Source organism: Dermacentor andersoni, chromosome 3, assembly GCF_023375885.2.
Source record: "Dermacentor andersoni chromosome 3, qqDerAnde1_hic_scaffold, whole genome shotgun sequence".
Classification (NCBI taxonomy): domain Eukaryota; kingdom Metazoa; phylum Arthropoda; class Arachnida; order Ixodida; family Ixodidae; genus Dermacentor; species Dermacentor andersoni.
The window spans coordinates 145932498-146220855 of record NC_092816.1 but is presented as its reverse complement, the minus strand read 5'-3'; the positions used below and the strand labels follow the sequence as shown (position 1 = coordinate 146220855).

Sequence of the window (288358 nt, the reverse complement as noted above, 5' to 3'; positions counted from 1 at the left end):
AAATACAACCTCATCATTGCGTTGGAAAGATTCGGTTGTTATTTTTCGGATGTAATTTAATGCCGCGTCCCCTTCTAGTTTGGTTCCATCTTCGTCTAGGATACCTGCCTAATAATTTTATGTGGTTGCAAAATATTCCAGTTGCGGCCTCCTTTTTCTCACGTAATTCTGTCAACCAACGTTCACTTTCACCTTTTTATCTTCGCTTTAACCAATATTTGAAGGACAGATGTTTCCTCCCGGTATATTTCCCATTTTCTGGCTACTTCATCTTGCGTCAACTGCGCTTTTTGTTGCCTGCCCGCGCATGGCTGCCAGCTCCCACTGGTGAGCGCTAAATGTAGCGAAGTTCAGTTACATTGCGCCACGAAGGCGCTCGATTTCTTCGAGCACCAAATTGCGTCAGCTCAGTGTCTCCTTAGTCCAACAGGAGGCGCTAATAGCACCGACAGCCTAGAGTTACTGTATATGCTACCAAACGTAGCTAGCTACCTTTTGGTAGCATATACAGTAACTCTACGACAGCCAGGCGCTCGCTCCGAGTGCCGGCGCTTGAATCTGAGCGCCGCATGTTTCGCGTGAAAGTTATAACTCGGGAATCCAACACCTGGCAACACCTGGTCATACGGGCGCAAAACGGCTTGCAAGTTCTCTGAATGTTCTTTTTTTTTTTGCCTTGAAAATAATTTGTATATTTATATGCTTATTTGCTATTAGACATGTTTCTTTTATTTTACGTCGTTCCCACATCCTGCGATAACGCTGCTACAGGGATGTAGTATTTGAAAAATAAAATGGAATAAACGTGCACACCATCGCGAGGGGCATTGAAAAAACCTGGCGCTATCGGACTTGACGGAAACCCCCTCTTTTTATCGTTTCTGCGAAATTAATTGTTCAGTTATTTTTAGTCAGTTATGTTTTGTTTAACAGCCTTAAAATTGTTGTTGATTTTCTTTTTGTACAGTTCCGCTCTCAAGTGTTCTACGTTCGCGACTTCAGCGAAGTTCTCGACATAACAAAAGAATTCTCTTGTGCATTGCTACATTGCTAAATTGCCTTATACTGAGGCCACTTTGACGAAGAAGCGTGCCAGACAAACGCGGTGCCACTTACAACTGGCGTAAGTCCCGTCAGTAACGCTATTTAGCAAGTTAAAATGAATTACCAAAGCACCCAAGTTCACACGCTATTAATTTTCTGGTTCCCTTCCACTTCGTTATAACGATGTTTCACTGTATCCGAATGCTATCGTTGATAAGTGTCGACGGGACTCTTGTCATATGCGCCCGTGGCGTTTACGCGTCGCCCCCACGTGCCTTTTTTTTTTTTTTTCCTGCAGATGGCGGTGCCACGACGTAACATGTTCTGGACTCAGCTCATGGCCCTGATATGGCGAAACTACTTACTCAAGAAGACGGAGAAGGCCAAGACCTTCTGGGTGAGCGAACTTGGACTGCTTGACGATAAGCCTCCGATTTTCGTTTTTATTTTTTTTTTAAAGTCTTTCAGCAAAGCTTTCCGAAATTGCGTTTGGGCATTCCACCTGTGAGAAATCCGCTCTTGTTGATGTCACCACTCTGGTGCTAATATCACGAAGCATTTCGTTCATAAGCGCTCTTCGCGAACGGCCAACCACCTTCGCTAATATTATGTCCGACATCAGGATTGGCTGGAATTCTTTCTCTGACGAACAATTATTTTTTTTGCGTAAAATATTTTTTTAAAATTCCGGCCCGGTTTTTTACAGGTGCCCTTGTGCAAGTGCGGCACAAGATACACAGTACAAAAACTTTCGTCGCCGCTGGATCAGTAATTTTTGTTCACGAATTAGCCGCCTGAATTGACGCCCTAATTTTCGACTCTAGCTTTCGCAAATTAATTAGATATTACATTTAAAGTTCTCATAAGTACTTTTTAGAAATATTAATGAGCAGATGGTAATAACAAGGTACTGATTTGGGTGGCTTGGAATTTATTAATCCATGGCAGACTTTCAGCCCTGAATTGTACAGAAATCACAGGAACAAAAAGATAGACAAAGCGCCTGCGTTCCATAATTGTTTTTCCAGAAACATATGCATATATATTTCCACATTCATTCAAATAGTCCGCGCGCGCACACACACACACACACACACACACACACACACACACACACACACACACACACACACACACACACACACACACACACACACACACACGTATATAATACCTTACAGGCCCTATAGGGGCATTGTGTAAGGGGGGTTACACAATCAAGGCAAAAAAAAAAAGAGTAAGCAGCCTTCTGAAGTCTAGTACAAAAGATACGCCTCAATGCAGGGCTCAACATTACTACAGAGATCAAAACATGAAAAAGGAATAATCTGAAGTAATAAAATGCCACAAAGGCAATATATATATATATATATATATATAGTGTACGTCGCTCGGGGAGCCAGGTGTTTCTAGCCACACCGCCATCATTGGCACTCACCTAATAGTGCAGCATTTGTTGTTTTAAGAAAAAACTAGTAATTATAATGTGCAATGTAATGACAGAAGATCGCTAACGTTGTGAATCCACTAGCATGCCAACATTCGTTTTATAAAACGGCCCCTCATTATTCGAAGACTCTTCGAAAAGTACTTGTGTTCGATTCAATTGGTATTTTCTTGTATCCGTATCGGTCTCGTAAATTACTATTCGCACCCTCGTGCTCGTGATACCGGAGCAAAAGTCGAACTCGTTGCCTGGGGAGTTTCGCGCGAAGGAAGAGATTTCCGCGTGGTTGGCCCGTCTAAATGTCGTCACGCTATATCCCCAACCACACAGCGCAAACGCGCAAGCCTAAACAAAACAGTCTTTTTTGGGGCATTTTTTTTTGTTCTTCGGTCGGAGTCAGGCTCGCCACCTTCGCTCTTCTTCACGGTGTTCCCCCCCCCCGCGCAGGAGGTGGTGATGCCGCTGCTCATGGTGGCCTCCCTGATGAGCATCCGGAGCGGGCTCAAACCCAGCTCCAAGCCCGCGCACTACACTCCCGTGGGCCACGTGCGGCTGGTGACGCCGTCGCACCTCGCCCAGCTCACCACCGAGATCATGGCGGCGCCGTCGACGCCGCAGACTAGGCAATTCATGCGCGACGTCGTCAACTTCCTCAACGCCAACACGTACACCGTCGGGTTCAACTTCTCCATGTACAACTCCTCCAAGGACATGGAAGCGGTACGTGTTTGGAGATCGAGTACGGAGATTCATTTCCCTTGCGGTGCAATCCGACTGGTGGCTTTCGATCGCTGTGCATAGCACTCTTGTCGTCTGCTCGCGCTGCTACTCTGTTACCCCGAGTCACCAACTAGCCCTGACCAACGCTTTGCTCAGTGACGCGCGGGCGGCACGTTTACATTCTCCCGGTTCAATCAGAGTGCCGCGCTTCAGCTGGGAGCGGCGTACTGACCTTTCGCGTTGGCACCGGGACCGTGATCTGACAGGATTGCTGTCACGTGACTGCTCCGATTGCACGAGAACATCTGAACGTCAAGCCGAAGTAGGCCTTCTCTGACTCCGGTCGGTAGAGGTCTCCGCATCACTGCTGCGAATCGAGTCGGAATGCTGTAGGAGCCTGTCGAGTACAGCACCGTCTGTGTACCCTTCCGCCCGCAAACACGCGCACCCGCACGTGACATTTAGGCATGGCAATTGCAAAAGCAGATTCTATGAAGTCGGCTACTACTAAACATGCATATGTCTACCCATGGGCTGAATTTAAGAAAGACGCTTCGTTCGTAAGTGCCACTTGGCGCTGGCCGTAAACGCCTTCGCGAGTAATACGTCCGACATCACCATTAGATCGCGTTTGCTCCCACGAACAGATTTAATGGATGAACTTATTTGTGGATGCGAGTCCCCGCCCTTTGCATCAGTTTTGAGAAATGTGAAATTACGGATTAAAATCAGCTTTTTTTTTTTGCAGTTTCAATTAAAATATTTTGTGATGTATTTTTTGCGCAGTCCGCAAACATATGTTGACTAGAACGGCAGTGCACTTAGCTAGAGATTTAACGTGTTGCAAGGGACTGAGTTTAATGAGACGGAGTTTCGGGAACGGGGTTACGCTTCGAGTACAATTCTGTCAACGTCTTCCGGTTCATTGGTCCGAAATGTAAATAGCGAAGCTTTGTTAGTAACGGGTCGTATCAACGAGTATCGCGCTCTGCTGATGTCAGCCACTGGCATGAAGCTTTGAAAAAATTAATACTTTAAGTCGAGCACCCGTTTTTCCTTATCAGAAACGTTGCTTAAACACCTGGTCGATCAGTTGTCTAATTGAAGTGGAGAAAGTCACTAAAGAAGAATGCATCCATAGTTGGGATCTATTTCCAGAATTATTGTGTAACTGCCACACTCTTCTGTTGTCTGTCTGTCTATGTATGTATGTATGTATGTATGTATGTATGTATGTATGTATGTATGTATGTATGTATGTATGTATGTATGTATGTATGTATGTATGTATGTATGTATGTATGTATGTATGTATGTATGTATGTATGTATGTGTCTGCCTGTCTGTGTTTGTCTGTCTGTCTGCCTGCCTGTCTGCCGGTTTCCCTTCACCCTCCTGCCTCATGTCTGCGCCGGCTTCCGATACGCACACAGGCATTCCGGCAAAACTCGACGCGGTCCTTAGTGGGCGTGGTCTTCGAAGGCGATGACCTAACCAAAAACGGCTCCTACCAGCTGCGTTTTCCCCTTCGGCACCTGCCCTCGCCTGAACTGAAGAACGTCGGCATAGGTAAGAATACGAAGGCTTCGTGCGGCTCGGTTTCCACGCGTGGAATTCGGTTCAGCAAAGCTATAGCGTGTTGTGAAAGTTGGAGCGCTTTGAATCGGCGGCCCGTATACGTAAAACTAATGTGCCGTTGTCTGTACATCTTAGGTAATGGGCACGGTGTTCCCATTTGCCTGCGCCTATGCGACCCATGCTTTTGAATTGCTCTAACCTGAATACGGCCCCTGTCCCTCAGAATATTTACAGGCTCGACCAGTATAAGGAGGAGAGCGAGTAAAAGACGCTATGTGGTGTAGCAGTCCTTTAGGGGCCCCCGTATGTCTGTGTGCCCCATCTCTGTTTTCTTTATTCTGTTTCGAAACTATACACTGCCTTCTGTTTCTTCCAATCTACGCATGACTCGTCTGATCGAGAAGTGTTGTCTAACCGTGCTTCCATTTCCAAGTGCCGCGTATTGTACACTTGAGCATTTGCCCTGCTATATTACAAAGCAGTCCTATCCGTAGTCACTACAATTGGCTCTGCTACTATCGTTTAGAAAGCAGACTATAGTCCTCGAAAGAGCGGCGAAAATTTGATGTAAGTGGGTTCGTCTTAGCGGGAGCCCAATTCTTATTCGCATCTTCAGAGTTCAAGGATCAATGTCGCCCTTGTGAAATGTCTGGGTTTTCCTTTTTCTTTTCTTCCTCCCCAATGGCAGAGATGTGCCGGATAAAACACTTCGTGCACTCGTCTGACACGACGCTGTGCCCTGCCGGGGCCTACTACTCGAGCGGATTCAGCGTTCTGCAGGCGGCCGTCGACTACACATTCATCAAGGTGAGTAGAGTACACGAACGAATACGCTTGGCAACGTGTCGATGCGATGCGAGCACAGCATCTGTTATTGCGAATAGCTTTCTCGACGTTGTCAGGCCAGTCTTCTTTCTTTTTTGGCTAGCTATCTATCTTTCCTCGTGGGCGGATCCCAGACATAGAGCAGTTTCAAAATGAGGGCGCGTTCCAAAGTTAGCTCAGCCTGAAAATGTGGGCCTAATCTCGTTCACGGCACTCTTCAATGAAAAAAAAAAAAAAGCCTTGAAATTTCTCAGAATTCATTTCCGTCTTAGAAGAATGCTACTCTCATACTTGAAGAATCGTCCTCGATGAGTTTAGCCCGAATTTTTCTAGTGGACCTTTTTTCGTCTACTTATGGAAGGTCTGCGTCTGCTCATGAGTAAAACATTCAACAGCGTAGACGTACGCGTTGTGTCCCGAAAGTTTTTATTGATTGATTGATTGATTGATTGATTGATTGATTGATTGATTGATTGATTGATTGATTGATTGATTGATTGATTGATTGATTGATTGATTGATTGATTGATTGATTGATTTTAACATCTCCGAACTGGTACCTGCTCTGGGAGAGACGTCGTAGAGGAGGATGCCGAATTAACGCTGATCGGTTCTGTCTTACTTTAACATGCGCCTTCGCGCACGGCGCCTTCTGTAACGAAGGTGTATCGTATGCGAAAACATGGTCCAGTTGATATGTGCTTCCCTTTGAGAACCTTAAGAGAAAGATGGCTCACCGTCGACATCGACTATTGCGGCCAACCACGCAGCACCTCGAATATCTCCCATTTCGAAAACTCCAGACACTGGAGCCCTCCCAAATGAAAAAAAAAAAAGGTTCACGCTTAATATTTCCGCAAGTTCGCCACCCCGACGTAGCACGTGCCAGAACTCGGTAGGTGGCACGACCAAGCTCCCTCACTTGACGGCAGTCTTCCCCGTCCTTTGCCAGCTGTGGACCAGCAATGACGTGCGGCTGCCCGAAGTGGTGGTGCGGCTGCTGCCCAAGCCGGCCTACGTGGACCCCGGCACCACGTGGCGCACCCTGGTGCCGCTCTACCTGACGCTGGCCTTCTCGCCCTTCGTGTCCGTGCTGTGCGTCAACATCGTGCTCGAGAAGGAGCGCAAGATCAAGGAGGGCATGCTCATGATGGGCATGATGCCGTCCGCCTACTGGACCGCCTGGGCCCTGGTCGAGGCCGTCGTGGTGGCCAACGTGGCGGCCATCATGACCCTCATGGTGTACGTGCTGCACATCCTGCCCAACACGGACATCTCCATTGTGTTCGTGCTGTCGCTGCTCTACGGACTGACCATCGTCATGTTCAGCTTCATGGCGACGCCCTTCTTCAACAAGTCCAAGGTGGCCGGCTCCGTGGTGGGCCTGCTGATGCTCGTCTTCAGCTTCTTGTACATGCTCGCCGTGTTCCTCAAGAACCGCGTGCCCACGTGGGTCTTCTACACGGTGTCGCTGCTGTCGCCCGCCGCCTTCACGCTGGGCGCGGAGAAGGTGAGCCAGATGGACGTCAGGGGCGGCATGCACTGGAGCGACCTGTTCGAGGACAACTTCTCCGTCGGCAGCGCCATTATCATGCTCAGCGTGGACGTGTTCCTGTACGGATTCCTCGCCTACTACTTCGACGCCATCGTGCCAGGTGAGACCCGTGCTTGATGATTGCAAGGAGGTTCTTTGTTCAAACTGGAGAGATCCGTGAGCGACACGCGTCCGTTCTATTCATCATTCACAGCACAGACGAAGCAGCAGGGGCTTTCGTGCGAGAAGCGAGCGCGTTAAGAACCAGCGGGTTCGTATCAGCTAAATTCGAACAATAAAGTGCGGCTGTAGCATCGCGCGCAACACGACCACGCACAAGGATCACTATCGTCTGAGCGTTGTTGTAACAGATGGTTCGTGCATATTAGCAACAGAAACAGCGAACCCTGTAGAGGGTGCAATACTGCGCGCAGGACCTTTCTGCGGAAAAGTCACCTTTACAGTTCGAAGTACAGTACAGGGTTCGAAATATTTTGCGATTGGCACCCCACAGTGTCTGAGGTAGACTACAAGACCTTCTCAAATCCATCGCAGTTCTGTTAAGGTGCCTAACCGATATGCGCAGAACTCTCGAAGCTGTCATATTAAGCCATTGTATTTCAACACTTCTTGTGATCATGTGGCTGCACACATTTTTTTTTCCGTCTGTTTCGCCTGACTGATCTGTATTTACTTCTCTTCCACGTTTTTTCCTTGCACCAGTTAGATTTTAACGTCAGTTCTATTGCACTTCGTTTATTCTGCACTTGCACTAATACGTTTTGCTTTGCTTCGACCGCACGGACTTCCCTTCTACGATTACGATGCATCTCTTATTCGACACCCCAACGGCGTCCCGTAAGGCATTCCCAAAGAAAAATAAAATATACATACTTTGGGCATAAAAAGCACAAACAGTGGACATAGTCGCAACTACATGCCACTGTTTGCATGCGAAAGGTGCGAAAAAAAAAGCGGCTCTGATTTCATTCGGGATAATTTGAAGCGCGTATTACCTGTGACCAGGGGCGTAGCCAGGGGGGGGGCTTATGGGGCTTCAGCCCCCCCCCCCCGAAATTTTTTCGTGCTGTCATGCGCCGCTGACCAAAACAACTCCCGGCGCCGGAAATCAAGCTCGATTTTGTCTAGAATGTCCTTAATTCACGCTCAAAAAGACATTTTGGCGCAAACTTTGCGAAATCGGGCTGGATTTCGCGGAAACGCCCATGCATTGGGAGTCACATATCGTAACGCAAGGAGCCCCACCCAGCACAAAATTTCAAGAGCGTTTTGATGGCGAGCGGGCTTGTCTCGGCATCTCGCGGAGGCCGCGGAATCTGCGGAGCGCTTGGATTTCAATTCTGAAACTTTGTGGGTATAAAGTTCTCATAACATTTTGATGCGAAAGGTGCATTGACATTTCCAAAGTCGTGCTTTCGATTTTCAATTCCGGAACTTTGTGGGTTTAATGCTGTTGTAAACAGTTGAGGCCAAAGGTGCATCGACTTTCCTAAAGTCGTACATCGGGCCATACAACGAGACAACCCAAATCAACATACTATCAGACAAGTTGACAAAGCACTCAGCGAGGTCCGATGAGACAAAGCGTTGTGGTGGTTCATTTGTGCCGTCAGGTCACAGAAGAGTATGAACATTTCTTTTTCACCTGCGCCAAAGCATCCATGTCAAGACAATAAAGCCACCATTGTAACTAAGTTCTTATTTATTTTTCTACCTAGAATTTTTTTCGCGAGGATACATTGAGCCTCTTCTTTATTTATTTATTTATTTATTTATTTATTTATTTATTTATTTATTTATTTGTTTGTTCTCGCAACCCGCGGGCTGCCGATCCAGCCAGAGCGCATGCGTTTTCTCTGGACGACTGCATTTTCGCCTGGCAGAGTTTTGGACGCTTTCTGGCTAGCAGACGAGAAAAAGAAACAATGCACAGTCGCTCGCCGCTAGCACTGCGGGGACTCGACGGATTGCAACGCGTTCGCTTGAGCGCAACCTCTCCGGAAAATTTTGTCTCGCCGGTGTAGGATACCGAGCAGTATGCGTATGGTTTTCTGTGGACCAAGCGTCACACGTTTTCTTCGATATTCCTTCGGTAGCCACACTAGGTGCCCAAAGTAGGCATTAGATTGTATCCAACATGCTTTCCTTTGCGTTATTCTATTTCGCCGCCCCCGCCCCACAAAAGAAAAAAAGAAGACATTGTTGCGGCGCAGCGAATTGTCGCATGATGAAAGTTCGATTTTGTTACTTCTTTTGCGGAAAGTAATGGGCCACGGGACGCTTCAGTTGCCGGATACTATTATATTATTGCAATAGCAGCTATACGAAGACTCCAGGCACATTCCTGCCGTTGCCCTCATGTTCCGTATAAATAAAGGCCAAGGGCGATAACATCGTGACCGCGCGCCGCATGCTCTATGTGCGTGTGAAAGCGTGGGGGGGGGGGGTGAGCCGACGATGGTGGCTCAGTCTTGTGTGCGCAAGGGAGAAAAGCGGGGAGGAAGCGCGCCGCCTTCCGTCGCACGCGATACATTTTGGGAGTGGAGGGAGGGGGGGGTGCTGTGATCTGTGAATCTGTGGTTGCGCAACCTGTTTATTTGCCTTGTTTTACGTATTATATATAGTGACTTTTTCTTAAGTACGTAGATTTATTGGAGACTTATAGGTATATTTAAACATCTTGTGGCGAGATTTTGTGTATATGCGCAGTGCACTTTGTTTCCAGTGACAATTTTTTGCCCTGTATCAAGCTGTATCTTCACATTTGTATATTCCTTTGTATCTTCGCATTTCTAATGTACGAAGGCGAGTCAAATGAAAGTGAGACAACCCGCCCCGCGCAAGAATGTTTCGGTTCATTATTTTCGAGGCATGCGCGTAGCACATACGCATCTCATTTACAAGTGACATGCAGAGGTGAGGTTAAATGTTCTTTAATGCTCTCATACACTGGGTTGAACATGGTTGCGTGACATAATGGACACTCCAAAAGTTGAACAGCTTGGTGTCGTGAGGTTTTTGACAAATGAAGATGTTTCCCAAAAAGAAATTATTCGCTGTATGGCGGCCGTATGCATTCAACATTGCGTTTCATTGGCCACTGTGAAGCGTTGTAGCAAACTGTTCAAAGAAGGACATGAAAGTTACAAAGACGATCCATGGCCGGGCCAAAGCCACCGTGCAATCACCCCCAACACAATTGAAAAGGCCGTGGTTGCTCAGTGGCTATGGTGTTGGGCTGCTGAGCACGAGGTCGCGGGATCGAATGCCGGTCACGGCGGCTGCATTTCGATGGAGGCGAAATGCGAAAGCACCCGTGTACTTAGATTTAAGTGCACGTCAAAGAACCCCAGATGAGGGTGACGACTTTTTGTCTGCAATTGTGACCGGGGATGGCTCATGGTGCCGCTACTAGTAGCCTGAAACACTACGGCAAAGCTTACAGTGGAAACATTTGAATTCACCACTCCCAAAGAAAACAAATGCCGTCATTTCTGCCGGAAAAGTGTTGACTTCTTTTTAGATCGTTAGGGGCCATTATTGATCGAATTTCCTAAACCTGGAGAGACTCTAAATCGTTTCAGATATTGTGAAAGGTCGGATCGGCTGCGTGTCGCAATCAAGAACAAACGACGTGGAAAATTGAGCATTGGGAACATCTTGCTTCACGACATTGCCCGTTCCCACATCGCTGATGTGGTTAATACAAAACTGGCAAAGTTCAAGTGGGAAACGCTGCAACATCCCTTTATGCAGCCCAGACCTGTTGCCTTGCGTCTTCTACATTTGGTAAAATTTGAAAAAACTGCTCAAGGGAACCAGATTCGTGTCGGAAGATGACGTGTAGTCATTTACAGATTTTTGAGGCAGCAACCCAAGGAGTTTTATGAGACGGGAATTACGCGACTCGTTAGTAGGACAAGTGTCTAAACACTCATGGTGACTACTTTTAAATAAAATACCCCGTTTGTCATATATTCGCATTGGCTCACTTTCATTTGACTCGCCCTCGTATATTTTGCAGAACTCCTGCTTTTTATATGGGCTCTCTGTTGCGACTATAATTTCGGAGCAATTACTCACAGTACACGACTGGTGACAGCTGCTCCTGCGCAATACATTCTAACAAAGGACAGCGTCATTGAGATATTCGCCGGGTCGTTGCATATGTACGAAAATGTAAACAAGGTTGTGGACTCACAGATGATATATATATATATATATATATATATATATATATATATATATATATATATATATACATATATCCTTCGACTAATTCTATAAGGAGGAGGCCGAGCTGCAAAGTGAGCCCCCCACGAACGAAATTTCTGGCTACGCCACTGCCTGTGACGTATCGCGACGATGTGGAGTCACCGAGGAGCACTGGATTCGATTGATGCTTCACTGAAAAAAAAAAAGATCGCGTATGCGTGCGCTTATATTCATTCCATCCGTCACATAGGCTTATTAATTGCCAAAACAACAGCCGGGAAATTAAGACTCTGCGACTGTGTGGCGTCATCTCGGGGAGGTCGCGGGCGTAAGCTTCGCACAAGCGGTTGGCGACGACGCTGGAATGGCCGCTCATATTCTTCCTCACACACGCAAAATATGACTCGCTAACACTGCGTTTTTTTCGTCCATATTTATTTCGCTTTGCGTGTAACGCTCCATGTCCTCCGAAATTCATCGTCACTTTCGTCATCGACAACTTACCGTATTTTCGCAAATATAACGTGTTTTTTTTTTCTCACGCGCCTCGCGTGATATTCAGGTTCGCGACACAAATATACCGTGTTTTCCTTTGTTCTCTATTTTTATGCAGCTTAAAAGTGCAGCGAGCTAAAAATATATATATATATATATATACGCACCCCCGCAATCGCTACCACGTAAGGAGCAGTGTAAGGAGCACGTAAGGAGCATCCACACTTATGCATTCGTTCCCGTTTATTTGCGGTATTCACTTCGCGTTATAATCGTAATATACGTATTCTATGTTTTCTTCTTAGTTGCGGAATGTACCCCCTCGCGTTATGTTCGGGTTCGCGTTATTTGCGAGCAAAAACGGTATTTTACGTTCAAAGCAGAGCGAAAGTATCTGCTTTTCATCTCTTGCGTCAACCAGCTCCGTGTTACTAAGCTTGCAAATGTTCTAATTTCATCGCACCACTTAATCCTGTGCCGTCTTCAGTTTCCTTCTATTGGCACTCATTTTGTTTCTCTAATAACAGACGGATCGTTATTCACCCTACGCATTGCATAGCCTGCCCAACAGCACATTCATTTAACTACAGAATATCAGCTAATTTCTTTTACTCTTCTTCTATCGCTCATTGTGCGATCCTTAGCTTCTTTACAAGTTTCTTTGTTACGCTCCAAGTTTGGGCCCTGCAATTTTCTACTGCCATTGTTTGCATACCTTCCTTTTCAACCATATAGGTAAATAGGCGTTTATTACTCGATACTCACTGTCATGAGGGCTCCAATACATTTTTATCCGTCTCAAAATGTCCTCCTTACAATACGACTCCCGGTATGGGTACTTGACCTGGATAAACGCGCTGCTGCACAGTTTCAAGGAACTGATTCTCTGTCACGTACTGCCACCTCGCCATGGTAAGAAGCATTACCTAAATGTATCCTCACCGTTTCTGAACGGTACGATGTCATCTTCACGACGCAGGGATTGCCGATACAATCCCAGCTAGTGTTTTCACTTTTTTCTCGCACGTAATCTTTTCAATGTAACATTTGGAACGCCGTTTCAAAACACGAGATGAACTAGCAATGAAGAGATTGCGTCTTCCTGCATGACACCGTTCCGAATCGGGTGTTTTTCTGCTTATCGTACGCAGAATTACGCGGTAGCTGTAGCACCTCCGTAGGGCATTCATTAACGTTTTCCACAGCACCAGGATTCCTCCGCGAACAGGCCACCGCGTTTGAATGCACGGCCCTCGACTATCCTTCGCAGGCGAGTTCGGCCAGCATCGCAGCCCGTGGTTCATCTTCCGCTGGTTGTGCTTTGGCCGAGGCGGCAAGTCGACCGAGCCGGACGACCTGGTCAAGCCGGAGAACACGCCCTGCCCCGACGTTGAGGACCGGCCGGCGGAGCTGCTCGGCAGGGAGGCCATCAAGTGAGCTGACGTTCTTTTTTTATTGCGAAAGCAATACTGCTCGCACTTTCGGCCCATCGGTGGTCGTGGCGCCTCCTTACACAGCTGCGCGTCGCGTGACCGTGTGACGTCACGCCAGACCGAGAGACGGGGCCCCAGCTCGCGGCATCGATGGTGGAGGCGAAGCCTTGCGCGCCGCTGCTTCGGCGCTACCGAGAGAGGGCGCTCGCTGGTGTGACGTCACGCTAGGAGGATAAATGGGGCTACAGCTCGGCTCCTCGCAGTGGTCGGCGCGCTGCCTTGCGCTATGTCGGATGATGTATAGCCATAAGTTTAACAAAGGGCAACCATGTCCACACCATCAGCCGAACCAAGGCGCAGCCAAGGGTATTGCTTTCGCAATCTTCCAGGCTTACCCAAGCTAAGCCTTCAGCCAATTTTTTCTCTCTTCTTTTTTTGGCTGGTGTGGTCTCGCGCCGCGATGCGCGTACACAGTTTGAGAGACAGAGTAGAACTCAAGCGGTGCAATGTGTCCATGTGTGGGAAGGCGAAGCAGCGCAAACAGTAGAGCGGAGCAGAGACGCGAAGGACAACTTGCGGCTCTTGTGGCGGGCTCAGCTGGCGCTAACAGAGAGCTCATTACCTCGTCCACCTGTTACCGCTTACGGAATACCGTGGGCTACCCGAGAGGCATGTGCGGCAGCAACAGCGCTGGTAGTGACGTCTTGCGACGCTCAACTTAACTACAGTGCAGCCAACGCCGCACTACAAAGAGTTGGCAGCGGAACCATCGTTAACGTGCGCTCATTTGATACGAGGACGCTCGCACGACGCAAGATTTTGAGGCGCACTGTAGTTAGACAAAGCGCCACAAGGTGTCGCTGCCAACTTTTCTAGCGTAAAACCCCTTAAACTTCGTAAAGTAGTCCCACGCTTTGAAGAATGCCGCTTCCTCCTCGCGCGCTCTGGCCGAGGCCGCCGCCGCGTGGCTATTGGCCTAATAGAATCACGTGGGTCCTCGCGCCTTGCTTCAGCGCCATTTTTGCACGAGAAGCGTCTACGGAGTGGCGAGGAGCGCATGTTGACGCCATTGCTACGCTCGAGCAGTGTAGGTGACGCCACGGTCGAGGAGGGGGCATGAAAGACAGGAGAAACGAGGAGTGAACGAGGAGGAGGAGGAGGAGGAGTGTGTCGCTACTTTACAAAGTTTAAGGGGCTTTATTCTAGTGTTTACGGAATCCTGCCTGTCAACCAAAGGACCAGGCATTATTCCGTAAAGGCTACTCAACAATAGACCATATTCACACTATCAATCAGGTGATAGAGAAATGTGCGGAATATAACCAACCCTTATAATAGCCTTCATTGACTACGAGAAAGCGTTTGATTCAGTCGAAACCTCTGCATTGATGGAGGCATTACGGAATCAGGGTGTAGACAAACCGTATGTAAATATACTGAAAGATATCTATAGCGGCTCCACAGCCACCGTAGCCCCCACAATGCAAGCAACAAAATCCCAATAAAGAAAGACGTCGGGCAGGGAGATACGATCTCTGTAATGCTATTCACAGCGTGTTTACAGGAGGCATTCAGAGACCTGGATTGGGAAGAATTGGGGATAGAAGTTAATGGAGAATACCTTAGTAACTTGCGATTCGCTGATGATATTGCCTTGCTTAGTAACTCAGGGGACCAATTGCAATGCATGGTCACTGACCTGGAGAGGCAAAGTAGGAGAGTGGGTCTAAAAATTAATCTGCAGAAAGCTAAAGTAATATTTAACATTCTCGGAAGAGAACAGCAGTTTACGATAGGTAGTGAGGCACTCGAAGCGGTAAGGGAATACATCTACTTAGGACAGGTAATGACCGCGGATCCGGATCATGAGACTGAAATAATCAGAACAATAAGAGTGGGCTGGGGTGCGTTTGGCAGGCATTCTCAGATCATGAACAGCGGGTTGCCATTATCCCTCAAGAGAAAAGTGTATAACAACTGTGTCTTACCAGCACTCACGTACGGGGCAGATACCTGGAGGCTTACAAAAAGGGTTCTACTTAAATTGAGGACCACGCAACGAGCTATGGAAAGAATGATGGGTGTAACGTTAAGGGATAAGAAAAGAGCAGATTGGGTGAGGGAACAAACGCGAGTTAATGACAACTTAGTTGAAATCAAGAAAATGAAATGGGCACGGGCAGGACATGTAAAGAGGAGGGAAGATAACCGATGGTCATTAAGGGTTACGGACTGGATTTCAAGGGAAGGGAGGCGTAGCAGGGGGCGGCAGGAAGTTAGCTGGGCGGATGAGATTAAGAAGTTTGCAGGGACAACATGGCCACAATTAGTACATGAACGGGGTAGTTGGAGAAGTATGGGCGAGGCCTTTGTCCTGCAGTGGGCGTAACCAGGATGATGATGATGATGATGATGGTGGTGGTGGTGGTGGTGGTGATGATGATTCTAGTGCTCTTGCATGGCTCCAAACAGATTCTGGAACCATGTAAGAGCACTGGGAACTCCAATTAAAAAAATTGTAGACGGCTATAAGGGATGAATTTAAGGCAGAAAACTGGGCTAGTTGATGGGTATTCGTATAAGGGGACATTGCACTAGCGCGTAAAAAAGGACACGGACTGGAACATGAAAACCTAGCGTTCGGTGTCTCTTTTTCATGTTCCTGTCGGTGTCCTTTTTTACGCGCTAGTGCAATGTCCCCTTATACGAATAAGGGATGAAGATGGTAACATCTTCGAAGGAGACGATGCGCTGTGGTATATCAGAGACGTTACTAAGGATAACTTAGGCACAAAAGAGAGCATAGTTCAGAATCACAGATCCAGCATCAACAGAGAAGTCTGGGAGATCAAAACTTACCACAAAAGAAGCTTTTACTGGAAAAAAAGCAGAATTTTCTTAGCACCGTCGCAGGACCCAATGAAATCCCAATACAGTTGTTGGCAATACAGCAAATGACCCCAGTGCATTCATTGCGTTGCATTTAGAGGTCATCGGCCTCTGCGCTTGACACGCGTTGCCCGCTTCCTCACAACGCAGGGTGCAGGGCCTTCGCAAGGTGTTCACCTCGTGGCGCAAGGGCCCGATTGTGGCCGTGGACGGCGTGAGCCTGACCATGCACGAGGGGCAGATCGCCGCGCTGCTGGGTCACAACGGCGCCGGCAAGAGCACGCTGCTCAACATGCTGGTGGGCACGCTCAAGCCCACCGCGGGCTCGGCGCGCATCTACGACCTGCACACCGACAGGCCCGAGGACGTGGCCCAGATCCGGGCCATGCTGGGCGTCTGCCTCCAGGAGGACATCCTGTTCGACACGCTCACGGCCCGCCAGCACCTGCGCTTCTTCGCCCGCATGAAGGGCGTCCCGACGACCAGCATCGACCTTGAGGCACGTCTCTGCACGTGGCCCAAAATTTTAGGGTTTTCGTAAGAGAGGAACCCGCCGCTCGCTCGCACGAATCTACGAAAGAAGCACGTGCGGTTTCCTCAGAAAGGAAGCTTCGTAGTTGAAAATAATTAAGAAGAAAGCAACCGTCCAGGTATCGAGTCATTGGCCGATGCCTATCTGTGGCGGCCACTCCACTACCTGAGCTAACCAGGAAACTAGCGCGAGGCCAGTCAACTAGCGATTCAAAACGCAGGAACCCCGAATGTAGGCATACTAGGTATCAGGCTCGATTCCCAGACCACAGCGAATATTTCTTCAACTGCGGAGCCGTCTTTCTCAGAAACTCGTGCGTACGTTCCCTTTGTATTGATTCAGCTTTGGCATTGAATTGTTCTTCGCCACCACTACACCGTGACAGTAAGTTTGGCTGCAGTTCCGGGTGGATCACTGGATTTACTTAATTAAACCCATCTACCTTGCAGAGTTTCGCGGAACTTAATTTGCTTTGAAGGCTTCGGCTTGTCAAACAAATCACGGTCAGACATGGATGGCATCAATATACTACATACGGTCAGTACATACATACGGTTAATATATTACATACTACATACGGTCATGGAATCTTATGGGATTCGCAAGAAATGCTTCCACGATAACTCAACGGTAAAAAATCTTGTCGCGGAGTGTTCGACATGCCTCAGCCCGCTTACGCACACGCTGACGGTTTGCGTAAAGGACAAGTATATGCCGGCGCCAAGCCACATTTATGTGCATGGAAATCAAGAGCTTGACGAAAACTCGTCTGGTCGGAGTTGCTCAAAGTCAAGGGTAAAACTGCCGCTGACCGAAAACATTCAAAGAAAAAGAAACCAAGACGTTTAGGCTCCCATACGGGGGCCTTGTTCACAAGTTTTTCATTGTGCACAAGACCCCCGTATGGAAGCCGAAACGTCTTGGTTTCCTTTTCCTTTAATGTTCTTGGTCGGCGTCCGTTTTATCCTTGACTATTTCCGTGCATTCTTCAGGAAGCGCCCACGAGCGAAACAGGTCGAATTGCACTCCGTATGGCAGCGTAGCGTATTAAACCTATATCATTGATGGTAACAGAGAAGCTACAGTAAAGATAAATATGTTATTTCTCGCCGTATGTTACGGCGCGATGCGACAATAAACGGCAGCTCCGTAGAATGTACGTAAAGCGTAAACCCGACGTGGACGCATCAGCGCAGTGTTGCCACCTTCGCAACCATGCCGCGCGATTACCGCGCTGCTGCGACCGAAACGCATAAAAGTTCCCATACGCTTGAATCAGTAAACCACCCGAAAGATTATTTGAGGTTGGATACGGATGAATGAAGTATACATACAAGGTTCCAAGAACTGTTTTGTTTACGGCCTATAAAAACCTGCTTTCGGGCAGCCACGGTATAAGCGCGTGCTGTATGTGTGCCACTGTTGCGCAGGTCAAGAACATCCTGCTGGAGTTGGACCTAGCGGAGAAAGCCGACGTGCAGGCCATCAAGCTCAGTGGAGGGCAGAAGCGGAAGCTGTCCGTCGGCATCGCCCTCATCGGGGACCCTAAGGTGTGCAGACAAGGCGCGGTCCTTGCACAGTGCACTGGTAACAGGCCGCACGCTCTTAACGCGAAAGCCTGGCTCACTAGGTCACTTTTCTTTTCCCCATTTCTTAATGCGAAAAGTGTGAGCGGATAGTATTGCGTGCGGTTGCGCCATCTACAGGCATAACGTTAGCTCTTGAATTATGTAATTGCTTACTGGCGCTATTGTAATGAATATTGTTACGTGTGAAAAGACAGAGACAAAAGAGATTATTTACACGGCATTTACACTGGAGCAGACCGCCAGGCAGACACGCGCCTGTGCCAGAAGCCCAAGCACTTCATCGTCTCTCTCGCGACGGCTCGTCCTTTGAGCATCTGTCGAGGGTATCGTAATACTACCCCTCTCCCACTCCCTCCCGGCGGCAAAAGCGCCATGCCGGTATTGTTAATTATCTAAGGCGCGTGGAGAGTTCTTAGTAGCTTGAGTCTGGCGACGTGGACAACGTTACTGGTAGTCGCAGCGGAGGACGCAATGGGCGTGGCTAGAACGATTTCATTGGTGACATCGGTCACTCGGCGGAGCACGCGATATGGGCCTGTGTAAAGGCTAAACCCCATTAGCGCGATTTTGTGCGCGACAGCGACGAGCGACGGGTTCGCGCGACGGATCGGGCCGTCGCTTGAACAGATCGCTCGGTCTTGTCGCGCGATCGCTCGGTTTTGCAAATCTAGAATTCGTCGCTCGTCGCCCGGAAGTGCTATGAGCGACTAGCCAATAGCGCAAAGCCGGAACTGGATGTACATAATTCCAGTACTTCCGTTTGTCGCACGGAACGAGCAAACGATTGAATTTTTATAGGTGCAAGGACAAGAACCTACTGCAAAACTTTCAGAAATATTTTATGCTGCTTTTTACAGTAAAATACATCAACTTAAGTTAATAAAGCACGCGTCACGCTAGTTTCGGCGCCTATATTGCTGCCCTCATACCGGCAACACTGGGGAGACGTCGCTCGAAGCAACGGCTCGAAGTCATCGCTCGCATGGGGTGCAACTTGTAGGCGACGAGCGAAAGCGACAGCCATCTCCATCGCGTCGCTTGTCGCTGTCGCGTGCAAGATCGCTTGCATGGGGTTTATACTTAACGAGAGAGTAGTTTTTCACAAAGGCCAGCTTTACGAGATGGTGACCAAAGCAACACGCGGGTGCCGGGTGAAAAATCGACATAACGGTGGCGGAGGTCGTAGCAGTGATTCTGTCTGTCTTGAGACTCTTGCCGACGAGCGCGTGCAAGTTGGCGAGCATGGTCGACACGGGCCATAGAATCACGAGCGTTATCACTAGTTGAAGCTGTCGTGGACGGAAGCACAGTGTCTATTAGTAGCGTTGGTTCTCGCCAATACAAGTGGTAGAACGGACAATAGCCAGCAGTTTCGAGACGGGAAAAGTTGTAAGCAAAGGTAATGTAAAGTAGGCCAAGGTCCCGGTAATGCTGGTCGGCTGAAACGTATTTCGATAGCATGGCTGTAAGGGTTCGATTCGGTTATGCTGTATAAAGCAGACACGCATGATGTCGTCAATGACTTCGGACAAAAGCGTACAGCCACAGTCTGTATTTCCGTAAAAATGATATCGTGTAAGGAAGTCCACAAAATCAGTTGCGCAACTGGTCGCAAGAGCGCATGTTATGGCGCAGCGGGTCGCGTAGTTCGCAGCGACGGCAACCCACTCGTTCCATGATGTAGATTCAGGAAAGCGGTCGGGAAGGTCTACGCTGACAAGATGGATGGGCTTGGTCGGGATGTCGAGTGGCTGCAGGTAACCAGCGGGGCACTGGGATGGCTTCTTGCGTCGCTGGCATACGTCACAAGCAAGCGGTGACGTAACGTCATACGGAACGGGCAAGGCCCGGCCAGAAAAAACGGCGGCGTACTCTGTCGTAGGTTCGAGATACGCCGAGGTGACACGCCGCTGGTGCGTCGTGAAGCTCCTGTAGAACGGTTGAGCGGAGGTGTTTAGGTATTACAAGTAGGAAGTCAGAGCCGCTCGGATGAAGGTTACGATGATTCAGAATAGCGTCGCGGAGGACGAAGAGGCGTAGAGTAGCGTCGGCCGGAGAATGTTCAAAACGGTCGATGAGTTCTCTGGTGTAGGCGCCACGACTTTGCTCGTCGGCGATATGGAGTAGCTGTGATATCGAGAAAACTCAAGCAGCACTGTCAGGATTTGAGTGGTCAGAGTCGTCAGCAGGGTAACTCGACAAGATGTCAGCGTCTTGGTGGAGACGGTCAAACTTGTAAACCAAGGAACATGAAAACTCTCGGAGCTTCAATGCCCATCGACCAAGCCAGCCTGTAGGATCTTTCAGGGTTGAGAGCCAGCAGAGAGCATGATGATCAGTGACTACGGAGAAAGTACGCCCGTAGAAGAGAGGGGCGGAACTTAGCAACCACCCAGACAACAGTAAGGCATTCCCTTTCCGTATTAGAATAGTTGCGCTCCGACTTTGATAGGAGGCGGCTTGCATAAGCAATAACGCCATCCTGACCACGCTGACGCTGGCGCCAGCGGTCATGGCGTAGGACAGCACCTACGCCATGACCGCTGGCGTCTGTACGCAATTCTGTAGAGGCACCGGGGTCGAAGTGGGCAAGGATGGGTAGCGAGGTGATAATTGTGACGAGACGAGAGAAGGTGGCCGCTTCTGAAGTACCCCACGAGTATTGTGCACCTTTCTTTCAAAGTATTAGTGAGATGTCCAGCAATTGCCGCAGAACCTTGAACAGAACGACGAAAGTACGAGCATAGCCCGACAGAACTCCGAACGTCTGCGGCTGTCTTCGGAACCGGAAAGTCTCGGACAGCACGAGTTTTGTCGGGATCAGGCTCTACTCCGGAAGCGTCGACGAGATGGCCCAGGACAGTAATTTGGTGGCGGCCGAAACGACATTCTGGCTTAGCTTCGCCTTTCGAAAAGCATCAAGTGTAGTTGCTAGACGCTCAAGGTGAGTGTCGAACGTTGTCAAGAAGACGATGACGACGTCGAGGTGGCAAATACATGTGGACCATTTACGCTCAAAGGAGGCCGGAGGGCCACTTTTGTCCAAAGGGCATCCCTTTAAATTTGTATAGGCCATCGAGCGTTATAAACACGCTCTTTTCTCCGTCCATATCGAGAACGAAGATCAATAGAAGAAAAATAACTGGAACCGTGGAGGCAGTCAATGGCGTCGTCGATACGTGGGAGTGGGTGACGTTAGACCGTCGAGCGCGAGGTCGCGGCTTTTATGGCCGAGCCGCCCGCGACCCCATCTCGGAAGCCGACACACTGCAGAAACTTTCGTACAGGCGCCTACAAAAGTGGTATACTCCAGGCAGCGGGAGCCGGAGCAACGGCAAACTGCATCGCAACGCCATCTACAGGCAGCATCTGGGATCATGTCTACCGATAATAAAGGGCACCCATTGGCTGTCTCGATCCCAGATGCCACCTGTAGATGGCGTTGCGATGCAGTTTGCCGTTGCTCCGGCTCCCGCTGCGTGGAGTATACCACTTTTGTCGGCGCCTGTACATACCGCGCTTTTTCGTTAACGTTAAAGAACGTCAGGTGAAAGAAAATTAATCCGTAGTTCCCTCATCCGTCCCCTTCTACCTCGCTACGTTGCTTCTCACAGCCCCGATGATTACTTGACAGGTTAAACCGCACCGTTCAATCAATCAATCAATCAATCAATCAATCAATCAATCAATCAATCAATCAATCAATCAATCAATCAATCAATCAATCTTTTTCGTTAACGTTAAAGAACGTCAGGTGAAGAAAATTAATCCGTAGTTCCCTCCTCCGTCCCCTTGTACCTCGCTACGTTGCTTCTCACAACCCCGATGATTACTTGGCAGGTTAAACCGCACCGTTCAATCAATCAATCAATCAATCAATCAATCAATCAATCAATCAATCAATCAATCAATCAATCTGATTGATTGATTGATTGATTGATTGATTGATTGATTGATTGATTGATTGATTGATTGATTGATTGATTGATTGATTGATTGATTGATTGAACGGTCAATCAGCCAGTCAGTCAGTCGATAGATCGATCAGCCTGCGCCGTTTGCAGATCGTGTTCCTCGACGAGCCCAGCAGCGGAATGGACCCGTACTCGCGGCGCCACCTGTGGAGCGAGCTGCAGAAACGCAAGGAGGGCAAGGTCATCGTGCTCACCACGCACTTCATGGACGAGGCCGACATCCTCGCAGGTGTGTGCGCTGTGTCGAGGCGAAGAACGGAGAGAAAACGCTGCGTGTCGTCAGCGCTGCTGTGCCGTCGCGCCGCTGTCAAACTCCGGAACGTTAAATTGAATCGCTCGTTCATTTGACCCCCAACGAATCGGAGAGCGCGTAACCGTCCGGCAAGTTAGCTTCTCGGCGCAGACATGGTAGCGAAAAAAAGTGGACGCTCTTATATCATTGTCATCCACGCGATAGCAGCGCGAGGCCGCGAGAAAAAATTCTACGCGGGTTCCTTAGAATATCACATTTTAAGAAAAAAAACTTGTCCTGGTCCGGAAATTTGACCCAGAACCGCCCCTTTTCCGGGCCAGTCGCTCTGCTAACAGGCCTAACCAGACGCATGTTTGATGACAGGGCGAGAACTAAGTGTTGGACAAATTGAAGCGAACGAACATCGAATAAACAAATAAGCTCCGCGGAAATCTGTAAAACTCGCTTGCCTAATCAGTATAACAAATCTCCGGAGTCGCACTTCGGCAGTTTATAGAAGCAAGGCTCCCACGAGACTTGCGGCTATTATTATTATTATTATTATTATTATTATTATTATTATTATTATTTATAACAGATAAAGATAAGTGGCATTTGTAAATGTTTGCCGGCACAAACCGCGTTTCTTTCTCGACAAAAGCCACATACGTAGGAAAGCGGACTTCACGAATTTCTGCCGCTGGCTCTTACGAGTCTATATAGACCACAGTTATAGCTTCGGTTTCTCGATGCCGTTGTCCTAAGCTGTCATACAAACGCTTTCGCATCTGACAGCATCTATAGGCAAGGCGCTTATGAAATGCCGAAGTGTGTGTATTGCTTTAGAGATGCCCATTACTCAGCAGCACTACCATGTATTCGTCAATAGAGGGTTTTAGAATTGGGGACCCAAAACTCGGTCCCCAAGCCGCGCCGGCTAGGCTGCTCTTTGCGTTTAGGGGAGCAGCAGAGTTTAAGAAGTGGGTAAAACGCAGACAGCATCGGTCCGAGCGCTCGCGACACCGCAGTGGGTAAAATAAAAAGGTGCTCGAAAGCAAAAAAAGAAACCAAACAAACAAACGAGAGCTTTTCTTACCAGTCAAAACTAACGGGATGAATTTTTTAGCATAAAGGGCAAACAATAATATCTACTAAACGTAATAACTGTTAGTATACGAATGAAGTGTGCTGTTTTAAGGCCGAAGACGGCTTGGAAACCCACGCTAGTTTTCGATTTTTGGCTCGTGGGTCAACGCGGACGCAAGAACCGAAGACTGTCTTGGGTTCTGCGCATGCCCACTTGCGGGCCGCAATTTTCTTGGGTCCTCAAGCCGCTAGGGTCCCCAATTCAAAATCTCTCTGATAGATACAGTCACAAACTGAGCGTCCAGCTGTCCGTCACGGTGGCTTTTCAGCGTTTCCTCAAAATCGAATAGATGGATGCACCCGTGCACAGGAACACTTGGCTAAAATGAGGGGTGCTTTGTTTCTTACCGAGCAGCTACAAGGCTTAACTGTCATTTAACTGTCCCTTAATTGTGTCGCAGACTGGAAGGCTATCCTGTGCAAGGGCAAGCTGCGGTGCGCCGGGACATCTCTCTTCCTCAAGAACCGGTTCGGCATTGGCTATCACCTCACGTGAGCGAGCTTGAACTTACCTTTAATAGCAATGTTTTATTCAGAGTTGCACTGGTCCGGTGGTGACTGCATATGGCGCGGCTGCACGAGCCTAATCTTGAAAGCGATCTGCGCTGGGTACAGAGTCTAGGCACGCCGACGGCTGATAGCTTCGTGTGCGCTCTGTTTTCGCCGCTTAAATTAGTTCGCGTTGAAGCAATAGGCAGCAAGAAGGGCAATTCGCTCGCTGCTTCTGCCGCTCTTCCTCACGCCAGCGTTTTGACAGCGAGTGTCCGCGGTCATCGAGTGGCATGTGTTCACGTTTGTCTGTGCGCGCGCGACACCACGCTCGTTAATTTAGTTAATAACCGAATATTGAGAAGTGTATACGGCCGATGAAACTACTATCCTTAGTTAGTATAGCTGTCTGCTAATTTGCTTTCGTAATCGACGCTTCGCTTTTCGGGAGAAATTGTTTACTAATACGTAGAGCAAAGCACGCTCAGAGGCACCTCGGTGGAAGAAAGCAACACAAGCTGTCCTGCAACTTTTTTCAGCGTTAGCACAAAATAATGAACATATTAGCACATGCTTCTAAAGCGTGCATTAGAAAGCCGCCAATCAAAGGTGACAAATGACGAGTGACGACGGCTTGCTCTCTAGAACGCGGATGTATTTGACGAACGTAATTTCGGGAGACTTCGCGCCACGGCGCCATCGCCGATGCATTCTACACAGGGCGGCGTAGTCGCGGAGTCTTAATTATTTACTTAATTATACCTTAATTATTCCGTAGTCTTAATCATTTACCTTCGGTGCAGCATGGTGGTGGACCAGAGGACAGACAAGGCCCAGATTGGCCAGCTGGTGCAGCAGTTCGTGCCCAGCGCGACGGTGTACCGCTCGACGGGCACCGAGCTGGCCTTCATCCTGCCCATGGACTCGACGTACAACTTCGCCAACCTGTTCGCCGCCGTCGAGGAGGCCATCGCCGAGGGGACGATGGGCGTGCGCAGCTACGGCATCTCCATGACGACGCTCGAGGAGGTGTTCCTCAAGATGGGCGAGGTGGAGAGGCCCGACGAGGTGCACCTGCGGGACATCCAGGTGGGTGCCGAACCCCGAGCGCCCTAGCCCCCCCCCCCCCCTGCCCCCCTGCCCACCCCCCCTGCTGTGTGCGCACTCGCGTGCCAGCCGAGCGCTGTAGAGGTGAACATTTTCACTTTGGAGGGTATGGTTCTGCTCAAACCCGCGAGATGGAGTATGTTCCCAGAAAAAAGAATGAATCCCACCTGACGACGAAGCTGTGGTCTGAAACATACGCAATTCATCCCACCTGTACGTAGCACGAACGTGCGAAGGAAACCCATACTGTTCTTGAAAAGAATGCTTCGCAGCTGGAAAAAACGAAAAAACTTGAACCCGGGATCAACGCCTATCTAGGACGTGTGCAGATAGGAGCGCTAACAATGCAACAGCCTCACTAGATTAGGTGTCTTGCTAATCTTTCTTCCGGTTTATAAGTACCAGAGTAACGACTCCAGGAAAAAAAAATTAACAAGTGACTGTGGTGCCGGACGTCATGCTTACGGAGTGGTCATGCCGTATGAACACTTGACGTGATTTGACGTGCCGCGCACCTGAGCAGCGTGCAAGTTTGGTGAGCTGCCGTTATAAATTTGACTTCGATCAACGTTACCTTTGGACATAACGAGTGTTCAACGAATGACTGAATGAGCGAATTTATCTCGCGGAGCATGTCTTGTGTCTAAACTGGGAGAAAAAAGGAAGATCCTGAGAAAATGGGTCAAGAGGGGCCGCTCTGCAGATTAGGGAGCAAGAATCTCGTATATGTGGCGGAGAAGCACTATACAGTCTCGCTAGGCGTGCACTCTGCAGGAACACCGACGCCATCTTGGTGCCGAGAAAGGCCAACACGTCAAATCTATAGCGCATTGCTAACATTTTTCAAGACATCAGCATAGCGATTCCCCCCTTTCATGTGGGAAAGAAGTGTGTCTTTTCTTTCTGTTTGTTTTTCTTTTGTTGTTCTTCTGCCATAATGTCCCACTTCCTTTCGTTCCCCTATGGGTTGAAATTTTCGTTTTCGCTGCGCCGTTAATTAAGAGCCCCGTGGTTTTGCACCAGCTGTGGTGCCACTGCGAACGCGTCGCGTGCTGTCGGCTCATTTCTGTGCAACCAACTGTTGCCACACTGCAACCGAGAGTGGGACACGCTGCGCTTAGAGTGCATTGTGAAAGGGGCGCTCACTAAATGCGTAGGGCGAATGTGAAGCGCGACTCGCACGTCAGAGCCGAACTTCCATTTTTTCTTTTTTTTGCGAAATACTACACGCCATTACTATATGAAGTGTTAGCCTGCGTGTCTCTCAGTATCGGCTCAGCATTTCCAGTAGAGATGGAATTGAGAACGCATCGAGGATGTGACATCGCAGCGTTTCTCTTACTTTTTTTTTTTACCTGTTATGGACACAAACTGTTCTGACCACGTTTTTATTCGGTCGCAGATGAAAAGTTTCGAGTATCCAATTATCGCGTTGTGCGCGACTTTGATTACCCAGACTGTTCAGTTGCGATTCAAAATTTAGAATCTTCGCACACCCCTCAAAATATGCAAATGCAACTATACGCACAGGTAAGGCGCAAATACAAAAGTGAAAGAAAACGAAAGAAAGGCATATTTGTCAATATTGCACAAGTTCGTTATGCACACGTAGGAGACTAAGCGTACTGCGCACGTAATTTAGAAAAAGAACTTATACAAACACTGGAACCCTAAGTCGTTCCCAAACGGACGGCCCGCAGCGTAACCAGGCGCCCCGAAAGACACAGCGAGTTAAGTCGCAAATGCGTAAGATAAAGAAAAAAATATAAAGATTTATCAAACGACATTTCTAGCTTAATCATGCAGACGAAGGGGACTAGGCGTACAACAATGATAGATTAAAAATTTAGAAAACAATTATTCGTACAATCGTGCGCAAAGCGACCGAACGACGAGGCCCTCCTCCCCGACGAGCCAGCGTACGTCGCCTAATAATAAAAAAAAACGGCCGTGGCTTAGCTTGGTTAAGCCTGGTGATTGCGACGCCTCGCGACGGCGTGAGATGGGGCCCCGTTTTTACACAGCTGGTGTGACGTCACACCAACCGTAGTGCCCCTGGTGAGAGGAGCGGGAGTTAGGCCGCCGTTGGTGGCTACCGCCTCGCCTTGCGACGGCGTGAGATGGGGCCCCGTTTTTACACAGCTGGTGTGACGTCACTCTAGGTCACGTGGTGTGACGTCACGCAGCGAGGTCACGCTAAAGGTCAATGGTGCCTACCACCGCCTCGCCACGGAACGGGCTGAAGTGCGACCTAAAGTAGTATTTCTTCGCAATAAAAACCCCGACGAGGTTGTCGCCAACTGTCGTGCTCCCGAGAAAGGATGACTACATAGGCCTGTTCACGACAGACGGACATCGTCAACTCGGCCGTGCGGAACGCACCCCCGCCTACGAAGAAAGCGCCTTCTCCAGGGGAAGCAATTGGCTCCGTCTCGTCTACGCCTCGGGTAAGTGGTGCTTGCCAGTACTGCCTCCGTTCTACGCTTCTATCCGTACAACTAAACAGCAACATAGTTGTCTCGGCGACAACTTCGATTTTGCCTTTTGTGATGCGTGTAAAACGCAGATGTGATCTCGTAAGACAAAGTGTAGCTCAATAATCGATTTCGTATAAATGTTGCGCTTAAGAGAGAAAGCTGGATGCTACTGGGACTCTAGCAAGCAAAAAGTTTGGTTTAGGGCCTTGATATCTTTTTTTATACTAGAGTCGTTGGAAAAATTGATAAGTTTCATAAAAAGAAATAATAATAGGCTCGGTGTTGGCAAATCTTTAGCTCAGAGCCAATCAGATGCCTCAGTTCCGTGAACTGCATCTGGGTATAATGGTTAATGGCGGCGCTAACAACAGCGCGTTTGTTTACAGCGGCGATAGGCATGTATGAGCAGCCGGGTATAACAAGGCGCGAATGAAAACTGCACAGATTAGCTGCGTCAGTAAATAAGGCGCATACCTGCCATGTAAAGGGACGCTAAAGAGAATGTTAGTTTGAGCTATATCATGGTAAACCACCTTTCTTACAATAGTGGAACAGCCACTGATGGAGTGAGAAAGGGACTGTGTAAACTAAAAGAAAAAAAACCATGCGCAGACACAAAAGACGGCTGACGCGACTTCGCCTTGAAGTTCGCGCCTTAGCTCGTAGTGACGTCATAGATTTAGATGCCATATGCACGAGCGAATAGTTAAATGATTACCGGTAAAAAATAACCGATACTATACTGCATTTTACGGGAGCCAAATAGTAAACGTCCAAAGTTTCGAGGAATTTTGACTGACACAAAAAAAAAAATGTATTTTGAGATCCATGACATCATACTTACGGATCAGCGCTACGATTTCGGCGTGAAATTAAGGAAAAGCTTTGACCCTTTCTTTATTTTCTAAACAATATGTTGTCTCGAAATTGACGAGAATGAAGCAGTGAAACAGTACCTTATCAGAATACAAACTGACTTGGCGTTTACCAACCTATTTTTCTAATTAGTGCCCTTGGAAGCCAAGAGCGACAGGGCCTTTCGGTTTTATAAGAAACCTTTGTTTCTTCTTTTTTTTCTTCTCCTTTCCAGCAGCACAAAACGACTCGGCACTCTGGCGCCTCCGCCAGCCCTGCGGCATCCAACGGGCGTCAGGTACTGCATGCAACGTCTTCACAGGCAACCGCGCAGCCATGCCAATCCGAGCCACTCGTAGCTGTGTCGTCAGTGCCCGCTGCCAGCCCGCGTCTTCCCGCTGCACACGATTGGCAGCAAAGGGGACGGGGTTGTGTATATACACGCACGAGGTTGCTATAAGTGCAACCGGTGAAACGCAGGATCCTTGGGGCAACGCTGACGGACGTACAAATGTTCACAGTTCTGGAGCTTCAAAACATTGAAAGCACTATTCTGAGAATATGTCTGGGGCAACTGGAAAAAAAAAAATAACCATGCGCGCGCAGGGGAAGTCCTTGGAAAATAGTAGAAAATAAGACTGTTTTCAACGAACAATAAGAGCAACACGTTAAGGTTCCTCTTCGCCAGCTGTACTTCGGCAGCTGCACAGCTAGAGGTCACAGCTGACTTGGGTTTGCGAGCACGACAACACTGAAAATAGAGGCCAACTGCAATGAAATTTCAATTTCGCCGAATTTCTTGTAAATGAGTCAGTGGGGAGAGCCGGCCGATTGTGCGTTCCGAGAAGCGAGGAGGAATCGCCCATTGTGCGCTGCTAATGCTTCCGCTAAGCTTCCATTCCGTCGGCTTCGCGTTCAAGGGTGACTACAGGCGGACAAAGGGGGTCGGGGAGCCTTTCTCCTGGTTCTATTTCCTGATTGGCTGACGCAACCCGTAGCTTTCGCTGCACGACACGGAGTTGTTGAGGCGGATTACAAGCGCACCACGCGTGCACCTGGTGGTTAACGGATACGACGCTAATCCCCAGCCACGTCGCCTCCGAGATCTTTGGGCGAGTCGCAGACGCCTCCTAGCTCCGTAGCTCACGCCTAGGAGCCGCGCTGGTTCTTAACGTACTTGGTAATACTTCACTTCTGGCGATCAGTAATAACGATATTTTTTTTTCAATTACGGTATCGAAAAGGTCTATTTTGGCTGCCTTTTCGTCACGCGTCCACTCATTTCAAGCGTAACATTTTTGCGTGTCTAGCTTATCTATGCAGGGTGTCCCAGCTAAAAGTAACCCAGGATTTAAAAACGACGGAGCGGGCTGGAACAAACTCTGCGGCGTTGAGGATCGTACGACATAGTTTGCGCTATTTCCTTTTCTGCAAAACCAATCAATTAGTATGACCTAATTCCCTATTTTTTTTTTCTATATTGTCTTCAGCAAGAAACTGCCAATGTGAAGGTTGCAGGCCACATTTAAACATAGCCGACCGAAGTGTTTGCAACTAAGTACCATTGATCGAGCTTTGTGTACTTGCCCTTAAAGAAAGCCAGCGAAATAAAAACAATAACCGCGCGATAGCAGCACTGTTTCAGCGACCCCCAACGACCGGTCCGGGTACGACATCCGCTTGTCTCTGCAGTCTCGTTGTGATCGGGCGCACAGAGCGAGCGGCGGTCATGGTGTGTCGCGTTTCGATGTGACGTGGCATAAGCATATCATTCGCTCCATTCGCGGACTTAAGCCCGAACACACAAGGCAACAAACAGTCACCGACGATTACTATACTCCCTAATGCGAAATTTGAGGGCAGCTCTGTACGTTTCCATTTCGCAATATAGTGAGGCATCGCACCGATCACCGCACCGACTAGCGGAAGCGCGACCTGCGGTGCTACAATACATAGATCGGCCACACAGTTGCTGCTCCCGGCAACTGCAGCTTCTGCAATCTATGCGAGAAGGCGAGCTTTTTGGGTTTTTTTTTTTCTTCCCCCGCTCTGCTGGCGCCACCGCTATCGCGGATGCGCGGACGTCTTTCATCGCCCGCAGGGCTCCGCGTTCGTTCTTTCATTCTTCGCTCTGCTCGTTCGCTCGGTTACGCCGAGGGACAACGCCGACGGTCGCCGCAGGAACGGGCGCCTGAGAGCTGCGCTCTAAAAAATAAAAATAAAAGATGCGGCTTGAGCAAATATTGACCGCAGAACTGTTTAATCGGGAAGGAAAATGCAGTTGCCACGTTCGCGATCGTAATTACTAGCGAGAGTTGTTGGCGCGTAATTTGCGGCCAGCAGAAACGCCAAGCCCGTCTCGGACAGTGCTGCAGAGACTAACGGAATTCGTTTCTTGATCGCTCGTCTAGGAGCGCGAACAAGCGGCGCTACCGCGCGCTTGATTTTGTATTTCGCGGCATTTAACGGCGAGTACAAGAAGCTCCATCGATGGTACTTAGTTGCAAACACTTCAGTGGCCCATTTTGAAATGTGATCTACAACTTTTCATATTGGCTCTTTCTTGGTGAATCCAATATTTTAAAAGTTAGGCAATTTGTTTATATTAGTTCATTGACTTCGCAACGAGAAAAATACCGCAGACTAGACCACACGATTCTCAACACCACTCAGTTGGTTTCAGCCCCGTAGCACGCTCCGTCGCTTTTTAAAGCATTCGTTACCTTTACCTGGGACACCCTGTGCGTACACTCTGAAACTAGGCTTCTTACGCGGCCCGAAAATTTTGTTGCAGTTGGCATTTCTTTGTTTTTCTTGAGCAGTTTCATTCGACGCATAGCCGAAACATTTCCCAGCTAACTATGACCCCCTCAGCAGACAATTCCGCACTCTATTTTTCACATTGCTGATTATTATTTGGAACATACATGCATTTATGGCCACATATTTTTAGGACGCATTTCTCGAGACTGCTGCTATGCACATAATTTCTGCTAAATGCATGTTACTTCGTTACTACAAGGCTTCAGTTGGGCATTTCGAAAGTGTGTGCTCTAAAGGAAATTATTGCAGTTAATTTGTGAAACCTCATTAGCCAAATTACTTTAGAATTTATCTTGCAAGTAGCCTCCGCCTCTTGAACTTTTCCGCCTGATGCGACAGAATTGTTATGTGTGCCGCATGATATCTTTAACATATCCGCATCCATTAACATAGAAAACCTGCTATAGATATGTACGCTAAGTTCAGGTGTCCCTACATAGATTACCCAAAGCAAGCGTACTAATTACGCCGTCCGTTGTAATACGCACGAGAACGATCAAACCTCCGTGATGATCTTGGTCTCGCTTTCTTTCCAGAGATGCGCACCTGTTCATGTCCTCCAGAGCTTCGATCGTGCTGTGCTTGTGTGCGTGCTGTACTACGCTCGAATTAAAGCGATGTACTAACATGGCCTGTCTCTGCTTCTCTGCTTTGCGATGCTGTGCTGTGAACGTTTTACGTGCGTCCTCTTTTTTTTTTTCTCTCTCGTATGTCACTTCAAATGCGTCTGTGTGTGTGTTCACATTGTGCGTGTCGAGGTGTCCAAGCAACGAAAAACGCTCGCTGCTACTTTCAGTGTGCCGAATGCGCTAACCTCGTCCTCTCACTCTTTTCCTGCTTCGTGCCGAACAAAAAGTTGGCCCACCTCCAAATTTCAAGTTGGCCCACGCCTACTATAAGCTTCCTCGTGCATTTTCTAAGGAGCCCTGTGTGTCTCTATGGTTATCCTCTTTTTATCTTTTATTTATTTTTTGCTTTCAATTGTTCCTTGTTGCTTAAACGTTACCGACAATCTACACTTACACTATCACAACGATTAAATTACGCATTCTTTTTGTGCAGATACAAGGCATTACACTTTTCGCGGGACAGGGCTGGGGAGCTCGCCAAAGCATGCTTAAGCATCAAAACACGTCTTCCCGTATTCTTGTTTTATCACTTTAAATGGACAATACGTTGCACATTCAACAAATATCGCTGGTCTGAAGCCATTATTCAGCGAACGTTGCAAGTGCGCAGTGGCGTAGCCTCTATCTTTTTTTTTTTTTTTTTTTAATGCGTGAGCATTCTAGGACTACTTCCATTGGAAATCTGTCCGTCCGTCTGTCTGTGTGACATGTGACACGATGCGCTCTGCAGGTATACATGGGGTACTATGAGGGTATGTATAACAACGCCTTATTGCTACGTATGACTACGGAGGTTTACGATTGTCAAAAAAAAAAGAAAAAAGAAAACAGAGAACGTCGCCATCATACGACTATAGACAGGTTCCGTCACGTCAGAATATGTGCAAGATGAGCGACTGGAAAGAATGCATATACACGCCATCTTACAAGTCCCGCTTGGGAGTTGCAGCGGTAATCCTTTTTCGGGAAGGGGGTGAGGGGTTAGGGGGAAGGAAGGGGGTGGAGGAAGGGGAACGCACGCATGGCGTGCTCTCCTCGTGGCTATGCCTCTGTACCTGCTCTATAACAAAGTCGCGTGAGACAGCGAGTAATCTTTACACAGGACATTATCTTTCTGCGGCGGCAATTATGAAGTCCCGTTATAGCTATATTATAGTCCGCTTTCTCTCGCAATAAAGTTAGAATGCCTGTTTTCACGACCTCTCACATTGCCAGAGTGCTGTGAAACAATCTATCGAAGGCGCCGTTAGGTACACAGGAACAGGGTGAAGTTTGTGAACAGCGGGCCCGAACAATTGGATGAATAGCATGTAGAGAAAGTATGCGCGCAGAGATTGCGGGCAAATAATTCGCGTATATCTGCGTGGACATCTTAGGATCGAGAACACGCCAATGCGCGATGGAAGGAATGCGGGAACAGGCCAACATGTATAAGGTCGGCAGTTTGCTAAAATATTGCACATATCTTTTTTTGTTCTTCTAGTTTTCCCATTGAGGGCCACGTTGTGGTGCTTCGATCGGCACCGTCGTTATCGCACTGCGAGATGTTGAGTCGCTTGCTTGTTTAGTGTGGAGCCAAATTTACAATTTCTTCGTATGTGTAATGTTAACGTGGAAGCAGCTGTGTTCTCGTGCATGGGCCGAGCCATTTCGGATATTTTCGTTCAGAGCATGTCAGGCTTTTCACGAAGGATATATATTCGAGGATGACAACTCCAGTAACCTTCTTGTCAGTGTTTTGCTTTCTCACGCCCTTCTTGCCTAACACCGAAACTGCCAACAGCGCCGCCGCATCCCCGCGTCGTCATGTTTTACACTGTCACGTGAGCCCGGCAGCTTTTGAAATGTGATGTCAGCTGTCTGGGTTGTCTTAAGCGCTTCGAGCTTCCGAATACGCGTGGAACGTAGCAATCGACGGAAGTGACGTTATAAGTAACGGCTGACATCGTTTTCTTTTTCTTCCGATTCGGCGTGCAGACCAGCTACCAGAAGGAGATCGAAGAAATGGAGCTGCTCAAGGCCAACAAGGAGACCATGCCCGTCAGCACGGTGGAGCCCAACGCGCTGCAGGCATTCATGGCCTTCTTCAAGGCGAGTACGCGCGCCGGCGTCGGGGGCAGCTGGGACGCTTGACTACTTTTCGCTCAATCTGTGTGAACATACCGAAATTTCGTCGACCACGCCGTGGTACAGTATGTTCCGACCAGATAAAGAGCGTGCTCGCGTCTGTGTATAGGGATTATTTTAAACTTTGCGTAATATTTCCGGTAGAACCCATCTCACGATGAATGTCGATGTTAATGCGATTAGCATTGAAGCGATGTAATGACACACCGTATGGCCACCGCCGAAACTCCTCACGTATGAGGCGCGCACTCCAGCCGCGCTCCCCCTCTCGCGCGTCCCTCTGTACATGCCGAGTCATCTACCGCCGCCGCCGCCGCCAAGTCCGTGCGTGGCCTCCGAGATGCGTGGCGCGTCGCTGCCTGCGATCGCTTGTTCCCTCGCTGAGCGCACGCGTTCGTGGCGCTTTAGGAACCCATGTGATGCCGGTGCGATCCCACCCAGCACCGGAGGAGCTTCAAAATGGTTTTATATTATTTATTTATTTCTTTTTGAGAGTATGGCGCATGCCCATTCTTGGGGTTTCGGCCAAGAATGGGCACATGCCACCTGGTGGCACATGGCTAGTTGTGCATAGCCAGTCGTCCAAATTGTCTGTCTATTCGTGCACAGACCCGGTGGCGCGTACCCGCAGTGACCCAGGTTGCGGTGAGCGAGAGGTTAGATACAAATACACCTCAAAGTGGGGTGAAGTTCCCGAAGAAGTGCTGATCGCAATAAAACACACACACGCAATGCGCAAAAAAAAACTCGTTGCTCCTGTGTCGTCCCTCATAAATGCCGCTGAGGAACAGCAGTTCGAGGCGCGCGTTCTCGCGTTTACATGCAATGGTGCAGGATTTTTTAATCGTATCGCCAGGCCAGAGTGAACGAGACACAGCGAGCAGATATAAACTCCGCAGAGACAAGCACGTGCAATGTCGTGCGTCTACATAGTCCTTGTGTCCCACCTGCCGAGCTAACTAAGTGGCTATAGCCGTACCTGCCAACCTGTGAACCTTAATATATGTAAAAAAAAAATCCCGTCTACGCGATGACATGGGGCATTTCTTAAAGCTTGCCCTGACCACGCACCAATTACCGGATACATACGTACTTTATATTAACGACCGTTTATCTTTAAACGCGACACTCAAGCAGCAAAAAAAAAAAGAAAATCTAGAACAGCAGCCACTCGCAAGCAACACGTTTCACCTGCTTAAGGAACCTTCCTGAATGAATTTTCTCCAAGCGAGCACACTCTGGTATACGTGGCGCCTCGCTCTGCCACGGGAGGGTGGTCCAGGTACCATCGCAATAATCTCTTTATTGCGCGCACTGCTTCGCAATCTTGCACCGCTGAATCTTTCAAGAGCTTTAGAACGTGTTGGCGAATGGAGTATATTTTGGGGGAAAATTAACGCTACATTCGTAGAATAGTAAAACGAGCCCGAATTCATAAGCCTTACGAAAAATTCGGGAGAACTGGCAGGTACGCTGTAGCGTCTTACTGCTAAGCGCGAGGTCGAGGGTTCACTTCCCGCACGCCGTGACTGCATTTCGAGCCTCGCACACCTAGGTTAGACGGCGCGTCAAATTAAGCACTAGCCTTCCACTACGCCCTTACAAGATGTGCGTTGAGTTTCAGTTGACGCCGTGTCGAGTTCTTCTTCAGTCTACAGAAAATCAATTCAACGTCAGTTTCTAATGTGTGCGTTCGGTTGAGATTTAATTGACTAAAGTTAAGAAAACGCCAATCGACTCAAACTCGCTAAGAACGTAATTAACTAAAGTTAACAAAGCGTCAGTTGACTCACTCGATTGACATTTAATCGAATGTAATCCAGAAAAGAAACGCCAATTGACTCGCAGACGATACCCATTTGACTGACTGTACTTAAGACAGCATCAATCAGCCATGCTCGATACACATTTAATTGACCAGTTATCGAACACAATCAAAACGTGAAAAAACGAAAGGCATTCGAGTCGCTACTCGCTAATCGAAAGGCATTCATTATACTGAAGCTTCATATTAACAGGATTGTGGGCTGTTGAATCGCCTGTTATACTGCTATAAACATGCAAGCATACTTTCGAGATTTATTAATTGCGCAGAGCAGAAAAGCATCTACTTTTATTACTTTGTAGGTTAAAAGACCATGGCTATGTAAGTCGGTTGAAAGGTCTCTGGTGCAGGTAGCACTTTATGCGTCAATGTGTCGTGCGTATGCTCTGTGTAGGGGTTGATCTGTTGTTTCCGTATGATATGCTTGTATGTAAAAGTGCTCATACGTATATCAATCCTCGTGTCCCGTCCAATTACACTGGTAAGATATTTCACAATACTAGCAACTAACTAGCCCATCTTGGCATAACCAACAGCACCAGCCACAAGATCAATGACAGCGCACTTCGGCCGCTGAAACTATACATGTGTATACGGCGGTACACAGGGCCGCCGTCACGTGGTCCCGATGTCTGTCTCCGCTAAATTCGCGCCCGCCCGCTGCTCCAGCGGGTGGCATGTGCGTTTGCTGGCGCCAGATCGGGAACCCTCGACTTGGAACGCAGAGTGGTTTGTATCGTAAAGTCAGTGGCAGGTGGATATTGTCAAGGTGCCCCCGGCTGTCCTCCTACGGGCCCGTCCGTGCGTCACGTTTAGTCTGGAAACCGTTTGCGACGTTGTGCAGCTGCCCGGATTCGAAAACCGAGTGGAACAACAACGGTCGGAAGTAGCGACAAAAACACCAACTCTTCGTCCTCTTACCCTACTGTGCAATACAGCAGAGCTAAACATAAACATCGTAAACGTGTAAGTGTAAATACCGATAAAGACGCACTGAATTTCTTTCGGACAACAAACTAGGAAGTCAACTTAGTAGGTTTCGAAAGGTTATATCCTGCTACAAAGACTGGTCTAAATACGAGAAAATAACTCGAAATCCGTGCCGTCACGCAGGTGTACCACATGCACTGCGTGACGTCAAGAAATTAAAGAAAGACTAAGAGCCCGGCCTTTCTTTCTCCGGAAAATTATCAACCGATTTCCTCAACAGCAAACATCACAAAAGTTGGACATCTAACAGTGGAATGCGTGGTGTAGCACTCGAATGTCGAGGCCCACCGATGTGCGGGCGCGCCTGGACTCCATGTTCCGTGCTTATTAGCATACACGGCGACGCTGCGCGTGCGCAGGCCCGGCTGCTGCTCTTCGTGCGCGCCCCGATGCACGTGGTACCGCTGGTGGTGCTGCCCGTGATCATGGTGTTGCTCAGCTACTGCTTCCTCAGCAAGAGCGAGGTGCCCGTCAACCGGCTGGGGCTGTTCACGCCCGACTTCTACCCAGAAGCCAGGGTCATCGAGGCCTACAGTGCGGCACCCAGACAGAGTGAGGCTGCTCGCGTGCCCTCTCTCTCCGCGTCCTGCGCTCTGTAGGGCAGATTCGGCGAATTGTTCAGCGATTCGTGCTCTTCGCTGCGCATAAAGTGTTTTGTACTCGCACCCGCGCCGCGGTGGCTTTTAGCGTTGCATGGCTAAGCACGAACGGCCGGATTTCGATGAGGGCGATATGCAAAAAAACGCACGTTTGCTGTGCACGTGGTGCGCTTTAAAGAACCCCAGGCGGTCAAAGTTAATCCAGAGTGCCTCACAATCATATCTTGGTTTTTGGCACCTAAAACCACGCAATTTGTTTATTTTTTTGACCCACACGACATGGCGGACGACGCCCTAAAATTGGAAATTAAGCAGGAGCGCACGGGCTGGTGCTGCTAGCTTTGTCACCTACTTGCATACTCGCTGTTTGCAAGGCACCCCTCCGCTATATGCTGTCGTGGGCGGCCATCTTGTGTGGCGCAACCCAATAGTCTGAATAAAGCCTACTTCCAGCATTTCGTACATTACCTATCCTTGACCTGAACACCTGCGATACTGTATTGAAAGCAGAGGGGACCTGTAAGCCTAACCTGTGCTTATTGTTGCCCTGGGGCAGGCCGCCCACGACCTCGTTCGCGTTGAGCACTACAACCTTTGTAGAGTGTGTTCCAATATTCCCTGCAGATGGTTAGATGGCGAAGCGAACAGCGGCCGTCCTATATAAGGTCTCTTACCAACTCTGACAAAGTCGACAAAGCTCTCAGATTTGCGAAGACATCATCGCAGTCAAGAAACACGCAGGTTACCTTACAGTTTCAAGCAAAAATGGCAGTTAAGAAGCCTGCCTGGAAGCTCGACGGCAAGCTCAAGGGCGCAAGAACTGCGTGACTACCTTTTCTTCCACGCAGGTGAACTTGCTGCCGCGTTTCCAGATAGGCTTCTTAACCGCCATCTTGTTTGGAACGACCAATGTAACCTGCTTCTTTCTTGGCTGCGATGAGTGTTCGAAAAGCTGAATGCCTTGCGAATAATAGTCGACTTTAGCATACTGTCCTTCGCGTCGTACTTCTATCTGCATGCACTCCACGTCCAACAACGCCTTTGTCCTCGTGGCATGGCTGCTTCGACGTCTGGCAGCATGGATTCGCACGAACCGCTGTTTGCATTTCGGCATATATATAGCTTGTGAACGGTGTAGCGCATTAACGCAAACCTTGCATGGTACTAAAGTTGCGACCTGTGCGGTGCATAAACACACGTTGCGCAGGATGACAATAAAGATAAGTGCACGCATCGCATTTAGTTTTATAGCATTTGATTAACCGTTTCACGACACTTCGCTTCACATAGTGCATTAAACATCCATGCAGTGTTTTACACGTGCTTTAAATCCTCAATTTATGACAGCTCGAAGGGCATTACGCGAAGATCCATTTCCGATGTGCAAATAAAAGGTGTTGACAGCTGACGCTAGCTGTCTTAATTGTGCCGCCTTTCTGCCTGCCCAGCTCCTTCGCGCTGTTTACGGGTGAATCACAATCAACTCGCCTATAACTTCCCACACTTCCATGTTTTGCCTCTCTCCCATTCTCACCCGTGCAGGCGAGCAGGTTCGACTGTACGAGGAGGCCATGCGCAAGCAGAACATGAACATCTCTTGGAGAAACAACAGCGTCACGCTCGACAACGTCACCCCCAACACCTACTACGCCTCGGTGCCCGAGAACCTTGGCGGGGACTACAAAGTGCGTGCTCCGCATACTATCGAAGGCGTTCAGTCTTGCACATAGCGTGCCGCGGACATCGAGCGACAGTCACATGACCAAGCGCTTCTATAACGTAATGCATGTCGAACGTTATTCCTAAAATGACCGCCGCGCAACGAATTGGATATTATACTTGTATCTCGTCAGACTACGTTCACTCTGTTGCGATGTGGCGACTTGTGTGTACGTCAGGTAATTCGCCTTTCGCCTTACTTAAGCGTACACTTATTCGTACGCCAAGAATAAACGTTTCACTTCGCATATTACGGCATGGTGGAGAACGTAGGATAGGCCAGCCTCCAGAGAAATGGAGACGAGCCAGAGAAAAAAAAATACATAAGCGAAGTCTAGCACCAATGGACTACGTGCTTACAGTGGGCAAGTTTTTTTTTTTTTTTTAGTTTGAAACTAAGGTTATGCGCCGTTTTCCGTATGCTCCGTGTAACCGAAGGTTATCGCTTTGTAGCTACTATACGAGTTAAGCGTATCATTGCAACGGGTAAAATCACAAGTTCACCGACCGGCCGACACACATCTACCCCCAGCTTATCTGTGACGGACTCTCAGGCTCGTGTATGTCCCTGGTGTCCGTAAAGCTTTAGAATCTGAGCGCAGCTGCCCTTTCTTTTTACGTTATTTTGAATCGAGGCCGTCGAGTGTGACTGACGAGGCCAACTGTGTTTGTGCAGTAGCTGCACCGGTGATTTAACAAGTAGGCTCAATCCATTACTCACCGTATAACGAAAGCGTAAAGTCGCCCTCCACATTCGTCAGTGCAGTTTTCGGTGAAGGGGCCTCGGCCCGGACGACAGGCTTCGCACCGCAGCACACAGATTCCACGTACATTTTTCGCGCAACTGCACTGGACACGCAGGCCAGTCGCGTGGTTGATCACATCGAGGATCACGTTCTCAGGCGGTGCACTGCCTAATACTTTACGGCGCCTTGCTACGTCCTGACAACACGTACGCGAGGACAGCTTTCATTTCAACGGAAGGTGTCGCAGCACCCGACTCCCTCGCGAATCAACCGCGAACTCGTCAGACTCTCTGTCTACTGAAATATAACTGCCGGCGATGCTTCTGCATCTCGCACATAAACGTTTCGTTCAGGAAGAACTTTTATCAGAAGGCCCGCGATCTTTTTTTTTTTTTTCACGGATACGCCGCTTACCCCCCAGTGTAAAGCATACAGACACGCGTGGATGGAGGATCGCCGCCCTTTCGTGTGCTGCCCGTAATGCCGAGTTGTCGTCCCCGTTGCAGTACACCAACCCGCTGACGCTGCTGATCAACGACTCGCACGTGCACACGCTGCCCATCCTCCAGTCGCTAACGTACAACGCGCTCTACGCCGCCCTGGAGAAGAACGAGTCGGTGCTCGACGAGCGCCGGCTCAGGGTCTCCTCGTACCCGTGGCCCCAGCGCGGGGTCGACAAGGTGTTCGACGCGCAGCTCTACACCTGGACCATGATGATGAGCGTCGTGCTCGCCTACATGCCCTCGCTCATCGCCGTCGAGGTGGTCGAGGACCGGCAGGTACGGCCACTTCGTCACTGCTGCACGCGGCCTCTGGCGAGAACGCTGTCTCTCCTCTTTGGGGTGCGGCTGTCGGTTTGGTCGCTTCCTTTGTCCAACGCGGCATGCCTAGTGCTTTCCTGACATTTATTCATTTATTTGCTTTTCGGCACGGGTCCTGCTAATACCGCTGGGCACGACAGCAACAGTGTTCATGTTACAACGTGAACAAACAACACGAACGCCATGAACGCACACCGAGCTTCTCACAGGACAGTACCTGACACGCTGCGTAGGATACGAAAACTTCCCGCAGACAACAGGATGATTGCTGTTTTTCAAACGAAGTTACATCCTATGGAGGGTTGATAATTTCAACAGTTACCGACTCGTAGCCACGTCGCAGGCCTGCCGTTGCATTTAAGCTCTGTGTAGTGCTCTGGAACGCGAAGGCAGGTTGCCCATCAGATGGGTCTGAGACATTAGCGCGTTTAACGGGGCTAGTTTCACACACAATGACTATAGTACCTTGGTGTCAGTGGCTATAGTCCTTGGTGTCGGCTGTGGCTATAGTCCTTGGTGTTGGCGTTTCTTGGCTTCTTATGATATGATTAATGAAAGTCGGGCCCCTCGGTTAACAACCTTTTTCGTTTATGGCTATAGTGCGTGTGCCAGTCGCATCTCTGCTGCCATTGCGTAAGTTCGTGAATTTAAGCAGTTTGCTGGAAGTCCACAGAAGTATATACGCGTGCTCGCACGTCTAGTACTATTCGGCATTATTGTGACCTCAGCCTACAAAAACCATACATCCTACAGTTAAAAAATATACTAGATGGAACTCTGACGCTGCGATTGTTCCGCCACCATAAATATCATGGTTAGTACATATTTATTTGCCTAATCTTACTGCTTACGGCTCCAAACAGTCTTACGACGTTATTTATTACACTTTATAAATTTCCAAGCGCTAAAAGTTCTCTAAAAGCAGCGAGGACGCTTGTCTCCGCCGACACATGAGCAATAGTCGCGAATTGTTGCATTTCCAACGCAATATATTGTTTAATATGATCAGTGTGCAAAGCCACAAGGTCGTTTGAAGCCAAAAGAACAACCTTTAGTAGGCAAATCTATGTTTTTCGTATAATTACCATGCTTACGGCAGCGTCTTACTTGCAGCTTCTATAGACACTGTGGCGGCAGGGTTCCCTGTAGTAAATTTTTTTGGAAAGGTTATATGCTGCACTACTGAGCCAATGACAAAACGTGAGCCAAAAGTAAGAAATAAAAAAAAAACGCGTAAGTGTGCTTCTACGGCCGCTGAACACGTATGAGACTATAGCGCGATGCATTCTCCATGACGGCTTGCGTCTGGCCGGCTAAAGCGTGTTCAGCGCTCGGCTACGTGCTCGTACCGGTATGGTATCGTAATATACTGTGTAATTACGGCGTAAGGGGACTCTCTGTTCCCTCGGCCTTTTTTTTTTTTTCTTTCATTCGATGGCTTCATTCTGGCGTGGCAGTTGTGCCTCTGTCAAAAGGTTCAAGAACGGTGCGTATACTACCCGAGAAGCACCGGGGCCCTGTACGCAGTACAGACAAAATGAGCACGACACCGACTGCGAGGAATGTTCGTTTTACCGAAAGCGACCCTGCGCTCGAAGAGCTGTGGTTATTTAATGATCTCAAAACTTCGTAACATCGATTTTAGTTACCAACATAAGCGTCACCACGTGGTGGCGCCTGGGCACAAATGACTGCCTGTTTCTCGGTGATATTCATTCACCTGAATTTTTACGCCTTCTTTTCGTTACAGCAGCAAGATATTTTTTTTTTCTCCGCGTTGTTCAATAGAAAGCTTCTTTGCCCGTCCGGTTCGTGCGGAAAAAGAATTTAGGACAAACATTATACTGCACATGGCAGAATCAGTTGTGCGGAAATTTCGCAAGGTGGAAGAAGTTTCACTGAAAAGGGGAAAAAAAGATTGCCGCAGGAAAGTCGGCGCTAGAAGGCGGAACCCAGATAGGAACGGGCACACGCACACACATGGCGCTCGTCACTTTTGTGTCGTCCACCCGAGTGTAGCGAGAAGCTGCAACAATAAATTTGTACGGGTTTCTCAGAAAAAGAAAATGACTTAGCAGGCTTCACTATCTTCGTGAAAGCTTGTCTAGAAAAGAATTTCTGCTCTTCTTGGAGCAGTCACAAAAAAAAAGAACAAAGAAAGACTCGCGGCCCGGCATTCTCTTCTCGTGCGCGCGCCGCAGAACAAGGTGAAGAACCAGCTGCGCGTGTCCGGCCTGCTCTTCTGCGGCTACTGGTCCACGGTGCTGCTGAGCCACGCGGCGCTGTACCTGCTGTCCGTGCTGCTGACGGTGCTGGCCCTGGTGGCGCTGCAGGTGCCCTTCCTGACGGAGCCCGTGGCCCTGCTGGCCATCGTGTCGCTGTTCCTGCTCTACGTGCCGGCGTCGCTCGTCGTGTGCTACGTGCTCACGCACCTCTTCAACAAGCACGAGACGGCCAAGGGGGTGCTGCCCTTCCTCGCGCTGCTGGTGAGGGCGGCGCCGTTTGGCGGCGGAAGGGCGCCGGTAGATTCTGTACCGTCGACGGAGCCTAGTCATCTCTCCTTCGTTCGCTTCTGTGTGTTAGAAAAACAAAATATGGGTTCCGTAAGAACAAATTTTTTTTTTTCATCGCTCGTGTACTTAGATTTAGATGCACGTTCTAGAACCCCCAGGGGGACAAAACTAAACTGGAGTCCCCCACTACTGGGTGCCTCATAGTGACGTTGTGGTTTTGGCTCAAAACCCCCCATTTTTTTTAATAGGCAATAACGAAATCTTAAAGCAATATTTTGGGGTACCATGGGCTCTTGCTGAGGACTTTGAAAGTGCAGAGCCCAAACAAATCACTCTGCTTTCTTGCTCAGTGCTCCATGTTCCCAGCCGTGCCGGTGACCATCCTGGACATGATGGGCTCGTCCCGAAGCGCCACGGCGTTGCACTACACCCTCTGCCTGCTCGTGCCCTTTTACATTCCTAACGGTGGCCTCTACTACATCACCAAGGTGCGTACAACCTCGGAACTGCTGCCGGTCCAGCAACAGTAGCGAGGACGCGTGCCCTTTCTGTCGAACGAGCAGATCTCGCTCCCCTCGTCTCGGCAACGGCGACCATCTTTACCGCTTTCGCTGTCGTTGCTGCGTATTCCCTCCCGCGATGCATAATGTTTTCCGTGAACTATATTATTGCCTACTATATGCTTCTTTCAGCCCCTCGTTTGTCCACATCGCCATTGCCATTAAAAGTATACAATTTTTTAGGCTCCAGGTTACATTTCCCCACTTGCGCTGATTGGGTTACGCTTGGTCACAGTGACGCTATCACGCGCTTGTTTCTTGTATTTCGCGGGCTTTCTTTAAAAGCCAGTACAAAAAAATATCCGTCAATGATACTTAGTTGCAAACACTTCAGTCGGCCATTTTTAAATGTGAGCTACAACTTTCGTATTGGCGCTCTATTGGTGAAGCCAATATTTAAAAAACTTAAGTAAAGAGCTACCTAAGCTTCACCTTGCAAAACTAATGAAATACCACAGACCAGGCCGCGCGATTCGCAACACCGCCGAGTTGGTTTTAACTTCCCTAGCACACTCTGTGGTTTTTAAAACATCGGTCACGTTTAGCAGAGACACCCTGTATATACTCCAATGGATTGCTCCGGACCGCCGTCAGTTGCACTTCGCTTCTCGCAGAGGCAGGGCGCGTGTCGAGTGAACTCTTTCTTGAATGTCGTTTAAATCGTGGATCCGGGACCTCAACAAGGTGCGACGTAACCCTCACGCTTTTCTCTCACATTTACCGCTAACTCTCCACTGAATTTCTTTTCTGGCACTGCAGCCGTAAGTATCTGGCCTGGAAAAGACGATAAAACCAATCTCACTAGACACCATGAACGCAATTAATGCATCGATTGCCATCAGATTGGCGGTGGGACATGATTACTTGTCGAAAAGACTCGTTCAACGCCGCTCAGACAATTACGTGTACGCCCGCTCTATGAACTGCAGAAACGAGCGCCGTAAGTTGTAAATATGCATAGCTGTTGGAAGAGAAGCGCCAGTTAACGACACGCTTAAAGGAAGGGCGAGTGCCTGTCTTCTTCGTGCGCGCGTGTGTTGTTAATTTGCGCTCCTCTTCTAATAGCTATGCGGCACCAAATAGCCCAACAAGTATTCCTACTTGTAAAGATGCCTTTTTCGCACACCGCTCTGTTGTGCGGCGGTGCACGCTTTACAGGCAGCAAAAGTAATTCGAGTAACGCTATTTAATTAATATGATTATACTCGTTGCTAATTATTGAATTGTTAATGGTGTAACTTATCTCTAATTTATGGACGCGGTTGGTGAATGCTATGCAGCAGCGTTTCCGGACGTTTAGGCAGATTTTCTTTTTCTGCCATAGCGATATTGAGCGCAAGTCGCGCTGCAAAGTTACGGTACCTCTCCGTGATTTGATTACCCTAAACACTAGGCAGTCATCTGCAAACGGTTTTAATGGAAGGAGTAATACCTTCAAGGAAGCTATCAATATAAATTGAGAACAGCGGCGGTCCTAACACGCTCCCTCGAGGCACACCAGACGTCGCGGTATACCGCGGAGGCGTTCGCGCAGCGTGACGCCTAGCTCTCGTCGCAGACGTCGGTGGTGATCGAGACGAAGCTGTCGAACGGCTACGAGGCGGACAAGTGGATGTACTTCGACTGGGACAGCAACATCCTGGTGACGTACGTGGCGTGCGTCATCCACATGCTGGTGTACTACTTCCTGCTGCGCATGGCCGACATCGGCAAGGCCGGCGGACGCATGGCGGACGCCTTCTGGATCACGCGCCGCATCATCGACATCACGCCCAACGGCGACCTGCCCGAGAAGGAGGACGCCGACGTCAAGGCCGAGCGGCAGCGGGTCTCGCAGATGGACATCAGCCTCATGCCCAAGGTTGCCACTCGGGACAGCTTCTTTTCGCAGCTTTGGCTTGGCTCTTGGCTTTCCGCTGCATTAGTGTGCCGCCCGCTAGTTCGCGCGCCTCGGGAGGTGGAAAACAACGCGACGACGAGGTGTGGTGGAAACGTTTTTGGTGCTTCGTTGCTTTCATAACTTGAAAATGTTCGTAATGCAGTTAGCAATCTTTGGAACTTACCCTAGTTTGCGATATGTCTCCATGTCTTTATGTATCCTATCTACGTATCTATGTCCGCGCCTAATCTCCTTTCCGTCAGTCGTTCACTCGGCAGTCCATGGTCAAATAGGTAGAGGACCGGGCTGCTGGGCTGGCTCATTAACATTCGGATACTTATGGGGCGAAACAGTATCGCATTTTCGTACTATTAATATTTCAACAGTGGTATTCTGTATGCCTGCCAGCTATAAATAGTAATTAAAGTCCGACTTCACCACGTCTCGTCGATATGCTGTTTTCCCCGCTAATTCGTGATTGCTGAACATCACAGCTTGCTTTCAGCGCAATCTGCGAAGCCGTAAGCAGGAGGTTAACCAGCGCATAAACCACGCATCGAAGTAAATGCCGCGCATCTCACACAATAATGACCGTGCTCTTGAAATTTTACTTACTTTCGAGTTCAAAAAGGAAGGATCAAGCCGAATGACTTTGCCCTGTACAAATGCATTTCACGTACGTAGAAAGCACTTCGAGAGCAAACTCCGCTAGGTGATTGCAGCGCAGCGCGGCGAATGTAAGTTTGCACAGCAGCGGTCGCGTCGCAACGGATTGTCATTGTTGTGTTCCTTATAGCTCCATAACTCAAGGCTGCTGTCTCTGTTTCTGCGAAAACCAAAGCCCGCATCGGAGGTCGCAGGGGCCCCCGAACAAAAACCGATAAAGGTACGCAGAAATGTGAGAGCCTTTAATTGATCCTTTTGGGAAGTTCGCAGGACACGTGTTTGATTATTATTGTCAGTTCGTAATAAGCTTTCTTTATCCAGCTCAAAAACAAAAATAATTAGGGCACACCAGAAGCGCGCGTGTACACCGGGTCAATAATTCGCGCCGCATTCTCGAGGCTTGCTTGACCTCTTCTACACCTTCGACACGAGCATTTTTTTCCAACTGTATAAACAGTTTTGCGAGTACGAATCCGCTCTCGCCGGTACATTTTTCTTTAAGGCACAAGAAATTGAATCTAGGACACGCAAGGTACGCTATATTCTGCTATTGGTTCAAGTGCGTGAAGCCGATCGTCGTAGATATAGCTTTGACGAGAAGCGATTGAACATGGAAGTGTGGCGGGTTGGGTTAGTTCGTGGTTTTGCATTGGACTAGAGTAACAGCGCAAAAGTAGGACGCGGGACAACTCAACGAGCGACGGTGTCAAGTACTAGTATCCGCCCGTTGTACAGCCATCACAAACGTGTGCAACTTCACGAGTCAGGTAGATCATAGCGGATTGTACAGTGGCGCGTCTCTCTGACGTTCTGCGCGGACACTTGAAGGCATGGCACTTGTAGATGAAGCGAAACTAATCGGCGCTTCTATTCAACAATGACTGCAACTGAGAATGAGGCGGTCCTCTTTTGAGTAACTTTTGAGCAGAGTAACGCCGTCCCGTGACTGTGAATCTGTCTCCAAACCTTTTACGCATAAATTACGGGCAAACAAATTTTAACGCCCCTTGCTTTTCTTTTTTTTTTTTAACTCGCAACCCTTAAAGGGCCCCTCACCAGGCCCCATAGCAAATTTCGATTCTACGCTGGAATTTGTTACGTGTCCTCTGGGGAACGTTCTGCCGCAAAAAAAAAAAAAAACTTTCAAATCGGCTCATTAATAGCCGACATAGAAATATTTCACTATCTCGAACCCATGATTTCAGGAGGCGAGCTTCACCGCAAACATCGACGCTCTCTCCACTTGCCACGTCTAGCCTCCGCAAGCGAAACTCCTTCCCTGCGTTCTCCCATACCGGAGCTCGAGAAACGCGTGTCGCATACGTCCCGGATCACGCCTTCTTTTTTTTCTTTTTCCTCAATTTTTTACGGCACGGCGCACTTCCGCTGACGGCGTCCCGTGCGAGCTGTTGCGATTGTCTCGTTTCGTGCAGCACACCATTTTGCGCGCTGTGCACGAGGACACCTGACAAGCGGTATAAGTATGTGCTGCACGAATACTGAGGCAGACACAAGCGGACTACAGAGCATGATCGTGCGCTGGAACGCGGTACAAAATGACATAGTTTTGGTGTCTGCGCGCGCGACTGCAAAAAGTTGGAACAAGCAGGCGAAACGGAAGTACATCTCTCTTGCTCCGGTGTGAAGTAAAACAAAAACACGTAGACATTTGGTTTGTCTTAAATTTCTCTTAAGTTTTGATTCGTCTATTCTAGCAGCACATTCCACAAACAACACATGTTGCCTTGCAAAACTCTCAAGCCACGTGTCACCATGAGCGACGTCGCAGCGCGAACACGTCTACGTAGGCGCGCTAGCACGTGTGCGTCATCCTCAGGCCTGGAGCGTCGCGACCGCGACGAGGAGAAAACGGCGTTCGGTTTGAAATTTCAGATCTTTCCGCGGCGCGTAGCGACGTAATACTTTGCAGACACGGTCGTTATCGCGCACTGCATGCTCTGCGCTTGTCGGCTAAAAATGGCCAGGCCTGGTGAGGAGGCCCTTTGAAATCGGCGTGGCTGCCTAACATCGGAGCGTGCGTAGATTCAGCGCGAGCGGGAGTGTAACGGTACAGAGTATGTATGGCAGGGCGGCAATCAAATATTTACAAGGTGACTCAAGGTAACTTGACCTTGGGCTCTGTTTGGCAGACACTTGGCGATTGTTGTACGCGCGGCATCGTTGTACGCGCAGCCTCCCGTGGTGTACGTTCACGAGCTGCGCAAGGTGTACGAGGAAGGGGCCCGGTGCCGGCCGCGCAACCACGTGAAGATCGCCATCCGCAACCTGTCGATGGCCATCGACAAGGGCGACATCTTCGGCCTGCTGGGACCCAACGGCGCCGGCAAGACCTCGACCATGAAGGTCATCGTGGGCGAGGAGAGCCCATCCAGCGGAAGGGTAATCGCCGCCACTCGCCCGGTTTTCCCGTCCATGCCTACACGCTTGTGTTTGATTTACTTCGCACGCCCTGCACGAAAAAGTTACGCGCAGCGATCGCACCTCGTGGAAGAAAAAAAGCAAGAACCGAGCAAGAGCGCAACTTCCCGCCACTCCTGGCACACGCTAGACATCTCGGTGTTCGCACGAGTTTGACAAAAGCGTGTCGACTCGGCTACGCGGGCAGAGCGCGTATCGAGTCGCGCGGACCCAGACCCACTATAGGACGGGAGTTGCTATCCGGGACATTAAAGTGCCGCCATATTGTCGAAATTGCCACTTTGTCTCTTTTGACTGGAGTGTTAGCCAGCGCCTCTCGCGGCCAAAGAACCCCAATGACCAATCTTGCACACGTACGCAAATACTCAAGAAAGTGTACGAAGGGATGGCCACCGGCGTTATTTTAACTGGTAAGGCATCACACGGGTAATATTGAAGGTGCGGGTTCGGCTAGCTCCAACCTTGCGAGTCTTTCAATCTACTTTCATTTCCCTCTTCCTTGTGATTTCTACACTTCAGCTAAACATTGCAATTAGCTTTTGCCGTGCTTTCTCTGGCTTCGTCGTCTGCCGCCTTCACACGGTTGTCACTAACAAGAAATCGGCCCCCTCTGATCCCCTTGCACTCCTCGCCAACAGCACTGCAGCAGTCGCAACCGCACTGCTGCGTCTAACGGCCGCCTCAGAGTATATATAACCTGGCCGTGGCAGTTTAGAATGAGCCGCGAAAACACTTCGCGAAAGGCCGGCCCTCCTCGCCTCTTTTACAGCGTGCTGCGGCTTCGCGCGCAGGTCGCCGTGGGAGGCTTCGAGATCACCTCCAACCTGTGCCGGGCCTTCAAGATGCTCGGCTACTGCCCGCAGCACGACGCCCTCTGGAACAACCTGACCATACGCGAGCACCTGCAGCTTTTCGCGTCGCTCAGGGGCATACGCTACAACGAGATCGATTCCGTCACCGACTGGTGAGCCCGCACGAAAGTGCTCGAGCCCCTCTGGTGCGGCAATGATGCAACTAGCTTTAGGTCGGTGTTGGGGTCTGGCTGGCACTTAACGATAAAGAAAGCCCGGATGAAGCGTATGAATCTGTCAATGGATGGAGCGAAATGCGCCGAAGAGCAGCCGTTCTTGAAAGGGGGTCGTACACTAGGTCGCTTATAGCCCTGCTTCTAGGATTTGTATATATCGCTGTACAAGGCTTGTGCTGGCAAGCTGCAGGGCGTGACGGCACGTTATGTGTTGTCACATTCTGTACGGGCAAAATTATAAATAGAATAACTCAACTATATATATAGCGCCTATTTTCTCGGCAGGCAATGTTAAAAGATGTGGCGTCAATCTTTCCAATGGTTACTTCTCATCGCGACTGTTGCCAGAACTGGTGAAAAGCGAAGAACCGTTAGCGGCGGTCTGCAGTCTTTCACGTCTGCACCATGACTGCAATTTTTCCCCCTTTGCTATCTACAAGTACGCATACTGCCTGTACGCGCCTTCTTGTTTCGAAAAGAACCACTGGTGGCGAGTTCGAACCCGGTTACGGCGGTCGCGTTCCTAAGAACGCCGAAATAAGAGAATTCCATGAGACCGGTGCATGATTAGTAACTCTACGTGGTCAGATCTTATTCTTAATTAATGTGTAGCCTTCTTTATTGTTTTTAGTTCGTGTTGCATCATCTTCATATAATCGCGGTTTTTATTGCTCTTGAAAAACTACTGCCGGACTATCTCACCAGCAAAAAACAAAAAGTCGCACACTCTTCTGTCAGTCAGGGGCGCCGTGCATCCTTTCGGGCGAAAAAAAAAAAAAAAAAAAACAAACCAAACGACGCTCCGCCACACGGAAGCGCGCGGGCTGACCAGCGCGCCCTCCCTCCGACCGCGCGCAGGCTGATGGACAAGCTGAACATCCGCGAGCACGCCGACAAGCGCGCCAAGCAGCTGTCTGGCGGCACGAAGCGCAAGCTGAGCTACGCCATCAGCATGCTGGGCAAGCCGCGCATCGTGCTGCTGGACGAGCCCTCGACGGGCATGGACCCGCAGTCGAAGCGCTTCCTCTGGGACACCATCTGCTCGACGTTCCCGCAGGGCGGCGAGCGGGGCGCCCTGCTCACCACGCACTCGATGGAGGAGGCGGACGCGCTGTGCACCAAGGTGGGCATCATGGTGCGCGGCGCCCTGCGCTGCCTCGGCTCCACGCAGCACCTGAAGAACCGCTACGGCGCCGGCTACACGCTCGACATCAAGATGCAGCGCCAGGAGGGCGCCTGGGAGAAGAACCTGAGCGACCTCAAGGGCCACGTCAAGCGGGTCTTCCCGTCGGCCACGCTGCGCGAGGGCTTCCAGGACCGGCTCACCTACGACATCCCGCAGGCCGGCGTCACGTCGCTGGCCAACGTGTTCGTCGCCATGGACGAAGGTAGGCGGCGGCGGCGTCAATTTATATATATATGTGCGCACGGCCTGCACGTAACCTATATCTACGACTCTTAATTTTGCGACGGACCTGGGGTCGAACTATTGTCGTACGTTATCGATGCTGCAGAACGGAATATTCGGTAGAAATGAAATCGGGAAGGTGCCCAGCTAATGCCTGCCTTAAATCAATCACAAATTCGAAGCACCTGGGCAATGCGCGCAACGTTAAAACGTTGTTTTCTGTCGGAATGCTTAGAGACGTGCTTTTACCGAGGATGGTATGTCACCTCTCTCTCTCGTCTCTTTCGTCATAAATTTCGCGAACGGACAGAAATTCGTCCGCTCGTCAACTTTAACCGTATAGCCACAAGCCTGTGCACCTTCTCAGTCTAAATGCAAAGCGAAATTCGCCCGTTACAGCGGCAGTTTCGTGCCGAAAATGTGACAAGCACAGGCAGTGCACATCGCTTACACGGCCATGGCCCACGTCTGTTTGTCGTTTCAGCCAAAGCCAAGTTTTCTATAGAAGAGTTCAGCTTCAGCCAAACGACGTTAGAACAGGTAAGCCAACACTGGGTTCTGCCCTAAGCTATTCATATGGATTGCCGAACGGACATCCGCAGCGAGGCTTCGTTAAGAGGAAGCTCGGGTGCTCCTACCTAAATACACGTAAAGGTTGCATTTAAAAGAAAAACTTAAAATCTACTGACTGTTGGTTTCGGATTTTTCATTATATCATAATTTTTTTTATTAAAAATTGGCAAAAATCTAAAATTTTCAGAAAACGATACTATCAAGTTTAAAACTCTCTAACTAAGCAAGGAAAAACGATATCACAATTCTGTGAATTACATGTGATAGTACATCTGAAGCGGACACAATTGATATGTTGCGCATGAGTTTTTTTAACAATTCAGTAATTTGGAAATACAGCTTTTGCAGAAGCCTTGCACACAACGTAACAAATTCAAGTAAGATATAAATTCACATACCGAATTTGTCCGCTTTGAATGATCTTACGGATGCCGTTTACAGAACTGCGACATCTGTTCTTGATGCAGAGCTATTTGTAAACTTGGTGCTCCCATTTTTTTTTCAAACTTTCGAATATTTGAAAATTCTTGCAACAAATAATTCAGGCCTTAAATCGAAATTCCGCTTCCAACAGTCACTAGAATTTAACTTTCTCTCTCCAATGCAATAAATTTCGTTAAAATTGGCACAGGGGTTATCTCAGAAAAACGTTTTTGCGTTTTACATGTATTTGAGTAGACAGCGTGGGAGTTGGTGCCGAGCTAAAGCTTCCACTTAAAGCGGCGAACACGTGCTTTCATTGAGTCAGTAGCCACGCGTCGTGCACCGTTGGTATCGCGCAACACAAGTGTCACACGGCGTCTCCCATGGCAAACGATTAATGGACGTAGTACTTTTGGGGCTAAAGCACCAAGCAGGGCTTTTGCGCGAAGCCAGCGAAGGAGCGGTCATTTTCGCCACCGCGAACCTCCCGGTATTCGCATATGTGTTCGTACATACAATGCCTGCATTTTGTTTTTCATTTTTTATTCACTATAACAACAACTTCACAAATAAAAAGAACATTAGGCCATACCGATGCATTATTTCGCTGAAACTCCGCAAAAAACAAAAAAACAAATGTTCGCTTCTTTTTGTCTGCGTGGCTCGATAAATAACTTGATATATATTTGTTTGTTCGTGCCCTCGGACTCATAGTTGCCGGCAGGCGGTAGCGGTAGCCCACGTTTGTGCAACAGGGCGCTTCTGCGAAGGCGACGTGGAATCAAAATTTGAGCGGCAACGAGCCCATCACTAGGCGCAAACATTTCTCTAGAACTACTTAGCGCAGCTAGAAGCGCGCCGAACACTATAAAAAGATCACGCCCGCGCCTGCGCTGCTCTTAAAGATTTTGCATGAAATGAGATGTTTTGTAGGAAGCATGGCAGGATGAAATGTCTAAGCGAGGTTTGCTTAATCTGCAAGGCCCGGAGGAAGTTTCACACAAACAAGAATTTCTCGTCCACCTCGACTACGTTCCTTCCCGGAACCACAACCCGACCGGGCAGTCGCTGTATATATACTACTACATATGTCTGAACTAACTGGGGAGGTTGAATAGCTCAGCGTGATGTCACTAATAATCGACACTTTGAACAGCACATACTTTGAAGCAGACAAAAAGAATGTGAGTTTCGCGGAAATCTGTATGGCGGGGAAAGCTTAAGGCAAAGCCAGTGCGCGCTTGCCCTTCAATGTGCAAAATAACGGCCGGAGAGCACACCATTTTAGTTTGGCCAAACGGACCCCGACTGCCACGTTGTCGCACCTTGAAGGGGACGCTGTATTAAAACGCCACAGTTTAGACTTTAATATTTTTTTTAAAACTATCATTTCATTCATTTACAAGAAAAAGGCCCGCAGAAAAAGAAAACCGGAACTTCCGAAAATCGCGCGCCGAAAGCCCAGCGCCGCTTAGGTCAGTGTGACGTCACGAATTTCTGTCTTTTTGGTTGTATTCGGGCAAACCTTGGCCAAGGAGGTTTATTTAGTTCCTTCTTTAAATGCAACGTATAGTTCTTTACCGCTAAAGAACTTGCCAAGAGTTACTAAGTTCGTTTCTTTGCACCTATTATGGCTTGTCAAGGCTCCTTCCACACGAAGAGGCCATTTTGCTATTGCAAAAGTGTAGTCCCTTTCTTTGTAAATACAACTTAACCACATATACATCTTTAGTGTCCAAATATGGCGAAACCGCACGCGTCGTCGTAGCTGCCTTGCGTCCCCCAGCAGCCTCATTGGGATTCGCTGCATGCAGCAGGGATGGCATCGCTTGCCTGATGGATATTTCGTGTCGCGCAGGTGTTCCTGGGATTCGCCAAAGAGCAGGAGCTAGCGCAAGAAGACGAAGACGTCCAGATTCATGCCTGAAAAGAGAGAGTGTGTGTGTGTGTTTCCTTTGTGTGTGCGCCCCTCCCCCCTCCTCCTCTTCTACTTATGTTCCATCGTTTTCACTTTGACGCTGCCTCTTGTGCTCCGAGTTGGGATGCCTCATCGCTGCATTCGCAAAGAATAAATCATGCGCATGTCATTGCCACGCCACATCCCACCACACGCCTGCGCCGTCACTCCTTCGGCGAACAGAACGCGCGACCCGAGCGTGGTGGGCGCACATGGCAACTGGGTACGTACGCTGCAGACTTGCGCGTAACGGATTACGGGTAATTAATTACTCGTAATCAATTGCGTCTTCTATTAGTCCTGTAATTTAACGGTTGCCTTGTTTACTCGTTAACGCTAACAGTAATGAAATTTTCAGTAAACAATTGCGCGTAACTAGCTAAAACTTTCACGAGACAAGTTGTAACGGGCGACGCTGCTTCGAACACTTCAATTTGCCGGTAGAAACCAGGTACCTTCCCACCACGAGTGTCCTGCAAGTACGCTTGAATCGCCTGAACGGCTTGCAGGTTAGCGCACCTCTCTTGGAAGTCCTACCTCTCATCTCTCCCCTGAAAGGTTTGCAAGCGGCATTCGTAAGCCGCAAGAGCTACTTCTGAATTCTTCTTGGCTTAGTGCATTGTATGGCTCCTCCGATATCAAAAGAAGTTCTTGGTCATTATACCCATATGCCTAATATCATGCAGGGTGTCCAAGCTAACTTGAGTCAAGCTGTTCAACGAAAGAAAAAAATTAACGAACACGATGCAAGGTGCAATTTTAAGACCCACAGTGTTCGGTCGTCAGATCTGTGACGTCCGAACACCACAGGGTTTAAAATCTTGTCTTGCACCGTTTTTTTTGCTTTTTTCGTTGAACAGCGCGGCTTAAGTTAGCCGGGACATCCTGTAGCCGACTCGTGTATACCTATTGCGGTCGCAACACGCGAGCAGTACTTTTAGGGATGAATATTATGCAACTTTATATTACGTTGGAAGACTCCAACGAAAAGCTATATACAAGTATATTTACAAGGCAATACGCCGCACTTGGCCATGAGGCAACAGCCCGCGCTAGCCTCCAATGTCGTCTTCACCCTGCTCGGGTCTGTCATCGCAAATACTGTTCCGTAGCACTACCCCCGGCAGCAAAAGCGCCGTCCCGGAGCGACTAAACGCCGGATTCTGAAGCAGTGTAGTAGGCCTGAGCCTATTGACGTGCACGACATCACTAGATGCCAGAGTAGAGGACGAGTTTGAACGCACATGAGCAATTTCGTATGTCATTGGCGTCACCTGGCGCAGCACGCGGTAGGGCCCTGTGTATCGCGAAAGGAGCTTCTCTGAAAGTCCGACGTGACGAGAGGGCGACCACAGGAGCACGAGCGCACCAGGCGAAAACTGTACGTCACGGTGGCGGGCGTTGTACTGACGCTGCTGAGTGGTTTGCGAGGCCGTCAGTCGAGTACGGGCAAGCTGGCGTGCATGGTCCGCGAGGGCGATGGCGTCGCGCGCATACTCGTTTGTTGAGATCGCAGCAGGAGGAAGTGCCGTGTCTATGGGCAAGGTCTGTTCGCGACCGCACAGTAGGTAAAATGGAGGAAATCCGGCGGTGTCGTGGGGTGAAGAATTGTACGCAAATGTGACATAATGAAGGGCAATGTCCCAGTCGTGGTAGTCCTTGGAAACGTACTTGGAGAGCATATCGGTAAGAGTACGGTTTAACCGCTCTGTCAGGCCATTGGTTTGAGGATGGCATGAGGTAGTCAGCTTGTGTTGAGAGGAGCAGGAACGCACAATGTCAGCGATAACTTTCGAGAGGAAGTTTCGACCACGGTCAGTAAGCAGCTGTCGCGGGGCGCCATGAAGCAAGATAATGTCACGCAAGAGAAAGTCCGCGACCTCAGTGGCGCAACTGGTAGAGACAGCCCGCGTGATAGCGTATCGGGTGGCGTAATCAGTTGCGACGGCTACCCATTGTTCCCGGAGGATGACGTGGGAAAGGGACCGACGAGGTCTAATCCAACACGAAAGACGAGGTCTAATCCACAGGGACGGTGATCGGCTGGAGATGGCCGGCAGGTAGCAACTGAGGTGTTTTCCGGCGCTGGCAGGGATCACAGGCAGCAACATAGCGTCGGACGAAGCGAGCGAGACCAGGCCAATAGAAGCGGCGGCGCATGCGGTCGTACGTGCGGGGTCGTACTAGGCCCAAAAGAAGGGTTACCCCAAGATGTCCTGTAGTGGGTGCTTCATGCATCTCAAAGAGCACAGTCTGTCGTAGATGTTTCAGCACGACAAGAAGATCAGAGCCGTCAGGGAGGAAGTTCCTTCGGTAGAGAATGCCGCCCTGGAGGACATATCGGCGAACGGATGCGTCGGTAGGTGTAGAGCGCAGACGCTCGATGAGTGCTAGCAGCGATAGGTCTCGGTACTGCTCATCGGCGATGTTAGCGAAGGCAGACACAGAGAAAATGCCGTTGGCGGTACTACTGTCGGCGTCTTCAGGCTCGTCTACCGGGTAGCGAGACAGGCAGTCAGCGTCCTTGTGTAGTCGGTCAGATTTGTAGGTTACAGAGTACGAATATTCTTGGAGGCGTAAGGCCCAGCGACCAAGTCTTCCTATAGGATCTTTCAGTGGGCATAACCAGCAACGCGCGTGATGGTCTGTGACAACGGAAAAGTGTCGGCCATATAAGTATGGGCGGAACTTCGCAACCGCCCAAACTAGGGCCAGACACTCACGCTCAGTGATGGAATAGTTGTGCTCCGCGGGCGAGAGGAGCCTGCTGGCGTAAGCGATAACACGGTCGTGGCCACGCTGGCGTTGTGCCAGTACTGCGCCCATTCCGTGACCGCTGGCATCAGCACGGACTTCGGTAGGCGCAGAAGGATCGAAATGGGTCAGAACGGGAGGCGTTGTGAGAAGGTCGATTAGAAGCGAGAATGCAGAGGCCTCGTTATCGCCCCACTAGAAAGGGGCGCCTTTTTTCAAAAGCTAGGTTAGTGGTCGTGCTATGGCCGCGAAATTTTTCACGAAACTGCGGAAGTACGAGCAAAGGCCGATGAAGCTGCGCACATCCTTGACACACTTTGGAACAGGGAAGTGCGTAACAGCATGTATCTTGCCTGGGTCCAGTTGCACTTCGTTCGCGTCAACGAGATGTCCAAGGACGGTAATCTGGCGACGGCCGAATTGGCTCTTCGATGCGTTGAGCTGCAGACCGGCTAGACGAAAAACGTCCAGGACTGCTGAGAGGCTCTCGAGGTGCGTAGCTAATGTTGGGGAGAATACTATAACGTCGTCCAAGTAGCACAGGCACGTGGACCATTTGAAACCGTGAAAAAGGGAGTCCATCATGCGTTCAAAAGTGGCAGGAGCGTTACATAGACCGAACGGCATCACTTTGAATTGATAAAGACCGTCGGGTGTGACAAAGGCAGTCTTCTCACGGTCGAGATCGTCCACGGCAATCTGCCAGTAGCCGGAGCGAAGGTCATTAGAGGAGAAATAGCGAGCACCGTTGAGGCAGTCAAGGGCGTCATCAATCCAAGGTAGGGGATACACGTCCTTTTTGGTAACCCTGTAAGGTGCCGATAATCGACGCAAAAGCGCCATGATCCATCCTTCTTTTTTACCAGTACAACAGGTGACGCCCATGGACTACATGACGGTTCAATAATGTTCTTGGCAAGCATTTTGCGAACTTCAGCGTGAATAACTTGACGTTCAGCCGGTGATACTCGATACGGGCGGCGATGAATAGGAGGGGCATCGCCGGTATTAATGCAATGTTTAACAGCTGTAGTTTGGGCCAAGGGACGATCGTTAACGTCAAAAATATCCTGGTAGGAAAACAGAACGCGGTAGATCTCACGAGCGTGCTCGGACGGCATGTCGGGCGCAATCATTTTTTGTAAGTCGGCGATGGTACGAGTTGCCGACTGCGATGGTAGAGGAGGATCGTCTGAATTGTCGTCTACTGCAATAGATGCTACTGAGTGATCCTCGAATGAGCAAAGCTGGGCCAGAGACATCCCGCGTGACAGCACTTGTGTCGTCAAGCCAAAATTGACCACTAGCAGGCAGACGCAATTCGCCGTAATAGATAAAATTGTATGAGGTACTGCGATCCCGTGTGTAAGGAGGACGTCTTGCATAGGAGCCGCGATGTAGTGACCGTCGGGGACTGGTGGGGATGACACGAAGTCAACGTAAGTCAGTGCCGAAGGTGGCAAGCGAACGAAGTCGACGGAACTGAGGCGACAGGGGTGTGGTTCAGCGGGATCCAGAACAGGCAGGTCAAGGCGGAGAGTACTGGCGGAACAATCGATGAGAGCAGAATGTGCGGAGAGGAAGTCTAAGCCGAGGATGATGTCGTGAGGACAGTGGGCGATGACTGTGAATAGCACGATAGTGGAGCGATCGGCGAAGGAGACGCGGGCGGCACACATACCAATTACGGGGGCTGTTCCGCCATCGGCGACACAGACAACAGGAGTCGTGGCGGGCGTGATTATTTTCCTCAGCCGGTTACGAAGGTCAGCGCTCATTACCGACAAATGCGCCCCAGTGTCTATGAGAGCAGATACAGAAACACCGTCGACTTGCACGTCAAGAAGGTTCAAATGAGTGGGCAATGTCAGTGGAGGATTTGGCGGCGTAGGGATCAATGCAGTGTCACCTCGAGGCGCTGCATCGTCTAGTTTTCCGGCTGGGAGCGGCGTCCGAAGGGAGTCGGCGAAAAGGAGCGACGGGGCTGGGGAGAGCGAGATTGTCGTCGTTGGGGCGAAGGCGAACGAGAATACGGGCGGTTCGGCGCAGGAGAATCTGTGGTGGCATTATCGGAGCGGGCAGCACAGGGACGAGAAGGGCCACCTGGGGGGCGAGAGTAGGCAGTATAAGTAGACCGGTTCGGGGAACTCCAGCGACTGCGACAGTGCCGAGAAATGTGCCCGATTCCATGGCAGTGAAAACAAATGGGCTTGTCGTCAGCAGTGCGCCATTCAGACGGGTTGCGGAAACGTGGTGGGTAAGAAAATGCGGGACGGGGCGGAATCGAAGAAGCCGGGTGGGTATCAGGGTGATGGGCCGAGCAGATGGTGTGAAGACCCATGTTGGCGAACTCCTGGCGAACAACTGCCTGGATCAGGGAAACCGTGACTGCAGGTGCGTTGGAGGGGCTGGAGTCGAAGGCAGCCGGATGGCGGCCTCGATCTCACGCCGGACGATTCTGGTAACATCGCCAGTGTTGTTGGGACGAGGAGCGTCGGCACAGGAAGATGTCGCTGGGGTGTTGACCAGACGGGCAAACTGCTGGTCGATACGTCGGCTTTTAGCGAGTTCCAGGCGGCGGCACTCTTTCATAACTGCATCCACCGTCGCCACGTTGTTGAAAACGAGCAAGTTGAAGGCGTCATCGGCAATACCTTTGAGGATGTGGGAAACCTTGTCGGACTCAGTCATGTGTGCGTCAACTTTGCGGCACAGAGCCAAGACGTCCTGAATTTACGTGGCGTAGCGCTCTGTTGACGTCTGCACACGGCCGGAAAGCGCCTTTTGCGCGGCAAGTTGGTGACCGTAGGGGTTGCCGAACAAGTCTCGGAGCTTTTGCTTAAGCGAATCCCAACTGGTGAGCTCATCTTCGTGCGTCCGAAACCAAACTCGAGGTGTGCCACCGAGGTAAAAGACTACGTTGGCGAGCATGATAGTAGGGTCCCACCGGTTATTGCGGCTGACGTGTTCGTACAGGCTGATCCAGTCCTCGACGTCTTCCCCATCTTTGCCCGAGAATACGCCAGAATCACGGGCAGCGGGGAGAGTGATGTAGGTCGTCGAAGTGGCAGCAGGTGTCGGAGCCGGCGGAGTCGAGTTGTTGTCGCCGGGAGCCATGAAGGAAGGCTCGACGTACCGTCCATTGCGAAGCTCCGTGACGAGGTACGGGGATCGATACCCCGCACCTCCACCAGATATGTTACGTAGGAAGACGCCAACGAAAAGCTATTATACAAGTATATTTACAAGGCAATACGCCGCACTTGGCCAAGAGGCAACAGCCCGCGCTAGCCTCTAATCGTCGTCGTCGTCTTCACCCTGCTCGCCTCTTTGTCATCGCAAATACTGCTCCGTAGCAATATTAAACTACATTTTACATTTCATCACCTTTTCAAGGAACGAAACGTTTTCTGGCGCGACTCACAGTTTAATTAGGTCTAAATGGCTAACGAGTTCAGGGCGTCGTGAGGAGGTCCGCCGGATGTCGGCCGACAAATATTAACTGCTCCTCCGTGGCTCGATAGCGTTGATGCCAGGGAATCGCCAATGGAAGACTTTTTAGTTTTTCACTAGCTCTATCGGTAACGCCTTCCCTTAGCCCCAGTAACAAGAAGGCGCTCTGTTTCACAGGGGACCCAGGTCCGAGCATCCCAGCAGTAACCACAACCTTGTGCGCGAGGTTTTGCTACGTTACAACACAGCCTTTCTCTCCAGTGCGCAAATCGAGCGAATTTCGCTGCCCACAGATGTCCTCACAAAAAAAAAAGGAAACATTACCGGAGAAAATTTTGAAGATGGTAACTGTCCCGCGCGAGACCCTGAGATTCAGAAGCTTGAGATTGCGGAGAAAAGCAATTGTTCCCGTGCGGAAGCAATAGCACAAATTGAATGAAAAGCGTGATTTCGGTTACGCAGCCACTGCATCCAGTCAGTCTACATCTCTAGAAGCCACAGTTCCTGCCGCAGTAGACGCAGCTTTTGACAAGGCTATACCGATAGTTACGGAGCGACTTTTTCACACGTTTGCCAAAGGTTTTACCGAGATGCTAACTGCCAAATTCAACAGCCTCCTACAGTTGCCCACTACTGCTGCTGCCCCCACTTTAACTAGTATTTCTGCTCAACATTCAAAAGAAACAAACTTTGACAGTCAGACAGAAATTGAGTATGATACTACCGTGTGTTCTCCACTATCTGTGACTGCGGCACCCAGGCACTCACTTGGACACGTGAGGCTTGGAACCATTAACAATAGAGTTCCCCACTGATTCTCCTAAATCTAAGGCAATAAAAAAAAACAGTGAACAGCCCGAGCAGATTCCGTTGCGTTTTGCCGTGGAATCGTCAATACTATAGGATCACCATAGCATCAGTAAAAGTTCTTCAATGGAACTACCGCTCTATATACTCCGGTTGCGCCGACCTACTTTTGTCTAGTTCATAATCTAATTCCATATGTTGTTTTACTTCAACAATCATGGCTTTCATCACACCAGCGATTTACTATTAATAATTTTCGAACATTTCATTTAGATCGCCCTGGTAGAGGCGGTGGGCTGCTAACATCACTTTTCAAAAATGTATCATAAGGTAACTGTCACTCTTGCATATGGTTGTTCAGACTAGCGAAATTTTAGGATTATATTTTTTACTGCGTCTTTGACTGCATTTACAGTGGTTAATGCATACTTGTCGAACGGAGTGAAGTGCAGCGATCACCTGGACGCACTGTCCCGAAATTTTTCAAGTACAATGCTCCTGGCGTTCAGATTTTAATTCTCATCACACTGCTTTGGGAATGCAAACAGACGTTTGTGGAAAGAGGTTGTGGAATTGGATAAATGATAACAATTTTCAATGTCACAATTCAGGTTGAATTACTTTACGTTGGCGATTCTCATCTGCATTAGACCTGACTTTCTCTTCCTCCCAGATGTCTACTTCATCTATTTCATTTATTTATTTATTTATTTATTTATTTATTTATTTATTTATTTATTTATTTCATACTGCAGATCATGTTACAGATCCAAGCAGATCAAATACAGAAAGTGATAACATAGAGTCAAAGGTAGCAATAAGTAAATAAAAAACCCAGCATAGCAATGCGTTGTCAGTTATTGTGTCGGCGAAACAATGGAACAAGTAGCGATCACTTACCACTACATCTGAAATATGCTTTCACGTCAGGCTCCTATTGTGCGGCAAAGACGGCTCGTTAATTGTAAAACTTATACGTCACCTATAAATTCACGTGTGCCATCGACGACCATTTGTGATTAACAGCGGAGGGTTGACTCGTTGGTATCTTGACTCGTTGGTAAAGCATGGCCCTTACTAATTTCTGCACAGAGCTTACAAAACGGCAGAGAGGTCGGCCTGAACGCTTGTTCCCGCCTGCTACTCTGCAGAGCAGGGAAGGGATGACAGGAGGAGCAGGTGTGCAGGCGACATCTTTGAATTGTTTGTTTTTGTTAAAGTCGTCTGACTGCTAAAGAATCAACGCGCTGTTATTCCTCTATTCTTAAACATCAGTTGAAAAATAGTTCTAGCCTAAATTATTACTATTGCTACTAATCCCCAACCCCATCTTTACAGCCCGCCTCTTGGCCAATCACCGTAATGGGTATGCGCCAATATCTAGGATCATCGTCATCTAATGTGTCTGTGCGTCCGCGTTGTCAAAAAAAGAAAAAAGAATGTGCAGATACAAGGCACGTTCTGGAATCTATGTGAAGTGAAGCTTTCGCGAAGCGGTTTATCAAATGCTATCAATTTGCCTATCGCATCCCTGCGTCTTTCGCGCAATGGAAACTGGAGCGCGCGCTCTCGCGCAACCGTGCTCCGCAATGCACAAACTCTTACGTTGACTTGCATTACCGCGATAGCGTTACAGTTCCCGTGTCGCGGAGAATCCGGCGTCGGCGTCCTGCGTCCCGCGCCGACTGTTTTTTCGCGAAAGATAATTCCGAACCACGCGTACCCAACCACACTGGCCCTCCGTGTAGCGCAGATCCGTTACTGAACTAATTGTTTTCCTCAAAGTAAAATGCGTCAGAAAAATCGTAAAGTACGACTTACGCCCAACCTACGGACACGATAGCGTCGGATTGTAATTTGTATATACGAGAAAACATAATTCCGTTACGCGGAAACCCAAACACAAAACCCATTTCCAGCGTTTCTACCGGCCATGCAACACCTTCAGATGGCACTCGCCTCCGCGCATCCACGGCCCTCGCAAGAGGCCGCGTGCATAGCGCTCGCCGACAGCGCTTCCCGGTAAACGTTGCGGTTACATAAGCTGCAGTTGCCGGGAAGCGTGAGAAGCAGTCAATGATTTTTGAATGTCATCGCGTTGCCCCCCTCCCCCGCCCCTTGAGCGTCCTCCAATTTTTTTCATTTCTTCTTATTCATTTCCAATAAACCGGGCCGCTTCATGTGCCTTAGTACGTAAATGATCATCATCCTCACCAACGACACGCGAAGACCATCTCAAAGGCCTGATTGGCGTTGACATGATAGAAGTATACGTGCCATTGTGGCCTAATAGTTAGGAAAACAGGCGTAGAAAGGTTTCAAAAAAATTCACCGACGATTATGATACTCCCCAATGCGCAACTTTGAGCGCAGCTCTATGCGTGTTTTCATAGCGACACATTGGCTGGCGCGGACAACCTTTCTCGTGCGGCACGTTGCAAACGAAGAGAAGTCTGGCGCCACTGCCTCGCTAATTGGGCGATCGCGTGAGGCAGCTCGTGGGTGACGCGTGGACGCGATTGCCAGTGATTGACAGTGTACGTGATCTGCTTGAATATGCATGTATCCTAAATATGCCTGTTGTTTCAGTGGGAGATTTCAATATTGATATTTTGTCAAACAGCTCCCCACTAGGTTTTTTTTTTACGATGCCATTGATGCATTTCACTGCACCAATGTTATTCAGTCACCAACAAGAATAACCTTAGAGAGCGACGCGTTATTAGATCTGTGTGTCACAAACCATGAGTTGTCTAGTGTTCTCTCTAGTGTACTCACATTTGATTTAAGCGACCACTTACCTATTTTCTGCTTTTTTCCCCGTTTAATAAGAAAACGAAAAAACTGCCAGCTCAACAAATCGTATATCGAAGTTTCAGTCAAGATGATCTGGCTACGTTTAGATCTATGATAGAAAGCATTGAACAGAGCGATGTTTACAGTGAGAAAAATCCTAGCATAGCGTACAATATTTTCCTTCAGTTAGTAAAAAGCAAATATGATGGAGCATTTCCATTATTAGTAAAAAAAAAACTACAAATAGTCTCGAAAGTCGTGGGTAACAAGGGAGTTGTATGAACGAATTGTAGCACGTGACACACTTTTTGAGAAATTCATCCGATTAAAAGACCCAGTCATACTTAAGGAATACAAAAAAATGAAGAAATAAGTTAGATGCTGATATAAAAAAAGCTCAGAAAGAATACTACAAGACTAATTTTGCCGCACTTTCAAGCTGTCCTAAGATAATCTGGAAATGTCTTCGTAACCTTATGGGAAGGGCTACTTGTCATGTTCCTAAAACATTAACACTCAATACTGTTGACTACAGTGGCGTTGCCTTGGCAGACAAATTTAATGCGCATTTCTTATCCTCTGGTGAATCGGTTCAAAAACAAGATAGAAAGCATGAAATTAACCTATACATTGCCTCTCCAGTTGTATGTTCTATATTCCTAAAGCCGTGCAGTTAACACGAAGTGTTCACGATCCTTCGAAACCTAGATAAATCCACTGCGGCTGGAGCAGACGAAATTAAGGCCGGAGCCATTATTGCTGTTGCCGATCTAATCAGCTCGCCACTACAGCATATTTGTAATGATGCTTTAGACAAGGTGTTTTTCCAGAGGGCATGAAAATTGCAAGTGTGGTTGTTTTGCACAAAGGTGGCCCCTATGACAACATAAATACCTATAGGCCTATATCTGTCCTTCCTTTGTTTTCTAACCTACTGGAATGTTTGATAAAACAAAGACTATGTAAGTTTCTTGACACCAGACAAATTCTCGTGAAAGAACAGTTCCGGTTTCGGAAGAGGAAGTCAACTGAAATGGCACTGCTTGGTATAGAGGAAAAAATACAAATTTAATGCGCATTTCTTATCCTCTTGTGAATCGGTTCAAAAACAAGATAGAAAGCATGAAATTAATCAGTACATTGACTCTCCAGTTGCAGATGATGCCAGTGTATTTTTTTCTGGTATGCATCTCGATAACATACATGTCATACACGTGTCAATACCCCCCTCTTAAAAAGCATCGACCCGATGCTGCAAACAAACGAAAGTATTAAAAAGCACTCGTAGCAAAGAAAAGAACAAAAATGACGAAGTTCGTCAGCGTCCGTAAAAGGGTTTAAGGCGCACGACGTGGACCACTTCAGATCGTGCGCGGCGCCGCTGTGAATGCGAAACGCCGTCTGGTACGACCTCATAGTCCAGAGCGCCAATACGTCGGATGACCTTGTAGGGTCCGAAATAGCGTCGGAGTAGTTTCTCACTGAGTCCTCGTCGGCGTATCGGGGTCCAGACCCAAACACGGTCGCCAGGCTGGTACTCGACGAAGCGTCGTCGGAGGTTGTAGTGTCGGCTGTCGGTCCTCTGCTGGCTCTTGATTCGCAGGCGGGCGAGCTGTCGAGCTTCTTCGGCGCGCTGGAGATAGTTAGCGACGTCAACATTCTCTTCGTCAGTTACGTGCAGCAGCATGGCGTCAAGCGTCGTCGTCGGGTTCCTGCCGTAAACCAACTTAAACGGCGTGATCTGTGTTGTTTCTTGCACCGCCGTGTTGTACGCAAAGGTTACGTACGGCAGGACCGCGTCCCACGTCTTGTGCTCGACGTCGACGTACATTGCTAGCATGTCGGCGAGGGTCTTGTTCAGGCGCACCGTGAGACCATTCGTCTGCGGATGGTAGGCAGTTGTCCTCCTGTGGCTTGTCTGGCTGTACTGCAGAATGGCTTGGGTGAGCTCTGCTGTAAAAGCCGTTCCTCTGTCGGTGATGAGGACTTCTGGGGCACCATGTCGCAGCAGGATGTTCTCGACGAAAAATTTCGCCACTTCGGCTGCGCTGCCTTTTGGTAGAGCTTTAGTTTCAGCAAAGCGGGTGAGATAGTCCGTCGCCACGACGATCCACTTATTCCCGGATGTTGATATGGGAAACGGCCCCAACAAATCCATCCCAATCTGCTGGAATGGTCGGCGAGGAGGTTCGATCGGCTGTAGTAATCCTGCTGGCCTTGTCGGTGGTGTCTTGCGTCGTTGGCAGTCTCGGCATGTCTTGACGTAACGGGCGACGTCGGCGGTCAGACGCGGCCAGTAATACCTTTCCATGTATTCTCGACAGCGTCCGGAGAATCCGAGGTGCCCAGCGGTTGGATCGTCGTGTAGGGCGTGCAGTATTTCTGGACGCAGCGCTGACGGTACAACAAGAAGGTAGCTGGCGCGGATTGGTGAGAAGTTCTTCTTCACGAGCAGGTTGTTTTGTAGCGTGAACGAAGACAACCCACGCTTAAATGCTTTAGGGACAACGTCGGTGTTCCCTTCCAAGTACTCGACGAGGCCTTTTAGCTCCGGGTCTGCTCGCTGCTGTTTAGTGAAGTCTTCCGCGCTTATTACTCCAAGGAAGGCGTCGTCGTCCTCGTCGTCTTGCGGCGGGGGATCGATGGGGGCGCGTGATAACCTGTCGGCGTCAGAGTGTTTTCTTCCGGACTTGTATATTACGGTGCCGTCATATTCTTGCAATCTGAGGCTCCACCGCGCCAGCCGTCCTGAAGGGTCCTTTAAGTTAGCTAGCCAACACAATGCGTGATGGTCACTGACGACTTTGAATGGCCTGCCATAGAGGTAAGGGCGGAATTTAGCTGTAGCCCAAATGATGGCGAGGCATTCCTTTTCAGTCGTAGAATAGTTGCTTTCCGCTTTTGACAGTGACCGGCTAACATACGATATCACCCTTTCAAGTCCTTCTTTCCTCTGGACTAGGACGGCACCGAGGCCTAGGCTACTGGCGTCAGTGTGGATTTCGGTATCGGCGTCCTCGTCGAAGTGTGCAAGTACCGGCGGCGACTGCATGCGTCGTTTGAGTTCTTGAAATGCCTTGGCCTGCGGCGTTTCCCACTTGAACGTGACATCACATTTGGTTAGATGTGTTAGCGGCTCTGCGATGCGTGAAAAGTCCTTGACAAAGCGCCTATAGTAGGCACACATGCCAAGGAATCTGCGCACTGCCTTCTTGTCGGTTGGCTTAGGGAACTTTGCGATGGCAGCTGTCTTCTGTGGGTCGGGGCGTACTCCTGATCTGCTGATCACGTGGCCTAGGAACAAAAGCTCATCGTAAGCGAAGCGGCACTTTTCCGGCTTCAGAGTGAGCCCTGATGACTTGATGGCTTCTAACACTGTCGCAAGCCGCCTAAGGTGATCGTCGAAATTTCCGGCGAAGACAACGACGTCATCCAGGTAAACAAGGCACGTCTGCCACTTCAGTCCGGCTAACACCGTGTCCATGACGCGCTGAAACGTTGCAGGCGCCAAGCACAGTCCGAATGGCATGACCTTGAACTCGTAGAGGCCGTCTGGCGTGATGAAGGCAGTCTTTTCGCGATCTCTCTCGTCGACTTCTATTTGCCAGTAGCCAGACTTGAGGTCCATCGACGAGAAGTATTTAGCGTTGCAGAGCCGATCCAATGCGTCGTCTATCCGTGTAAGGGGGTACACATCCTTCTTCGTGATCTTGTTCAATCGACGATAATCGACGCAGAAGCGTAGGGTTCCGTCCTTTTTCTTCACCCGGACTACAGGAGAGGCCCACGGGCTTTTCGACGGCTGGATGATGTCGTCGCGCAGCATTTCGTCGACTTGTTGCCTAATAGCTTCACGTTCTCGCGTCGAAACTCGGTAAGGGCTCTGGCGGAGTGGTCGAGTGCTCTCTTCGGTTATTATGCGATGCTTTGCAACTGGTGTTTGTCGAATCCTCGATGACGTCGAAAAGCAGTCTTTGTATCGTCGGAGAAGACTTCTGATCTGTTGCTGCTTACTCATAGGAAGACTTGGATTCACGTCGAAGTCTGGTTCGGTGACAGTGCTCATCGGGGTAGATGCGGCTGAATCCGAGAGGACAAAGGCATTGCTGGTTTGCACAATTTCCTCGATGTATGCGATTGTCGTGCCCTTGTTGATGTGCTTGAACTCTTGGCTGAAGTTGGTTAGCATAACTTCCACTTGCCCTCCGTGGAGTTGAGCGATCCCTCTTGCGACGCAAATTTCACGGTTGAGCAGTAGATGTTGGTCGCCCTCGATGAGGCCTTCTACGTCAGCGGGTGTTTCAGTGCCGACGGAAATAATAATGCTGGAGCGCGGCGGGATGCTCACTTGATCTTCGAGCACACTCAAGGCGTGGTGACTACGACAGCTCTCCGGCGGTATCGCTTGATCTTGTGACAGCGTTATCGATTTCGACTTCAGGTCGATGACTGCGCCATGTTGATGCAGGAAGTCCATGCCGAGAATGACATCTCGTGAACACTGTTGCAGGATAACGAAGGTGGCAGGGTAAGTCCGGTCATGAATGGTAATTCTTGCCGTGCAGATTCCACTCGGCGTGATGAGGTGTCCTCCAGCGGTCCGAATTAACGGGCCTTCCCATGCAGTCTTAACTTTCTTCAATTGGGCTGCGATGGGTCCACTCATGACAGAGTAATCGGCTCCTGTGTCTACTAAGGCGGTGACTGCGTGGCCGTCGAGAATCACGTCGAGGTCGGTGGTTCTTTGTCTTGCGTTACAGTTAGGCCTCGGCGTCGGATCACGGCTGCGTCGCGTTGACCTGTGGTTGGTACGTGGCGTCGTCAGGTGGTCATTCGTCAGCGTGTTCTTTCCTGCCAGACTTCGTCGGGACGGCGGTGTGTCGTCGTTGTTATGTCGTCGAGATAGGCTTTTCGGCGTCTTCGTCGGCGGCGGAGGATCTTCGTCAGTTCGACGAACAGCAACCGCACCTCCATCGCTTGCTGCTTTTAGTTTTCCGGATATGGGCTGACGGACCGGCGCCGGGCTGGGCCAGTGTATGGTCGGCGCTGTGGCGACAGGTAGCGGCCTGGTGACGGCGAACGGGACGGTCGTCGAGGGCTCCACTGAGTAGCGGCGAGGTAGTCGGCGATGTCACGAGGGCGTTCACCTTCCCTCGGGCGCTGTGCGTTGACGGCGAAGCCTCGCAATCCCAGCTCGCGGTATGGGCATCGGCGGTAAACATGGCCGGCTTCGCCGCAGTGGTAGCAGAGCGGGCTGTGGTCGGGGGCGCGCCAAATGTCCGTCTTCCTCGCGTAGGTGCGCTGGGCGACGGGTGGTCGTACTGGCGGCGGCGGCGGACGACGGAATTGGGGCGTTGCAGGGCCCTGGCGCGGTCGCGGAGGGGGACCTTGACGACGTGCGACGGCGGCGTAAGTCATCGCTTCTGGCTGAGGCTGCGGTACTTGTGGTTGCACCTCAGGAACTCCAAGCGATCGGTGCAGCTCTTCTTTCACGATGTCGGCGATCGAGGCCACTTGAGGCTGCGACGATGGCAAGACTTTGCGCAGTTCTTCGCGCACAATGGCCCTGATGGTCTCGCACAGATCGTCCGTGGCCAGTGATTGAATTCCGGCGTAGCTTGTTGGCTTGGTGCGGCGGTCGAATTGCCGGTTCCGCAATTCCAGTGTCTTCTCGATGCTCGTTGCCTCACGAAGAAACTCGTCGACGGTCTTCGGTGGGCTTCTTACCATTCCGGCGAAAAGTTCCTCCTTTACGCCTCGCATCAAGAAACGCACTTTTTTCTCTTCGGACATTTCCGGGTCGGCGTGCCGGAAAAGACGGGTCATCTCTTCTGTGAAGATAACGATGGTCTCATTGGGTAGTTGGCCTCGGGTTTCCAGCAGAACTTCGGCCCTTTCTTTTCGGACAACGCTCGTGAACGTCCTCAGGAAGTTACTGCGGAACAGGTCCCATGTTGCTAGGGTGGACTCCCGGTTCTCGAACCAAGTCCTGGCGGCATCTTCCAAGGAGAAGTACACGTGTCGTAGCTTATCCTCAGAGGTCCAGTTATTGAAGGTCGAGATCCTTTCGAAGGTTTCGAGCCAGGTTTCAGGATCCTCTGACGTAGCACCACGGAAGGTAGGGGGCTCCCTGGGTTGTTGAAGTACGATGGGCGACACTGGGGCAGCCATTGTGGTTGTCTTGGCCACAATCTTCTTGGGCTTCTCAGGTAGAAGTCCGTGCTCCGGGGGCAGCTGTTGTAGACGACGGCTTGCTCGATGGTCCAGGACTACGTTGGTGCTCTCTTTGCGGTCCGGGCTTGGACCACGGCTTGTCGGGGGCGTCCGGTACATGGACGAAAAGCACCTCCACCAGATGTCACGTGGTCGTGACTTCAAAGAACACAGTAGCAATACTGTGAACGACAAAACTAACTTTTATTGGGCGAACCTGTGCCCACAAGACAGGCTACACTTAAGCACAACGATAGCGGCGAACACGGTCGGCGATCGTCGAAAATCTGATCAGCGGGTCAAGAGCGTCGGCTTTTATACAAGAGTCGTCGAATGTTCCAGACTAATCGTTCGGACCCGCGTGCCCTCCACAAAGTTCTACACCATTCGCGTCAGGCGATGAAATCAGATAACATAAAGTTCGGCGACAACAGAGAGCGGATAGAAGCATCGATAACTTTCCAGAAACTTCGGATACATGCAGGCGCGTCCCGCGCTGTGCGATTACAGATTGTTAAGCGGCGAAACGTGGTCGCCCGATAAAGATAAGTACACGTGTCAATATTAATAAAATTCATGCCAACGTATCAAGGTCACTTTGTGTGTTCTACAAGATTAGAAACCTTGTTCCCAAATGGCTGAAATTAAATTATGGGGTTTTACGTGCCAAAACCACTTTCTGATTATGAGGCACGCCGTAGTGGGGGACTCCGGAAATTTCGACCACCTGGGGTTCTTTAACGTGCACCTAAATCTAAGTACACGGGTGTTTTCGCATTTCGCCCCCATCGAAATGCGGCCGCCGTGGCCGGGATTCGATCCCTCGACCTCGTCCTCAGCAGCCTAACACCATAGCCACTGAGCAACCACGGCGGGTCCCAAATGGCTGAAATGGCAGTTATATTAGACTATAGTTCATTCACATCTTCACTGTTGCATACTGATTTGGGGATCTACAACCAAAACTAATCTTATGAGGTTGATAACATTCCAGAAAAAAACAATACGGTATATCGAAAATCTCTAGTACAACAGCCATACAAGTTTGCACTTTTTCGAACACTCTGTTCTAAATGTGAATCAATTATGAGTTGAAATTACTTTCTTACGTCTATAACAAAATCAAGCTCGATCCTTCTAAATATCTTGAATTGCACTCTACTAGTAATGCGCCCCACAAATTAAGGACCCGCCGTGGTTGCTTAGTGGCTATGGTGTTGGGCTGCTGAGCACGAGGTCGCGTGATCAAATCCTGGCCACGGCCGGATTTGATGCCGCCGCGTACTTAAACTTAGGTGCACGTTAAAGAACCCCTGGTGGTCGAAATTTCCGGAGTCCTTTACTACGGCGTGCCTCACAATCAGAAAGTGGTTTTGGCATGTAAAACCCAATGATTTAATTTTTTTATCAAATTAAGGCACGACCATTACAGAACTCCACTTGTGATTACCAACTACGGAACCCCAAATTCTCTCATACTTAATTCCCAGTCTTCTCAACAGACATACACAGACCATAGAAATTATTCAGAAATGCGTGTGCCTGAACTCTTTAAAAAAAGAATGTTAAAGCTTTCCTCCTTTCCTCCTAATGATCAATAGGTTGCGTACACAGAATTTTCTGTGATCCCGAGGTTCCTTATTTGTACGAGTTTTCCTTTATGATTGTAAGAGTTCTTACCTTGTTCTGTTGATTACTTTGCACAAAACTGTGTTCTGTATGTAACGACAGTGTATTATGTTCTCGTTTATGTTGCTACATGCTCTGGGTGTGTGTATACGGGTGCTGGGGTCCCGTCAGGCAGAGCACATCTGCCTTTTGCCCTTGTATCTGAGACCTTGTTGTCTGAAATAAATAAAGATTATTATTATTATTTAGTTCATGCACTTCAGGTGTCACGCGGCGTCCGACAGTGGTTACCGACGGGTATGCGTCCTCTCCCAGAACAGCCTTTAAATGAAAGATTGACGTTATCCAAACTACACAGTTTCATCTCTTGTTCCAGGCACTCCTTTTCGAAACGTCAGAGGTCTACCGTAAGTAGACCTGTCTATCGCATACCTGGTGTCTCGTGTGTACTGCATGCTGCTGCATGTACGACGTCCTACTATACCAGGCTGTGAACTCATTCAGAACTATTTATGGGGCTGGCTATCAGGTCCCGCAAGGATGCAAGAAACAAAAGCAGCATTTGTTTGGGTCCCTTTCAGACTTCTTAGCTGCTTCTCTCTGCGGCTTCGAGAATCATTGATAAGTGTGCATTTTGACCGAAGCGGAGCTCTTGTTCTCCAGCCAAATTTGAGATTAACTTGAAGGAGAAAAACACATGTTGAGCGAGCAGCCACTTGAGATGTTCTTAATAACTTATTTAGATGGTAGAGAATAAAGTGGCGTGTGTATATCGGTGGCTAGAGCGTGATAAACATTCTGATGCATAAACTGGACGCATTTTTGGTGCGCCATGCTCTATCCCAGAACGTATAATGATTTTTTTTGTATTTTATGTCCAGATTTTAGTAACGTTCTCGTCCAGGTTGTCTCAACTCCATGTATTATTATACATGCAGATGGCATCTCTGACCAGCAGAGAAACGAATATACATGTTTGAGTACTATTATCTCTTAAGGATTTCCGTACGCAAGTTTGACAACTCGTTGTATGGCTGATCGTTCTAGCTGCTTTTGCAAGCTTCGTCTGCCCGACCATCAAACCCAGCCATTCCAGTGCACCACTAGTTTTGTTTACATACTCCAGTAAGACACACGAATAAAATTTGTCAGCATAGATGTCAGCATTTTATTTCACATTTGCACACGTCTAATGTTCGTACACGCACAAGTGAGGAAAAATACAAGGCATCCACACATTCCGGTGCAGACATTCTTCAATTCCCCCCTCCCCCCCACCCTGCGATGCACCTGCATAAAATACTCTGCGAGACCACTTACCTTGTTCGGGGCAGCCTGGTACTTTTCGACAGGTGTCCGAAACTGGTCTTGTGCCTTTTATCTATTGCATTTCAAGCTTGCTTTGCAAGCACGTCTTTCTAGATCAAACTCATGGGGCATAATCGGAAGTCACGCAAATGCATGTAGATAAATTTTAAGTATATAACAAAAGAACAAGAAGCTGTAAGCGCAAACGCATGGCGGCCCTTGTCTTGCAACTAACATATCTCACGTGCCACCGCTTCATCTTCAGCCAATGTGCGACGTCTTGCCTCCTTTCGATTGCGTTGCCAGGCAACCCAAGCGTTGCTTGGCAAAATACTTACTGCATACTAGAGTAACAACCACATAAGGCACCAGTGGCGTAGACAGGGTGTGGCACACCAGACACGTGTCACCTACAAACTCCCCCCCCCCCCCCCCCCAATTTTTGTGCTGATATGCAGCCTGCCCAGCACCGCCTCGCTCGCCTTAAAGCCCCTACCTTGCCCCACCTCCCGTACTCCGACCTCTGTCAACTGCATGTCCTCCCTCCCCCTTGAAGATTTCTCGATACGCCACTGAGGCTACAGACAAGGAGTCCAAAAGGAAAGAAAACTAGACAAATAAAATGAATCGCCTTTTTTTCATTTTGCTTTTCTACCAATCTCAAATTTAAGCCGGCCTCGTTCGTAATTAATTTTCCATTTCAATTTCTTACGTTATTCCTTCAATAATTTGCTAGGCTTCACGCGGTTGTTACTCAAGATCGAGCCTCTCAGTTCCACCGATTCTTCTCCCTCACTGCATAGCGATGGCAGCAACTCTGGCAGCCTTGATGCCCTGAGGTGGGACGGCGACGGTTTGTTGGCCGGTTGCCTGTTCTTAAGATTGTTTTCTATACATGGCGCCCTGTTCCCCATCTGCTGCCACTACCGATATAACTCGGGCGCCCACACTCGCGCTACCTCCCTTTCTCGAAGCAACTCGTGGAAAAAAGAATACATCTCTCTCTCTCTCTCTCTCTCTCTCTCTCTCTCTCTATATATATATATATATATATATATATATATATATATATATATATATATATATATATATATATATAGAGAGAGAGAGAGAGAGAGAGAGAGAGAGAGAGAGAGAGAGTAGCATTGAATGTCCGCTGTGCCGATACTCGAAAATGAAAAACGGCACGTGCTGAGTGAGGCGAGCATCCATAAAAGGTGAACGAAAATGCCAAAATGGAAAGAGGGGCTGCCGAGCCGGCGCAGCTCACGCGTCAGCGGAGCTTGCAGCTAGATGCTTTCCTTGCTTTCGTGCGGTTGTCACTAAAGGTCGAGCCGTTCGGTTAGACTGACCATTCTCGCTTCACTGTATATTTGGAGCAGCTTCGAATAGGGAGTCGAGCAACGCATATTATGGTGCGCTGAACCGATGCCGAATGGTATTATTATTTTTGGTTTTGTCGGTAACCAAAGGACCACCTCTCGAAGGTATTGTAGTACGACGCAACCGTGGTCCGACGCTGGTCCTACGCCTCTCAAAGCGAGGGGTGATGCGATTCAGTGCCGTGCCCAGTGCCTTCAGAGCGCTGCATCGCGTTCGCATCGGAGGAGCGGCATGCACATATATATATAGACAGAGAGAGAGAGGCGCTCGCTCGATCGCCTTCGTATTGCCATGCCGGGCCCGAACGGATTGCTGGCCGAAGCGGACTTGGGAAGAGCGAAATGACAAACGTGCAGAGAGTGCCAGACGGCGGCCCGGGGGCTATGCGTGCACTCAAGAACAAATTAAAGGCGACTCAACGTCTAGTTGACGTCGATCAAACGTTGTCGCGCTCCAGCGTCGGCTCTCACAATAAACTACGCGTACGATTCATAGCACCCCGTTGTCACCCTCAACTCGGCCAGGAAGGCATTGTCTTTGATCGACTTCAACGAGAGGTACAATCGTGTTCCAACTTCTCGTAGGTTCTTTCCAGCTCACCAAACTTCTGGTTATACTATAAAGTGAAGCGTAATATACTAGCACAGCTCAACGTCGTTCGATCCTGAATGTCACTTTAGGTGCCATCGCCGAATTCGCCAACCTTCGCCGAATTACTCGTGCCTGTTCGGCAGCTTTTGTCAAAATATTTCAGAAATAACGAGTCGCGCAGATTATTTGTGGCTTTGACAAAGCGGTTAATTGGCGGTGTATGCCTTCTCGCGTGCTTTTGTTCACACATATGCCGACGGCCTAGAATAAGTGCTACGCACGCTGCAGACATGCAAAGTTGTGCTTAAAGTCCCCTTACATGCCCCGTAGAAAAACTTCAGATACACTGCAAGTAAAATGCTATTCAGAGCGTTTACTACCACGCTAATCTTTTTCTTATTTTTTAAAAGAAAGCTTCAGTAGTAGCCGAGATTGAAGGAAATAAGATGTCAACGGGATTCGTGTAAGGAGGCGAGATATACGTTTGCTGCAGCAGACTCTCTCGGTGAAGATTATGGGACCTCTCGGGTCATTGTCACGGGCCACCACGCTCCCGCATAATAGTGAAGCTCTTTTAAGCAACTTTAATGACCTTGTCGCCTATAATAAGCTCATGATTGCTCTATTCCGCGGCCCTGTACCAATCCTTATTCAACATCGCTCAGGTTCTTCTCTACTTTCGCGCCCCAATCTTCCCTACGTGTCTTCTTGTGCTCACCGCACCAATGTCAATCCTATCGCTAGTGACGTTAAAACCCCGGGGTACCCAGGGCTTCAGGGAGAATGCCCGCACTTCTGTCCCCTTCTGTGTGTATATTTACTCTGACATTTTGACAACTGAACTGTATCCGCAGTATTCTGTTTTCCTTGTTGCGTTAAACAACTTCGCGATCTTAGCCTGCCGTAGCCTGAGAAAGGAGCGCACTGTATGTTCAGTTATTGTAACACACTTCCGGATCTCTTTCGTGTGTACGCTTAATGTATTCTTAGTTTTGCCACTTCCACGCCCCTGCCTGTATTTAAACTTCCTGTTCCCTTCTTGCCTCACACCCCGCAACACTATGGCCTGCCTACGAACTGGCAGGTTTTCTTATTCTTTTCCACCCCTGGGAATCCCCATTTTGCCTGTACAAGTACTTAAATGCCTTTGCGGCCCATCTGCTGTCCTCTTTGTATGTCTCGGTTCCCCCTCGCAAGATGTTTTACTCTGCGCTTCCCCTACCTCAGAAGATGCCCATTTCATATCCCTGGAGAAAAAAAAATCATGCGACCTATAACCTCCAGCTATATCCACTAAGACTATATGAACACGTGGCGTTCCCATATATAAGCATGCATGTTCTCATACATCACAAGGAATTATTGGATATGGGAGTCATGGGGGCATATGTTCCTCGATAGGCATGTGTCTCCTTGGTAGCACTTCATTTGTCGTTTTTCCACGAGTTCTTAATGCTAATCAACCTACTGGATTTTGCTTCATTTCCAGCCCCGCCTGTATTTACGACAAACATACGCAGTAACATTGACGAAGCCGAGAGTCTTACAAAATCTAGTCTGTTCGGGAAGATCCACGGCGAAATAGAGACAGACGCCGACCAAGGTGAAAATACATCGTACTAGGCGCTTCCCTTACACCTCGGAAGCAGTTGTTTATTCATTGTGGATAATTTAGGCCGCTGTGTGGAAGCCAGAGCGCCGTTTTCTAAAAGAAATAATTAATATATAATTGTTCATCTTTGTCGGCGGCTACTGTTGTTTTTCGTCTCACCGCCTTTTCAACTGTCTCTGTACACAACGCTTTCACGCATCTGCGGATGTTTCTTTTTTTTTTATCAATCGTTCTTAAACATGCGACGCTTGCGTGGATCTACAAGGACTTTTAATCAATCGCTTTTCCCCTGCATGCGTGATTGAATCATGGGATCGTTTGCCTGGTGAAGTTTTCAGTGAACGTGATCCTCAAAAAACTTAGACGCGAGTCCCCTACCCCCCATATAACGCACAGCAAAGGACATTTCTTTAAGGTATAATAAAAGATGATGATGACGATGATGACGACGATGACGAAAAGTCCATAAAAAGGGACGCTGCGTTTACTGACAACTGATTTATTTTTCCGACCGACCAATAAGTGAGCCGGAAAGGTACGTCTAAGGCATAAAGGGGCACGGGGCGGTCACGCCCAACAATGCATGCGCGTGGAAATGCCGCGTGCCTCACTTTACGTTTGACGAAGCTTTCCAGCGTACTTAACGGTTTGCCTGTCGCAATAATAATTATTTATTTATTCAAAAGAACCCTACAGGGTTCGTGCGTCTTTACGCACATTTGGTATCTATATAATAATAATAATAATAATAATAATAATAATAATAATAATAATAATAATAATAATAAATCAGTTGTCAATCACCGCAGCGTGCCGCCTTTGTACGTTCCGTTATGCCGACCTCGTTCTTGACTGACAACTGGCCAGAACGTGTTGCGAAAGGTTGACGGAAATGAAGTGACCACGATTTACAGTGATAGAATCCAGCACGCGATTTAAGTACGATTCATAATTCTTTTTTTAATTGGCAAAGACAGTATCGAAAAACCAGCAAGTGGAGCGAAGTTGGCAGTGAAGCCATGGTACTTCGGATGTACAGTATATACGATTTTAACGTACGTAAACTAGTAGGCTGTTATTAACAACCTCATATACTTAATGCTTAAAATTGCAGTTCGCACCTTATCACGCTTTCTGCGCTTTATTTTATGCGCGTCGCGAAGTAAAAGTGCGCGCGCTAACACGAGTACCGCTCGCGTCCCCAAACGCCAAGCCGCGCACACGATTGAACGCGCGCGAAATTCTGAGCAATGAATGAGAATGCGAGCCAATACATCCTTTGTTCCAGCTCGCTCGGGTCGCCGAGAGACGACGTGCTTGGGAAACCGAAAGTGCATACGTTGCTACGGTAACACATACGCTGCACTGCGTATCACGTGTAAAAACGTCCCCAGTAAAGGCAAGACAAAAAAAGAACTGCTCAAACGAGTTGGAAATTTCCAGTTGAACGAATGATATACTTCCTATTCTGTTTTGACAACTCATGGAGAAAATCCAACAGGTCCAATTGGACCAATTGGTCTCATCGAAGCGCCATAAGCTCCCATTGGGCATCATGAGAAGTCCTGTTGGTTCCAACTGGACATGACTGGAGTTTAATATATCAACTGGTCCCAAGTGGACCCAATTGGAAGTCGCTAGATGAGTAATCTCGTGAAACAAGAAAACATCGATGATGATAATAATAAGAGAACAATTATAATGCGAGTTGTCAAATAAAGATCTTAGTATTTCGGAGGGATCAATGGAGAGAAGCATTTGTCTTTCTCTCAAGTTAAATATATCTCTTGAAATTTTACCAATTTCTCATGAACCACTGGCGCCACTTGGTGAACCAAATTTTGCTTACATATATGAACCGCCTGACACGTACCTCTCATAGTGAAGTGTTGAACGGTGGGTATGCGAACGAAGAGAATTCCCGTAGTGTGCTCATGCAAACGAGTATGCTTCTTGCAACGAGCTTCAAGTACATCCGTTCCATACCCAAGGTTAGGTTAGGCCCATCTAGGCTTTTGTTCTTTTCCTCTGTTTTTTTATGTTCAACGAGTTGAGTCCAACTGAAAAATCCAACTGGACTCAATTTTTTTTTAGAAAACCTGGCGTAGCCATAACACATACACACACACACACACACACACACACACACACACACACACACACACACACACACACACACACACACACACACACACACACACACACACACACACACACACACACACACACACACACACACACACACACCTTTCACGTGCTAATCAGAAAACCTGTCGGACAGGAAACCACAAAAGCATGTAGCTATTATTGCAGAAATAATTTAACACTTCGGAAAACACGAATCGCAGTAACATCGGCTCGATAAACAAAATAATACTTTCTCACTGCTACGACGCCACTTGTCGTCTGCCTACCACCAATGTCGGAATCACTCTTTCCAGCTCGCTTCCAGCGAAGGACTACATCCTCACTGCAGATCGAAAAATTCTGATAGAAAAATGATGCACTGCGTTTTCCGCATTACCACTGCATGATTCGACACTCTGACCTCTGAGCTCTCGAATGAAATAATAAAAAAAAAGGTGCCATAGAAATTGGTTGTCAGTCCCTTTCAACAATAGGCAATATGCCTTCACATTAAAAGGAGACTAAAAAAGAAATACGACAGTTTGTCTTCCTTTTTAGTGTCCTTTATATGCTTTTATTTTAAAATTTAATTATTACTATATAATTTAATTTTTTCACCATTTTATCTAAAAAATATTATTTCCGTTATTCTCACGGTAGATTGATTACACGGAAGATTACACGGCAGAGAAAATAGAAGTCCAAGTTCCAATTTTATAATTTCCTGCCGAAACCTCATTGCCATGTGACCTCACAGATTTCAAAGTACTTTAAAATGTATTTGAGTCGCTGTAGCTCAGTAAACGTGTTCGCGACTTGCCGAGTTCAGTCTTTGGTTCATTCACCATACGATGCAGGTCACGTTAACCGATAAATATATAGCTAGGCCCTAGCGGACGCCGTAAACATATGTGACGTCACCGCGGGCTGGTGCGGGAACTTCGAGCTGGTGTCGCCACAGGTATTTCCCTCTTGTGACTTTGTTGCCTTACCAAGCCTCTTGACAGCAAGATGTTGTTTGCATATTATTAAAGTGTAGCTTACTAAAACACCTGGAACATGTTTCTCTCTTTAGTGTATTTTTAACAGGTTCCAACAATGTCTGAAGATCGCACTTCATCGCTTGGACTCTAATCGCTTGGACTCTAATCCTACCCCGGGCGCTTCATAAATCTTTTATACAGAATTTTTCAAGATCGCCTGAGGCAGATAGTAGTTATAGTCCTTGAATTGTATTCCTCGAAGAGGCAGTCACTACATGCATGAGAAATCCAGATACAGTCGACTAAACAACAAAATTTCATTAACTTTGTTTCAACGAATTACTTTAAGGCACATATTGCAATTTACAAATTGTACCCGGCGAGTAATTCGCAAGGTGCATCCACTTGGAGCGAATTCCCAGGGTGTAACTCGTTTTGAGATACTCATCCCCAGAGTGTGCAACGAAATCAATGCCGTCGGCGTTCCAGTTATTTCTATTGCAACTATATGGACACTCGAGGCACATTTCTGCCGTCGTCGCGATGTTTCGTATAAAGACCAAGGGCGATAACATCGTCGCCGCGCGCCGTATGCTGCCATGTGCGAGGGTGAGCCAACAAAGGTGGCTCAATCTTGCACGCGCAAAGTAGGAAAGTGGGGAGGAAGCGCGCCGTCTTCCGTCGCGTGCTAGGCACCGGGGGGAGGGCGCGTTCTGATCCGAAGGCGCTGTGTATGGCATGGCCGCGCGGACTTTCAAAGCGATCTGCGATGAGGAGAGAGTTTGCCGAGTGCTCAATAGTAATATATGATATTACCAACATTGTTTACTGTGACTGCAGTGAAAGACAAGCTACTTTTCCGAAACTTTCATTGGAACCCGAATGAATAGTGTTAAATTTTTGCTTTAAGAGGAAGCGTTAGCTCGGGTGCTCCTATCTATATACACGTAAAAGGAGAATTCATTTTTCTCGGCAACCACAGCACCAAACTTGACGAGATTTGTTGCGTTCAAAAGAATAAACTTAAAATCTAGTGACTTTTGGTTTCGAATTTTCGATTTAGGTAGTCAATTTTTTAATAAAAATTGGCAAAAATCGCAAATTATCAGAAAACGACACTGTCAAGTTTAGAACTCCGTAACTCTGCAAGAAGAAATGATATCGCAATTCTGCGAATTGTATCTGATAGCACATCTAAAGCAGACAAATTTGATATCTTACACGTGAATCTCAAAAAATTTATTAATATGTATAAAACTTTTGCAGAACCCTTCTAGACAACGTAATAAATTCACGTATGATGTAAAATGACATATCAAATTTGTCGGCTTTGAATGATCTAATGGATGCCGTTTACAGAATCGCGATATCTGTTCTTGATGCCGAGCTATTAGTTTGTAAACTTCGTGCTTCTTTTTTCAAGCTTCTGAATTTTCGAAAATCATTTTAACAAAATTCAAGCCCTAAATCAAAATTCCGCTTGCAACAGTCACTAGAATTTAACTTTCTCTCTCAAATGCAACAAATTTCATTAAAGTCGGTCCAGGGGTAATCTCAGAAAAACGTCTTTGCGCTTTTACATGTATTTGAGTAGGCCGCATCGGAGTTCGGCCCGAGCTAAAGCATCCTCTTAAAAGAAAGCGTTAGCTCGGGTGCTCCTACCTAAATACATGTAAAAGGAGAATTCATTTTCTCGGCAACCACAGCACCAAATTTGACAAGATTTGTTGCATTCAAAAGAAAAACTTAAAATCTATAGTGACTGTCAGTTTCGACTTTTCGATTTATATCCTCAATATTTTATTAAACATTTGCAAAAATCGGAAATAGTCAGAAAACGAAACTATCACGTTTACGTACTTGTAAACGAAACTATCACGTTTACAAGTACGTAACTCAGCAAGAAAAAACGATGTCACAACTCCGTGAATTGCATCTGATAGTACATCTAGAGCGGACAAAAGTGATATGTTACACATGAATGTGAAAAAATTCGATGTAATGGAAATACAGCTTTTGCAGAACCCTTGTACACAACGCAACGCATCTAATGGATGCCGTTTACAGATCCGCGATATCTTCTAGATGCCGAGCTATTAATTTATAAACTACGTGCGTCTATTTTTCTCGAACTTTCGAATTTTTGAATATCGTTTTTACAAAATTCAGGCCCCGAATCGAAATTTTGTTTCCAACAGTCACTAGAATTTAACTTTCTCTTTCAAATGCATGAATTTCATCAAAATCTCTCCAGTGGTTATCTCAGAAAAGTGTTTTTGCGTTATACGTGTATTTGAATAGGCCGCGTCGGAGTTAGGCCCAAGCTAAAGCTTCCTGTTAACACGCTGAGCGGCGCCGCTCAGCGTGTTATACATACATATACAGATTAATGACGCGCGGTTTCTATACTGCCCAGCACACGAGAAAAGATACTTTTTTTTTTGTCACCGAAGAGAGGCACATACCCAGTGACCGAAAAGTTAGCGTGAAAAATGTTCAGCAATCCAGTTCAAGGACGAATTGTATAATCTGCCAGAAGCATTTTCTTTTTTCATTTTATGTAGACTAACAAGTTGGAAGGCGATTCAACGTCTGACATCTATCCAAGACAATGTGTTCGTGAGCGATTAGCGAGGGGGCGATGACAGGGCGGAGTCACTGCCCGTGACACTGTTACTGCGTGACCCGACGAGCACGAGTGCTTCTTTAACGCGACAGCGTGAAGTGACCCGCGTCGCGATAGACCGGTGTCGGCGTCGGTTAGAGAAAGATCGCCCCGAACCACCTAGGCCCTCCGCGTGACCCATAGGCGTTACGGAACTAACTGAATTTCGCGAAGTAAAATGCGTCAAAAAATTCGTAAAGTACGACTTACACACAACCTGCAGACACGATAGCGTCGGACTGCTATTTGAATAGACGAGAAAACATAATTCTGCTACGCGGAAGCTAAAACACGAACCCCTTTTCCAGCTGCAGTTTGAGGTTTCTTAGTAGGAGCCGAGAGCCCCGCTCGGTTCCTTGCAACACCATCCAGATGGCGCTCGCCTCCGCGCATCCGCCGTGGAGAAAAAAAAAAAAAAAAAAAAACTCTCCTTTGTGCATAGCGTTCGCCGCAGGCGTTTCCAGGAAAACATTGCGGTTACCAAAGCTGCAGTTGCCGGGAAGCGCGAGTAGTCACGGTATCCTTCAATGCTATCGCGTTCCACTATAGGATACTACAGCAACCTAGTCATTCGTCATGCCACTCCCAGTCCACAAAAGACGTGGCACTACGTGTGTGCTGATTTGGAGCATATATTTGACATAGCGGTGGAATTCATGCCAATTCCAGCAAACATATAGCATCTATCCAATTCTTGTATGCTGGCTGTGTGGCCATCAAATGAGGTGTCGGTTTGACCCAAACGTTCCAGCCAATTTAGACTCCTTGGCTCTAAAGAAAAGAGCATATGGTTTAAAATCTTAAACCGGTAATTTTCTTGCACATTTCAGTTGGACTTCCCCTTGCACTTTCGCTATTTTTCTTATTTCTTGTTTAACTATACTGTACAGAGGTTCACTAGTGCCGCGTATCTCATTTAATTTTGCACAAAGTTTCATTTTATCATATATTGTTGACCTTTACAAAATCCACTAGCGCCAACTATATTTTGTCTTTATCCTTTATCAAACATATACTTGTTTCAAACTTCGTTCCACCTCTCCAACATTAAAATAGGGCCCTACAAAAGTAGATAACTGTGCTTCAACCTTTTTAAAAGTGCCCGGCAAGAATTGCGATTAATCAAGTAATCGATGAAAAACGCATCGAAAGTGATTAATCGACTATAGACTAAAGTGATAAATACCTAATATTCGTTAATCGAATAAAGGCTAAAATGATAAATACCTACATAATCGTCAATTGAACAAACAAATTAATGGACCATCTCATTACAGTAAGCATTTTCCAGAACCATGTTTTCCACATGTTGTTCACTTGTGCTTTTCTAGAGCGTCAATGTGCCGTGCCCTCATGCCTTCACATACAATCACTTTAATCCCATAACTTTTTGCTTGCTCCGTCTAAATTCCTAGTGTGGTTCTATAGCTTTCTTAATGCTGTTTAGAGAATAAATAAAGAATGCATTCTTTATTTTTGCCCGCACTGGAACCTGAACCTCTAATTTCCTCTGCCAATACTTTCCCCCATCTTAGTAAATTATTCCACCCCGTTTAGCTTGTGTTCTCTACATGCGTTACACTTCACCTTAATTGCCTTTATTCCTGCTGTGCCCTCACGCAAGGGCGCATCTTTTTCTTATGGAACGAACCTCACGTCCCTTATTTTTTCTTTCTGTGCACCGCGTTCCTTGGGGCTACTGTGCACAGTTTGCCTTATAGAAAACCTCAAACTCATGCTGCTGCGGGTGTCATGCACAGCACCTTCGTGCACATCTCTCCTGCGAGGTAGCTTCTCCAAGTGCTTGTGGATGTTTGTTCGATTTTTCTGCTGTTTTTCAGGCGTAATCAGCACAATAGTTTCCAGACGCCATCATCACGGTGTAATCTATAGAAAAGGATAGACAGTTGGGCGAGTTGGTACGGTAACATTATTTTGGCTTCTAGCGCGAAGTGAAACACAGACACAGAAAGGAGCAGACAGGACGAGCGCTCGTCCTGTCTGCTCCTTTCTGTGTCCGTGTTTCACTTCGCGCTAGAAGCCCAAGTAATCTATACACTGCACTTGCCAAGTTGCAATATCTAAACCCGAGGACTAGGGGGCATTTTTTAAATATAGAATGCGTGTGAGGCGGCCTGAGCACCATTTAGTTTGTGCATTTCCCCGTTTTCTTCCGTGCGAAGTCGGCAAAGTTCAAATGAACATAAAACTGGACGTGTCACTGCGTGTTTGTCTTGAAGCAGACAAACCTTGCGGATTATCACGAAATTGGGCTACGGCTGGTTGTATTAAATGTGTGGAACAGTGCAGACTATGGGACCCCGTGCCACCCCCTCATCCCATTACCTGCACCGTTCCATCTTTAGCGACGGCAGGAATCTGAAGACGGCGACACAGAACCAGGTCAGCCGCACCTCACAGCCCGTCTCATTTCTACCAACACTGAAAAGGATGCGGGCAACAGAGTGATTTCACGAGCTTCCCTATGCCACTACTTCCTACAAAACATGCCAGTAGCGATATAGTAGCAGTCCTTGGTGGACTGAACATCAACGACTGTAAAATGCAATTGTACCATGACAAATTAGATGTGCCTGAAACTTCTCGTTAAGGGGGGATGGTACCCAGACTTTAATGCTTTTGGCAAATATCCCAACTTCCACTGGCAACAAACAATTCAAAATTTGCTCAGCTATACCAATGTGTTACTGCTTCTTCCATATGAAAATTTGAACATAAAGGTCGAGTAGTATGTCATTCATGAAAACATAAATGAAACAAATTTGTTAGTTTGGTGAAGGAACATTTAAAAAATAATGCCTTCTAGAGCAATGAAAGTGCTTTCAAGGCTTCTTTACGACATGGGCTTCGTTGCTGAACTAAAAGAAATAAATTGTACAATTGCGTCCCTCAAATACAATTTTTTTTTTAATTTTACATTCTAACAAGGCAGTTTTTGGATTGAGAAATTGGTAAACAAATATAAGTTTTCAATGAAAAATTATATTTTAGTTCAGCCTCTGCAACGGCCCCTGAACAATTACCGATTAATATTTCAAAGAAAAACATTCATTATTGCTGAGAAAATGTTCTTTATACAAGTCAAAATGGTGTTTTCAGAAATCCTGTTTGAAGTTTCGACCATCCTAGTATGCACTTGGGCATAGTCTGCAGCATCATCTGCATCAGATTTCTTTACCAAGCCTTTTCTGGCACTTTCCTTGGCCTTTCTTCGTTGCTTGCATTACTGCTGCATTACTTTATTTAAAGTGAAAATTGCAACAAAAGCAATCTTTTTAGAAGGCGCGCCCACTTTCACGAGCGGGTGTGCATCAGAAGCGCGATTTTTGACTCGCTTGTGGTGCAACTACAACTACAAGCACACCCCTCGCAGGACATGTTCTTCATAAGATTGGTCCTACTTTAAAAAAAAATGGTGTTTGGGGTACCATCCCCCCTTAAACTTCAGGCGGAAAATCCACAGTGATATTCTCCTGGGCATTCCACTCATGCTGCCTTGAACCCAAGCCACACTGACAGTATGTGCTCTGAACGTGGTGAAATTCGTTCATTTTTGCCACCAAGTTGGGCATGAATCAACTTCGTTTTATGCAACAATGGTGATTTCACCAGTGGGCTTTCACAAGGTGGACCTCCCTTGCACGATTCTGGCAAAGGTCCGTCTTCCCTAAGGGTTTCACTACCAGTGCTGAAGCTGCCAGTGTGACATCCGGACACAGATGCCAAACTATACAAAATCGAGGAACATCCCAAACTTTTCCCCCAAGGCATATACACAACCCTAGTGAAAAGTGAATGCTGGTGAAACCTTCACAGGTACTATAACATTCTACACACAGTGAAAAACTTGACCAGTCGGTGAGTGCTGCAGAAGCCCTGGACAAGAGGATCACGGCTAGGCCTCCGATGGCTAAAGGTTTTTGCCTCAAAAAACGATTGCCTTGTACTTAGTGCAGAAGCAAGGTCTAGCAGGGCTGCCATCTGCATGCACTAGATGTGTTGAGGAAATCTGTTGCCTTATGGCCTTGCGATATCACCTCGCCCACGCTCTATGTCCATGTCAGGCCAATACAGCATGATGTGTAATTCCTGTGCACAAATAACAATAGTGGCTATCAAGGTACACTGAAAGTGGCAGAGATCTCTTTTTGCACCATCAAGCACCTATAGCACGATGTAGATGGAGGGGCTGTCGCACAAATATGCGGTACGCTCACAATATCCAAGACCAAAAAAAAGAGTGCTGGAAATGTTGCAATGCCCACTTTCAGAAGCACGAGGCACAATGTCGCGGAAGAGCGCCAAAGTTGAAAGACTGCTTGGTCATCAACTTCTAGAGTGTTGGCAAGACCAAAGATCCAGCCAACTCTTCTGGATGATTACGGAGTAAGAACTGCCACCCAAGAAACAAAGCTCGCGGCGCATTTCAGGCAGCGAGCGCTTCCGCTGTCGTACAGGTTGCTTAGGGTGCAAAGAAAAAGGGAGGAGGCGCGGTGGTCGCCATGGCTAACTCCATCCTCGATTTCCACTGAGTGTTGCGCGTTTAGATGCCTCAGCAAGTGTGGCCCGGGAAGCGCCTGCCTTTCCCGATGCCAAGACGAGCGTCCGGCAAAAACCTTGCAGAGCCGCCCTGCCAGACCACACACACTGCAAGCAAAGAACTCACATCCACTCCTGCCCCCATCACACACACACACGTACACGTACACACACACAACAGGAGGGCTGTCCGATATAGAAACGGCTTTTATTCGTTTCCTGTTTGCCGCAACACACACATCATACACAACATGCATCACACACGCACTCCACCCACAGCAATGACCAACTAAAGGTAATACACATCTTTGTTGTGCACGCTCACTTTACACCAAGACCACAGAGCAAGAAAAAGGGAGAGAAAAAAAATGCACGCACTCTCTTCTCACTACAAAGAGAAACAGGCTGCTCGCTGCTGCTCTTGTTGTTCCACATGCTTTTTGGCAAGTATGCGCAATGCGAAGGCAGAGTTCCTCAAGCTAAGGTGCCGGAGCATCGGTCAGAAGTCGCTCGTCGAAGGCGCTGAAGGAACAGAAACAGGCACAAATAACCTCAATGTGCAGGTGCTGTACCTCTTGCAAAAGAGCGCCGTTCAACATGAATCCACCCTTTGTCGGTTACGCCAGCGTGCTATCCCTTGGCAGAAAGCCCGGCAGCATCTGCCATGCTGCGATATCGCCAATGTCCATTACAGAGCCTGGTTGTTCCAACAGCACTTCTTGTCATGCGTGCCAACAGGTGTGCTACCTCTTACAGCAGAGCCACACATGTACACTGTCAACGAGAGCCAAACGATAAGACGGCAGCACCCCTGCCAATGAAGAAAAAAAGGACGTTCTGACCAATGTGGCTGGTAATTTCCCAGGCTCGCATCACACAGCAAGGCAGCCAGATTTGCACTTTCAAGTAATACAAATGACACACTGTCCAGAGTCTGGTTTTAGGACTAGGTACGTTGGGCACTCGCACTCTCGTTCCAAAAACCATGTGCACACAACAAACAAAGCATTTACAGTTATTCCCCTCTGGACTATGACCATCAAAACACATCATCACATCAGCCACAAGGCATCGGAAAAAGTTGTTCCAAAGATGGTCAACAAGTTTTCTTTGACACTCATACATTTCATTTTGCTCCTCTCACATTCTATCATCATTTCGTAAGCATATCTACACACCAATCTCACTTCGCATGTCCAAAATTTACATCAGCTAAATGGAAACCTTGGGAAATTACCAGCCTGCAACACCAGCCTGCACAATGTGAAACTTGCCACAAGTCATTTCGTGCTAAAAGCGTCACAGCTCACACAAAAGTGTTATTCAAAACCACACGCACACACCCTTTTAAAAAGAAGTTACAAACAGAACCCAAGAAGGAAGTCTACAACAATATAAACAGCGTTGCCACAATAAATTCATAATTTTATCCTCATCTGCACAGCACATACTGTCCTCCCGCCTGGCAATTCACTCTGTTAAAGGTGACAAGTCATTTCTGTGAGTGCGTGCCAGTTTGTTTTCCAGACAATGGGTATCATCATGCACACCGCAAGTTTAAAAAAAGTGAGGATGACAAAAGAGAAAGTTACAATCGTCTTGCTATGTACACATCCACAAATGGGTGCACCACTCATTAAAAAAAATATATGTATATAACAGAAGCAAGCAATCAAGGAGGCAAACCACATCAAACATCAAACCCCACTAAAAACAGAGCTAACTGACAATGACCAATAGAGGCATTTTCGCACCCTCGTGTACAGAGCCCATGCTTAGGGAGGACTACCAGCTGAGCCGTGCCAGCTGCACCGAGAGAGGTGTGCACAAAGCGCTGCAGTCTACCTTGGCCACCGAGGCCCGAGCTTCAGCTCTGGGCAGCATCTGCATTCGTGACAGATGACGCAGCCATTGTGGTCCAAGGCAACCATTGGCCAACTGCTCAAGTAATTGTGTCTAGTATGGGTCAGGACAATGTAGGAGAAAGAACACGAGGTTTTTCTCCAACAGGTGCTGTGAAAATGGGATTGTGTTTGCATGGACAAACTGGCCAATGTTGATGCCTGCAAGTCCATGCCCTCTGGTCCAAGCTGTGCTACTGTATGTCTTGCACTGTTCACAACCAGTCGGAACTTTTTTTTCATATTTTTTGACCTCGCCACAGGTTCACTGGTTGACATCTACGCAGGAAGCAGCTGGCATAGGCCGAACCGGTAGCCGCACCTTCCTCCTTTCATCAAGACAATGGCAGATGGTGGTGTCGGTGGCAGAAGCAGCAGCAGCAGGTTTTCTCTTATGCACAGCTAGGCTAGCTCCTGCTACTCCAATGGATAGTGTGGACTGCACAGATGCACCCGCTATGTACACACGCCACATGCAGTGATTTCGAGGAGAGTGTCGCATCCTACTCAAAAGCCACAGCCCGAGGCGGGAACCCTGGGGCTCATTTAGCAGCACGACTGCACTCGCCACGCATCCAATCAACTGGTCACAACACACACAGAGTCTCAGGAATGGCAGAACCATTATTTGTGAGATGAGATGTCATCACTGTATTGGTCAATGCCAAAGAGTGTTGTATCGCAATGTGTGACACGAACGACGCGCAACTTTTAGGCAAGACATCATTTGGCGGAGGCCGACTTCTGAAAAGCTGCCCTTTGCACTTTCACCTTGAGGTCTAGGGAGAGGAATTGTGCAAGACGCAAGGCCTTGAGCAACTCAGCCACCAAATTCCTATGACCTAAAGATTTATGGATGCTCTTGAGAACTGTGAAATGGAATACTGTAATCGAAATCAATGATTAATTACACAATCCGAGAAATTTGGCTTCTCCCAAGCGATCCTCTAGTCCTAGGAAGCGGAAGAGCTAACGGCATAAAGCGGCTAACTTTGGCCTCTCTGTGGACACACTGTTTATAGCCATGAGGGGGGGGGGGGGGGTGAAAGGTTTGTCACAACTGCGTTTAATAAGTAAGAGCACCTGGCACTCAAGTTATTTTTTTTTTTCCTTTCTTTTGAAGCGTCACGAAATCTACCGGAGACAGCTGATGTAAGCTTCCTCAACGAAGGAACAGAAAACTTATAAGGTGGCACAATTTCCAGGCACCAAAGAAGTGAGAGCAAACATGAAAATATTTGGGCAGCGGAATCGCTGCAAATGTGTACAGGTACTTTGTATCCGAGGAGACCGTGCAATAGTAATAATGACAACATACAGCAGGGAGTGCGAACCCGCAAGAGTGTTTCCTTCGAGTGAAGCCCTCTTTCCCTCAATGTCAGCTCACTGCAAAGCTACCAAAATGCTTCTTTCCTTGTTGAACACACTTGCGAGGCTCAAGCAATATATACAGCAAGCACAACACCGCTACGAAGCTGCAACAACTGCATGAGAGACTCGACCCCTTTGCTCACAGCAGCGCCTTGTCGCTTGCTGCAGCCAAAGATCGTGCAATGCAGCTAGGAGAAAAACGCTGGCTGCAGAAAGGAACCCACTCTTGCAAATCGCCTACAAAGCCCAAACTACCGCACACAGTTGCACGTGCCCTGCCGCTACTACTACTGCCCTGCAAAGTGAAAGGCATTCATTTCCAAGCAGATGTGGCCAGCCAGACCAGGAGGCCACGATACGAACAAAAGCACTGGGTAATGACCACTCTGCCTTCCACGTGCCACAGAGATGTGCAGATGGATTTACAATGAAGTGTGCCTGCCTTTCACCAGTACCGAAAGCATACAACCAGACACAAAGTACTCGAAGTACCTTATCGCCTCCTCTCTGCCCACACCAAAAGTAATCGGAAGAATGCATGCCTAAAGTGCAGTGGCAACTGTGTGGATTTTTTTTCCCCCTCTAGTCAGTGCACAAGACGTGATGGAATCGGGAGCGCTAGATCCTGCACCAAAAGTACAAGCCAGTAATGAAAGCAGTGCAGTCACACGCATGCGCGTGGAGGTCACAATGACAGTGGCGTTACGATCCGAAGGAAGCTTTGGTTGCTGAAGCAAGCAGAGGCTTGAGACACAGATGTGCAGCGAGCCATAGAATGCCAGGCTGACACTGTTCCAGGCACCCATCATCCCTAGCTGATGATGCAGCAAACTCTGCTACATAATGTACACTGAAAGTACTATTGGCCACAATAGTTTGAGGCATTCCTGTCACCAAAAGGAAGACGAGCGTGTGACTGGCTCACAGAGAAAGGCAAGCCGACAGCAACAACCGAAAGTGAATTTCTTATAAACCTATCTAAGCAAAGCCAGCTAGCTATTCAGCACACAGCAAGTTGTCGCACGTGTATAAACTCTCGCCTTGTACCCTGGACAGGCATACGGAGCAAGAGAAAGCCCAGATAAGCAGAGCCACCAGAAGAAAAGTTGGCTCATCACACAATGCACCGATAACGCAGCCGTTGCCTAAACTGACAGGTACGCACTATCAGAGGAGCCACATCTGCGCCGATGACAGCTCCTCGTCACTGCTTCTTCGCACTCGAGGGAGCACTCGTACTTGAAAAGTGCTCTGCAAATGCACTCTCACAGTTGCGCAAAGTTAGGCGTTCTCTGCGCACCAATCTGCAATCACACTACCCAGGGCTGTCATAATCATTTGGGGCATCAGCAGTGGCAACTAGATTATTCAGCATGAGCGTGCCAATCGACTTGTAAAATGCAATGCAGCGATTGTTTCCTGTGCACCGGTCAAGGCAAGCAGGAGGCATGAATGCTCATGGTGCCTGTGGCTACATACACCGAGAGAATTTCTCGTGGCCCCCAACACCCACTCAAATGCGCAGTAAAGACAGGTGTGTCCCAGCTCTTCATTCATGGTTACCTGCACACAAATGCACTGTAAAAAAAGTGCGGCATCCAACTTTTCAGTTTAAGGTTACAGCACGACACTCGTCCAAAGGACAAGAAAGCTGCAAAATGTAAAGGAACGGCCAATCAATGCCGGGCCTCAGATACCATGAGCAGTCAGACGGCCTTCGCCTTTTTCGCCTACAAGAAAGAATGGGAGCGCATCTTAAGCATCCCGCCTCACGCATGCAATATGCACAGAACAACTTGCTCTAGAAATGATACAGGTTTATGTACAGCAGAAGGAAAGGGAAAAATAGAGAGAAGAGAGAGAGAGAGAGAGCAGTGGCAAGAGACAGACTCCTCCAGACACGCACCATGCACGCCTTAAATACACGTGACATTCGCACGAGCTTTTGTCCTCGCAGGCCCCACACACTTGTAATGCATCTGCCCAGAAGGAGGAGGGAGGCCGGCAGAGGCCCACGCGAACCACCAGACACACCCACACGCACAGGCCAGACATACCACACGACACCCGGACGGAGCTGCTGGCGGCCGCGCCACCTCCCTCCTCCCGACCCGCACCTCCAACGCCACCCCCTCTGCAGCAGCAGATTTCCCCCGCCAGTACAAGCCAGTGCATGATAAGGACTCTCCCTGTTACAACCTCCCCGGGGCGGCTGCACCAGTGCACTCGGGCGGCCATGGGAAAACAGCAGTCAAATGCATTAGCCGAGACAACGCGCATTTCACTTTGATCGTACCAATTGTGCAGACATCCTCACGTGGCGCCCAGAGGCATAAGAGGCAGTGGTGGCATCTTTTACCCTCTACTATTCACCACGTGCCCCTCCCGTGCCTGGGACCAATCGCGAGACCAATACAAACTTGCCAAGTGGCTGACGGGGGACCAATGCGGCCCCCAGAGTGCACCAGTGCCACCAGAGAGCGGGCAGACCAAACGGTCCCCCAGTGAGCGCAGCCGCTCAGGGGGAGACGGACATGCCGAAGCCCTGCTTGCCCTCGCGCTGGGGCCAGGGTCCACCTTGGCCCGCCCCGGCATCACCGGAGCCACCCGCCTGCCCGGCTCCTCCTTGTCCCATCCAGCCCAAGAAGGAGCCCGACCCGCCAGCACCCGAGTTAGGCGGCGGGGGCCCCCCGGGACCCTGGTCTCCTGCGCCCCCCTGGAACGACCCCCCGAAGAGCCCAAAGCCTGCTGCCTGCCCTAGGGCTGCCACTACGGCAGAGCTGAGAGGCAAGGTCGCAGCGCCCAGGTTGAGCGCACCCATGCCCAGTGTGGGAGGGGTGGTGTTCACACCCTGTGGTTGCGTGGCCTGCGCCTGTGCCGCCCCAAGGGGCCCCATGCCCAGGCTGCCGCCAAGGAGGTTTGGCAGGTCAGCGCCACGATGTGCTCCCCCGGCTGCCTGATGGCCCCAGCCACCGTGAGGTGCCAAGTGGTGCGCGCCCGGAAAGGGCCCTGGTGTCGCATATGCTGCACCCTGACCGGCGGGCCGGCCCACGTCGAGAGGCCCGCCCCTGTGGGCGGGGCCAGTGCCCGGGCCCCTTCCCCCGGCGCCCCCACCTGCCCCTCCGCCGCCACCTGCGAGCGGCCCCAGAGCGTGGTGGTGCGACGAAGGTGCCGCCTCGCTCTTCGGCACCGCGTTGCTGACGTGAATGCTGGTGCCGCGAATGATGTGGTCCTCGCCGCACAGTGATTGTGCCACGTCTGGGTCGACGAAGGTGACAAAAGCGAACGCACGGAATGGCTTGGGGATAAACACATCCGTCACCTCGCCGAACTTGGAGAAGTAGTCACGTAGGTCATCCGAGCTCAGGTCCTCAGTGCAGCGGCCCACGAACACCTTGCGGCTAAGCTCCGATGCCTGGCCGTCCTGCAAGAAACCAAAGAGTTTACGCCACATTTCAATACCACAATAATTCTGATAAAACAACACTGCACACAAGATAGCTGTAAGACAGTACAGGCCTTTGTATGTAGGTAAAACTTGGTTCAGGTTCAATTTTTGCATGCTTAGCAGGTCCTTACATTTGGCACTCAAAATTTTGTCCAGTAACAAGCCTTCTAGACAATAAATGGTAATGAATCTACGCTCAACTACAGTGGTGAAAGAGCCTTGGCAGAGTTTCGCCTTCTGCTATGGCATGCTCATTGTGAGCACACAACTATAAGTACACCGTTTAAGGAGTCCAAACACTATGCTAAACCTTGCTATCGCTCTCACTGCTTGGCCCTTAGGACAAAACTTGCTTCTTTTCTTTCACATGCTTTCTGGTTGTGTATGAATGTTCATGACATCAAGGTGAGCTGATGCAGGAACCGTAACACTTTCCTGTCCATGCTTATACCCATCGATAACCCACTATTGATGGTTTCAACTGCAAATTTTGCCCCGCTTGGGGTGCTACAGGACAGCTAGCATCAACCAACACATAAAAAAGGAACAATTCCTTTAGTTCCACTTTCGTATTTCTTTTTTTTCACCACGGGGGGATTTTCAAAGCGCCTTTTAGTTGGGTATATCAGGCGCTCGTGGCTTCCAACATGGTGTTGACGTCGTGTGCAGATGTCCTTCGGAAATGGCAAATTTGGACGTATTCCGATGAGTCTGCGTCAATTTTTTTATGGTTGTAGCAGCACAGGCTCGGAAGATGATTCAGACTAGTCGGACTTTAGCGTGGATGGCAAAAGTGCATCATATAGCGCCGGAACCTCAAGAGGCATCCGCCAGCAGATTTCGTTTTCTACTCCAAGCCATTTTGTCGCTGCCGTGCTGAGACCTGAAGGTATCCGGTGTGTTCTAAAGGTCACAGTTTCCATCTGCCGGATGTCAATGTTGTTTGAGCAGGACCACTTGGCTGTGGCAGTACAAAGAGTGTAGTTTTGCGCAAGAAGGCTGCCCGGAGTGGACCTTGACATGGCGCAATTATTGCACTCCGCAGCGCAGCACGGTGGTTCGTAAGAGCTGCCACACGAGCCAGACAGCCACTAGGGCTAACATTTTCCTTTGTACATAAGGAACTTCCACAGCTTATAGTGGCAGGAATGTTGTATATAGCCTTTTTGTTCAAAATATATATTTCGAAATTTTTTTATGTTCTCTTGGTGCAAAGTGGCACCTATGTTTTTACAGAGTTTTCTCGGTTTTGTAACAAACTTTTTATTAACTCTTTTTCAAATTGTTAATAAATGTTCGCTTGAAAGTACAGTGGACTCTCTTTAAACAGAACCTCAAGGGACCAGGGAAATTGGTTCCGTTTATCAGGAGTTTCATTTACTGAGAGACAAAGCTGAATACAATTGCACGGATACAAAACCAACCAACCAACCAACCAACCAACCAACCAACCAACCAACCAACCAACCAACCATGAGGTTGGCGTTTCGTTTAAGAGGCCGTTCTGTCCAAGAGGAGACATGGGCTGTTGAGATAACTTTGTTATCTCTTCATCAAATCTGATAAAACTGCATATGCTCATCCAGTGTGTTGTGTTTATTATAAATATCTAATAACAGTAAAACCTCGATATATAGAATTATTGCGTATATTGAACACTTTCTGTATCACCTGGAAAATCGCTTGCCTTTTTAATTTTTTTTTACTTCGAACAGGGTCAGATGTAAAACGAACATATTGAACTTTGCCCCCCCAGACCACGTGCTCTCTGTAGACAGGCAGTGAGCTTTCCCGCAACAGCCTTCCATATGGCGGTGGTGCAGTGTTCCCGCCTGCTGTGCACTTTATAGCTGCACAAATCGATTGCGCCGAGGGGGCCGTCTGAACATGGCGGCGTACGAACGCGGTGGCTTAGCTAGTTCAACAACGTCAACGACGCATTGCATTTGTTGCACTGACTCCTTAGTGAAGCGCTCCACGCCTGCCGCGCCTCGCAAGGACTGGCGGTTTGCATCCACAAAGACACGCGACAGTGCATGCTCACTGGGATCACTTATAGAAACCTTGGCAGACGCCACTTAATACTTTTTTACTTGACATTGTTTCAAAATGCTTCGATTGACAGACGTGGAGATCGCAGCGGAAGTAGTGGCCAAACAAAGACGCTGCCGAGGTTGATCCCGCAAGTGCTGATGTAGCCCCGCTCCCAACTCCAACTGAGGCTGTAGCTGCTTTGGCCCTTCTATGCCACTACTGCGGCACAATAGAGGGCACCGTTTAACATTGTTTAGAATATGTTGAGGATTCTGTGTTTAAGCACGCACTGCAAAAAGCAGGCTGCACTGCTGCAGTACTTTCAGTCAAATAAATAAATACTTTGTGTGAAGCTTCAAGTGAGTATTTACAATGCCCCAATTGGGGCGTGATCGGGGATCGTTGTTCGGAGTGCGTGTTTGGTTGCGCCGCTTGCGACTGGCCTAGCCCGCAGCGACTTTGCTCGGCTGATGAAGTGAGCGCGGCCTAGGCTAATTGTGTGAGGTGCAATCGACCGCGCACTCCGAACAACGATCCCATATCACGCCCGGGGTTCATTGACTGATTTGCAGAAGTCTGACGCATTGTTTACGTGATTTTATGTATCGAATTCTGGCTATATTGAACTATTTCGCTATCACTGCCCTGTTCTATCTATCGAGGTTCGACTGTATATTTTGCATATACATAGTAGTTGCCGAGATAATTATTAATTACCTTCCACTGTTCGTTTAAACAAATAAAATTTACCTGCTAAAGGGAAAGTTGCAAACACTACAGCGCATAAGAATAGCAACGCTGGAAACAGATTCGAAATTGAACAATTATTTTTCATATTACAGCCCAATGAAAATCTGTGTTCACAGTATCAATAATTAGAGCAAATGTTAATAAAAAAAATTTGGAGCTGAAAATTAAAGAAAATGCTCTCACCATTGCTTCACAATACATTTAGCTTTGTGGTGCAAAGAAGCAGAGTGACCAAAAACTGTATTTTGATAAAAATGAGAAAGAACTTTACCCAGTGCTATACACTAAAAGCTATTTACATATTTACATTCAGAATTGACTAGTAAGCCCCGTAGTAATCTGCTTGCAGCACTTGAAGCTAATTAGCTTCATCTAGAAAAAAATGTGTGCAGCTGCCACTAGAGGTGCAAGGCTGGAGCCAACAGCAGAGCTTGTGATCACCTAGCTTTTACGTGGCTTGCCTAAGTTGTTTGTAGGTTTTACGAGGTTATGATAGGTTTTGCTAAGTTGTTGGTAGGCTTGGCTAAGTCATTTCGAGGTTTTGCAAGGTAATGGTAGGCATGGCTAAGTTGTTTCTAGGTCTTGTGAGGTTATGCTAGGTTTTGCCAAGTCGTCTCGGCGGGCTTGACACTGGATGTTTTCGAGCGGTCGCAGGCTGGGACCACTTCCTCGGCGATGTCGAGGTGCCGATTCTCGCATTCCCTGAACTGAAACTCGGGATCCTAGCCTGAGCGTTGCCTCTTCTCAGCCGCAGCTTCGACACGGTGTTCCGGATCAGCTCGGCAGCAATGCATTGCTTCTCGCTTGGCAGTACGGCGCTCTTCCTGGCCGCGTCTTCTTCGGGCGTCCGGACTTTCTTCGGTCTGCCCATGGCAGCAGCACATACGCACGGAGTAGAGGAGGCAAGAGGTGTGTCGCTGTGCCGGCTGTTCTAAGGTCCATGATGTCGCGACTCCGCCCTATGCACATGGGGTACGAGGAGGTTACATGGCTCGGTGCACTCGCAGGTGGTTGCTAGGCAACGCGAGGAGGCGCACAGCTGAGCTGAGTTTTTTGGTAACACTCCACGGTGGAACGAAAGCATAAACAGCTCCGCTGTTAAAAAACATTACAGCTGCAGCTGTCCTACTTTTGTCACAACTAAACAGGCTGAACGAAAAGTTTGTTTTGAGAAAAACTGGACAATTCGATTTATTCAGGAACATAACGAAGGATTTACATGTTACCAGTTGTAACAGGCTAGGTAGTATGCCCATAGCACATGCCCCAGTATGTATGTCCCAGTGTGAAAGGTTTGTTATTGAAAAAAAAAAAAAAAAGTTGTGTCGTTCGCCAATTGCCGGTGCTCTGCATTTTGCACACAGCGAGATTGTTAATGAGGAATGGATTGGACGTTTGGCGCGGCATCACCGCAGATCGCACACAAGATGAATATCTTTAATTTCACAAAATATCATTTAATGCCATTTGACAATTAACGGTGCTCCACATTTTGTGCACAGCAAGTGTTCACGAGGAACGGGGTGCATGTATGGCCGCCGCTCATGCGCAGCGAACTCCCTGGTGTAGCCGAGGGGGAGTTTCGGGGTGTCGGAACCCCTCCCCCTTCCGAAATTTTCTGACGCAACCTTTCCCACGGAACAGAAAGTTTCAGGAGGTGAGCTCCAAAAGAGTGACATGGATGAAAGGGAAAGTCCGAAGAGGGAAGAGGGGGGTTGTCATGTATCAAGTTTATCTTGTTTCCCCAGAGCCGCTGTCGTGTCTATAGCAGTAGCGTTTCTTGCCTTCTCGTGTCACCTTTTCCCTGTCCCCCCATTGTATGGGGATTGAGAGCGAATAATGGCGAGGTTGTTAATCACGCAATTCACGACTGCGTCGGTCCTGCCCATTCTGTTTTATTTTCCCCCTCCTCTATACCATTATATCTAGCTTCCCTCTGGACTTTGGTATAGTAGAAAGGCAAGTGCTGCAATTTCTGCAGTGGTTTCGTGGGGGGGTCTCGAATAGTTACAGCTGACAAGAGGTCAATGTAGCGATTGATGCGCAGGGAGCTCCAGAGGGCATTGTGCATATTCAACCCGGTGCAAAGGTCCAAACAAGTTTCTCGCATCGTCTTTCTTGTCTGCCACGCTACTTCCATGTATATACATCCTCTGAACCACCCCCGATGCGAACAAAGTTTAAAAAAAAAAAAAAAAGAAAGAAAGGAAAGCTTCGCTTTATAAGAATGTCGATTTGTGCACGGCAAGATATATTAAGGACGTGGTTGCTGGGCAAGGGAAGCTAAGAAACTGCCACAACAAACAGGTGGGAGGGCAGGTAGGAAAGTGGCCTCGAAGTCCATGCAGAAACAGAAATAAAGGAATGCTAGCGGCCGCAGCACTGTTCAACCAACCGGTGAATGTTGAAGAGTGTGACAATAGCTAATGGAAAAGAATGTTAAGAAGGGGAGTGGAGTGATGGATACGAGTGGGGGGGATGTGCAGAAAAGGCGTCAAAAACTAAGTTGGCGGATAATTACGGACATAGGGAGAGCGTCTCGTCACTGCCCGATCACTCAACACCAGACAGCCGTGGCCAGTCGCCTAGCTGAGGCTCACATACCACGTAGTAACACGTGCTACTTGCTGCAAACCTCCCCACAATTTCCAGAATAGATGGGCATCAGGAGACACAACTGGCCCTTATTTTACTGTGAACAATGGATGCCGTAATTTTCACAAAGGCTTCTAAACAGGAAGCAGCCCTGCTTCAGACTGTTTGCCTCATCAGTTCCCGAGCGTGGCCAAATAACAATATGTGTCGCGTGATGCCTACAATAACACGATCGCAAGTTACTTCCAAACATCTCTTCAAGCAAGTCAGACAGCAGGTCACCAAAAGTGAGAGTTTCATCATATGATACTATCTATGTTCTAGCGCAAAGCTTCGTTCCTTTATTTTTAAATCGGGAATAATATAGCATGCCCACAATGCCGAAAGCACGATTGAGTGATAGGAAACTTGCAAAATAGTGCCCGCCTTTTCCCGTACGTAGCCGTGGCTGTACCACTCACTAGAAGGTCTGGCTGGAAAACAATGGTGATCTCCACTTTTACCTGGGCTACAGCAAGTATAGCCTGTAAACGAGAAGACACACGATAGTGTGCTGTCTTGTTTTTGTATGGCCCCGTTTTTGGCACTGTTCGTTTTTCCAAGTCATGTGCCAGCTAGGTTATCGACATACATTATATAAATGCATCAATTCGTAAACAAAATTTTAATTGCTCTTGATATCATCATTTCTAAAATAGCATAAGAATGATAGCATAATTTGATACAAAGAGGCTGCAAAACATGTGTCCTCTTTGTTAAAGCATTCTTGTCCGGGGAGTTTGTCTTTGCATGGTGTACAACCTCCATACACCGTCTGTCCCAGCAAACTTTAGCTGAGTTTAAAAATATGCCGATGCACTATAAGACAACACGATCAAATGCATGTTGCTGACTATTGCATGGAGTAAATCACACTATCTTTTGTAGTGTGCTTAATTTCATAACAAGCCAAGCTTAGTTAACCAACTTCTGAAGCAACCAAGTTAGGGAAAAAATTCCAATTACAGTGAAACCTTGTCAAACCATACCCGCTTAACTCTTTCCTTACCACGGCACTAGGCACCGTTCACCAGTGACGAAGTTTTTGAGCACGCATTTTAAAAAAAAACGCTATGCCCCTGGACTTGTGCCGCCATCTTGGTGATTGCACACAAAGTAGAGTTTCCATTTCTGCATGGTTGACATTTTTACCGCGCGGCGGTGATTTTTAAAGGGTGCGCGAGCTCGAAGGTTGATGAGCACTTAAGTGGAGCGATGGCGTCGACACCCGGAACCCCGCGCGCTTCGAAGATTGCAGTTTCGCTCGATCCCGACGATCCGGCAAGTGATCCTTTGGACTCACCGAGCACAGATGATTCGGACATCAATGTTGCGTCGTCGGAGTTCAGCTCAGATGCGGAAGATGCAGCTGATCAGCCGGGAACATCAGCTGTTACCCGCAGGTAAGTTTCAGATTCACCGTCCGCTTTGTTTATGGATATCTAGAGCCGGTTCAATTGCCCAGTTGGTGTCCAAACTATTTTCTTTATTTATAGAGTGTCCACTTCATTTGGGCAAGACGTGCTTCTACCAGCTCAAACAAGCGTGGAGTTTAGACCCCAGAGAGATTCGGGCATTGACCTCGGGATGATGCTCCATAGTGGTCCAAAGCGGCTATCGCGAGCGCTTGATTTCTTTCGCCTTGTCTTTACGATGGAGGTCATTCATGCTATTTGTGCAAATAATAAGAAGTATGCATGGATGCACATCCTCGAGAAACCGAACTACAGCGAGAAGGATGGTTCTTGGAAAGAAGTAACCCACAACACTGAAAGGTGTCACTTGGGAGAGGAGAGCTAAAAGAGGAGACCTCCGCCGGCTGAGAGACAAGGGAGTCTTGCATCTTCAATGGAAAGATCGTGTTGTGCATATGGTTAGCACTGCACACACTGCTCACATGTGCTTGCCAAACGGCGAGAAAAGAAGGACGAAAAGTGGCAACAAATCGCCATAAAAAAGCCACAGCTCATTGACGAATATAACGCCGGAATGCTTGGAGTCGATAAATCGGACCAGCTGATTGCCACGTACAATGTTTTGAGGAAGTGCACCTGCTGGTGGAAAACGTTCTTCCACTGCATCGACATCGCAGCTGTCAGAATTTTTTGCCTGTATTCTTTGCTTCAGAAGTTGGTGAAATATTCTTGACTAATTATGCAATTAAGCAAAATACAAAATACAGCGTGGCTTACTCCATACAGTAGTCAGCAACATGCATTTGATCGCGTCGTCTTAGAGTACATCAGCATATTTTTAAACTCTGGCTAAAGTTAACTGAGACACCCTACACACATACACATTTGAGAGACAGAGACAAGGGGGGGGGGGAGAGAGAGGGGCGAAGGAGTGGAAGGAGCGGTTGGTGCCGCGCATTGCATGCGAGACAACTATCTATATGGTGAGACCGCAGTCACATTTACCTTTGCCCACTGCCGCAATGCAAATTGATTTACACAAGGCAGCAGAGCATTTATAGAATTGCGGCTGCATCAGCATGAGCGAGAAAATCATATTTTCGCTTGGTAGCAGGCATTGAAGCGAAGTCTTGCAGTTTTTCTTGAGCCTTCTTCCCTTTCTCCAAATCACCGGGCTGCAGTAGGTGTGCTGGAATGTCGCATCAACACCGGCCTATGCCAGAACCGCTTTCATCTGCTAAGCCTATTCCGCAGTCACGGGGGAGACTCCCGCGGCGCTTGGCAAGGGTAGCAAACTATTTCCGGCATCTTCCAAAGCTACTGCACACTTTCGAAAATTTAAACCCCTCTTCTTTTGTTCGCCGAATTTATGGCTTGTAGCAAAATGAATCTGACATCGTTTTGGGCAGAGTTTCGCATGCCCGAGCAGACAACGGCGAAAATCTGCCACTGGTATGGCATTATTGCGGTCACATGTCTCAGTCGACGAATGGAATTGCGCATGGGGACTCCTTTTCGTCGGCTTTTCCTTCATAGCCATTCAGCGCACAGAGCAATGGCGGCACGAAAACTAAATGATAAGAGTGACTCTTTGAAACAAGACCAAGATACTGCAATTGGAAACCTATAACGGCAACTGCGCGTCAAGGAAGAAAGCCCTTTTTTGCGTGTTCATCAGTAAAAAATACAGCTTGCAGACACGATATAAAATGCTATTACAACCAAAATATTGGTCCAAGATGGGTGAAAATTTCTGAGATAATGCATCAGATACTGAAGAATCCAAAAATAACCTTTTCAAAAAAGTGATTTTTCCGTAATATTTCTGTCTCCAAGACCTGTGTCCCTCCTTAAGCTATTTCCATTTATCGAGATTCCACTGTAGTACTATCAGAAAGCACATTCTTTCTTCTACAAATTCATACCACACATACTAATATCCAACATTTGCTATAGCAATAAAGATAATAATTTTCCCACAGACAGGAAAGTGTTACGGGACGTGGGGGGCAATCAATTTTGCGATCGTCAGCTGCTTTTGAAGCACCATCTGCTAGAAATGACTAGGCCTAGCAGCACCGGGCCTACAGTGGCGGGCAATTATGAGCTAGCGTGGTCGCCTCAAAAGAAAGCTTCCCGCCCCACGACACGCAGTGGTGGGAAGCTTCCGCATGTGGCAGGGGAAAGTTACAAGCAGTGCACAGACGCACGCACACATCGTTGCAGCAAAGCTTGTTGTCTATGCCTTATGTAGAGAAAATTTTGCACCCAATTTTGTCTACTGCAGCCTAAAGTTTGATACAGTTTAAGCCCATAAAAAGTGGCATTTGTTGCCAGTATAACATATGCAGACCATGACGTATGGTTTGTCAAATCTGAAACTCTCACATATGCAGATCCATTGTGATGGGCTTGGACTCTTATATTTCACCAGGACATGGTGCAACTTCACAACAAACTTTCCCCCACCACTGCCACAAAGCATGCTGGTAGCAGTAGACTTTACCGTACTGAAGGCCAACTATGGTAAGATGTATGTAGTCTTTGTGCCATGACAAACCCACTTAGCTCTCTAGATAATGGCCGTGATTATGTAGCGATGCCTCTTCCCGATGCTCTGGCCAGGGTGAAGTGTCTCTTGACCGCTCACAAATGCAAAAAGCGCCGAAAGGCATTAGCACCGGGAAAAGGCATCACTACAACATTGCGACCCAAAAGGCAGGCAGACGCGAATAAGATGGTCCTACAATGAGAGAGGAGTTGAGAAGACTCATTTCCCTGCTTACCCTTAACATTCGCTGGAAAATATACAATGCCTAGGCCCTCAATGTTGCTTTAAACCGAAGTGCAGCAAAAAAGCAGCGAATACTATTGTAATAATGGCTCCAGCATGCCCACTGACCATGTGGTCTGAATGTGGTGCCGCAACAACTGTGTTCTTTCTCGAAACATTTAGCACACAAGTAGATCCAAAATACACACAATGCAACTCCGAGAGCTTGAGGTTTTCCCTCACTGATACACACACAGAAGCACCACAGAAGCACATCTGATGCTTCTGTGGAAGGCCCTGAATTCCGACTGCACTCCAAAGCTTGAATCTGCCAACTGTCCAGGCATGAGCAGCCCCCACGGGGCCAAAGAGAGGAGAGTCAAGAGTAAGAGCGAAGGTGGCCTTACTTGAGCACTCACTTTGGAGTTTGGGATCTTGACGTCACACCAGCGGCCATCGATGAGATGCCGCTTGGACAGGGCCCTCACCTGGGACTCGTAGCTGGAGAAACGGATGAAGCCAAAGCCTTTTGACTGGCCTGTCTTGGGGTCCTTCTTCACCTGTACGAAGGGGAATCACAAGTGGCCAGGCAGGTTAGAATGCTGCCTCCGGTACAGAGAATACAGCATTTCAGTACAGTCGCTGACCGATAAAACGCGAAACACATGGTGCAATTTTGTGTGCAATCCGTTGTACGGTGCATCGTGTGCAACTTGCCGCATGCGGCGATTCGGGACACATGGTATGAATGAGCAAGCGGCGCATAGCTCCACCCAGAACCGGCGCACCTGCATGGAAGCTCGAAATGCTGGTTACTTCGAACACAAAGTGAACGCAAATGTATTGGCACAGCTCTCTTGTTTGAAACAAACAATGACAATATAAGCCCGTCTATACAAACACCGTAGACGCGTTTCCGTAAGGCTGCGTTCACAGTGTCGGCTCCGTTGACACCCGCCGATGGCTAGGAGCCAGCCGGCATAGCTCGCTTGGCCATCAAATCCGACACCGGTGGCACTTGTGGCACGATCGCTTGCACCTCTTATAACGAAGCGCCTATGTTAGTGGGCACAATGTGTACACAGTCATGTCAAGCTTAAATTGCAGCACAATTGATTTCATCGGCGCCGACGGAAGCCAACGAGCATGCTAGGCGATCGCTGGGAGACGTGTAGGCCTAGCACGCCAGCCACCTATCCAGGGATGAGAGCGCTTGCGACGTGTCCTCAGCTCGTAATAAAGCGCCTAAATTCGTCAGCACAAACAATGTGTGAACATTTATGTTGCTCTTAAGTGAAAATACGATTAGCTTTCCTGATGCCGTTAGTAGCGATGAATAAACACGTCAGTCAGGCAAGCCGCTTCCTATAGACGATTGCTGCGGTCTGCGCTGACCACTTCAGAGTAGAAATCACGCCAACGATTTACTATTTTGCACAACGTTTTATAACACACACTCTTTCAAGGTAACTTTATTCTATAAGTTATTTCGTGTCAGAAACAAATCGTAGCCGATTTATCTGCCGCCGCCAGCAGCGAAAGAGGCAAGCGTTTCAACCAGGGAGAAAAAAGAAAGGAAAACATAGGCATGATTGGAGTGACCAGGCACTCGCTCGCCGGCCCCGCCCCGCCGAGTCTACTATGTGGCCATGACATTCATGCTATTGGCACTGTCATTGGCTGCGGTCATCCAACCGATGCGGCAGTCGCACGAAAATATTCAGCAAGTTGGTCGCATGCACAGCGTGCGATTCGGTGCTGCACGCGGTGGAACCTGTTGAGTGCGGCTGCCAATGCAAACGATTGTAATACGGATCGCACCCAAAATCGCACCATGTCTCTCAGGCTTAATGCGGACAGACTCGGTTATTCGGACTGCACCGCCACTGGGCCCACAGACCTAATGTATAACAATGATCGAAATTTTATACACTTCACAGCACGCCATTCAGTAATTTGGACTCCACCTGCACGAGTTGAGCAGAAATAGCGATCCTTAGGCTTTGATACATCGTCAGCATGCTCGTCGACCATGTTGCCGGTGCCTCTCCGAAACCGAAATTACTGAAGCTTAGTTGATCCAAAACAGACCGCGCCCAAGCCACAAGACAAGCCAAGCCCAGCAGGTTCAATTGTAAAGCTGCAATTGTTTTGCGAGTTCCACTTGTGTTGAATCCACGCATCCAGCGTTTTGTTCAATCACATGTTACAGTGAAACTTCATTAATAGGTGCCTGGCAGGAATGCTGCATAACTATGCACTAAACCGTAGTATGCATCTTCTAAGAACAAATTTGTGTCTCCTGATGTGCACCGCACCACTATTAAAAGAGAAATAAATGCAATTACATGGTAAATATAACCTAGAATACACACTACGAGGTGTTTTCTTCTTTCTTCAGTGGTGAAAAATTCCACCTCTCTCACACGACCGGGCACTGGCGCAAATGAATAAAGGCGAGCAGCAGAACATAGCAGCAGAACGGATGACTCTTCTGGCCTTCCCCGATGTGCATGTGTTGTTTGTGCAGTGATCTGCTGCTCAGCTAAACTGGCGCTGCTTCATTGCAACACAGTTACCTGCTGCCTCGTGGTTCTGATTGTCCCTTCTGATTTGTATGCAGCGGGTCGCTTACTATTAACATGCTGTCGAAGACTACACAACTTCAGGCAAGGGGCGCTGCTGCGTCTCCCTTCTTGGAAAAAATTCGCCTCGGCAGCCACACACAGCCGTCCGTCAGCAATTTGTTTACATTGTGGCTGCATGCTCTCTCGCTCGTGGCACTGACGCTGCATGTCGAATGGCTGTGCATGGACTGGTTGGGGAAACTGTGATGTGTAGATTACGGTGCCACGTTGCAGAAACTGCCCGACTACCTTTTTCACGGCAGGAGCACCAAGAAAGGCGAGCGTCTGCTGTACCTGCCATTGAGTGAATGCGCCCATATGTGTGAAGCTTACCAAACTCTGCTGCTCTGTACCTAAGCGTCACTTGATTTACCACACGGCACAAGTGAAAAGAAAAATGCGTGCTTTGACTCTGCGTGCAGCTTGTCTCATTGACACTTGTCTCATCTGTGAATTTTCCTGACATATTCAGTTTCACGGGCTGGTCTTGGTGTTTCATGTTTTTGAGGCAGTCGTAGCACTGAACAACAAAGGATATTGTGTAACAAGCTAATGGGGCAACAAAGCCACGCTTGGCATCGTAGAAACATAACCATTGGTAGCAGACGCTCAAATGCAAACAGGCGCACAAGCACTTTTATGGGACAGGAGTCAACTTTCAACATTCGTATCTGCATGCTAAGGCAACCTTCGGCGCTCGTGTCGTAGGCAAAAACTTTGGGCAGCCTTTTCTATTTCTATTCCATAAATGTGGAATAAATAGTCTTTTGGCGAATCTGCCATTATGGATTTCCGATTATTCTGACTTTTAGGAAGTCCCCGTGGAGTATGAATTATTGGTCAGTGACTGTATCGATACCAGATAATGGCAAAAACACGGCCTAGTTCATTCATGGGGTTTAACATCCCAAAGCAACGTCAGGGTTACAAGAAACACCTAGTGGAGGACTCCAGATTTATTTGGACTGTGGACTTAAAGGAATGCTAAAGCAAAATATTATGTCCATGTGGATTGTCAAAATACCATTCCAGGTATGAGCATGTTTTGTGCAAAGAAACATGCCCAGCTTAGGAGAACATCTTATCTGAAGGGTCCACATTCCTCTAGCGCAAGAAAATGCATACGCCATCACTGCCCTTCACTGCCATCGGCGACTAATACTATGCTTAACAGCTGACGCTGCATTTTGCGTAAAATATGACAACACGGCCAGAAACAGAGCAACGACACAATCGATAGCATTCCCAGATATCACAAGAATGGGGCATTTTCTGGTGCTTGAAGAAATTTCGCTTGTTGCCGCGAAGTCTGCATGGCAGACTGCTCGTTGCCATGTGATTACACAGTAACGACCTGACGACAACCAGTGGGCCCGTTTCAAATGGACTTCATTCTTGCTACTTGCCCTTGTAGTAAGAATATATTATAAGGCAAGAAATATATTATAAAACCAGCCTTTACCTCCTCTCACAGCGGTGCAATGTATCCGAGATCACGTGCGCACACAATCTTGGAGGCCACAAAGTCACAAAAGTGTTTTGATTTCTGGCTATCATACAGCAGCATGGAATGCCTTTTCACTGGTGATGACAATGTACTAAAGCTTGATCTAGCACCCCGTGGTGAAAACGTTGGACGTGTGACAAGTTTGAGTTTTCTAGTGACACATGATTGTATTTACTCAGACAACAATGAAAGTTTGCCGCTACTTTCTTTCGCGACGTTGAGCCCATGTATTTAGTCTCACAGCAAGGTGTGACAGCACTACAAGCTCCGTATGTTGCGTCGCTGTCGCTTGAATATCGCGTGCACGAGGCTGACTTTTCAGAGCGAGCTTCATGAGACCACTAAACAAGCTCAGGGCTACCAAAACATGATTGCAGGCGGTGTAAGGTCGAGTGGAAACTGAACCCTGTTATCATCCACCACGTTGTTGTCAAGAGTAACATTGCCAAGATCTTTTTTAATAAGAAGAGAAAAGAACTGGACAAGTAGCATTTCCTTCCGTCTTACAGTGCAATGCAATTATCTTTTTATAGCAAAGCTGTTTATGGCTAGGGTTCCGTAGATTTTTCGTGTCCGTCAACAAATCTGCATGCGCAAGAACTCGGCTCCCAAATTTGATGCAAAATCGCTTCATTCTATGCAAAAGCTTATATGTCTCATCACCTGAATATGCATTCTCAGTAGTTAGTTATCACGATGTCTACCAAGTTGACATTTCCAAATTCCCTGAGTTTTCCAGGTTTCCTCTGAGTGCCTTTGCAAAATGGCCTGAGTGACACAGAACATGGTTTTATGTCAAGAGGGGCAAGCACCATGTCACCCTATGGTGTCACTCTCTACTAAGCATGTTAAATAATAATAAAAAAAAAACTTAATCCAGTTTGAATAGTAAGTAGTAGTGTTTATTTTATTCAACAAGAAAACAAGGGAGGGGTTATAGTAAAATGCACTGCGGGAAAAAATATTTTCAAGAAAGGTAAAACCCATTGTTGAACATTCCGAAATATTAAAAAAAAAAAAAAAGAAAGGAGATGCATACAGATGCAAATGTTTTCAAAGATCAGCTATTTTTATCAAATGATAGCAAACTCATTGGTGTGAGACCCAAACTTTGTCACAAGTGAGATTCTCCCTCGACAGCTGGTAACCTCAACTGCCCTGACATACTCTCAGCCCCCGCACGCCGTGTTGCGTTTCACTGCTTTAAAGCGTTTATGTTGGTTTGTATTAGGAACACCTGCATCTTGGCACCACCCAACAATTTGTTTTTGAGCTCAAGCTCCTTCAAAGAGACTGCACGCTTCCTTCCCCTTTCATTCCTCAATGCGTAGGTCCTTTCTGTTCTTCTCTTCCTTCCGCCGCACGTTCGCCCCACGGACCATTTGAAGCAGCCTCTTTGTCTGTTGTACAGTCATTGTCAGTTTTTTCGGACTCCCTAGGGGCTGCGAAAACGTCCGAAAAATCAGGCAGTCGGAAAAAATGAATGCATGCCTTTTAATGGCCTTACAGGCTAAACTCACCACAGGCGCATCCGAAAAAGCTCTGAAGGCGTGCCAGTACACTTATTAGGCATATCAGTGCTTGTACTGTGACAGGAAATGGCGGGTGCATGCATGTATAAGGAAGGAATATGTACTGTTTCCCGTGACAATTGCCTCTTCCCACGCTTGTTATGCTTCACTGCAATACTTTCACGTATGCTTCACCGCGTAACAATGCACCATTGAGCTGAAGCGGACTTTCTGGAACTGGCATTATGCAACGCGCCGTGCCTTCCGAGCTTCGAAGCAAATTGTAAGGACCACAAAGGCGGAGTGGGTGCCACTGCTGACTGCGGCAAAGTCTTTCAATGAAAAACACGCACAGAACGGCAATAAGCTAATAGCGAACGCCAAAGCAGCTAGGCCTAGCGTTGTTGCAGTAGTGGCTACGGCTGCCAGCAGATCAGCGTGCAAGAGCACTGGTTCGAGGCGGCAAGGTAATCAAAATGGCGGCAGTGCTGGCTTTGATTAATGCTGTTTCGGACCTGCAGTCACCGCAAAAAATCCTGAAAATTGGACGGCGAAGCGTTCTTGCATCCAAAATTGCAGACATTCTTTTACATAGCGCTATAGAGTATGTGGTCGTGCCGCGAAGCCATCCGAATTATCAGGCGTCCGCAACGTCAGTTGTGGTTTCTCTGTTACTTCGTCCCCTTTTAATAAAATTACAGCTAATTTTCCCTGAGTATTTCCAGACTATTAATGTTCCCTGAGAATTTCCGGTTTTCCCGGTTGCTAGATGCCCTGGTTATCAATAGGCACCATTCTCAATTCAAGATCAGTAGAGTCTCAGGTAGAAAATCCTTTTTTTTTTTCCGCTTGCTTACGGGGGTATGAGCTATTTATTGTCTTACGTGGCAGACAAATTTCTCATTGGGTAGGCAAAGAAATGCTTAAGCATTTAATAACTGAGGTGATACGAGAATCTGTGTGCGTACCTATCATCACAATGACCACCAATCAGGACGATAAATATGTTCGTACCTTTGTTCAAAACTTTGTCTCACCTTTGTGTCTCGTGCTAAACGGGCTGTATTCTGAAATGGTCCCTTTCGTCGATACTATCGCCTTGGCCACACCTTCACCATTGGTGCACGAAAGATTGGCTGTTTTATCAAAACTGGATGAGCTGATTGGCTGCTTGAGCCCTATGTCATCCGATATTGCTCAACCAGCCAATCAACGCACACCTAACGGCGATACTACAGTCAAACCCGGCTATATCGAACTCGCAAAAAAACGCCTATCAGTTCGATATAGAGCATAATTCGATATAAGCCTGCTAAATAATTGGATGTCATAAAAGCACATACCATTTATAAAATCACTTTATTAACGAAACTAGCTTAGTTTTCTAGCATTTTTCTTCTGCTTGGGCAATTTTGCTGCCTGCGACGCACGCACTTCCCCACGTTGTCAAAGGAGTCGGAGCAGCTGAGGCCGCAACCTTCCGAATTCGCGCAGAAGCGCCGGACTAATGCGAGTGCACCAATCACTTCGGAGGATGTGGGCAAAAGACCGTAGTTGCTTTCCTCAATGTGCCTACTTTCATTTGTGCTCGGTACGATGTCGGCGATGTAGTCTTCGTTTCCGGCCTCTACCGTGGTCACGACAGCATCATCTGCACTCACAAACTCGTTCACCGTTGATTCGAATGTCCCGGAAATTTTGACAGCTCGCTGCAAACTTCGGCAACACCGGCAACGGCTTCGTCGCATTGATCAGAATTTACAGTCCTTACCGAGCACGCGGAAACCGGCACGTATGAAGAACCCCTCGTACACGGCCGTGCGTACGCGTCGGGCACCATGGGCGCCGGGTTGCGAGTCTGGCCACTTTAGCCCTAATCGTGCCGAGAGTGCTCCTCGGAATCTTGCACGCTGCGGGGACATCCAACTTCTCATCGCGTTCGACGCGATTTATGATTTCGAGCTTCACGACGAAAGGCGAATTCTGCCGCTTCATCACGGCAACACTGCGGGAGAAGGCCCACAAGGTTCAAACACGATAAACCAGAGAAGCAGCCAGACAACTCGCACTTTCGCCATCTTGCACGAAGAGAGCACAAGAGCCTCTGATTGGCCGTCTGAGCAAGCGCTGTAGGCGGGCCAGGATCATTTTTTGCTGGGGAGTGTTGCTAGATAGTGATCTAAAGAAAGGAAGGACGCTTGATTCTGCAACCCGTGAGAGAGCACGGCGAAGCGTCGTCAGGGGAGAGGGGGGTGGCAAGTGAAAGATAGAGAAAGAGGGAGGATGTGGCAAGATGTGGCCTCGTAGACTACACTATGCGCGACAGGGGGAGTGTCGACGGCTCGCCCGAACAGCCGGAGGCAGCGCGGTCACGGTAGGGAGAGCGGTTGGATGGAGCCGCGCCGCCGGGTTTCCCCGCTACCGCGAGGGAAAGCCAACTTCTGGGGGCACTTTGCCGCCGCTTGACGTTCGATATATCGGGAGTCACTGCAATATTTGTTCGATGTAAGCGTAATTTTTGCTATATATACTCATTGTAACTATACCGTGACCAGAAATTGTTCGATATATAGAATAATTCGATGTAAACGGGTTCGATATAGTCGGGTTCGACTGTATAGCCGAGGTGATATTGTCACCGAAGTGCACATCGAAGTGAAATTACCGCTGAAGTTTCAGAACACATTCCCAGCTTCGCTTGTCATCCACTTTCAGAGTGGAATGGCTCATGATTTTTATTATCCATGGTTGAGCACTAGTGGGAGAATTATAATGAAAAGTTGCTACATCATTGGGCTAGCACAGTAAAACCTCCTTAATTATATCCCAGGACCGGAAAAAATGTCTGAATTAACAGAATTATCGAGGGTATCAAGAAAACAAAAATGGCTACTGTGTCAACACGCTTTAATTTACAAAATGCATCAGCAAATCCTGTTTATATTTTGCACAAAAGCAGTGTGGAAGCTACAATTCTCGTCACCTCATGACCGATTAGCAGTCGTAGCGGCACAGGCCTTCGCGACTTCTTTCGAAGCGCGGCCACGGTGCACGGCTTCATCTGACCCACGCTTTTCACTACTGAGCGCACATCTCGATTATTCTTTTCACCAGTTGAGTTGGTTGCCAACACAACGTCCGTCTATCGCAATGGCTTGGCCGGTGCATTTCATCCCGGACAGCCTTCCACTGAAGTAAAACGAAACTACTGTTTGCCACAACCGCTACAGACAACACCGCGGCCGCTGCTGACGTGATCATAGACAGCGACCTTGCAGTTATGAAAGCACGCGGTCAATGCATGCACCGAGTCACAATGAAACTGCTTGTTGCAGGAACTGCGGATGAAATTGTGGCCGCTACTGAGGTGATTATGAATGGTGACTAAGCAATTTTGAAGGCACAGGCCGACGTTTGCACCGAACCAACTAAACTACCGTTCGCCGCAACTGCTGTGGAAGAAACCGTGGTCGCCATCAGTGCGAACATGAATGGTGATACGCTACGAAGGCATGCAGCCAACACGGTGTTAAGTGCGGCGGTTAACACAAAAATAAGGGCTTTAAAGGCCCGATGCGTTCCGGCATACGATTAATGTATGATTTCTGCTGATGACTGTGGCGATGTGGACTCCGCCGTTTCGTTTTGGCTGAGCGCTAACGCTATTTTTGCTCTTCTGCGTCGCATATTTGCATCGCTCCGCACTCTCCCAGCTCCAAGAGTTGCCCGAATTAACTGATGTGCACCCAAATAGGTCCGAATTAACGAGACTGATAAAATTAAAGAATACGCCTGCCGACACCAGAGGAGTCTGAATTATGCGACTTTCTGAATGAACAAGGGATGAATTAACGAGGTCTTACTGTACTAGAATGTCCCGGTAAAGTCTCAAACCATGTCCTACATCTACTTCAATTTGTCGCTTACTAAAGCTCTGTGCTCCATAATACTCCCATGTTGCAGTGATGGTGAAGAACATAGTAGCAAAACTGTCAACCATGAAACGAACCCTTTATTGGGCGAACTTGTGCCCACAAAAGCAAGTGACACTCAAAGCAGAATGATAGTGGCGAACGCAGTCAGTGATCGTCGAAATTTGATCTGCGGGTCAAGTGCATTGGCTTTTATACATGTCTCGTCGAAGGTTCCAGTGTAATCGCTTGTCCTCGCATACCTTCTAGAAAATACAACACTATTTGCATTGCACATACAATCTGATTACACAACGTTCAGTGAGCACATATGCGACAGGTAGAAACAATGATAACATTTGAGTTCCAAATCATGTACGCACATCTTGTGCTGGGAAATTAGGTTAAGCTGTTAGCAAGTGAAATACAGTCTCCGGAAAAAGAATAAGAACACATGTCAGTATTGATGCCTTTGTTGTTTCCAGTATTCATCCGTCACTTTAGTTTGACTTAATATGTGCCGTAGTGTATTTTTACATCTAAGTACGGAAGTGCTTTTCCGAAATGCACGGAGGGAGACTTGTACGACTGCGCTAGTTGTGTTACTTCTGCAGCACTGCTGCTAAGCATGAAATGAAGTAGAGCGACGTCCCAGCCATTCGTGTGGGGCCGTATCACGTGTGCGTTCTTTTCCTTCGGTTCTTTCTATTTCTTATCGCCTGTCAAAGCGAGCAGCTAATGCTGGTGATGATGAGGGCACAATGCCATATCTGCACAAAGCGCCAAGCAGCTGGCTTGAGGAGGCCACTCACCTGTGCCATGAGGACCTCCCCAAAGGTCTCGAAGTACTGGCGCAGGTCCTGCTCCGAGGTCTTCCAGGGTAGGCCCAGCACTATCAGATCGGAGCATTTCTGCCGGTTCTCCAGCCGCTTGGTCTTGGCCGTGCTGTTCTCCAGCTGCTCGTCGCTCTTGCGCTTGTTCTCAGAGTTGTGCAGGCACGCATCTGCAGGACGGGTGCACAGAGGAAATCCATCTGTTGCCGTTCTCTCCACCGAGACTACATACTTCGGCAATGCGTGCCAGCTGATCTGCTGGCACCTACTTTTCCAGCCGGTTGCCACCAAAAGCACTCCTTGTTTCTAGCACCAATGAGAGCCATGCATTGTGAAAGAAAGTGACCACACGCCTGCAATATCGTGCTAAAATTAACGTGTCTTAGGAAACAAGTTAAATGTGTCTCAGACCTTCCCAGCAGTACAGAAAATAAGGAGAAAATTTGCCAAAGCATTTGACATAAGCCTCCAATGTAGACCTGTTTGCAGCTATGTGTGTAGGTGATTCCTCGAGAGATCAAACCCGCATGTCCACTTCATATTTTTGTTTTGACTGTTTTTTTAATGTAATGTAGGAATATTCAAACTGCATGGAACCAAAAATTTTGTTCCCGTAAAGCATTCCCAGCAAGCCAAAAAAATATTTGAAGGTCGCGGCACAAATGTCCTCCTATTGCTTGCAACATTTGCCGAATTCATGGCCAAACTAAATGCAAACTAAAAGTGTGACGAAAACCTTTTCTGCTCATTTTAATAAGCTTCACAATAAACTAGTTCCATGCATTTTTTTATGCTGTCCACAAAAATAAGAAAATATAACAAAAAATCTAAACGTGGACCAAATCAGAAAAATTTTGTAACTTTGATGCATCTTGGTGCGTTTTCTATTTCACACAGACATTTGAAAATTGGCCCATGTTGAGCGTGCTGGCTTCAGTACCTTTGCTAGTTCTCTATCAGTCTGCATTGTATGCAAATATAGTTCTAATTTCTTTGCTGCTTCAGAATTTCGCTTGGCAGCTTGTTTTCAACAAAAATGTATTGCCAGATTTTTATGTGTGTCTAGAGTGTGTGGGGATGGGGGGGCTGCCGCCCCCTAACGTGCTAATACGTGACGAGTTTGCAGCCTACAACTTCTGTGGGCACAGCACTTACGCTTCCGTTATTCGCTTGTCAACAGCATGCGAGACACCGCGAGTACGTGTTGTGGCTGATTTTGCAAAAACCTGCCTGGTGCACAAAGTAAATCACCTCTAAGCGGCACCAGGGAAGGCTAATCCGTAAGCAATGGAGCGCCTTCATAATAACAGGTGCGCCATAATGGAGGAACACTTCACTGCCTGCTCCCCATCCTCCACGTGCAACGGATACTGGAACTTCCTACGGCACTACCGTGTGCGACTCACACTGTGCCTTTCTAAAAACGTATCTGAGTAATTTCCAGAGCCATTCCCTTTATCAAACATTTCCCACGTGGCTCACAGATAAACTTCTTCCTGTCTTACCTTGACCTTCACCTCTGTCTGTCTGCCATCCGAAAAAGTGCAGTGCAGCATGACCGAGCCAAAGGCTGTCAAAGTTGCCTAATTTATGAAGTTTTGTCCACACCTTGCTGATACACTTTCCCACACTGAGAACAGCAGAGGTCACAGGTGGCGCCAGATGGACATTGTCTTTTGATAACGAGCGTGGCCCACACGTTCTCACAGTGAAAAGCTTTAGATGGCCTCATTCATAAAACACGAAACCGTGATACATTCTGGAGGCTCAGTAACGACAGCGGGGCAGAAAAAGTGACAGAAAGAGTGCGGTGCTGTTCAGTATAAACGTTTCGACTTGGTCTAGCTGTTCACTACACGCGATGCATGCGGCTCATAGCTCGCTCGGTCCTAGTATTGTGCCGAGAAAAAGATTGCCACGAAAAAAATTAAACATTTTTTTTTAAATTTGTTGCGTAAACATTTTGGATGTTGCCTCCCAGCAAAAGCTACTGCGAGAGGTTGAGGATATTCGTGACACCAATGAGGTATGCCAGCACTGCTTTTCGCACCTCAAGAAAACCCTGTCTTCATCTAGTTACACCCGCGATGAAGCAGACGAGGCATTCCTTCAGGGAGAAGATGCGATTGATGACCTGAACAGGTACATCCACCTTTCTTCTGATGTTTCACCATTGAAGCCATCTTCCATTCACAAACACAGCTTACGGAAAGAGAAAATGGGTTGAGACTGAAAGTTGTGTGACGAAGATATGTTCAGCCTTGAGAGCTGCATACGGAGGCATCAGTGCACCTGAACCATCTGTGACAGAATGTTGTGCATGCGCTGGTTGGTTAAATTGCTTGAAGCAAGCATACGAGGCTTCAAGGTCCTATCGAGAGCGCCTCCGTCTCTTTAACCATCGTGCCACCAGGAGTTGAAAACTAATGCGTTCAAGAGGCAACCCCAGCTGTCACAACGTACATGCTCAGAAAGGCCCAAAATTGGCGTGAGAAGCATGGAATGTGGTTAGATTGTGATCCGTACACGAGATCATAGTTAAGCCCATGGGATGTAGAATTTGCATTCAACTAATTACCAAGGACGAATTTGGGTGCTCGTGGCAGAGCCCGAACAAGAAGGACGTTGTGTCAGTCTCATGAATGGCCAGAGAGAGTATGTCTCAGAGCAGTTTATTATAACACATTCCATCCATGTTCAAAGCAGCTCATCCCACAAGTGCCATCGTCCTGTCAAAGTTTTACAACCTGCACCCAAAATGGGTACTGCTCGCACAACAAGACGTTTGCATTTGCATTTATTGCACTAAAGCCAACCTTTGTGTCTTAGCACTTGAGAACCTAACCGGCATGGAAATCTCATTGGAAGGCATGAAAGCACTGTGCCTCTGCAGCTCCCCAACCACAGGTTGTATGTTAGGTGAATGCGATCACTGCACATGGAGCCTCACTTCGACCAGTCTGGCAATGGTTGACAAGGACGAGGTCACATCTGCTGTTTGGGAAAGTGGTGACTCTATCAAAACGGCAATGTCTCCAACCCTTTTTGTGAAAGAGCTCGGCAAATGGGCGACCAAATGGATTCCTCATGAATACATGCGCCGCACTCAAGCCGCGGCGTTTCATGAGGCAGAGAAGTGCGAGCAGTGCAAAAGCATTGTTCTGCATTTTGATTTTGTGGAAAATTAGACTGTCCTCTCAAATGAAACACAATCGTACCATTGGCACAAGAAATGAATCTCAATTTTCATCCGTGTCGCCACCACAAGGAAAGCAACACACACCTTTGCTGTCATAAGCAACGACATGCATCACGATTCGCACGCCTGCGATGCCCCAGGCAGAGCGCGCAGAGTGTTAGATGAAAAAGCACCCACCTACTGTCACGTAACATGTGTCAGCGATGGTGCAAAGAGCCATTTTAAATATAGGTACCAGCTGCATGAGTTGTGCCGTTCCAAGTATATGTCCGCGAGGCTACCAGGCATGGGAAGAATCCCTGTGACGGTGTGGGTGGACTCCTTAGCACCAAGCTCCCCGCACACCCTGAGGTCTGGAAGTGCCACCTCCATTCAGTCGGCACATAAGGTGGTCTCCCAACTTAGTGGTAGCCTCAAGAATGTGGCCCTGCTTCATGCACCTGCTGCAGCCATTGAGGGGCACTGTCAGCAGAAGTCAGCGGAGTGGAAGTCGGTGCCGCGTGTGTCGGGAGTTCAGTCATAGCATATGTGGATGTATGCCCGCGATCAGTCAAGCGGACACGTGCTGTTCATTGTGAGGACTGCCACTAGTCAGTTGAGAGTGCTTAAACTCGTTTAGATACTAACTGCAAAGGGCACGCAATTAATTTGTTCAAGCACCATAATTAGTCTAGACTTTGTTCTCTCTTGCGTCCGAGAAAACAAAGTAGAAAACACATCTGTTCTTGCCACAATAAAAAATGCAGGTAAATCTTCCTTCATTTGTAACAACTGTTGCTGTTTATTTTTTTTTTAAAGACAGTAAATGTTTACAAACCGGAATGAGTCATCGCAGCACTAAAGCGAGCACACTCAACATGGGCCACTTTGGCCCGTTATATTTTGTGAATAAAGAAAACAAGGAAACATCGCACTCACATTTTGCCTGACATAAGCGGACTTTCTCGCTATCCTTCCAAATTATGCAAAATGATGTGCATGTATGGAACTATGGCCACCTTGTTTGCTTTCGTACTGTCGGTCCACTCCCCGAGGTCTGCCCTACACTTCCTACTCATATTTTCAGCTACGGCAGTCAACAGGCTCAGAGGATAACCCGAGTCGTCTAGACATTTCGCTTGGGCCCACAAACTTGTTTCAAGCTTATGCTGACAAGACTTCATCAGTGAATTCTGAAAACACGAACTTATCACGGCATATTTTGCCAGTTTCGAGTGGGCAGAAGCAAATGAAAGTACAGGCTTATTTCCTCTAGGTTCTTAAGTCCAGCACACGCCTCCTGACAAGAAATACAACCTTAAGTCCAAATATCTTACGAAGTAGGCTGGGGCTGCATCCCAGTCTACAAAGACACGACTATTCTAAGTAGGGCCCGAGGCAGAATGACACGCGAGATAATTGAAGCTCACGAAATTGACAAAATGAAAGAAAAAAAATATGTGAGCTTTCCATCTTTGGCCTTACCGGAGAAAGAAAAGGGGTATCTAGAATCATCGCCTTGAAGATGACATGGTACAATGCGATTACAGTGACGACATGTGCGGGTTCAGTACTGTACCTTTATATGTTTGTCTCCTTAGTTTTATTTTTGATCCCCTGATGTTGTATAAATAACACATACGATTGAATAAAATGTTTAGCTGAAAGTTAGCGCTGCGTATGTGTCTTCTCATTCTTGGTCCCCGTTACATTGTGCTGCTCCATGACTACAATGGCACCATGATGTCAAGCACGGGGGCTGTTCTGAAGGCAAGCGCCTAACACGAAGGGGGGCAGGGTGTTGAGCCAAGGCATCCACAAACAATGAACCTACATTTTTATTCTAGTAACTATATGAGAAGAACTTGAACCATCTGCTGCTTTGTTTTTCACTTAAATTTTGGAGCAACAACAATTCTTGGTTTGCATCATTCGATAAAACACTGCATGATTGCTTGCCTTGTTCCCCAAGAAAAAAAAATCGGAAACCACTGTTTTATCAGCAACTCATACCTGGTGAAATGAGCTCCTGCAGTTATGCAGAATGGTTTTACCACCTTGATGACTAAATGTCCAGACATATTGTTATGAAGTGAAGTGGTCATGCTAGCACCTGTTTGAATGAACAGTATCGGGCTGGGTGGAGTATGCATGGTTCACGGTAAAAAAGAGGTGCCATAGTGGGGGAGTCCGAATTAATTTCGACCGCCTGGGGTTCTTTAATGTGCACTCAATGCATGGCACAAAGGCATTTTCGCATTTCAGCCCCGCTCAATTGCAGCCAGGATTCGGTCCCGCAACCTTGTTTTGCCAGCCACTTTCAATATATCCGCATATGGTTTGTAAATACATTGAGTATATACCTCCTGCATCTCCATTACAAAATGTCAAATACTCTATTGAACAATGCAGATCAACAAATGCAAGCTTGTTGCAATATTTGAGGAAGAATGATGCAGTGAGAAACACAATATCTTCTCTAAATGTTTTTACAATAAAAGCACAGATTGCACAACAACAAGCGAACAGATTTCTGCCGCAGTCCTCAGTGAGCAGAATTCCATATGCAGCAAGCCATTTAATACTCCACATTACTGTCGCTGATCTGACAGCATTTCATTTTAGCTCTGGTCTGTCCTAAGCTGGAGCACGTGTATGCATGCCCTTGACTATCTTGTCGCTCTAGAGCAGTAGGTATGAATGTGACAATATTCAAAACCGTGAAACTGCGCACTTGTGTAAAGCTTGATAAAGTGAGACCCCCAAGGCATGCTACAGGTTTCAACATCATTTTTTTTCTTCTTTCTTTTCCTTTCCCCAATCTTCTCTCACCCAATGAGAATGCCACAGAACTGAGCGAGTTTTGACTGCTATGGCTCTTTAAAAGGTCTATTCGATTCAGCCAAGTTTCTCTGCACCTTCTGCACCTAGACCCTTGATTCCCCGAGGTGCAGCAGCGCACCCTGCACCCCCGTGCTCGATTGAACGGGGTGCAAGGCAAGGTGCCACCGTGGTGCACTGCACCCTTTAACCTTGCAGCGAGTGGGTGCAGCCCGGCACCCCCTGCACCTTTTCGTTTGTGGAGCCGTGCACCTTTTTCTGAATCGAACAAACCTAAAGTTTAATGTTGACGATCACTTCGCCCTTGTTAGCTCAACGTTTATGGCGACTGCTCCACAAAATTTAATTATGGGGTTTTACTTATCAAAACCAAAATATAATTACTAAGCATGCCGTAATGGGGGGATTCTGGATTCATTCTGAACACCTGGGGTCAGCCCAAGCCAAGCAGCTTTCAAATTGCTTAAATGATATTGCGCGGCATAAAAACGACACAGACGTGAAAGAAGACGACACACCAAGCGCTTGGTGTGTCGTCTTCTTTCACGTCCGTGTCGTTTTTATGTCGCGCAATATCATTTAAGCAATGGATTACCAACTTGCCCGGAATGCTGCTCTCAGCTTTCAAAGAACACAGGCTCTCTTTGTAGCATTGTGCTGCAACATTTCTTTAAGGTTACCACATTCTCTTAATATTAATTTATTTTAACAATTGATGTGGTCCATGCCGATACAAAGCCTTAAGCCTCCTGTTACTATTCATTATCATCAGCCTATTTTATGTCCACTGCAGGACAAAAGCCTTTCCTTGTGATCTCCAATTACCCCTGTACTGCGGCAACCTATTCCAGTTAGCGCCTGCGAATTTCGTAATTTCATCACCCTGCACTGTTACTGCTCCACAATATAACATCCTTCAGATCTGTCAAGCCTGTTTCGCAATGTGCACTACTCTCAACTTTTTGCATGTCAGCTTTAACAGTTACAGCCTACGTTTGAGAATGCAGGGAAGCGGGAAACAAGCCTGTACAAATATTTCTCTCATCACATCTACTTTGACTGGCTTGGCCAATCGATGCATTCTGGAACCAATACCCACAGAGAGGTTTGAGCAGGAACCATTTAAGAATGAGGCTTGACTGTGCACGTTGCGTACAATCAAGTTACCTATGTTTCTTAGTGACGCTATAAACACACAAACGCCAATGAGATAAAAGAATCTCATCTCTAACCCTCTCATGCAGTGGTGTACATTCCAACTTTGGCGAGCTTTAATTTACGTTGAATAAGGTATGACTGCATGTGATGGTAACTACCATCACGATAAGCAGTCAAGACATGCTGAATAGCTCAAGCGCTTTTACAAAACACGCACACATACAGTAGGGGCACTCCCCAATCGGACGACGCCAGCTTTCGGACACATTCGTATTCGTGGTTCTACAAGGCCGGGCGCCCCTAATGCCAAGTGTTATGCTCGTGATGCCGACGACACGTCCGGAGTTAACGGCCCTAACCAGGCGGAAAGAAACATATAAACGAATGGGCGGGGCTGGTAACACGCGGGTAGCAGCTCGTTTCGAGCCGAAACGCGAACCGGCACGGAGGAGGGTCAGAGAGAGAGAGAAAAAAAAAAGGAAATAAACACGAATTAAGCACGCGAGAGGGACACTGGCATCCAGCCGATTAGCGTAATGAGCGGTCGCGCTGCTGTTCCGGAGGGACCACCAGACGACGAAGACACTTCGCGGGGAGGGTTGAACGAACGCCGGCGATGTGAAACTGTGTCAGGATGGAGGAAAGAGAACCACCACTACCACGGCTGGGAAAAGGGGGGAAAAAAAAATCAGAACGGAAGACAGGACCGCCCTGAGGCGCACCGGGCGCGATTGTGCCCGCCTAAAAGTGGGCCGCAGAAGGCAGGCAAGTATGGGTGGATATAGTACTACGTGCAACGGTCACTGGTATTTCGCAAAACAACGCGATCGCACGGAAAACACGCACAGCTGTCCACGCTCGGTTTTAAAGAGGGATGCGGGGGTGGGTGTATGGCGCAGCTAAGGCAGGTTTGCCACGAAGGAACCGACACGCACTCGAGCCGTTCTCGACTGGCGAGGGACGAAGCTTTGGCAAGTCGGGTTCACTTTTTTCTTCCCCTGCACGGGGGAACGAACGCCTGTGCAAGTTGTATCGTATCGGCGCCGTCGGCTCGATTAACCGTGAAGGGCCGTTCGTTCTGCACATGTATAAGGAAGTGGTCCTGCGGCCAGCGCGCCGATCACAAACCGCAACCGAGTCGCGGTGTCGTTGAAGAGGCCATCCATGCCTCCCCCCCCCCCCCCCCCCCCTTCCGACTCTTTCCTACACAGCTCGCTTGGTTACAGTCGTGAGGATCGCGGAGACAAACGAGGCCGGGTGGGTTTCACGCCGTCGAGCACGAAATGTGCGACGGTGATTTTTATGTTGCAGTGTGTTCGATGATGCTCGCCGGAGGAATTTCCGCATCGAAGTGAGCGCGCGTTTCCATCAAGCACAATCGACGGCCCCCCCTTCTCTCTCTCTCTCCGACGAGCAATCGGGCCCGGTGGTGGCGACGACCGCCGGCGACCCGAGCAAGAACACGACGCTTACGGAAGAAAAAAAAACCCAACGCCGCTGTTCGTACACGCGCGCGCGCGAACCGCCAGCCCGACTACGCATGACGGCCGTGATCCGGCACTGGCGACGGTTAAAAAAGGAACGCACAAGAGCGAATGCGCAGCCACTTCAAAGTACTTTAGGGCTCTGAGCACTACGTTAACGGAGGCACACTTGATGCGTACGCGATGGCGGAACTAAACCACACACTCGCACGGGCTTTCCTCGGCCCCGACGCGATACGCATCATCGGGTAGCGGAAGAATCGTTAAACCGGTTAAAGAGGGAAGCAAAGGTGTTAGCATTTAGGCACTGACGCTCTAACAACGCGTTTTTCAAACGATGCAAAGCAAGGGTGGGCCGCGATCACAGCAAGCCACGCAACCTATCGTTACTTCCCTGAAACTGGATCGCGACACATGCTATTGAAGCGACGTTTACAAACAAACTTGACGTCAAGGCGCCAGTCGGCTGCCGTCGCGCAGCCGGCTCGCGGGCAGCGCTAGACACGAGCAGAAATTCCGACGAGCCGCTTTCGGACGCCTTGAGGCACGTCGGCAAGAACGGCTCGCGTGTCCCTGAAACACAAGCGATGAAACCCCAACTGGCCGAGGGGGACTGCTGCGGGGCATTAGGCCTAACAATCGAGCTTGTGTTCCTGGCACATTAAGCGCGGATAGGAAACCACCGTCGCAGCCGACGGTGCCAGCACGTTGTCTTACCTTTGGGGAAAACACAGTAATACACAACATTGCCCCATCCGTTGTCTGGCGGGTGAAATCGGCCGTCGACCAAACGCACTCCACGCATCGTTCCAGACTCTGGGTTTCGATATTTGAGTCCGCATGTGGCCGGGAACTGAGCGGACAGCGTTGTCAATAACAGTGTGCCATCGTCTTCACACGGAAGTTCAATGGGTTCTTCACTTTCATCCTCTGAAACTTGAATAAAACAGCTCATTCTGAAACTTTATATAAACAAACACACAAGCATACACTTACACCACAACACACATCAAACTTTGGATACTCTCGCACCACTACGAGAGAACGCGAGATTCGAAATGTTTTGGAAGTAAGTGACGTCTGGTGGCCACATTTTTGAGCTAGAAAATGAAAAGATCCACTGCGTAGCCAATGCACGCCAAGCGGCGCCAAGGCCGAAGCCAGATGTGCTATGCGCAGCAGAAGCCTGCAGCACTATGTGCGCGGGGGCGTGAGCCGGTGAAGGCGCGAATGCCCTGAAGTCTTCGAAACGTACCATGACCAGCAATCCGCACAGCCGAGCGCTCTTCGTGAAAGCGGATGGCGGGCCCATGTACTTTTCAATGGCGCCCTGCTCGGAGCGAAAGGAGATACGTGAGCTTATAGAAAATGGAGGCGGCGTTCTTTTGCAGCCGCATAAGAATCCTGACGCCGTCCGTTTGGTGCCCACTTGCATTACAACGACGGAAGGCCCCGATGACGCTTTCTCTGCCACTTACATACGTGCTTGCATTTCCAGCAACAAGCTCTTTCCTCTGAAAGAATTCAAAATTCCGAGAGCGTCAGCTGCGGAGACAGACGACGACGGAGACTGCAAGGAGCATAAACTGCGCTCCGTTCGCTCAAGACGCGAGTACACGCTTGGCGAAGAAATTGCGATGGCGAAGTACATAGCGAAGAAGCCCAGGGTCTGTGTCCGTGGCAACGAGGTATACAAGGAAATGGCTGCGGCCTGTGCGGTGCCTGGTGCTCACCCGTGGCAGTCCCTGAAGCAGCATTACCTGAAGAGAATACTCCCGTGGAAACACCTGTACGAGTCACCTGACGCGAGTAAAATCCTCGGCAAGAGACACGCCCACGAGGCACAAGAAGCGCGTGACACCTCGCCGAGCGCCACTTCGGAGTGTGGGTCAGTTATCGTTGAAGACAGCAGCAGCGATGACGAACAGTTGCCCAAGCCGCGGGGGGCTACTGACGGTAGAGTCGAAAACAGCTGGGATCCCGAAACTGAAGTTGTTGCGGAAACAGAAAGTCCAGGTGCATCGTCATATTCGAAGGACAGCAACACACCCGCTGTGAGAAAACATTCCAGCAGGAGGCTCAAAATGAAACGCAAGAAGCTTTTACTGTCTACTGAATTTCTTTCGGGCAGTTGCAAGGAAAGCTCGAGTGAAAGCTCTCCTAGGCACAAAAGTAATATCGCGGCACGTGGGAAGAACAGTCACGACGACGGCATTGCAGACTCTAGCCAAAAGGCTGATGAGGTTCCTGAGAAGTCTGCGATGCCTACACCTGCAATAGTGCAAAGCAAGATGTTTCCTGGCAAGACTTCTAGTATCCAAACACAGTCTCAGCCTGGTAAGCAAGATGATGGTGTGGGAATATCAGATTCACAAACCGCTGCAGTAGCGGAGACTGCTTCTAGAAAAAAACATGTGCTGCGATCATCTCCAAGGAAGTCCAAGAATGCAAAGCAGCAGGAGACACCTGCTGATGAGAGAACTCACGTTCATAGTCTACCACACAGCGATCTCTCTGAGGGGCTGTGTGTCTTGGAGAGTGTCGGCATGCAACAAACCACCCAGTCATCGCCACAAAAGAATGTCGACACCGCAGCTTCCCAGAAGCATACTAGTGGCCTTCCTAACCCATCACTGCTTTCCCAAAGTCATGACTGCACTGCCTCGGGAGTCACTGAAGGGCAGGTGTCCCATGCCAGCAAGCTTAGGTCCTTTCGGTTGCCCATAAGAAAGCAAGGAAGTACCAAATCCCACGCAAACCTTAGCACACGTTTCAACACACAGTCTACATTTGAATCGACTCACGATGACACTGCAACGAAGGATAAATTTCCTCACAAAGCTTTTAGCAAACAAAGGCCCTTGCGATCACCCCGAAGCAAACGGCTGAACACAGCTCGGCAGATTGATCTTGACGGCCAATTGGATGAGCTGCCAAACTCGGAGTCTACTGATGGCATCGTGACAACAAAGGCCTTCCGTTCTTCACCCGAGTCTGTCTACAACACAGCAGAAAGCGAGAGTACATCCCATGGCACTGACTGCATAGGGAAAGATGACAAAAATGTACCGTCGGCACAAAAACAGCAAGCAAAGCCAGATTCAACAGCGATGAAAACACACAGGAAAGCATTGCGAGTGCCTGCATTACGTAGGAGTGATAAAACTTTACCATCTTCTAGTGAGAATGCACGCTTGAGTAGCACTCGTAGAGCTGCAGGTTGTAAAAAGGAACCGAAGTCGACGCCACGCATTGGCAGTGGGACATCGGGTTTTGACAGTGCTGATGATGCCCTGCTTGCGAGGGTTGCAGAGCAAGCATCTGCGCTTCATGGTTCATCTGAGGTCAGCTCTGAAGAGCAAGATGACGTGAGTTTCCTTCTGACATTGATCACAGATTCTTGGCAGCATGCGCAAAAATTGAGCGTGAAACTACTGCTGTTGTGGTATCTCTGGTCGTTTAGCACCTATAGACGTCAAGAAGCTTGCTCTATCACGTAATTGAATGATTTGTAGCTAGCCTTTGTTAACTCAGCATATCTTGTGCCCAGCACAAGGTAAAGGTAAATGTTGTGGACTGTAGTTTACTTATTGGGGTACCCTAAAGAAAAAAGTTCACTGTGAGAAAAGACTTGGCAAGCTAGAAAAGATGCAAACAAAAGCCAGGTGGGCCAACGAATTTTTGCACTGGCTCGTCTTGATGTCATGGATATTGATATAGTTAACTTTTTATTAGTGAAGCTCTGGACTAGATTATAAGAGCCAACGACTTTACTTACCAAGTCTTGGGAATGTTTACTGTGCCACATCAGGCCTAATACAAAAAAACACTGCGACCCGTGATGCCACAATGGCATACCAGCACTGGAGTACTGGCGTGAAATTCGATGATGGAGCTTATAATTTCAATTTCTCTTTTAATTATTGACTTATTACAGTGAAACTTATTAAAAAGAGTTTTGAAAGGATGACTAATCAGGCTAAACTGATTTAGTGTTTCTCGTAAGTGTCTCAATGTCGCTTCACACATTGTCATTGGCGTTTAAGTTGGTCAAAGAATAAGTCTCCCTCAGATGTCTCCAGTTGCTTTTGTCCTGCATCAGCGTGTTCCTCCATAGGCCCACAAATTTCCTTGTCACCCAATTCTGTGTTGCACTAAATTGCACTTTCTATTCCTTAATATCCATTTCATTACTGTAACTTATGATTAGTTCGGTTTTACACGGCATCTCCAGCTTCACTTTTGCTTCTCTATAACGGTATCTTATTCCTGTGCCCACTGTCTAATCCAACTGCTGTTACCCACCATGGTAGCCCAGTGGCCACAGCATTGCTCTGCTGAGCTCTAGGTTGAGGGTTCAACCTCAGCCGCAATAGCTGCATCTCTATTGGGGCGGAAGGGAAAAATCGGCCGAATCCATCTCACGACGACTTGTGATGGTAATGCACTCAGCATTGAAGTAATATAGCGACACAGCGTATTGCCACTGTTGAAATGAGTTATGTATGAGGCATGTACTGCAGCGGAACTCCTCTTTCGTGCTTTCCTAAGAACACTCGGTGCCATCTAGTAGAGCCACCGCAAAGCCTGCATGACGTGCCGGCGCGTGCAAACACCGAGAAATTCGTAAAATGCGATAACCGGGCTCGGACATGTACCCAGTATTTTTATGGCGGGGGGGGCAATCCCTAAGGTAACTTTTCTATGCAAATGAAGGGTGGCGGGGAGCGTACTTTACTAGTAGAAACGTTAATAATTGTTACTGTTCGCTATAAAGGCGTGTAAACCCGCAAAAGAGAAATGAAATAAGGTGTATTTCACAAGTATGCCTGTGATATACACATATCCTTTACATGGAAAACCAGGAACCACATCAAATTGGCTCAAGCAGGAAAGAAACGCAGGAAGGAAACAGCAAAGAACAGGCAAACAAACAAAAGTGTAAAATAAAGATTTCTGGTAGTGTTCTTCTAATTAGCTCTAGAAGAATTATCGAGAAGGATATATTTGCAGAATAATCAGTTCTTTTATATCTCTCGTTTAGTGCTCTACCAAGTTAGGTCCGAAAAACAACTCGTATCGTTATTTGGGAAGTTGCGTAATAAAGCGTGGCCACCAGTCCCGTACAACCACGTAGAGTGCTCAACCCTGCGGTTCTAGACGTACTGCGCCTTCGTGGAAGGTTAGAAAAGCATCCACATAAGCACAGCAGAGAAGTGGCTACATCAGGCAGCTTGAATGATAACTGTAAAAGTGTCGTTCAAAATACATGGAACCATTCATCACTTCCAGCGACATTTTCTCTACTTCCTTTTTAAATAAAAGGATTTTCGTGCACAAGTATTTTCATAAACAATGGTTAAATTTGTTAATTATTGCTCTTCCTTCCTGCTTGGCTGTTTCCTCGGCTCTCTTTCTTAGTAGATCACTTAATTTTTCACGTTCTTGCAACTATTTTCTCCCGTTGCCAATTTTGCATGAAAAGTGCTCTACAATTAAGGAAAAAAACCAGACGAGGTAACGGGTGACATTCATATTTCTTATGGGTTGAACGGTTATTGCAGGGTTTGATTGAAATTTCGAATTTTTTTGGGATGGCTGTGAAACGCAGATCGTTGAAAAGATATCAGTGGGGCCTTTCCAGCAGCAGCACCTTGAGATTTTGAAACAAGCATCGAAATAATGAGGAAGGCAAAACATTCCACCATCTTTTATCTGAGAGAAAAATCAAGCCGCTTCACACCCTTAGTTCAGTGGCCTTTTCCTCGACCCGTTCAGCGATCGCTTCGACACCGCGGCTATAATAACATTGTAACAGCAGTCCAGTGTTGACCGCCGAATAGCTGTCAAGTCTCAAGACTGATTTGGCGATGCTTTAGGAGTATGGTTGAGGAGTAGTGGCTGGGGGGTGGGGTGGAGGCGCCCCCCCACCAGGCCCTCTCCCTGGGTACGTGCCCTGACTGGGCTCCTCTCCTGCACTTCTTTCAAGACACATTGAGCCATCTGGTCGAGAAGTCTGTGCATGGGGCCTCCGAGACTAAGAGGCGTGGTGCGCTGGTGTCTGTGAATGCTGAGTTGTTCCTTCGCTTGCGCACATTAAGTGGCACATACTCAGTGTGACCCAAGTTGGCGAGAGGTTCATTCAAAACCGGCACGTACCTTCGTGGCACAGCTCGTAAAACTTTGGGGTGAAAACATTCATCGAAAGCCACCCATACCCAGAGAATTTGTGGCTCAGCCTGGTGATGCATAGGGTTGCTGTCCTTGTGGAACCCTTGTCACGTGGGTTTGATTCCACTCAGCATCGGAAAAGTTTAAGGGATCGATTTTGTTGCGTGCGCTACCGCACTGAGATGGTGCTATGTACACCGTCATGTGAGATGCAGAACGACACCTCTAGTAGAACGGACCAGACCGTGCGAGCTGAGCCGGCATGTAGCGATGTGTGTGTTGCAAACGTAACCTATCGAACAGTTGTCAGTTAACACGTCTCATCAATCGCATCGCATACTCGTCACTCGATCACAATGTGGAGGCAGTGGCGGGATACTCGAAAAAGCCTTAAACACACCACGCAACTAGAAATCAGAAAACTCTGCCAGCGCAGTGTAGCGAATACAAAACTTTGCTACGTGTGGTTTTGCCTACAGTGTCCACAGCCCAGCATGCAGCTCTGCTCTACCTGTTCGTTGTCAAACCGCCAGAAAAACTTGACTTTCAGTGACCCGAGGACTGGAAATGGTGGTTCACGAGATGGGAGCACTACAAAGTTATCTCTGTACTAAAGAAGCAAGACGCCGAGATGCAGGTGAATACACTCATCTGTGCCATGGGTTGTGAAGCCAAAGACCTCCTAGCCTCGCTCAAGCTCTCTGATGCCGAGAAACTAGACTTCAACACATAACGTGAGCATCTGCGAAACATTTCGTGCTGCAGATGAACATGATATATGAGCGTGCAAATTTAACAGCCGGAAGCAAGAAGTGCACGAGACAGTCAAGACGTTCGTCAACAAACTCTCCAGACTAGCCAAAACCTGTGAGTACAGCGACCTGAAAGAGGAACTGATCCGCAATAGACTCGTGGTCAGTCTCATGGGCACTCAGTTAAGCGAGAAGCTGGAACTTAACGTCGAGCGTACTCTGGAAGCTGCTGTCATTGCTGCTCGCAATATGAAAACAATCAAGGAGCAGAAATATGACCTACGATCGCAACTATAGTCACCTGCAGCTGTAGACTCCATGCGACTCGAAGAGCAAAAGAAAGTCAAATCGGAACCCTCGAAAAAACCAGCACAATCAAACCGCACCAACCTGCAAGCACCCACCATCACGCACTATGTGCCCAGCAAACGGCAAAACATGCAGTGCCTACTGCAAGAAGGGTCACTTTGCTGCCGTATGCTTTTTCCCTCCTACTTGGGTCACTAGGTAGTCCATGGTTGAACGTTTAGCACATCAGGCTGCTGTGCTGAGGTAACAGGTTTCGAAACCAACCATCAGATCAACTTGGGTCACTTTGTATGTGCCAGTGTGTACGCACATGCCTCTCTTCATCGAAGCTCTTTCATGCCCGCATGGGCCATTGTAGATGTGGGACTAGGTAGGCACTGCTGTTCAAAGAAATTCTTTGACGCCAACTGGGTGCCACTTGGTCTGTGCTGGTCTTCAGTGAACCTCTTTGATACCAGCTGCGGTCACTGGGTATGTGCCCAGCAGGTGTGTGTGCTGCTCTTCAATGAACATCTTTGACGCCAACTTTGGTAGCTAGGCATGTGCCACTGGGAAAGTTCGCCTCTGCAATGACAAAAAAATCCCTAAATTTCTCCGATGCCAAGTGGAATCAAACCCTCATCGCAAGGGTTCCTCAAGAACAGCAACTCGACACTTTAGCAGGTTGCGCCAGAAGTGCACAGGGTATGTGCCGCTTTTCAATGGATTGTGGTACAAAGTTTGTAAACAGGGTTAAGGTGCCTCAGAAAGGCTGGCCAACGTTTTGATAGGAGGACCTATCTTCGTCAAAGGCAGCCTCGTCATCCTCTGCATGTTAGTTTTAAAGGTTTAGTGCAGTGACGCCACATGCATTTTTTGTCGGTGGCGGTTGGTTATAAAGGGAGAGACTTCAAAGGTAATGAGCGCTGTCACTGGACGTCTGTGAGCGTCGTTCCCAAGACGAGGGGACAAGAGCGGGAGAGTGGGAAGGTGGGGAGAAAAGAAAAAGAAAAGGAGATTTTTTTTATCTCCTTTTCTTTTTCTTTTCTCCCCACCTTCCCACTCTCCCGCTCTTGTCCCCTCGTCTTGGGAACGATGCTCACAGACGTCAGGTGACAGCGCTCATTACCTCTGAAGTCTCTCCCTTTATAACCAACCGCCACCGACAAAAACTGCACGTGACGTCACTGCACTGAACTTTTAGAACTAACATGCTGAGGATGACGAGGCCGCCTTTGACGAAGATAGGTCCTCCTATCGAAACGTTGGCCAGCCTTTCTGAGGCACTTTATCCCTGTTTACAAGCTTTATACCACAGCGTGCTATTCCATCTGTCAGCCCCCTTGATTTTCAATGGATGCATTTCATGCCAATTCTTTAGCAAGCTGCGCCATGAATGCACCGAGTATTGTGCTGCTCTTCAATGAACCTCCCATCAACACTGGTCACCGAGTGTGTGCGGTGAGTGAGGGGACGATTTTCAATGTTTAGAAGCAGCGGCACGCCGCGCCTGTCATCTTGGAGGCTACGTGCAGACTTCTTAGCAGCACCACTAAATGGTGCAGCATGTACAAAAAGAAGCACAACAGGGAGCCCGGTTGCCATATGATGCGTTTCTCAGCGTTCGCATGCCACCTCAGGCTTCGTGCTGGCCGCCCTAGATGCTGCCGAGTGTTTCTAGCAAAGCACGAAATAGGAGTTCCACTGCAGTACATGCCTCACACATGACTCGTTTCGATGGTGGCAATGCATTATGTGGCCATGTGATTCAATGCTAATGCTAAATGCATTGCCATCAACAGTCATCATGAGATGGGTTCTGCCGAATTTTTTTCTTTAACCTACTCTTCTACCTTTTTAATTTTTCAATAATTGTCTATCACATTCTAGGATGTCCTGAGCATGCTTTCAGGATTTTTTCGTTAGCCTTTAAGTTCAGATCATTAGGTGAACATTGGTGTGGTACAGCGAATTTCTACTTTCAATTTCAAGCATATTGGTAAGTGAGCATTAGTGATTTGAGAATGCCTGTGAAATGCATCCTTACCTCTTTTTTTTGGAGAGTTTCATTTGATAGCCTAGGTGGTGGTCGCACACAAATCACTCACCAGCAGCATGTCTACCCAGTGTAGAACAAAGCCCTCTCCCACTTATACCTTTCTTGCATCAGCTGATTACATCCTATGCCTGCAACTTTCCTAATCTTACTCTAGTACTAAATCCACTGCTATTTTCAACTGCATTTCGTCTCACTTGGCATGCATTGTGGTACCGCTGACAGACTGCCGGTTATGTTCCTTATGCATACCTCTACACTCTCTCCAATTTTTCAAAAATATTACAAATTTCAGCTTATTCTGTGATTTTACAAATGTTAATTTAAAAAAAAAAAAAGCTTTGTTTTCAAAAAACTTTTGTTCATTGATCTCCAACCTTACCGTTGAAATTCTGGTCGGGAAACAGTCAGAGGAGTAGTACTTGCTTCAAGTAAGTTGCTACAAGTTTGGGAAGCAAGTGACATCGATAGCAGGGAAGTCACTGAAGCACTCACTGTGATCTAAAGACAATTTTAGCATGCTTAATTCTTTCTGCAATTCTAAATTTGCCATTGCTTGTGTGCTCAATGTAAAAGTAAATCATCGTTAATAAGATGCACATATACCCCCACAAAAGAATGCTCAGGGCACGACTAAAAAAGTTGTGTGCTATATTCCCCCTTTCCCCCCCTCGGTCACGTTCGAGAGATTTTTTACAAATTTAAGGTTTGCAGGTTGGCATGTATGCCTCTGCATTGCATGACCTGCCCATCTTCACTTGGTCCTCCTAATTTCAGCAGTGCCAGTTGATGGTGTTTAATCTCTAATCTATGCTGTCGTCTCTCTGCCTCTTGTGTGGTCCTCATCCATTGCTCGAGTTTTGCTTGTCATTTTTCGAGCTTGAAATATCCTTCATGATGGTCTGCCGACCAAGTCAACCAAGAATGTAGGAAAAGCTCTTTTCACAAGTCTTTTGCTCCTGCTCGTCAATTTGTAGTCACAGAAAGTATTTTCATTTCAAATTACACAGGCATGAAGACAACGACCTGAGTTGATTCAGCAATGATGATCACATCAGTCAGAAACATACACACTATAATTAAAGGTTGGCAGGTATAGTGATGGAGGCAGCATGCTGCACAAACAGTTACATATCGAACAGACATTAAAGCATGTAAAAGCATAGATGTGGCCTTTTCTTTTCAATGCCTAACTGTCACATTAATTACAAATGAGGCTTAATCTTAAATTCTAAAGATTCTGCCTTCTTGCATGTAAAACCACAGTGATTATGAAGCATGCCTCATAGATTAATTTCCACCCCCTGGGGTTCTTTATAATGTGCACCTCAATCTGTAGGCACACGAGCATTTTTGCAATTCGCCCTTGCCAAGGTGTGGTTGCGGTCATAGTCTTCTGTGATCTTGCTGCTAGGACACATATTTGCCTGATACAGCCAAAGCTGCATAGCACCACAAGGGTCGCGCATGTTCATTAGCACTGCGTGCTTTTGTGGTACATCATTTCATGCCCCTTTTTGAGCAACTGCGAATACAGTAGGTGTCATTTCCCAAAACAAGGAGCGCAGGGGGGTTTGTGGCTTGGCCTGTGTGGTTCACCAGTCATTATTGGCCTCTCAGTTTCTCTAGCATTTGCAGGAGCTTATATGTGTGCTGAAACCCTTTGTGTGGCTTCCATTTTCTGCCTTACTGATTGCTAGATATGGCTTCTGATCTTCAGCCAATCCACTTGTGGAACTGCAATTCACCTGCGAACTCGTCGAAGCCTCGGCATGCTTCGTACCTTTCCAAGCACTGCACGGATGACATTCTCAGGGAAATGAATGACTGCATTAATAAATTTTCTGCTCTATTGCACATTGGGACACCGATGCATACATCCTCCCTTAGATCTGAGAATGTTGCCCTGAGGTTGCGGTGGAATGTAGTAGGGTGGTGTTCTTGGTGATTATCCATGGAAGGTCATGTCTTGGTGCTCTGGAAAGTGTGGTTCTAATAATTGCCTGAGGCCTTTTTGTCACGAGTAAACAGGTGCCTTTCACCTTTCATTTTAGTGCGCATTCAAGTTGACCCAAATGTAGTTTTGAGGAGCAGAAATATCAAACATTCAGCTGTTTCATTCAGACTGTATTATTTCTTATGATTTAGTACACTGCGAGAAAGTTTTCCTGTGGGCAGCTCTTTGCCCTCCCACTGACATTCTCTGTTCGATCTCTCTCCAGGCAACCACAATTACGCTGTCGAGCAGCAGCAGGCACTCCGACGAGGACTCCACTTTGGATGATGAAGTGGAGAATGTGCAACGGGAGCTCTCCAGGCTTCTCGCCGCTCTCGAGGAAGGGAAGGGCCGACCACCACACACCACATGCCCGCCGCGTTGTACGTGCCCTCTCACGAGCTGGTACGCCCAGTCCGCGCGGGCAGCCGTATCGCTCAGCGCCTTTCTGGCCTTCCACGATGCACCACTTCCAGACCAGCCAGGAGGGGTCACCGACCCTGTTGTGGCCATGGCACTGGAATGGATGTTGCGCCACCTTGAACAGGGTGCCAACGAAGGCGACAGAAGTGCTTCGCAGTGAACATTATTCCAAAGACCTTACTGTATCGCCACTCCAGTGAAAAAACACGATGTGATGTTCTGAAATTTGTACTGGTGACTTTGATGATAGTGCATTGTGAAATGTACCACGTGAAGTATAATTTAAAAAAAAAAGTGACTTGGCCTTCTAATCTGTGGCCTTCTTTCTTGTATTGAAGTTGTCTTAATTTTAGTTATTATTTTAACATTTTATTACTGCACGAACATCTTTCTTACAAAACAATTTGCTGAGCCCTTCTTCTTGGCCAAAAATGCTAGAATGAAGCTCTGTCTTCCAAAAGAGAAAAATAAGAAAGAGGTGATATTTTGAACTGTACAAGCCATGTATCATATACCAGGTGCTTTTTTCTTATATGGCACAATAAAAATAAAATTGCATATCTGGGCCCCTGCCCTTTCTTCTTTTTTTTTTAGAAAGCCTGTCTGGATAAGCAGACACTAGCGGAAAGAATAATTTTGCTAATTACCTAAAATGTGCTAAATAACTTCTTAACTGTTCAGCTCAGGGAACATATTGCAATGCGAAACTAAAGTGGGGCAGTCGTCAAGCCATGTCTCGATAACAGAACTCCTGAGACTAGCACCACTTTCAAGATATGACCTTAACTTAAAATGTGCTAAGAAATACCTTGACATTAAAGAGACACTTTTAAACTTGAACACAGTTAGGCACGATTATAGGGACGGTTAAGGGAAATTTTGAAACGGTTTATGCCGGCAAAGCACTCTTGGCAAACTATATTCACTAATTTTGCTATAATAGGTTGATTATTAGTGGACGAAATGAAGGTCAAAGTTAAATTTTTTAAAAAATTTCGTGCTGAAATCACGGCGCTGGTGAGTTCGTGTGATGTCGCAATATTCTTGCATATTTGGGCCTCATTGGTTCAGCAAAAGTGCACAGAACTAGCCATGTGCTATCTTTATCTTGTTTAAAATACAATGTCGTCAATTTTTACCAATGAACAATTAACCATGTCAAATTCTGTGATGTAATGGCAAGCTGCTGCGGGAACTTCAAGGTGGCATCAACACCCATTTTTTGTTCTTACGGCTTTTTCTGGCTTATGAAGCCTATTCTTGACGTAAGAGTTGCTTTTCTTTCTTGTTTTCTAGAAGGGCTGCTTACTGATACAAGTGAAATCATTTTTCTTGTAAGTGTTCCTTTAAGTTTCCCAAAAGTGTGGCTCTTAGTTTTATAGAGGTCGCCACTTGTGAGCCTTGTACGCAGCGGCCATAGGGGGCATCACAGTACGTTGGGGCACAATACATAAGGGCCTCAAGACGGGAAACAAACATTCTTTGGTTTTCGTACGCTACTTGTCTGCCTCGTCCCTCGGTTTTCAGACCGAACACGGAGTCAGAAGTGGGAAGCCCATGCCCAAAAATGTGGACCAGAACTTGATTCGGAATGTGAGACCAGAACAAGTTTAAGATGATGTTAACTGTAACACTAAGGCATTCCTTAGCAGATTTTGGGGACAGATATCTTGAAAATTGGGCTAGTGTTAGCATTTATGGTAAGCTGGTGTGGCTTCCCCTCTCCTTGGTTACAGTTCTGCAGTTACAAGTGCCTTAAGTGAGATATAGAAAAGTCAAATTGGCACACTTTAGGTAATTAGGAAAATTATTGTTTAACATTTTCTTGGCACTAATGTCTGCCTAGCATTGTTGTTTATCTGCAAGACAAGGCAGGAGCCTAGATACGAGTTGTTGCAGCTTCAGCTAGTGACGTCATCCTTGATTGAAAATTACCTTGCAAGAGCGAGCCACAAAAATGCCTGAAGGAAATGTTAATTTTTCATCAAAATGTGCAAAGTACACTTAGAATAATGGTACCGAATGAAAAGAAAAATTATTTTGTGGAATCTTTTCCAGCAGTAGGTTTGTTGCCTGTGGGTCACACCAGAGAAAATACTGGAAGTAAGCTTCACCCCAAGTCATCTGTGACTTTGTGAGAAACGTATGCACAAGCAGTCCTCATGGGATGTCAAACAGGTTTGACACAGGCGGGGCCACAAAAATGTTCAAACAGTCAGGCCTGTTTAACTTTATATGTTTATGTACGCAATGTATATATATGTATACATATGTTTATATAAACTGTGTGGTAGTATACCAGTGCAGCTGGGAAGTTCACATCAATGTTTCTCCTGTGAGTGTGCATTCAAAAGGAAGTGAGTAGCACACCGAACTTTTTCCTTATCCTCTGTTCCTGCTCTGATCCAACAAGTGACCCTTGCTGCTGTTATCCAGCGTTGGCTGAAGACGTTTAACCAGAACCTCCAGTTTCAATGCCAAAACTCGGCAAGAAAGAAAAAAACATTGTAATGTGATTCAACCTTTAGCTGAATATGAAATACTACGTCTTCCTTAGCGAGTTGGGGGCGAGAATCGGGCGTATGAACTATATGAGTAATGTTCAAGCCATGCTGGAGTGACAACGTTTGATGTCAACTGGAGGTTGAATCCCCTCCCAAACTTTTGTCATTAGTTATCAGCGCAATCATAATCATAAGAATCATCATTATCATGATCAGCATGGCTCTCAGAATAAATCATATGGATCACCTACATCATCATCAGTTTTGTCACATTTTATTAGACTGCACTGCTTTCGAGATTGTCCCACGAAGGAGGCTAGAAACAGGTTAGAAATGGACATATGCAATACCGAAAAGTGTCGCTACCTCGCCAAGGAAGACATATTCAAAATATTGGTCTGGTTTGTTGCCACTACTCTAAATACAGTTTACGCCCTTTGGGGTGCATCTTTGGCCCACAATAATGATTGTTGCCTATTTTGCTTGCTTTGCCTTTCCTTAAAGGGACCATGAAACGATTTTGACAATTTCGTACAAACATTGAGTCATTAGAGTAGGTCCTTCTGATCATTAATTAACGCATCTAAGTGCTCCGCGTAAAGCGTGTAATTTATTATAAGGTTTTAAAAATGTAGATCGCAGCACATCGCTCGGCTGAATTTTAAGCCGCCCCTACTCATTTGACGTCATTTACCTCAATGACGCAAACAGGGCGAGCTATCCGATCAGCGCCAGGATTTGTGCGTTTGTGGCCGTCACGTTACACTGGAAGATTGCTACTGCAATAGCGTTTCGCGAGTCCGGTATTCGGGTAAACGCAAGCACAAGAGGACAGGGCCTGGCCGTTTGACCGTGCCGTTTCACTGGATGAGCAGAAGCGCAAATGTGAATGGTCTGCATGGTGCAGCCACCTGGTGGCACAGAGCTCAACCACACACTAGCAGTAACGAAATGTATTCTTTGCTGCTGGCGTAAATTTTTGCAGGAGTGTAATCGATAACATATTGTTTTTGTAAATGTTTAAAATGTTTTACACATGATTAGAGCAATATTAGCGCTTTGTTTGGCTGGTTAAGCTCTGCGCCAACAGGTGGCTAGACCATGCTGACCGATCAGGCTGCTCACGTATGTCTACGCTAAAGCTCCTTCATCAGCTTGAGTTTATGCCTCCAGCCATCTATCAAAACGCCCAGCTGTCCTACCGGAACACCAATATGTTCGGCACTGCAACAGAATGCTCGCAACGTACGCCGCTTCGATAGCTCTCGCTTGTGGTCGACTGCCAAGCAGCTGGCGGAAAGTTTGGAGAGGTTTCGTGCCTTCGTGCGCTCACTCCGAGAAAACCGGAAGTCGACGACACGATGTGCCATCATGACGCAGAGCCAGTGAAGGCGGAGCTTTACCCCGATCTCTCGGTGAATGAGTTGAGGAGAAAGAGTGTGTCTATGGAGGAGGGTAACTTGTAATCGTCCATAGCTCTCTTAATACGAGTCCCTTCACACAAATTGTGGTGCAAATTATTAACTTTAGCTGTACCCTACGCGTCTACAAAATCTGTCCAAACCGTTTCAGGGGCCCTTCAACACTGTGCGGCCAGTACTTCACGTGATGAACGACATGCATGTTATCAGCGTGACATAGCATTCTGGACAAAATGTAGTAGAGTACGGAGTTTTCAGAAAAGGAAACACAAGCAAGACACACTTTTAAAAAGTTTGCACCCTTTGGGGCTTATAATCACCATCAATAATCGACAATAATCGCCATCTGCCTTGCTCGCATTTCCTTTCTTGGGGACCCTGCGCTGGCTACTTTCCTGTTAAGAATGCTATATCACGCTGGTAACATGAATGCCATTCATTATCTGGGTGTACTGGGCACACAGCGTTAATGAAAACAAATGCAGACAAGGCAGATGACGATTATTGTTGAGGGCCAAGATAAGCCCCAAAGGATGCAATCTTCTTTAAGAGTGCAGGTGATGATTATTATTGTAAGACAAAGACACACCTCAAAAGGTGTAGAAAACTGCAATTTAAGAAGGAAAGTGGAACAGAGCCGAGTGAGGTAAGGACCTCGCTTTGCTCAGTTCTATGCATTCGCCTACCAATGTTTCGGACACAGGTGGGGCCACAAAAAATGTCTAAACAATCTGGCAGTCCGAAAAAAAAAAGTTCAATGGTAAAATCTATTTAGTTTTTTGCAACACGAAAAAATTACTTTATGGAACTCTGCTGTGGTTGGACATAATTGAAATAATCTCTACACAAAATTTCATGATTGTTGAGACACTGCACGCAGTGATCGAGACCACATGTGTGCTTCAAGTTTGCCTTTCTTTCAGCCCGATGTGCGTTGTCCCAAAGTGCAGATATTGTGCGCAGCAGTGTAGCCAGCAGATGACACACAGGGCACATAATCCGGCAAAAAAAAATGTGTTTGCAAGCACGTCAGTTTCATAAATTGAGCGACACACCATACGTGACACTAGAGATAGGTTCAATGGAGCTGGTTGCAATGCTGCAGGAAAGTTTGAATACTACTGAGCTCATACGAAAGATCACGTATGTGAAAAATTTATTTGCAAGGCATTCATGCTGTCTATTTTTCTTGTGCATATTTAGGCAGCTGGCGGCAGTATGGGAAACATGCAGCTTGCCTATAAAATAGTCGCCATTCAACCCTAATATACCAACACATTTCACCAAGGCCACAGAAAATGTTGGATTCAAATTGGATTCGATATTTAAATGCATAAGCATTTCTATGCCTACCCGACGAGAAAACCCATCTGTCCGTCGCGTAAGATGATCACTTTCAAGACGGGGATCGCAGCAGCGAGCGAGTTCACCTTCGTGCTGCCTCTCGCTTCAATGCAAACTAAGTGGCGAGAACACAGCGATCACGAAGCTATCACTTGCCATCGCAGATCGCTTTCAAGATAGGGCCCGCACAGCCACGCCAAAGGCAGTGGCCGTGGGAGTATGGTTGATCACAGTTGATAATGGTTTGCATCGAGAGGAGCAGTGTCATTGACTATGTCTACGTACAAGGTCCACCAAATGTGACACTGTTCAATTACGTCATGTACTACAGCACGCATCAGCCAGTGCTCATCTTCCACAAAGCAGCACCATCATCCAAATGCACCGTCATATAACATCAGTGAACATTGCTTCTTCGTCGTCTCATGCTCAGTTAACATTTCGGTGTCGCAACCACACTCCTCCTTGTCACGATTATTTCGCAGTATTTCTTCCAATTACACCAAGCACAGCAACATATCGTGACAAAACAGCAGGTTATTGGTAGCAAATGCTTATGCATCACTTCGATAACTAGCACAGGAGATTCTGCATATAATTTTATTCACTTTCTCTTTATGGCGTACTGTTCACTTAACAACAAACTTATAACCTGGAGCCTATGTGCCTTCTGCTTTACAATAACTAATGCCTCACAAAGTGTTTAAAGTTTTCATTATATCATGCACCTAAATTTGGTGCCAAAGCGATTGCCTAGGGGGCCCATATACCTTGGAACAGTGCTCCATCCTTGTTTTCTATTGCTGCCATTTCAAATCGCACCTCCTTGCCCCATGTTGATTTTGGCTAAAAACTAGAAAGCTATTTGGCAAAGTATGTTGTTTGCCCCCCCCCCCCCCCTCCCCCACACACACTTTCGAGAGCTGGCACTACCGGCTGCACACTGTCAACTCCAACAAAATAGCTGAGGTGAAGTTTTCTCTTAGAACTGTGGCCGCGTAAGTATTGCTTCTTTATTACATATCTCCTGCTTGGTCAATGAGGATTGCGATTTGTGCCTTGAGTGCAATATGCCTTGCATGCCTGCATTGCAAAGGATGCTGCAGATGAATGTTCCCCCCCAAAAATAACTTTCACCTTGTGCCGCTTCCATCATCCCAAGTTCCTGGCAAGTCCAGCCATCAATGAGAACACAGATAGCGTTGATATTTTTTTACTTAAGGGCAGGGAATGGGTCCGGGTATAGTAATAGCATAATTTACGAGTCCCTAATGTCGCTATATAATTGATGAATAGTCAGATGTGTTAATTATCAAAATAACTATATCCGACACATTTACAGGCTCTTTATTTTATAGCAGTGGTAATCCGCAAATGTCATATATATATATATATACGAGAGAGAGGGAGTCGGAAGGCATGCCGCTTGCCCCCCCCCCTTTCAGCTCGAGAACTAGTTGCTACAGCACTGTGATATAAATTGTCTATTGTGTTCAATAGCATGCTCATACTTTACAAGCACTTTCTCAATTAACTGTTCACGCATTTTAGACACAAATGGGCTCCCTAAAAGTAAGCACTTCAACTTATCACTTACCTTAATGCACATGTGCTTGTTAACCACATATATATCCTTTCACCACTTGCTATTTTATTGGTCTTGTACAAGCCAGCCTCTCAACAAGGTGGCCAAGGTTTGTGCAAAGAATGACCAACGGAATGATGGGGTCGAACAACCGTACTCTCAGTAGTGGCTAAACCATCATTGCAATTTCTGCATTAGAAGAGTCCACGATTTAATTTAAATAAGCACACCACAAGGCAAACTTAACGTAAACAGCTATTGCTAGGGCTTTCATATTAATTTTGACAACTTGGGTTTCTTTAATGTGCACCTAAATTAGAATACATCATTATTGTACATTGCGTTCTACTAAAAAAGGCACACACATGCCTCGTACACTATTCCTCTATGGTCACAACCATATAGGAATATATTGTGGCAATATAAACCCATTATGAAATCGGGTCACATGAGACTATGCAGGTTTTATCAAACGGGGTCATACGAGACTACGCAGGTTTTCGTTCCAATGAATATAGGCAATATGGGTCATAAGTTTTTTTTCAGTAGGGCGCACCCACAGAAATGTACTTGCAATGGCAGGAATGAAACCTGCAACCTCATGCTTGGCGGCAGAACTACCAGTATGTACTGGCAGGCAGATACTGGTACGTAGTTACATGTATCCGTCAAACTGTGTTTACTGCACAAAGTGTAAGGAAATGTGATAAGCTGGCCGGTACACTATAGAAGAAAACAAATGCACAGAGGTACTGTTTCACAATTTGCAAATTTATTCACTCGAAGCAGAAGCAGTGTCCAGCACTGCCAAAAGGGGTTTTGTATATACCGGGCACGTTACACACAATTTCATTCCAGGTTACGAAAAAAAAAAAAAAAGATCTTTGTACACCATACACGGGGCAAAGGAATGCATTAGAAAGGGACAGGGAGAAGTGTTCCACAAACACTGTGCACAGGACCACATAAAGTTAAAGAAAATGTATGTAGAAAAAAAGAAAACATCAGTTTAAGTAAGATTTGCACAAATCTTTGTCACACGAACGAATGTACAACAATGCACAGATAATTCAGCCAAAGCAAACTGATTAAGATCTCATTTACTTATCAGCGAGACTTTAGGAGCCTTTACTAATGATGTCAGCGGCATTAGTTCCTACTGCACTATGCAATTATGTTCCACAAAGCTGCAAAAAAAAAAAAAAACACCAGACACCCTTGTATTTTGTCCAATGCAGCTGCTTGTAAAAGTTTGCCAAATGTGAAATCTGTGACAAGAACCCTGCAGCCCAAGCACAGAGCAAGTCATTATGCAACTGCATCTACATTCAGTCGCACCAGGGGTATTCGAACACCGAAATTTTCCAAAACCGACCTTTCCTCCCCCCCCTTTTTTTTGCTTTTAAAAGTAGGAAAAGAACCATGAAGAACATGCATGGTAAAAAAATAATCTGATGGGTTCCGTTAAATAGGGCAATGCTATTGGGAAGTCTATTCAACTGGGTGGTTCACAAGTGGCCTGTGAAATAGATGCATGGGCCCTTTACTGAGGTACGCAGCCTGCAACGATTGTTTCTACCTCACATTTTTGGCCGAATACACTGAATATTGATTTCTCAAACTGAACACTGATTCGTAACAAATATTTCACTTCTATTTATAATGTAGAATATTTGTACACTCGTAGCGCAAACCCTTGCAAATTACTTAGTCCCTATGCCACGCTGTGTACTCGGGAGATGACAACATTGCAACTTTTTCACTCCTTCTGGCATTTTGGAAGCTTCTGCGACCAGCTGACCCTCCACTGTAGGCTAATGGAATGTGCAAGTGTGCTGTTTGTCTCGCAGGTGAGAATAGACATACTCTTCATGGACATGACTTTCCCAACAGCAGCAGCAGTGTTGGTCAATTAGAACATTAGCTAATATTTCTCGCAATAATATCTATTTCTCCAGAAAGGATCTTTGACTTGAAGGGTGAAACATTCCTTTCAGCCCATTTACTGCAACAGTTCAATGGCTCAAAGCTCCCCCCCTCTTACCCCTTGCTCGTTGGCCAACCTTACCTTGGCAGGTGATCTGCATAGACTTAGAACTGAGCTATGTTCATAAACATGAAAATGTCGCTAAGAGCTTGTCGGGTGCCTTTAAATAATTTGTTTTAATAGATGTCGAAATTTACCTGTCCCTTGAGATTTAGGAAAGGTGTAGGCACTAACCTGGGCTCGAGCTGTGCCAAATTCTGGTCCACCATAAATTCACAGCAAGTGTAGGTTAAACATACTAAATTGTGTGCTTAAAAGTAATTTTGATTAATGGTATCTCACGCACAACATTTGCATGCCTGTTTCATGGGAATGAAGTTGCTAATCAATAACACTAAAGTTAAGGTCAGTGGCTAATAATGCAGATACTCTGTTAACGTAAGCAACTCGCAAAGCACCCATGTACGAGACACAAATGTGACATGTTGTCCCCCACTACGGCGTGCCTCGTAATCAAATTGTGGTTTTGGCAAGTAAAACCCCAGAATTCAATGCGACACGTTAGGGGCAACATTTAAGAGTTACAAGTAATGGCTTCTCACACTCGCAGGTACAGAGCATGTGCAAAATTTTCCTGCCATTAATTGCACAATCACCCAGCTTTGCAGCATGCAACTTTTGGTTGGCGGGACTGGCACCTTCACGTATGTTCAATGCACTGGCACAGCTGCAGTTGGCATGTGCAGTTACAGCAACACTAAAATGAGAAATGCACATTAGAGTGTTCCCTTTAACAGTTGACTGCACTGTAAATTCAGGCTCATTCTGAAGGAGAAAAATCAAACCGAAACTGGTACATTCAAATGTGCACTAAGATTTCTTGAGAGACTTTGAAAAGATTCTTTGCGTTTCATTTGCCACTACAAATTGCGCTTCGCAACCATGATGTACTTTCCTGTCGCCTAATTTCACAAGTTTATTCAAATGCACTGATGAGTACCAGGATTGTACATTGATGCCGCAAAATAAAGCTACTCAAAGATGTTATTTAAAGCCAGGCAGCGTTACCTCTAATTGTGTTCTTATCCAGATGGTGATGGATGTTAGAAAAAAAACAAAGAACTATTACATGAACCCAAATGTAGTACAAAGCTCAATATTGAAAGTGTGAAAGTAAAATTTGCTCCAATGTTTTATGTGACAAATATGATCATTCATCTAATTTATTGATACCCTGCTCAAATTATCCTTTTTGTCATGAACAGTGATAAACAGTGCTAACAGATTGTACACAGAAAGATACAAAGGTGTTCAAAAATTATGACTTTTTTAAAATTTAAGTTTATTCAAGTGTGACAGTTTATCTGCATTATCTGCTTACAGTAGAGCTTCATGTGAACTTATGAATTTTATTTGATGTACTCATTGGTGTTTATAAGGGACCAATTCACCCAAAAGAAAGCTTTGTTGCTGCTGTTGGTCATTCATTCCATCCTACGACTGCACTTTGTATGGTAACTCATTCCTGCACATAGCCTGCAATATTGTAACTTTAGAAGCTCATTTAGGCTCCCGCTACAATACCTGGAAATCTCCCAATACAGAAATATCATACAAGGTGCAATATTCATGAGCAAAGATCAAACAAGTTCCAACATTATACGCAGGCAGGTTTTTAGAGCTGCTGGCCTTACCATATTTTTTCGCACGTAGTTCCTTGTTTGTCAAGTAAATGTGCATGCAAAAATGCTGCATTGAGGGGCAGGAACTTGACATTTTAGTGGGTTACACATTTGACTAGGCTAACAACAGTGGCAGTAGTTCTGGGCGACCCAACTAAACAAAGGCAGTGCAAATACTGAGCAGCTCTTGTTTTCTGCTGCACTTGGACTTTTACTGAAATCGCTCTTCGATAAGCAGACGTGACGCGAGGGCTTACAGAAACAGACGACAGCATGTTCAAGCTCACTGCACATGACACTGCACACATAAAATATACGCATTCCGTGGCTCAGTTCACACAGCAAAAAACGCTTGCTGCGTGGGGCAGTGTGTTCTCGGTTACTGGTCGATACCCACACATATGCTTCACACAGATTGCTCAACGTGCAAACAGACAGACAGGTGGAATGAGCTCCAGCCAAGATCACCGGGCTTTCCTTTCAAAAGTAGGGTACTTTTCACGAAATTCTGACGCTGTTCAGCAGATGACCAGATCTGTGGTTGACTGACTGAATTGCAGGGTTTAACATACTAAAACACAGCACAACATCATTCGTGCAGTTTGCCCATACTGAAATGCAGCCACCGCGGCCAAGAACTGAGCCTCTGTCCAGTGGTGCTGCAGGGCTTGTGAAGTAAGTGTTCTGATGGTCAGGCCACAGGCACACCATCCCTCCAAAGCACCGGGGCTTTGGAGCAACACGTGTTCTATAGGTTGCCGAGGAAACTGGTCACGTTCAGTAGCTTGAAAACTCGTGGCAAGGGCTCTACGTACACGAGCGTGGCGATTACACGCATACACAAAATAAAAAATACGGAATAAGCACTGCTATATTGTAAGTGTGCACATCTATTCAAGGTAAGACTGTATGGCTTCTCTTCCTCTGTTCACATTCTGGATGGGCACACCGCAGTGCACCTGTACAGGTGGTTCACCGAGTCTGTTCCACCAACGAGAGTGCACGGACAACACACGATTCTCTCCACGTCATCACACGGAACGCACACAACATACAACACACGCAAACTCTGCGCAAGCTCTGAAAATGCTGTGCCTTGGGGCACAACTTTTGAGCGGGTGCGGCAAAGTGTAGATTGCTTCTTTCCCAGCCATATTTCAAGGACACATACTATATGCTATGCACACACACAAAAAAGGGGGTGCTAAAGCTCCATCATCACAGCTCCTAGAAACAACAAGCATCGACAAAAGGATGTGAAAGTAACGTGCCATCTATAACTAGCTCACAAATGCTGCAGGCAAATCTTCACTATCACGTAAGCTAATGGCCACCTGTTGTATAAGGGGAAGAAAATGAGCCCAATGAAGGACACAAAGGAGGTAGGTCAAGGACATTTGAACATAGATGCGTAGCCCGAATTAAAATAAACTCTACTTGGAGTGTTGGAGCACTTTTACTGGAACCATCGTTGAGACGTGCAACCATGTTGAGACTTGGTGTACTGGGGTAGACGAGAAATGTATAGTTTATAAGAAAACAATACACCTTATCCAAATGCCCGCCAAAAGTAGAGCTCAGATCAGAGCATGCACAGCATCCAGTGTCTAAAAACAAGCTCAACATACCCGAGCTGAATATGAAAAAAAAGGGGGAGGGGAGAAAATAATTATACCCAATAGGGGGTTCAACTGACAATTAACTTTGGGGCCATTGTGCATGAATAACCATAAGACCACTTTTTTTGATACACTGATGCTGAATGACTTTGAACTTCAAAAAAGGGGGAGAAAAAGCAATCGCAGACAGAGAAAAATGCAAAAATGACAGGAACGCGCAACTATGTTAGTGTGAAAACTGTTGCACCGCTGTGTTCTTGTCGTTCTTGTACCTTTCTTTGTCCGTGTATTTTTTGGCGCTGTCTTTATGAACCAGTGGCAACTATCCAAGTTGACCATATTCCTAAAGGGAGAACAAAAAAATCTGCTTTACAGCTGCACGTTGGAGGGAACCTCAAAGCTGAAGGACATTACCACATGCGACTACTGCTGCAAGGGGTGGGCACGTGACGGGGAGACAGCGGTGCATTTCCTCTCCGAAAGGCCAGCGGCCCTGGCATCTTAGAAGCAGGACTAGATGTGCACCGCTTGGGCTGGAAAAGTTAGTGCGAAAGTAGAACCAAAAGTGCACACGGGTACATTGCAAAAAGGTGGGTGACAGAAATTTCTTTCCCTTTGTATTTACATTTTCCCAAGCAATGGCCCGAAATTCCCCCCCTCCCCAACAGCAGGTGCAATAATTTACCATACATGTGATGCACGACGAAGACATGGCAAGTATAACACGGCAGCTTCATAAGGTCACCGGGAAGTAGAAAAAAATTGATCACAACCGTTGGTTTTGCAAAAAGAACAAAGCATTTTGAATACACATCACAAGGAGCCTACAAATGCTGCAGTGCGCCAAGAACAACAGACTAGATGAGAAACTGCTCGTTACAAATTGCTTGCAGGTGGTTGCGACTTCCATAGCGCAAATGGGAAGGCAAGGTGCGGTAAAAAAATGGCTGAACATATGTCTTGCTAGTTGAGCTAAGCGAGTGTTAGGTTAATAGGTTAATTGCCCCTCGGGGCTGCCCACAAGTACAATACCACAGACCCAGGAAAGGGGGATGGGGAAGGTCGAATGTGTACAAGTCGTCTTGCAGCTAGCCTAAATGCACAAGACTACTGCAGATGCATTAGCGGCGGCACACGTTTTACTTCTAAAAAAAGCGAAAAGCTGGCAGTGGAGGTGCATAACATCCACGCCACCTCTGCCACCGGTGGCTGGACAGATGCGCCAAGCACCACAAAATGTGTTGGTCGACGCTGAAACCAAGTGAATGGTTTCGGTATGAGAAACATGTTCGGTGATTTACTCTCATATTCACGAATTGGCCTTAGTTCAAAGCCCTTCCTCGACTGCCGAGTGCAGTCGAGGTCCTTCACTGAGAAAAGCACTGCCCTTCAACAAGGCTCCTCAGCAACTACGAGTTGCTTGATGAACGCCCCTCCATTCTAGTGCATTTGAGTAGATGCCAAGAGCAAGCATTTACAACAGTTTGGCCCAGTAACAGCCGAGGAGCGTTATCCAAGCACAGTGACTGTCATTTAAGAGGAGACACTGCCGTCATCTTCTGAAGGTGGAACCTTGAGTGAAGGAGCATTCTAGAACACGAAAGGCAGTTCAGATTTGGATGGAAAGCTTACCACTAACACGTCGGGACTAGGTTCTTGTACGTCAACCATGCTAGGCAGATTTCACACTCTCTGTACCTCAAAGTGAGAGCTCTACACTGAAACATTTGCTGCTACTAAGCTACTTAAATATGGATACTGGACACTAGAAACGGCTGAGTTAAGTGCGCTTACACGAGTGGTTCTGTACAAAAGACAATAAGCTGCATTGAAATCACAACAGCCACGACACACAGCACCTACGAAAACTACTTTTGATTTCCCCGTTCGATTTCTCATTCGGTATACGTGAACTGCACCAAGTGCACAACAACGTTAGCTGACAAGACTGTGGAAACATAGGCAGAGCAAAAACAGCAAGACATAAGTCCGCCAACATGTCTAGATGTCGATCCTGAACGTCTGCTGTGCTAATGGCAAGTCATGCCACCAACTCTCGTTCTGCATGCAGAACATCAGAGATGCCTTTTTTTTTTTTTTAGAAAGGCCACTCAGGGCAGTTAATGCAAGTGTCAGTATATTAGTAGTCAAAGGCTTTTATGCGCCAGAAGAGACAGACGGGGCACAACGAGCAGACACTTCTATCAGTGCACTTCACTGAAAACTACCTGCGTGGCCGAGGACCCATGTGATCACACTGCTGTTCTTGTAGACAGTGCCGACAAGATGCGTGCAATGGAGGAGATGCTTGCACATGTAATACTCGCGGATGAACAAGTAGATTGACATGGGTGGCAAATAAGCAGTGTAGGAAGCAAAGTGGACAGAAAGCATCAGAAGATGCAGACAAGCGCTCATTTTAACTGTACCAGCAAATCTCTTTCATCCACTTTTTATTTTTTTAGCCATTTTCTAGCTTTGCACGTACATCGTTGACAGTGCTCACAGTGAACCCGACCTAAATGGTTTTACCTCTCCCTTTGTCCTCTATACAGGGCCCAGTGCTGCCACTTTTGCAGATGTTCTGCTAGGTCAAGCACATCTACAGGTTGTTTAGCGGCAAAAAAATGTGCGTCTGCCAGACATTGAACTTTTTAGCAAGATTTCAAATAAAGTTTTTCGTCATGGCTTCTTGTTAGATATATGGAGGTACTTGGTGTGTAGAATACCATGAATGCTGCTTTATCGAATGGAACCTTTGGAAGAAAATGCAGTGACACCAGCTTGTTGCGCCCCTCGTTGCGCATCACTACACGGACAGCATGCTGTACTCTCACTCCATTGTGGACAAGGGACCTGTACAGCTCCCAAAATTTAAAAAATATTCTCCCTTGGAGAGCGTTAGTTTTTTTCTGTCAATGTTTGCTTCCAACCAGACAATGTTTCGTCGAACCCGCGGCTATAACACAGACATTTTAATAAGATATCTGTCCACAGAACTGATGTAGCTCAATCTTTGAAACAAACATTTTTTAAAGCATATACGATACGTACTGTGTCATCGACACGAGCAAATCGGGCCCTGCACCAATCTAAGTACTCGTGCTACTTCCTATTATTTCCAGTTTCTATCGCAATTTGACAATCATACTACTTAGTGTCTGCTTAGGATTGTTCATTTCTTGCCACAGTCTCCCACAGCCAATTTTTTAACATATTCACAAACCAGGCTTAGCGAATGTCGCTTCTGAATGTTGTTTTAACAGAACCTTCGCAAAAGCGGCAGCACTGGTCGAGACGAGACTTCCTGAAGAGACTTGTCAATGTAGACTTCTGCGGCAGTCTGTGCAGAACTGAATGTGAAAAGCAAAAGCAGCTCACCAAATCACAAAATTCTGCACCCTTCTCTCTCTCTCTCTCTCAAGGCCTGAACAAGCAACTCAACCACTGCCTCCCTATGAGACTTTTTAACGCTCTGCACTGGCAACAAACTAGATGCACACTCAAAAACTTTCATCCACAATCTCTTTTCTTGCAACATTTGACGTTTGGGACACCGGCCCATTACACAGTGCGGGCAAAAAAATTGCCACACAGTCACGCAGACAAAAAGCTTTACAAGAGGACATGTATGCTCCTGGGACTACACCTTCACTGCTCGCAGATTCGGTATGGGGTCGTCATCTCTCCTCGGGCACAGCAGGAGCAGTGGTGAGTCTACTGATCATAAACATGGAGGTCACACAAATCACTGCAGACACACACTACGAGAAAAAAAGAAAAGGAAAGGCCACGATAGTGGCCGTTGGTCTAAGCTGTGCTCATTGCAGTCAACAGTGCTCCACTCACTGCTGAAGCGACGAGATATGGGAAATGCCAATTTCCAATTTGGAAAAGATCCATCTTTAGATGTCTACCCATGCCAAACTATGCGGCTGCACGTAGAGCTATTCAGCGTCGGGAGCAGCTTGTGGTTTTCCTCCGCTCAATCGACACCTTGTCCTCCTCAAACCTTGACAAATTACTCCCGTCTAGATAAGGATGAACACTAAACGAGAAAACGGGGAACAAACTGATTTTCTACACAGTGAATAGACTGGTAGCGAAACCGCTGTCTGAATTGATTGAGACCAGCAGCACCATGTTCCCACTGCAGGCAAGCGTACGTGGTCAAAATGAGCTGACGCATCCCTCGACCACTACTTAATAAATTCTTGCCTGCTATAATACAGAAGTGGGAGGGAGGGCCTGCATCGATGCACTGAGCACAGTCTAAGCAAACAGGAAAGTTATCAAGTGTTATCACAAAAGATAATCAAGCACGTTCATCTAGGAATCCGGCACGCATCGTCATCGTTAAACCTCTCATACTCACATAATACTGCATTTTGATACTTGTGTCATCCCAGTTTTGATAGCTTGCTCTGGCTACAGCAATACTACTAAAGAATGTGATATTCGCTTTTGTCACTCGGTAATGGCAGAAAGGAGGGAAAGAATAACCAGCAAACTTAAAGACGGAAGGGTGACAATGAGCTACAGTTCTTGAAGCGATGGCAGTGGTAGCAAAACGGACAGCTACGTTTATATTAATTTTCGCGAGAGTGCAAATGTGGGCTTGAGTTAGTCTTCTATGCGGGTCCGGGCTCAAGGGCCCCGCAGTTTCTCCCAACCTTTCTTTTATTCCTTTCTCATTCTGCTCCTGCAACACTATATTTAAGCTAGCGCGATATGTTATCGTCAATGGTGCCCGAAAACAATTGGATCTTGTGCAGCCTGTGCTGGCTATCAATGCTTCTAAAGCTTGAAGATTACAAAGTCACTTCAGGCTCACTGTTTCGTAAATGACAAGCTAACAAACTGTTTCAGGAGGCTAGAAAGACACAGTGCGCACGCTTGCTCGCACCTAGGAGCATTGAAGACTTCAACGATGATGGTAGATGGTGGTCGACTGCATGCCCTATGCAATGAAAAACGAAAAACAATGGGCAGAAAAAGCGTGCGGATACTTTTCTTTTTCTTCAGAAAATAGAGTCCAAACGCCCAAGAAAATGCAACACATGGCGCTCAATACGGCAACGTAATCTAAAAAAAAATTATATACAGGTTCACAAAGAGCGTACCGGGATGGCACCTCACTCGGGAGATTAAGGACAGAGAAAACTAAATCAATATGGAATGTGACAGCAAGCATTGCAAAAGCTTCAAAGCATAATGTGTTGTTAGTAATAATAATAACAATAATAATAATAATAAAAAAACATGCTGCACATTGCTGGCCAGGTGACAAAAAGCAAAGGCTGTGTTCTCGAACGATCACTTTTACGGCCACTTTCGCAAGATTTTGCATAACTTGGCACTTGGCGCATCGGCATATATGGCTGACTGCCACTGTGGCGAGCTTGCTCTCTTCACACCGGACACCGACGTACACAGTGTCGAGTCGCATGAAATTTTGAAAAAGTGATTATATCGCCGAAAGTAATTGACTGGTAATGGCGCTCCAGATGAGACTTGCACATGACTGGAGCATAAGCCAGCCATGGCCCTACGGTGCATCGTTCAGGCAGCCTCGTCCACGTTTTTCTCTCTCCTGCTTGCAGATATGCAGATATCTAGGCGACACAATGCAGTATGGCTGTGCCCTAATCCTAACGTGTATGAAAGAGTGCCAATTAAAGAATGTTCAGTCTAATGCCAAAAAATATTATCAGCTCTATAGTGAGCCACGTAAGAACCTAACAGTGCCATGCTAACAGCCCAACGTACAGGCTTCTCTAAATTTGCTAAATATCTTAACACGAAACGGCCGCAGTGCTTTCAGGCAGATATCGTCCAACAAATGCCTTTGCTTTAAGTAGGACACAATTAATTTAACAGTACATTGGCGCAAGAATGTCATGCATAATCATCGTGACATTTTAAGTTTTTGCTTTAAGTTCTCTTACTGTCTAGCAAGTTATTTGCTGAAATGTGCTTCGAACAGAGTGCGCCTAACTAGTCTTTATTATTATTATTTCTTTGCAATGTGTTTGTGAAATGCCATAACACAATGCCACTCCTATTTTGTGAGCTTCCAAATCATGGGAATGCCCTTGGTACTCGTGTTTAGCACATAAGGCTTTATTGACAACATAAAGTCTTTGGAAAAGCCAGACAGAGCTTTCATATGTTTTTAGTGGCTAAGTGAGATGGTGTCATTCACAGCACAAATGGACCAAGCTCAGTGCCATCTAGGCAAAATTCCCGTGCATCATATCCATTTTCCAGAGTGTTTTAACTGACTAAGCGCTAACCAAGTCATCATGCCCCATATGTTTGACATGCAAAATGCAAAAAGAAAGAAAGAACATTCCGCCAAATGTAAATGCTCGTGTGCACATAATGTGATGAGCACACAACAATACAGCCATAATTTTAAATGCTTGTGAATGCCTGCATGTTTCGTTCGATGCAGTAACAGGGTAACCTTAAAAACATTGTTGCGGTATTTCACTCTACATTCAAACACTTTCAAGCACCAACAATTTGCCCGTCATATTCTAGAAAATAACATGCCTAGTCGAACATAATCGTAATCAAGCTTAAAGTTCCCTTCGGAGATTACACACACAAAATTTACAAAGCTTCGAATTAAATGCAGGAACATTAAGCTTTCAAACAATAAACTTCAATAAGAAAAGTGCAGAACAGTCTATTAAATAAGTTAACAGGTCTTCCAGCTTTTAACAAGTATTTACAACACTACTTGGGAAACAAAAATAAAGACGGGAAGTACACAAAGCATAACAAAATTTCATCATGAGAAAAATCGCTTTCTTTTATCTCAACCGCTAGTATAAGTTAAGGCAAGAAAACAATGTATGTCACATCGACCAAAATATCAGGTTGGGAAGCTACTCCCATCAAAGACATTAGTAACGTCATTCAACGACTCACCGGTATTGCGCATGGTGCACTGTCAAGCACTCACAAGTGCTTATACCATACCGAGCACTAAGTGAGAGGAAACTCTTTCCATGCTCTCATACTTCACAAGCTAAGACAAAGGCCAGGCAGTTGGCAACTGGCATCACTTATTGGTTCGCTCTCTCTACACTGCAACAGTTTCGGCAGAAGATGAATGGGGATGATCCAAAGCACACACCTTCCTACAAAAAACATACTAACATGCACTCCTAACATCACACATGTGAGATATGTCCATGTGACAACTAGGTGGGTGAAGCAACAGATGATCAGGGAATGTGCATGACAAGGCCCTTACTTCCCAACCAGCGAACAGCCAGCTTTTGAAGACTATTGACGCTAAGGGTCTCACACCTTAGTCACACTAGAACACCTAACAAAGCAGCCATTCATCAGAGAACGGCTCTGAGACACACGCACAGGACTATCGCTCTTGGGAGAACTGGTTTTCACTCGGGTATGAAGGTGCCGAGGAAATGGGAATTCTCCCCAAGGTCCCACTCGCAGGTCATACCTGTGAGTCAACATTCAAGACGATCACACGTAATGCTGCTAAACTAAGGAAGTGACGTGAATGTTTGAAGCACCCAAACCGAGAAAATCTACGCTCTGCTGAAGAACGCAGACTTAAGGCGATCTCACTATCACATCGCTGTGGGTCACGTTGGCAAAGTGGTGGGCGAAATGCAAAAGCCAACTCATCCTTGGCAAGCAGTGAGAGCACTGCCAAAGCACGACAGTTTTGACGCTGTGTGGCCCCCGTACCGCAACAAAAAACAATGCGCTTCAGCAAATCATGAGGAAGGCTGGAAGTATATGCCTCAGGGCTCGGAAGAGGCGCCAATAACCGAAGCAAATGATGTAGAGTTTGCGCGTTCTAGCATGGGGCACTCTAGCACGGCAGCGCCGACACTACTTCGTCGAAGCATCATGGCAGTGACGAGCATCCACTTGTTGTGACGCGGGTCGTAGCGCTCGACAGTGTTGAGGCTTGAGCTGCCGTCGTTGCCACCGACGGCGTAGAGGAAGCCGTCGGCTTGGACCACCTCGTGTGTCGTCCTGCGTGAAAATGTCGGTTTCGGTCAAGGAAAAGATTTTCAGCTCGAAGCTGCCATTTGCAGTTTGGTTTAAAAGTTGTCTGGACCGGTGTTTAGCTTTTAGTTCAATATGTGATGAATCACTGGCAGATCTAGAGGGGGACCGTAATGTCACGAAAGATCCTGGGTCTGGCAAGTCACACACAAAAAAAAAAAGAAAAGCATGAACGACAACCAGTTGGCAAAGCTGCTTAGAATCCCTGCACCACCTCTTCACGAGGGTTTAAGAAATGATCAATAAAGTACAGTCAACTTCAGTCAACTTGAACTTGATGGGACTGACAAAAGCAGTAGAATTATCCTGCACGTTGAATATGTTAGAATGGGGCAAGTACTGCCAAATGAAGTAGCAGTTTGTAGTGTTTGGGAGTTTCTTTCCCCTCTTTCGCAAAAAAAAAGGGAAAAATCAAGCGACAACCACTGCTTCCCATGGCACTTGCCCGATTCGAACATGCCCCAGGATCTAACGAGCAGCCAGTTTTTATGAGCTCAAAGTCAAAATGAACACAGGAATGATACAGCTCTTACGCAAAGTGGAAATCCAACATGGACACAATTTTTAATTAGATAAGATGAAATTGAATCTTAGTGGTGCCGTGCAAACATTGTCACACTATTCTAGAAATACATACAATAGTCTTTCTTTTATGCTGCTTCCAATATCACTGTCACAATGTTAGAAACATGTATTTCTTAGCCAAACTATTGTATTTGTATATCGTTATTTGTTTTGCATTGTATTTCCAACATTCATTGCTTCATGTCCTATTTACGTTTGTAAAGTGTTTACATTTTTTACGCTTTGTGCAAACCTGCTGTACCCACCCAGTTACGGCCAAGACGGCCAACAGTATTCGAAAATAAATAAATAAATAAATAAAATGTAGCATACCTCTGATTTGGGCAATCAGAAAAAGATCAAACCAGCAGTTTACCTTCAGACTGGTAATTTATTTACACTTAATGTCCATCATTACTCTGATACAACACTTAATCGCTCCCTGTGGAACACGTGTCGCCTCTCATATTCCACATTTATTGAAGCCCACAACAATTGCAGGATGGTAGCCCACGCCAAGAGTAACCAATTTGCCAGTTCATCCTGCGATGCTTGCAATTCAGCGGAATGCCAAGAAGACCTGACTTGACTTTGCTGCCGCTAGTTCGGCATGAAAAATAAAATGTTTTGAATGAACTTCTATAATCAAAAATAAAATCCTGTACAAGAACTTGTTCTGTCACCATCTTGCAATGACAATGGCAATTCCGAGTGGGTTGTTGCAAATGTCGCGAATGATGTTTTATATTCAACTGCACCGTGCAGGCAATTTTCGGACTAATATGCTTTTAAACAATGCACGCGTTAGAAACAGGTAAATATGGGAATTGTTCATTGAGAGCGAGGTGCCAGTATCGACAGTTTCTAGGGTAGGCCAAAAACGGGAGTTTTCGACAGGAATCAGATGCTGCAGCCAGTTAGGTCACGACTGAAGCAACCATTTGTGTGCCAGGTGCATTCATTCCAACCAGCCGTCTTCTAAGTACCCAGTGACAGCCAATTTCGGGATCTAATTAAATTAAGTTTTGGCTCATGGAAATGTGTGGGCATGGTTGGAATCGACCCAACTAAAAAATTGAATCGACCCGAGTCAAATTAATGAAAACCTACTGTATTACTATACACTTGCAAGTGTTCAGACACTTGGCATGGCAAATTTCTCAAAACAGTTCCCATTCAAAAAAGTGTGAAATCGGCAAAAACGCAGCAAAATATGCAGTGCCGCATTGAAGACGTTCAAAGAGAAACTTGGTCTATTTTTCGCCCGTTAATAATCAACATCTTTCACCCAAACGCATGCAGTTACAGTCGAAGAAACACCCAACTGGTCACCCAGATTTGATTCATGTTTCCCTTTGGTAAGCATTCGAGAAACAAGGAGGTAACAGAAGAGAAATGAGGGACTTGCCTGCGGGAGTGCATGGAGCCGACGTGGTCCCACATGTTGGCGGCCAGGTCGAAGCGCTCGGCGCTGCTGAGGCAGAGGCTGCCGTCGTTACCACCGACAGCGTAGAGGGACCGGTCCAGGACGGCCACGCCGCAGCTGTTGCGCCGGCTGTGCATCGACGGCAGCAGCCGCCAGCGGCCCTCCCGCGGGTCCAGCCGCTCCACTGACGACTGGTAGTTGGCCCCGTCGTGGCCCCCCACAGCGTACAGGCAGTCCTCTGCAAGGGGACGCCAACAATGTGCTCCCTCACAGGCAAAGACTTGTGCCAGAAGATCCTTTTGTCTCGCCACACGTTGAGCTTAGCACGAATGCAGCTGGTGTTTGGGAAGCTGAACATCTGTGCGCTGATTAGCGTGTCAGATTCAGCTTAGAGTTTGTCTTTAAAGGACGTCTAGTGCATTAAAGAAGTAACATTTGTAGGTAGACAAAAAAAATGACTTTGCACAACCAAGAGTCAGTCAAGGAGTAAGAGCCATTTTTTTTCTAAAACCTGTTTACAGTGCTGTTGGCCAATGAAAGCAGTTATGAATTGGTGGCTTCAAAGAGTGTAGTTTCTTGCCTGCCTGGTGGTTGACCACATTATAATCATCCAACATTGCACAGGCAGACTGCTGCCTGCACGTGGACATGCCTTGCAACTTGATTGACTCGACGACATAAATGAGTGAATGCAAGGTCCACGAGCAAGGCTCATAGGCCAGTGTTCACTGGTTCAATAATGGCCATGGACTGGCCATTTTCTTTTACTGTTGAGTGCCGTCTGTATACATGCAGTAGGTGCCAGCCATCACATAATCGTATTCCTTGCTGGGCTTCCCAGCAAAATATACTCCCATGCAATCCAATACAGAAAAAAGTCGCAGTTTAGTCCGAAAAGCGAAGCATCGATTGTGATAGCAAATTAGTGGACAGTTATATGAAGTAAGGATAGTAGTTTTATCGGCCGTATAAACTTGTAAACATAGGCACACTAACTAAATTAACAAGCATGGTGTCAAGTGAGCATAAGCAAACATGAACGCACCTGACTTGACGACTGCGGAAATGTGCTGCTGGCATGAGGAAATGTGACAGCAGTAGCAAGCGAAGTGACATTTTTACTGTCTACAGCTTCAACGAAAAATGGGTGCCGAGAATACACAGCACACACAAAGCTACGAGCCGCTGACGTAAATAGACTCTGCCCCAATGCAGATTGCTCTCAAGATATGGCCGGGCAACCATGCGCAGCTGACACATGCGAATTTGCAGGCGGAATTTAATGCCCCCCCTCTCCCTTTCCCTCCCCTCGGTGCCTCGCAACATTGCATGCCTCACGTGCCACAGAAGACGGCGCACTTCTACTCCGCTTCCGCCCTTTTCGCGCAGGCGAGGTTGAGCCACGATCGTCGTCTCCCCTCACACGCTTTCTCTCGCACATACAGCACAGAGTGCATGGCGACGATGTCATCGCCCTTGGACTTTATACGGAACCTCATGGCAACGGCGACGCCAACGGCGGGAATGCACTTGGAGTGTCCATATAATTGCTATCGCAATAAAAAAATACAGCGCTTTACATGCAGGAATGGCCCAGATAGCAGCAAGTATGCAGCAGGAGAGTTTCAGCTTAGGTGACCTGCTAAATGACAGCCTCCTACGAGCTGATGTTGGTACTGATTGCATATGGCATGAGGGAGCAACTTCTTATCGTGGGAGTCTTGAGTAGTGTTACCAAAACGCAGCAATTACTCTAGCTGTGCAACCGTGCATTCATTCAGCAGAGTTAAGGTCGTGAATTACAGGAACTAGAAGCGTTGTAATTTTAACAAAAGATTAACCAATCTGCACAAAGAAAATCTATTTGTTTTATCTACCATAATTATAGTCACAGTTCCTCACTGACAGACACTGCAGTCGTTCACTAATCCTCCAAAATTCTTGTACGTTATCGTTAACTCCATCTGTGGCTTTTGTGACTGCAACTATATCGTACTTCCTAAAAAAAAAGTTGTACTAAAAAAAAAAGAGCGCAAAAGAAAATTTGTGCAAAAACCATTGACAATGACTGTCAATGTAAGCGAATAACCAAATGCTTCAAGATAGCTACTCACTATATTAAAGGAATGGTGCACTTGACGGTGCGTATTTGTTGCAATGAGGACAGTTAGATAGCATTTGTTGTTTCACTGCATAATTTCGTGGAGAACACGGGTGTTAATCAGCACGTCTGCTGCACTAGTATAGGTGGACAGCACGTGCGTCTCAAGAGTGCTTGTGGGTGTTCGGCAACAAACGTGCCACGCAGCAACTCTGTTGCGCGAGCACACACACCCTTTTCACCAGTGCCTTTGTATCGGCGGTAAAAGCCCAAGCTCCAGCTACCAACGGCCCACAACAAAAGCAGATGAAAGAGCCAAAGAAAGCCGTCTGCTTAAAAATGTTTCTTGCACGGACAGCAGACGCACCGAGGACGGCTAGGCGGCAGTATCGCCGACGATACTCCATGGCAGCCACGGAGGTCCAAGCACCAACGAGGGGGTCAAACTGTTCCACGCTGCTCAGGCAGGACGTCCCGTCGTAGCCACCAGCCACGTAGATGAGACCACGCAGGGCTCCCACTCCGAGGCAGCTGCGTCGGCTGCCCAATCCCGGGAGCAGTGACCATGTGTTACGCACAGGGTCGTAGCATTCCACTGACGACAGGTCTCGTGTGCCGTCGAAGCTGCGAGACGGGATCAACAGGACAATGGCAAAATTGAGCAAAATGCAATCTCACTTATATTACATGCTCTTGGTTTAATTAAGAGTGGCTAAAGAGAAAAATTCATCTGAAGGGTAATAGTACATTACCCTTCTACAATACCAGTAAAACCACTAAACACACAAAGAAGCTTGGCAAGTAAGAAAAGATGCTAAAACGAAAAACGGGCAGCAATGCCGCCTTTAAGATTCTGCACCAGCTCAGCATGATGTCATGGATTTTGACGGAATGAGTTCAGGCCTAACTAATTCTTTCATCAGTCAAGATGTACTACATTGCATTATAAATGAGCCAAATATTAAACTTGACAAGGTTCGAGAAGTTTCGCTGCAACACAATGGCCCAGCTATTAATAAATACTTAAAAATCCATGATGTCACAGTGGCGTACTAGCACCAAATTTCCTAACTTTGATCTTTATTTACGCTCCTAACATTCAACCTATTACTGTGAAATTGACGAAGAGTTTAAAAATATAGTTTCTCAGTTTAACTTGATGTCGTGATTCTCTTTAGTGCCTCTTTAAGTACCTCATTTTATTTTCATGAGGCATCACTGCAAATGAGCTTTGCAATGCCTGCAGTAAGAGCGTCATCAAGTGCAGCCGGCTATGTACCATTTGAGTGCACAGTGCTTGAAGCACTTTTCTGCTAAATTAACGCACCTTATTGCAAGGTGTTAAAACAACCACGAAATGGTTTCCATTGAATGTTAGAGAATGATAATAACACTGAGAGTATCACTCAAACAATGTTCTGTAACAAAAATTTAAATGCAGTGCATCACACCAAAGACAACGACTGGGCAACTAAACACTACACCACTTTTCCAGTCTTAACCTTACACGTCGCACTATATTACTGCAATGACCATAGCTACATTCTGCCTGCCTACTCATCGTGTTGCCCTGTGATACGAGTATTGCGCTCTCCAGCAAATTTTAATGTGCATGTTCCTGCATTGCATCTTGCTACACTTGGCCTAGCATGACGAGACTCGCCGCACGCCATCCTTGCACCACTATGACTTCCAACAAACATTCCTGTTGCGAACTGCATGACGTCATACAAGTTCTACTCTCCCTGGTATGCAGTCACAAGCACCTTTAAGAAACGTATACGGATACTGGCACCTGTAATGTCATGGCTGCCATGACGCGTTCTTGGTTGTTGCAGTCGCTTCTGGTGCGAAGAAGCATGGTCTACGAGATTCACTATAGAGGTCAATAAAGAGAAAATGAGACTTAAATAAAAAAAAAAAATTAAATTATGGGGTTTTACGTGCCAAAACCACTTTCTGATTATGAGACACGCCGTAGTGGAGGACTCTGGAAATTTCAACTACCTGGGGTTCTTTAACGTGCACCTAAATCTAAGCACACGGGTGTTTTCGCATATTGCCCCCATCGAAATGCGGCCGCCGTGGCCGGGATTCGATCCCGCGACCTCATGCTCAGCAGCCCAACACCATAGCCAACCACGGCGGGTCCGGAAAATGAGACATCCACCCAAACGTAGCAATTGCTACAAAGGAAACCCATACGGGTTCCTCGAAAGAAAAGCCTCGCAGTTGAAGAAAAATTGGTCCTGGTCCGGGACTCGAACCTGGGACCACCGCCTTTACGGGGCAGCTGCTCTGCCATCCGAGCTAACCAGGCAGCTAGCAGATGGCAGGGTTAAGTCGAAGTGTATACTGGAGGTACCTGCTGTCAGAAGGGCAATCAACAGGATAGTGAGACAACTCACCCGCCAATGGCGTACAGCATTCGGTTCAGTGCGGTGATGCCGGCTCGAGACCTCCGGTGGATGGTAGGTGCAAAAGAGCTCCAGCGGTCTGTGCGTGGGTTGTAGTATTCGCACTCACTGTGGATGGCAAACAGTGAGCCTCCACCTGGTAGGACAGAAAAGGCACACAAGAAGGTGTGGGGTAGTTGGCTATGTAACACTGACTGAAATAGCACAGAAGCGGGAATAAGAGAAAGAACAGACGACTCACAGTGATGACTAAGATGACGAATCCATGACTAACAATCGATTTTGTTTATTGAAATGAGCACATGAACTTATTACAGAGAAGGAATTAAGAACAAAACATTTATGAAGTATTAAACGGACAATTATATTCGCACAATAACTAGGATTACGCATACGAAATTTTCTCTTCAAGTAAGGTGACTGACGACATGCTCACATATCTCATGATTCTTTTGTCAATGAGGTGATGGATGCAGATGTCTGTTGATGATGGTGGCGTTTCCTGATTTCAACCTTGTCACACAAGCTTTTTCACAGTAGCTGAAAGCAACTAACCTGAGTGCCCGACTGTAGGAACGCTGTGCCTTGTCCAGTGCACGTGTAGATTCTGAACTCCCATCTTTCTCTCTCTTTCGCTTCCCCATCCACCTCCCCACATGTAGGGTAGCAAACTGGACAATGTTTAGTTAACTTCCCTGCCTTCCCCTCCGCCTTTCTTCTCTCCACCTTGTCAAAGGATGCATGGCAGCCGCATGTGTATTGTTTCTGTTGCCTTGAGTGCAATATGTATATTCCCTTGTTTCAAGAAAAAAAGACATCCATTAGCGAATGCTGTGTGTCGTCCATTTCATAATGTACATGAAATTCAAGCTTGCATTAGCATTGCCCAGTGAAAGTGAATGGCAATAAAGATCATATTTAATCACATATCTGCTCACTTCATGTAGAATATCTACAGTATGAATGCATTATGAACTCTCAATGCAGTGTGTTTACAAAAATTTTGCGAGACACCACACACTGTGGGAAACGGTGTAAGCAAAGCTTTGGGGAGTTGGCAAGGTGAAATGGCACGACATGATAAGAGATGTGGCACAGTATTCCCTTGCATCTTGTGAGGCACGTTTCAGCGACGAATGCTTGCTGCAACCATACTCAGCCACGGTGGCAGCCCTTACAGATGCGTGTGGAGAAATGTGATGTAGTGGCACCACCAACCACGGCATTTAAACTTTCGGACGCCACACAGAAAGCTTTGCTAAACATGGCCTTTCAACTGTAGCCAGTTTTGCCCCCAATGAAACTAGGATTTGGGTTCAACAGATACAGTCATGAATGAATGATGATAGGACTGCGCAGGTTCCTTTTTTTCCCCGTTGTAAAACCTTTCTAGAAGAGTCTTTAACTAGCGGGCAGCCAGGTACAGCCATGAAACAAACACCTGCTGAGTCTATCAAGTGACCTGCCAATAAGGTACCGATCAGTTTAAGAAATCTACCCAGAACCCTGCTGCTGATCCACGTCCAATACCATGAAGGTAGGCAACGAAAGCTTCGCTTTGAAATGAAAGCTTGCAAGGAAGGTTGAGCTATGCCAATTGTTGCACTGCCGAACGGGAAGCAGCTCTACTTTTGCTCAAGGTCCCCGGGATTAGACTGCGGGGGCTCACCGACGGCGAAGAGGTAGGAGCGGAGGCCCTCGGGCCTGCGGTGCGAGGTGCGCGGCCCAGCCATGGCAGCGCGCCGCTCAGGCATCAGGTGGTAGCGCATGGCCTCGATGAGCAGGTCCTTGCTCTCCTCGCTCGAGCGCACCAGCGGCTCCTCGCCCACCTTGGACAGCAGGAACTCCCGACGCATCAACGGCAGCCGACAGTGCTGCAGCAGCTGCAACGGGGCCAACACATGCAATGACATCATCATATTCTGTGTCCGTTGCTGGACAAATGCCTCCCCCAAAAATCTGCACTTACTCCTGTCTTGCTTCAACCAACTTCATCTTACATCTACAAATTTGCTAATCTTATCTCACCTAAAAATCAACTGCCATTCTCAACTATATCCCTTTCCTTGGAAGCCGCTCTGTTATGGACCTTTGGTTATCTGCTCTATGCATTAGATGACCCGTTCAACTTGTTTTAATTAAATACCTAGCATACTGCTTCAACACGCTGCATTGCTCATAACTCTGGTCATCCAATTTGCAGAAGAGTGAGCTTTTTTTTTTTATTGCACCACATGTTCAAAGATATTTTGTGCGAGCTAAGCTTCCATAACTAGCTGGACAATACACCTAATTAAAGGTGGGCAAGTACTCAAACATGCAAATATGAATCAAGCAGTGACTCCTTCAATAGTTCAATTTACAAAATCAGATACCTACTTAGTTTTTCAGAGAATACTGGCCTTTGTAGACATACTACAATGCCACATCCGAGATTCATCACTGCTGAACGCCAACTGAATACTGCAGCAGACACTAGTAGGTAGGATGCTGCTTGCGTCAAGGCCCCTCGATTTGATCCAAGAGAACATAGTTTTTCAGACAAACAGAGAAATCTTGTGCAATTATATTTGTGTTACTCACTACATGACCACCTGCAACGAACCACACAAAACTTTCTGCACGGATCGTATCCTGTGTCATTATACCACAATGTCCCGAATTACGACTGTCAGAGCAGCATGGCTGAATGAATCCGAGGCACTTGCAGAGGATGAACAATCACTACTGCCATGTGAGGTGCACAGTATGTTGGAGACAATCTACCCAGCAAGGACCAAAGCCATTTCACTGTGGCGACTGTGCAAAGTTGCAGTTTAAGTGTGAACAACAGTTTCACCTGGTTGCAATGGGCATACTGCAGGTCATAGTGTCAGCAGCAAGATCAGATTTTAGCAGGTAATGTGCCTTACAGTTAAACCTCGACATAACGAAGTTGGTAAAAATCGGTGATTGGCTTTGTTATATCGAAATTTCCATATATTATTATTTGACCTTTTACACAAGTAATTAAAGTCGCTGGTGGATTTTTCTTACACGGAAGGGGCCGCAAGATTTTCTGAATTATCCGGCACTCGGAAAAAGCAAATATGAATGAGAAAAACAAAATCATTTTGCTGAATTGTGAGTTGGTGATGAAAGATATGGTTCCATGCCATGCTGACGATATCTTCACGTCGGTGGTAAAAAAAGCGAAGCCAGCCAAGCTTTCGCGTTTACTCCGGCCTCGTGGCTCATAGTGTGGCCTGCAGTAGGACGACACTGTCTTCAAAAGCGCTGGCAGCAGGGAGCGAACGCTTTGTTGGCCTCTAGTTTGAATGAGTCTCTAAAACTCGACAATATGCAATCGCCAGCACTAAATGCATGGGAGCACAGCGCATGGTGCCTAGCTATCTCAGCTCGCCAAGCCTTTGCACACATGGCAGACGATCTCTACAACAGGGCGCATGGGCACGCTCAACCAAGCGTAGCCACAGCGACGCTAGAAAGGGAGATGCACCAACTCGCTCCCCCCTCCCTTCCTCCCTCACGTGCACTTGATCGCGTTACCATTAGCTGTAGTGGCCAGATGTAATTAAACCACCTGACCGTCTGCCTCCACGATGTTTCTATTTATGGCCTTGGTGACAGTGAAATTTCATTACATTGAAATCGTGTATAAACACACTTCGTTATATTGAGGTTCAAAGTACATGGTGTTCTATAGACAAGAACTTGTAAAGAATGCAATACTTCGTTATAACGAGAATTTCATTATATCAAAGTTTAACAGTAATGCATATGGCACCTTTCACTTATGCTTTCATTTTACTCACTATGCTGCGTTCATGGAAAAAAAAAAGGCATGAGGTGCAAAGAACAGCAATGTCAACTTTGCTCAGTTTAAAAGTTGCGCGTGTATCAACATTCTTGAAACACTCAGAGAAAATTATAAAAAAGAAAAACAACATGAGAAGCATTATAATCAGAAGAATATTGACACGTGTACTTATCTTTATCGGGCGACCACGTTTCGCCACCTAACAAATGTAATCGCACAGCGCGGGACGCGCCTGCTTGTATCCGAAGTTTCTGGAAAGTTATCGATACTTCTACCCGGCTATCTGTTGTCGCCGAACGTTGTGTTATCTGATTTCATCGTGTGACGCGAATGGTGTAGAACTTGGTGGAAGGTACGCGGGTCCGAACGATTAGTCTGGAACATTCGACGACTGCTGTATAAAAGCCGACGCGCTTGACTCGCTGATCAGATTTTTCGACGATCACCGACTGTGTTCGCCGCTTTCGTTGTGCTGTAAGTGTAGCCTGTTTTGTGGGCACAGGTTCGCCCAATAAAATCTAGTTTTGCCTTTCACAGTATTGCTACTGTGTTCTTAACGTCACCACCACGTGACAATATAACATTCCCTTAAAAACATTTTCTTAGGAGAGTTTATTTATAACTGAGAAGAAAAACAGTAGTAGCGCGCGCGCGTGCCCACACACACACGCACGCACGCGCACACAAACACACACACACACAAAAAGCAAAGACGAGACAACTACACAGGACTGTGTAAAGGACAGTGTAAGCACCGGTCATGCGTAGTCAGAATCAGAATCGGTTTTTATTGAGATTATTAGAATGATTACAAGTTGTTAATATTCAGGAGGAGGTCCCGGAGTCAAAGACTGCAATGGGACCTCCTTTACAAAGTAAACGTAATAAAACAAAAGTACAGCAGTTTTCAACAAATTGTTAAAAAATTACAGGTTTTAGTATGAATACCATGATTGAAGAATTACATATGCATAAATGTCATGAAAAAAAAAGCACTGTAACACAATCTCGTTGACAACTGATGAAGTAACTGCGTAGATGACGTGACAAACACAGTAGAATTTGTTAACTCAAATGTATATGTGAGGCAAAAACAGAAACCTAACGGTATGGCAATGAAAATGAAATGAAGGCACCCTGAAAGACTGGTTATGAGTATGGACTAGGCATGAGTATTCGACAGAATGTAATCTTTTAGTTGTTTCTTGAATTCGTGAATTTTAAGTGTTTTTATGCAAATTGGTGGTGTGTTCCAGAATGCGATAGATGAAAAATGGACACTCTGTTTGCCATAATTAGTATGGATTTTAGGTAAAATGAAGTTCCTATTTATTGCAAACCTGGTAATATTAGTATTTAATAGAGAAGACTGTGGTAACAAGCTATCGCATCGTGTATAATTGATTTGACGGAACAAAAAGGTACCTAGATTATATTTAACGAGTTGTGTGACTGTAAGAATGTGATTAGTTCGTAAAAGATATGAGGCGTTGTTATTACATGGGCTAAATGTAATTATCCTAATAGCCTGATTCTGTAGAATTTGCAATGAGTTTAAATTGGTTACGTAAGTGTTTCCCCAGCAAGTAACGCTGTAATTAATGTGGGAATGAATAAATGAAAAGTATAATGATAGTAATATTTGATGGTCAATTATGTTTCGTGCTTTTAGAAGTACCCTAATCCTGTAGGAAATCTTCTGTTTTAGTTTGGTTATGTGTTGAGTAAATTTAAGATGTTTGTCTACTTCTATGCCAAGATAATTGCATGAAAAGCTTGCAGGGATAGGACTTCCGCCCAATAAGATAGGAGGAATGGAGTGAAGTGTTCGTTGGTGGGAACTGAATACAACAAATTTTGTTTTAGACTGGTTTATCTGTAGCTGGTTAGTTTGGCACCACTCCAGCAGGCTGTGTAAGTCGCCATTAAGGTTAGATACTAAGGTTGTAATACATTTATTGGAATTAATAATAGTAGTATCATCTGCATAAAGTATACATTTCGAAAAGGACAGGCAGTTAGGCAGATCATTCACGTATAATAAAAATAAAAGCGGACCCAATATGGAACCCTGGGGCACACCAATATTAGTGAACATGGTTTTAGAATGAACGGCTGAAATGGTTACTACTTGCATTCTGTCTGTTAAGTAATTTTGTAGTAACAAGAGCGCTGAGCTGGTGATTCCCAATGATTCAAGCTTACGAAATAAGATGCGGCGATTTATTTTCTCAAACGCTTTGCTTAAATCTACAAACACTGAAGCTGCATAATTCCCTTCATCGATAGCTAGTTTTAGTTGATCGGTTAGAGCAACGAGAGCCATTTCGGTCGAGTAACCCGAGCGAAAGCCGTATTGGAATGGTGAGAGAATGTTAAATTTTGTAAGGTAATTAGTTAAACGTTTTTCTATTAGCTTTTCGATTACCTTACTAAAGAATGGTAATGCACAGATGGGGCGATAATTGGAAATTAAAGAGCGGTCACCTTTCTTAAAAATTGGTGTGATCTTGCCTTGTTTTAGCTCTTGTGGGAAACTGCCTGATTTAAACATGACGTTGATTATGTCTGCAAGGTAGGGCTGTGCGAATATTCGAAACTTTCGAATACCGAAGCGAATAATGTCATATTCGATTCGACCTTCGATTCGAATAGGGCTATTCGAAAACTTCGAATATTTTCGAAGTCTTTCGAAGTTTAATAATATCGGTACGCGTACATTTTTTGCAACTTTGTCTTTCTATATCTACCCTGGGTAGAGCATTTTCATGCTACTTTGCTGACGGAGACCGCTTGAAAGAAACAAGGCCGTGACCGAGCTTTGAACCTAGCATACGAATTCACGAACGTAAACAATATTGATAACGATAGCGATGGCTCTTCGGAAGTTTTAAAGAAAGCGTTTGCTATTGCATTTTTGGCACTAAATGTAACGTAACTGTAACGTCATCGTAATATCCGTAGGTATTTATCTACCTAAAAGTACATATTATACCTTGTGATTGTAAGATATAACATAAATCGCCTTAACACCGACAAATAAAAAAAAAAGTTTGTCTTAGCGGTAGCAGGTATTTGGTGAAGCAACCATGTGCTTTCTATAGCTTCTTTTTTTTAGGCTTGCGCGTGCAAACGTGGTCGCCGGATGTGTACGTCGCTTCGAGTTATCAAGTTCAGTCACGCGTTAGTTGTTCATTTTGCTCGATTGCGCGCACAGCCGAAGTAGCCAAACCATGAACGAATCGGCGCAGCGGGTGTTCCGGAGTGCCATCTGGGAGTTCTTCGATCGCGGAGCCAGTGACGCGACGTGCCGCACGTGCAAGATGCGCCTTAAGATGCCCACGGGCACTACAACCACCCTCGTCAATCACCTAAAGCGTCACCCTGATCCATTCAAGCAGTTCGAGAAGCTCCGTGCTGCCGAAAGCTCAAAAAAGCCTGCAGGCCCGAAAAAGACGACGGGCACCAACAAGGCGGACGCAAGTGCTGCTAGCTGTAGCTACTTCAAGCCGACGTTGAAAGGTGACAGTCAGCGCGCAAAAACGTTAACAACGAAGGTTGCGCAGTTCCTGGCCACTGGCTTGCACTCTTATTCCATCGTTGAGGAGCCAGGCTTTTTGTCTTTGATGCACACAGCAGTGCCCGAGTACAAGGTCCCATCGAGGACTACGTTTTCTCGGAGTGTCGTGCCAGAACTTTACGCCAAAGAAAAAGAACGGATCAAAAGTGAGCTGCGCAATCACTTCACTGACGGGACCCCATGCTACTCGGTGACGACCGACGGGTGGACGTCTAGGCCCGGGGATAGCTACGTCTCATTTACATGCCATCTCGTTGATAAAGAGTTCCGGCTTCACAATTATCACCTTGCATGCCGACACATGCCGGAAGGCCATACATCTGACAACCTGAAGCGCATCCTCCTTGACTTGGCAAAGGAGTGGGGACTGCCTCAAGATGTTCCAGTTTTCATTGTCACTGACAATGCCAGAAACTTCCTGGGCGCCGCATCGCGAACGGGATGGACAAGTATACAGTGCTTCGCGCATACGTTACAATTGTGCATCCAGTGTGCAAAGAAGGACACTCAGAATTTTGAGCAGCTGTGTGTCAAGGCCCGAGCAATTGTAGGGCACTACAAGAGAAGTTCCCAAGCCAGAAGTCGCCTCAAAGAGGTTCAGGTTAGCATGGGCTTAGAGCCCCTTGAAGTGATTCAGGATGTTGCGACGAGATGGAACAGTGAATATGAAATGATGTCACGCCTTTTAAAGCTCCGTGTACCAATTTCCTTGAATCTGTCGGAACAAGACACATTGGAAAACCTGACTTCAAGTGAATGGCATCTGATGGCATCCATCACATCAGTGCTAAAATGTGTTGATGATGCAACAAGAGAGTCTTGCTCCGAAAAGCACCCAACTCTCTCGCAAGTGGTGCCACTAGTGCATTGCATGCAACTTCTGCTCACTCAGCAACAACAGCGTTGTGGGGAGGAGTCTGCATTTGCAGGAAACCTCCTTCACAGCATGAAGTCCAGGTTTGTTGATATAAAATTGCAGGTGACATATGCCTTGAGCACAGCATTGGACCCCCGATTTAAAGCCGTTTGTTACGACACCACAAGTGAGAAACGGTGGCTTAAAAATCTACTCTGCTCAGCTGTGGAGAAGAGCCTGCCTCAGGGGAGAGACAGCGAAGAGCCCAGTGCACCTGCACAAGCTGTCTCTAGTGATGTGTGGGATGTTTTTGGAGCTTTGGCCTCTACCACCACTTCAAGCACTGGTTCCCAGCGACTTATGGAAGAGGTGGAGGAGTACCTCCATGCACCTGTTCGGCCCCGCTTGGAAAATCCTTTCCTGTGGTGGAAAAATTTCGGCGAAGACAAGTACCCGTCACTGTCCACTGTCGGCTATACCTGTCAGTGCCAGCAACCCAAGTGTCAAGTGAGAGGTTGTTCTCGTCAACAGGAAATGTGGTCACCTCTAGAAGAGAACACCTTCTCCCCGAGCATGTTGAGCAGTTAGTGTTTATACATAGCAACATGCACTAGGATGAAAGGCTGGGTGAGCAGTGCACAGTGGTCTGAATAAATTGAAAATGAAAAGGTCTCATGCCTCATGTCTGTTTCTCATTGCCTCACATTTATAATGGTTCAGAAAATATAACTGATAAAACAGCCAGCAGAGATCATTGTCACTCCATCAATTTTTCTGTTGTGTACTAGGAGTCCCAAATATTCGCTTCGATTCGAAAATATTCGCTTCGCTTCGAAATTATTCGAATTCGATGACTATTCGCTTCGTATTCGCTTCGAAGTGAAAAAGCACTATTCGCACATGCCTACTGCAAGGACATCACTTATTAGGGGTGCAATTAATTTTATATGGGAAGGGTGTAATTTATCGATGCCGGCGCCGGTTATTTTCATGTTGTTTATAATGTTTAGAACTTCCTGTGATGTAGTTCGAAATAAAAAGAAAGAATGTGGCAGGCGCTGGGGCACAGGATTGTCATGCGCAGGTGGCTGTAGCTCGCTGCTAAAGAAGAAATCAGCAAACGCATCAGCTATTTCTTTGGCGGTCTTGTATACCATACCCTGATATGCAATTTCTGTTATAGCTTCGCGATTATTTGCCCTGTTTAAGAAGGAATGCGCGCAGTCCTTGCTTCTTTCGTGCTACTGTTTTCCTTGTCAGCCATGACATCCACAAATAACTCTCTGGTGCTGAAGCTCCCATAAATATCAAAGCATTTCTGTGGTCTTGTTTCCCCTTGAAAAACGATGCTAAAATAATGTCTTAATACTGGCACCGACCATCTGCATTGCTTTAAATTTTACCTCCGAGCACGATTAAGTCAAGCTATCCTAACAGTACTTAGCATTAATGCAAAATAAAGTAATACAGAGTACACATAACGTAGTGTTATGTGAAAAAGCTTCAGAGCATACAGTAGTATCGCCGCATTGTTCATAAAAATTCTGCAACAAATATGATTTCCGGCATTAAACATCTGAGCCAAATATTTAACACCCCTAAACTGCAAGCCGCCAAGGGTCAGCACAGGCAGGAGGAGATTATTATTGTTTACTGACAGTAGGATGCATAAACAGTGGTGTCAGGACTAATTGCACAAGGCGATTTTTCTGCACAAGGAGACGTGAGAAGAGCCTCACCTTGCCAACGTACTTTTCCCTCTCGGGTAGATTGTGCTTGATCCAGGCCACAGTGGCCTCATAGACCAACTCTTCCGAGGAGACATTGAGCTCATCGCTGGAGATGAGGTCTTCCACCTGCACGCAGAGCAAGGAGCCACTTTCACACACTGTTGCCAGCACGAAGAGCCCATACAGTTGCTTTCAATGCAAGTCTAACCAATGACCACATCCGAGATGGTGATTTCCTGCCTCAAATAACCAAATGAAGGTCAGAAACATGTCTGCTTTGGAACCATGAAACCTTGCTGTGTATATACAGACTCACAATGCCATCTTGAGCAACCCAACACGACCCACCCAATGGATTGGGCAATGGTGTTTCTGTGCAGTTCAGCCATTTGAGTGCACGGAAAGTCCATAAAAGTTGCGGTGCTGTATGCTCCATTGTCTCCGACTTTTAACTGACCTGTCGTAAATGCTTCCAAGATTTATGAAACAATATTCGCTTCACGAGTATTATTTCTAGCATAGTATTTTGGCATTCGCCCCCCCCCCCCCCCCCCTCTGCAATGCCTGACAGTGTTTTCGTTAAATAAATAGATGGATAAATAAATAAATAAATAAATAAATAAATAAAACCAACAAACAAGTACAATGTCATGAGGAATTGATGAAATTTCAAGGTGGCACTGCCAATTTTGAAATAATTACTGGCACACCAAAGCTCTGATCACAGAAACAGTGAACAATTCGCAACACCACAAACGCAATCTGCCAATCCAGCTTAACGTAATATTTCTGTTCAGTGTCCCTTAACTCTTTCCCTACCATGAGGAAAATACGCTTTTTTTGTAAGTTATGCCAGATTGTTTTTTGCTGAACGAACTACTTCACGAAATATTTTATGTAAGACATAAACAAAAAGCAGAATGAATGTACTTTTCATGCATAAAGGCTTTACTAACTCGATATATGTCATAAAACAGATTTAAATTGCCAGAATCAAGATTGTGGGATAACATTCAACAAAGTTTGCAAAGACAAGCTTGTACATAAGCAAAATATGTAACAAAATTATGAGATGCACAATATGTATTGCCGTCTGACGGGCACTATCTCAAAAAAAAAAAAAAAAAATCATAATTTTAAATTGAACAGGTATCACTACAAAAATTGTAACAGCGAGCACTACAGTTTGGGGTGCCGGGCCGTGGCCGCCAATGTTCCGGGCTGGTTTGCATTATCGTTCTCAGAGCCTAAGTCTGACGCAAAGGCAGCATCCTCACGGATGCTGCTGCACGATCCATCGATAAAATGAGCTGCAGATGCCGTGGAATCACGAGATCTGCAATCTTTCGAAGCGCGTGCAGTGCTCCCGAAGGCAGCCATTCTTCTTGCTTCCTACTTCGACGATCGCAAAACTTTGGAGCGCATTCAAAAATTACCGTTTCCAGAGAAAAAAAATCGAACGGCTCAGAAAACAAAAATACAGTTGCCCTCCTTCGCGTCTGATGGCGAACTGTGTCCGTGAGCGGTGCAGAAGGTGTCGAAAGAGGCGTTTGAAACCATTGTTGGCGTGCTAACGACGCACAGTGGGCGTGGTACGGAAAGAGTTAACCCCCTTAAAAGCCAACACTTCCAACCAAAAAAAAAGTTACCACAATGGTGCTCAGAGTTTTAGGACTCGTGGCTATAAGCTATGCCGCCCAAAGCTGCTTCGGTGGGTAGTCCAAAGTTGACGGACACACTTCTATACTGCCATCTGTTACACCCAATATTAACTACGAAGCTGTTCTATATGCAGTTTGTAGAAGTCCCTGTTAACAAATTCAAAATGTACTTTACGACACACATTCGTCAAATGCCCAAAAGGTAATTTTGGATGAATTGAGATCATCCCTTTAAAGGAGTTTTGACATACCTACCATTGTTCATTAGTGTTCTTTCTTGCACAAAATAAGAGTTCAAGCCCTTCAAACTCCATAACAAAATACTGGCAAGTGTCAGAGTGCCATCGGTAATTTACTGTAATGCGTGTTTCTACGAGCCAGTTTCAGTATTCGTACTCGGAAGGCCAATGCATCACAACTCCTCAACAAGCTGGTTCACTCCTTCCTGCAATCGCTGCAGCCGACACTCGTGAGCTCAGGCAGAAAAAACTTGTGGCAGTCTAGCTATTTTCTCTACATCTTTGTTCCCAGCCTTATTGCTAAGCAACGCTGCCAAATTTTGTTCCGCACAATAACATCACAAACGTGGACGATGGCCATGGGTGTACCATTTCAAGACCAACTTTAGGATGAAATCATCAGACATTCCCACACATCTACACTTGTCAAGTGTCATCCCTTTATGTGCAAGAAGCATTTGGTAGATATTTCTTCAACTTTGAAGATACTTTGTTCAGTTCAAACACAAAAGCTTCGGTTAATCTGAGCCCCATCTGCGCCCCTTTGCATGCAGGGAACATCAAAAACTTGAGAACACAACAAACTTGGCAGACGGCACTACTGCATTCCCAGGTGACAACAATGATGGCAGCAACCTGTCCTGCAGTGACGACGACGACTGGCGCTGTGCCTTGAGCTACGCCTCCTTGTTAGTGGCAACGACAGTGTTGAGGTCTGGGGGACACTAGCCAACAAGGACATATATAGTTACCGTATTTATTTGAATCTAGGCCGATAGTTTTTTTTTTTTTTTCTTCAAATAATCATATATCAAACTCTATGGTCGGCTTAGATTCGAGGATTCTAAAAAACACGCCAGTTTGTAATTGAAAATGATAACTATGGTGCATAGCTAGCGCCACCTAGAAAAGTCAGTATTGCAGCCGCTATTAGCCCCGCCAGTAGCCAACTGAAGTACACAAGTGACATCGCTATTTTGACTTGTGTCGTTTTGGTGTGCGGCGTAGCCCATAGCATGGCGTTATCGTAATGGCACCAAACATGCGATGCCACTAAAGTTCCGTGCCGCCATAGAGAAAGGATTGTGTCACTTTCAAACGAATAGTTGTGCTAGCCGCACAGGCATCATCGAATGTTCATACCAGGTGGGACTTCAGCATCGATGAGAAAAATGTCTGTCGTTAGAGGGGGCAACAGGGGACGTTTTCTGCATGTGCCGCAACGAAGAGATGACAGCGATAATGAAAATAAGTGTGTGATAAAGAGGAGCTGGAGTTGTTCACCGAGATCGCACTGCGCTTCGATGCGTCCGAGCAGTGCCGCGCTGTCTGCGCCATGCATGGGTGTGCGGACACAAAATTGCGCGCGTCCACATGTGTGCGTGTGGTCTGAGCTACAGTGACAATGCTAGCAGCAATGACAACGCAGAGCTCGGCATGTTCATATTAAATAAATTTCAATTTGTGAACACTGTCCCCACTTTCTTGTCGGCCTACATTTGAGGTAAGTTTTTTTACTTTTTCTGGCTTTGGACATTCAGGCGTCAGCTTTGAATCGGGGCCGGCCTAGATCAGAGTAAATACAGTATTGTAATACTGTACTGAAGTAGTTTGTTGACGACAACAGACTGCTCTAGGAATTAAAAGATTTGAATATGATAATTTCGCTGTCATTTCTCAATGTGACCTTTCGAACAATTCGAACCAATTTTGCAGTCGCACAAGGGTCGAAATAACGGGACTTCAGTTGACTGTGCTCCCTTAATGGGTTGTTAAATTGTGCATTTCCATTCCCAGAATGTGCAGCCAGAGGGTTGGTGGAAGAGTGAGAGAGTGACAGAAAGAGAGAGGGGGAACCTGCGAGAAAGGCAGCATGAGGAACTCGTCGGTGTGCGCCACCTCTCGGAAGTGGTGCAGGGCGTATCGGTGGCTCTTGCCCAGCAGGTCGCGACAGGCGTGCGTGTCGGCAAAGCTGCGGATTCCCAGGCAGTTGGAAGGGTGAAGCTGTCCCAGCAGGAAGGCACAACAGGCCTCGCGGACGCTGCCCACCTGCAGCAAGCTGGCCGCGGGCAGCAGGCTCTGCACGGCAAAGGGAGAATGGCCACGCAACAGCAAAGTTAGTTACGCATTTCAACACAGTGCTGCCCAGGAGGCCTCTTGCAAGAGTGGGGAGTACAAGATATACAGGGCAAATCAGGCGCTTCACAATGCACGAAAGGAACTCTGCGAGTGTGAACGAAAGTATTACCAGTGTAAATTAAAATGCATATAGATTTGAAACTACTACGATGCGCTTTTCTGTTTCCAGGTTCACCTGCATTTGTAACAGCAGTTTGTGATTCAGACTCCAAAACGTACACTTGGGACTACTTCACATTTAGAAGCTATTAAAGGGACACTAAAGGTTAATATTAAGTCAATGTGGACTGTTGAAATACCATCCCAGAAACCTCGAAACGCTTGTTTGATGCGAAGAAGAGACTTGTTTTAAGAGAAAATGCGTTCTGAAGCGTCCGCGTACCTCTAGCACAGTTCAAATCGCCCGCCCTCTGATTGAGGAGTGGTGACGTCATGGTCTCAGTGACGTTGCGCCATCGGTGAGTAAAACGGCGCCTGCAGACAGCGCTACGGCTTTTCTGCGCAAAACGCAAATGCACGGCCAGAAACAGAGCCAAGACAGAGCCGACAGCAGCGCGAAAGCGGAACTATGGTGGCTAGCGGAAGAGAAAGCACGCGACGATAAGCTGGTTCTTTATTTTATGACGCCAACTTTGACGCTCGTTGTAATGGACGACCCTGACAACGACACATTGGCTCGCAATGCTGGGCTCGACTTCAGTGATTTAAGCACTGATGAACGTGAACTGCTGCTGAGGGCTCGCGCTGTCGGCATCGTTTGGGTACTACTACGACGGCAACTGTATGTCATGGCTGTACAATTCGCACATTTGTAGCTTTTCCTTCGTGAAAACCAAATGCCGCACTCACCACCCCATCTTCGACCTGCAGTTGTTCTTGCACTTCGGAGAATGCAGGCAAGACCGACGGAACAGAGCTACGGGAATGCATTGCTTTGGAAGGCACTCCACACAACTTCGGTAAGTCGGCGTTGAACTCGTAATCCTCTGGACGAAAATGAAGCGAGCACACTATGCGATTTTTCGGCTCTTTGCCAACGCGCTGTGGCAGAGGTACGGCACATAACCACTTCGAACAGAGAGGTTCACTCGTCGGCACAGTGATAAGTAACGTTGGATTTGCCGCTGCAACTGCCCTTGCCTAAGTTCTGCAGACCGTTGGTGCATCCCATGACATCACATGGATGTGGCATTCTTGCTGATCGTTCCAAATGAAAGTTTCGCGAGCCAGCAGAACCAGCGCAGCACGACGCGATAACGAAACAACTGAAACTCCAAAGCGCGCGGCGCAGAGTCGAGCGCGCAGTGTCGAGCGAAAACGAAACCGTTTGACCACCCATACTACTGAAGGGTAACGTCAAAATGTTATTTTTTCTTAGAATCGAACAGAAGTAGACGAGTAGCATTTTCTTCCGTCTTATAACCTAATGAAATTATCTTTTTAATACGAGTATTTGAGTACTAGTGACAAGTTATGAGGAGGAGTGCCTTCGTCATCGGGCTAGTATCGAAATGTCGCTGGGGGGGTCTCAAATCGAGGTAAAGGCATTTCTCGGTTACTAAAGCTCTGTTCGCGATTATATTGACGCCGTAGATGTTCTAGAGCATTGGTTTATCACTTTAACTTGACTTCATAGTAACCTTTAGCGTCCCTTTAACAGACCATTTACACATTGCTCTTCTATGGAATTACAGTAAAACCTCGTTAAACCACACCCGCTTAAACAGTAGTTTCGTTTTAAAAGTAGTAAAGTCAAATCCCCGACTAAGCGGCCATTGAACATAGTGTGTTTTGTATCCACATAAACCATACCAGCTTATTGCGTACGTATCGGTTAACACGTAGTGTTAACACTTTTCATTGCACAAACACGGCGGTGCGTCGTCTCCATCGGGCGGCCCGGCCGAACAACAAGCCTCAGAGATTGGAACAACGGCCTCCAAGTGCCCTGCACGTTTGCGCGTGAAGCCAAATCAACATCAACACCAACATCATTTCAGTGGCGTGCCAGAGGGCGTTGTGGCATTGTGCAAGTGAGGACTTGCGTCATGCCGAAGCTCGGATAAAAAAGAAGCCGGATGCTCAGCATAGAAGAAAAATTAGACATCGTTCGTGCTATTGAACATGACACAAAGAAGTCGGCACTGGCACGTGACAGGGATCTGCTGTTGACTACGGTGCATGGCATTTGAAATGCGAAGAAGTTGCTCGGCAGTGTTGCTGCGACCGCGAAGAGATGTCGGCTACAAGGTTGGACTTTTCACCATTGTTGCCTCTGTTGTTGCTGAAGTGTCGGCTAGCAACAGTGATGAGGTCGACACGGAAAGCGACGGCACAGGCGATTTAGGTCCGGCAGTGATAGAAGCTGCACGTTATGTCAGCCTCATTAATGCAATTGTCGCGACGAGAACAGCACCCCGCAATGAAAAAGGTGCCCCGCGACTTCTGCAGCACTACCGCGGGCGTGCACCGAACTCTGCATCGTTGTAATCTTAGTCACGACGTGGTAAGAACCAGATGAATGCATACTAAAAATGCTAAGGTAGATCACGACTTAGAATAAGAAAAAGTTACAGTAGCTTGATTTCATTTTAACAATGTTAAACAAAAATTTTAAATTTACCACTTCCTAGTTCAAGTTTCAAATTCACAGCAAGATTGCATTCTTTAGCTAGCAATGTTCAGTAAAGCAAATGGCCTCTCTTGCTTCGTTCATCCGTAAAAAATGAAAACCCGCTGTTGTATGTGCACTTCAACATCAGATAAGGGAGCTTCTCCTGAGACATGCTGTGGTTTTACTGCCAGCTGACAACTCAATGGTACATGGTCAAACCAGGCAATCATGCTAACATTTTTTTTTTATGTCGGGGACTGAAAGGTGCATACTTGATGCAACCCTAAGGGTAGTTCTAATTCTGTTTTTGTTACAAATGGTAGACTGAAGAGGCATATACGTACTAGCTGGCCAACACAGGTCAGCCAGCTAGCCATACACAAACAGAAAAGACAGTAGACGGAAAGAGAGCTGTCACTGTAGCTCAATTGGCTGATCATCACACACATAATGCCGAAGGTGTAGGGTTTGCCTCCCACTGGAAGCAAGTTATCTTTCCACTCACTTTCATTTACATTCACATAATTATTTCCACGTTTCAGTTAAACATAAGTAACCTCCCCTATACTATTTTGGGCTTCCCTGTCTGTCCGCTTAAAGTGGTTGTCACTAATTAGAAATCACATTTTTGTCAAACTGCATGATACCACATTGTACTTGCTTTGGATGGGCAAGCAAACTTCTCAACATTGGTCACCATGGGTATCAAAAAGAAGTGGAGCTCAGATTTTTAAAGAAGCAATACACAGGACGCTACAAGCTCATTTCATGTGACACTGTGTCATAAGCAGGAAGGAAAAGCAATCGGCAAACCCGACAGTCTCATCAAATGACGTCCAGTGCCCTCAACAACGGATGACAGGCCCGTCGTGTCATGACAGAAGACACAATGACGCACATCGCCAAGCGCGGTTCCTGTGACGAGGCGGAGCAATGCGAGAATGACACGCAAGGTCGCAGAGCAAAGCGAAACCTTCCTGTCGGTTCTCTGTCCATTACTGTGCTTTGCGAGTGAACACGGTTGAACATTTTTGTACAGACATAAAGGCAAAAAAATCTGAAGGTCGATGGCTCACAGTTTGTCTGCACAGTGACATCTTTAAAAAAAGAATGAAAGAAAGCACGAGCTGCGCAATTAATTTGCGATGGCCTTGAGACAGCACCTCAAGTGAGAACTGACTAGATGTGGCAGGCAGAGAGCCCCATCCACATGTTTTAAATTGTAACTGCCTCACAAGGATGGTGATGTGGGCAAGTTGAAAGTTCAGTATAAACACTTGTCTCGTGTTCTTCTTTGGTTGTCCCTGTTCGTTTGCCCACTTCTTACAATATTCATGCAGGGACAGGTGTGGAAGTAATACAGGTACTACTTAACAAACCTTCGCCGTGTCACAGCACGTGGAATTGAGATGAAAGTCAGCAAAAAAACACCAAGCAAAAGTTAATTAGGCAGCTCTTTAGAAAAGTCACTAAAGTAAGAGTTCTGGAAGCAAGTCACAGGCTGCGAAGCATACTTTCTTAAGAGAAAGCTTTAGCTTAGGGCCAGCTCCGACGGCGCGTGTTCAAGTACATGTAAAAGGCAGAAATGACTTTCAGAGACAAATTCTAGACCACTTTTAATAAAATTTGTTGCATTTTAGAGAGAAAGTTAAATTCTAGTGACTATAGGAAGTGGAATCTTGAATTATGTCCAGAATATTTCAATGAATATTACTGAATATTGCTTCGTTCTAAAAAGAAAGAAATGCATGAAGTTTACAAATTCGTAGCTCTGCACCGAGATCATATACAATATCGCACTACTGTAAGCTGCATCCATGAAAGCACCTAATGTGGACAGATTTGGTATATTTAAAGCTTATATAGATTTCTTACAATGTTTATCAAGAGTTTTGTAAAAGTTCTATTCACAAATTAGTAATACAATTGAAACTCGATTTAACTAAGTGATGACCATGCCCAAATTATTTCGTTAAACTGGGAAGTTCAGAAAATCGAGTAAGGGATTTTCGCACCTTCAAAATCTAAAATTGTAACATAGCAGCACCTAAAAGTTACTGCAGCATTGTATTTGCTGCTAACCCACGCCTGCGCGTGTAAAAAGGTTGCAAGGGTGGCCCAACTACCGCCGCTTCTAGTGCCATCTGGTAAGTATGAACACTAGTGACTGCCAAGTCTGCTGTTCCGTGCATCGGCACGGCGTTAAGCCTTGTTAAAATAAATGTACGGCCGTATCTAGCTTGCCTAGATGCTTTTACACGATAGCGTTACAGCGCACACTCAAAGAAAAACCCGTCTGCATCAAAATTAGAAAGAAGTCGCAGCTTTTTTTTTTTTCTCATTTATTGCCGGAAAAGCTTCATTAAGTTGGGTTTAATGCAAGCTAGTTTCGTTAATTTGGGTTGACGATAACACTGAACCTTATGGGTACTTGCCGGGGAATGGCAATTTCTTCGTTAGATCGGGAACTTCGTAAAATCGGGTTTCGTTAGATCAAGTTTTAACTGTATACTTAACACGGGTGTATAATATACTAATTTTGTCCGCTTCAGATGTATTATTAGGTGCAGTTTATAGAATTGTGATATCGCACTTCATTGCTGAGTTACGGAGTTGTAAATTAGAGTTTGCTTTCTTTTTATTTTGCAATTTCCGAAATTTTTTTAAATACCTTGACGACCTAAATCGAAAATTCACTTGAAATAGTCACTAGATATTGACGTTTTCTTTTAAATGTAAGAAACCATATCAACTTCAGCAAAGCAGTTGCCAAAAACCTGATTTCTTCTTTCCCATGTATTTAGATAGGAGCCTTGCCCAAGCTAAAGCTTCCTCTTAAGCTTGAGCCCTTCTCATCTTGTGACAAGAACTAAAAGGCACCAACAGCCAGAAATGAGGTGTTTTGGAAATGGTAAAAAAAGCTTCCCAAATTTTTAAGATCTGCCTATGCTGCTACACCAGGTAAAATGAATCATTATGCTTTCACTCAGGTGCTGGCTACTGAAGTAGCGGGGTGAACTATTTGAAAGTTTGAATTATTTGTGACTGAGGTATTCAGTAGTCGACTATGACCACTCAAGCGGATCAGAATTCATAACTGCAACTTCTGCCCACTTACACAGCTTTCATCATCCCAATCTGCTTCCTGCTTGTCACGCATCAGCACAGCTGTCGCCAGGTTTGCTTTACGGCAGCCATTGCTGTAGGTGGCTACAACAGGCCTCAGCCCAAGTAAAATGCCAGGACTACAGACTGGGCCTAAGCTGATAGCGACGGTTACCACCAATAAAAGAAAGTGCAACACTCGAGTGCCAATCAACTTCCTACACCGCACTGTAGTCAACAGCATTACATGTTTGACACAAGGTGCCTTGCACAGTCTCGTCTTGGACTGAAAGGACGGATGCACGCACCTGGACATTGCTCTCAGTGATGACAATTTCGCCAGTGTAGGCGAATTCGACGAGCTGCTGCAGGGCGGAGAAGGCGATGTCATGAAGCACCACCTCAGCCTGTGCCTTCTCACACATGTCACCTGGAAGCACGAAGACAAATGAACTTACATACAAAACAAATAAAAGCAAGATGTTGTAATTTGTACAAACATTCCAATTTAATTTGTTTCAAAACACACACACGCAAAAAGAGAGGGAATATTGTTACACATCACAACCACTCATGACAGCCAGGATTTTTCGTCCTGCCGTGGTTAGTGACGCCGTGCTGGCCCCTACTGCGTCATTTGCAAAGTAACTAGCGTGACCTACGAGACTGCTTGCTAACTCCTAGGTCTCCATCTGCCACAATCTCAAGGGATGCAGTCCACGTCTTGTGCCTTCAACCGCACCACTCTCGACTCTAGCCCTAATTAGTTGGTTCTGCCGCCGGCAGGTAACGTCACGAGTGGTTGCGATTTGTGACATGCTGATGATGCGGTGGTCAGAGCTTGGATGACAACAACAGTCTCACCATCTCTGGTGCACGTCCTAGCCTTACCATTGTTGCAGTGTTGTGTAACTTGCCTGGTAAATATATATCACCTTACACAGTTTCTTCCTATAACAACATTACTACAGAAAAAAGAAAGGGATGGTGAGAGGGACTTGGAGAACACCCCTGAATAAAGAAAACATTTGTTGATAGAAGCTAAAGGACATCAAACTTGGTCAAACCATGTGCGACCATCAGTCCTGAATGGTTTTATGAACTGTGCGGATCTCTGAGGAAGCAGCTTTTGTTTCCTCAGAAAAAGAAAAAAAACATGACTTCTGCATGCTCATGCATTAAAGTTGAAGAAGAGTGAAGACTAACAGATTTTTTTCAAGTGCATGAAAGATAAAACCAGGATAACAAACAGCAAAGACTGAAGTCGTAGTGACTAACGAAACTAATTTTTTTTTTTTTTTTTTTTTTGCTTCCACACTGACCCTTTCACACAATATCAGTGCTGAAAGTTAATGCAACTACACTTGCAGACCACCTTCTTTGGCAATGAAGCGAAAGCTATGGGGACGGAGCTTTTGCACGTGTTACTGCACCAAGTATTCCGACAGCAATAGAAGGCACTTTCAATTCCTCGGAACAGATACTGAATCAGAGTAGCTTCCACGTGCAGCAGTTTCGCATCTGCCCAAATGTGGAAGAGAAAGTCAGAAAAGTAAGTCAAATTGATTACTTGGTGGCATATTTTGTCTTATTTTTCTGTTGCAAATGGGATATTTATTGCTTCTCTTCCGTGGCTTAAACAATTGTGAAAGGGAATGTGGGACACTTTTTTAGGAATGCTCTTACTTGTGCATGCTTTGCCTCTGTAACTTGCCCTTCATTGCTGCTAAAAATTGTCCACGAGTATAAGTCAGAGGTAAAGAAACCTGCCTGTCATTGGCCACATACATACTCTTCCAATTCCATAATCCGAAAAGTAAAGAAAGAAAATGCACTGTCAGCATCGACATATGAAACCACATTTTTCTCGTTGCAGTATAGGTTTACTTTCAATGGTTTTGCAGCCTTTTTCATACTGAAAACTGTCTTGTCATAGCGAATGGATTATGTTTACACACTTCAGTGCACCGGGGGTGTAGCTTCAGTGCTAACAGCATCTCAAATATTTCAGTGAAGCAGCTAGTGCACTTGCATAAAAGACGTTCAATTCAATTCAATTATGGGGTTTTAGGTGCCAAAATCCCGATTTCATTACGAGGCATGCCGTAATGGGGGACTCTGGAAATTTAGACCAGCTGCGGTTATTTATCGTGCACCTATATCTAATTACATGGGTGGTTTCGCATTACGCCTCCATCGAAATGCGGTCGCCGTGGCCGGGATTAAAATACGTTCACACAAACAAGAATGATGAGGACTCATCAACGCCTGTGTATGTCCTCATCATTCATGTTTGTGTGAACGTTCTTTTTTTTCAAGTGCGCTGCTTCACCGAAATCATGCATCACTAACTAGCCTGTCAGTACCAAGTAACCTCATAAATAAAGAAAGAGAACAGCATTTTTCACAGAAGGGAGGCGCGTGATGTCCAATGTTTAAGGTGTCTGAATTGTGACTTTTGGTTGCAGCCCTCACAGCCTTTGCCGGCAAGGCCACCCTATTTCTGTCAGACAAGCACTGGAAGCTTCCAACAGAGCAACATAGTACTTTCGTTTCAATTCATTATTGTGCGCTTAATTCTTCCCCTGCTCTACACTCCACCTTGCCTACTGAAAGCGAAAGGAAGTGCCGCTATCAAGCCCTAACCTGAACAGGGCACTATGCTTTACTGATGGTTGTCTGCCTGTTGTTGGCTAATATTTCCCTACCAGAAGCTCCTGGCACCAGTCTGGGCGAATCTGTGATGTGAATCTGCGAGTCAACGGGCTGTACCATCATATTCTCGGCTATGAAAAAAATAGGCACCAACATAAAAGACATGCACGGAAGAGCACGACAGCAACAAAAATGAACGAAAGGCCCTTGACCAGTCTGTTTTGTTCGTGCTGCGAGTGCCTTTTGGAGCAGTATTGTTTTTCTGACAGTTGTGCCCCAAATTATCAAACAGGAGGTTGCTCCTAGATTTGATGTAGTCGAAGAAAGAGTGAAGTGAAGCATAGTGGTGAGCAAAGTGGGATGGAGTGAAAAATTTGCCACTTACACGCCCTTTACTTGGCAGCAAAGATGGCAGACACTTAGTACCGTGAAGAAAATCGGGCAAGTCGGTAAACATTCATGACGCAACTAATTGTACGGTAAAGGAAAGGATGAAAGCAAGTAATAGAACACTAGAGTGATTTTCAAATTGAACATTTGTTTTTAAGATGTGCTCCAAAGGGCATGAAAGAACAATTCTACTAACTGAATTTAAACTGGCAGGGTATTCTGTCAAAACTACGGTTTCAGTCATTTGGTAGAAAAAGGTTAATTATTACTACAGAAAAACAAAGGACGAATTTCCCTGTCTTTTCAAATTTTGAGCCAGAACGTCAGTGCCGGGGTGTCAACACAACATTATTCGGACTTCAAAGCACTTCCTAGTGGTTGGGCCATTTCGGTGCAAAAGAAGTTATCAAAACTTGGTAGCACGAGTTTTTGGTTGCACGAGGGAACTTCAGGGTGCTGTGCTGCTGCCCATCTTTCGATCTAGAGTTGTTTCTCCTCCTCCTCCTCCGATGGTAAGGACGGTCAAATTGCTCTTGCAGGGAAGTTGCTGATACACCTCAGAAGGCCCACTAAGAGCAACTTTAGGTTTGTTGTCTCAACTTTCCTTTTCCATTTCATGATTTAACTGATTTGCATTAGTGCATTATAAGAAAGTTGGCTATTATAAAAAATGAAGCATGAAGTTTTCCAGTTCAAATTTCAGATCCCAACCAGTAAGAAGAAAGAAGCACACAGTGCTAGGAACACACAGCGCTGTCTGTGTCTTCGTTGGTTGCTGCCTCTCGTGCAGTTATTTTTACGTAACTTGTCTTTTGTGTTTGTTTTTTCTGGCATACAAAAGCTGCACTCATGGTAAGAGTAACGTCTCTGGAATTCCAGAAAAGTGGCTCACCAATCCTGCTTAGCAATCCTCTTTGGAATCTCATCAGGCCCATTTTAAGGTTTTACACGAGATTACTCAATTAAAAATGTGGTATCTGTGAGCTTCAGCTTCAGACACTCTGAAAACCTTAAATCAAGCATATCTGTTCTCAAGCATGTAAAGTCTGCGGACTACACATTGCAAAATGTAGCATATGAAAGAATGCTTGAGTGGGTTTCAATTGAATTTTGCTGTCCTTGCATATTCTCTCGATGACTACATGCATAAAAAATGAGTGACGACAGCTAGTGAATTGGATATCCGCCATTATGCTACTCTGTTGTCAGTTCCGTAGATGTTTTTATAATTCATCGTTTCCTTTTGCCTCACTATAAATTCCATCTCATACATTTCATCAGCTCCATAATAGCTTTAGCTTGAGATGCATTTTGGCGATACATGATTATTAAACTCTGCTGTCTCATTCTGTAAAACTTTGGGGTGGGTTCTCCCCACGATATTGTGCCAATATTTGATCCTGTTAAGTTTAATGAGGAGCTCTACATCATACTGTTGTGCTAATCATTGTGCAATGATATTGGCCCACTACTTTATGTTCTGCACCTGCGATTTCTGCTCTCTTGGTTTGTATAGCTTGCTTCTTTTTTAAATTATCAGCCTTTATTTATTTTTAATATTTGTCTGTTGCACATTCTATTTCTTGTTTCCTCTATTGATGTTATTCTACCACAAACCCCCTTACTTAGTATTCTGTTGGAGCCTGTAACGCACTATGAGAACTAAATAAATAAATAAATTTTCATGTGAAAGTCAGGGCTAACATTGCATTACTCATTTTCCCCTCTGCCTGTACTGTGTTGCTAGCTACATAGTGGTTAAGGAACCACTGAAGACAAAGAGGAAAAGCAGTGGCAGAAGGTGGACTGCACTCAACTGTTAAACATGGCGTGGAAGTAGGGGCTGGAGCCGGCCAGCACGAGCCTGTGTGCCAACAGGCTCTGGTTGCCGGCCACCAGGCGCACATCGCACAGCTGCCCCTTGAGTTGCATGCAGTGCATGGCCTGGAAGGCCTCGCGCAGATGTGCTTCGTGCACGTGCCGGCGTTCGTAGCTGCTGTCCCCACCGTTGCCCACAACACTCAGCAGGCTTCCCCCGCTGCCACAGTCGCTGCTGTCTGCCAGGGACCTGTGCACAGGTACATCGTGAGCATTACAGTCGACGTTTAACAGTGATGAATTGAGCTAGTTGTTGTGCGTCCATTGTTATTGTGCTATGCACAGTACAAACTAATCGGGACCAGATGGACACGGAATGAGAACGAAGACACAAAGTGACACAAAGAAACACACACTACCAACTGATTTGTCATATTTGCACTTTTTCATGTCAGTTTGTGTGTCTTCTTTACCATTCAGTGTCCATCCTGTCCCCATTAGTGCCTACTGTACGTACCACAATAACAATGAGTTAATATAATCAACAGTTCGAGAAAAACTTGTTTTTATTTTGATCAGGTGTCATTATTTGTATTATTGCAACAAGAATGATATCCTCTTGTGACCCAACAAAATGTTAGCGACACAACACCTTTTAAAGTCAGTTCTTACAGTCAACTATTCTGTTAGGATTCTGAAAAAGTACATGTTTGATCAGATTGCATGGGTACGTGCTCACATCAGCACCTCTATATATGTTGATAGACAGTTCATTTCTCTTGTTCGTTAAGATAAAAGTGACTCGTTCTTACTAAACATAGATAAAGGTTTAACGTCACATGGCAGTTCCTTGCCTTTACTCTTCATGCTGGATTGCCATGCCATCTGGTGCCATTTTAAATGTCCAACACACCCACTTTTGTTATCGGTGACGATGCAGAAGTGTGTCTTGCACAAAGTATAAATTTTCTCAACAACCAGTGGCAACAAAACTATTACACACTTCACCTATTGTGTCATCTGCATCTGCAGTCGAACCTATGTTAACAAAGACAGACATCATGAAGTAAAGCTACTGGTATCAGCGTACAACAAATGTATGCTTATAATGAATATTGAATATAACGAAGCCATTTTTGCGTCGGATGCAACTTTGTTATAGTGAAGTTCGACTGTAATTTTATGTTACACAAGATTATTTTAGCATATCATTCCTGGTTTAACTTTGAAAATGATGAAAGCCGTTTTCCACGGGGGTGGGCACAGTGTCTTAGGAAGATATGGGCACTTCAGCTGCACTCTTGGCGTAGTCATTCCTCTATCGAACACAGTGCGCAATGCTGGCGCACTGTGCACTTTGCATTATCTTGGCATCCTTGATCGCGCACAACGCGTTCAAGGGGATCTACATATCTTTTTGACAAAACTTTGACTCGTTTAGAGACTGCTTTAACTGTCAGGAGGGGTGTGGCTTTGCCTATGGGGACACTCTAAATGTGTTATCCATCTCAAAAGTTCAAAGGCCGTAAAGCTGTGCAATGCTTGCTGGTGCTGATTACCCTTTGCAAGCAGACGTCTGTTGAACCCTAGAAGTTTCTAAACTGTCAGAATCTCAGCACCAGTCACTACAGTGTTGCTTACACAGTTTTACAAGACATTTGGCTGTGAACATTTTGGCCTTGGAATTTTTGTGACGCACAGTTTACATCAGTAGTTTTAACAGCTCTCTTTCTAGCTTTTGTGTCATCTGCTGTCAATGACCTTGCGTTTGTTAAAAAAAAAGGTAGAAAGAACATAAAATAATGAAATATGATCTGGGAGGATTTCAATTGCAGTTCTCTGAGACAAGCTGTCACAGTGCAATTACAGGGGATGTGATTCTCTTGGCAACAGGCTTGTAAGCAGCAAAAACAATGAGAGGGGCCGACCACCCATCTCTGGCAGCAGACACTTTTTTGCCACTCAACAACTGGACTTGCTTGGACAAGGTTGTGGAAGGTCGGGGAAGGAGGAGGTTCCTAAACAGCAGGAAGTAAACGGGCCATCAATACCGGGTGTTTCTATGAAGATTTTAAGGTAATGCTTAGAAATAGCAGTCTTGAAATTCAAGGACGGTTCTTTCAGAGACATGCCATCTGTGTGCTAGTTAACAAAAATCATTAATTATATTTGAAACCATTAGTTTCAGCAAGCTCACTGTAATCTGAAATATGAAGCGAGCCCTCCATACAGGCCATATAAACTTTTGGAGCTGGAAAAATGCGATTGCTTGTAGAACTGCGACACAACAAACTTCGGCTGTTGGAGCACGTGAAACCGAAACTGGGAGGCTGCAGCGAGCGCAAAGCCATGCCCCTTGAGGCAACGTTCTGCTTGCGGCAACCAGTCGCGGGTAGCCAGCGCACTGTGACAGCGAGGAGCATGAAGCTGTATCATGCTGGCTGCTAGCTGCTGGGTGATGTAAGCAGAACGTCAATAGACATGCCTTTTTCTTTTCTTTTTTTTTTCTATTCCACTTCCAAGCTAATGTGGCCACCATGACTGGGAATTCAATCTGAGACTTTGTACTCGCGGGGAAAAAAAAAACAATTTACATGTCAAGACCACAATATGAATATGAGGCTATGAGAATATGAGTAGTGGGAGACACCAAATTAATGTTGATCACACTGGGTTCTTTAACATGAAGCTAAACCTGAGTACACGTGCATTTCTTCATTTGGCCCCGTCAGAATGCTGCTGCCGTGGCCAGGAGTTGAACCAGTTACCTTGCGCTCGGCAGCATCACATCATAACCACTGCACCACCACAGTGTATGAAAATAGTGCCTTCTACAGTTGCTACAACTTTCTTTTAAAAATGTAACAAATTATATTCAAATCAGTTGTTCAGCAGCTGCCTCATGAGAACATTTCTGTATTTCACGTGTACCTGAACAGGGAAAGGTTGGCTCCAAGCTAGAGCTTCCTCGTAAGTTCTCAAATGAAAGAAGCAGAATTGGCTGATCTCTATTTTAAACATTCACGCATCTCTGCATTAAATGAAGGGGGACACCAAGTGTTATGAAAGCTGAAGACAGAAACAAGAGCTCTTGCACCGTAAATAACCACTCAGCGCCTCCTCATCACTGCCTCTGCATATCATCAAGAGTGACCTACTTATAACACGCATCAATCCAGCAATGGTGAAGGGACGGCATCGCAAAATACGAAAGCTCTTCCTCAAACGCTCCCGTTCTTTGACAGCCATGTGCAGATGGCTCAATCATGCATGACTGAACGCACACGGGCCTGCCATGGACCATGCAAACCCATTACCACACACTGGCTCTCGCACAGCATTTCCCAACAGAGAGTGTGACAGACTCGCGACTGTATCTGTTAATGCGACAGCCTCCCTCTCATGTTTCTCGTACTTTCTCCCCCCCCCCCCCCTTCCTCTAGTTCTATGAATGCTCAGCAATGCTGCACTCATCGTAACATCCCGTGCTGCCTGACTGGACGGAGTTGTGCAAGGGGCAGCAGGCTGCCAGCTACGAATCATTCTGTAGCGAGCGCATACAGGCAATTGTCGGGCGCGTCGGATCCAGAGCGCCAATTGCTCCGGTATCGTGCAGAACACAATGGGGCCCCGTCGGCACTCGCAATTAATTTTGCCGCACACGTGCTGCAGGCACGTTGCGACGGCTTCCCACGAGCGAGCATTGGAGAGCTGTACAGAATTCTTTTATTTGCAATTGGTGCGGGGAAAAGCAAACGATAGGTCGTGATAGCTGTCGGAACAAGCCTCTTCCTGTAAAGAAAAAAATTAATAAAACCAAATTGTCCCAGAAACTACCACTGCGGGGCCACTTATTGTATCATCGCTGCTCCGATTTTCTTAACTTCGGACGTTTACAGTTTTACTTCTTTTCAATCTGTTACTCTAAATTGTGCTTTCATTATTATGTGTATTCATATCTGTACACTTTGACTTTCATATATTTTTGCCATGCTTTATACTTCTGAATATTGTAGTGCTCATTATACTGTGTCTGAGTGCCCCTCCACATCTTACTGTACACACCTTCCGGGTAAAATAAACAAACGAACAAACAAACAAACAGGCAAACAAACAAATAAATAGTCTGCAGCCAATGAACCTACAACAGGGGGGAAATATCTTGGCTTAAAATAGAGAGCTTTTGCCCAACAGTCTACAGCGAGCACTTTAGACTGAAAGTAAACATTTTTTTGTCCTAGATGTGCACACATTTATAATTTGGCAAGGTGTCGTGCATGTGCTCACAAATCTAAGCATCAGCTATTGTGTGGCGCTAGTACTGCCCGCTTACTTGTTTGCATGTCAAAAGCCGCCAATAATGGCTGGAAATAATGCTTGTGCACAGCAGAGATAATTTTAGAACTAATTTTGCTGTACGATTTAGTCAGAGTAAGGAGTTACAGGTGGACCTAGGCCTCACTTCTTAAACCATGCCCAGCATAAAAGACATTTTGACTTATTTTGACAGCCACTCGAGGCAACTTTAGCTGTGACAGGTACTCTCAAATTTTTAAACCACGCATATGCCAGCTCCCAAGCATGTAAAGGCCACGGCCTACGCACTGGAATATGTAGTCTGTGCAAGAGCACTTGGTTTCAATTGAGTCTTGCTGCTATAATGCATATTATAGACATAGATGCATATTAAATGACTATCTATCAGAACTGTGTGGTTACAAATTGCATTCATTTAAACAATTTGTCACAACTCACCGTGACCGAGTTTCTCAATATAATCTAGCAGAATGTGCATGAAAGACTGACTGCATGTCCTTAGCAGTCATCTCCCCCGCAGTTTCATCTCTTAGCCTTCCCCAACTAGCTTATCAGGATTGATGACAAAATTTAATTTCTAGCAGGACTCTGAATGAGGAAGTTACAGAACTGCTCGTGAAAACCTGCTCTGCGCGTTTGCGTCTTTCTTTATTTCTTTTCAACTGAAAGAAAAAGAAGGGTGCGCAAACATGTTGCTATACAATAATTATATTGTATGTTTTCTTTTTATTTAATAAACTCCCTGTCCGGTGCACATGAAAACGTAAAGTCTTCTTTCTAGAAAACGCTTGCATCAACGATTCCAAACGTAGCTTCCAGCTTTAATTGGCAGCACAGTCATCAAATCATATGCTCAGACATCAAATTGAATGCTCAGAAGTAAGCAATCCACTTAAGATAATCAGCCAGCATGAGAAATACAAAAAGAAAATATGTGCAAACGATAGATAACCTAACTGTGTCTGTATATATTTTTTCATTTATTGTTTATTCATGACACCCTGTACATGAAGCTGTGCTAAATATAGAATGAAATCCAACTAATCTGTTTGTAGAACACAAGGGCGAAGTACAGATTTGGGCCAATAAAACTCCCAGGCCTGTAAAGCCCTCAGGAGGAAGAAATACACACTGACACCAAAGTTGTTACATGGCCCGCAATAAAGTGATAACGGCGCACAATGAAGTGATCAGCAAGAGCTTGTTGATCTCGTCGCTTCGTGGTGTTAGAAGGCACTGAATGGCCGGCCAGTCGACGCTCACGCAGCACTGTTAAATAATCGGTCAGCTGTACCTAACGATGCCATACGTGCTAGTATTATATCACTCACGATAGTCATCTACTCTTGGTTAACCAAGTTTTGCATGAACTTTATGTGAAAATAAATGGAACATAATGAGGCCATTATTACAGAATGCTGGATGCAACAATCAAATTAAATTTTTAGAGGGTGTGTGAATAGCAGTCCTTGAGAACAAATCGAATGCGAATGGCATACTAGTGCCAGAAGTAAACCGAATTGGATATTTTTCGAATACTTTGTGAATAATGCATAGCCTTCTTACCAACAATTTTCACACCCTGGTATTTACACAATTAAAAATTTGTCACTACAGTGAACGTTATTAAGCGTGCTTTATTAGAAGCGAAAAGGGGCACTAGGATCAACTAAGCAGATTGTTTGCAAATTCTGGGCTCCTCAGAGCACACAAAGTCACATATTATCACATAAAGTTAAAAAACGTAACATTGCCGGCCAATTATTATCTGTTAAGTCTGCTACCAAAGCAGACGTGTGTCCTCTTCAGTGACCGCAGAGTGAAAAGAAAAAAAAAAAAAACTTTTCCTCTAGTTTGGAGGGTTGTGGCACATGGTGTCATTATTGTATAAAGTTTGCTGCAATTAAAGTTATTTCGATTTAATCTGATGAGAGGGCACAGTTGCTGTATTCTTTATTTTTAATGCAAGGGTTAATGCCTCAGGGCATACAGGGATATGGGATGTGGGCGAATACCATATACCATAACCATATACCATTGGTATATACCATATACCAATACCATAACTGCTGAATGGCATGTCCAAACAACATTTTATTGAGAGTGATTGTGTTTAGCCAGGAAAGTTTGGCTGGCCGCGAGATGCAGAGTGCCGTAAAACATTGCATCCGCAGTGGAGGGGATGATGGTTATCGCATTTTCGCTTTGATTTCCTGCTTTCATACGGACCATGACGTAAAATATTCAAACGTTACTTGGAAAATGTTTGCATTTTTGAGCGGGGACTATATTGGATTCAATTATCTAATTGGATAATGAGCATTCGAGTCAAGGATCCAATCAAATAGTAGGACAATATATTCGATTCTAAAGTTTCGAATATTTGCACACCCCTAGTATTCGTCATGAAGGAATCATGCACGCACTCATGGTCCACTAACTGCTTCAAGTGCCCATTTGTTCCAACTAGGAAAATAAATATTTTTGCACATCTACAAGCTGCTCAGTTTGATGGACTTTCAACAGTAATTGTGTGTTCTGAATGAGACAAGTAAACAGAGGTGCGCAAATATTCTAAACACTCAAATAACAAATCAAATGGCATCTTATCAGATCTGGTCTTCGAATTGAATAGTCAATGCTCATAGAAAGAAATTTTTTTTGAATATTTGGAAATGTCAACTATGTGTAACTTACCTAACATAAGATTAGACCAAAAGTACAATGAATTTCATCCCCATATGGACAATGTATAGGTGTAAAACACGAGAACATAGAGGAGCAGGCTACCCCGCTCGAGAGCATAACGTTTTAATAGCTATGCAGCGATCATTGGCACTCTTCAAGTGCATGGAAACAAAGTTCTCATTTGTTCTTAATGCTTCATACATGCTTTTAATAAGCAACGCTTCATAAGATGCAATGCCATGACAGAAACTTTCTAGCATTATGAATACTAGGACACATCGAATACATTTACAGGCAGATATGAACTCCTGGGGACGTAACTAGTTACTAGTAACGCAGACGTAGCACAAATCAGCCAGTGGTGCAATGGTGTAAGATTTGGCACATGGAGATTAATACAGAAAAAAAAAAAAAAAGTTTGTGACATTTTCTGCACTTGCTAATGTTCCTCAAAACACTTACAGAATAAACAACACAGTTATAGAGAGAGTGCTAGGTTTACAATACCTGGGCATCTATTTAACTACAGTTCTAACTTGGCATGCACATAAAGAATACGTAACAAAGAGGGCATTTATGAAGTTAACACTAATCAAACGTCATTTGTATCTTGCGAGCTCAGAAACGAAGCTTCATGCTTACGCATCTGTCATCAAGTCTTTGTTAGAATATGCATTGATAATATGGCATCCAAGTACTGTTACATTACAGAACCGCATTGAATCAGTACAGAATGAGGCAGCTGTAAGGCTTATATTTTATTCATATTCGCCCTATGTGAGCATATCAATGTTAAAACATTTCAGACCGTAACACTCAATGCAAATATTCACGTCTACCATTAATTCATTCTTTATAGTACACTGAGGCAACATTTGCAGCCAACTGCATTAAGCTAAGCACATCACATTTCATCCAGGTGCAATCATGAACATAAAGTGCTACCTATATTTGTTCGAACATTAAAATAACAATGTTCACCCTTTGTGCAAACCATAAACAAGTGGAATGCATTATCAGAAAATATTGTCACTTGCAGTGAAGCGGCTATTTTTCAAAGGCAACTGCTGGAACGTCTGCATGAGTGATAGCTGTTCTTATTTTTCTTAGGACAGTATAACCTTTGTTTTCTTTCCCAATATTTTTAATCATGTACATTTGAATGTGTCCATTCGACCTTCATATAACACTGCATATTATAAAACTCTATTTACCATTTCTGGGATTCATATCAGTGCCCTGCTTTCATTTTGTGTTCTAATTGTTATTTATGCGCATTTAGAATTGTATAATACTTTATCTCATTGCACCTGCTTTAATTATGAATAACATTATGAAGATGTTGTTAAACTTTCTTTATACCATTATATTTACTTAGCACAGAATTCAAAACGGTTTTTCTTGTTTTTTTTTCTTTTGTTCAGCTGTTTCTATGAATGACACGATTTTGTATTGCTCCCCCCTATGTAATGCCCTCTAGGGTCCTTAATAGCTACGAACAGCCTTTCTTATATTACTTTTGAAAATGGCTGTCTATTAACCAAAACTATTCTATATTCGATTTGCTTCGGCATTATTTGATTTGGTATCAAACATTACTTTGGCACATGTGTATAAATAAAGCCTTTTTCCAGCACACTTCTCATATTTATTTTTTCTGCTTCTAGAAGTGAAAGAAAAAGAAAAGGTCTATATTCACTTTGATGTTTAAAAGTCCATATTTTTCATATACTCGCATTTAATACAAAAATGTAGCTACCTGGAAACCCCTTGTTAAATATTGCTTGTTATCAGTTAGCATCCCTTATTGTCGCTGAGGCCATGTATTGAACACGAGAAAATATTAAGGCCCTGCATACACGCAGAACAGCTAAGCAGTTGCGGCGTGCGTTTATATGAGCTTCAACTTCCGTTACTCTCTTAAAAAATAGTGAAGACTACTACTTGCTATGGCAAAATGATGCTGCCCTACACGGGTGTCCCACGGCACACTTTCTACCGTGACCTGGATCGAATTTCTTGATCGTGACTGGCTCCTTTGCACACGCTGTGGGAGGGAGCCAATCATGCTTGGTCGCGATCGAAAGTTGCCGCACGATGCCGCTATTAAGTTGACGATCGTCAGATATGAACATTTTGGGCGCAGGAGAAATGCCGCTTCCATCTGTCTTCTTCCTCACGGTGTTCGATGCATGCTCAACGTGTTGAATTCTTGGTGCGACATTGTGCCATTCTGAAAACTTGCCAAAATATGGGGCAGGCACTTCACACGCGAGGAATGGGTGTTGAAGATTACGTAAAAGTGAAGGCTTCTAATTTCTCAATAATGCGTGCATGCTTGGTATTCTACCATCACAATGGCATTTTGACGTTCCATCCCCATTGGGATATGCGGAAGCCACGGTTGGGAATCAAACCCTTGACCTCGGACTCGGCGGTACAACGCCAAAGCCCCTACGGCGGATATTTCAAATGATGTATGTGAAGGTTGCGCAGTGTGCAAGTGCGATCAATAATAGTGGAGATCAATGCATCGGGGCATGTGTCTTTTTCCCTATCGAATGTGAATGGAGACTTACAGACCTGTCGTTTTTCAGCCAGTCAACACGCACGTGCATGTGTGTGCTGTATTCGCTTGTCAAAATTTACCCATGACCTGCAGGCAAAAACATGCATGCCATTTATATATGGTCTATAGTGTCCATTACAACAATCTGCAGTTCTGGGAGTACAGCTGGAGGCATGAATTCTGATGCAGACGTTAAGCTGCCTTGATGCAAAAAAGTAAAAATAAAGAACGCCACAACACCTACCTGCAAAGTGTGTGTGCTTATATAATGACAGGTGCACATGATTTCTAGTCTAGGACGTGTCCAGGTGTACATAAGCTCCTGTACGTGTGCTTGTAGCATGCGTGCGGGCATTACTAACACGCTGCTAGAGTTTCCGAGTGACATGAACAGTGGTTCCAGCATGTCTAATCCTGGTTTTAACTACATAACGAAATACAAGCAATGTTGGTTAAAATATTGTGAACTGATGCCCGGGCACAGTTAGATGCTTTAGCAGGGCAGTCTGATGGAAGTTGGCATTGACTAATATTATCAGCACAAAAGATATGTGCAAGATTAACACTGGTTTGGCTGTTATCATCGTAACGGTAGAAAGACAAGGGTTGCTGTGGAGAAACCACAAAGATTTTTCTGGGGCGTAGAAAACAATCAATCAAACAAACAAACAATTTCTTTTTGCCAAGTGCACTGTACCTATCTATGTCGGCCCTGCAGTTTCTGAAGCTCAATGTTACATTGCGTTATTCCCAAAAAATCAACACTGTGCTCAGCTTTCGACGTGTCATGGGTTTCTTAATGCATGTTCGTCGTGTAATATATATGTATTTTGTCTGCCAAAACTCAGCTAGAACAGCATTCAAGATCTCGCAAGGAATTTCTTTGTTTGGGCACGTAGCCGTTGCTACCACGTATCTGCCACTACACATATAACAGGCCCATGGTAATTACGGTTGTGAAAGCACTCACCTGGGTCCCTGCTCCGAGTCTTTCAGGCTGCCTGGCCCCCTCGCCAGCTGGGATCCGCGCAGCATCCTCGCGTCGCCGCCGCTGCCTTCGGGCATGCCGGGCGGTGTCAGGCGCATCCCTAGCCGAAGACCAAATTGCCAAAGGGAGCCCGCTAAGGCCATGACCGTGTGAGCACAGGCGCCAGAGAGGCGCGCGCGCGCGTGCTATTTACGCTGCCGGCGATCGGATACTCCTCATTGTTTCAGCTCCGCTGCTGTCATCCGATAAGGGGCAGCGATCGAATAGCGCAAGCGCCGCGGTGGATTCGCCGCTCGTATCACGTACAAATGTGCATATACATCGCTTTCGCGCACCTATCGGATGCAAGCACATGCAACGGTGCAGAGAAGATGAAGGACGAAGCGCGCTCCAGTCGTCAGGAGAGCGCGCGTTGCATCTGCTGGCCGACTGAACGCGGAAAAGGCACGGGGAACAAAAACAAAAAAACGATTCCACTCGGCGGGCAACGACTCCGAAACCGCAAACAAACTCCCGATATATCAGCGTGCTCGTTTACTCTGCTTGCGCCGCGCGAAATAGCGGGAGAAAGGTGCACAGGGCGCTTTCGATTACAGGCAACATGCCTTCGCAGCTCAAGTTAACGAGAGTACGCGAAAGCATCAGGCGAACGGCCCATCGCAGTTTCTGGTTATGCACGAAATCCTGCGCCTGCAAAACTAAACTGAAGGACACACGCGTGCGTGCGCGGAGCGCACGGACCGCTGCGCTGGGGGCACCAACCCCAACCAACCCCAACCAACCGCTCCGCGCGTTACCATTTTTTTTTCTTCATCACCCGCATCAGGGTTCCGCCCTCATACCCAGCGTGCATTTGACGCGATGCGCGGTCATCGAGTGGTCCCCGCGGAGGTTCAATGAACCCACGCGCGACGCGACAAAGGGCCGTATGCAAAGTGTGCGTATCTCATTCATGCCTAAAGCGCGCGTGTAGTGCAGCTAAAAGAATGTGCAGGCCACGAGAAGGGCTCACCACGGTGTGTGCCGGAGCCGCCGGCCTCGGCCTCGCACGGGGCACCGGGTTGCACCGGACTTGGGTGCCGACCAGCTGGGGCGTCCTCGCGGCTCCGGAAGCGCCCGTGCTCAGCGAACGCGCGAGTTCAAAGTCCGGTGGCAGTCGACGTTGGCAACACCTGTTCCGATGGAGCGGGGGGACCCGCGCCTCCCTTTCGCAGACACCGCCCAGCAGCGGATCGATAGCGGCTGCTCGCTCGCGGAGCTGAGCGCGCCGCTGCCGTTCACACAAATGAGTTTTACTGGCGGGGCGCACCGGCTGCTGTCAAACGCTGCGGGCTCTTGCCGCGCTGCACGCCGCTTTGTGGCGAGGAATGTCCCTCCTCCGCCGCCCTGCCCGTCGCCGGTGCAAGTTCATTGCACCGACGACGCACTACGGACCGCAGTCCAGCCTTTCATGCGCGTTGTACACCTGACACCGTGCTCGCTTGCTTCCACTGCCAAGCGGCAGCGGCGCACGGCTCCGCACGCCAACTCAAGCGGCACGACATGGAGCTCGCATCCGGCGCGCGCGCACGGAGGCAGGCTGTAGTAGTGGCAGTACAATGCGTTGTGTTGTACGAAGGACAGGGCGGGGGAGAACTCCGTTTATTGCCGCCAGCCTTCTTTTTCCTTCCGCCACGCTTCGCCTGTTTCCGACAGCAATCAAGGTGATCTAGCGCGCCGTGGGATCGCGCAATTTATGATCGACTCCCCTCGTGCCGTTGCGGCGATTTCGTTTTCCTGGTTGCTGTCGGCGGCCAGATCGCGGTTATTACGTTATTAACGGAGAAAAGCGGTGTCCTTGCATAACTTAACGTCACACTACCGCGCCATAACCTCATAAAAGGGGGTATTGTACGTCGCGCGCGCGGGAAAGACATGGGAAAAGATAGTGATGGTTAGAGCTAGCTTGCCCACAGTTTCATTACGTAAAGAGGGGCTTCGGTCAGTTCCTGTTATTCCATTTTCCTTATTGTCTGGGCTAGTATACTATACTGCCTCATATAAAGCGGAACACGTCGTCCAGGAACGCACAGCAGCAACTTGTACGCTACGTACTGCTTACGTATCGCTATTTCTGACCGCTAGATGGCAAGGACAGCGATACAAATTCCACACAAATCAACTGTTTCATACCTCCATAAGAAAATAGTGGGCAGCGGTGGGGTGGAACGTCTGTTGACAATCTCTCTACACTTGATATAAACGCGCACGCTTCACGCGTTTAAAAGGCGTCCTGCGAGACGCACTAGTCCGGTAAAATGAGTAGTTTAAACAAATGTGCAGGTCTTTGTAAGTTATTATTTAGCGGCGTCGCCACGAAGTCATCTGTGAGTAGGGCTGTGACCCTGAACAGGTGACTTATTCAGCTTGTAATATGAAGCTCGACGACCCAAAGCACATGGCGTCGTAATTTGGTTTCACTGCATGTTGCGTATCTGTTTCTCTTGTCCTTCAATATAATGCAGCGCGTATTTATTTTCCTTTCGCAGGATCGCTCAATCATCCTATGACGCATCTCTGCACACGTCATGCGCTCAGCACGGTCTGATGGAATTTTTTGAGCCAAAGGACAACTGGGGCGCCGACGAAGTTCGATCAGGTTAGACTTCACCATTCGTAGAGCTTCCATTCCTGCCAAAAGCTTCTAGCATTAGTCTGAATAAGGCAGGTAGAGTTATTACAAATCGTGGCAAAAAATTGCTGTGCTTTGGCTATTGAAGGAGAGACTTTTGTGAGGTCCGGGTGGTGATAAAACGCTATTAGCGGCGAGAATTAGGAGGGGCGCCCTCTCGCGAGTGACGTCACGGCCAGGACGCCGCTCGCTCCGGCTCGCACGGCTGCCGTGCGCGCTCGTTCCCTTCGTGTATGCTTGGGCAATGCATTGGCTTGGGGTATGGGTGGCTCGAGCCGTACGTATTGAAAGATACGTCGGCTTCTTTCAGCTGCCATGCTTTAACCACAGTTTCTTCTTCAAAAGCGCGTGAGTCGAGAAACTTTGCGGCTTGGATATCGCAAGCTATGTAGCGTTAAAGGGGTCTACTGGTTTTGCAATGCACATATGCGCCGTGTCTATCCGTAAATTTTGCGTAAAAAGAATGTCTGCAAATTCAACACGCGAAGTTGTGTATGATGCCTCGCTAAACATTTAACATTCCCTTAGTATTTAGCTATGACAGACATTACATTTTACAAGGATGGAAAATCTTGGTAACTGGCGTCAGCATGTTATCCGGTGTTAGAAAGACACTGCCCAGCGAAGCTGTCATCATGATTCTTAGTACTCTGGTGTGTTGTTCTATTCAAATATGGCCATTCATTAATGAGTAAAAAAATAGGCGCGCATTTCTTATGAAAAAGTTTGCTGCTACTTTCATCCTCCTCTGAAACAGGCCTCCAAAAAACGAATTGCTCATGGCTGCTAAGACGACGGCGTGTCATGTAGAGTATTTATATAGTTAATTCACAAGCACCATAGTAGCAATCACCTGAGAGAAAATTTTCCTTGTTAAGATCGAGAGCCAATCAATTGAAAGGGATGAAATGTTTCATAGTGGCCCTCAGTAGCCTTTATCGACAATATGGCACACCCCTGATCACGTAACGGTAGCAATCGATTGTCGGTATGGCGAGGCACGCTATGTTCCAGAAACCCATCAGTTCACTACAACTTCGAATTGAAACCATAAAGCGTTATTTTACAGCGCCAACTGGAATGGCTAAAGTATTCTCGAGCTACTACAGCGCAGCTTAGATTGCCTAGAAAAAGAAAATTCAAGCACCTTCTGTCTCACAATGTCTCAATCCAGCGTTCTTTAATTATACAAACGGATAACTATTCGCTTCGTCCGTACATAAAAGGAAACCTTGCCCAACTGCTGGCTAAATAAAGTTTGCTCCAATCCAATCACAAACATTCATAAAGAAAGCATCACAAGCCTTGCATATACTTTCACTTGATTTCTGACCCTCCACCGGGGGGGGGGGGGGAGAATTTCGATATCTTCAATATGTCCCATACTACTAATGATTGACGCTTCGACTTCTTTCTGGCTGCAGCCATGCGGCCCAACAGGCATACTTCACTAAAAAAATTGGGCCGAGAAGCCTGTGTCACTTCGCCAAACAGATTCGTCACGTATATTCTTCAAGCAACAAGCACCAGTAAATTTCTCAAGAGAATTGAACGTGTATCACGGAAAAGGAAATATATATTGGTACATTCCTATTTGTATTCTGTAAATAGCTGTAAGCCTTAATTAACTTTACTTCAAATTTCCGCCACTTAAAATAAACACGGGAAGAACGGCCTAATTTTGACAAGCAGTTAAAGAAGCAAGTGGTGCTTGTAGAATCTAAACTCCAGCATTAGTTATGTCCCCGTGTTACTGCCGAGCGTTTCTGTGAAGAAATGCAAAAATTAGATATTATACTATGAACTACTCGTCGTGACCAAACCTATTTTAGCGGATTAAAATCAACGTAACTGTTGTAGAAGCCATATATAGCCAGCGTTTGTGACATACTAGTTGCACCGCAGCAGGTATGGTATCATAACTAGATTCCTGTATGCTATGTCTTTGCGATTGTCCATCCGCGCATGAAAAACCCGCAATGGGCTCTTTTGCGCTTCTTCGGCTGGCACTGTAGCGTTGCCTTTGAGAGCTGCATTGTTGTCTAAGAAATTAGCTCTTTGAATAAATGTTCGCAAAGGAAGACGTCGTAAAAATATATTTGAGACGACCACCGTAAGTATACAAGCAGAGAGAACGAGGGTGAACAAACGAAAACACTGCAGAAAGTGCCCGGACAATGCCCGAACTGTAGCAGACGACAGGCGCGAGTCCTTGCCCTGACGTCACGCGAGCGGTGCTCGCAGCGCCCCTGTAGTTCGTTCTCGGGGCTAATAGTAACGCAATCAGGCAGTTTTTAACGTTGCTCGTTGTTGGTAAGGACGCCGACACGTAGTACAGTACACTCTATTACTGCTGCCGGCAAGCTTGTCGAGAGCGCTTCAATGATGTGGTTTGTGCTGCACGGGCAATGTCTGCTGATAACGCGTGGTTTCAGATCACATCTGAGCATGCACCACCCCAATGATGGGACTCTAGCCGAAGCATTGCTCTAGCTTGCCAACTCTTCCGAACTTTCCGTAACGTTTACGTATTCGAGCTCATTTTACGAACGTTGCGCCAAGTTTACGACACAAATTCATTTTTCGAAATAGTTGCGCTCGTTTGTCACCGATCCTTCTGGAGACGTATTCTCTGATGGTCACTAGATATCACGCTAAGTGCGCGCTGATTGCCTGGTTAAGCAAAAAATTTAATCAATTCACCGACGGTTAAGATACTCCCTAATCGCGAACGTTAAGTGCAGCACTCTACGTGTTCTCATTTTGCGATATATTGGCTGGCGCGGACAGCCTGTCTCGCGCGGCACGTTGCAAATGAGCAAAGTGTGGTGTGACTGCCTCTCTAATCAGGAGATCGCGAGAGCCAGTGCTTTGGTGACGCGTTTCACGGCCGCTGCCGCCGACAGACCTCCCAGAGAACTATGCACTGGCCATAGTTGCCGCACTACGCTTTTCTTCTCACGCTGTCACCATACCGTCCTTCCGCCTCATGGTTCCGCCAAGGTCAATTCACATGGTCGCGAAGGCGAGGCCGAAATGCGGTTCCAAACCAATGAGCTGTCAGTTAGGGCCATGCGATTTAAGTGCGACTACATCTCGCAGGGCAAAACACTGTTTGTTAAAAATTATGCATCCAGTATGTCACCAATGAAAACATTTGAAAAAGTACAGACAGTGTCATTAGAATAGGAAAATATGTAGTCACGGGCTGTTTTCTTCCATCCATGAGTACGATAGATTTAGGTGTGCGTTAAAGAACCCCAGGTGGTCCAAATTTCCAGAGTCCCCCACTACGGCGTGCCTCGTAATCAGAAAGTGGTTTTGGCATGTAAAACCCAATCGTTTAATTTTTTTTACGAATAATTATAAGTACGAAACTATGCAGGCTTCCTGAAGTTTGCTCCTGGTGACGTATGCTGAGGTATGCCGAGATTGTGCTGCGTTCTGCATTTAACCCAGTAATGTCATCAAAACTCTCTTATGTGTAACCATCAAATGTAACGGCGCTATATATGGTATTAACTTTACAAGAGTTCATCAGTAACTTTATTAACTCGCTGCAGGAATGGTCGCCTAAGAGCTACATTCTAAAACTGCTTGAATCGCACAATGCGCCGTGTACTATGTCACGGAAAAGCGATTGTCTGATATGCGTCCCCAGATCCACTTCTGATGGTCTGTAGGTGAAAGGACACCACAGAGGTGCTTGCTTTATACATAAAATTTCCTGAAATATTGGCGACAGCATGCAAAGCCACTGGAAAAGTAACTGTGATCTAGAAGAGATGTGTTGCTTGTTAGTCTTTGCTCGTCCAAGTTTGGTGCTGCTTGCATGCTGCCTCTAAAGATACATAGTCAGTAAAGTGCTCGTGTATACTTCAAAAAGCATATAGTATGTCCTCAGCGCAAGATTTAAAAAAAAGATATTCTGCAGATTCAATGCACATTTTGAAATCTATGTGAAGCGAAGTTTCCGTGAAGCTGTTAATTAAATGGTATAAAAGGGTTTATCCTCAAAGCATGTTTTGAGTCATAGTGATTATGTGGCTGTTTACCAAATCAGGTTACTGATCGGATGATGCAGTAATCGCCACAATGTGACCCACGTGAAATGTGCAACTGCTGCGAGTTTCTGAGATCAGCCCACTTCTCAACACACTGTCTCTGTGATCAGCCCTGCTTACGCTCTCTGTAATCAGCCCTTATCTCCAGGACCGTCCCAGCTTACTTGGAAAGAAGCAGACTTAGCGGATGTGTAAAACTGAGAAAGAAGGCATAGAAAGCTTTACCTTAATAAAGGAACTACACGCTTGAAAGATATTTGCTGCAGTGCAGGATATTTAGGTGCTGTCTCAGCACCGCTGTAGGGGTGATACAGGTGGGACTACAAATAAGCCGATTCATTGTATGAATGCTGTTATTCCCGTGTGTGAGCTAGTATTTAACAAGACAGCAGCAGCAGCCATGGTCAGCAAATTCTGGGGAAGGTTCACATAGAACTTTAAAGAAGCATGCAGTTCACCCCTGTCCTCGTCATATGCATGGGATTTCTAAAATTTTAAGGTTCACAGGTCGGCATATATGGGACTGCCTTCACCTATATCATTATGCCGGTCACAGTGGTTTCCGCAGCTGGGGGTGAGATATGTGGTGTCGGGCAAAGCATGGCAAGTGTTTGCTCTCGGTCTCTCTTTCTCCGCACCTGTGATCGCTGGCGAGGGCAGTGAAAAAGAAGCAAAGGTCATACATCCCAGCGCTCTACCCCTAAATGTCACACAACCACATTCATCATTGCTCTGACAACTGGTTACTATTGTTCTTCATGCGATGCAGCCTCCGTTTCAGTGCACAGCTTCAATATTTGCTGCAGTCTCTGGCTGCTGGATCTTGGGAATATTGTCATCGCCTAGTGTGTCTTGAAACATTGTCATTGAATGAGCTGAACAGCACGAAGAGCATGATGTGCACAATCATTAAAGTGGATTGTCATGTACAACGAGGACAGGTTCACATAATGTGGATCGCCTTATTCAAATTATACATTTCTTGATACCATAGAGGTGGGACATGAGATAGGAATAAGAAGATCTGAGGTGCTTAATCTTTTGATAGTCAGAACCACATGAATAAATAGACGCTGAAACTAGAGCTGCACACGTCGTATAAATGCTTTGCTGGTTGTTGCAGATGCCAAGTTCACATTTGTACACATTTGGCGGTCCTTTATGAAAAGGAATGCTCTGTGGCGGCTTCTTAGAGTGCCAGCAAGTGGCAGCAAGGCGAAGTATGTCTGATTTTTACATAATCTATTGGCGGCCAGAATAATCAGATATGGCCGATAGGCAAGCACCTGCAAGAATTAGCTGGACCTTCCCCCCCCCCTCCTCATCACTGTTGTGCAACGAGTGGGGCCTGCAGCACAGTGTCTGCTGCTAGCAAGCAGCATTGGGTACGCGAGCACACTGCCCAGTAGTTATTAAGTACTCGCAGCATGTACTAATGCGTGAGCATTCTAGGGCTACTTCCCTCGGAGCTCTGTCTGTCCATCTGACTGTAGCCTGCGACATGATGCACTCCATACATGGGGTCCTATGGAGGTATGTATGAGAATGCCTTGTGACTATCGAGATTTATCATTATGACTATTTAGAGTGAGTACTGTAGAGGTGTAAGATAGATTGAGGTTAATAAAAGGCTAATGAGATTAATTATGATGACATTATTAATCCAGCAACAACTAATTGAGGGTAAATAAAAGGAGATGCTAATTAAAGTTAATTTGTTATATTTTTGACTAACCAATAGTAACTAAGGTTATATCAGTGGAGCCTAATCAAAAGTAACCACTAGCACTTGAGATTAGTTGGACCTAATTAAGTAATCTTAATTATACAAATGTCTCCATCATACCTTTAAGTAAGCCTAAGTAAACATTGTCATTATACAAATAATTTAGCCTAAATAATTAACAAATGAGGTTTAATTACAACAGCCAAAGTCTGACCCGAGCGCATCATTCTCTCCTAAACCGCTCCGAATCAGGTGAGGTTGTTTGCTAAGAGCAGAATCTGCGCTGTAGGCCCCGTCCCTTGTGCATCCATCTGGCATGAGAGGGAGTCCAGCAGGTGCTTGCTTATCAGCCGTGTCTGGTTATTCTGGCCACCAATAGACAACGCCACAAGCGGACGCGCTTTCTCTTGCTGTCGCTTGCTAATGTTCTAAGCAGCCTCCGCAAAGCACAAACCACGCACTTGCACGTTCTCTTTCATAAAGGACCACCATGTACATAACCAGCATGCCGTCGCATCTTTGTGGCTCCTGTTTCATGATGGCAACCTTGACCTGTTTACTTTTTTTAAGACAGATTAACCTTATGTTATTCTCTTTTTGTTTGTTTTCTTAGTGCAGTTGATACCTATAGTTTGAATAAGGTCATCCACATTTTGTGATCTTGTCTCTAAATAAAAAAAACCACTGTGATTATTACCATGATCATCTTGTTTCTCGTGCTGTTCAGCTCATTTGGTGATGTTGTTTCGAACATTCTTAAATTATTTCTGTGGTCAAGCCATCAGCCAAGCTCCATGCCTGAAAGCAAATGTACAGGGCATGCAAAAGAATGATAACTAGATTGGTAGAATAGTGACGAAAGTAAACACTTGACGTCAGACTGGCTCAAGGAAGAAAAATTTTAGAACAGTGCATACCTATAACTCCGTTTCACAAATAGCAGGCAATGCTATGAGTGCTATAGAGACCTCCACTCTCCACATTTGTGACCAAAGAAAAGTGTGCCACATATAAATAAAGTTATAAGGATACATCACGCAGTGGGATTTAACATTGTTTAATAATCTTATGTTGCAAAATATAATGTATCTATAGAACAGAAGGCATCGTTGATCTGTCTTTACCACCAACTGAGCGGGGGTCACATTTCTTTGACAAGTCGTCGCAGTGCACTGCTGCAGTTGCAACTAAAACATAGTATGCCGCATGCTGGCAACACAAAAGTACACAAACAATAAGCGATTTGGCATTACTTTATGTAGATGACTTGTAGTTGTAATGCACGTAGCATTTATTGCATACAAAGCTTCCAACTGGCCCAGAGTGAGCCTTCTATGTCCGCACTACTTGAATATCTCATGCTGCATTGCCTGCAGTCTGAAATGGAGTATAGATAGCGTTATCTTTGCTACTGCTTTGCAGTCTCGCAGTGCTTTCATTGGCGATCACAGCACTGGAAGCCGTGGTGATCAGCAAGGTGAAGAAAGTGAAGGCAGTTCTACTGCTACAGTGGCGTGTGTTCAAGACGTAAGCTATGTTGAACCAGGTATTGGCCATGCAGCGCAAACAACGCCGTTTGACTGCCCTAAATGAACGTGATATGGACGGTATTACACTGCGCTTTGAGGCTATTAGTAAGCGAGGCACCTGTTGCATCATTGTGCAGCCTTGAACGACTTGTGGATAAAAGCAGTGTGAGTGGGCTCTCCAGGTTTGACCTAGCTCACCGATCAGCATGGGTCATTACGGTGTCCTAGGCAGAGCGCAATGCCTTAAAGCAGGTACTGCGTCTAGATGGACACCAAAACTATCATGACCGTACTGTACCTAGAGTTGCAATAAAGGTTTGCTTGTGCAATGAACCAGTACGGTCACACAGGGCAAACCTTCATGATGATCAGGCACAGCTTGTGTGCAGAAGTACTAAACAGCCCCGCCCTCCTGTTTTGGCCAACTTTTGCATAGGCTAGCAAGGATTTCATTCATCTTTGAATGTGTTCTTAAAGCAAATGACTGCATAATAATTAAAGGACACCTATACAACTTTGACCTTGAAATTTTGTTACGATGTGACAGCTGTGGAGCAGTCTACAATGAATATACACCCGTAAGCACTTTTTGAAATGATGCTTTAATAGCAGATTTACTGGTGTTCGATGAATGGCTTTGCTGCCACCGCGGTTTCTCTCTCTTGTCTTGGCTACTCTCCCTTGCAGGTGCACTCTCCTCATCCTCGCATACTCTCACCAACTCCTTGCAGCGTAGCGAAAGCCGTGGTTCTTGCCAACCCACAAGAAAGGCTAGTCCATTGGCTGCCCTAAATTGCCCTTTGTGCGTTGTCGACTGAATAGAAGCCTCACAGAAGCACCAGTGGTACATAATGGGCGAGCAGCCCTCTGCTTTTAGAACACAGCCAGCTCTTGTTACGCTGGCGCTATATGCCTCGTGCACCGCCTATGGAGGCGCCTCTGAAAGCCACCTAGCGGACGCTTCCAACAGTACATGCGGGAGCAGTAGCAGACGACAACCCTTTGCAGCAAGGATGGCTGAAGTTCGCGGCTGCGATTTCTCCTTTGTTCGGGTGCCAGGCTGCTTCTTCTGCGGTGACTGCTGTAGGGAAGATGCTGACCTCTGTGCGAGCGGGTATGAACACGATGTTACCGGTGCTTGGGACAACATGGTCCACATATGTGCAAGGTGTGTCCCGCAGACAAACGCCATGAACCCCATTTACATGACGTGGAGCTCATGTACACTAGCCGATAAATTTTGTTGAGTGATGCGATCTCTCTATGGTTTTTTTTATTCTACCCTTGCCGCAATGCTGCTTCTGTACCTGAATAATAAGCACCTGTCGTTAGTGCAGACTTGTATCAAACAAATCCGCATGATGCAATCTCTGCATATGCCGTTGTGATTTCTCTGCCGATGAATACATGTGACATCGCCGAATAAGTGCAGTCGAAGTCGCCTCAAGAAGAGTAATTGCCAATTTATTGATGGAAACGCGTACACTAGCCAACGAAGTCGCCAAACACAACACGGGTTAATAAAGGCGCGTGTTAGTGCTGTACCACCGATGCGATTCTGCTGCATACGCCGATGAACTACCGTTCCCGCTGCAGTTTGTGCAATTTTAAATTCACACTGGGAAACGCTTGGAAACGTACAAAGCTAAAGACTGACTAACTTTTCAGTACTTCTTTATATTACTAGAGAGAGGTGCCACATGATATATTTAAAGGCAGAGCAGCGCCAGTCAAAGTAGATGAGCGCTGGCGGCAAGGCCCGGTTCAGTCGTCTGCAGCGTAAGTATAAGAAAGACTTCAGTTGAGTACAAAACTCACATGCAAGAAGGGACTACGTTGTGAAACAAACAAATCACTTGGCGTGTTAAATTTGCTCAGGCAGCATCGAGGTGTGATGACTTCCCAAACGGGACGCGAACTTTTCAGCGAGAAATGGAACAAAAATACCATATGCAGCAGCTATTAGCAATTCTCACCCTGAACTACCTATTTTCTAAACACATTTCCAAAAACGCAAACAATATCTAAGATGCCCTCGGGTGAAAAGAATAAAGCTGTTAAAGAAGCACTTCCTTGGTATCATTCCGATAAGACACAGCGTGATTTATACCCTTTACAAACAAGGCAGGGTGAAAACTTCGCAGCTCAAAAGAATCGACAAGAGTTACGCATGGAGCAACTAGCAACAGTTAAACATGTGCGAAGCCACGCATAAAAGAGATGTAAAAACATGAAGTGCGCGACAGCTGGTGCGAGGATTTACCGCGCCACATGAAACCAACAATTTCAGTTCTTGCAAACTTCAGTAGCTTTAACATACAATGCAATGCGCTCGTGCAGTCGTGCTGCCTAGCTAGCGCAACGCGGTAAAGAAGCGGAAAATGATATAAGCGGCAAACAGCATTCTGAACTTTAGCGAAATGCCTTTAAAGCTCGTGCTGCACTGCAGACGAACTTCGTTGCTCACGCGTCTATGATCGAGTGGAAAAAAACACTGACGAGACAAAGGAAAGGATGAGAACAAGAAATTTCCCTTCGAAGCGACGACCCATTTTTGCTACCGTTGCTCCCGCTGATGAGGCTTTGCCGGGAATGATTAGAACCGTATCGCCGGCACGTTTTCACCGGTATTTGAGCCCCCCACCCTGCAACAATTCTTCTTCGACATTCCCTGAAGCTTCGGCCACCCCACACGTGCGAATGGTGTTGCCTATCTTGCTCTGAAAATGTGAATAAGACAGAGAAGCACGATCAACGACACAACAAACTACGGCGTGCGCCAGGCTCCTCTCCCGCGTGTTCTGTGCAAGGCCGCCACCAGTGGCGCGTCCGTTGGCGTGCACGGCGCGTATTGTCCCTTGTGGACCGATTGACAGTTTTTACCCCGGTGACATCATGCACAGGACCCTACTGGCATCCCAACATGCAACCGCAACAAAGGGACTGGAAGAACTAGGAGAGGAGCACAAGATTGTTTTATGAATTTGAGGCTTACCTGTGATGCATAGAGCTGCCATATTCACCAAAGATGTTCATCGCAGTTTCTGCCCACAATGTGTGCGTTTATTTAAAAAGTGTTGGTGATGTCGGAGGTGGTTTAGGGGGCCTTTGAACAAAAAATAACGGTTACGGTTCCACCAAGTGATGGCCAGTTACAGATTGAAAAATGTGGGGGGCAGGCCTGACATCAGGCACTGAGGTTGATGTCGGCAGAAACCAGTGAAGGCCACAACAAGTGATCCCACTTTCAGAAGTTGCCAGACCACACCTCGAATAGTTGTGTAAACAACCATCGCACTAAGAAATGGATTCTTTCTTTCCACAGGTGAAGTAAGGTAGCCTTGTAAGCTGTAACCGCGCACAAGATCTGCCGAAGTCTCTCCAGAATACCTGCCACCAGGCAGACTTAGTATCACCCTTTGCTGTACTTTCTCTGCCCACATAGCACTTTTCGACATAATATAGTAACCGTGGCTCAATCAAAGAAAGAACAGTGGTCTTTCCGAGAACAGAGGACATGCGTTCACTCCTTACTTTGTGCTACGTTCTATTTCAATTCCTTTCAGATATCTTCTTCTGCAGGTGCCATCAAGTTGTATTGAACCAGCTAATACTACCTAAGGCCTTGCCATTTGTCACGATAGAGGTTCTTACAGTCACCTGCAGGGAGGAAAGCTGCACCATGGTACTGTTGGCTTGTGTGGCAGTTCTGGGAGGTGAAAGCTTTGGATACACATCAATGGTGGAGAGCTAGAGCAGATGAAAGACGTGCGGCAACTTATTTTTTGTCTGTCCGAATAGTTTAGTCTCGCCTAAATCGACGTGTAGGCACTGTTGGATCAAGACGGGAAGTGTCGGCATTTAGAATATGGCTCAGGCAAAAATGACCAATTGTCAACTGCTGTGTCCTTCTTCACCCTTCTTGTGCCGAAATCCACTTACTCCACTGTTTGCATTTCCATGGGTTCCTATAGTACCTACAGGCATTAGCTGAAGCTTAAGTTTGTATCAATTTTTACCTGTTTGTTTCCTGCTGCCGCTTCCATTGATTATACTGACAGCAGATAGCAAAGCGCAAGTTGTTTTTCTATCTTGCCTGCAGGAAAGCCCTGGAGCAAGGATGAGCTTCGGATCAAAAGCAACTCGGACCTTCACAAGCTTTGGTGTGTGGCCTTGCGAGCAGTCTAGTTCTTATTCCTTTTTCTCATTTACTGTATAATAGGACTTTATTAATTTACGCACCATGAACCAGTTATGTGTTGTGGTAGTAAAAAAAAATGCCGAGGCGAGCAAGAAATTCTTAATAATAATTACCACATTTGCTTAACGTGTTGCTCACAAGGACAGTTGATGCTTTTCGATCTGCTAGTGAAAACCGGAGACTTTTTTTTTTACAATTGCTGTTATTTTGTGTGTAGCATGAAAACTCCACCATTTCATTTTCACGTGTGTTTGGGGAGCGTCGAGACAATGTAGCAAATTCAGTACTATTTATGTGCTGCTCAGAATTCACGCATTTGGTAGGCTTGAAGCGTAGCAAATATATTTTTTTGTTTGAATAATGTTGGGCTGCAAATTTAGCAGAGGGTGTAGGAAGAATTGGTGGGCGTGGTGCAGAAGGAGACAATTTTCACTACACCCTTGGAGGAGGGCATTGGTTTAGGTTTAAGGGCCTCCTTACAGGCTTGGGCATTGCAGAGAAGCAGGTCTGGTGAGGAGATAGCTTGGTGACGACCATGTCTACAAAATAATGTACCAATGTAAGCCACAAAAAGGGCTGAAAATCCAAATGGGATTCTCTGTGCCCTCATTCTCGGAGCAGCCAGTTTCACTGTAGCAGACGCCCAAGTGTCGTCTACAACATCATGGGTCCTGCCTGCGGTGCACCATTAAGCGAGTAGCAGACACAAACAACACAGGAATTTCCATGAAATGCGCAGCATGTAAAAACACCACCAGAAATTTCCTTCACTTAGTGAAAAGAAAGAAAGAAAAAAGGGGACTTGCAAGCCCGTGAAAACCATTACATCTTTTTCCGCAGAAGCTGCTAGTGACTTGCCTGGTGTTTCTTTTTCCTTCAGAGCCTCCTGTGTGAATGTTATGGTAACAAAGTTTTGCCTGGCTGGGGGGGTGCAGCATGTGTTTAACTTCTTATCACCGAAATTTGTTTGCAAATGAATATATGAACTATAGTTGTATTGAGTCTTGCTTTGAGGACGTCCAAGAATGCTCTTGCAAGGAAATCTTAACTCGCAGTGAAACTCTGGGTTTGCTAAGGAAAGCCGACAACAGGCATTGAGTGCAAGAAAGTGTGTTCGAACCTTCATCTCCATCCAATGTGTTTTGACTTGTGAAGCAGCACATTTTATGCACATGCACGTTTTATCACTTGCTAAAACAGTCAGTATTGTAGAGAGGAACCTTGCAGTGTGTGTGCTTGAGTAGTAGAGGTAGGTATGTGGGCTTTTCAGACCAGTTCAGTCCCATAAGGAAACGTGTGTGTGGAACTTTGATTTCGAAACAGCAGATGGTGATGCTCTGATTAGATGTTTTCAAACAACTGCACATGTCAGAGTGCAGCTTTCTCTCTTTGAAGTGTCTTATCAATCACTGCTTAGTGAAATCGCGACAGCTGGTTGCAGGAGGCTAGAGATCAGCTTAGCCTGCTGAATCAAACCACTGAAAAATCGCTGGCCTTTTTTACAGTTATTTTGTGTGTGTTTGTGTGTGTGTGGGGGGGGGAGCTCTAAGTAATTTGGGCTGTGCGTTGAGAAAAGAAAAAGCGCAAAACAGTTAGTTTTCAGTATGTTGCAGCACCTCTCAAGAGTTACGGTTTTGTTCAACACTTTCAGGGTTATCAGAACCCCCAGTTATTAAAAGTGAAATCCAGTTTGCAGAAGTTAGCCACAGGTATGATGAACACTTTGTTTATCATCGGTGTACTATAGTGCTCAGTATGAGCTGCAACACGTGAACTATGGAGAAAAAAAAAGCGGAGGAGGTGTCGCCATTTGAGCCATGTGCATGCCGCCTGCTTTCCGTCGTCTGCTTTCTTCACTTAGTGATAATACGCTGGCCCGCTAAGCGGCTATCGCTCCATTGTGGATTAAAAGAACAAAAGAATAGGAATAGTTACGAAGCTAGGGCAGCGTGCACCATGACGAAGCACACTGTGCTAAGGGCTAAAGACTTGCGGGCTGCTCTGCGGGCCACTGTATTATTAATTCACAAAGAAAGCAGACAGCTTAAAGCATCATGGGGGCATGCACATTTCTGGAATGGCAAAACCCTCTCTGCTTTTTTCTTGAGAGCGTAGCTGTGGCCACAACTCGCATATTGAAACTCATATTGAGCATAATATAGTATATCGTAAAAACAATGCTATTGGACCTTGCCAAAATGTTTTTGGGGAAGGTGTTCTTTCTCTGAGAAATAATGTTTAACGTCATTTCTACAATTAGCATTTTTGCATGCAGTAGACAGACCAAGTTATGACAGCTAAAGTTAAGAGAAGGAGCGATTTCTTGATATAATAATAATAATAATAATAATAATAAGAGTTGATGATTACAAACCAAGGAGGCTTTTCAGTTTCTTAATATGAAGTGCCTGGCGAGCCAAGCATAGCGTGTAGGAACATATTGGGTATCTCAGTAAAGCCATTTAAGTGTGATTTTAAAATGGTTTTTTTTTTTAGATCGAAGTATGATTTCTTCATAGCCCTGGTGTAAGTGGTGGTGGACGGCAGAGGATGGGTGCATTGTAGCAAGTAAGGGGCTAGTTAATTAAAGCACCTTACTTTCTAACTATTAGATGTGATGTACCGGCGAAGAAGGAGACAGGAGGGCATGATGGATTCTGGAAAACTTATTGGATGATAAAAAGTCGATTCATCTGGAAAAATATGAAGGAAGATATCAAGAACTACGTGAAAACCTGTTACCAGTGCCAAATTAACAAGGCCAAGTATCGTCCAAGAGGGAATCAAATGGTCATCACTAATCATTCCCAAGTACCATTTGAAGTAATTCATCTAGATTTTGCCGAAATAAAAAAGCGAGGAGAGGGAGTCAGTAAGACTCGAGCATTCCTTGTCGCAATAGATGAATGCACACGCATGGCAGCTGCAAAGCCAGGAAAGGAAGACGCCAATTCTATTTTGACGTTACTGGAGCGGAATATGTTCAAGAACACCAAGGTAGTGGTCTCCGACAACGGGCCAGCTTTCCACAGTAAGAAGCTTCAAGAATGGGCCCATGATAGAGGAATTTCCCTGAGATTTGCCACACCCTACCATCCAGAAGGAAATGGCCTAGCTGAGAGGCTCATTCGGGATTTGAAAACATTAATCGCAATTTACCATAATTTCCATGGAGGATGTAAGTGTGCCTTGCAAGCAGCAGTCAGGCACCACAATCATTCTCATACCATGGGATTAGGATGCACGCCTAACTTTGCTGCATCAGGCGAAGTAACTTGGCTACTGGCAGACTACGATCTTGGAATCGTTGGGAAAGTAGATCTGCAGGAAAGGCGCAAGACAGAAGAGGAGCTTGCACGCTACAGATCAACCATGAAGAGACACTTCGATCTGCAACATAGCTCGAAGATGCCTGTAATAGAGCCTGGAGATACAGTTTTAGTCCGGAGGAGTTTAGATGGACCGAAGTCCAGATTTTCTGGGCCCTACACAGTGATAAAGACCATCAAGCAACAAGGAATTTTGAAATCGCTACAGTATTTGGGACCGGAAGGAAAAACTGAAATAGCAACAGTGGGAAATGTCATACCCTATCATCCCAGGAGGGATGAAAACCGAAGTCCGGGAGGATGTGATGTTCTGGCAAAGAAGAAGACAGAAGAGACAAGAACAGGAGGGGAAGAGGAAGAGAAAGAAGTGATCAAGATGGATACCTGTAAATAAATGAGTTTATTTTAACTCGTACTTTATATTAGACAGCTCATCGTAATAGAAAAATTAAAACGTGCTGTCTCTACATGTAAAGTCAGCTTCAAGATACTGAAAATTTTCCTAGCAGTTGTAGCACGATGAATTAGGACTCTATGTGCACACAAAACTGAAACTTTGGGGCTGAGGAGTGTGCACAGCTGTGCTCTCGGCAGATGTATTTCAGTGATGCCAATCAGTGATGGAAAGCCAGCATGTGTGGGCAGCATGTGCAAGGCACAGCTCAAATGATTCCTCATCGAAAGCATGGAGCAGTGTTGCTCGGTCACGGTGCACGGATGCGTTGATTGTCGATGCACTAGGCAGTATATCGCAGAACTGTCACCAGCTGGATGTGAAATAACACTGCAAGCAAGGGGGCATTGTGCAATAAGAATAAAAGAGAAAAAGACAAGTTGGCTATTTGCGAGTCTTAGAAGTTGGTGCTGTTTTGGAAGAAGTAATATCTGTTCTGTGCATCTGTTGAGCATTCACATGGCTACAACAATGACAGGCCAAGTTCTGATTACTAAAACAAATTGATATGGTCATTACTTTTGTTGCTGTGAATAGAAACACCAGTTAAGCTGCACATTTGTAACCAGCTCAATGTTCGTTTCAGTGTGTGCTATTCCTTCCTGCATTTAAGAGGGCCTTTAATTGCTTTTTGACAACTGAATCTATGCTTCCAGAAAGACAACAATGTTCTTCAGTAATCAGTGAGGGGCTTGAAACTGATGTCCTGATGTGCAAGAACATCAATCCTCAATGAGGAGTTAGAGAAATTGCAGCTTCTTTAGAACACACTCCTTCCACAAAGAACAAGCATTGCTTCTTTCAAAATAGCACCACCCTTGGAAACTTGCAAATGATCAGCACAACCATTCAAAGTGTTAGCTCTTCTTGGCTTATTGCTCAGTTTTGTGTCGTTGGGGCCGTCTGCAGTGAGAGTCACATGTGAGAGAGGCGAAAGACGCCCCAAGAGACCAATGAGATAGGAATGTTCGGTGATGTGACGCAAAGTTCGGCTACCCGTAACACCACCAGATGGTGTTGCCCTCTATGCATCTAGGGTGGTGAAACCTACTGATTGCAGTAACAGTAGTATCATGGGAGTTTTGTTGTGTCATGGTCATGGTGTTGAGAGTGCTGGCGACTGTATAATGATGACAGCATGACACTGAATGAATGCATGACAATATGATGGTGATGGCATGATCACGATTGAATGACAACAGCATGGTTATAATGGAATGACGAAGAAAGAATGATGTCAGTGGAACAACAAAGGTGTGACGACGACATGACAACAATGGCATGATGACGGCAGCATGTTCACAATTTAATGGTAACATGATTACAATGGGATGGCGATTCTGAAATAACAATCGTACGACAAGAGCATGACGAGAATTGGTTGTGACACTGGAGTGACGATGACGGCTTGAGGAGAGCCAGATGATGAAGCTGGAATGATGGTGGAATGAACACAATGACATCATGATGTTGGTATGACAAGCAAGGCGAGGACTGTATGATGATGATGATGGCATGAAAACGGTGGCTGTGCCTTGCTTGGCATGCTCCTGCATGCCAGGGTGTGCCAGTGTATGCTTAGAAAGTCGGCAATCACTCGAGCATTGGAGAGGAGCATAGTAGTTTAAATGAGGACGCTGTAAAACATCCTGTACACTGAAATGTCACGGAGGAAGCAGGACCTTCAGACCTGAAGTGATAGAGCGAGCTCCAGACTGGGAGAAAAAATGCCTAGCCCTCACCGTAACTAATGCTTAAACAATCGTGTTACAAACTTATAACCATTGTGTCGGAACAAAATGTTTTTCATTCAGGTTTAAGTTTCATTCCACTCAAAAAAAGTTCCGTTTCGGTTCTGTTTCGGAGTGAGTGAGTGAAAACTTTATTGTAAATGTCCGGCGATTTGGGCGGGATGGGGCCATAAGCACCCCAGCATAGGTGACTGCCTCGAGTCCTTAAACTCGGGGGGCTTCCTCAGCGTGCCGGACGGCCCACAGTTGATCAGCGAGGTCGTGGCTGTGCAGGGCCGCCTCCCAATGCGCCCCTCGGTTCGAGGCTGCCATGTCTACCCCATTCGTTGGGGACTCCTGCTGCTTGCTACCAATGCATGCCCACAGCATGTGCTGCAGCGTAGCTCTGGCTCCGCATGGTTTACAATCGTTGGACGAATAATTGTCGGGCTAGCAGAGGTGAAGGATCACCAGGTTCGGATATGTGTGTGTCTGCAATTGCCTCCAGGCAACCACCTGTTTCTTGTTTAGTTTGGCATGCGTTGGTGGGTATTTACATCAGTTCAATCTGTAGTGTTGCATGATGTCTCTGAAAGTGGTCATGCGATCCCCCCACGTCCACTCCCGCATCGCTCTCGCGGCGGGTGAGACGTCGGGATTACCGGCGGGCGCCGCGGCTCGGCATCTAAGTTCTCGGGCCGCGGCATGGGCCGTCTTGTTTCCCCGGAGCGGAGGGTCCATGTGGGCGGGGGTCCATACGAGGAAACTCGTTCTTGCGGCAAATATTGCCATGTTGAATTTGGAGAATGCGGGCCGCTTCCCGGGAGATTGTGTTTCACTGTCGGCGAGTCGCTTATTATCACCTCAGCGTCTGTGGTGGCTACCGCGAGGGCTATCGTAGTGCTCGCGACGCAAGTTCCGCTGTGGTTCGTGATTGCGACTGTGAAACCGCGTCGCTGCTCGTAACAGGTCGCACCTACGTAAATGGTTTCTTTGCTGCTGCCGTATTTCTTTTGGAAGTTTCGCGCGCGCCTGTTGCGCCGGCCGACGTGATGCGTAGGGTGCATATTCTTGGGCAACAGCGAAATGATGATGCGCTCGCGAATCGGTGTGAGTATCGCGACCTTTTCTCCCTGCTGCGGGTGGTAGCTGATGTCCAGCGTCTCGAGGATGTGTCGTCCGGTACTGTTTTTTGCCAAAGGCTCGTACTGCGCGACATTGTGCGCTTCTATTATCTCATCTAGGGTATTGTGTAAACCCAGTTCGAGAAATTTATCTGTGCTGGTATTGACCGGCAATCATATGGCATTTTTGTACGCCTTGCGGACGAGGCGGTCTAGTTTCGTTCGTTCGGCCACCTGCCACTTGAGGTAGGAGGCGACGTACTTTATGTGACTGGTTATGAAAGCCTGTACCAGGCAGATCGTATTGCTTTCTTTCATTCCACTATGTCTGTTTGTGATATGTTTCAGTAACCGGATCATTTCATCGACCGCATGCTCTAGTCTACATACCGTTCCGCCGTTGTGGCCGTTGGCCGACAGGTGCAAGCCCAGTACCGTAATGTTGTGAACATGCGGGAACAAAAAAGAAATATCTGTAGTGGTTCACAACATTTTCGAAGCAAAGTAACGATAAAAGCGTAGTCTTTATTTTTCTCACTAAGTGAATTCTGAGATCATGCTCATTGCATTGAGTCAAGGCACTGAGCATGATCTCAGAAGCAGCACGTTGTTGAGTGTTCTCGCCAAAATGCGAGACCACTGCTCTTATAAAACGAACTTAAATGAACAGTAATTAGTGATAAAACTTCGGTAACAACAGCATTGTACTTGTAGAAAATGAAATAAGCTCTTCAGCATGCTGGCCCTTGGTTTTGCTATGATGCTGATCTGCTAGTTCACCGAGTGGCAGGCTTAGATTAGTGGAGCACTCGACTGCCTATCGCTCACACTATCCCTGCCCGAGGTGCGAGCTAATGCTGACATTGCCTGACATTGGTTGTTTTGGATTTCTGAATTTCGCCTTGAACTGAAAACTGATTAAAAAAATATGTCGGTTTCACTCCAAAGCAAAATAATATTTCCCTTACGCTTTCGTTCCTGTAAAAAAATATATATATATTTTTGTTTCTTATTTTCATTTCGTTCCGACACACTGCTTATAACCGTCCAGTCAGTTTTTAGACTTTGTTCTTATTGAGCACCACCCGCACACTAGTTCTGCATTCATATCTACTACGGGACATTGCTGTGGCTGGGCAACACAGCTTCATACTGTCGGTGACTAATCACTTGAGCTGTGTCATGTAGATAGCCGCCATTTCTGTTGGCTTTCCGCCGCTTCCAGTTTTCAAGATATATAGTCGAACCTACTTACAATGCTATTTGATAGCTATTAAAATTCCATTGTTATAACTGGGTTGCATGAAAAAAAATCAACGTAGGGGGATGGCAGAACTGTTGCGAGAAAGCTATAATGGCGAGGAGGCCAGTGCCTCTCCTCACCGCCTTCTTCCATTCGGCTGCTGGTTGTGTTCGCTTGTTTAATTAATTAACTTTGCTTCCTACGTGCTCCGATCATATGTAGCAAGCCGCAGCTGTCAGCGTTAAGAATGGCGTGGCTATAACAACTGTAAAGAGGGTTCAAGGGCAGCAAGCAATATGTGAGCTCCGCTGAGGCATCGCTTTGGTGGCCCCAAAAGGGGCCTTTTAAAGAATGCAAGAGGGTTGCCACAGCATCCTGTTAGCTTGAGAAATAAAAAAAAACAACACTGGAGTGAGATCACCACAAGCATCTCACCACGTACATACTTTTCACTGGCTTACACGAGCAAACCTCATGTCCGTCAGCCTTGCTTGCTTTACACGGAGCTAGCTGACATCCTCTTCCAAGGCATCCAGTTCTCCACGTAGGGCAGCGCAAGGTTCCTCATGAAAAGAAGCCCTGGAGGGACTGAGTCATCTGCTGGGCCTCCTGTGAGGACAGCTCTGTTGACGCAGCCTGCCCTACCACGTCATCGTTGTCGCCGTCACTGTCCGATGAAAGTGCGCTTGTGACAATCGCCTCATCAATTGGAAGCACTTCGTATCCAAATCTATAGCAGTGCATTTTCTTTTCACCAGCAACATCGTGCATTGCCAATGATCAGCGCAGATCAGCTATCTTCCATTTCAACAGCGAGTCAAACAAGGCTGAGAAACCATGTGGCCAGGAAGGACTTTGACGCAGCCAACAAAGATGAGCGCGAACAACTTAATCAGTCGGCAGAACTGCACAGAATAAGCGGCCTGTAAGCAATCTGGGAGCAGCACAGCTGGCACTTCCATTCATGTTTTGGACGGTGGCGTGGCTTAGAGCTATGGGCGCAGCCCATTTGTGCTTGGAGGGGTGGAAGGGCGATGAGAGGGAGGCGGACAAGGCTGGTGATGTGGAGAAGGCTGGAAAATGAGCACACGGCAGCTGTTGGGACGGCAGGCCATCGTGCAGCGGCTACAATTCCTTTTTTTTTTTTCAGAGATTTCGCATTTCATTACCGTTCATCACAGACACCCAGTAGCCAGACTTCATCGTTATAACCAATAAGGCAGCATGGGGGCATTGTAGTAAGCGGGTTATTTCACCGTAGAGAACGTACGAAAAGTCGATGGTGCAGTGGCCTCTCATTGTTAGAACCAATATATTGTTTAAACTGGTACTGTTATAAGTGTGTTAGACCGTAAATGCTTATGTGACGTGTATGGACAGCTCACTTCAATTTTCCCATTGCAATGAGCTGTCTAAGTATAACAGTGAAATGGGTAATTAAGTGCTGTTAGGTAATTAGCACCTTAATTGCCATGCCTTGCTTGTCCTCTGATACCACTTACACCAGGGCTCTGAAGGAATCACACTTCTATAATGGAACAACTAGCTTAAATAATACCTATAGTGTTTGCTGATATACCTGGTATGACAAATGACGGTATGGCACCCGGTAAACAGTTTGCACTGGATTGCTCCGGGCATTTGTGAAAGTACTATCAACAAGCTGTGTGTGTGCATAAGTGTTGTGTGCACTGCGTCTGGTGTGTCATCTGCATATTGAAGACCATGTCATTAATTGGAAAAGGCATGGAAGTCATTTCTGCATAAAGGATGTCCCTAATACTAGCCACTCATGGTTAATTGTATCGCCATCCTTGTGAACTGCACACAAGTTAGTTGTCCAAGGATAAGATCAAAATAGAGTGGCTTCTTTTTCTAAAAGTGTGTGTTCTTCCTTTTGCAGCAAGCCAGGCTAGCTTTATAGCAGACAAACCATTGAAAAGTGTGTCCTTTGTGCTTGTATAGTGTATCACTAGTGCCTTCACAATCGCCCACTGCTGATACAGCTCCGAGTACAAGCTGTGCACTTGTGTGTTTCTAAATTTGGGCCACCCTGTCCTTAGATTTCGCTGGTTTGTTGTGTCCTCGAACAGCTGGCCATAATTCCATTCATTTTGTGCACGATGATGACCCTACTTGTACGGATCCCTTGAAACAAAGCTTTTAAATAGTCAGTGTGGCTACCCTTTGTACAAGTGTTTTCTCAGCAACTTAAGCACTCTTCTGTTTCATACTGCACTATGTCCGCTACGAAGAAATGAAATGGCAGCACCAATGCAGAATACTTCTTGTTTATTGTGATAGCAATTATATATGGATACTTCAGGTGCGCCAGCACCGTCAGAACCACAGTTGCCGTCATCACCCCCACCGTTCAATGTCGTGCTGTGACGTTACTGACATGCATGCATGGCTCGCACGTGGAAGGTCCCAAGGACTCCAGCCATGTGCAGTGCTTTAGGCTGCAAGAGGGACAAATGCAAGTTGACTTGCTCTGCCAAATCGGCTCTACTGGAGCCAGGGCAACGTTCTGGCTTCTGCTGCTGGCGCACGTGCTCCACACACATGCACACGTTAGCTTTCCTGATGAGCAGCTGTGTGCAGGCCACACTGTGGTGCAACCACTTGTCTGAGCGGAATGGACAGTAAAAATGTCAAGCTAGATCTATCTGACTCTTTCTTTGGACAACGATGAACGCCTGTGGTTTTCCTGCAGCCTCATCTCGTGCACCGTCAATACGTGGTGCCTGCAACGTCGTTGGCAGTGGTCCGTCATCATGCTACCATTCTGAGACGCCAAACCTTGCTATTGCTTTCAGTGCTTCAACTTCAGGAAAAACTGCCAATTTTTTTTGTCGTTTCTTCACAAGGACGAAGATGTCAGTGGCGCAGTTTTGTTTCATACTAACGGTAGAAAGGATGAGTGGTTCGCAAAATTTTGACGGTAGGTAGTCACTCTGGGGTGACATTGTTCAGTTTGTTTGTCATTGTTCATTGTTTTGTGTTTTTTTTTTCTTTTGTGGCCCTCTGTAGGTACATTTTGCTCAAAGAGAAGAACATGCTGCTCACCATGGAGGAGGCAGCGAAGCGTGAAGTGGAGCTCTTCCCAAATCCTGAGCGTATTGACAAGGTAAATCTTGACATGTCAGCATGCTGTGCCTGTCTATATATATATATATATATATACATACTTCTTGCACTTGAAGAGACTGTGTGACCTCGAAGAATTGAGCATGGAAGTGATGGCGTTATATGAGTATATACAAGACCTCATATTAAGAGACAGTTCAGTTTCACAGCCCGAGTCCTCTTAGTGGTGTAACCTTCCTTCGTGTAATTGTCGCATACTTGGCTATCACTAATACTGCATCGCCTTTCCGGCGAAACTGCAACCTCTCTCTCTCTTTTTTTTTTCTGTGAGTCCGAGTATAAGTGCTGCTGCGCATGACTGCTGTCAATTCAGATTTTGGGTGAATCCGGCTTGGCCTCATTTCGGTGACTGAGTAAATTATACAGTGTTCTCCAACTATCATGCACCAAGTTTAAAAAAAGAGCAGTTGCGTTACTTGAAGAAAACTTAGTGCATATTGTTTCCAGTATAGTGGAGTAGCCACCAGTAATTATTTTGTTACTGAGATTTAAGTTGGTAATTGCAATTAATTATCTCACTCAAGAAGTACTGTCCTAACTTTCAAAATGTCAATGAGCCATTTGTAGGTGCCCCCAAATGACATCTAATGGTGTTTTCAGCAACGTACTAATGGCGTACAATTTTTGCCGACTGGCAAAAAAACCTCATGATGTATGAAAAATACCATGTGAGTGCGCTCCCACCCGCATCATAACGCAGCGCCCTCAAATAAGCTGATTGAAAGCAACTGCATCGCCTGCTGCAAACCCGAAGAGACAGCGCATCACCTTGATAACGGTACGGAAGGAGTACCAACAGCAGGTTTCGTGGCTTCACTGCTATTTCTTCCTCTCATTTCCACGTCACACTGATTATCCATCTCTCAAGGCCGACTGATGACATTGATAACAAAAGCCCTTTGATAACGCGGCCGAAGCGCCGCTCTGACCGTGCACGAAATGCGAAAAGCAATGTAATAGGCATAGAATGTTTCAAAATGCCAGCTTTGCTAGCACCGCATCAAAAGAGTGCTCGCGAAGCTCCATTTCATGCCAGAAACTTGCTTCAGACCAAAGCCAAATTAAAGTGACCGTTTTATTTTCATGAAAGTGTATATGTGCTGCAAAAACAGGTTTGTCTACAGAAAAAAAAGAAGAGAAATAAACAGATCGGGAAGCGACCAACGTGTAGAGAAAAGGCAAAACCGATGCATTCAAGAAAGTAAGTATGCCACTTCTAAATGAGCCGAATTGGCAATCAAGATGTCTCCGCATGCACGCATGCACCATCAGATTTCAGTGTGCCCTTATTATCTATGAATGCGTAAGCTCCGTTGAACACCAGCCTAGAGGATGTGTTCGAATATGTCTCCTTTTGCAGCTACGCAGTATGATCTCCATTTTATCACATCTTCAGTGACTTTCTTGATGACTGATGCCGGAATTCTACGGCAGACATCCGTTATCCTTGCCTTGAACTAATCTGACATCCGTCTCGATCATGTAAGCACGATCTTTCACATAAACCCAAAGAAAGAATTCGAGTGCAGAGAGGTCAGGTGACCTAGCCGGCCAATTTACAGGCCGTGCCTTCCAGTCTATTGGGCATGAAAAGTCGCATTTAGCCAGTTTTGTGCTCGGCTGCTGCTGTGTGCGGGTGCCCCATGTTGCTGATGCCACAGAAGTGGAAGACGTGACAGCGGGACTTCGCTGAGAAACTCATCCACCACTCCTTCAAGGATTTCACACACGTAACGCTGTCCAGTCAGTGTGTGATCGAAGAAGATGGGACCAATTATAGCACCGGCGTAAATCCCGACCCACACATTGAGTGACCACTGGTACTGGTGCCGATTACACTTTAGCCAGTGTAGATTGGAGTCCCTCCAATAGTGTGCATTATGGAAATTTACCTGGGCGTTTCTGCAAAAGTTAGCTTCATCTGTGCACATGATGTTGCTCAAAATATCCAGTTACTCATCGGTTTTTGTGAGGACCAAATTGGAAAAATCTAGATGATTGTACAGGTCCCTATCTTCCAAGCAGTGGTGCTGGTTAAGGTGGTACGGGTGAAAGGCCGTCATTTAGAATCCTCCAAACTGATGACTTGGAAATTGGTACCTGGGTGACCACGTCCCGCACGCTAGCATGAGGTCTTGATGCCATAAATGCTTGAAGATCCATGTGTAGGCTAGGACTCAAAGATGGAGTCCTGTGCCGCTGTTTCTTGAAGCTGCTGGTTTGTCTAAGGTTTTAATGATTTCTGATGATAGTCAATGCGTTTGGTCTACCGACCCGCCGTGGTTGCTCAGTGGTTATGGTGTTGGGCTGCTGAGCACGAGGTCGCAGGATCGAATCCCGGCCACAGCGGCCGCATTTCGATGGGGGCGAAATGCGAAAACACCCGTGTACTTAGATTTAGGTGCACGTTAAAGAACCCCAGGTGGTCGAAATTTCCAGAGTCCTCCACTATGGTGTGCCTCATAATCAGAAAGTGGTTTTGGCACGTTAAACCCCATAATTTAATTTAAATTTGGTCTACCGCCACACTTTCATGACTGATATATATATTTGCGGCCTTCTTCTTGTTGCCATTTGTAGATCCCAAGGCAAGGATCATGTTTACCTTCTGCTCATTAGAGAAACACATGGCGAATGAGACAAAACAAACTGTACCTTTAAACCTTTGCACTGAAGTTGTCAATTTGCTCTTGTGGCAATAGATCTGTGGCAAAAAAAAAGAGAAAAAATCCGTGCACTTTATCTACGCTAAAACAAACCTATCACAACTTGTTTCCAACTAACACGAAACACGGCTTGTACTTTGGCTGGGGTGTGGCAGATAAGGCACCAGCTCGATCACAATGTTTTTATTTCCTTTATTTCATTCTGGATCACTCGGAGGGAGCCCGTTTGAGGGTGCTGCATTATGATCCAGGTGGGAGCACAGTGACGTGGTATTCTCCATATTTCGCGGGGTTTATTTATCAGTCAGGAAAAACAATTAGCATGTCGCTGAAAATACCACAGTTAGATGTCCCTTGGCTGTGCCTTCAAATGCCTCACTGACACTTTGATAATTAAGATAGTATGTTTCAAGTTAGATCATTAATTACAATTACCTAATTAAATATTGGTAACGTGAAAATTACTGGCAGCTACTCCACTGTAAACAATACGCGCTAAGTTTTCTTCAAGTAACGCATTGCTTTTTTTAAAAATCTTGGTGCATGATAGTTAATTTGGACACCCTGTATATATTTATGACCTTTGCATGCAACTGACGATGTTTCCATCCCTAATAAACGTAAATTATTAGAAATGTCTTGTTTTTTCATGAGTCATTAGCATTGCTTACTGGAAAGAGAAGCAATACTGAGACACACAACATTCACGTGCATTTCACACACCATTGATAAAAGACTGCCAAAGGGGTCACTGAAGTCTATAGGTTTTTTTCATGGTCAAAAAAGCATGCGAAGCAATTTGAAGGTGTGGTGAACATAAAGCAACATATTCATTCTCTAGGCATAGGCTATCCATACCTTTAGAAAAATTTTTTATTTGGCTACCTCCATCTCTTTCATCTCCATCAGTACAGAACGCTTACATAAATAACATGGAAAATATCTACAGGGATCCAACGGCTACCTTAATTCTACACAAGAAAAGTAGGAAGATACCTATAAAGAAAGGGGTCAGACAGGGAGACAATCTCTCTAATGCTATTCACTGCGTGCTTGGAAGAAGTATTCAAGCTATTAAACTGGGAAGGCTATAGGAGTAAGAATCGACGGAGAATATCTCAGCAACCTTCGGTTTGCCGATGACATTGTTCTATTCAGCAACAATGCAGACTAGTTATAACAAATGATTGAGGACCTTAACAGAGAGAGTGTAAGAGTGGGGTTGAAGATTAATATGCAGAAGACAAAGATAATGATAAATAGCCGGGCAAAGGAACAAAGAGTTCAGGATCGCCAGTCGGCCTCTAGATTGTGTGAAGGAGTATGTTTAGCTAGGTCAATTAATCACGGTGAACCCTGATCATGAGAAGGAAATTCACAGAAGAATAAAAATGGGTTGGATCACATACGGCAGACATTGCCAGCGCCTGACTGGAAGCTTACCATTATCATTGAAAAGGAAGGTGTACAATCGGTGCACTTTACCGGTGCTGACATATGGGGCCGAGGCTTGGAGACTGACAAAGAAGCTTGAGAACAAATTAAGGACTGAGCAAAGAGCAATGGAATGAAGATTGCTAGGCATAACGTTAAGAGACAGAAAGAGAGTGGTTTGGATCAGAGAGCAAACGAGTATAGACGGTATTCTAATTGACATCAAGAAAAAAAGAATGGAGCTGGGCAGGTCATGTAATGCGCCGGTTAGATAACCGTTCGACAATTAGGGTTACAGAATGGGTACGAAGAGAAGGGAAACACAATCAAGGACAACAGAAGACTAGCTGGAGCGATGAAATTAGGGAATTCATGGGCACTAGTTGGAATCAGTTGGTGTAGGACAGGGGTAATTGGAGATCCCAGGGAGAGGCCTTCGTCCTGCAGTGGACATAAAACAGGCTGATGATGATGATGATGATGATCTCTTTCGAATATATAATAAAGTTTGTCCTGTGTGTATATCTTAATATATTGTGTATGTGCATGGTGTTTACAGTGGAAACTTAAGACAATGTTGAAGTGAGGAAATACAGATGAGGCAGCCACCGCTGGTGCTTCTAATGTGGTTTTCCTTCTATTGCCAGAATTTGCAGAAATAAAGCGATAATATGAATTAAAAGCTGTGCACGTCTGTGTCAACAATGATGCAGTAAGCTATTAAAATTTCAAGTGAAAAAGTCAAGGAAAGTCAAAAGAAACCTCAAATGATGTGGGTGACAAAGCTATGGTAATGGCACTTTACGTGTGTGTGTGCGTGTGTGTGTGTGGGGGGGGTGGGGCGCTTTGGCATCGCCTGGGGGAGGCTGAGCCCCTCCGGAAAACTCCGGAGGGCGCTCTGGCCTTGGAGCCCCTGTCCTTGGCGCCTCTGGCTGCTGCAAATGCAGTAAATGTGTTTTACAGTCTTAATACCCACAAATAATATATTTAGCAAGCAGAAGTTCAAGAAAGAGCATTAAAAATAATAACAGGTGTATTTCATGTAGAATTATTTCAGCTTACTATGGGTACTTCAAAAATGCATCTTCCAAGTGCAGCCATAACTACTAACATTGTGAGAGAGAGTGCACATTCTACGGCCGAATGAGTTGTGAGAACGCTCTGCACCTTTAATGGCATTAAGCTTTAATGCCGTTCGGTATGTCTGTGTGGCACAGTGTGAATGGCGCTAAACTTAAATAAACTTAGCTGCTCGTAACTGCACTCATGCAAGCTAAATTCAAGAGGTTTTTGTTGGCAGAACTTCAATTTTGGCTTCCATAGCTTTGGCACTGTTTACTTTAAAGTGAATTCTTGTCTCCAAGAAGTGTTCCAGAACCCCCTTTAATAATGTAAATAACGGCTATGGAAGTTGTTGCGGTTTCTACTGATGACCACTGATTGCACATTAGTTTATTTCTCGCAGAGTGCATACTTTGTTCTGTGTACATGAATAGGTCCAATGAAGAGAGCGTTTAGGTTCTCCGATTCTTAATGCTCTAGAACATTGCGACTTATTGCACTGCTATGGTACAGCTCTGTAGTAGCACTAAAATTTGGCGGTAACTTGAGTTGCTACACTCCATGCCGTTCCTTTCACCTGCATGTAATTAAGTTGTAGGAAGAGTGTCTACACTAGTGAAAAAAAAAAAAAAAAATCTGCGCACATATCTCTTCTGTATGCTTTATGTATTACAGTGCAACCTAAATATAACAAACCCGGATAAAGTGAATTGTGATCTGTGTAAAAAATGTGAAACTTGCTGGCCAGTACTTATGCAAAGTGACTTCCCCATAACAAACTGGACGTTGGATGTATCAAACACATGGCCGCTACTGCCAGAATGCCATCAAGCCAGCAAATGCGAGGAGCTGCCTTGCCCGATGCTTCAGGACACATATTCTACAGTGGATATGCTGTGCCGGCACTGTGCTGACGTTTGGGGCAAGTGCGCCAGAGCAGGCGTACGGCAACTCACGAATTGAGAATGTCGTTCTTTGTGAGGCTGACAAAGTGTTCTAGGCACAGGCAAAAATTATTGCCCACTGCCGTAGCCACATTTTAAATAAATAGTAGGGATGTGCGGAATTCCAAATAGTTGATTTTGAATGAAATACTGAATAAAAAAATAAAGCTGAATATCAAACATTAAAAACACTTTCACAAAATTTAATGCTTACAAATTTTGGGCAAGAAAATACAGTGCTGCGTATGCTCGGTAGTCTCCTAGCACTGCATAACAAGTATCTAGTAAGCTATCAGTAACATAGGTCGATAGAAATAAAGACATACAGCAGAGACTACTCTTATAAAAGGGAACACCAGATTAGCATGACGGCACTGATTACAGCTAAGTTCTAGTATATGGAGGTCTGGAAAATATCTTTTTACGAGTATAATTTCTGTTAAATAGAACCAAGTGCTTTCTTTCCTGTGAAACTAATGAATTAGTGCTGCTCTTTTGTAACTTAATACCAGTGAGGTTCTCAGTTTAATAGTGGACCTGGGTTTTGTGGCAATCTTTCGTTTATTGCACAGAAAGATTTGCTTTCCAGTTTTTCTCCAAAATGCAGAAGGGCTATCCCAAATTTGCAGCGGGTGGGCTATCGTAAGTCCAATCTACCCGACAGATGAAAGGACTGCGCATCATGTGACTCGCGTTACCGACGTGGACAGTGAAGAGCAGACACCGTCCACTCCATTTCGTTGTCAGGTTTGGTGTGATTTACCACCTGCCAAAGAATCTACAATATGCTAGGTCATGGCAAGTTCGTGATATACCTGTCAATGGCTAATGAGCCCAGTCTTCACACTTTATGAAATACGAGCTGCTTATGTTGGCATTTTCTCTGTTCATGTCGCGTTATCATTACGATCGGTCTTGTCGACTTGGACGTACCTTGTACGAACAGAGGAGACCCCAGCCGACGCGGTGCCATTCTGTGAATTGCAGCGTTTGGGCGCAGTGTGTGTGATCCAAGCATAGGGTTGATGTCGAGGAGTGCTTACAGTGACGAAGCCCGCTACCATGTCAACCGGAGCAGCCCATCCACTGCGCACTCTGTGGTGCTTTTGTGCCAAAAACGAAGTAAAATGCTTGCCTAGTGTTAGGAATGGCCTGCCGAGGTGCCGACATGCAAAGTTTCTCAGCCAGCTGCAGCAGCAGGGTTGGCGTTTCCTAGGAACCGACCGTCCTTCTCCAGCCAAACGGCGTGACTAGGTCTACTGTGCCGACTTGCTTTGAAAGGATGACAGGGCGTTGTTCCGCAGCCTCTTGGCATCACGATGTCTGCTGCGGCGACCATCTGTGTGAGGAGGACAATATGCCAAGTCAGCAACTCTTCGTCGCCGAAATGCCGAGACGAAGTCGACGAACCAGGCTTTGTTAGTGAACTCGCCACCACCAACCCGGTCTTTCAGGAGCGAGGGAGTTCCTGAGGGAATGTATTTGGCGGCACCATCCCACACGCCTTTCAAGACGCAAGACAATAGAGAACCGGCGGCGGCCATTGTGCGAGGTCCGCTCAGGGATTAAGAGGCGTCTGCTCTGGGCAAACACGTGTTAGCGAGAACACGCTCTCCTCGGCGTAGAAGTGAAAGCTGTGCGGAATGTGTGTGTGTAATCTTCCTCCAAAAAGGCGGGTCAACTACGATGACGTTGGACGCTACGAATTGGCGATGAACTGCCGTTTTCCCTCACCTAGGGATCTAGGGAGGACGGAGCGTTTATAAGCAGCTGTTGTCGGCTGCTAGAGTTTGCTCTGTGATCCTGCTCGACAAGCAGTGTGTTTGGAGCTTTGTGCTTGCATGCGGTATGCTTCGTCTTGCATGCCCCATTTGGGAGTCACGCTAGTATGTCGAATGTATCCCTTGTTCTAATGTAAATATATGTAAATAAATCCTGTACGCCTAGTTCCTCCCAAGTTCCTCCCTATGACCTACAACTCCTACATTAGGCAGCGTCGAGCATGAGGGGCTCTGCGGCGCACGCAACATGTGGCACTGTGTCGTCATCATCATGATTGTCATAATCATCATCATCAGCCTATTTTATGTCCACTGCAAGACGAAGACCTCTCCGTGTGATCTCCAATTACCCATGTCCTGCACCAACCGATTCCAACTAGCACCTGCAAATTTCCTAATTTCATCGCCCCACCTAGTCTTCTGCCATCCTTGACTGTGCTTTCCTTCTCTAGGCACCCATTCTGTAACCCTAATGGTTCACCGGTTATCTAACCTATGCATTACTTGAGCTACCCAGCTCCATTTTTTTTCTCTTAATGTCAATTAGAATATCGGCTATACCCATTTGTTCTCTGATACAAACCGCTCTCTTGCTGTGTCTTAATGTTATGCCTAGCATTCTTCATTCCATTGCTCTTTGCTCAGTCCTTAACTTGTTTTCGAGCTTCTTTGTCAGTCTCTAAGTTTCTGCCCCATATGTCAGCACCGGTAAAACGCACTTATTGTACACCTTCCTTTTGAATGGTAATGGTAAGCTTCCAGTCAGGAGCTGACAATGTCTGCCATATGCGCTCTAATCCATTTTTATTCTTCTGTGAATTTCCTTCTCACGATCAGGGTTCCCTGTGAGTAATCAATCTAGGTAAACGTACTCCTTCACAGACTCCAGAGGCTGACTGGCGATCCTGAACTCTTGTTCCCTTGCCCAGCTATTCGTTATATCTTTCTCTTCTGCATATTAAGTTTCAACCACACTCTTACACTCTCTCTCTGTTAAGGTCCTCAGCCGTTTGTTGTAACTCATCTCCAGTGCTACTGAACAGGACAATGTCATCTGCAAGCCAAAGGTCGCTCAGATATTCGCTGTTGAGCCTTACTCCTAAGCCTTCCCAGTTTAATAGCTTGAATACTTCTCACAAGCACGCAGTAAATAGCATTGGAGAGTAGATCTCTACAACGAATACTATATCGAATGTTTGAGAAACTGAATAGTAGATATTCAGTTTGCCAATGGAATTATTCGAATGTTCTCTATTCAGCTTGATTTGGTGATATCCAACATTCACACACCCCTAACAAATAGATTCTTTCCTTACTTCTTTCCTCAATGCGACATAAGAAATCTGTATATAATGACGCATCACAAAAGTTTTAAGTTCATTATAGGCTAGTTTAGGTACATACAATTGCGTGATAGATTGAACTGTTTTTAGCATGTTAGCTTGTTCGTTATAACCATGTTCGACTGCATTTGTTCTGTAGAGATGCAGAATCGTTACGGAATCCAGATCACTTTTGTGCAATAATGGTTGAAAAACAAGAAATGATGGGAATGTGCGAGGAATGTATGCATGTAGGGTAATAACGTGGACTGTCACATTTGTTGACGTGAGGTGCAGTGAGGAAGGACTCGAAGATGATAGTCTGACAAGTTGCACCGGTGGACATATAATTAACAACACTGCACTGATGCAAAGCTTCAAACTTAGCACGAATTAAGGCTGTCTTTTAATGCAGCATGTGATACGATAATGCAGCACTCTGCACAGTTCCATACCTCACCCACTAGCGCGCGAAGTCCGGCCGTCGTGACATATGGTCCAACTGAGTTCGCTCACATGTGGTTGTACAGTACTTGTCGCTGGCCCGATGTATGTGGCGGAGATGGCTTGGGTCGCATAGGTAGTGACGGTGACACGGCGATAAGCCGCTGGCGTAGTGGCTCAGGATCCCTAGTAGTGCCGGAACTCCGAGAGCACAGGAACCCTGACAGCACTGGAACTGGCCAGGCACAGGGCACGGCAGAACCTTGCCTCGATGGCCCGTCACGAGGCTGCCCAGCGGTACATCCCGAGTAGCCCTCTCGGGACTCATTGTTCGAACCTCCTTGGCTCGTTCAATCCATGCCTGCAGCTTCCCGCTCGCTGGTCTTCCGCTTCTTCCTTCTCTTTCACCAACCCTCGAGCGTGTCTCTTATTTTCCTGTGTTGTGCCGCGTCTTCCATCGTTGTCTTTCACCACAATGCAGTCAGAATTCTCTTTTTTTGTGATGTATTGCAGGTGAAGGAGAGCATGGACAACCTGGAGGAGGTGGTGCGCGAGCGCAACGAGGCGTACTACCTGCTTGAGACGGGCGAGTCAGGGGAACAGCCGTGGACACCCAAGGAGAACATTTATGGCTTCGTCTGCAAGTGAGCCACTGTTCTGTGCCATCCTGTTGCCATTTATCTTTATTCTGAGCAGGGACTGGCATTTATGGTTTCGTTTTTCTCTATGCTGGCTGTTGCATGGCACTAACTACGCTTACATGGATGGGGAATTAGTTGACATCTAATACAGTAGCACCTCATTGATACATTCCTGTTACGTATGTTTTCCCGGTGCCAACGTTCGCAATAGAGAACAGAAAAAATGACCCGATCGAGTTACACTCATTTTATACTGGTTAATATGTTCCCAGAACACACAATTTTTCGGCACCAACGTTCAGTATGTCACCAAACTGTGATCGTATGATATGTTTTCCGGCCGCTAGATCCCACGTAAACAAAACAAAAATGTATAGCTGTCTGATGTGGCAGCTATACACTTCCTCCCCGAAGCAAATAAACAGCAGTCACAGTGTTGTATTTTTTGTGATAAAGCAACAAGCCTTTGTGAAGCACAATTCTAAGGCAGCAGGGATTGCCAAGAACTTGTGTGGAACTGTTGCCTGCACCACCTATAAAAAAGCAAGACACTGGTAATATGTGCTGCATTGTCTTGTCGAGGCTGAGATTGCCACATTCTTTAGGAGCACTGGCACAAAATTTGGCTTGCCTTTCTCTGCCTAAATAGATTGTTGGCAACTCCGTAATCTTGGTGTGAGGCCTCAATTCCTTGAGTGTGCAAGAAATCTTGGCTCGTACCATTGTTTTATGCAACAAATTCGAAACATGTGCCAACTGGAGTGTGACATCTTGGCAGGGGGTGCATTGTAGGAAGGGTTCCTCTACACATTTGGAATAAGGCTTGTAGAGGGGGGTGGTTGGTATTCAATATCCAAGTAAATTACGGAACACAGCTTACTGGCAAACAAGACATACCATATGCACTTTGAAAAAAAGTTTGGGGTGCATCTTGTCCTCAAACAGTTATCGTTAACAGTTTTGCTTGCGTTTCCTTTCTTGAAGACTCTGCATTCTTTACTTTTCTGTCAATAATGCTATGTCAATCTGACAATGTGCATGCCGTTTGTGACCTGAAAGCATCTGGTGTGCAGGGCTAAGGAAAGGAAGGGCTTGCAAGAGAGAAAGCGATTATTGTTTGAGGTCAAGGTAAGCCCCCAAAGAGTCCAAACTTTTCTTGGAGTGTGATAGGCAGAACAAAACGCGCCACAATGTGCACAACTGGGGCAGCGCAAGTTGCTCCGACACATCACAACGGACCCTGATAATCCGACAAAAAATGCCCATTTTCATCTGAAGTCCGTAATATCCAAATCGCCTCCCTTCTGAAACTTTATCACAATGTCTGACAACATTATTTTTCAAAGAGTGAGTGACGAATCCTAAGTAAAAAAACAAACAAAAAGTCGCAGTTTTGCCCGAAAGGAGAAGCATCGATTGCGGTAGCAAATTAAGCAAGATAAGCGCGGCAGCAGCAGCGAGCGAATTGACCTATGTGCTGTCTCTCGCTTCAACGTGAACTAAACATAGGAAAGCACAGTGCATGCGAAGCTACCGGCACTGGGCACACTTTGTTCACATCGCAGATTGCTTTCAAGGCGTCTGCGCGGGCGTGCACTTTGTCCACATTGGAGATTGCTTTCAAGATAACTGCGGCCGCGCCGTGAGCAGCAGCTGCTGGAGTAGAACCCCTCTCCCCCCCCCCCCCCCTGTGCCTTGCACATGGAAGACGACGACTTTTTCGTCTCGCCTTCCTCCTTCACGCGTACGATATTGAGCCGTGATCATATGCTGACCCTCGCAAGTCAGTTGTCAGTGTCGACACGGCAAAAGTATGCTTTATATGCCCGATTTTGAAAAAAATTTCTGATAATTTTGTCCGCTGTAGCCGATAGTCCGTTGTAGTGCGGTCCGTTAAAAGCAAACTTTGTTGCATTAATAAAATAGGTAGAAGAAACTAAGGACGAAATATGGTCCATTATATCCCAGAGTCTGTTTACGCAGGTCCGTTGTAACGAGCGTAGACTGTATTAGGGGACGGAGGTCGTGTGTGACAGCACTCATGCAAGGGTCAGTGCTAGGGTTAAAGCTGCATTGCGATTGTCTTGCCGAAACTTTTAGATGGTGGTATAATGGGGGAAGGGATGGTCAGAAGGGCACTGAGCATTCAAAGGTAACGACAGGAGAGGATTACGCTTCAACAATATGCCATGCGCAGCGCCTATTGGGGCGCCTTTGAAAGCCTCGTAGCGGCAGCCATTGACGCCGCAGGTGGGCCTCGCACCGGAGACGCCTGCTTCCACTGCAGGCTTGACCGAAGTGTGGCCGTACGATTTGCCGCTTGTGTGTGTCCCAGATAGTTACTTCTGTGGTGTCAGTGTGTGCAAGGAAATCGCACTGTACAATAGTGGACATGTGTCCGACTTCGTGGCTGTCTGGGACGACATTGTCTCCTTGTGCGCCAAGTGTTTGCCACAGATGAGCATCGACAAGCTTGCCTATGAAGTGGAGCCGCTTTCATTATAACATCCCAGCCACTAATGGCTTCATTTGTTCGCCCGTGAACCAAAGTTCTTTATGCACACACTTGCTTGTTTTACATGCCATGTATTTTTATAGTAGGTTGAGGGAGCACCGTCGCGCAGGTGCAGCCATGTGAGAGGCCAGTGATGGTAAAGCATCGAAACCAGCACGATAAGCTTGAGAAAAATAGCACATGTAGGACTTTGGCATGAATTAAGGGTTGATTGTTTTTATACTTACGTCTTAACACTGTCTGCACAGCATGGATTTTACATGTTCTGTTATTAAACAAGTAGAGCGTTTTGATGATTTCATGGGAGCATGCGAGGGAGATATCAGAAGACGCCATAGCTGAAAATTTGCCTCGCTGGTCAGTCAAGAGTGTATTACTCTTGTATTTTATTTTATTTTCTAGTGTCGCCACCGTTTTTACTAGTATCACCCTCGCACCCAAATGCAGAATTAAACTGCATGTTCTATTGCCTATTGTAGGGCCCCGAGTCTGAATAGTCAATGCAGCTCTATTTAATTAGTTAAAAGAGTCTGTTGACACAATATTAGTGGTTTGAAACCAAATACAAAGCATGTTATTAAATATTTCTTGTAAACCACATGCTAAATTGAAATCATTTTCAAAGCAGAGACAGCTACAGAGAAGCAACATGAACATATATTGACCCATTTCATGCATTAGAAGAAAAATAGAACAATCACTTGCTAGCACCACTAACAAGAAAATAAAGCAAAAGAAAAGAAGAAACATGAAGGTTTCAGAATTGACCACAAAGCATGACATAGCTGGGGTAAAGTGAGTATGTATGCACTACAGTCGCCGACCGTTTATTCGGACCTCACGGGGACTGCGGAAATGTCCGAATAAACAGGACTCCGAAAAAGCAGATTAAGAAAAAAAAAATGAAATCCTTTATTTCCACGCACTTATTCGGGCTCGGCAGTAGGCTTGAAGAAATCGTGAGTGCGCCGTTTGCACGCTGTTCCGTTTACACGCAATCAGATAAGCCTGAATCTCGGAGAGGGTCGTACGGTTACTATAGGCGGCTGAAAGCACAGTCACTCTTGTGCACGCTCCGCATGCGACGGCAGCGTAGCACATGGTGCGTCATCTTCCGACTCGGAGTCATTGTCCAGTGGTGCAGCAGAAACCTGACGAATGATCTTGCCGTCGTCAGCACCTGTGAAACTGTCAAATGAAATGGTGTCCGGAATCGCAATGCAACCACTGCGCAGGTCTCGGCAGAACATTTTCCGCGTCAGTAGGGAGCACATCGGAAGGCGACAAATCTGAGGCCTCCCGGCACCCGCTTGCCGGCATTCCCCAGCGCAGTCTGCGCGGGCACTGTCGGCGCCATTAGACACTTGACGTGATGTTTCCGTACGCCGCGTTGGATCACCGAAACCTCGACACAGACAGCAAACAAAGCAAACACCACCGTGCCGACACCAGTCGCACAAACGAAAAACGTGGCCTGCACACAGCGTCGTGCGTGAAAGAAACAAATCAGCTGCTGGATTGTCTTGACACGGCTTACTAAGCTGAAACCGGAACTGCTGTACGGCCACTCTATCGAACCAGGCAGAAACGATGATGATGAGCGGGGATTTCTAGTAGCGCCACTTCGTGGGGCAGCAAGGAGGCTCCGTTCAAAACAAAAATCAACAGTTGGCTCTCCTTGAGTTGGCTCTCCTCGGACACTCCTTGAGTTGGCTCAAGGAGTGTCCGAAAAATCAGACGAGAGGTTGCAAGGTGTCCGAACTTTCAGCAGTTGTTATACATTATGGTCTATGGGGAGAACGGCGGTGCCGCGAAGCTGACCGAATAATCGGGCATGTCCGAATTTTTGGAGTCCGGAAAATCGGTCGGCGACTGTAGTTGCAAACATTGGGGCTCCGAAGTTCAGGCGTTTCCCACTACTGCGAAGTGATATTAAGAGGCATTCAAAACGAGGTTGAATGCCCTGTCACAAGCCTTTAATGTTCAAAGTTGCCAGGTTGTACAGACAACATGCAGATAGCTGAGGCGAGCGTAGATCGAACGTTCTACGCCGCTGGTCGAATTCCAGTGCCATCGATAGGTAGAGCAACAGCCGATTCTGTGCAATGCATAGGTGATTGCGTGAAGCATTTATGAAGGCACTGTCACCTGCTTTTTAAGACGAAGCCATTTGTTCAAAGCGTCTAAACATAATGAGTGCTCCGCATTCTCTGGCTTAGCTTTTCGATATTTTTTTTCGCGTCTCATCAGTATCAACTACCTAATGTTTATTGTATCTTCTGGACTGTAGACGAGGCGACGAAGTTTAAACGACCCGCCGTGGTTGCTTAGTGGCTATGGTGTTGGGCTGCCAAACATGAGGTTGCAGGATCAAATCCTGGCCATGGTGGCTGCGTTTCGATGAGGGCGGAATGCAAAAACACCCGTGGTACTTAAATTTAGGTGCGTGGTTTTGGCACGTAGAACCCCATAATCTAATAATCTGAGTTCATCCAAATCCAAAGGCGCAGCGACATCAAGCAAGGAAAAAAAAAAGTGTAGTAATCACTCTAAAACTGCAGTACACAAAGCGCAATCGCTTATCTTCTCCATTGAACAGCCGCGATCCACCGCCACCATCGCTCTTGCTCGTGAAGCAGCACCGGAAACTAAGTGTGTGCCTGGCAAGCTTTTTGTACGTGTTGAAGCACCCAACTACGCAAGTTATTTCAAGGCATCACTGAAGGCTTACAGAAGCGTTAAATCACGATCAAGAATGGAAACATGACAGCACGTGCATAAGCGCTGATGGGAGAAGTGCCCACCCAAGCCTGCCTACGCTTTGCAGCCTTGGCGACAGGCGTCGTCATTGGTGTCTTGCACGTGGCGTGTAGCTCTCTTGAGAGCCTCAAGGATGTTGCGTAGGTGCCTATTTGGCTCCCTCTCAACTATGCCCCATACATAGTAGTCCATTGGGTTGAGCTCTGGGCAGCTGGGAGGCTACATGTTAGGAGTAACGTGGTCGTGGAGGTTTTCAGCCATCCATTCTTGCGTGGTATGGACTGTGTGGGATGGTGCAGAGTCTTGCTGGAAAACATACAGCCTCTCACATGCTACAGCAGCAATCCAGGGCTTCACAACCGTGTACCTCAGTGAAAGCAACAGCATTAACTCTGGCACCTTCGAGAAAAAAATGTGGAGGCATCACTTCTCCTTCACTGCTCACGACACCCAGAACCATCACTGATGCTGGAACTTTTGTGCGCATGAGAGTTGGAACATCCTCGGGGCCTTTGCACAGTCACCGATCATTTTTGCGGTTCAGCTTCTGGTTCTGGATGAAGTTTTTTTCGTCAGAGAAAAATCGCAACATTCCAGGCTCCTCTGGGTGTTTCAGTTTGGTCGGGAGACGCTTAGCTCTGGTCAGGCGGTTCCTCTTGGTTTTCTCAGACAAGAACTGTCTCCTCCGCATGGCATGAGACTTGTAGCGAAGGTCCTCATGAACCACACGTCTGACAGTGGCCTCATCAACCTCCACCTCCTTGGCGAGGGCTCTTATCGACTTGCCAGGCTCTTCATCAATGATACCTTGGATGCGACTAATGAATTCTGGTGTCCTAAGACTGTTAGAATGCTGACACTGTCGTTTCCTTTGTGAAACAGCGTCCACATCACCCTTGGCAGCCTCCAGTTCTTTCCGAATCAAGAATGTTGCGATCTCTGAAACATGTCCTGCAGCCAAGGACATGATAACTGCATGCCTCTTCATTTGCTGAGCTAGCTGAAGTTCTGCCATGGTTACCTGCAGCAAAAAAGTATTTGCAGCTATTATATACCTAGAGGATGTGGGTCACGAAATGCGTGTCTTCAAATACCTGCCGCATCCTGAATGTTTCTGCGAGGCTTGTGTTGGCTGGTGCTGTAAAAGGCTTCGTCTAAAACCTGGCTACATAAATAATGTGTTTCTAAAGCAAAATCCTCATAAAAGGTTTTCATTCATGCATATTACATCTTCCAGTGAAGTTTACTCTCCTACAATGCATAACCAAGTGAACAAAAGCAAGAACAGACAACAAACTGTTCCAAAGCGAGCACGAATCTTGTCGCCTGTCCTCCAACTTTAGCGGCCGCTGTTACTTTTTACGTTTCATATAATTGTACATGCAATAACAAGTTCTCATAATTAAACAAAGCATGTTTTTGTGTAATAATAAAGCTAAAACAGCTTTTTACATGCTGTTATAGTAGAAAATGAATCATTGTGAAAGATGGAACGGGGCTTTCCAGGCCAGTCTTCAATGTGTCCTGGCCCTTCGAGAATGATGCCAATCCGAAGTCACAATATACCGGCATTCCCATGCATACCACAGTGCAGTAGCGCCATATTTCCCTCTAGGTAATATAGTGAGAAATTCTATGCTTGTAACTACCTGCACTAGGCTGACTGGTGCTTGCATCAGTGGTTTGTGACACTGTTGAACTGTGTTAAAATGGAATCCGCATGAGACATGAAAATGCCTTCGTTAAGTCTGATATTTGTTATAAGTGTAATTCATTACATGGTAATATCGGCAAGAATCATTTTAGATTTAGTTTGTTATATCTGGTAATTTGTTACATATTTGTGTTCGTTACATAGGCTGTACGACGTGACCCCACCTCCAATTTTCGTCATGTATAAAAGAGCCCTTCGAACACACTCTATTAGAGGGAGACACACTGCATTTGGTACACAGTTTGAACTGGTTGCGTTAATAGACCGCATAATTAATGATTTGTTGCATGTTCAATTAATACTGGCATCATGCTAATGAAGTGAGGAAAGTGAAGTACAAAATTTTTTTTCAGTATTTGTTGAAAGGACACAATGGAGGAATGATGAGCTGGATTGGTTAAATATATTGATTGTACACAAGAAGCGTCACTTTTATTAAGAGCAACGTCTTGGTAACACAAAAAAGACAAATAAGAAAGACAGGGTTTGTTTCCACACTAGCCTCTCGTGACATCAGGAGAGTTGGGAGTTCTTTCCTTGGGCTATTTAGTAGCTAACTGGCAAACAAGGATTATATTGCAAATTTGAATTGCTCAGCCTAGCCGACATTTTAGAACTCTGTCTGAATGAAGATGACCGAACACATATAAGTAATTGTCCGCTTTTTCGCGCTTCCCTGGGGACTTCAAAAACGGAAAATTTGTGCACTAAAAGAAGGAAAGGAAAGAAAGGGAAAACAACGCATGTATGCAGTAAACCGGCCATTTATTAGGTATTTTTTGGATGGAAAGGATCAAGGACAAAATATCACACCACCGTAACTCTGCCAATGCATTGTTGAAATGACTCGGGGTAAAAAAGCCGTAAAAAAAACTAACTAAATAAATAACAAAATAAATAAAAAAGTCGCAGTTTTGCTTTTAAGTCAAAACTAGTCAATAGTGATTGCAAAGTATTATACAACTACACGAAGTAAGGGTTTTACCCATAGACTTTTTTTTTTTTTTTTTCAGTTTTGACAAGGTGCGGTCCTTACACGGGACCGAACCTTTTGAAATGGTGCTGGCGCAGCCACCGACTTGTACCCACCCCCGATCTTGTACACACCCCCAGCTCTTGCCATGTAGCAGTGGCACGCAAAAGTATGCAGTGCAAAAAAATTTGCCGATGCAAGCAGGCAGCATTGGTGCACCGAATGCAATTTCTTCTCCGTCAGAAATTTCTTTTTTTTTCTTTTTTTTTCAAATTTTGGGCTGGCAAGTTGGGGGTGTGGCCCTTACCCAAGTGTGGCATTTACACGAGTCTGTACGACAGTTGTATTGAGTCTATCGACCGTATGAGGCACAGTAAACATTCACTTGCTAATTAAATTAACAAGCACAGTGTCGCCTGTGCACAGGCAAACACGAACAGATCTCACTCAACGACTGCGGACATCCACTGTCACAATGCTGGCCTGATGAAGAGTGGGAGCAGGAGCGAGCAAACGCTTTGTGCTACGTCTCGCTTCTCTCTGAAGCAACATTTTGCCACCTCCAACATAAGGCACGCAGGAACACAGCGTACACAAAGCCACCAGCCTTTTCAGCTCACCTAGCCTTTGCATCCGCCGCCGATTACTTACAAGATAGGGCACATGAAGACACGCAGCCGCGCCATGTGTAGCAATGGGCAGGCTAGAACAGGAGTCACATTCTCACCTGCCCCCCTTCCTGCCTCCTCCCCCTTCCCTTTGCATGCCCAACACTGGGTGAGCAAAAAGATGGCGTGTACCAAGCCACCATCCTTCTCGGCTCACCTTCACACTTTCCTTCGTATCTACAGCTTACGACTTACAGGGTGCGATAGGATCTTATCGCCCTTGGAGTTCATAGGGAGCCTCCTGCACAACACAAAACGATCACACGACGATGCACCATACACAGTGTGACCAAACACAAATGGCTACGACTGTCTACAGCTGCCAGCAAATTGGCATGCGAGAGCGTGGGTCTGAGGCTTAAAGAGAATCAAAATAGTGGTGGTGGTTGCTCCGATTAATGCTGTTGCGGACCTGCAGTCATGCCAGAAAGTCTGGGAAGTCGGCTAGCTATGTCTTTATACATTGGCTCTATGGGGTACATGGCGGTGCCGCAAAGGCGTCCGAATGATCAAGCTTGTCCGAAAAATTGTTTGTTGACGTCTCAAAATCAGTGGTCTCATGCTAATGTTACTGACACTGCAATTCTTATGTGAAATTCAAAACGGGACACTCTGCCGTTCCTTCGCTAACTTTTTTTTTTTTTTTTTCTCAGCAAAATAAGTCGGAATAGAGATTTGAATACTTCGTAAAAATGTGGATTAACTTGTACTTGTGCTAGTTAGCAGGCAACACTGCGAAAGCTATGTATGTAGTGTAGTCATAGAAGTCTCACCCTGCGTATTTTGCAGTTTGGTAGTTTTAAAAAATAATCTGCAATGCTTTTTAAAGAATAACTACATGTGTTGCAACTACAATTTGTGGACGTAAGGTTGGATTGAATCACGCATGCTTTGCATACCTTTATGCTTCTGTAGGCAACATGCTATGTTTAGGTCATGACTGCAAGGGATGCGCCGTGGGTGCTAGTCACAAAAATGTGTCACTCTGCTTGTCGGGTGGTAAATAGGTTCAGAGTTGCGATACCTTCTGTGTAATATTTATGGCATTCTTGTGACATAAATATATGACACTTAAACTCTGTTTACACTGGAAAATTTCCATTCAGCAACAATGTCCGTGTACGAAATATCTAGGTTGCATGAGGTTGTGTGACGTCGCGTTACTGGAAAAATGCATTGTTGCGCCGATCAGTCCGAGATCAATTTTAGTCACTGAAAAAGAAGCACCACTTGCCATAAGCCAATCAGAATGTGGGATTACGAGAGAACAGAGGGCATAGGGGCTGAAGCTGCTCGCGGTTGTAAACAACCGGTTTGCAAATAGTGCAGGTATGGCCAGTGTCATTGTTTACAAGTGTATTTGCTGATGTCTTGTGCATTTGTGCTGTTGTTCACGTGAAGAAAAGTCTGCAGGACAAGTGTACGGTGTAGTACATGGAAGTTGTGTGCAGTAAAAAAAGTTGTGCGTTGAGTGTGCATGTGTGCTTGCAGTGTTGATACAAGCCAAATCAGGCTTTCGTCCTGATTATATGCAGCTTTTTTCTTATCGTCTCTGTACTGTTGCGTGTGCAAATATTATGGTTATCATTCCATCCTGCTGTAAGGTTAATTGGTCTGTAAATAAGGATGCAGTTTATCCTGTGCTGTGTATTCTAGGTATGATGTTATACTGCTGGTGAGCACGACCGACGTCATGCGGTACCTGCCCTCTAATGCAGTCATGCATGCGCTGTAGCCTCTGTAGCTGCGAGCGTGGCCGATGCAGTGTTGTTCGCAAGCACGCCGTCGTTGTAGCTACAGTGCGAGTGTTAGTGATGTTAAAGCAGCACGGAGCCAAGTGAGATGTTAGTGCAGTTCATGATTTTTATGGAAGCTTGTTATCGTGTCTGCCCACCTAATATAATATCTACGTTTGTTGTGTGCACAGTGTATTTCATCTTCTTGTTGGTAGACACATATGAAAGACTCCTGCACTAACCATGAATTCACTACAAACCTGCAAGGAGTGACCTTGCGAACTCTAGCACATCTCGGGGGAGTTCGTGGGTGGCAACAGGCAATTTGTTGTGTACAATGATAGATTTCGTGCAAGCGCGTCTGTTTTGTAACTGAATATTGTACGGCTCCTTGAGTGATAGAAAGTTTCTTGGTGTGAACGCGCCATTAATGTTACGTTGAAGTACGTGGTGCATACCTACATCCTTTTTTCACATTTGATGCATTCACGTGGTATTGGTTGCAAATGTGAGTAGTAATTAACCGTTTAAGGACGAGACATAGGAATACCAAGAAAAAATGTTTCTTTTTCTATCTAAATGTGCAAAACACATCAAGAATAAGCATAATCAACGAAAAGGAAAAAAATTTTACAGAAATTTTTTCGTCAATAGGGGGGAAAACCCCAGCCATGAAATTGGAAGTGGGCTTCACCCCAAGCAACCTAAGGCTTCATTTGGAATTTGCACAGGCAGCTCTCGTCTTGTATGAACCATAGGTGCACATTTAATTTGCTTTACATCACGTGTTTGACAGCACTGCAGCTGGACATCTGCCATTGTTCTGTCTCCTCTGACAGTGCTTTCAAAGAAAGTGGGTCGCTTGCCAAATTTCTTATTCATTGCGTGTGTCTGCTTGAAACCAACAGATGATGCTTGCGGCCTGTCATTCAGTGTTGGCCAAAGGCATTTAGCCAGAAACTTCATACTCAGTACACTGAAACTTCGCAGGAAAAAAAAATTTTTTTCTGGTATGTTGCCTGTAGACAACACTCGTCAATAAAGGGTTAAGAGAAGTCTCTGTCCTTCATAGCATTGCCTACTATTTGTAAAACACATTAGACTGCAACTATTGCATGTTTCACTTCAGAGGTGGTGTTCGCAGTCAGTCTGTTATGCTGGCACAATATTTCATCGCACCGGCAATAAGACAATGGCGCTAACGTGACTGTAGTCTGTGTTCGCTAACCAGTCTTCCCGGTTACTCTGTCGCGCAGCTTTGCCCTGAAGGAGCACTTGATCCCACGCAAGAGCAACCCCAAGGGCTACTTCCTGCTTTGGCGAGACAAGGACCTGGACGAGTTCCTCCGACTGTACCGTGAGAAGATGCAGAAGCGCAAGGAGTTCCACCACCGCATGGCCCGGAATCGAATAATGCAGATTATCAAGCGTTTCCCCACTGTGGATCGCGCATTGCTGCGTGAGCAGTACCCGGATGTGGACATAGATAAGCTGGAGCGGATCGTGAAGGAGAAGATCTACGTCGCCTACGAGCAGCAGACTGAATGAATTGTGTCCCGCTCAGCACGTGTGAGGTGTCATCGACGGTCGGCATTTTAGGAAATCAATAAATAATGAAATAAAGCAGACATTGAGGAGCCTAAATCGGCAGTATATAGAACTTTTACATAGCTGTTATCCCTTTCGCCTGCTCATGCCATAATGTACAGTGGCAGTCGCTGTGGAATTGCCGCTTCTTTTTATAGTGGCACTGGATGGATGGATGGATGGATGGATGGATGGATGTTATGAGCGTCCCCTTTGGAATGGGGCGATGGGTTGCGCCACCAAGCTCTTGCTATTATACTGCCTAATGTCCTACCTAGGCTAAACAATAAAAAAAGAAAAAAAAAAGAAACGCTATGAACTCCCACAACCAAATTTTCTGCGAACTGTGCTTTTGCACGTCTCCGTTTTCTGTCATTTCCCTACTTCCACCAATGCTTCAATCGCCTCTTACTAATCCTTATTGCGGACATGTTTACTTTTCCACTGCTCTCGCTGAACCCAAGGGCTTCAAGGAGGCCAGTGGTGCTTAATTTGACCGCTGGGTAGACGTCTTCACATTCTAATAAAACATGCTCCGTCGTTTCCCTAGCTTTACCGCAGCAAGCACATGCTTCTTCTTCCTTGTTATATCTCGCTTTATAGGTGCGTGTTCTAAGGCATACCGATCTCGCTTTGAAAAGTAATGAGCTTCCCTTTGAGTTATCATAAATGGTTTCTTTCCTGATTTCTTTTTTTTCTTCTAAGTAGTTGCGAATGGCAGGTTTCTTTTCCATTGCCGCCAACCATGAGATTATTTCAGCCTCTCTAACTTTCCGCTTGAACTTCTTTGTTGCTGTGTTGCCCACCCTACAGGCTGCATACTTGATGATGACCTGGATGACCAGTATTATTTGCGCCCCCTAGTGCGCAAGTCGTATAACTAAAAAAAAAAAGATGTTGCTAGCAAGCCTTGCATGATTCCAGTGTGAAGTTGCTTGCATAAACGTGACTCGGTGTCCATCCTCAGCTAGCCAAGTGCTTATGGTCTCTTGCTTTGAACATGCTGTTGCAATATAGCAGATGAGCACAACTATGTTGAGGCTTGTTAAGGTCAATAAGAGAAATCTAAATAGAAAAACAAGTTAACTGCACGAGTAAGTTATTCTCCAACAATCCAAAAAGAAAGAAGAAAAAATAAACACTTTTAATGGCGTATTCATGTTGTCGTTTAAGAATGCTCTGGCAGCGCTGCAAATTTTGTGTAAAGGAGCAACTAAGCTTTATTGCTAGCATAAGCGGGCTTCACTTTTGTTAAGGAAGCAGAATACCTCATTGTTCTCATAATACAGATTTAAAGATTTTTTTTCGCCACCTTTGTAGCACTTCCAGAGTACTCTCAAATGGCCACCCAGACATGCCATTACAGTGAGGGGAAGCTTGATAGCCTGTTCAGGCGTCGGTTATTTCTGTTGATTAAAATCTTACCTTCAGAGCATTTCTCTCATCTTCAGAGCCATAAAAAGCATACATTTGCAGAACAGATTAAGAATTTCCAATTCTTTGGTGTGTTCTGTCAAGTTTACAGAGTGTGAGCTTCATGTGAAAAACTCCCTGCAAGAACATCAGATATAATAATATCAACTATTTCGTGTGCAGCAAGCTCAAAAAGCACCTATCCAGCCACTCAGAAATTATGGCTGGTGTAACGCATAAACGCATAGTGAAGAACAATGAAAGAAGTGAACCCACCATGAATGACACACACCGAGCAAGAAGATCCAGCCGTCTACCATCCCACTCAGTTTACTAAGGCATTTTGCACATGTTATTCAAACTTGCAGCTCAGTTCCAATTGGAGGTCTTTCAAGATGTGTGTTGCTTATGCGAGACATAGTAAATATTACTTTCACCAATGTTTTTGCTGGTGAGGCACTATCTTGTCGTACACAGTGTGTACACAGCAGCTGAAAAGAGTAAGGTCAGAACAGATTCAAAATATTGACAGTCACATTATCTTTACGTGATTGGAATCCACCTTAATGCACTTTAATTCACCTTCATTCACTTTACTCCACCTTAAGTAACCTTAGTCTAACTTGTTCTAACTTGAATTCACTATACTTCACTGTAATTCACCTCGATTCACATGAATTACTACTACTAATCAGCATTGTTATACCATTTACTATCATCTCCAATGCTATTCACAGCGTGTTTACAGGAGGTATTCAGAGACCTGGAGTAGGAAGAATTGGGGATAAAAGTTAATGGAGAATGCCTTAATAACTTGCGATTCGCTGACAATATTGCCTTGCTTAGTAACTCAGGAGACCAATTGCAATGCATGCTCACTGACCTGGAGAGGCAAAGCAGAGGGGTGGGTCTAAAAATTAATTTGCAGAAAACTAAAGTAATGTTTAACAGTCTCGGAAGAGAACAGCAGTTTACGATAGGTAGTGAGGCACTGGAAGTGGTAAGGGAATACATCTACTTAGGACAAGTAGTGACTGCGGCTCCGGATCATGAGAGTGAAATAATCAGAAGAATAAGAATGGGTTGGGCTGCGTTTGGCAGGCATTCTCAAATCATGAACAGCAGGTTGCCACTATCCTTCAAGAGAAAAGTATGTAACAGCGGTGTCTAACCAGTACTCGCGTATGGGGCAGAAATCTGGAGGCTTACGAAAAGGGTTCTGCTTAAATTGAGGACGACGCAATGAGCTATGGAAAGAAGAATGATGGGTGTAACGTTAAGGGATAAGAAAAGAGCAGATTGGGTGAGGGAACAAACGCGAGTGAATGACATCTTAGTGGAAATCAAGAAAAAGACATGGGCATGGGCAGGATGTGTAATGAGGAGGGAAGATAACCGATGGTCATTGAGGGTTACGGATGGGATTCCCAGGGAAGGGAAGCGTAGCAGGGGGCGGCAGAAAGTTAGGTGGGCAGATGACATTAAGAAGTTTGCAGGGACGACATGGCCACAATTAGTACATGACCGGGGTAGTTGGAGAAGAATGGGAGAGGCCTTTGGCCCTGCAGTGGGCGTAACCAGGCTGATGATGATGATGTATTACTACAGAAGTCATACAATATCCTGATGTCACCTCCCCATTGTCTGTGTCGTAACATGACCAATGACGCAGACTATCCACTTGTTGACTCGCCCAGGTGGCAGCGGCTGAACTTGGAAAGTCTCTGCAACACTTTACTGCACTGCAACAGCTCAAACATAAGTTACCTTGTAATCTATGATGCTTCTTTGACATACCGGTGCAGAGGTTTTGAAATTGTAAAATGCAAATTTGGCCTTTAGTTTCTTTTCTCATGAACAACATCTTGCTGTGATATGAACGAAAAATAACATTTTGAGAGAATACTTCATCTGTGTAAACTCATTTATAGTGTTTCTCTTTATTGCTCTTTTGAAATGTTCGGGCCACTAACACGTTCAGGTCAGACGAAGAGTCTAAGGGATGGAAGATAGTAAAATATAAAAGATGCGAGGAAAACGAATAGGAGCGAGGAAAAAGAATAGGAGCGAGAGCTCTTTTCTGGGCCTGATGGCCTTGGCAGCCTTTCTGTTGTTACGGTCACACCCTATGGAACACACGGCACTGGGCAACCCAGTGCCATACTACAGAGGAACTCTAAATGAGTTTAGGCATGTAAAAGCTTCCTTAAAAAATGTTGGCTCTATGCTAATTGAGAGCGGAGCCTGAAATGGCAACCAGAAAGGCAGATTGGTTGGAGGTGATACTAGCCACAATCTTAAAATGGAAGTAGTGCATGTTCACAACGGCACACCCCACCGCACCATGCCATGCTGTGCACTGGTCCATATGGATGCTTCCTAGCTAGAAGAAAACCGGCTGAACGCCGCACGACAGGCAGCGAAAGCCGCCAGGGAGACGGCGTGCACCGTGTAGCTATAAGAATGAATTTAATTCAGGGGTTTTACATGCCAAAACCACGATACCACGACTTGATTATGAGGCACGCCGTAGTGGGGGGATTGGATTGGATAAACTTTATTAAAGGTCCTGCAGGCTGCGTCTCCCACGCAGGGACCAACAGGGAGTACCTGGCAGGGGCTCCAGAGTAATCTTGAGTACCAGGGCCTCTTTAACGTGCCCCCAATGCACAGGACACCGGCATTTTTGCATTTTGCCTCCATAGAAATGCGGTCAGTGCGGCCGGGATTTGATCCCGCGACCTGGTGCTTAGCAGCGCAACACCATAACCACTAGGCCATAGGCTAAGCCACCGCGGCATCTAGAAGCGCCTGAAGGAGGCGCCACGTAGCGTGATGCCATCTCTTGAGCTGATGCAAAATCCGTGCCGTGGAGCTCGCGGGCCGCTGCGTTCCAACGCCAAAAGATGACAACGCAGTGTATAGTGTTAAAGTCGCTGTTGGAAATGACAAATAAAGTTCAGCGTACTAAAAGCTACGGTTTGAGTGGTATTGTGAACAAACATAAGGAAGAACTCGGAAGCAATATTTTTTAAAACTTGTTTGGAGAGTAACTATCGTATGTAATACGTTCCTGTACAAAGAGTTGGTGGACAGAGACTGCATTTTGGTATGCTATGACTGGCTGCCCGGATGAACTCGTTTTGTTATTGCAGGCAGTACGTGCCTATCATGAAGAAGAATGGAAGAAGAATTTCTGCTCTTGATTGAATTACGTATGGTCTGCTGAATCATTTTGAACTTTCCTCGCTTCAATTTATGCAACGAAATTAGATTTATAAATTTATTACCTGAACACATATGTAAGGTCTGCCCGACTCTTGGCCAATCGCCATGAGTGGGTATGCGCCAAACTCATCAAGGTCATCATCATCATCATCTGCTGACGTCCCTGTGTGTTCCACGTCGGGGACGTCCACCTCTCACGCCATAGCGCCTACAGCGTCGTGGACTCCCTGAAAGGCCCAAGTCTTCTAAGTTGTTATCCCTATGGGAAATGGTCCTGAGACCGTTGTCGACACGACGGTCTCAATAGTTGGCCTCTCAGAGGTCTGCTGCGTTCAGCACATGGGAGGTCTCAACTTCCAAGTCACCGTCAAGAGCATGGTTTCCATAACTATAATCATCGATGCTGGCTGCCTTGTCATCAGTGGCGAGCGTTGTCCTGTCGTTCCCGTCAGCCCGCAGGTCACCAACGTAACCTGCCTCTTTTTGGCGCCTTTCGTTCTGAACGAAGTCCTCGTCCAGGCACTATCACCATACGGCAAGGTTCTGTCTGTCAACGGTGGTCTTATGAGCGGACGATGTGGCGTGCTCACGGGCACCTGCTTCATTGGTAATAAATGAGTACCACAACCCCGGTCCCCAATTACCTGCGAGTCTCTGGTCATCATGTGGTGTTTGTCTACCGTGACTTGCAACGCGTGTGTCGCTGGTGCGGCTCCAGCGACCACTACCGTTGACGCTGTAACCAAGGAAATTGCCCTGACACCACAGAACCAGCGTCGACAAATGAAAAAGAGGAGGCATATAGCTCGGGAAAAAAGCTGTATACCGATGTAACTGACTCGTAAACGGGGAAAAAGTTGCCACAGAATCGGTTATTGCTACGTTTGCTGGCATGTCCTGCCCTTCTGAGCTTAAAGTCTGGCCACTTATTTTTAGAGTGGAACCTCTCGCTTTCCGTCCACTTCAGTGTCGGAACTGTTGGCGTTTTGGCCATAGTGCAGGAGGCTGCAAATCAGATGGACGCTGTCATGCCTGTGGTGAAGATCATTCCTCCAATGAGTGCACAGCTGAAGCTGAAATGTGCTGCCTATGTGTAGGAAACCATGCGGCTGACTATGGAAACTGCTCGGCTAGAGCTAACGAAGTACAGGTACTCGAGATAATCGACAGGCGACGATGTTCGCGGCAAGAAGCTATTGCAGTCATCAAGGAAAGAGCATTTGGATACGCTGGCGCCACAGCGAGGCAATCTACTTTACATGAAGATAACTTGTCGAAACTCATCGAATTGGCAGTAGAAAAAGCAATGACAAAGGCTATGCAACATATTGTCACAAGTGTTACCGAATGTATTTGCCAAGTGTTTACTGCGAAGATGACACAGCTCTTGCAAACAGCTACAACACCAATCACCAAATCGATTGCTTGTGCTGCAGAACAGGTAGCCAGTTCAGTCCTAGTGCCGAGTACCACATCAGACCCAACATTTGTAGGATCCGATCCTTGTTCTTCGCGTCAGTCAGACTAGCAGGTCGACATGGAAACAGGTCAGGATGCCAGGCCGCAAAAGCGAACTGGGTCTCCAGTAACTGCTTCTTGTCCACATACCAAAAACAAAAAGGGTAATCCTATTTCTCATTCTGGCATCCAAGAAAGTTCATTGTGATGGTAGTTGCTGAAGTAATTATATCAATTAGATCATCATCATAGCTCTTTTAAAAGTTCCTTGTTCCTTGTTTTCTGCTTCAACAGACTTAAGATTGCTTAACAACTCATCTTAATCCTGACGTCATAATCTTACAAGAAACCTGGCTTAATCCTGAGAAAAATTTTTAAAGATTTTCATTTTTTTTTGTTAGATCGCCTTTCACTAGGAGGTGGTTTAATGATTTTGTTGTCATCCAAATTCTGTCATAAGGCGAAAATAGCTTTCAAGTTAATGTCTCCGGAATGTGAAATTTTGGCAGCGCACCTTAGCATCCCAGGCTACCGTTCATTGTCGATTATAGATGCTTATTTCCCCACGGGCGTGCACAGTACATACCAATTGGATAGTGCACTTGCCAGCTGCAAAAATGAAGTCGTTCTTACTGGTGACTTCAACTCGCATCACGTGTCATGGGGTTACAAAACAGATGCATGTGGGACACGTCTATGGGACTGGACCATAGATAAAAATCTTTCATGCCTTAATGTCAGACGACCTACATTTATCTGTGGGCAATTTCGCTCAGTGTTAGATTTGACGTTTTCTAGCGCAAGTGTCGCCCTGACATCTTGGACTACGATTGATTTCTGTACAAACAGTGATCATTTCCTGGTATACCTTGAAATTGCATGCCCTTTAACATCAGTTGAACGACAAGGCAGAATATTTGTGAATTTCAAAAAATTGAAAGACTGCTTGAGCTACACCATTGCGCGGCACTAACTAATAGTAATGACAAAGAAATTGGCTTGAATATTTGTTCAGCGTTACAGATGTCCCGACAAAAGTCTGAATTTGTAATTCAGACAGCTAGGCGTTCCCCATATAGTCCCTGGTGGAGTGCACACGAGTTTACCGAAGAAGGAAGGCTTCTTGCAAAAAACTTCTATATGATCAGCGGCCACAAAATTGGAAAGATTATCAATTTATTTCGGCAACCCTCAAATGTACTATTAAAGGCGCAAAAGATGAGTACGATAAAAATCATTTCGATTGTCTATCTAAATCCGAAAACAAACGTGCTTTATTTAATTACCTTCGTTTTAGAAACACCCAATGAGCGTTAATGTAGACTCAATCGTCTATACCTCACAAGAAATGCAGGAGTCCTTAGAGCTATTGGCTAAAGGACTGGCGAGCCGGTTCGCAAGGTGCCTTTAAACTTCTGTGTTTACTCCTGCATTCTCAGACTACAAAGCGATATCCTATTCGGAAGTAGCACAGGTTATGTTACGGTTGCCTGTTACAGCGCCTGGCCCGGATGGAATAACAAATGCAACGTTAAAGATTTTCTTTCAAGAAGCTCCACGTGAGCTTCTGAAGTTGCTAAACTACTCTGTTAGCAATGCATGGATTCCACAAGAATGGAAGATCGCCAAAATTATTCCGTTACTCAAAAAACAAGGGACAGGGTATACTATCGACAGCATCAGACCAATTGTGTTGACATCAAACATAGTGAAACTTATTGAAAGAGTGCTTCTTGGACATATAACTGAGTTTATTGACGAAAATCAATTGTTGAGTCCCTGCCAAATTGAATTTTGTTCTGGCTATTCAATATGGCATGCGCATGTAGACCTTGAAAGTCGTATTATCGTTACCAGACAGAAAAAACAATACGCGGCTCTAGTTACCTTAGATATATGTAAAGCCTATGACAGCATTGAACATACAGTTTTAACGGTGACAGAGCCATTGCTTTTCAGGCTATATTGTAGCATGGGTGCATGAATTTTTCAAAGACAGGGAATTCTATTGTTTTCGAAGCGGCTATTCTTCTAGTAAACATAAGCAAACAAGAGGTGCGCCTCAGGGATCGGTACTTTCACCAGTATCTAATATTTTACTGAGCAGAATCCCCGTTCACCCAGGTGGTCAGTACCTACGTTAATGCTGATGACATTGCCTTTTTTGGTAAGGCTAGTGACATATACTCTCTTTAATTACGAAATTTTACAGTCGTATCTAAGGGAACTGGCATCCTGGCTGGATAGCTTACACTTAAACCTGAATGCTAATAAGTGTGCTATCCTTGTCTTTCCCGTTAAAGACCCCGTATACAATAGCTTAACTATTGTTTCGAAGATATCCCACAAGTAGAGTCACTCAAGTACCTTGGAGTTATCTATAACGGAAATCTTAACTGGCGGCAGCATATTGAATATATTGTGACAAAAGGAGCTCGTACAATGGGCATTTTATGCAAGTTGAGCAATCGAAGAACAAGTATGCGAAGAAAATCCCTCTTGATGTTATATAAAATGTACATTCGTACGGTGTTAGAATTTGGATGTGTTTTATTCTCAGGTGTTCCATCATACAAGCTTCGGCCGCTAGTTTTGTTAGAGCGAGAGGCATCTGTGCTTAGGCCTCCCAAAATACGGTGCAAATGCCGTATTATACCCGGAAGCAAGAACCCCACCCATTTTATGCCGATTTCATTTTCTGACCGTTCAGACTTTCTTAAGGCTATATGAATCACCATTAAACCGTCCTCAAATTATTTTCATCTCCGATCCAGAATTATTTTTTCCTATTCATTGGCCCAGGTTTCATAGACCTGGGCCAATGAATGTTTTCACATATTTGTGCAAACATTACTTGAACCACTAAATGTGCAAATTCGCGATGTGCTTCCTAATAATACGCATTCAAATTACCCAGAGATCAGGTTCGATGACATTTTCCTAAACCACGCGAAACTACTCCCTTACGGCATCTTAAACGCCACGTGGCAAGACCACCTAAGCAACCTAGAAACAAACATTATCATTGCAACAGATGCCTCACAGTGCGAGGAAAAAGCTGGCATTGGAATATTTTGTCCTGCACTCGACTGGTCTTTTTCTTTAAGATTGCCTGATTCTGTGCCTATTTTTCTGGCCGAGTTGTTAGCAGTAATCCTAGCTTTACGTAACTTAGACCAACTGATTACAACGGCTGCTATTCTTAATGACTCCCTTTCTGTATGCTCTTGCCTTACCGCTACTAATGAGTCACCCATGCTAAAACTCTTCCACTTACTAGTTCCTACCCTTATGCAATGTGTTCATTTGATTTGGGTGCTTGGTCATAAAGGTTTATTTTTTAATGAAACTGCCGATTCACTGGCAAATGCATCACTATCTGGCCCTGTTCTTCCTATTCTACCAGTGACAGCACAGATCACGGCGGCAAGATTTTGGATGCGATCAATTTGATTAGCCTTATCAAACCCACATTTGACTGCCTCTCCAGAGTATAGGCACCTGGCATTACCCTGGCATAGTGAATCCTGTTACAAAGATGCTTGAGGTCTGCCTCGTCAAATTACGCTGCCGCATTCCCGCCCTAAATTTCTATTTACACAGGTGGGGTTTGGTTCCCTCCCTCCTCTGTTCTTTTTGTAATGAGAAGGAGATGATATAGCACTTTCTTTTATCTTGTCGCCGCATTACTGCGTTAAGAAAAAGATTGTTGGAAATACCTTTTCGAAGAATTGGCCTGGACTTGACAGAACCTGCAATTCTTTCGTTCAGGGCATCCACTTTGGGATTCAACCACAGGGATGCATGCTTCGCTGTCCAAACATTCCATACAGAATATAAACGAATGCCCTGCTAAATTCTTTTTTTTGTTTTTAGTTTTAAATTAATTATTACTCATTCAATATGACCTTCCTGATATTATTTTAACAGGTAATTCTACACAGTAACACTATTCAATGCTATTCCGATAGATATTAGGAAATTTATGCTCCATATTAATTTGTAATAATCCACCCATTTCTTGGCCAATCCCCCATCGTGGGTAGGAGCCACACGTGTCACAGGCTACAACAACAACAACAAATCGCAACGTGCCATGTCCGCCGGCCTCCTCTACCGAAAAAGAAGATCGGGACGTGGTGGATAGCAACATGCCATGTTCGCTGGTTTCGCTGGCCTTCCAAGCAGCGAAGTACACGCATGTTGTGGCCGACAGCGCCTCCACTCCGGCTGCTACCATCAGACCTGATCGCACCGAGGCTTTAAACATAGATAAAACACCTGACCCTGCGATTACTACAGTCAATTCATACACCTACGAAATCTGCTGTGGCTTCACCCGCCTCAATCGCATCGCCTACAACGCTGCATCCGTTACATCTGAATGAGCCTCCGGCTGCCGATGTTGTCGGCGGCGATGAAATCAATCCCGCCGCCCTACCGCTACCGACATCACCCTCATCAGAAAACAGCTTCAGCCTCGGAGTTGATAGCAGCGTTGGACTCTCGCCAAGCGTGGATAGACTCTACATAGAAATGGCGGCCCCACGAGACGTAAAGCGGGCCATGCGTCAACTTCTGGCTCAGACGGTGGCCCGGATCGCCGCGCCGAGTTACAGTGGCCCAAAAAACCTCGGCCTTCTTCGAGAGGGTCGAAGAATACGTGACGTGTATACTGCATATCCCCTGGATTTGTTCCCGGGGCGCCGACTTGAACAACACGACCAGGTAAGTTTGCTGATACCTTTAATTGAATATGGCTGACACGTACGTCCCTGAACATTGTTTAATTAAACGCTGTTGTGCCATACTACGAGCACCACGTGGCTACCACGAGGCGACGGGAGCTCCCACTTCTCCGCGACGAATCAAGAATTCAACGCGGGCAACGTCATCACCCTGCCCCGCCTGGTTCCTGCCGACGAGAACTCTCCCAAACGCTCCTGCCGACGTATAGGGTCGCGGAAGGAATTTAAGGGAGAAGCGGCCCATTGTGAGAAAAAAAGAGTCCCTTCCAGCCGCCCAGTTGGTCTGATGAGTTCTTACTGCTACCTGTACGCTATCATCCGCTATCTGTAAATATTGTACAAAGTTTTATGCGAAGCATATTACTAGAGCTCAACCCAGCTCCTCAGGCGCGGCGGTGTCGCCTTCAATACCACGTGACACCGTGACGTCACGACAGAAGAGAAACGGGGCTCCAACTCGCGCCGTCGCCTTCAAGGCTGACCACGTGACACCGTGACGTCACGACAGAGGAGAAACGGGGCTCCAACTCGCGCCGTCGCTCGCGGCGTCGCGCGGGCATATAAGCAGCTGCGCTTGTTTCTAGGTGGCTTTGGCTCAACTCTTGCAAGATGGGCTGGGTGGGAATCGAACCAGGGTCTTCGGAGTGTGAGACGGAGACGCTACCACTGAGCCACGAGTATTTTTTTTTCTTTATTGCCGGTCTTCGACGTACACATACGGCATAAACAGATACACTTCATAATGGTAAAAGCAATGACCGTCTTGGGCCCTTGCGAATAGTTAAAAACACTTGATTACCGCTAGTTCATCCAATATATGCATCCATTCGGGTGGTTCTGTTCTCGTTTTATAAGCTTCACGCAGATATAGCACGCTTTCAATGAAATGCTCTCTCGCAGGATGAATAACAAGCCTCTCATGACGCTCATCCATTCTTGTTTTCCACAGGCTATGTAAACATATTGCCATAAACATGTCACATGGCATATCTGCGTTCTCAGTGGGCAAGAAGCGGATGCCGTACGGTGTTATCGGTAATTCCTTTTTCAACGTTCTTTGTAGGATGTCACACAATAACATTGCATCTGAACAATCAAGAAAGATATGCTCAATCGTCTCTGGTTGCCTGCATCTTGAGCAGTTTACAGACCACGGCACAAAGATTCCCCGTTCTCTTAGCCATGGCTTCACTGGGAGCGTTCCACTGTGTAAATGGAAGAAAAAAGGTTTTTGCGGATGACCGTATCGGCATCCGCTTCACTCGCTTGAGCACGTTTCTTCCTCTGGATTCAACGCGGTACATAGAACGATAGACAGGCACAAGCAATGATACATCAAGTAAATCTTTGTACAGTCGTTTCCGTTTAACAGATGCAAGGTAATTCAATGAAAAGCGCGTATGTAGGAAGTCAAAGGCCAATACGACTTCTCGCAGGAAGCCTCTGAGCCTAGGTCCTGTGCTGTAATCGGAGGACACAACGAATTGAGGCAACGCGTTGCTCAAACGTCTTTGAAGGACTGTGCACAAGAATGTATGTTTCTGATCACGTAGGAACAAAAATCTCGACACGACTTGTCCACTGAGCCACGAGTACGATGCTTCAAAGCGGTACAAAAGCGCCTCTAGTGAATGCGGTGTTGCCTTAGAAACGAGCTGTTTCTAAGGCTCAGGCGTGCATCGCTTGCTCAGGCGCACATTTCGTTGCCGCGCCGAACGCTGCGTTGCTCGACGCTCACCGCGTCCAATGCGGGGCGCGTAGTCGCTGCGCCGTAGCCCATTGTCTTACACCCCTTGGCGGGTCGACGGGAACGCTGTCGCGTTCCACTCTTGAAGGCGAAGCAGAGTAACGCATGAGTTGTTTCTTCGTCTAGCCGAACCAAATATAGCCAAGCAACAGCAGTTCAACAGGCTAAACAGTGGTTCAACAACTAAAATAAAGGCTAGTATGCTTCGCATCCTGGGCTTAACCTTAGCTAAGCCACAGCCATTTTTTTCTTCTTCGTCTGCGGAAAGAGTTCGTCTTTCGTCCTCCACCGCGAAGTAACTCACAGGGGTTCCGAAGTCCTATGAAACGAGACAAAATTATCAGCTTGGCCTGCGCTAAAAATTGTGACAACTGTGTTTGCAGAAAGAAATTTTTTCACCGTTGGGCATGTTCTTACTTTCAAACGCACTTTAAAACGCGCGTTTTTACTTTGAAACGCGCGTGATTATTCGCTCTTTGTAACGCATTTTGAAAACGTGGCGCGTACGACTATGCAAATATTCCTGGCTTCCGAGGATCTCGTACAATGCTTAGTGGGCTGCCTCAGGTTCCACCTGAGGTACCTGACCGTCTTTGTGCACGACCATCAGCGGACGAAGTGAAAGTAGCATTATCTTCCATGAAGCGTGGCTCGGCCCCAGGGCCGGACTTGTTACCCGTAGAGTTTTATCTAACATTCTGGGAAGATATTGGTGCCACTGTCGTGTCTGTTATCAGCTGCTGCTTTGAGAACTTTGAATTCCCGTCTAGTTTTCGCCACAGCCGTATTGTCCTGATACCTAAGCACGATCCATCATCAGTTCGTCCAGAGGAATGGAGGCCAATCGCGCTTCTCAACGTTCACTACAAAACCTTCGCAGCTGTTCTCATCCGACGCTTGGGAAGCCTGATGCCTTCCTTAGTAGGACGCCATCAGGCATGCTCAGTCCCTGGTAGAGAGATGCACAGTCTCTCGTTCGTTACGCGTGAAAATGACATACACGCTGACCAGGTCAGCAAGTGGTCTCTTAGTTTCACTAGATCAAGAAAAGGCATTCGATCGCCTTGAACATAGCTGCATGTTTAGTGTACTTATTACGACTGCCGATTCAAATATCCGAAGTGCATTGCTCCTTGATGGTCGGGAAAGTTCACCATTTCCCGTTACCCGTGGTGTTCATCAAGGGTGCCTTCTATCCCCAGTATTCTTTGTGCTGAGCCTTGAGCCATTTCTGCGCTCATTAGTGAAAGCCCCTTACATATGCGGTCTCCCACTGTCTGGTAGCGGTGTTGTGAAGGTAGCAGCCTTCGCCGATGACATAACGTTATATCTCAGGAATGAAGATAGCTTATCCCGTAGCCTCCGAATTTCCACTGAGTACGGAAATATTTCAGTGCTGCGCTAATTATTTCAAAATGTCGTCATTTGTTCATTAGTTCACCACAGACAGGCCTATGTCCCCTTTTCCGTCTTCAAAAGAGCGATTCTCTTCGTATGTTAGGCCTTGATTACACCTATGCTGGCATATCAGAAGTGGCGTAGTTAGGTCGTCTGGCACCCGGGGCCCATAGGTCTTCTGTCACCCCCCCCCTACCTCCCCCCCCCCCCCCCCCCCCCACCGGGTGTAGTCGAGGAAGGCGAGGATATCAACAATTTCCGGGTGTCTTCAGACGTATTCCGAAGGGCGCGTTATAGGTTCCCGAGTCCACAGGAGTATGTGCCATCGATCTTGGACCCTTTTTGCACTATCACCAGGATCGGCCCACATCATGATTTTTTCTGTTAACGGACGCCGAAAAAAACTACGGAACTTAGTCATACACTGCTTTCGCTGTAAAATGCAGCAAAGTGTTGATCGCCGAGTAGATTGATTTGTCAAAGCTTTAGGAATAATGTCTGGGAGGAGTGGTGCCTTGGACGGATGGGGGGCGGGGGGGGGGGGGTCTGCCGCTTAATTTCGAGGGGGGGGGGCCGCCCCCTCCCTTGGGTACGTGCGTGACTCAGGGCAGATAGTGACCGCGGATCCGGGTCATGAGACTGAAATAATAAGAAGAATAAAAATGGGCTGGGGTGCGTTTGGCAAGCATTCTCAGATCATGAACAGCAGGTTGCCATTATCCCTCAAGAGAATGGTGTATAACAGCTGTGTCTTACCAGTACTCACCTACGGGGCAGAAATCTGTAGGCTTACGAAAAGGGTTCTACTTAAATTGAGGACGATGCAACGAGCTATGGAAAGAAGAATGATGGGTGTATCGTTAAGGGGATAAGAAGAGAGCAGTTTGGGTGAGGGAACAAAGGCGAGTTAATGATATCTTAGTTGAAATCAAGAAAAAGAAATGGGGTGTGGGCAGGGCATGTAATGAGAAGGGAACGGAAAGAAGGGAAGAAGAGAAGGTAAGCGTAGCAGGGAACGGCAGAAAGTTAGATGGGCGGATGAGATTAAGAAGTTTTCAGGGACAACATGGCCACAATTAGTATATGACCGGGGTAGTTGGAGAAGTATGGGAGAGGCCTTTGCCCTGCAGTGGGCCTAGCTAGGCTGATGATGATGATGACAACAGGTATGTCCTGATGTGGACGCTCTTGAAAACCGTGTTGTGGATACAATGTCAGCCTCACGGCTTCCTCCAGTTCCCCCAGCGCACCGCGCACTTTCCAATAATATGTCGTGGGATGCAATAACGGCGTCATTTCTGCCTGGCCACCTATGCGACTTCATGTGGCGTCTAGTGTGGCAAGTGCTTCCAACTCGTGACAGGCTAGAGCGGTGGGGCATAGTCCCATCTTCGCTGTGTTCCAATTGCCACCTTCAAGAATCCAATAAATATATGTGCTGCTGCAATGCGTCGTTGCCAGGATATATTGGAGGGCCGTGCATACTGGTTTCCGTGGCCTTGGAGTTAACCGCTTTATTACATTTGGTCGCTGCTCACGTGGCCGCTTTGCGCGACTTTTAATTGCTGCAGGGGCTTTTTGTCTATGGCGTAACCGGTGCGAGGCAGTTGCCATGGGACGTCGTCACCGCGCTCTGTTTCCACTTATGGGGAGGCTCTACTCTGAGCTACTATCGTTTCTGTCGGAGGAGTTGTTCTTCCTTGGAGAAGAAGAGTTCCTTCGACAGTGGTCATGCCGTTTCCTGCCAGTGGTTGATGGACGCGTATGGCTTAATATTCGACCAGCCTGGTTCTTGTAGCCAGGCCATCAGAAGTATTCATTTAATGCACCTAGAATGTAGGTGCCCGTGACTACTGTGTGTGTGTGCTCTCGTATACATGATCATTTTTCTATATACGTATCTCATGCACATCACTTCAAAATTGTGTAAAGTGCCTCTGTCACATTATCATTGTACATAGCCATTGGGCACACTATACATATGGAACATCATTTTATACATGTGACAATTAATTTACGTGTAACTTCGCCTTTCCGTGGGTCTATGTGATTATATGTTAGTGAGCGAGGACTCGGACACTACTTTTAATACGTGCCGTGTATACAATGCTTCGTTTTTTTTAAAAATATAGTATCGTTCCTGGTGGAATCGTGCCGCGATTGTTACTCAGTGTTCGTGTCGTCTCTTGTCGAAATAAACTTTTTCTAAACACGCAACCTCAGCCTTTTGTCTCAAGGTCACTTGAAGGTCGCCGACAACGAGAGCTAAAAGCATTTCAGCCTTAAAAAGCGTTTTCATTAATTTTGTAACCCAGCGCGGTAGCCCAGTGGCTATGGCGTTGGGCTGCTGACTCGAGGTCGCGAATGTGATGCCGTTGATAGGGGGGAAATGCAAAAAAATGTTAGTGTGCTTACTATGGGCGCGCGTGTTAAAGAACCCCACGTGATCAAAGTCGAGAGTCTGCCACTACAGCGTCCGTCACCCTCGCTTCACCATGTCTTTGAAATTTGCGATTACGTGACCTGCAACACTAGGAGCACGGGACCACATCGCGCATGTATAGTCACCAACAATCTTGGCTCTCGTTATGCTTTGCATCCGCCACAGATAGCCTCAATGGTGCGGCACGTGGGCCGCGTATGCTCGTGTGCGCCCGAACGCGCGTGCAGCCACGACCGGGCTAGAAGAGACGCGTGCTCACCTACTGCTGAGGCGCCGACGCTGTGCAGCGTCTCAAACGACAGCGTCGGCGCCTTCGATGTGAGGCGTAGCGTCTCAACCATATATGAAGGAAGGAAAGAATTCAGAGATTGCGTTGTGCAGTATGACTCAAGCCACATGTTTCGGCCCAACACATGATCGTCACGTCAGAGCGCGTGGTAGTTTTTATTAGTACTCCCGCTCTGTAGGCAGAGCTACGGCATGAGATCGCTGCTTGTGAGCCCTGTAGCGGCCGACACAACGGGGCACCACAGTAGGATGGGGAGTGACATATAAGGGAATAAACATATTATTTCATTTCCGTACACTATAGTTGTCTGCCTTGTCCCTCCGCTCCCGGTCTGAACAAGGACAGCCGAACAAATGTGCATCGGTTAAAAACTACCGAGAACCAAACATTTTACATTGCCGGCCAATACGCTGGCAGGATTTCAGAGGGGAAGCGTTGGTTTGATTCTACGAAGGAAGAAGCGAAGGGAATGGCTTCACGGACGCTTGCTAAGGTTGGTCGCATGACCTTAATGTTTTGCTTCCTCTTTGCCAGGACAATGATGACGTCCAAAACCGACATCGATCAGTTAGGCACGTGACACTATCCGGCAGCATCTCGTCATCTGCCCGGCTCGGGGAAGACTGCTTAGCGACTTCATGGATCTGCTCCGGCGCGGCACCACGCACTGAACAACCATACATCGTCCAAGTGCGCTGCTGCCCTCTTTTTCTGCCCGGTCATGGCTGCTGTGGTCGCTAGTATCTTCCTCCAGTTCTTAAATGTGTCGACAGACACGGTATCCACACACACAGCACGCCACTCGCAAAGCAGAACCACGGACCCAATGCTGCAGATGCTGCGTTCGACGGGCAACAGCACCCTCAACCCCTGCAAGGACTTGCATCACTGCGCCTGTTACAATTACATCGTAATACACACGAACAGTGCGTGCTTCAACGATACGGAAACCCTGAGTGTCGTCTTGTATGGCATGTCCAGTAAGGAAACCGGTAGAGCTCTGTTCACCTGTTACAGAGGCTGCTTTTAAACTGAGTGGAACCCCGTAAACGTCGTCAAACCGAGCAGTGGATACTCGAAGCCTTTAGAGCGACTATGATGACTTACTTTAATTTAGTTTGTACACGCTACTTTGCCTAAGATGTCTTCTCTATTCTGTCTGTTTTGCACACTGGTACAGAATAACTTGTGCCAAGTTCACCTCGTGTGCTTACCCGGATATGCGGGAATCTTCGCGAAAGAGTGCCAATTCTCGTGACGCGAACATTCCTGTTTGTACAGCCATTGTTTATATTCTGCTGTCTGTTTCTCTACTCACGAACGCGGTACAATGCTGAGAGACAAGTGATGTGCAGAGTACTGGACCAGTTGGACAATCGTCCACTTTCAGAACTGAAAGCTTTAGGCCAATGCTCCGAAAGATCGAACATCCGCGTTGAAGGCCTTACTCGCGCTATTAAGGTTCTTGCGGTCCACGGGGCTTCACGACAGACTCTAAGAATGCCGCCCCCTACCGCTCTGTAGTGTACGCGCTTTGTTCGTGCTTGTCTCCCTTTCTTTCTATGTCCCCCTTCCACTCTGTTTCTCTTTTCATCCCCCTTAACCCTTCCCCTGCGCAGGGTAGCCAACCGGAACTACCTTTGGTTAACCTCCCTGCCTTTCTCTGCATTATTTTCTCTCTTTCTCTCTCTCTCTACTCACGAACGCTTCTTTCATGTAGCTCCACTCTTTAAAATGATCAGAATCGTCCGCCCTACCATCATGATAGAGGTCTAACATTCGCTTCGTCTGTGACCCGAGGGTCAATGACTCTCCCGTGAACACAAGGTGATTTAACCAGCTTCCGACGCAGGTCTGAGTCACTAAACGTGCAACGTTATTTCTCAATTATCTCGATTTCTTTACATTATTTCGTAAATATTTCCCCTGACACTCAATTTTCTGAGTTTTCGATGTCTGTTTCAATGTTGCTATCGTTCGTAGCTGTGCGATTTTGGCCTAACCACCAGGACATTTGCGATTCACGTCATAAATGTACAGGAACATCCAGAAGATTACGTTGCTACGGGATCCGATTCTTTCACATTTGTTTTTACATGTACTGCTTATTATTACTTACATTGCAAATATCCCCACCTTTCGTCATCGAATATCTTGATTTCACTTGTTTTTCAAATTTTAATGCCGTTAGCATTCTTCGTGAACGTCACTCAGTTTCGGTTTGTCTGTTTGAATGTTGGTCCTCGGCTAGCCACTTTCGCACCAGCTTGGGTAGCTGGGTAACTCATATCTAATGGGTAGAGTATCGGACTGCTGTGCTGAGGGAACCGGGTTAGAAACCAAAGATCGGACCCACTTTGGTCACTGGGTATGTCACGCTGGGTATGTACTGCTCTTCAACTAGAATTTTTTTGACGCCCCTTTGGGTCGCAGCATCAAGCGAGCGTCCTTATCAAGCCGCGATCGCGATCGCTTCCTGCTCGCCCGACGGGGAGGCGCAAGTAGTCGTGTCACTCACGAATGGGTGTCTACTAAGGACATGACCAGCTGCACTCTTTGGCTGTGTAGTATCGATTTGCGGTGTGAAAATGGCTGAAATAAATTACGCTGCGAAAAAAGCAGGGTCAGCTTTTATAATTTCTGGAAATGGTTATGAGCTCCTCGGATGGCGCGCTTCAAAAGTCTTTGAGACCAATCGCATGGTTCTTTAGAACGTAATTAATCTAGTTTGTATACTTACTAGTGTAATTACTACATCCAATAATTTTCAGACGTGTGCCCCGGTGGCAAAAGTAATCCAGATGAAACCATTAAATTATCTCAGCTTCCAAATTTGAGCTTCCAAAAAGCCGAACGCATATCGTGAGAAATCCGGTATGGCCAGTCATTTCACATCTGTGAGCAATCCGCTTCCCGAATACGTGCCATGTTTCAAGTTATCAAGGTCGAGGTTCTCTGCGCGAGCAGTGCATATTTGATAAGAAGAAGACGAAGAAGAAGAAGAAAGGGTATCGCTGCAACGAACACTGCAGCTACAGTTTCCCTTCACGGAAACGATGCCTCAGCCACGAGCATCACAGCAAACGGGTTTTCGCATCATCGCCGAACGCATGAGGACGTCGTTGTCTAGACCACGAGGTCAGTGTCCCTTACAAGAGCTTGCTCCACAGAACACCAGCTCGAAGAGTGGTCATCACTCATTCAAGCGCGCCGCCGCCTTTCTCTCCTTGCCCGTTTTCGTCGGGGCCGTTGCAGGCATAGCTGCGCGCCATGGAGTCTTCGGGTCGGGTGACGACCATCGCTGGAACAAAAACCACTCGGCTGGACCGCTTTCCGAGGACCTCCTCGAAGTCCTCTCGATTGCAGGCAACGACAGCTTGAATCCTTGCGTCGACTTCCAGCAGTACGCTTGCTACAATTACCGCAAATCCTTCCCAAAGAGACTGTTCTTCAGCAACGCACCAGAGGCGCGGGACATTTTGTTGCGCACATCCAACAACGACGCTGGTCGAGCCGTCTTCACTTTCTTCCGGAGCTGCCTCCTGGCTCAATGGAACTCCGGAAACGCCACTCACAGTGCTATGCAGGCGCTACTGAAGGCGGTGTACGTCGGAGCAGACATGACAGCGTTGAGTGTGTTCATCCTATTAGCTAAGCTGAGCCTCGTCTATGACGTTACCACTGATCCTCAGATATACAACAATTTGCATGGACGGTTCTTAGGACTGACGTGGAGAGATGAAGCCAAGCATGTTGTAGGAGACAATGAATTGCATTTCTACCTTGTCGCCCAACCACCGAACCTTTGCTACTCGACGCATTTTCGTCGCCATAGAAGGCCCGCCTTTGAAGCCGCTCTCGAAGAGTTGACGGCTGCGGTGAATTTCAACGTCACTCTGCGTGAACTGATTGAATTATCAAGCCGCCTGTGTAGTGTCAGCGGAGGGTACCATCTCGTCAGTTCCAACGCCACCTTCTTAGGTAGCCTTATTCCCGGAGTGTCATTGAAGCGGTGGAAAGACATCGTCGAAGGGTTAACCAAGACACAAATCGCTGGACGCATCGTACATTCGCCGCTGGAAGTTCTCAAACATCGCTTCTCGCTTCTGACCGACCTAAGTCTGCAACCGGTGACGACAGCGTTGGTCTTAATTCACGCCGCAGTAGCACTGACTATGGATCATGTGGCCATGAACGAAGAACCTCACTATTATGACGAACTCTGCTCAGTTTCAACCAGTGATTTAACATCGCTTTGGATGGTGAGCCATATCTTGTCCTTTTCTGCAAAGACGGAGCACAATCAAGTCATATTAAGCATTTTTAATTCACTCGTGGACACCATCGTCACGGAAGCGGAAGATATGCTTGTCTCCAACAATAGCATACCCGTGAGGCAGTTGCTGCGAAAGCTTACGCTCGTACTTCCCTACCACGTTTACCCGGTGGACATAACGATACCAAACCTTGAAAGCAACTTCTTCCTGAATGTTCTCCTCGTTCGCCTACACAAGCTCGCTTACTGGAAATACATGGCCCCAGCCGGCATCCCGGAAAGAGTGGTGAAAGCGCTGCGCATATGGCAGCCCCACTCAACCAAAGACTACGTGGTCATTCCGCTGGCGCAGTATACCAAAGTTGCTCTGCAGTCAACCATGACTCTGCTGCCCATGGCATTGTTGGGCTTCGTGATGGCAGACAGCATTTGGTCGGCGCTGTTTCAGGCGGCCTCGGTTCTTCACGGGGGCAAAGGCTCGGACGTCTTCAAATGCGACGCTCGCGACGGCGACCATTACGTAGGCGCCGACTACTACCTGCGTATTGTAGAGCGGCCACTGCGAGCTCTGCGGTCGTCCGTGCGCACTCTGAACACCAACGGCTGGCACCAGAAGCACATTCACACGGGCCAATGGCGCATGTCTCTGAGCCAAATTTTTTATCGGTTGGTGATGTTCTGCCACTACTGCGATGCTCCTCACCGTACTGTCGCGTCACTGCGCCATGACGTGGCCACGTTCATTACTCGAAGCGCGGATTTCCTCGAAGCGTTCGACTGCCCCGCACATGAGGCTGAAGCCGAACCGCCAACAAATAAGTGTTAACTGGTGCTCTTACTTTAGCGAACATTCGCTGCTCCAGGCTCTTAATGACATAGAGTTGCGTTCTTTGACAAGTAAAGGGCTCGCAAGCTTACTCGTGGTGTAATAATATTCAAATACTTGGCCTTAATGCATAGCGATAACGACCGCTACTATGCTAACATTTCGTGCGTTCTACAAATATGAGAACGCCTCTTTTTGCTGCGTTAATTGAACATTCAGATTTTTTTGTGTGTATTAGAAGCGCACCTCTCCCTTATTGACATCCTACACTGCAGTTTTCAACAGCGCCATCTATCCTATCTGCACGTTCCTCGATGCAAACAAACGCGAAGATGTCTTTTTTTCGAAGCGGCGTTTAGTTCAATGGATTAGTTTTCGAGAAATACAACAGCAAGGATTGGTCGCGGCACGTGTCCTCATGTATAAGGGTAATTATGTCAAACAATATGAAGGCGCCCGCGTTACTGCTGGAATGAGTGTCAGTTGAGGGTCATGGTCGCTGACAGATGCGACAGGGTGGCCGGCATCGCACCTAGATAAGGTACGAGACGAGGCCGACGAAAAATCATGAAAGAATAGTGAGTGAAAGGATTAATGCAATTCTCATTTGTCTACTTCAGGCGTTTTGAGCCCATCGATTGATCCATCCATCCATCCATCCATCCATCCATCCATCCATCCATCCATCCATCCATCCATCCATCCATCCATCCATCCATCCATCCATCCATCCATCCATCCATCCATCCGTACATCCATCCAGTTCTTGGGATACCGTCGAGGTCAGTGCATCGTCGTCATTTCAGCTTTGTCATCACTCTCGTCATACCATTGTCATCATATAACGGTCATGCATTTGTTGTCATAGCACCACGTGTTGCCGTCGTGGTCGTTACGTCGTTGTCTCTCCGGCTTCGTCATTGAATTCTCGTCATGCTGTCGTCATGAAATTGTCGCCATGCCGTTTTCGCCACTCGGTATTCGTGATACGTCGTCGTCACGAATGGTATTCTTCTCATACTGGTGTCATACCATCCTCGTCATTGCCTCGACATTACAGAGTCATCGCCGTGTATCTGTTGTCTTACCGTCGTTGTGATGCCTCGTGGTCATTCCATCGTCGTTATTCTAACTTCGTAATCCGACTCTCGTCATGGAGCCATTCTCAGTCGTCGTCGTACAATTCTCGTCATGTTGCCGTTTTACTACCGTCATTACTTCAGAAAGATCATCTCACTGTCATCATACCGTTTTCGTCGTTTTATCGACGCATTCCTTCTTCATTTCATTATAATCATGCTGTAGTTCTTGAAGCGTGATTGTGCCACCGTTGTCATGCCATCGTTGTCATTGTGCCATCGTCAGGCAGTCACTCTCATGCGTCCGTTGTCGTATCGTCCTCATCACACCTTCCTCGTCATACACTCGTAGTCATCCCATTGTCCTGATGCCGTCGTCGTCGTTAAGCTGTCGCCGTTAACCATCGTGACCATTTCAGAATGTCATCTGACTGTCTTTATGCCATCGTCGCCATACCGCCTTTGCCATTTCATGAACATCATTCCGTCTTTGTTATTCCGTCATCGTCTCTGCGTTGTCGTCATACAGTTGCCATCATGCCGTGCCATACAAAGTGGGCCGATAGCGGAGATGGTGTTTATCTCATGCAGCCGAAGCAACGGAAGTCTCAGAATGACTACCACTGGGTTTCAGTGAAGGTGACGTCAGCAACACACAATGTCGCTGCATTTCTTGAATGCTAGTCGCACCGCCGTGGTCAGTCATCGTGAGATGGGTTCTCCCGCAATTTTTGATAGCTTTATACTTTCGGCATTTTGCCGGCACGTTTAAAATCCTAGTGCTTCACAGGGGAGGTTAGGTTATGTTGGATTGGGTTAGGTTAGCTTGACGATTACTATTGGCACCCCTCAGACCAGTGTTTGCACACAGATGCTCAGCAGGAACTCTAGTGTGCGCACGGACAACGCTCAAGCCAGCAGCGGAATGCGGAACTCTCCTCTTGCTACGCTGCCGAGCTGATTTAAGCACAACCGGAGGTTATGTACTTAAGTTCGTAGCTCTTAAGCCATACGGACTGCGCATCGCTGGCGTCTTTGAGAGGCACACCTATTATTATTAATGTTATCATCATCATCATCATCAACATCATCATCATCATCATTAAAGCGAAGCTTTCTTTGCCTCTTCTCCCGACCTTCCCACTGCTACTGCTGCTCCTGTGGCCGTGTACGCGCTTGCCGCTGGGTTTTGTTGCAACACTTCCAGATGGCGCTCGCTATCGCGGCAGCGTTTCTAAGTTTGTCTGTATGGCACGGGCTGTGCTTGCTTTCCTATGCCACAAAAATGCAGATGCTGGGCTGTGGAGGTCGCGTGGTGGGCTGTGACAGTGCAATCATTACAATCTTCCATAGCCTGAGGAGATCGGTCGGAGCTGGCGTCTCAACAGCGTGATAGCCATGTATGCAGATGAGCACGTGAACACGCGCCAGCAAAATGGCTCCAAAGCGTGCACTCAGCGTTGAGGACACACAGGCCCGGAAGAAGCGTCGCGCGCAACAGGAGCGTCTGCGCTACGCAGCGAAACGTGGTGCAGACCGCGTATGTATGTATACAATGCATGCATACAATTATCACTAACTTCAGTTGCGCGCAGGACACTTGAGCATATTTTGTATTCTAGTATAGTAGCGCATATGGAGGCACATTCATTGTTTAATCCTGGTCAGCATGGTTTTCGGAGGGGCCTATCTTGTACAACGCAGCTGACTGAATTTGTGCACGACCTAGCAGGGGCACTGGACGCGCGTCTTAGCGTGAACTGTGTGTTTTTGGATTTCGAAAAGGCATTTGATACCGTGACGCACTGTTTAATAATTAAAAAAAAAATGACCTTTTACAATATTAGTCCTCATGTGATAGAATGGGTAAAAGATAACCTACGTTTACGTCAGCAGTTTAAAAAAATTAAATTATGGGGTTTTACGCGCCAAAACCACTTTCTGATTATGATGCATGCCGTAGTGGAGCACTCCGGAAATTTTGACCTCCTGGGGTTCCTTACCGTGCACCTAAACCTAAGCACACGAGTGTTCTCGCATTTTGCCCCATCGAAATGCGGCCGCCGTGGCCGGGATTCGATCCCGCGACCTCGTGCTCAGCAGCCCAACGCCATAGCCACTGAGCAACCACGGCGGGTTACGTCAGAAGTTTGTGGTTATGAATGGTACATAGTCTGAAAGGGTGCAAGTTTTGTGCGGTGTTCCGCAAGGCTCCGTGTTGGGGCCGCTATTGTTCTTGCTGTACGAGAATGACATTAGTAACTGAATAGTGTCTCAAATGCGGTTATTTGCGGAAGACTGCGTTCTCTATAGAGTAGTCATTTGAGACCTTGATGTTGAAGTGTTTCAGGAAGACTTGAACAGAATCTCAGAGTGGTGCGTCAAATGGAATATGAATTTGAATTTGTCTAAAACTGTTCACATGAAATTTACAAGAAAGAAAAACCCTGATGTGCAACCATATGTTATTAGGAATGTAATGTTGGAGCAGGTATTCGAATTTAAATATTTAGGTGTTTATTTTACTCCTGCATTGAATTGGCGCCATCACGTCGATTATGTCGCTGCCAAAGCATGCAAAACTTTGGGATTTCTTCGCCGAAATGCAAACTCTTTTACACAGTAATGTCGGGACATTGTGTACAAGACTTGTGTAAGGTCGATTCTAGAATACGCGTGTACGGTGTGGGACTTGCCTACTGGTAGAGATCAAGTTGGAACAGGTGCAGAACATTGCCTCTCGAACATTGCCTCTGGCATACGTGAAGCTCGGTACAGTGCATCGCGTACGAAGGAAGCACTCAACTGGGAATTGCTCGACACGTGACGAAAGAAGCTGAGTCTGAAGTTTTTTCATGCTATTTATTATTCAGCTGTTCGGGTTGACCGTGAGAAGTTTGTGCAAGAGCCTTTTTATAGATCCAACCGTGTTGATCATGATTTTAAGGTCCGTGAATTTGCGACAAAAATTGAATTGTTTAGAATGTCTTTCTTTCCTAAAACCATTAGGGAATGGAATAGACTGCCGAGGGATGTTGTGAGGGATGAATCAAATCATGGCTTTCTTTTTGATGTTGTATATTGTAGATGCGCATTGCTAAGGGCTTTGCTTTTACTTTCCGTTTTTTTTAGTTTTTTTTCTTATCACTTATAACACTGGCCAGGAGCAGAGGCGTCGTATGCACTGCATTATATTTAGGGCGCCTAATACAAGAATTGATGGTAGAATACAAGTACAATTTAACAACTACCACATTAAACAGGTCAAACAACAAAAGTTTCTGGGAATACATTTCAGTGAAGAATTGTCATGGAATACACACGTAAATTCCCTTTGCGGTGAATTGTCAAAAAACATCGGTGTAAACTATAAAATTGCACACCTGATCCCTCTATGGCTGAAAAAACAACTGTATAATCCACTTGTTTGTTCAAAGCTTTGCTACGGGGTATTCATTTGGGGTACAACCACCAGAAGAAATTACACGAAATTGATTACCTTACAAAAAATAATTATCAGCTTATATGCAAATTACTATGGCCGTTTTTCAGATCTAAGAACCAGTCCACTATCCCAAAAATATGATATGCTGCGTGCGGACAGGATATATTATATGAAAATTCTTCTAGAAATCCAAAAGAGAAATCCAAGCGCTCAGAGTAGTCAATGTAACCTCTCCGGATACTCCTTGCGACACACCTCACGACACACACCAAAAGCAAGGACCAATAACATTTCTCTATCAGTCCACAAAAATAATGAACAGTTACAGTGCATCTGTATCCTTAAACACTTCTTTCATCATCATCATCAGCCTAGTTACGCCCACTGCAGGGCAAAGGCCTCTCCCATACTTCTCCAGCTACCCCGGTCATGTACTAATTGTGGCCATGTTGTCCCTGCAAACGTCTTAATGTCATCCGCCCACCTAACTTTCTGCCGCCCCCTACTACGCTTCCCTTCCCTTGGAATCCAGTCCGTAACACTTAATGACCATCGGTTATCTTCCCTCCTCATTACATGTCCGGCCCATGCCCATTTCTTTTTCTTGATTTCAACTAAGATGTCATTTACCCGCGTTTGTTCCCTCACCCAATCTGCTCTTTTCTTATACCTTAACGTTACACTATCATTCTTCTTTCCATAGCTCGTTGCGTCGTCCTCAATTTCAGCAGAACCCTTTTCGTAAGCCTCCAGGTTTCTGCCCCGTACGTGAGTACTGGTAAGACACAGCTGTTATACACTTTCCTCTTGAGGGATAGCGGCAACCTGCTCTTCAGGATTTGAGAATGCCTGCCAAACGCACCCCAGCCCATTCTTATTCTTCTGGTTATTTCAGTCTCATGATCCGGGTCCGTGGTCACTAACTGCCCTAAGTAGATGTATTCCCTTACCACTTCCAGTGCCTCGCTACGTATCGTAAACTGCTGTTCTCTTCCGAGACTGTTAAACATTACTTTAGTTTTCTGTAGATTAATTTTCAGACCCACCCTTCTGCTTTGCCTCTCCAGGTCAGTGAGCATGCATTGCAATTGGTCTCCTGAGTTACTAAGCAAGGCAATATCATCAGCGAAACGCAAGTTGCTAAGGTATTCTCCATTAACTTTTATCCCCAATTCTTCCCACTCCAGGTCTCTGAATACCTCCTGTAAACAGGCTGTGAATAGCATTGGAGATATCGTATCTCCCTGTCTGACGCCTTTCTTTAATGGGATTTTGTTGCTTTCTTTGTGGAGGATTACGGTGGCTGTGGAACCGCTATAGATATCTTCCAGTATCTTTACATATGGCTCATCTACACCCTGATTCCGTAGTGCCTTCATGACTGCTGAGGTACTAGCAGTGGTGCACGCAAGGTGCACCACTGCTAGTAGCGTGTGAAGACCAGTGTGTTACTCCATAAATAAATGTAAGTGTCCATGTTTTTCTATGCTAACTCCTTGTTTGTTCAGTGTTTGCTCATATTGTGCTTTTTTGATGACTATGTGCCCACTCCTGTAATAATCCCTATCGGGATTGACAGTATTGTGAAATAAATAAAATAAAGGTAACGTTTAACAACTCACTACTCTTGTATTGAACTAAACGCTGAACAAATTACATATTCGCTGTCAACATCACCGCTAACTATCGTCAATCAGAGCAAGCAGCATACAAAGCTTCGCTTGAGCATATAAAATAGCCTCATGAATCACGTTGTCGAACTTGATGTCGAGGGATACGCCAATAGTGAAGTTGCGTGCAGCATTGTTGAATATACGCAGTTGACGAGGCTGATCATGTTGTCTGTGCTACTGCGGCTCGTTCTGTACCCTGGCATTTGCGGAAGGTTGACATTCACGTTCATCAGCGACCAGTCCAAGCGCGTGAACAACATCTTTTCCATACGCTTTCCCACGCAAATAATAAGAGCAATCGTACGATAGGAGTTTGTCTATTGGAGACTTGCCACGCTTGAGGACAGGGATGATACCGGCTAGTTTCCAGCAAGGTTCAAGAAGGCCACACTCCCAGTTGGCATTGAATGCAATAAGTATGACACATTTAGCCTTGTCGCCTAAGTGTGTTAACTCGGCGTCGTTGAGGCAGTCAGCACCAGGAGCTGACGCCTTGTTCACCAGCGGCAACGCGCCAAGTAGCTCCATGATAGAAAAAGGTTTGTCCGCGTTAACAGTGGTCGCTGTCGTTGAAACCTCTTGTGGTGCTCCAGGCAAAGTTGCGAGTGCCGCTGTAGTAGTGTTCTTGGAGTAGAAAGTCTCCGCCACGTCCAACTCGTTGCGGTTATGGCATAGTGAAATAGAAATGAAAGGATGTAGTTGAGTCGGCGGGGTTTTCAGGCGACGCACAAGGCTCTATATTCTTTACAGCGGTTTTCTGGGGTCACGTTTGGAACAGAAAGTCCGCCATTGCCTCTTGTCTAGCTTGTCCAAGTCACGTTGGCGATGTCTTTGCATTCGTCTATAGCGTCGCGAATGCCATCTACAGACAATATTGTCACGTGGTAGTGACGCCAAAGAACACAGTAGCAGTACTGTGAAAGACAAAACTAGCTTTTATTGGGCGAACCTGTGCCCACAAAACAGGCTACACTTAAAGCACAACGATAGCGGCGAACACAGTCGGCGATCGTCGAAAATCTGCTCAGCGGGTCAAGTGCGTCGGTTTTTATACAGCAGTCGTCGAATGTTCCAGACTAATCGTTCGGACCCGCGTACCTTCCACAAAGTTCTACACCATTCGCGTTACACGATGAAATCAGATAACACAACGTTCGGCGACAACAGATAGCCGGGTAGAAGTATCGATAACTTTCCAGAAACTTCGGATACATGCAGGCGCGTCCCGCGCTGTGCGATTACATTTCTTAGGTGGCGAAACGTGGTCGCCCGATAAAGATAAGTACACGTGTCAAAAACCCCCTCTTAAAAAAAGCATCGACCCGATGCTGCATACAAACGAAATAAGGAAAAACACCCGTAGCAAAGAAAACAACAAAATAAGGAAGTTCTTCAGCGTCCGTAAAAGGGTTTCAGACGCACCACGTGGACCACTTCAGATCGTGCGCGGCGCCGCTGTGAATGCGAAATTCCGTCTGGCACGACCTCATAGTCCAGTGCGCCAATACGTCGAATGACCTTGTAGGGTCCGAAATAGCGGCGTAATAGTTTCTCACTCAGTCCTCGTCGGCGTATCGGTGTCCAAACCCAAACACGGTCGCCGGGCTGGTACTCGACGAAGCGTCGTCGGAGGTTGTAGTGTCGGCTGTCGGTCCTCTGTTGGTTCTTGATCCGCAGGCGGGCGAGCTGTCGGGCTTCTTCGGCGAGCTGGAGATAGCTAGCGACGTCAACATTCTCTTCGTCAGTGACGTGGGGCAGCATGGCGTCGAGCGTCGTCGTCGGGTTCCTGCCGTAAACCAGCTTAAACGGCGTGAGCTGTGTCGTTTCTTGCACCGCCGTGTTGTAAGCGAAGGTTACATACGGCAGGACCGCGTCCCACGTCTTGTGCTCGACGTCGACGTACATTGCTAGCATGTCGGCGAGGGTCTTGTTCAGGCGCTCCGTGAGACCATTCGTTTGCGGATGGTAGGCAGTTGTCCTCCTGTGGCTTGTCTGGCTGTATTGCAGAATGGCTTGTGTGAGCTCTGCTGTAAAAGCCGTTCCTCTATCAGTGATGAGGACTTCTGGGGCACCATGTCGCAGCAGGATGGTCTCGACAAAAAATTTCGCCACTTCGGCTGCGCTGCCTTTTGGTAGAGCTTTAGTTTCAGCGAAGCGGGTGAGATAGTCCGTCGCGACGACGATCCACTTATTCCCGGATGTTGACGTCGGAAACGGCCCCAACAAATCCATCCCAATCTGCTGGAATGGTCGGCGAGGAGGTTCGATTGGCTGTAGTAATCCTGCTGGCCTTGTTGGTGGTGTCTTGCGTCGCTGACAGTCTCGACATGTCTTGACGTAACGGGCAACGTCGGCGGTCAGACGCCGCCAGTAATACCTTTCCTGTATCCTCGACAGCGTCCGGGAGAATCCGAGGTGCCCAGCGGTTGGATCGTCGTGTAGGGCGTGCAGTACTTCTGGACGCAGCGCTGACGGTACAACAAGAAGGTAACTGGCGCGGACTGGTGAGAAGTTCTTCTTCACGAGCAGGTTGTTTTGTAGTGTGAACGAAGACAACCCACGCCTAAATGCCTTAGGGGCAACGTCGGTGTTCCCTTCCAAATACTCGATGAGGCCTTTTAGCTCCGGGTCTGCTCGTTGCTGTTCGGCGAAGTCTTCCGCGCTTATTATTCCAAGGAAGGCGTCGTCGTCCTCGTCGTCTTGCGGCGGGGGATCGATGGGGGCGCGTGACAGGCAGTCGGCGTCAGAGTGTTTTCTTCCTGACTTGTATATTACGGTGACGTCATATTCCTGCAGTCTGAGGCTCCACCGCGCTACCACGTTTTTATACAGCAGTCGTCGAATGTTCCAGACTAATCGTTCGGACCCGCGTACCTTCCACAAAGTTCTACACCATTCGCGTTACACGATGAAATCAGATAACACAACGTTCGGCGACAACAGATAGCCGGGGAGAAGTATCGATAACTTTCCAGAAACTTCGGATACATGCAGGCGCGTCCCGCGCTGTGCGATTACATTTCTTAGGTGGCGAAACGTGGTCGCCCGATAAAGATAAGTACACGTGTCAATATCCTACGGGCATTCCTCAGATCTGCGGCGCATTGCCCGGAGCCTCTCATACTGAACTTCGGCCGTTGAATGAGTTCGAGGTGGTTTAGTGCTTCTTTGTCTTGATCGATTTAGCGCACCGATAAACTCCTCGCACGTAAATCGAGATGGGTCTGAATCCTCGATTGTAGCATTATATATAGCCCACTTACCGCAACGAGCCGCCCTTCGTTGCGTGTACCGTGTTGGACAGCCCAAAGAGGTGTGGGTTGGTACGTGGTCAATGCCGCATGACTTTCGATGTCTACGAACCAAGTCACCGTAGACATGAGGCGCGCGAAGATCATGGTGACGTCTAGTGCGCTCCATCTGTCATTCTCGAAGAAGCTTAGCTGCCCATCGTTAAGAATTGCCAGGTTATTTCGAGGTACCATGTCAAAGAGGCGTCGACCGCGTGCTGAAGACTTCCTACCACCCCAGGTGGGGTGATGCGCTTTCAAGTCCTCAGTTAGTATATGTGGTCTAGGTGTTCCATCTATTATGTCCTGCAGTCCATACGCATTAAATACAGCCGGTGGTGGTATGTATAACGCAATCACCGCAAATGTCAAACTGTCTCTTTTCGCTGTCATTGCAGCAGACCCGTTGGGTGCATCGGCTGATATGGCATGAGGAAACCCATGGAGCTTCTTATAGTAAGTACTAAGGGAAACTCTGGCGCTAGTGTCTTCGGGAGCTGCAAGCACTGCGCCGCAAACAACAAGGGAACGATGGGCAGTGCACGGATTTGCCCAAACTTGGTCCTTCTGACTTCAAACAGCTTCGTGACTTGGCACACTTATAATTTTCAACAAGATAGTGAGTAACGAATGAAACGATTTGCCACGATTAAGCACGTTCACCGAGTCAGATTGCCTTGTTGCGTTTAGAAAAACTACGAGTGCTCGGAAATTTACAAAGATGAAGTCTTAGTAAATAAAGCCACAAGAACGTCCGAAGCCACAGGCACGAAGATCAGACAGATCCGTGCACTAACCATATTTCCCACGGTGGCTGAGTGATCGCAGCGCCCGAGTTTCCTCTCGTATTTTTTGTAGGAAACTCTACGGCGAATACCCATCGGCGTCTGGAAAAAACGCGCGCTAAATCGTCACAATAGTCGTCGGTAGTACTCATATATACCGGCACGTTTATTTTTTTATTTTTTCGCCCAGTAGGTTCAATTTGACTGCGTCGCTGCGATGAAACAGCAGGCCACCATCTGTGTGCCGCGTATGTGCTGGCAGAAAAAAAAGGAAACAGAAAAAAACCACGCGTGCGAGTCCAGAACCTCGCTACTATGAGGTACGTCGAATTCTCATAGTCGATATAGACGCATTCTCGTGTTTGCATTCCCGTGTTTATTGAATTGCCGTGTTCGCCTGCACTGTGACTGTTTTTGTCATTCCCTATTCAGCCCCACCTCCCCTTACATGTAATGCCAAGCCGGGCCTTCAGGTCATCCAAATAAATAAATATTTCATGGCTGGGAAGTTTTAACACTTCTTTTTTGCATTACCGTCGATGTAGATATATTGGACTTAATCGCCAACAGCATTGAAAAACATCGCGATTGCGGCTGCGAAAGACCTTGAGGGAAGAGAAACGTAATTTGCGAAGGCCTGTTTTACTTCATTGCTCGGTTGTGGGACAGCCGAGTTTCAGAGGTACTGCTGTAGGCCCCACTTTGTCTCTTTTCCTTCGCACCCAACAGTCCTGCCCCATCAATTACCCGTGACCATGGTCAAGAGTGGCGGAGCATTGTCAAAATAAGGAAACTCATTTGAACAACAACACTTATCACGCAGTACATCACGTGTTGGTCAACGTACGCCGAGAAACCTGTGTGCATATCATTACAGACGTTATTTCTATCTTCCAGCAGTAGCAAAATAGCGCTCGTCGACCGTTGACTACAGAGTCGTTGACGCACAAACATTTGCAAATATGTGTGACATGGAAAAGCATTAAAGACTGTCTGACGCTTTTTTTTCCTTGCCTAGAAAAAACAACAACAAGGGAGTTAAACTTGGCTTGAATACGCTTTCCCTGCAAAGGTATGTTGTTAGAGACTTGACTGTTCTTACGCGCCTGCCGTTAATATAGCAGCGATCCTTATTTATTTATTTAGTTATTTATTATCATACCCTCAGGACCCATTGGACATTACAGAGGGGGTGGGTAAATTGTTTACAAACAAAAAAGATTCAAGCCTATAAAGATAAGGATAAGATAAACAAACAGCAACAGCAGCAAAATAAAAATAAAGTCCAGCTAAATTCAAGTCATCGCCAATATGCACAGAGTTGGCCGCATGAAAAGTGAATACTCCTATGAGCACAGCGTATGTTTTCGAGTATTTGGAAGGATGGTAAAATCATAAGAAGCCGCGACGGATACAAGGCTCTGGCGTGTCTTTAGCCGATTCATCGCTGTCGTCGTTGTCCGACTGACAGTCAAATGGCACCCGACGATGTGTTATAAAGGTGTGATTATTTTTTAGTTTGTGTATGTGCTGCATTCTTTCTCTTTCATGTGCAGCCATCAATGTTTTTACCTCTTTCTGAGGAACATGAGCAGAAAGACAGGCAGCGTTAACCATTCGTCCAAAGCTACTACGTTGCGTCATTCCACGCCTCTGCTTGTTTTGCAAACTCCCCAAAACGCCGCGTAAATAGGAAATCAATTTTATACGATCTGTGATTCTTGGCTGCCATGTGGTGCTTTCGCCCACTTTGTACTCACGTTAGTGGACACGTTTTCAGCAAAAGCCACTGACACAGCGCTACACTACAGTTAGACCAGAGGCCCTATACCGTCTCATTAAATGCGCGCTGCTTGTAATGAAGTCAGTTCTCTTTCAGTGCCTTCTAATTCAGACCTCATGTTTGTCAGAACCAGCACGGTTGCAATAGAACAGGTACGCAGGAGAGGCCTTCACAATGAGAACACCGTACGGAGTCCATCTGCAGTACATGGTGACTGTGCCAGCGTTCTGCTTCTGAACACCTGTTTGAGCATTTAGATTCCTGACCATTGCGCCTATATTGTAATATTGAAAAGAATAAAAGCAAGAACGCTCGTGTACATAAATAAATCATTTTTAACACATCGACGAATGCAATGTGAAAAATTTTAGGTTGATGAGCAGTATGTCGGTTATTGCCTTCAGGAATTTCTTTGAGGAGGGCTAGACGTTGCGGAAGAATGGCCTGAAAAAAGTTGGCTCATCCCTCTTTCAGAGGAATTGGTCATTACACGACAGTAAAACGTGTACTGAACAAGCAGTGGCAGCTTTGTTGCACATTTACAAATACAAGTCTATAAATGCGCACAGTATTTGATTAATTACAGTTTCGCTCGAAGGGCAACGCAATGACAGCGGTAGCAAGCACGTGAGACCTGTGCTGCTGTGCAGCGTAAACAGCACCCGGGAGGCTGCCAGGCATCGTGGGTGTATCCGACGTGACGGTGAATGCGTATGTGGCGAAACTGCGTCGTTAGAGCGCCAGCGGTGTCCCGCGCGTGCCCGCACACATGTTCAAAGGTGAGCCGCCGCGGTGCCACCGAGCGGTGACGGTTGTCGGGGGTCACTTTGGAAAAAGCGCGAGGAACGCTCTATACATTGTATGCACGTACGTCATTCAACGATACTCCGCGACTTCCGGTTTACGGCAGTGCCATGTTGGGGAACCTATAGGCCTGTGCGCGCGCCTGTTGATAAGGTACCCCAAGATGGCGGAAGGTAGCGGAAGCAGACGACAGCAGCGGATGTGACGTCACGTGCATACTATGTATAGGAACGCCGTCGCCGACTGAGTTTGACCGCTGGACATTTCCAGCCACTACCATCATTACCACCCTTATAGGCGGACGGCCTTGTTTCTTGCATAATCACGCAGTGATAAAACAGATGATACCTTTTTATCGCCATTCCAAGAAATATACGTCAACACTACAGCTATCACTACCATCATTACTACCCTTATTGACCCGTGTCGCGAAGCAGTTTGTTCTCGAGAAACGAGATGGCGCTTCCCACGGCGCGGCGCACGTGGACTTGGCGACAGCGCACGAATACGAAATCATTACCGCGTCTACCTTGCTTCTGTGCGGTCAGCTGCCGAAAATGCAACTGAGTTTTCGCTAACGCACGAGGCTCCATTCATGTCGGATTGAATCGTGCGGATTGAAGATGCGTGCAACAGTTGGCTGCAAAAATATTGACTGGCACATTAAAGAATAGGATCAATCTGTGCGGCCAAGTTCGTGGACCGCTGCTGCAGCTGTGTGTACGTGTTACCGGTACTTCGAGGTGTATGTCTTTCTTGGAGGATACAAAATTCTGTTCATTCCTCAGCGTTGTATCACTAACCTTCAAAGAAAGGGCTTCAGCGCCGGAACGTCGGTACCACTCGTTAAGCAACGACTAACAGGGGCATAAGTCAGTAGCACCGCTTCCTGTCATATAGTAAGTTTCGCGCACAGTATCCACACAGATATGCCCCAATTAGCACTTTAACTTACACTTATTCTATCGCCAACGTGTCAAGAATAAGTGAACGACCCACACTTGAATATATATGCGCTATATACACGCAATTAATGACGGACTACACCGATGGCGAACAAATGGTCAAAGCTGAACGTATCGTGATGGTCCACAAGCGTAAGCGAGTTACTAGCGATAATACGTCAAGCTACAGTGTATTACAATTTAAAAACAGCTACGTCTCAAGCCTTGTACGCAGCAAGAACAAATTTATCGGAACTAAGCACAGCCGCGAGCGATAATGCAGAAAGTAATCAGATAGTGACCGCACCGAGGAACTTTACCGAGTCAGAAACCTGACAAGCCGCCGCTTCAAAATTTTGTCAAATGAAGAACGAAGAGCAAAACACTAATCCTGATTCGGTTCATGCGCAGCCGCCATGGTTGCGCAGTGGCTATAGTGTTGGGCTGCTGAACAAGAAGTCGCGGGATCGAATCACGGCGACCGCATTTCACGCACACCGGGTACTTAGATTTAGGTGTACGTTGAAGAACCCCAGGTAGTCCAACTTTCTGGAGCCCCCTACCACCGCATACCTCATAATCAGATTATGCTTTCGGCACGTGAAACCCCATATTTTTTTTCAATTCATGAGCGGAAAGTTTGAATAGCTTGGAATACATATTGAGCCCCTCTTTTAGCACAAGTATCATATACGCTGCTCGCGCCGTTTGGACATCGGTTAATCATCTTCGAAAGCACTTTTGCACGTTCTTTGAAACTGTGGCCAAAGCTTCATGTCGTGCACCTAGTCATCGTCTGCGAGATCTCCAGAAACAGAGGATTGCCGAGCCGCACCGGCGTCATACACGTCCAATGTAAACACGGAGACAAAGGAGGCAGTTGAGGCAAGCAATTGACGCGTCACCACGTGATCAAACATGGCAGCGCCCACGGGATCGCCGCGAAAAAGGTCAATAGGCTGCCGGCCTCGTCTTCTACAGAGTCACACAGTGATGAAACGGATAATAATTGAATATCGTCATTGCAAAAAATATACGTCGTCACTACCACTACCATCATTACTACCCTTATACGCAACCGGCCTTGTCTTGTACGAAACCACACAATAATAAACCGATGATGTGACATCTAAATATCGTGACTGCAACAAGTATATGTAATCAATAGCACAGTTCCTTTCATAAAGCAATTTTTTCGAAGAATTCTATGCCTACTTTCCTAAACATTAAGTTGGCACAGAACGGCAAATGTAGCACCATCTCGTGGAAATGCCCAGTGATGATTGCGTGGCCTACGTACATGGGACACATTTTCGCTGAAGACTGGCAGACAACACTTTTGAGAACACAGTCCTGGAAAACAACAGACATCACATAGTGTATCATCGAAAGCAGACGGACGCGGATGTGGTTGGCAGGTCAATCACTGCAGTAACGTTGTGCAAGCGGCTCGTATAGGCCCTGGACGGCTTCCGGTTTTGCTTACTGACGTAGCCCGCTAAATGCAGCATGCAAGAAAGGCAACGGCGGCAATATCGTCTGGCAGGAGGGCGCTAAAGCAGAAGTTCGCTGGTTTTCAACATTTTTCTTCTACATAACGACAATTTCACAAGTCGAGGTTGTCTTAAGTTGTACAAAAAACATTTAAGTATTTGTCTTGAGCTGTAATGCACATGTATTTTATCTGAAAACGTGCAAATTTATTTCCGCACGTTGAAACAACTTAAAAAATTCACCGACTGTTGCCATATGGCCTAATGCAAAATTTGAGCGCAGCTCTGTACGTGTCTTCTTTCGCGATATATTAACTTGCACGGACAATCTGTCTCGTGCAGCACGTTTCAAACGGAGCGAAGTGGGGTGCGACTGCCTCGCTAATCTGGAGACCGCGAGAGGCAGCGCGTGGTTGACGCGCGGGCGCCATTCGCAGCAGCCGCTACAGACAGATCACCCAGACGACGCGCGCTACTCTGGCGCCCTCTCGTAGACATCATGGCCACACTATGCATTTCTTCTCACGTTTTCCTCATACCCTCCTCCTCCACTTTCCTCCTCGTGTTCTCTTCTCTCACCGTCTATCATCCTCCGTTGCGCTCCGCGTTCATTCTTTCATCCTTCGCTGTGCTCGTTCGCTCGTTTACGCCGACGCTCGCCGCAGGAACGGGCGCCTAGGAACTGCGCTCTAAAACACGCTTTTATTTCCCGACGTAGTAGTCTGGTAAGGCACATGAACGAAAACTTCGTGCAGCCGCACACTCGCTGCTGCTGTGGAGCGCATGACACTGTATATAATCGGTGATTATAGCGTTCAGCTAGTCAGCATGAGGCCGTTAATTTGGTTACCGGTCGCGCCGGCCTTGCTCATACCAAGATACAATACAAGAGAGCTGTGCACTTAGATTTAAGTGCATCTCTAAGAAATCGAATAACAAAAATTAAACCGAACCCTTACCTTCGGCGTCCTTTACAGAGCAAGTGCCCTGCTTTGATATGGAAAATTCAATGAATCAATCTATTCATCCACCATTCAAACGATCAGTAATTCGGTAAATGAAGCATAAAATGTCACTTTACGGACACCGTGTTACTTTGACCGTGGCATGGTCAAGCACAGACCTGCCATTTCGCAGCGTCGATTGAAAGACCCAGAGAATGTTGATAAGGAGCACTAAGTTGACTTCGCATGTCAAAGTTCAAATTCCTTGCTTCATTTACTTGTATTAAATGGCAGAGTGAACTGACAATTTATTTCTTACGAGAGAGAGAGTGAGAGAGAAAGAGATGCTTCTCCACACTGGAGGAAGGAGAATGGGAAGAAAAGATGAAGACAAAAGCAGTTCTCCGCACAAACACACCCGAGAAAAGTGCCCTGACAGTTGCAACAGTGATACATTTCCGCTGATTTCAAAGATGCACTAGTGCTTTTATAGCAACTCGGGCTGCCGTCGGCTGGGACCAGTGTCCAAGAATTCTATTTTTCGCAACAGAACGGGTGTCCAATTCGTCGAGCGTCGTGCACAGAAATTGCATATTGAAACGAGGACAATCGCACACAAAGTGCACAGTCATCCTTTCGCGCTCACAAACTTCACGTGCGGGGACTTCTGACCCTTCCTAGAGGAGAGAGTACGCATTTGGAACGCTTCTCCAAACCATAGACGATGTATGAAAGTTACGTCACGTCGCGACAAACCGCCCTCGTCTCTCTCGTTTGGTCCGGTCACGTGGTTGTACAGGTAAGAAGGTGGCTGACTCCAGACCCGAGTCGACGAACTTGAAGGGTGAATCAACCTGTCTCCCCGACGGGTTAGACAGATAGCACGCGGAGTTGCGCCATCTGATCGCTGCGAAGCAGATCCAGTCGACGCGCACCAGTGAACTACTCGGTGAGGAGGGCGCAGACTATCATGATTTCCGCCGCGTCATTCAGGGCGGGATGCGGCAGCGGGAAGTGGCTTTCCGAAACTTGTCGATTTCGAGGGGTCACGGATTGGTCGGTGAGGGTGAGACCGGGGTTGAACTTGGCGTGGTAAATTTAAAGCAATCGGTTAATTTCGTAAGGTCGTGACCTGTCGAGGCTATAGTGGCATAGTTGAATGCCAACACGAACGCAAGCTTTCGCGACTGCTTTTCATATTCTTAGATGATATAGCACGCGGTGCGCGTCCCTTCGCCGCGCCAAATGCATCGCAAGATGATAGAGTCGGCGCTCCTGTATATTTTAAGCCATGGGCAACACATATATTTTAACGAGGACGAGAATTTTATGATGATTATCGACAACAACACACAATGCGGCGAATTCGCGCACGAGATTAGATGCGCCTTCATCGTCTTCATATTGTCGCGTTTCTTGTGCAACGCTAGCTTTCCCCGTAACAATATCATGACAAGCCTGCGTCATCCGAAGGCTAAAGACGGAGATATGCGGTGGGCACATTCACAAAAATACAACCTTAGCACCTTCCCCCCAACCACTCTTTGTTCGACCACACAGGAAAACAGCCATAATGAAACGTGCGACGTTATCTTAATGCAGTCGTAGCTGTTCTGGATGAATATATATTCTGGCTGATTACATGTTCGGCTTATATATTCGGTTTTGCTGCTGTATCACTCCCGATCTTCTTTCACTGTTGCAAGATTATCACGTTTATTTTTCCCACGCTTCGAGGCAAATTTTCCCTTAATTACTCTTATTCCTTGGTAAAACTGCCGTTTCCCACATAAGCGTATTAATAAAAAAAAGAGGTCTTAAATCACTGAAAAGGTTTGCCTGATATAAAAATAAAGTAGCTCTGAGGGTTTCTAAAATGATAATAAATTAGCTTAAAATTGACATATACGAAAATTAAGGTGGTATAGGCCACACACACACACACACACACACAAGAAATTATTTAAATCAGGAGCCAGGACTCAAGCAACACATTTTTTCCGAATAAGCATCGCTTATTTAGCTTATTCAACTATTTAAAGCGCAGAAAATTGGTCATGTTGTTTTTTGGCAGGTAATTTTTTCGCATAAAATGTGTTAAAAGTACTAGCCGCGCTAGCAATGATAAGTAACTAATGAATTGCTGAATTGAGTGAAGCTTCGGTATTTATGTAGCTAAGTGGGAGATCTGTGCACTGAACTAGGATAAATACATTGTGATAAATATTAAGAAAGTAATTTTCGAAAAACTAAGGAGAAGGAACAAAATTGCCAATTTTGATAAAATTTATTTGAAAATTAAGCAGCAAAGGCAAAAATATTACATGCATTTCTTTTCTTCTAGCTCATTGCACACAATTCTATGTGAAAAATGAGAGTGCAAATTTTCATATGAATACGTTCAATAAAAAATTATCAAAGCTTGCGTAACATGAGGTTGAGTAATATCTTATTTGGGAGAAACGTAAAAAATCTTCAAATCATGTGAAAGACTGCGAAACTGCACACAGGCCTAAAATGCAACAGTTTCATAGCTGGATCCCCACGAGATGCATTGGACTCTCGTTTTGTTCGTGTGGCTGTTCCGTGACAACATAAAAAGGAAAAGTTATTTTGAATAATTTTCATATCAAATAAATAGTACTGATTTTCGGTTTCGCAGTACGAGGCTATGGGTTGCAAAACTCACTGTAACTCCAGAACTAATAATGATAGGAAGTCGACTTTTTGCGGAGGGTTGCTGAATGTGGGTATATATAAAGTGTAAAAAAATAAATTTTGTGAAATAATTGGACTTTTGAATGTGGCCTGCCACCTTAAGAAACATTCGTCAAGCAATCGCCCATCAGACAGGATTGTATTCGGTGTTGTTGGAATCTCAGCGCTGACGCCCGTTATTGCAAATGGGTCGCAAGCCCCAAGGGTAGCGTTGGCCTGGCGGCCTGGGGCACAACTGGAAGCATCCGAAGGTCCCGGCAAAGCATGAGTCGACTGGTAACAGAACAACTTGTTTATTCTAACATCGCAAAAGAGCGGCCGGTCAGGTCGACCGAAGTGGAGAGACGGGAGTGCACGTTACTCAACAGAAGAAATCGGAGCCTCTCTCTCGGCGTCCGGAGGCAGCTGCTCTTATACACTCGGAGTCGAGGGCAAGAGGAAGGCCTCGTGAAGAGACCACGTGACGGCGGGGCACGGACAAACTGAGAGACACGTTGAGACGAGTGTAGTGACGCATCCGCCAAGCCGGCGCCGCTCAGACCTCCTCGCTTCACACTTGGGGAGCTCCTCTCCCCGGCTGCCGCGCTTTGACAAGCGTGGGCACACACACACACACGCACACACGAAGACACGTGGCACTGAAACACGCCTGGACGCGCTTGGCGGGGAGGCTTTGCGGCTGCTCCGAACGGGCCAAAATGTCCGCCGCTTTGAACGAAGCCCCGGCGTCCGTTGCATCCGCGCCGGCTATACCGCGCGTCGTAGGCGAAACGTAACAGTGTCTGCTTATGTGCGGGAGACGAGCTCGAAAAAAGTTTAAAACCTAATTACGATTGCTTGGTGAAACGTTTCTTTTTTAAACCTCAGATATTAAGCGCTTTTTGTTAGCCTTTCACAATATCGAACACTTTAGCTCAGCCCATAAAGCAATTCGTAAATAGGCAGTTATAATTTCTGCTCCACATAAGTAGGTGTCAAGGATTCACACTTAGTTGCGAAAGTAAAAAAAAATAAATAAATATCGCTTAATGTTCAATTTTAGGTACGCGGGTATGTCGTCGCCAAACGCGTACTGACAACATTAAAACCTGGGAACCTCCTGCAGTCATCACCTTTTACTGGGGCAAGTCAGCCCTTGAGCAAAGGATCGTCCAACTAGGTTTTGCTGAAAAGTCTTTTTAGCTTTAGCTACGCCATCAGAAACCTCCCCGTACGGCCGCTTGCGTGAGTACGAGGGAATGTCCATCTTTGCAACAGTCCTTGTAGCCAATTCTTGCCTAGGGTCGCCAGGCAGCGAGTGATCACAAACCTGTAAATACAACTATACAAAACAGCGCATGAGTGACCGCTTTCCCATCTAGGAAGGACTTGCTTTCAAGTGACGACTCGGAAAAGCGCTTATGGTTGCCAGTGTTCGTACTAAGCGACACGAAACAAGACGCACAATATTTTTGACCTAGCCAAAATTTTTTCCCGCGTTTTACATTGCAAAAAAGTAATTTTCACTACTTTCTTGCTCGGATCCCTGGTTGTTTTCACAATATGAGAAATTTCAGGCGATTTGGCAAGGGTGGGCCACGTGTGTAACTATCTCTCTTTTGAACACGAATCGTAAAGTGGCATTCAGAAGAAAAGCCTGAGTGGCACTCAGATATACAAATCTGACTACGAAGGCACGGTGACGACGATACAACTATATGGCAACGTCGACGACGAGACGACACGGTGACAATGACGACTAATAGTAATGACGACAGCATGATGGCATTGGCGGAACGACATTGGCAGCGTGACAGCAGATAACCTGTCGAAGGCAGAATACGAAAAAGAAGCCGATTGCGAAGGAAATTTGCATCATTGCCGAGACAGTTATTTTCGTTGACGTTTCTTAGTTGAGCGTTGAAGGCGTCCTGACTATCAAGTCAAACCGCTGCTATCAACGAAATTATCAGAGAAAACATTAGTGTCGAGCTGACTCGCAAGATGTGTTAACGGTGCCTGTGGCCTACGGTTTACTAAATGGACTGTGAATTTCACTCGAAATGCCGAATTTCATTTTATATACCAATCTACATTCCTTAGCGGAAGCGCCACATCATTCGTCCCACAAAAGACGTGGCGTGGTTTCGTCGAAGCGAACGATGTTGGCTGAAAATAAAAATAAAGTGGAAAATAAATGTGTTGTTAGGAGTTGCGAATGGCATTTTCACTCATGACAAAACAATCTGCCTATGAGAGAGATTTAAGAGTAATTCGTTTATTTTCGCTGAGTTACTTGTAAGCGTCTCGGATTATTTGTTGTAATTGAGGCTTGCTGGTTTCTACAATTGTTTCCCTGTGCAAGTCAAGGAAAACGTCACACGAAAATTGTTAACGTGCTTACTCAGACTATTAGCGGTGGACGTATTCTCCGATTTAATTTTATGGAGATGGCGTCTTCATGGCAGCGCCGCTGTGTCGCCATCATCATCATCATCTGGGCCTGGCTCATGCGCTCGTGCCACGCGCAGCCAACCTGGAGGCGAAGCGCGATTAGCGGCGACCAGGAAGCAGTCCAGTTGGTCGGGGGCTACGGGCAGTAAAGGTTGTCTCTTGAATCACTCTGGCACCCCGTGTCGTATGTGGGAGCCTCAGCTGGCCACTGGCTCGGAGGACAGGGCCCTGAGCTCACATTTGGCGCCCGACGTGGGGCCAACAGGTGGTTCCCAGAAGATAGTCATCAGGGCTTCTCGTTTTGTGGATGGAGTTTTTCGGCATTTTGATGGTAGCTGTTGTGGCGTGTTTCGCGGTGGGGTTACCGTTTCTTGTGTGGCGTAATTTGTGTGTACATGTTTTTTGCGTCTTGTTTGCCTGGTTTGCGTTGTTTGTTTCTCCATGGAGACGCGCTCCTCGGTAGGCAAGGCAGTCTCGGAAGCCGATGAACAGCAACCCGTAGTCTCGACTGTGGCGGGTGCTGGAACCGGTGAGCAAAGCCTGTGAGCGACCAGACGCGATGGCCTCGTCGCCTTTGGGCCAGATGGCCACGTTGTGCCAGACTTTAACGGCTCGGCTCGCGGACATGGCCACCGCCACGCGTATCTACATAAAATGACTAAAGGCGCCTACCTGGTATTTGATGTGCACTCGTGTAAATATATTTTTTCTACGCACTGAAACTGCAGGACCAGTGAATTTCTCTGCTAGTTTTAAAGATTCCCAGGGCCATGAGCTTAGGGACGTCTGCATGGTGCCTAAAGTAAAGTTTTCGGTTCACTAAAGCACTCGTTCGAGAAACGACCTTCGCGAGGCCATTTAATTACGTCTGCAATCTCGTAGAAGTCGCTTGGTGCTCAACCCAGCGAATAAAATGAATGGGGCAAGATGTCGTAGCCACACTGCTCTGCGAAGGCTATTCAATTATGAGCTGCTTGAGCCGCCGCATTATCCGGCACCCGGTGAACGTTTCTGGTCTTCTAACCGTACGCTTTACCATCTCTTGCATCTCGCCTTGCATTTCTTCATGCGACGTTTCGTGGATGCTTTACTTTGGCCCTATGCGAAAGTAAAAGCGTTGCCAGGTTGAAGGTAAGGACAGTCGATTACTGTTATCCCGCGGCCGTTCCGCAATGGCATTCCACGGTAGGAGCACTCGGTGCTACTGCGTATAGTGCCACGCGAATGCAACTGGTGCCCGCACTTCTATTCGAATGTGGGAGCAAGCGCGAACTGCTTGGAGCGGTATAGCGGTGGTCATTAAACCCTCTTCCCGCTCGGAGAAACCCCCAACCCAGCAAACTCGTCAATGGACCGGGACATTGACGAAGACGCCATCAGGGGATTGAGTGAACCAAGTGCAGTCCTACAATACCACTCTTTCTTCAGAGAAGTCTTGAGCCGGCTCCATTAAAAAAAAAAAAAATCTTGAGAAATGGCTCATAGAATTTTCTGCAGATACATTTGTGAAGCTTTCTTGAGAAC

At 46.5% G+C, this 288358-nt stretch overlaps 5 protein-coding genes across 17 annotated transcripts in view; 3 read left to right on the top strand and 2 right to left on the bottom strand.

The window, feature by feature from the left end:
- LOC126525087 (cholesterol transporter ABCA5-like) overlaps positions 1-54474 on the top strand; it is a 201818-nt gene extending 147344 nt beyond the window's left edge. For 6 of the 10 annotated variants that reach the window (XM_072287327.1, XM_072287325.1, XM_072287329.1 and 3 more), the window contains 25 exons: positions 1343-1441; positions 2939-3211; positions 4645-4780; positions 5478-5596; positions 6567-7269; positions 13150-13312; positions 16352-16700; positions 18164-18283; positions 22387-22525; positions 24076-24166; positions 24967-25252; positions 27619-27717; positions 28838-28900; positions 34032-34145; positions 37356-37548; positions 39138-39280; positions 40567-40839; positions 43083-43367; positions 43745-43882; positions 45513-45815; positions 48693-48899; positions 49730-49902; positions 50824-51353; positions 51858-51913; positions 54228-54474. In XM_072287327.1, coding sequence (XP_072143428.1) covers positions 1343-1441; positions 2939-3211; positions 4645-4780; positions 5478-5596; positions 6567-7269; positions 13150-13312; positions 16352-16700; positions 18164-18283; positions 22387-22525; positions 24076-24166; positions 24967-25252; positions 27619-27717; positions 28838-28900; positions 34032-34145; positions 37356-37548; positions 39138-39280; positions 40567-40839; positions 43083-43367; positions 43745-43882; positions 45513-45815; positions 48693-48899; positions 49730-49902; positions 50824-51353; positions 51858-51913; positions 54228-54296 — 5124 coding nt within the window. In that variant the 3' untranslated portion in view covers positions 54297-54474. Of the gene's footprint in view, positions 1-1342; positions 1442-2938; positions 3212-4644; positions 4781-5477; positions 5597-6566; positions 7270-13149; positions 13313-16351; positions 16701-18163; positions 18284-22386; positions 22526-24075; positions 24167-24966; positions 25253-27618; positions 27718-28837; positions 28901-34031; positions 34146-37355; positions 37549-39137; positions 39281-40566; positions 40840-43082; positions 43368-43744; positions 43883-45512; positions 45816-46629; positions 46983-48692; positions 48900-49729; positions 49903-50823; positions 51354-51857; positions 51914-54227 lie in introns of those variants that run through there. The other 4 variants (XM_055067517.2, XM_050173149.3, XM_072287331.1 and 1 more) reach the window with 4 other exon arrangements.
- A 32922-nt stretch (positions 54475-87396) lies between these two features.
- LOC126525079 (TAR DNA-binding protein 43-like) lies at positions 87397-123615 on the bottom strand. 2 transcript variants are annotated; one of them, XM_050173141.3, is made up of 4 exons: positions 123301-123615; positions 113902-114092; positions 103941-104093; positions 87397-93903 (listed from the first exon to the last, which is right to left on the bottom strand). In XM_050173141.3, exons 1-4 carry the CDS (start codon positions 123536-123538, stop codon positions 92998-93000), a joined length of 1488 nt encoding a protein of 495 aa, XP_050029098.1. In that variant the 5' UTR covers positions 123539-123615; the 3' UTR covers positions 87397-92997. The 2 variants fall into 2 exon arrangements, with proteins under 2 accessions (XP_050029098.1, XP_050029099.1); XM_050173142.3 differs by having other exon boundaries at positions 103953-104093.
- Positions 123616-123727: 112 nt separating this feature from the next.
- On the top strand, positions 123728-134827 carry LOC126525080 (uncharacterized). Of its 2 annotated transcripts, XM_072287324.1 has the most exons (3): positions 126750-130499; positions 131176-131255; positions 134073-134827. In XM_072287324.1, the coding sequence occupies exons 1-3, from the start codon at positions 130385-130387 to the stop codon at positions 134427-134429; spliced, it is 552 nt and encodes a 183-aa protein (XP_072143425.1). In that variant the 5' UTR covers positions 126750-130384; the 3' UTR covers positions 134430-134827. The 2 variants fall into 2 exon arrangements, with proteins under 2 accessions (XP_050029100.3, XP_072143425.1); XM_050173143.3 differs by lacking the exons at positions 126750-130499; positions 131176-131255 and adding an exon at positions 123728-125951.
- Positions 134828-141873: 7046 nt separating this feature from the next.
- Positions 141874-198260, bottom strand: LOC126525078 (kelch-like protein diablo). 2 transcript variants are annotated; one of them, XM_050173140.3, is made up of 11 exons: positions 197162-198260; positions 196132-196249; positions 185587-185837; positions 181033-181154; positions 174724-174945; positions 170976-171092; positions 162650-162863; positions 160972-161116; positions 158931-159187; positions 156445-156700; positions 141874-154439 (listed from the first exon to the last, which is right to left on the bottom strand). In XM_050173140.3, the coding sequence occupies exons 2-11, from the start codon at positions 196245-196247 to the stop codon at positions 154202-154204; spliced, it is 1938 nt and encodes a 645-aa protein (XP_050029097.1). In that variant the 5' UTR covers positions 196248-196249; positions 197162-198260; the 3' UTR covers positions 141874-154201. The 2 variants fall into 2 exon arrangements, with proteins under 2 accessions (XP_050029097.1, XP_050029096.2); XM_050173139.3 differs by having other exon boundaries at positions 174766-174945.
- A 98-nt stretch (positions 198261-198358) lies between these two features.
- mRpL47 (mitochondrial ribosomal protein L47) lies at positions 198359-243658 on the top strand. The gene is made up of 6 exons (XM_050173147.3): positions 198359-198541; positions 198678-198787; positions 210242-210302; positions 221254-221350; positions 231537-231667; positions 243287-243658. Exons 1-6 carry the CDS (start codon positions 198447-198449, stop codon positions 243576-243578), a joined length of 786 nt encoding a protein of 261 aa, XP_050029104.2. The 5' UTR covers positions 198359-198446; the 3' UTR covers positions 243579-243658.
- Positions 243659-288358: the final 44700 nt, after the last annotated feature.

Coding starts and splice junctions, on each gene's coding strand:
- LOC126525079 (XM_050173141.3), bottom strand. CDS start 123,538: ATGAGCTGTTTTATTCAAGTTTCAGAGGATGAAAGTGAAGAACCCATT. Junction 114,093..123,300: donor TTACTGTGTTTTCCCCAAAG/GTAAGACAACGT, acceptor CCCGTCCTGCAG/ATGCGTGCCTGCACAACTCT. Junction 104,094..113,901: donor GGGAGGTCCTCATGGCACAG/GTGAGTGGCCTC, acceptor CCCTTCGTACAG/GTGAAGAAGGACCCCAAGAC.
- LOC126525080 (XM_050173143.3), top strand. CDS start 123,840: ATGACCAGCAATCCGCACAGCCGAGCGCTCTTCGTGAAAGCGGATGGC. Junction 125,952..134,072: donor GCTCTGAAGAGCAAGATGAC/GTGAGTTTCCTT, acceptor ATCTCTCTCCAG/GCAACCACAATTACGCTGTC.
- LOC126525078 (XM_050173140.3), bottom strand. CDS start 196,247: ATGCGCCTGACACCGCCCGGCATGCCCGAAGGCAGCGGCGGCGACGCG. Junction 171,093..174,723: donor TCATGCTGCCTTTCTCGCAG/GTTCCCCCTCTC, acceptor CTCTGCGTGCAG/GTGGAAGACCTCATCTCCAG. Junction 154,440..156,444: donor GGCTCCATGCACTCCCGCAG/GCAAGTCCCTCA, acceptor ATTTTCACGCAG/GACGACACACGAGGTGGTCC.
- mRpL47 (XM_050173147.3), top strand. CDS start 198,447: ATGAGTAGTTTAAACAAATGTGCAGGTCTTTGTAAGTTATTATTTAGC. Junction 210,303..221,253: donor TCGGACCTTCACAAGCTTTG/GTGTGTGGCCTT, acceptor GGCCCTCTGTAG/GTACATTTTGCTCAAAGAGA. Junction 221,351..231,536: donor ATCCTGAGCGTATTGACAAG/GTAAATCTTGAC, acceptor GATGTATTGCAG/GTGAAGGAGAGCATGGACAA.